The 288,358-nt window shown below is 42.3% G+C and overlaps 1 protein-coding gene across 2 annotated transcripts; it reads right to left on the bottom strand.

Annotated features, from left to right (window-relative positions):
* Positions 1 to 28,295: 28,295 nt before the first annotated feature.
* Positions 28,296 to 227,143, bottom strand: LOC140201864 (histone acetyltransferase KAT6A-like). 2 transcript variants are annotated; one of them, XM_072266610.1, is made up of 17 exons: positions 227,060 to 227,143; positions 224,828 to 225,784; positions 131,105 to 131,213; positions 126,152 to 126,267; positions 119,832 to 119,913; positions 114,293 to 114,425; positions 108,509 to 108,828; positions 105,767 to 105,885; positions 84,684 to 84,799; positions 74,335 to 74,476; positions 73,210 to 73,371; positions 67,783 to 67,876; positions 63,250 to 63,481; positions 59,005 to 59,185; positions 46,586 to 46,861; positions 37,228 to 37,528; positions 28,296 to 33,419 (listed from the first exon to the last, which is right to left on the bottom strand). In XM_072266610.1, the coding sequence occupies exons 2-17, from the start codon at positions 225,425 to 225,427 to the stop codon at positions 30,820 to 30,822; spliced, it is 5,583 nt and encodes a 1,860-aa protein (XP_072122711.1). In that variant the 5' UTR covers positions 225,428 to 225,784; positions 227,060 to 227,143; the 3' UTR covers positions 28,296 to 30,819. The 2 variants fall into 2 exon arrangements, with proteins under 2 accessions (XP_072122711.1, XP_072122710.1); XM_072266609.1 differs by having other exon boundaries at positions 107,969 to 108,828.
* Between the last annotated feature and the right edge of the window lie 61,215 nt (positions 227,144 to 288,358).

A 288,358-nucleotide genomic window follows, 5' to 3' on the forward strand; every position in this document is an offset into this window, starting at 1 on the left:
CGAAAAACTGACAAAAACCACATAATTATAACATATAGTTACAACAGTGCAAACAATACCGTAATTTGATAGAAGAACAGACCATAGGCACGGTAAAAAAATAATGACCTTAAGCCTCCTGGAGTGCTGCTGTTAAGCTGAAAGGGAGGGAGATCAGTAAAATGGTATTTCATCTCCCTGTCCATTTGTATTCATCTCATTTGATCAATCCTTTGTCAAAGTTCACCTCTCCCCCTGACACACACAAACCTCTTCCCAAGTTGTCCCTTCAGCTTGGCTGTTTTTACCCTGGAGGAGCTGAATGTGGCTTGTAACGTCAATCACTCTGTCATAGCCAAATCTACACCAAGGTTCAGATTACTTGGTTGTCACATTCGCCAGGGTGCAAAGAAATTCCTTGTTTGTGTGAATATAAATCAGGGATATTTGGAACAGAATACAGATCTACAAACTGGACCATATTCAAGAATCCAGGGCACAATGGGAGCAAGTCAAGAGCCTGCAGCAAGAAATAGACACAATTGATGCCAAATTCCCCATGTTCATGGTAGCATCGCAATTAGTGGAATGCTTTACAGTACCAGCAACCAGGGTTCAATACCCACCGCTGTCTGTAAGGAGTGTCTATATTCTCTCCGTGACTGTGCGGGTTTCCTCCCACATTCCAAAGACCTATCAGTAAATAGGTTAGTGAGTTGTGGGCATGATACATTTACTTAGTTTATTTTTATTTAGAGATACAGCATGGAACAGGCTCTTCCAGACGTTTGAGCATCTCCATCCAGCAACACACCTATTTAACACTAACCTGATCACAGGACAATTTATAATGCCCAATTAAACTATTACATCAATTAGCAGACAAATATGCAAATGACACATATCACTGTATTTCTTATGCTTCAATGTACATGTGGCAAATAAATCTAATTTTATCTTTAATCTTTAAATGTAGAGAGAATTCACATACATTATTGCACATCATTGAGATTGCTTGAGAACTCACAACTAGTAGCATTGACCAGGACAGAGGTTGGGCATGGAGTAACTGATTAAACCAATTCCTTTTTATTTTGCTTCAGTTGAAGGTACTTTTACTTTCATGTCTCCGAGTTAACTGCAAAGATTCACAAATCAATGGTTTTCTGCACTGAATTACTACTGCCATTAGTCTCCACATATTTGCAAATTAAATTTTCATCACAATCTTGCTTTAAAACATGTCTTTCATTCCAGTCTCTTCCTGGAGCCTTAATAGCTTATTGATGAGAAATTATGCTTTGTGAAGTGGTGATAAACATTGAGAAACATATGCTGGCATCTTCCTCAGCAGACTTTTATCAGCATCTTTGAAGTAAGTCCAGTGTCAGTGACTATATGTTAAACAAAATGCTCCCCAATTAGTTTTATGAGACCAAACTCCCACTCTGAGATGCACATTGCTTTAACAGCACTCCAATCGAAGGCATGCTGTTACATAAACTTATTACTAATAAGGATAAAATAACTTAGGAGTTTTTCTGTTTGCCCCATTACAGAAAGGATGTAGAAGCTTTAAAGAGGGCATAGAAGAGGCTTACCAGGATGCTGTGCGGTTCAGAAGGCACTAAAGATTAAAATTTTGCTTTATTTGTCACATGAATGTCAAAATTTCGAAACATAACGAAATGTGTCATTTGTGTCAATGACCAACATAGCTGGAAGATGTACTGCCCTCAAATGCGAGACCATGGATCTGCACCTGGAAAGTCTTCACCCTCCAGGGTGCAGGCCTGGGCAAGGTTGTATAGAAGACCAGCAGTTGCCCACGCTGAAAGTCTCCCCTCTCCACGGCACCAATGTTTGTCCAAGGGAAGGGCATTAGGACCCATACGGCTTGGCACCAGTTTCGTCACAGAGCAATGTGTGATTAAGTGCCTTGCTCAAGGACACAACACGTTGCCTCGGCTGGGGCTCGAACTCTCGAACTTCAGGTCGCTAGTCCAAAGCCTTAACCACTTGGCCACGTGCCCACACTGCCTCAAATGATTTAGCTATATATTAGTACAATTCTTAGCTAATTTTGTACAGTTAGATCTTAAATCAGAATTCGTTCATTGGTCATAGTCATACGTTATTGACCCTGGGGGAAATTGGTTTTCATTACAGTTGCACCATAAATAATTAAATGGTAATAAAACCATAAATAATTAAATAGTAATATGTAAATATGCCAGGAAATAAGTCCAGGACCATCCTATTGGCTCAGGGTGTCTGACCCTCCAAGGGAGGAGTTGTAAAGTTTGATGGCCACAGGCAGGAATGACTTCCTATGACGCTCTGTGTTGCATCTCGGTGGAATGAGTCTCTGGCTGAATGTACTCCTGTGCCCAACCAGTACATGATGTAGTGGATGGGAGACATTGTCCAAGATGGCATGCAACTTGGACAGCATCCTCTTTTCAGACACCACCGTCAGAGAGTCCAGTTCCATCCCCAAAACATCACTGGCCTTACGAATGAGTTTGTTGATTCTGTTGATGTCTGCTACCCTCAGTCTGCTGCCCCAACACACAACAGCAAACATGATCGCACTGGCCACCACAGACTCGTAGAACATCCTCAGCATCTTCCGACAGCTGTTAAAGGACCTCAGTCTCCTCAGGAAATAGAGACGGTTCCGACCCTTCTTGTAGACAGCCTCAGTGTTCTTTGACCAGTCCAGTTTATTGTCAATTCGTATCCCCAGGTATTTGTAATCCTCCACCATGTCCACACTAACCCCCTGGATGGAAACAGGGGTCACCGGTACCTTAGCCCTCCTCAGATCTACCACCAGCTCCTTAGTCTTTTTCACATTAAGCTGCAGATAATTCTGCTCACACCATGCGACAAAGTTTCCTACCATAGCCCTGTACTCAGCCTCGTCTCCCTTGCTGATGCATCCAACTATGGCAGAGTCATCCGAAAACTTCTGAAGATGACAAGACTCTGTGCAGTAGTTGAAGTCTGAGGTGTAAATGGTGAAGAGAAAGGGAGACAAGACAGTCCCCTGTGGAGCCCCAGTGTTGCTGATCACTCTGTCGGACACACAGTGTTGCAAGCACACGTACTGTGGTCTGCCAGTCAGGTAATGAAGAATCCATGACACCAGGAAAGCATCCACCTGCATCGCTGTCAGCTTCTCTCCCAGCAGAGCAGGGCGGATGGTGTTGAATGCACTGGAGAAGTCAAAAAACATGACCCTCACAATGCTCGCTGGCTTGTCCAGGTGGGCGTAGACACGGTTCAGCAGGTAGACGATGGCATCCTGAACTCCTAGTTGGGGCTGGTAGGCGAACTGGAGGGGATCTAAATGCGGCCTGACCATAGGCCGGAGCAGCTCCAGAACAAGTCTGTCCAGAGTCTTCATGATGTGGGAGGTCAATGCCACTGGTCGGTAGTTATTGAGGCCGCTGGGGCGCGGCATCTTCGGCACAAGGATGAGGCAGGACGTCTTCCACAATACAGGAAACCTCCGGAGCCTCAGGCTCAGGTTGAAGACATGGCGAAGTACTTCATATAGCTGAGGGGCACAGGCTTTGAGCACCCTGGTACAGGTACCAGTTAGAACGGATCTGTGATAGATTCAAAAAACTGACATCATTAGTGATCCCCAGCATCTACACCCTGCCTTCTCCTCACTCCTACCGTCAGGCAGAAGGGACAGAAGCCTGAAATCCTGCAACATTAGGTTCAGAAACAGCTGCTTTCCTACAACCATCAGCTATCTCCAAAGCACAGCAGTGCCTCTACTTCCTCAGGAGCTTGTGGAGTTTCGGCATGACATCCAAAACTTTGACAAACTTCTGTAGGTGTGTAGTGGGGAATATATTGACTGGCTGCATCACAGACTAGTATGGAAAATTCTACTAGAAGTAGTGGAAATAGCCCAGTCCATCACAGGTAAAGTTCTCCCAACCACTGAGCACATCCACGTGAAACACTGGGACCCGCACCACCCAGATGATGTCTTCTCACTGCTGCCATCGGGAAGAATGTACAAGAGCCTTAGGACTCATACCACCAGGTTCAGGGACAGTTACCACCCCTCAACCATCAGACTCTTGAACAAAGGGATTAATTCACTCAACTTCATTGAAATGTTCCCACAACCCATAGACTCACTTTCAAGCTCTTCATCTCATGTTCTAAATAGTTATTGCTCACTTATTTATATTACTGTTTCTTCTTTTTTTGCATTTGCACAGTTTGTTGGCTTCTGCACCCTGGTTGAAAGCCCTAGCTTGGTCGTCATTCACTGATTCTTTAAAAGTTACTATTCTATAGATTTGTTGAGTATGCCCATAAGAAAACGAATCTCAGGGTTCTATACGATGATGCATAGGTACTTTGATAATAAAATTTACTTTGAACTTTGAACGTAAAACTTAAATAAAATAAAATAATCCATCACAGTAACGGACATGGTCTACAGAACACCTAAATGAAGGAGAGGTGGAGAAAGAAATACATTTGTCAAATCAAAGGGATGATAATCTCTATCAATTTAAAGAGATAAGATACAGTATACTGTATGTGTGACTTCTTTCTAATGTAATATGTAAAAAGCCCAATGACCTGGCAATGGAGAATGAGTCAGAATCGATAAAGTATATAGAGGAACATCTAGGTAACAGTGACCATAATATATTTCAGGATGATAAAAAAGGTATCCCTAAATTTATGGGTGCTCAATTTATGAATGCTTGTTTTAATACTACTAACTTTAAGGGAACATGCTCCCACTTACATATCTGTTTTAATTTTTGAAGTCAGAGAAAGGGAATTGAAATACAGCAACCTTCACCTGTAATAATAACAAGGCCTGACTGGTTTAATTTAATCTACTACCAAAATGGAGTTTACAAGCACAGCTATGTCACCAAAACCACTACTGAGCTTGCTGAAACAGTCTACGAAAAGCCACTGTGAATTTAGCAAATATGAGGCTGGATTTCATGAATCAAGCAAGGCATTGGGTTGCTAGAATCTTATGGCAAAGAGCTTACACAAAGATGTCCTCATAACTGCAAGAAGTCACATAAATAAGTAGAGCAAGCTCAGGCTTCTCTCTTTGGAGCAAACAATAAAAAGTGACTTAATAGAGGTGTACAAGATGATAGGAGGCATAGATCGTCTGGCTAGCCAGAGATTTACCCGGGGGAGGAGGTCACTGAGATTCCTGAGAGAAAGGGGTATCTGAGGCATTTATCTACATGGGAAAGCAATGGCCATGTTCAAACACAACCATAGGCGGCCTTAGCTAGGTTTCACCTGTTTCAACTGAAACGGGCCCTGCCCTCCCAGGGGCCCCCGACTGACATGCAAAAATTTAATGCACAGCTCCCAGACGCCACAATATTCTCCTGCTATTGCCAGCCGAACCACCAGTGGGCGCTCGCTGACTGACATCTGAGAAAATACATTAAAATATTTACTTCACTTGTAAACATTGCTCCTACCAAAGAAGGCTACTTTTCAATGAGAGGAAAATGAAACGCTCCTATCCTAGTGGTGCTAAAAAACGGAAAATATGACAACAAAACAAAACGTCTAAATAGTCTCCCAAATGTTACATCTTTCTTTGGTCCAGCGTCTGTAAAAGGCCCGCCGACTGCAGTTGCTGCTACACCATCGTCACAGCATGGGGCTGCAGTGCCAAGTGACAGTGTAAGCAGTACAGGAGATGTTGATAATCAGAGCAATAAAAATAAGAAGAACAATTCTACTCAAACAGATGGTGATAATGATGACCAGACTTTGTTTGATGAACAAGCACCACAGCATGATGACAGTCCTACAACTGAGACAGGTGAGGGAGATGCCGCCAACAGCACACCAGGCAGAGAGAAAGCCCCACTGACATTCACAGAGACCAATCCGGCAAGTTGGCCAACACATATTACCAGTGACCAACGGATCGACATTGCTAGGAGAGGTCCCGTTCAGTTAGAGGACATTAACTTTCCACAGAGCCAATCACACCGTTGTTTTACCAAGGACAGATTTCTTATGAAGATGAAAAATGGAGAAACCATTCGTAGGTCATGGTTAGTGTACTCAGAACCATCTGATTCAATCTTCTGTTTCTGCTGTACCCTATTTGGCAAGCAAAATCACAGTCTCACTCGCGGAGGTTTCAGAGTGTGGGAGCAACTCACTCGCACGCTCCAGGATCATGAGAACTCAAATCCGCACCGTGCCAACATGGATAGCTGGCGCGAGCTGGAAACGCGCTTAAGAACACACAGTGCCATTGACAGCACGTACCAAGAAATGCAAATGCTGGAAAAAAAACACTGGAATGATGTCATGAAGAGGTTCATTGCCATAGTCTGTCACCTTGCAGAACGAAACCTTGCTTTCCGTGGCCACAATTCCACCCTACATGAACCAAATAATGGGAACTTTCTAGGTCTGGTGGAGCTGCTTGCCGAGTTCGACCCAGTGATGAGTGAACATGCCAGACGAGCAGAGAGAAAAGAGATTGCTGACCACTACATGGGGAGAACCATACAAAATGAGTTAATCACACTTATTGGAGACAAGACACTGGAAGCGATAACAGAGAGAGTAAAACAATCACGTTACTACTCGGTGATAATGGACTGCACCACTGACGCTGCACACACAGAGCAGCTCTCTGTGACACTGCGCATTGTCACGGGCCAAGTAAATGTCGGAGCTACTGTTAGTGAGCATTTTGTCGGTTTCCTGCCAGTGCTTGACACAACAGGTGCAGGCCTAACCGACATTTTCTTAATGCATATGGAGAAGTTAGGATTAGATATCTCAAAATGCAGGGGGCAGGCATACGATAACGGGAGCAATATGCGGGGGGAAAATGGCGGGGTACAGAAGAGGGAGCGAGATATTAACAAAAAAGCACTGTTCATGCCATGCGCCAGCCACAGCCTAAACCTAGTCATTATCGATGCTGCAAAATCAACAGTGGAGTCTGAGAGCTTCTTTGGGGTGCGGCAACGTCTCTACACACTATTCAGCTCATCGACACAGAGAGGGGAGCTTTTCAAGGAGAACGTGCCACAGGTGACCCCCAAGGCCACATCCAACATGCAATGGGAGTGCTGCGTGGAAAGCATGAAAGTCCTGCGCTAGCAGCTTCCTGATGTTGGCAATGCGCTCCTGTCACTGATTGAACATGCCACACAGAAAGGTGACAGTGAAACCATCTCTGCAGCCAGAGGCCTAGAACAGGAGATCATGTCATGGAAATTCCTGCTGACTGTTATCATCTGGTACAATGTTTTACATGAGGTGAATCGTGTCAGCAAGCTGCTCCAGAACCCACAAGTGGGAATCGATGTGTTACAGCGCGAGATGGAATATGTTCTGAAATTTCTCAAGGAATACAGAGAGAACGGCCTTTCATCCGCCCAAACAGATGCCAGAGACATAGCTGAAGAGATAGGGATGCCAATGGTCTTTCCTACTGCATGAATCAGAAAACCAAAACGCCAGTTCCGGTACGAGTCCCAAAGTGCAGATCCTTCCCTGACAGTGGCACCCGAGGAACGGTACAAGAGGGAAGTTTTGAACTCTGCCATCACAGGCATTAGTGAGCGCTTCAAGCTGATGGAGTCATTTTACAGTCCGTTTGGCTTCATTTACAGAAGAGAGGAAATGAAAAAAGCCACCCAAGGTCGCACACTGAAAGACAGCTGCGTAACCATGGAGAGGACACTTGGTGATGCGGATGCTGAGGACCTTTCGCGCGAGGTGTCGGCTGCTGTCAGTGCCGTGCCTGCAAAAAAAACCACTGGCCTGTAGATCCTGAGCTAGATTTACAGCAACAGTCTGATGGAACTGCATCCTAACCTCACCACTGCTCTAAGACTCATGCTGACAGTGCCTGTGACTGTAGTGAGTGGAGAGAGAAGCTTTTCGAGGCTAAAGCTCATCAAAACGCATCTGAGGACAACCATGCTCCAGGAGCGTCTGTCAGCTGTTGGTCAGATATCAATTGAGCATGAAATAACAAGATTGCTGGACAAAGATGAGCTCATTAAAGCATTCTCAGCACTCAAGCACAGGAGGGTGGTGAAGTTCTAGTGATAAGTCTTTTAACACATTTTTAGCAGAAATAAAGTTTATAATTAAAATAATAAAATAAACCACGTATTTCTCTCAAAATTTGTATAGGCGATTAGGCGTTTCCACAAATCGTAATTTCTCTCTCTTGCTTGCATCCTTTCTCTCTCTCACTCTCCTCCTGTTCGCTCTCCAGGCCTTACGTGAGCTGTCCGTGGTGCTGAAAGAGCGTGAGACACAGTTTGTTCTAAACTTCTGTTAGTTAACTTTCAGAATTCAAAAATCTTATGACCCTCTGACTACAAAGCTTTCACCTTAATGATTTAAGTACGAGGGGTGATTGATAATTTTGTGGCCTAATGTAGAAGGAGTCAATTTTAGAAAACCTAGCATATTTATTTTTCAACATAGTCCCCTCCTACATGTACACACTTAGTCCAGCGGTCGTGGAGCATACGGATCCCTTCTTTGTAGAAGTGATCCACAGCAAGGGTGATTGATAAGTTTGCGGCCAAAGGTAGAAGGAGATGAGTTACTAACTTCAAACTTTCTGCATTTTCACTCAATGAGTTGAACTGCACGTGCATGTAACAAGAGCGTCTTGGACCTCCAGGTGGTCCACAGCAGGGGTGATTAATAAGTTCGTGGCTTAAGGTAGAAGGAGATAAGTTATACAGCTCTTGTTACATGCATGTGCATTTCAACTCTGAGTGAAAATGCAGAAAGTTTGAAGTTAATAACTCATGTCCTTCTACTCTAGGCCACAAACTTATCAATCACCCCTGCTGTGGACCAAAACACCGACTACTACAAAGAAGGGATCCGTATGCTCCACGACCACTGGACTAAGTGTGTAAATGTAAGTTTTCTAAAATTCTCTCCTACCTACGAAGGGTGAACCCCAGGTTTGCAGCTGTAATCCCCTCATTCCACTTGACCCCACAAGATCTCCCACTTGACCAAATCCTCTCAAGTTCTTGTTTGACTCACTTGGTGAGAACACTGAAAGAATACATTGCCTGTTTATATCACCTTCATTTGAGATGTAATTGTTAATGAAATGGTACTTAGTGATTTCAAATACATATGTGAATGCATGTTCGGGCTTTCTTTGATCTAGAGTGAAACCAGAGATTTTAATATCAAACTAGCAGGAAGCACTCTTGATTTATGAATCCTCTCTTAAGGAAAGCAACCCCTTTGCTAAAACGACAAATACCTGGAAAGGATTTTAGGAGGGGTGGGAGTGGGGGTGGTGGTTGCATTCCTGGGAAACAGTCCATTTCCTGGTTTTCCAGAACGTAAAGCTGCAGCACCTGTGCCTGCATCAAGAAACCAGTTTCTCAAATATGAATATTGTGTTAATTTATTTACTTCCCCACCACATAAATTCCAAGAAAGCAATTTTTTTTCCATATGTGAACTTACAAATTAGTCAGAATCAGATTTATCACTGACTTAAAATGGCATGAAATTTGTTGACAGAACTTGAATTGAATGAATTCTGTAAGGGTGAATTCCCTTTATCTGAAAGGTTGTAACATAAAGGTAAACTGTTTCTATGAATAGAACCAGATTAATAAATGGGAGAGAAGCAGATTTTGAGCGATTGAAATTAGAACTTGACAGAAAAAAAGCAGACAATAATGTTAGCAAACAATGTGGAATACTGATAGGTAATATTGAAAATGGTGCTTCCTGTGTGCTACTATTTTAGAGGATCTGTCCTCAGTCTAGCACGTGAGGGCAATTATGAAGAAAGCAAGGCAGCGCCTCTTCTTTCTTAGATGTTTGTGTAGATTTGGCATGTCATCTGAAACTTTGAAAAATTTCTATATGTGTACAGTAGAGATTATCCATGGTCTGATATGGAAACACCAAAGTTCATGAATGAAGAAGCTTACAAAGAGTAGTGGATACAGCCAGGTCTATCATGGAAAAAATCCTCCCCACCATTGAACATATCTACAAAGAGCACTGCCCCAAGAAAGCAGTATCCATCATAAGGTCTCCCACCAACAAGGCCATGCTCCCTTCTCGCTGCTGTCGTCGAGGAGGTGGTACAAGAGCTTTATCCCATGTTGCCAGTTTCAGGAACAGTTATTACTCTTCAACAATCAGGCTCCTGAACCAGTGTGGATGGCTTCACTCACCTCAGCACTGAACTGATTCCACAACCTATGGCCTCACTTTCAAGGGCTCTACAACTCATGTTCTCAATATTATTTATTTATTGTATAACCCTCTCACCAGGCCCAATACAAATTCGGCTCATTAGTTGGCTCGGCAGTGGGAAGGCCACTTGTCATAAACAACTTACGTCCAGGGTTGGTGTGATTTAGGGGTTTAATCAAACAGGAATGGCGTGATGTTCCGATTAAAGAAACCTCCATTTGAGGGAATGCTGTGTAAATACTGCCCATACACAATTATCGGTCAGCAAGAAATACCAGATCGTACACTGCATAAAATTATAAAGAAAGTATGTTTATTAATATCAGCTTAATCAAACAGTTATTAAAAGAAAAGAAAAAAATAAAAGGATTCATTACTGTTAAACCAGTCTGAATGCGCGCTCAACTGTTGGAGCTCGTCTCCTCCAAAGCTGGGTATAACCGTTACTCACGGGGCCAAACCCACGGTCTGCATGAAAGCGCCCGCCACAGTCTGAACTTTCCTCGAAGTCCATCTTGAACAAACCGGCTCTTTTCCAGGAGTATTTGCCCTCCTCCTTGAAGTCATTCATCTGCACAGAGCACTTCTTGCAAAAGGGGCTTTCCTTCCCACGGCACTCTGCGGCATCTTCCCTTCTCTCCCGCTCCGCAGCTCCCACCGAAAGACCCCAAACCAGACTGCTGCCCATCACAAAACTCCCTCCACCCGCTCTCTCAAGCCCTCTCCAGATCCCACTATTCTGATTGGCTGACACTAAATTCCTAAGTTGAACATCAGGTCTTAGTAACTTAACCAAAACATTTTGACACACTGCTTTTGCAGAGAACATCTAAAATGAAATACCAACAGCATAGCAGTAGAAATCTTAACCAGAACATTACAATTGTTATTATTATCTGCTTTTCTTGTATTTGCTATTTGCCTTCTTTTGCACATTAGGTATTGGTCCATCTTTGAGTGTAGTTTCTCATGGATTCCATTGTGTCTATTTGTGTCCACTCTGAATGCCTGCAAGAAAATGAATCTCAGAGTAACATATGGTGACATATATGGACTTGAGTAACAAATTTACTTTGAATTTGACTTTCCGTGCAGGATCGTATATACTGCTTAAAGGTCAAATTGAAGTAAACACATGATGTTCCAGGAAGAAAAAGATTGAAGAGAGCAATTGAGGGGAATGAAATCAGATATTCAGTAAATAACAGAGAAGTTTATAATAAGAAGAGAGAAAGTAGAAGGAAAAGACAATGAGGAACAATAACATTAAATCACAAGAAACATTAAAATGTTCTACAAAGGTTGAGATAGAAGTAAGATAATTCATGGTAGTGAGAACAATATTGCCAGTAATTGCTATGGTATCAACAGGGGATTTGTACAGTGTAAGGGTGAGCAGCTAGAAGTCTTGGTGCATATTAGCACCAATCACATAGGTAGCCAAGATGAGAAAAACCTGAAGAGGGATTTTAGGGAGCCAGGTAGAAGGTTGAAAAACAGGACCTCCAGGGTAGTAATTTCTGGATTGCTGCCCGTGCCACATGCCAGTGAGGGTAAGAATAGGATAATCTGGCAGGTGAATGCATGGCTGAGGAACTGGTGCAGGGAGTAGGAGTTCCGATTTATGGATCATTGGGATCTCTTCTGGGGAAGGTATGACCTGTACAAAGGGACAGGTTACACCTGAACCCAAGGAAGTTGTGGGCAAGTTCGCTAGAGTTGTTTGGGAGGTTTCAAATTAATTTGGCGGCGGGAGGGGAGGTGTGGAGGGGTATGTGAACTGGAGTGATAGCACTGATGATGAGGTAGTTTGTTTACAAACAAAGGCAATATGTAGTGGAATCATAGAGGAGCAGCTGATAGTAGAGCAAATTTGCAGTCAACAGGATGAGATTCAGTGTAAAAGACAGACAAAATCACCAAAAGGTGAATACATGACTGGAAGTGTTATACTTGAATGTGCACGGTATACAGAATGAGGTAGATGAACTTGCAGCACAGTTGCAGATTGGCATGTATGACATTGTAGGTATCTCTCAATCATGGCTGTAAGAAGATTATAGCTGGGAGCTTAATGTCCATGGATACACATTGTATAGAAAGGAATGGCAGATAAGCAGGTGGCGTAGCTCTGTTGGTAAAAAATTAAATCAAATCATTAGAAAGAGATGACATAGGGTCAGAAGGTGTTGAATTGTTGTGGGCAGAGCTGAGGAACACAAGGGTAAAAAGATCCTAATGGGAGTTGTATACAGACCCCCCCAATAGTAGTAAGGATGTGGTCTATGACTTACAACTGGAAATAGAAAATACATGCTAAAAAGGCAATGTTACAATAGTCATGGGGGCATGCAGGTAGATTGGGAAAATCAGGTTGAAATTGGATCACAAGGGAGGGAATTTCTAGAATGCCTATGAAATGGCTTTTTAGAGCAGCTTGTGGTTGAGCCCACAAAGGGATCAGTTATTCTCGATTGGGAGTGTACAATGAAATGGAATTGATTAGAGAGCTTAAAATAAAAGAAACTTTAGGGGAAGTGATCATAACATGTTTCAATTCACCCTAAAATTTTAGGAGAAGCTAAAGTCAGATGTATCAGTATTACAGTGGAGTAAAGGGAATTACAGATGCATGAGGCGCAAGAGTTGGCCAAAATTGATTGGAAAAGAACACTGGCAGGGATGATGGCAGAGCAGCAATGGCTGGAATTTCTGGAAGCAATTCAGAAGGCATGGGGTATATATACCCCAAAGAAGAAGAGGTATTCTAAAGGCAAAATGGCATAACCGTGGCTGGCAAGAGAAGTTAAAGCCAACATAAAAGCCAAAGAGTGGATATTCAATCGAGCAAAAATTAGTGGGAAGTTAGAAGATTGGGAAGCTTTTAAAAAACCAACAGAAGGAAACTTAAAAAAGTCATTAAGAAGGAGAAGATGGGGTATGAAAGTAAGCTAGCCAATAATATTAACAGGGGTACCAAAAGTTTCTTCAGATATACAAGGTGTAAAAGAGAGGTGAGAGTGGATATCAGATTACAGGAAAACAATGCTGTAGAGGTAGCAATAGGGTAACGATGAAATGGGAGATGAACTGATAAGTATTTTGCTTCACTGTGGAAGACAATACCAGAATGGTGGAAGTTCCAGCGTGTCAGGGGTCAGAAGTATGTGAAGTTGCCATTACGAGGGAGAAGGTTCTTGGGAAACTGAAAGGCCTAAAGGTAGATAAAATACTTGGACAGATGGTGTACAACTCAGGGTTCTAAAACAGGTAGCTGAAGAGATTGAGGAGGCATTAGTAATGATCTTTCAAGAATTACTAGATTCTGAAATGGTTTCGTAAGACTGGAAAATTGCAGAATTTACTCCATTTTTCAAAAAGGGAGAGAAGCTGAAGAAAGAAAGTTATAGAACAGTTAGCCTGACCTCAGTGGCTGGGCAGACGTTGGAGTCGATTGTTAAGGATGTGGTTTCAGGATACCTGGAGGCATGTGATAAGATAGGTTGTAGTTCAGCATAGTTTCCTCAAAGGAAAATATTGCCTGACAAATCTGTTGGAATTCTTTGAAGAAATAAAAAGCAAGATAGACAAAGGAGAATCAGTTGATGTTGTGTATTTGGGTTTTCAGAAGGCCTTTGAGAAGCTGCCACACATGAGGCTGCTAAAGAAGTTAAGAGTCCATGATGTTACGGGAAAGATACTAACATGGATAAGGCACTGGCTGATTGGCAGGTGGCAAAGAATGGGAATAAAGGGAGCCTTTTCTGGCTGGCTGCTGGTGACTAGTGGTGTTCCACAGGGGTCTGTGTAGGGACTATTTCTTTCTATGTTACATGTCAGTGTCTTGAATGACAGAATTGATGGCTTTGTTGCAAAGTTTATGTGTGATATGAAAATAGGTGATGGGGCAGGTAGTTTTCGGGAAGTAGAGAGGCTACAGAAGGACTTAGACAGACTAGGAGAATGGGCAGAGAGGTGGCAGATGGAATGCAATGTAGGGAATGCAATGTATGGTCATGCACTGTGATAGAAGAAATGAAGGGTTGACTATTTTCTAAATGAAGAGAAAATTCAAAAATCTGAAGCACAAAGAGACTTGGGAGTCCTTGTGCAGGATTCCCTAAAGATTATTTGAGTCTGTGTTGAGGAAGGTAAATGTGGTGTTAGCATTTATTTCAAGAGGACTAGAATATAAAAGCAAGGATGTAATGTTGAGGATGTATAAAGCATGGCCACACATGGAGTATTGTGAGCAGTTTTAGGCTCCTTATCTTAGGAAGGATGAGTTCAAATGATTCCAGGATCGAACAGCTTGTCATATGAAGAGTGTTTGATGGCTCTGGGCTTGTGTTCACTGAATTCAGAAAAATCAGGGGAGACCTCATTGAAACCTATTGAATGCTGAAAGGCCTTAATGGAGTGGGTGTGGAGAGGATGTTTCCTATGGTGGGAGAGTCTAGGACCAGAGGCACTGCCTCAGGATAGACGGGCAGAATGGTGATGAGGAGGAATTTCTTTAGCCAGAGTGTTGTGAATCTGTGGAATTTTTTGCCACAGGTGGCTGTGAAGGCCAAGTTTCTACATATATTTATGACAGAAGTTGATAGTTCTTCATTGGTCAGGGCATGAAGGGATACAGGGGAAGGTGGGAGATTGGAGCTGAGGGGAAAAATGGATCAGCCATGATGAAATGGCGGAGCAGACTCGATAGTCTTACATTTGCCATTGGGGTGAGGCAGGAGTAAAGCACTTAAAACTGAGCATGGGGGTTGCAATCTTCACCTGCGATGGATTGCTTTCCTTCATTTTAAAAAAGATAGCGGAGTATTACTATGTATACAGTCGACCTTCACTAATCCGACTAGCTGTAATCCAGTTCCTTCAATAATCCAGCACTGATTATGCTTAATGTGATCCTTCTGTAATTCGACATTTTCACTAATCCGGCACTCCTCAGGTCCCAATGGTGCTGGATTAGTGAAGGTCGACCTGTATTTAATAATTTGTTAGAAAAAGGTACCACACAAAAGGATGGTAGAAATTCACATTGAGAAAGGGGATAGGAAATTAAGATCGAGGGAGTTTAACATCAGGACACAGTGCATGGAAACTCACACAGATATGAGGTGGCACATTTTGGAAGGAAGAATTGGAAGGTGACTCACTACTTGTAAGATGTAAGACTAGATGAGAGAATTGATAGAGAAAGATCCAAGTACAAAGATGCCCCTCATTGAAAGATATGCCACAGACTAGAAAGATAATGAAGAAAGCAAACCAAGGTTTACAAGAGGGATGAAGTTAGTTATGCTGAAGCTGAACTGAATAAATGTGTACAGTTCTGGGTGCCATATTGTAAAACAAATATAAAAAGGTACAGAATGCAGAGAGCATTTGTAAGGATGGTACAAGAACTGTGTGGGTGTTCTCATCAGGAACAGACGAGCTGACTGGATCGGTTTTCCCTTGAGAGGAAAGGCAACCGGGGGTTGACAATGAAAGGTTCAGAGTCAGAATAAAGTTTAAGATCACAGATATATGTCATGATCTATGTTGTTTGGTGGCAGCAGTACGATAATAAAAACCATAAATTACAATGAGTATATATAAAAAAGAAAATTAAATTACATACAGTAAGTAGCGCAAAAAGAAAGGAAAAAATACTGAGGTGGTGTTTATGGGTTCAATGCCCATTCAGAACTCTAATGGCGGAGGGGAGAAGCTGTTGCTCAAACATCGAGTGTGCGCCTTCAGGCTCCTGTATATCCTCACAACAATGCACACAAACTGCTGGAGGAACTCAGCAGTCCAGGCAACATCTATGGAAAAGAGTAAACAGTCATTGTTTCATACAAGATCCTATATCTCCTCCCTGATGGTATCGATGAGAAGAGTGCACGTCTTAGGTGTTGGAGGTCCTTAATGAGGGATGTCGCCTTTTCAACGTATCCTGGATGCTGGGGAGGTTAGTGTCCATGATGGAGCTGGCAGAGCTTACAACTTCTTGCAGCTTTTTCCAATCCTGTACAGTGGCATCTCCATACCAGATAGTGATGCAACCAGTTAGAACGGTCTGAACAATTATTCGGTAGAAATTTGGTGACATACCAATTCCCCTCAAAGTCCCTTTGAGATGTAGTCTCTGTAATGTTTTCTTTGTAAGTGTATCAATATGTTGGGCCCAGGATAGATCCCAAAGATATTAACAGCCAGGAAACCTGAAACTTCCACTTCTGATCCCACAATTAAAATTGGTGTATGTCCCTTTGCCTTCCCCTTCCTGAAGTCCACAATTAATTCCTTGGTCTTACTGACGTTGTTACTGTTACACCATTCAACCAGCTGATCTATCCTGCTCCTTTACACCTCCTTATCACCATCTGAAGTTCTTAACAATGGTTGCATTGTCCAAAATTTATAGATGCCACTTGAACTGTGCCTAGTCACACAATTGTGGGTGTGGGGAGAGTAGACCAGTGGGCTGAGCATGCATCCTTGAAGTGTGCCAGTGGTTACTGTCAGTGAGGTGGATGTTATTTCAGATCCGCACAGCCGGTGGTCTCCGGGAGAGGAAGTCAAGGATCCAGTTACAGAGGGAGGTACAGAGGCTCAGGTTTTGGAGCTTGTTGATTAGAATGGAGGGCATGATTGTGTAGGACACTGAGCTGTAGTCAATAAACAGCAGCTTGACATAGGTATTGCCATTGTCCATGTGATCCAAGGCGGAGTGGAGAACCAGTGAGATTGCATCTGCTGTAGACCTATTGTGGCGATAGGCATATTGCAGCAGATCCATGTCCTTGCTTAGGCAGGAGTTGATTTTAGTTATGACCAACTAGAATAGCTCTTGCCCAGTCAGTGCCTAATGACTTCTGAAGGTTCACTCCTTGAAAGATATTTTAATGTCAGCCTCCGAGGGAGAGGGAGAGGGAGGGGGGGGGGGGGGAGAGAGAGAGAGAGAGAGAGAGAGAGAGAGAGAGAGAGAGAGAGAGAGAGAGAGAGAGAGAGAGAGAGAGAGAGAGAGAGAGAGAGAGATAGATAGATAGATATCACAGGGTCACCAGATGCTGTAGGGTTTTGCACAGGAGTAGCATTATTCTCACTTTCAAAACGTGCATAAAAAGGCGTTGGACTCATCTGGGAGTGATAAGGTTTTGATAAGAGCAGGTGTAGAGAATGCTTCCAGTTGTGGGGATGGGCATAATCATAAGTTGCCAACTATAGGGGAGTCACTAATGAATGTAATACAGAATTCAGAAGAAATCTTCTTAACCAAAGTGTGTCAAGGATGTGGGATTCACTAAGTAACATGGGACATTACTGCACAGTACAGTCCCTTTGGCCCACGATCTCATGTCAACCTTTCAACCCACTTTAAGATTAATCTAGCCTTTGCTTCCTACACAGTCCTTTATTTTTTTTTATTATCCATGTGCCCAAGAGTTTCTTAAATATCCCTAATGCATCTACCTCTTCCAGCATCCTCGGCAGAGGTTTCCACACACCTACCATTCTTTGTGTAAAAAAACTTACCTCTGATATCCCGCCCCCCCCCATACTTTCTTCCAATCACCTTAAAATTATAATTTCATGTTAGCTATTTCCACACTGGGGAAAACGTCTCTGGCTATTCACTCAGTCTAAGTCAAGTCATATATAAAAACAGTAGCAATTTAAGAAAAGGCTGGACAAGGATATCTGAGAGAAGGGAATATTGATGAAAAGAGATGGGTGTTGGTTTCAGCCAAGCGTGAATACTGGCATGGATTGGTTGGGACTGCCAGCCTGTATCAGGGCTAGAGAGTCTGTAATCCAGCTCCAACCAAAGCCTTGTCCTCTTTCTTTAAGGAACATAGGCAGCAGAGCGATGTATCGGTTAATGCTGCCTTGCATCCCCAACAATTGGGTTTGATTCTGACTTCCAGTGTGGTATGGAGCTTGCCCGCTTTCCATCTGATTGTGTTGGTTTTCTTTGCATACTCTGATTTACTCTTACATGCCAAAGATTTGCGAGTTAGTAGATTAATTGGCTGCTGTAAATTGCAAATAGCAAGTCACCCTAGCATGGGTGAGTGGTAAGAGAATTAGAGTGGGGATAGTCTTTCGGAATTTGGGAGTGGAACAGGATTGATGTAAATGGATGCTTGATGCTCATTGCAGATAGTGAGACGCAGGGCCCATTTCTTTGTGGTGCGGCCCTGACTTAATTGCAGACGACACTTTAACCAATCCTGTAGAAACACTTGCAAATGTTTTGTAGGTGTTCTTATATCTCTTCTTCTGGTCAAATGCCCCAATTGTCCAAGAAATAAAGGTTTAGACTATATTCTAAACGGGGAGAAAATTGAAAAATCAGAACAAAGGGACTTGGGAGTCCTCATGTAGGATTCCCTAAAAGTTGAGTCGGTGGTATCAAAGGCAAATGCAATGTTAGCGTTGATTCAAGAGGGCTTGAATATAAAAGGGCAGCATGGTAGCATAGTGGTTAGCACAACGCTTTACAGTATAAGCCACCAGGGTTCAATTCCCGTCACTGCCTGTGAGGAATTCTCCCATGACCGCGTGGGCTTCCTCCCATATTCCAAAACCATACTGGTTGGTAGATTAATTGGTCATTGTAAATTATCCCGTGATTAGACTAGGATTAAATTGGAGAATTGCTGAGAGGTGTGGATCGAAGGACTGCAAGGGCCTTCTCCGCACTGCATGTCAATAAATAAATAAATAAAGGATGTAATGCCAAGACTTTAAAGGACGTTGGTCAGAATGCCCTTGGAGTATTGTGAGCAAATTTGGGCCCCATATTTTAGAAAAGATGTGTTGACAGAGGAGGTTCACGATCATGATTCCAAGAATGAAAGGTTTAATGTATGAGTGCTTGCTAACTCTGGACCTGTACTCGCTGAAGTTTAGAAAAATGAAGGGGATCTCATTGAAAACTGCCGAGTTTTAAAAGGCCTAGATAGAGAGGATGTCCGACACAGCCTCAGAATAGAGGGACATCCGTGAAGAACAGAGGTAAGGAATTTTTTTAACCAGAGTACAGTGAATCTAGGCCTGTCCCCTAAAACCCTCACTAATTTTTATAGATGCACCGTAGAAAGCATTCTTCTAGGGTGTATCACAACCTGGTATGGAAGTTGTCCTGTCCAAGACCGGAAGAAGCTGCAGAAGATCGTGAACATGGCGCAGCACATCACACAAACCAATCTTCCGTCCTTGGACTCACTTTACAGCACACACTGTCAGAGCAGTGCTGCCAGGATAATCAAGGACACAACCCACCCAGTCAACACACTTTTCATCCCTCTTCCCTCCAGGAGAAGGCTCAGGAGCTTGAAGACTCACATGGCCAGATTTGGGAACAACTTCTTTCCAACTGTGATAAGGCTGCTGAATGGATCCTGACCTGGATCTGGGCCGTACCCTCCAAATATCCCGACCTGCCTCTAGGTTTTTTTGCACTACCTTACATTCCCTTTTCTATTTATGATTTATAATTTAAATTTTTAATATTTACTATCGATTTGTACTCCAGGGAGCACGAAGCGCAGAATCAAATATCACTGTGATGATTGTACGCTCTAATATCAATTGTTTGGCAACAATAAGGTATAAAGTATCTGTGGAATTCATTGCCACAGGTGGCTGTGGAGGCCAAGTCATTGGGTATATTTAAAGCAGAGGTTGATAGATTCTTGATTAGACAGAGCTTCACAGATTATGGGGAGGAGGCAGGAGAATAGGGTTGAAAGGGATAATAAACCAGCTATGATGAAATGTTTGAATAGGTTCGATGGGCCAAATGGCCTAATTTCCCACTATGTCTTATTTGACTGTTAACCAATTTATCAAATTTTCTGTGCTTTCAACTATTCCTTCTTAATTATATTTAAGTTTGTTCTGGAGCACAAGTTTCTGATCCTTATTAAATGTACTTTTTATGAAAAATTTTAGTTATGTGCACTTCAGTACATACATTTTGCTACATTAAAGACAAAGGCACTTCACTGAAAAGATATTAATTTATTAGTAGTAAAGGTATGATTTACTCAATAGATAAAAGTTATGAAAAAAGTTTGGACAGTCTTGATATATCCACTGGAGTTCAGAACAGCAGGGACATACAAGACTTTGATGGGATAGATATGGAGAATTCGAAGATCAGAGGTCATTACAGTATTTTTAAATTAGGGGGTTTCCTACTGAACACAGAGATCTCTATAGCTTCTATCCTATGTTATGCAACCTTGTCTAAGTTAAAGATGAACTCTTGACCTCACAATCAACCTCATCATAGACTTTGGACCATTGCATTTTCACTGTAACTGTGACACTGTATTCGGCATTGTGATTGCTTTTCCCTCTAATCACCTCAAAGTACTTGTGTGTTGAAGTGATGTCTACGAATGACTTGCTTTTAGTCACTCTATCTCAGTACATGTGACAATAAGCCAATACCAGGTGAGATTATATCTTTTTCTCAAGAAATTATGAGTGTTTGCAACACTCCCTCAAAGGCATGAGATAGGAGCTTGTCCAGGTGGATTGGAGGAGCATACTGGCAAAGATGACGGTAGAGCAGAAATGGCTGAAGATGTTGGGAATAGTTCACAAGGCACAGGACAGATTTGTGCCAGAGGAAGTTGTTCTCAAATGGCAGGGGTCGGCAACCATGGCTGAAAAAGGAAGTTAAGGACTGAGTGAAAGCCAAGGAAAGGGCATATAAGGTAGCAAAAGTGAGTGAGAGGTTGGATAATTGGGAAGCTTTTAAAATCCAACAAAAGGCAACTAAAAAAGCTATAAGGGAAAAGATTAAATATGAAGGCAGCCCAGCCAATAATATAAAACAGGATAGCAAAAGTTTTTTTCAATTATATATAGAGTAAAAGGGAGGTGAGAATTGATTTGGACCACTGGAAAATAATTCTGGTGAGGTAGTAATGGGGGACAAAGAAATTGCAGATGAACTTAATGGGTACTTTGAATCTGTGTTCACTGTGGTGGACCCTAGCAGTTTGCCAGAGGTCCATGAGTGTTAGGGAGCAGGAGTGAGTGCCATTGGTATTACAAAGGAAAACGTGCTAGGCAAACTCAAAGGTCTTAAGGTGGATAAATCACCTGGTCCAGATAGACTACATCCCAGAGTCCTGAGAGAGGTTGCTGAAGAGGTAACGGATGCATTGGTCAGGGTCTTTCAAGAATCACTTGATTCTGGCATGGTCCCGGAGGACTGGAAGATTGCAAATATAACTTCACTCTTTAGAAGGAAGGCAAAAGACAGGAAATTATAGGCCAGTTAGTCTAATCTCAGTGGATGGGAAAGTGTTGGAGTCTATTATTAAGGATGAGGTTTCCAGGTGCTTGGAGACAAATGATAAAATAAGTCAAAATGAGCATGGTATCTGTAAAGAAAGTCTTGCCTGATTAATCTGAGTTCTTTGAGGAAGTTACAAGCAGGGTGGACAAAGGAGAGGTGGTAGGTGTCATTTACTTGGATTTTCAGAAGGTGTTTGATAAGGTGCCACACATGAGGCTGCCTAACAAGATAAAACCCTATGGCACTACTGGAAAGATACTGGCAATGGATAGAGGAATGGTTGACAGGCAGAAGGCAGTGAGTGGGAATAAAGAGGGCCTTTTCTGGTTGGCTGCCGGTGACTAGTGGTGTTCCTCAGGGGTCAGTATTGGGACCGCTGCTTTTCACATTGTCAGTGATTTAGATAATGGAATTGATGGCTTTGTGGCAAAGTTTGTGGATGATATGAAGAGAGGTGGAGGGGCAGGTAAGTGCTGAGGAAGCAATGTGATGGCAGCAGGACTTGGAAGAATGGGCAAAAAAGTGGCAGATGGAATACAGCGCTGGGAAATGTATGATAATGCATTTTGGTGAAAGGAACAATAGTGCAGAAAATTATCTAAATAGGGAGAAGGTTCAAACATCAAAGTTGCAGAGGGTCTTAGGAGTCCTCGTGCAAGACTCCCAGATGGTTAATTCACAGGTTGAGTCTGTGGTAAAGGCGGCAAATGCAATGTTGGCATTTATTTCAAGGAGAGTAGAATATAAAAGCAAGGAGATAATGCTGAGCCTTTATAAGAGAATAGTCAGGCTGCAGTTGGAGTATTGTCAACAGTTTTGGGCCCCATATCTCAGAAAGGATGTGCTGTCTTTGGAGGAGGTTCAGGAGGATGATTCTGGGAATGAAGACGTTAACATATGAGGGCGTTTGGCGGCTTTGGGCCTGTACTCACTGGAATTTAGAAGAATGCGCGAGGATCACATTGAAAACTACTGAATGTTAATGTTGAAAGGACTAGATAAGTTGGATGTGGAGAGGACGTTTCCTGTGGTGGAGGTATCCAGAACTAGAGGGCACAGCCTCAAATTGAGGGGTCACCCTTTAGAACAGAGGTAACGAGCTTTTTGTTTTAGCCGGAGAGTAGTAAATCTGTGGAATACTCTGCCACAGATTGTGGTGGAGGCAAGTCCGTGCAGATATTTAAGGCAAAGTTAATAGTTTCCTGATTGGTCAAGGTATCAGGATATGGCAAGAAGGCAGGTGTATGGAATTCAGTGGAATCCGGGATCAGCCATGATGAAATGACAGAGTAGACTCGATGGGCTGAATGACCTAATTCTGCTCCTATGTCTAACGGTCATTAGAAGCTGAGCCTTTGAATATTTCTTAAGGAGAGGGAGACATGTTTGGGATGAAAGATGAGGTTATAGTTAGAGTAATCATGATACTATAGAACAAGCTTGAGGAGATGAGTAGCCTGCTCCTAAGATGTATGGTGCTCTGTTTTACTGACTTTGAGAAGGGGGTGAAACTTTTCAGGACACAAGACTAATCTTCCGAGTGGTGCATAATGTGCATGATCTTCCATGGACTAGTAACAGGCAATGAGGCTGGTTCAGTAAGGGGATTTGTGAAGGCATTTTCTTAATGCTGATAGACTAGGAACTCTGCAGCAGCTTGTCTCAATGTTTATAAATGACAAAACAAAACATTCAAAAAGGCTAATGGAATCTGTAGTAAGGCAATTATTATAATTATAGATAATTTTAATATTGCTATAACACTAATGCTATTGGTTGTCAATTCAAGATGTTAATATTGTGTGGGAATTATGCTTTAGTTGCACAGAGCTCTGGTCAGACTCCATTGAATGCAGCTTGTTCAGTTCCGGGCACTGCATCTCGTTAACAATATATTGGTCTGAGAGAAGATGCAACAGAGAATCACTTGAATTACACAAGAACTTGAATGGTTAAAATAAAAGGACAAGTGGTATACAACAGTTTAGAAACCACTGAGTTTTGAACATTGAGAGAGCTTTAAGACATAACAAATTTGAACTAAAGTCAGGCAATTGATTCTCCCAGGAACTAGAGACACATTCTTAGAGTCTGCTCATTTTGCACTGAGATCCAGAAACAGCTTATTACACTGTGGCAATCTGCGATTTCATCCCCAAAGCAAGGCTGTAGCTGAAGGGTCAAAGTACAATGTCCATTCTGAGGATTGATTAGATTTGTATTTGGTAAAGGTCTCACAAGAAATGCAGGATACAAGTTCAAATGGTTCCATTTTATATGAGAAAATGTATACATTATACCGCCTGAAATTCTTGCTCTTTGCAGACATCGATGAAAAACAAGAGTATCCCAAAGAATGCACACAGAAAAAACGTTAGAACCCCAAAGCCCCTGGAACAAATTACTCCCGTGGACTCAAAGAGTGAAAGTTGCAGAAAGGCAAGGGTTAACAATGTCCATGCAAGGATAGATTATCGATAGAGTGCAGAAAGCCAAGGCAAGAAAGGCCTTTGAAGAGCAGAGCTTGCCTTTGCACACCAGGAGTCTGAGGATGAGATAAATACAGGGAACACAAACCAACTAAAAGACAATTTCTTTACAAACTTCAAAATATCATTGGTTGTTAGCTTGTTGTTTCTATTGACTTTTAACACCTCTATTGTGAACAAGATTGATCTTGCAACTAAGGAACAAGATTGATCTTGCAACTAAGGAATTCGAACATAACAGTTTACCCAATGGTCAACATCCGTAACTGCCAGTCAATTCTGTATAAGAATGGCTTTTCTCTATTCAGACTTAAGAACAGTGTGGTGACAGGGGCCACACAGTTCTCCTTGAGCATAAGTCTAAAAAAATGTATAATTGAGGAATGACAGTGAGTTTTCAGAGTCCAGTTAATTGGAGATGCTAAAAGGGTGAATTATCTCACACCTGCTCTTACACTCCAAGCCCCAGCAGATGAAGGTAACTGACTGCAATATGGCAACTATCCTTTGCCCTTCCATACCTTGGGGATACCTTCCACTTCTAGTAGCTTATCCTGATCCACTTAACATATTTGCACAATGCAAGCCTATTCTTCTACAGAGGCACAAAGAAATCTGTACTTGAATTATGACAGAAAAATTCTAGTTGAAGGCATGCTTCCCAAACTATGCTGAAATGGTTATACATTGTGAGTGACATTGCCAGAATGGACAGGGGGCATCAGTTAGCAAGAGCAGGTCAAATGGAATGGAATGTGGGGAAAGTGTGAGATCACCAACTTCAGTGCATAGAGTGGGAAAACAGAGTAATTTAAAATGTTGAGAGACTGGGCAATGTTGATTTTCTTGGTGTGCTTACATATACAGTGCCTACAAGAATATTCACACCCCTTTGAAGTTTTCATGTTTTACAACATTGAATCACTGGGGATTGTGGCTTTTTTTTACACTGATCAATAGAGAAAGACTCTTTTGTTTCAAAGTGATCTCTACAAAGTGATCTAAATTAATTACAAATATAAACCTCAAAATAATTGATCCCACAAGTATTCACCCCCTTTAAGCCAATATTTAGTAGAATTTGCTTAGGCAGCAATTACAGCTCAAGGTTTTGCACATCTAGACGCTGCAATTTTTCCTCATCCTTCTTTACAAATCTACTGAAGCTGTCAGATTGCATGGGGATTGTGAGTGAACAGCCCTTTTCAAGCCCAGCCACAAACTCTCAATTGGACTGAGGTCTGGATTCTGACTTGGCTACCCCAGGACATTAACTTTGTTGTTTTTAAGTTACTGTATTCCTGTGCAGTTTTGGCTTTATGTTTGGGACCATTGTCTTGCTGGAACACAAATCTTCTCCCAGGTCGCAGTTCTCTTGCAGACTGCATCAGGTTTTCCTCCAGTATTTCCCTGTATTTTGCTGCATTCATTTTACCCTCTACCTTCAAAAGCCTTCCGGGGCCTGCTGCAGTGAAGCATCCCCACAGCATGATGCAGCCACCATCATGCTTGGAGTGTTCTTTCGTCTTCATGGTGTAGTTTTTGAGAGGACACAGTTTCACTGTCCAGACATAGGTGTATTTTTTTACTACCAATCAATTGAAACACTTTGACTGCACATGGTGATCTCCAATTTTGTGATTTCTAAAACCAGATGGCTGCACCAGTGATAATTTGGTGTGTCAGATTAAAGGGGAGTGAGTACTTAATGCAATCAATTATTTTATGTTTTATATTTGTAATTAATTTAGGTCACTTTGTAGAGATCAGTTTTCATTTTGACACAAAAGAGCTTTCTGCATTCACCAGCAACTTTTATGTGTGTTGCTTGAAATTCCAGCATCTGCAGATTTCCTCGTGTTTGCGTTTTTCTGTTGATCAGTGTCAAAAAAGCCAGATTAATCCACTGTGATTCGATGTTGTAAAACAATAAAACTTCGGGGGGGTGGGGTGAATGAATACTTCTTATAGGTGTTGCAGATCATTGAAATCCAACATGCAGGTGCAGCTAGCAATTAGGAAGATGTTAGTCTTTATTACGAGAGGTCCTGAATACATGAGTAAATAAATAATACAAATACATTGCACCTTGGCCGAGACCACACTTCAAATACTGTATGCATCGTTGGTCATTTTACTTAGAAGATAAAACGTACCTACCTCAGGGCAATGAAGATTCATCAGTATAGTTCCAGAAGCATCAGGTCTGTCATATGAATGCTGGAGGAGACTTAGCCAGTTTTCGCTAGGGCTGGGGTTCCCAACTTTTTTATGCCATGAAGCCTTACCATTAACTGAAGGGTCTGTGGACCCCAGGTTGGCAGCTCTGCTCTGGAAGAATTACGTAGTGATCTTGTGGAACGGAAAAAAAAATTCAGCAAAGTTTGATGCAGGGAAATGAGGGAGTTCACAGCTAAGGCGACCCATTGTTTAAAAAAAAAATTAGGAATTTAGGATTGAGATGAGGGAAGATTTCTTCCACTTGGAGTGTGACGGATCTATGGAATTCACTCTGAAGCTGTGCAGGTTCAGTCATTGAGGTCATTCAAAACAGAGATCGATATCTTCAGAGTATTAAGGGAATCATGGAACATGAGGAGTGTGCAGGAAAATGGCACTGTGAAGGATCTGTCTGCTCATGGCAATATCTAGAGAAGCTGTTCATAACATAGAAGATGGAAGATATTTTATTTTGGTTCAAGAAGAGATGCAGAATGTGGGTGAGAGCACTGGATTACAAGCAGTATGTGCAACCAGTCTAACTTCCAACTGTTACCATGGCCTTAGTGATAATTTGTGGATAGATTCTGAGGGGCAATCCTGAAGTCTCAGATGCTGGTCACTTAGCCTTTGGACCAAAGAATGACAACCAAATAAATGTTGTCCCTGGGCAACGTAGTTCCAACTTTAAAAGGTCCCTGAGTCATTTCTGTACAAAAGTCATCCAATATGGTGAAGAAAGATATTAAAAGATCGTAACAGAAAATGGAATTACTAAAAGTCAAGAGAGGAAACAGGTACTGCTGTTTGAAGGAATGAGCATATGTAAGTATATTGGACATTTCAATTTAATAATATTATGGCTCGTTTGAATGTAAACGTATCCACAAGTCAAGATCTCATAAACTGGAGAACTCTACTAATAAAGCAAAACATTTTCAGAGCTACCAGTGGTGAACTTTAACAGTGGAATTAATTAATACTGAAAACCACACTGCCTTTTTAATGCTACAGCAAACCGCTTGGTCCCTTGAGTGTGTTGTAATATGGAACATTGCTGACTGTATGTACGAGCAAAACATAAACAGATCTAATGGTTCATTGGATTCAGACAGAGCAAAACTAGGCAGTGGTGGATGCAACACAATAAATTGATCATGTGCAGGACAGGTAGATTAACAACAAGGTATTTGGCAGCGGCTGCCCTTTCATTCAACCAAACTAAAATTGTGTTGAACTTAATGCTTTTATAGGAGAGGATAAAAGTACAAATGCACACTCAGTGTCCACTTTATTCAGTAGAGGAATGGAACCCAGTGTAGCTTCCCGCTGCAGTAGCCCATCCACTTCAAGGTCCAACATGTTGCGTGTTCAGAGGTGCTCTTCCACACGTCATTGTTGTTACGCGTGGTTATTTGAGATCCTGTCACCTTCCTGTCAGCTTGAACCAATCTGGCCGTTCTCCTCTGACTTCTCACGTTAACAAGGCATTTTAACCCACAGAACTGCCACTCACTGGATATTTTTTGTACTATTCTTTGTAAATTCTAGAGCAGGGGTTTCCAACAGACCACTTGGTTATTGGTAGGGGTCTATAGCACAAAAAAGGTTGGGAACCCCTGTTCTAGAGTCTGTTGTGCATGAAAATCCCAGGAGATCAGCAGTTTCTGAGATACTAAAACCACCCTGTTTGGCACCAGTGATCTTTTCACAGTCAAAGTCACTTAGATCACATTTCTTCCCCATTCTGTTGGTTGGTGCAAACAGCAACTGAACTTCTTGACCATGTCTGCATGCGTTTATGCGTGTGCTGCTGCCACGTGATTGGCTGATTAGATATTTGAATTAACCAGCAGGTGTGCAGATGTATCTAATAAAGTGGTCACTGAGTGTATATCTGTAAACTTTTAATGAAAGAAAATTATTGCCGCCTGACACTGTTTCAAGAACACTTGATTTTCCAGTCGTACCTTTGGTGAAAATACTGTTGGGTCAGCTCAAAAGACAGACATCCAAAATGGCTCAACATAATTTATTTATGTTAAAATGTACAGAGGTCTTTGAAAGTACTTGCTAGAAAGAAAAATGATATTACATACAAGGGAGATGAAGAGGGAGTGTGGCCAGTGCTTGGCGTCTGAATACACAAGCCATGTTGTTCCCTCCTCTTAGCTTACAGTCACCATGTACAATTACAAAGGCTACAAAAATGAAAGCAATATAAACAGACATGAATATTCAGCTTTTTACATGCGGCTTGGAGGCTGGAGGAGGTCTATTCACACACACTATAAGTCTGGAGAATTTATTTTCTTAAAATAGCTTCAATATTCTACAACAAAGATAGAAAAACTCTAGAGATGGAATGAAATGTGAGTTGTTTAAAAGGCATCTGAGAATCACTACCAGTGAGCTTCAGTTAAGATTACCCAAGTTTAGCTGCTAAAAATACCTCTTAACAGAATTGAAAAATGACAAGTACCAATATTATGTAGGATAAATTCATTTTTAATATAGAAAAACATTTTCTATAATAATCCTAAAGTCAAAATGAGCCAGTTTAGCTTTCAAAAAAGGAAGCTGCCTGATCCAACAAAACCAAGAGCACCAGAAACAATGAAAAGGGGGAAAAAGAAAAACTCTTCTTTGTCTATCTTTAATATATCTGGTGCTCTGGGCTAAAACTGGTTTGTTTTTTTTTCTCTTTTCTTTTTTAAAAACATCTTCCCTTCTCCCTCCCACCCCACCCCAAATCAACAGTATTCCAACAAACACACTTGAAGGCCAGCCCAGAAGTGTGGAGTGGTTTTGATGGACATTAATTCCGACAATGGGACACACTATGAATAAAAGTAAGCCATCAAGTGACATTAGGTCACAGGACATACATGTGGCTTGTGCCAAATATGCATGTTTTCAAAACTCCTGCCCACCAACTGTGGAAACATTTTACGTCACATTCTCTTTACTTTAACGCATGAAGTTACTCTGACGGTGGGCAGAGAGAATGGTGTGATTGGTGAACGGACTGCGTGCTGTGGACCTGCAAAGTGCACCGATGACATCCGTCTTTGAGCTGGCGTGGATGGCCAGCCTCAATCCAACACCTCCTATTCCTCCCCTCCCCCTCCAGTATTGTACCACTTGATCTGACACGGGTTACCTGGTGGTAGGCATCAGAACAGAGAACCCGTTGCTTGTGATAACCTGACTGCACATCTCTCTGACAGTTCAGTACCATTCACTACGGCTCACCTCTTCTCCCTTCTCACGTTCAACGTGTCCTCCGCTAGATGACGATTTTCCTTTTCGATACCCACAGCTCTGGGATTTGGGGTGGCAGGGCTTATCTTCGTTCTGTACCTTCCCTCACTCTGTCATGTTGATGCATATACTCTTACAACCCATTCTCTGCTTCCACTGGGAAGAAACCCAAGGATTCCTGAACAGCGTCAAGTGGTAGCAAGCAAGAGACAAGATGCTCCTCTCCTTAGTTAAGTGACTCCTGAGCTAATCTTGCCACTTAGTGAGCTAATTGAAACTTGATTTGGAAGCAATTAAAATACATGTGATTATAAGGGGAGTGGGGCAAGTGAGGGGGAGGGTGAAAATATTAACTTAGCTTGCAAACATAGCAGTCTTTTGCATTTGATAAATACTCTTACAAGGGAACCAAATATACACAGTCTGACAAATCTGAATAGGCTTCTCATGATTGAGAAATTTATGTAAGAAAAATAAATTGGAAATTAAATGTTTTAAGCCTCAAATGTTTCAGGACCCTGGGCTGTCCTTCGAAAGTGCCAGAACAAATACTGTCAATTCTCATAAAAAAATAAAGGCGTACGAGTGAAATGGCTTGCAGTGACACAAGAAGCAATGTTTAAAACATAGTTATAACATACGTGAAAATGCTCTTGGGCCTGTTGCATGCTGCGCTAGAGTCAAACTCAATACCAACGGGGGAAAAGGGTGCCCTCAGCATTAAGGTCCGAAGTCCACAAGCGCACAAGCGATCCGGTTTCACCTACTGGCACGGGGTACAGTGAGATCAATAAATTACAGCCACACCTGCAACAATATCACCAAGGCAGAGTATGAGATAAGTGCCTCCTGCCCTGTGCCAAGTCAATGAATGGGGACCATGGATAGTCCTCACTCTGGGCTCACATATCTATGGACTCTATAAAAATGTGGACTGCACACACAAACTGAAAGATTAAAAAAATTAAAAATATAAAAAGCAGATAGTCTTTCATTTCTACAATTCATTAAGTAAGGCTTCTTTTAATTAAAAGATTTCTTGTGCATGGTTCCTTAAACCATTTTTTTTCTTTTATTGAATTCTGTTGCAGAATTTCTTTTCTCTTCCTTTTTTTTTCTCTCTTGGGGTTGGGAAATTAAGGCCAAGGTGCTCCGAACATGGCCCTAAGCAGTTCATGAAATTCCTATGTCTACAGCAACCGTTCTATTCGAAATTTCCATTATTTCGGCTGTCGTCAGTATAAACAGTGGCTCCTATGGCGCCTGCAGAATCTCCCCTCATCTTCTCATGTACGGGCTGTTCAGTGATTGCTTGGACATACCGGTGTTCATGTAACTGTGGTGAGAGGGGCCTGTGTACATTACGTTGCCATGGGAATTGGACTGCATGTGCTGCTGGCCATATGGCTGGCTCCCCATCATGCCCATTTGCATCTGCATAGGGTACTGGGCCGTCTGGTTCATGTAGGCCGCGTTGCCGTGGTAACTGCTGTTCATCATCGGCTGGCTCATGCGGTAGCTCCCCATGGGGTTCAGCGGGTTCATGTTCATGGAATTGACGTTGTAGGCAGGGGCGGGCATCAGGTTGACGCCCATGTTCATGCCCCGCTGCACCGTGATAGCGCGCTGGGCCAGCGCCGGTGTGTTGCGGCCGTAGATCTGTTGCTGGTGTGCGGCCGTGGCAGCTGGCAGGGGCGCCGACTTGGAGCGGTTGGAGAGGTGGCCCTTGGCGGGCATCTGGCCCTGCAGCCGCTGCGCGTGGGGGATGCCCAGGTTGGACGCCGGCATGTTGCACTGGAGGAGGGGCGAGGTCAGGTTCATGGACGGGGGCGTGGTCAGGTTGGGAGGCGGGGTCATGGTGGCCTGCGCCTGGGGCGCCGCGGCCAGGGCGTGGGGCGCGGGGGCAAGCTGGGCCAGACCCGGGTTCGACAGTGACACGCTGGTGGCATAGGAGGTGACGGCGGCCGAGTGGCTGTAAGGCATCGCATGATGGTCCATGATGGTGTTGGTGAGCTGCTGGAGCCGAGCCAGGCTGAAGTTGGCCGAAGGCTGCGGGTAACCGCCCGTGCCGAAGTCCCCCTGGCCCATCCTGTCATACAGGCTCATGGTGGTGGCGTTGGAGGACTCAGGGATCTCCATCAGGGCCATGGGGGGCGTGGTGAAGCTGTTGCTCATGCTGCACTGGGACAGCGGCTGCTGCTGCTGCTGGGGCTGGCCTTGGGCTTGGGGCTGGGGCTGGGGCTGGGGTTGCGGTTGGGGCTGGGGCTGGGGCTGGGGCGGCGGGGGCTGCGGCTGCTGCTGGTTGTTGCTGGGGGGCCTCTCGATGGCGCAACTCTGGGGCGACTTCAGGTTGCAGTTGGCCGGAGGGGCCACGGTGCTCTGTTGCATCATGCTGCAGCTGCTGTTCATGCTGGTCATCTGCTGGGTCACCACACAGCTGTTTTGTGTCAGACTGCCTGAGGAGGAGAGGCCGCTGTACGAGCAGCTAGTCTGGGAGGTGTTGTTCCCGCATATGCTGCCCCCCATGGTGGAGTCGTAGCTGCTGGGGTTCTCATAGTTTTCTGTGGTGCTCTCGATGCTGCCCAGGTCGCTGAAACCACTGTCGACCACCTGCTGCGAGTGGTCGGACACGGAAGGCACATCCATCATAGGGCTCGTCTCCATGTTCTGCATCGAGGGAGCCGAGAGGGAGCCCTGCTCGGGGCTTATCTGCGTGTAGCTGCTCTCCAGGGCCGGCATGCTCGGGCTGTTGACTGAGCGGACTGACTGGCTGGGGTGGGACTGCACTGAAGAGATGGGGCTGTTGTGCCCCGACTGTTGGCAGTCCTCCACCATGGTGATCTGCGGGCTTTCCTCAGCTTGGTTGTAACTCTGCAGGTTCTGGCAGGCTTCCAAGGTCTCGGCACAGTCCTGGTAGGCACCGTCCTGCTCGCTGTTGGTTTCCTGTGTCAAGGACTGCACAGCCTGCACTGTTTCTAGATCAAGTTCACTATGCGATATGTCCTCCTCTTCCTCCTCCTCCTCCTCTTCGTCCTCCTCCTCTTCTTCCTCCTCTTCCTTGAACTCTGGGATTAATGTCTCCTTATTGTCTGGATCATCAACACGATCTTCATCTGAGGGTGGCACAATCTCAGAGTCCAGCGACGTGTCATTTACTTGTTCCTCTTCAGAGTCCGCATCTATCACATTTTCACACTCGATATTTTTATCTGGTGAGGTTGTCTCTAAAAAACGTTCTTGGATTGGAGATTCCTCTTTCATGTTCTCTTTTGCACTTTCCTCTACTTTCTTGTCTTCAGGGTCCAAATGCCCTTCATCTTCATCGTCAGCATCATGGTCATCGTTCTGGTTGAGCTCTTCCTCCTCTTCCTCTTCCTGCTCGTGCTCTTCGTCAGTGTGCGCCTCTTGCTCCACAGATTCGGGTTTCTCGTCATTCTCGTGGTCAGCCTCCTGTTCCTCGACTTTGGGTGCTGGACTGTGAGAATCGTGGGGCGTCCTCTGCACGTCGCACGACACCTCTTCCTCCAGCTCCTCCTCATCCTCTTCTTCCTCCTCATCCTCCTTTTTGTATGCCAGGGGCAGATCTGCTACTTTCGGCTCCACAACCGAATTTCCCCGCTCCTCACCGCGGTTTGGACGGCCTTGTTTCAGAACACCACTGCCTGATGGGGTGCAAGCGTTTTCGAGTGCAGTATTGGATCGGGCAACCTTGAATCCCGGCTTACGGCCTGGCTTTTTCTTCCATTTGATTGTCCCCCGCTTCACACCTTTTGGCCATCCTCTCTTGCGCTTCAACACCACGGGTGGGGATTTGGGTAGGGAAGGCTCCTTGACTTTCCCTTCCCTTACAGAGACCAAGGATTCAAGTGCATTCTCTCCTGAAAAATGAAGGAAACAGGAATCAGAATTCAGATCTAGCCAGGCTGAAATGCAAGTGAAGCGGTAAATGATCTAAAACTGAGATAATCTTAATGGAATATTAATAACATTCCACTGTACTTCAACAGTTATACAGACTAGTCTCTCAAACAATCAATAACATCAATCATTTCCCCTGTGTATTGACAAAATGAGATTGCCCTTGCTAACACAGAAAATGCTGGAAAAATTCAGGAAATCAAGCAACAGCTGGGCCATGCCATTTTTCTCACAGCTGCCATCAGACAGAAGGTACAGAAGTCTGAAATCCAATGTAACCATGTTCAAGGACAGCTATTTACCCCTTCGACCATAAGATACTTGAACCAACCAGCACAATGTTAATCACTACCTCAGCATACAGCAAACTGTGACTACCTTGATAGCTTGCACTACAAAGGACTTTGTTTTATTTTTGTTCTAAACGTGTTCTTTCTGGGAAAAAGTGTGTACAGTTTATGCTTATGTTTTACATTTTGAAAATGCTGCTTATCTGATGCTATGCCTGTGATGTTGCTGCAAGATTTTCATTGCTCCTGTGCCCACATGTACTTGTGTATCTGACAATAACCCTTGACTTTGACTTTAAGCATGTGTGTAAAGAGAAGCAAAGTCAGGAACTCAGTGGAGGCTTGCACTAAAATGCCGAACTTATCGTTTGCAGTAAGGCAGGATGAAGGGAAAATAGGAAGGCAAGTAGTGCCTTAGAGGGCTCAAGCACCAGTGGCCACTTTATTAGGTACACCTGCTCGTTAATGCAAATATCTAATCAGCCAATCATGTGGCAGCAACTCAACACATAAAAGCAAGCAGACATGGTCAAGAGGTTCTGTTGTTGTTCAGACCAAACATCAGAATGGGGAAGATATGTGATCTAAGTGACTTTGACCATACAATGACAGGGTGGTTTGAGTATCTCAGAATCAGATGATCTCCTGGGATATTCATACACAAGCGTCTCTAAACTTTACAGAGGATGCTGCAAAAAAACGAAAACCATCCAGTGTGTGACAGTTCTGTGAGTGAAAATGCCTTGTCTATGAGAGGGGTCAGGAGAGAATAGCCAGTTTGGTTCAAACTGACAAGAAGGTGACAGTAACTCATGACGAGAGGAATTGATCGTGTGGATAGTCATAGGCTTTTTCCCAGGGCTGAAATGGTTAGCACGAGAGGGCACGGTTTTAAGGTGCTTTGAAGTAGCTACAGAGGAGATGTCGGGGTAAGTTTTTTTACGCAGAGAATATTGAGTGCATGGAATGGGCTGCCGGCGACGGTGATGGAGGTAGATACGACAGGGTCTTTTAAGAGACTCCTGGACATCTACATGGAGCTTAGAAAAATAGAGGGTGATGGGTAACCCTAGATAATTTCTAAGCTAAGGACATGTTCGGCACAGTTTTGTGGGCCGAAAAGCCCATAGGTTTTCTATGTTTCTAACTCCATTAACTATGCCTTACAACGTACAGAGAAGTGGATGGGCTACAACAGCAGTATCCAGAAGTAGAGAAGTGTACCTAATAAAGTGGGCACTGAGTGTAAATGGCTTGGACTCAAATATTAGTCAGCCCAGAAGAGTATTAAATTTCTTTCCTTGGAAGATATTTGTGAAACATACAGCTTTACATAAGCTGTAAAATGTACTTTTGCTCTTCCCCTCCCCACCAGTGCCCAGTGTAAGGCCCATAATCACTGGATTAAATTACAACTTCTCATTAAATTTTGACTTTTAGTTCAGTAGTTGGTCCATTATAACTACCTCACATATTCACTATCAGCTCACAAATCTGGAAAACTAAGTGGCATTTAAATGTCCTTTCCAGTTTGAAGTGCGTAAATATTATTCATAGGAATCTCATTGAGGGAAGATCTCATTGAAACCTATCGATTATTGAAAGGCCTAGGTAGAGTGGATGCAGAGACGATGTTTCCTTCAGTGGGGGTGTCAAGGACCAAGCGCACAGCATCAGAATAGAAGAATGTCCGTTTAGAACAGAAGTGAAGAGACAATTTTTTTTTTCAGCCAGAGGTTTGTGAATCTGTGGAATTCATTGCCATGGCTGTGGAGGCCATGCTATTGGGTATATTTAAAGCAAAGGTTGATATGTTCTCGATTGGTAAGGGTGTCAAAGGTTACAGGGAAAATGAAAGAGAATGTGGTTGAGAAGGACAATAAATCAACCTTGATGCACAGCAGACTCGATAGGCTTAATTTTGCTCCTATGTCTTATGGAAATAAAGCCATGAAGATCCAGAGATTATGTAAATAACTTCAGACTTTACAGATGGTGTTAACATCAAACTACCATAAGCAATTATTAAACTACCTTAGGTTAACATTAACCTAAGAGTAGATAATAAGAACTTCAACAAAAGATGATGGTCTTGCTCTTAGTAAGAGCAGGAATATGATTTTAAACAAGGTGGGACAGCTGAAACCTGACTGGTTGAGGACTGAGACTAACCAATCAGGAGGTTCAGACGATGGGAGTTGAGTATATATGCCACTGCATTAGACGTGCCTCACCATCATCTCTGATTAAGATAGCAGAGTCTGTCATTGAAATGCCAGTTAAAATCAACAACTGGGCCCGGCTGGAAGCCCAAGAAGAGTTTATGCGTTATATATGTTGGGAAAGCACTAGATCCTTTTTTATTAAACTACCATGTCCAAAGAAAGGTTACCACAAATCTCCTGTAGCCCATATGGTGTGCCTTGTACTGCAGCACAATTCTAGTCTGCATGACCTTGGCCTTCTTTAAATGATGTTTAGTGTGATGCTTCTTAACCTGTCTTGATTCAATGCTACCAAGTCACAGTGAAGTGAAAGGGGCCAATACTCTGTCTCCTGCTTACTTCAGTTTAAGTAATTGTAAATAAGTGAAGAATGTTCAGCACCTATGCTCTTGTTATGATACATTGTATAGACTTAGACCCCAATGATCTTTACCTAACACAATCTCTATAAATATCCTCTGATCACACTGGTGATGGTTTATTTCAAACGCCCACATACAGAGTGCTACCTTGTATACGCTACACATTCAGGTGATCAATGATGTGCATAATATAGGTGCATTACAACCAATCCTGGGTAGTACTTTCAATGTACATTGATGATATTTTGTGTACTGAGAAACTTTCCTGCTGCTTCTTGCCTGCTGAATTTCAGAAGCACAACAACGTTTCTGGCATGATGACAAGTGTGGGAACAGAGTTCCTGAGCAATCTTGTGACTTAAGCTAATGAGAACACTTCACTCAAGTCTGACCTTCTTACCAACCTTTTAGATACCAATACTTTTGACTAACCAGTACCTTTTTTTTTACACAGAGATCAAACAATTTCCTCTTTCCAGGTCCCACCTTGATCTATAATCCTTGATTTCTTTCTTGTCCAAAAAATCCATCCATCCCAATAACTGAATAAATTAATCCAGACTATTAATTCCATCTTGCTCCTAATATCTTTTTACATCCATTATCACAAAATTTCTCTTTTACGGCATTTGTACTGACTGAGCTATCTTTTCCTTTCCAAGGAATATGCTTAGTTCACTTCAAATTTGGTCATCCTCAAACGTCTTCCATTCCTGTGTTAATAGTTTACCTTGCAGTCAGCTTTTCCAATCTACTAGTTTTGAATCTTTCTTGAGATCAATTCTTCCTCATTTCAGAATCTTCATTTTTGATATTTTTGATCTCTTCCCACAATAATTTAAAAGGTAATTCAAATGTTGTCAGTGAAATGATAATGCAGTGGTCAAATACCTTGAACCTCACTGGCATCATCTTCTTCTTCTGCAGTCTTTCTCTTGGAGGAAGTGCGTTTTCGGATTCCATCACCCGGTTCCAAGCTCCTGAAGATACGACCACCCCGATGCTCCTTGTCGTTCCTCTCATCCTCTTCCAACTCGAAGGTTGGTTCCAGGTGTGGCATTGGCGGCTCTGTGTCGGAATCATCAAATGGTTCATCCAGCACCTCGGTCGTCTCAGAGATGGTCTCTGTAACGACACTGCTGTTGTGCTGTTTGCGCTTCCGCCCACGTTTCTTCCGGTGAATTACCACTCGCTAGAGAGAGAGAAACAGATTGTTCAATGGGTGACATCAATTAAGTTATGATTTAAAAACATCACTACCTACTGGAACATGTGTGATTGCAAGGTAAATTATGTCTGAATTTTTAAACCAAATCTTAGGTGGAAAATACTGGAAACACCCAGCAGGTCAGGAAGCATCTTTGAGAAGACAACAGGAATTACTGTTGATGACCACTCAGCAGAACATTCTGAAAAACGTGAAGTGTTAATACCGTCTCTAACACATTTGATTTTGGTGTTTCCTGCAAGTTCTTATTTCTACCACTTGCAATATTTTGTTTCCCGATTACACAAGAACTCAGAAACGTGAAAAACAATCAAACATGTTGCATCATGACTGTGTCGTACTTCAAGATTAAGGCCGAATTTCAACTTAGAGTCACCTTTCAGCGCCGTCCCCACATCGCTCTCGAATGAACTCAACAGATAAGCTTCTAAGGACCTTTGGGGTAGATAATTCCAAAGATCCTCCACCTTAAGAGTGAAGCAATTCTCATCTAATTCCTAAATAGTTCGTCTCTTAGTCAAAGGACCCGGCTGGTGGTGTAGTGGCTTTCCATCCGTGCTGGGTTACGAGCTGGCGATCTCTTTGGAAAACTAACCCGGCAGAAGGCAATGGCAAACCACTGCTGTAACTTGTGTCTTAAATGGCTCCCCACTACGTCAGAGAGGCGTGGAGGGAAATCATCCACTAACCGGAGAAACTCCGGATGCGACGTACCTTTCCTTTTCCTTAGTCAAAGACTGTAGCCCCTCATATTAGAACAACAAATTCCCTACATCCAACCTGTTAGCTCTGTAAGAACATTGCAATTTTGAAGAGATATCCCATGAACTCGAGATTTCTGTATTAAGTTTACTTAATCTCCCCTCACAGTGTAAAGCTACAATCGCTGGCACTAGGCTAGCGAGTCTTTGCTATATTCCTGCAATAGCAATTACTTCCTTTCTTAGGCAAGGAGACCAAGCTATACACTGTCCTCTAAGTACCTATCCAATTGTGATAAAGCATTCTTAATCCTGTATGTTTTAATAATGAAAACAAATACACTATTTGCCCAATCAATAATCTGCTGCAACTCTAAGTTGGCTTCTGCTGACCTATCTACAAGAATGCCTAAGGCCCCACTGGATATGCTACACAGTCCCGAGCCTCTTAGAAAATACACTGTCTATTTTGTGCACAAAATGAAGGACTCTACATTTTACCATATTACATTCCATCTACACTGCTCTCACCTACCTACTCTCATGGTTCAATTCCCCCTGAATGCTATGTTTCTCTCCTACCTGCTCTCTTGGTCCATATCCTCTTGAAGCCTACATTTCTCACCTAAATGCTTCACTCGGTCCATATCCCCTTGAAGCCTGCATACATTCTCCTCCAGACACTCAAACCCACCTACCTTCAGTATTACCAGAAACATTTAGTTCCCTCAGCCAAATTGTTAATACAGAAAGTGAATAGCTGTGGTCGGTTAACTGCAATATCTCACTAGTCACAGCCCACTAATCTGTGAAGGCTTTATTTACATTCTTTGCTTTCTGTCCAACAACTAATTCTCAATCACTGCAAATACATTATCCTCACTTCCTGCACATCGAGCTGTCCTTCACTTATTGTGTTAGTTACCTCTTTAAAAATTTCACAATAATAGTCACAGATAAGTCTCATAAATGTATGCTGATGTGTTTATTTTTTGTACCATTTTACACCAGTTTATGTTATTCTAAGTGCTACAGATGAACCTTTACCTACCTCTCCCAACTTTACACCTCACCATGGAACTTCTGGTTAAATGACTTCTAAAGCAGGGAAGGGAAAAACTTCCAAAAGTACAAACTGTAAATTCTCCCTTCTCTGCTATAATGGTGCCGAATAGTACAATACCCGACATAAACCAACTCACAACTTCAGGTGAAACACAGCAGTGCCCATGCTGTTTATAACCAGCAAAATCAAAATTATTTTACCAGCTTGTGACAGTGGAGTAAGGTGAACAAAGGATTAAATTTCTTTTCATCCAATAAACTCACTCAGCACCAAAATGTGGCAAACACTGCCACCTAGTGTCATTCAAAAATATGAAAAAACTTCTGATAATTCTTTTCATTCGGTAACAAAGATGATTCTCCATGACCTTACAAGCTAGGTAGCTGGTATTTCTTTGATGTTTCACATTCTTACGTTCGCAGAGGTCCCAAATGACAACAAGGAGGAAGTGAAGAGGATGTTTCCTCTTATGGGGGTCACTATTCAAAATCAGAGGGTCACCTTATTACCTAGAACTATACAGCACAGGATGCCTGTGCCAAGCATGATGAAAAATTAACTTCAGTTTCTACCTGCACATGATCCATTCCCCATATATTCATATGCCTATCTAAAAACCTCTATAATTTCTGCTTCCATTGCTATCCCTCGCAGTGACCTCCAGACACCCACCACTCTGTGTACATAAAAATGATCCCACATATCTCCTTTAAATTTTACTTGTCTTAAAGGTTCCCAACTTTCTTTATGCCATGAACCAATACCATTAAGCAAGGGGTCTGTGGGCCCCAGGTCGCAAACCCCTGCCTTAAAGATATTTCTCCCTGGGATAAAGATAAGATGAAATTTCTTTGCTCAGAGGGCTGGGAATCTTTGGAAAGCTCTTGTTGAAAGGCCAATGTATATAGAACCTTTCAATTTTTTTAAGGCAGACCAAGATTTATCCGTTTTTGTTTATTCATGGTTTATCGGTGATTCTATTATATTTCTTTACTGTAATTTTCCCTGTATACAGTGCCTATAAAAGTTTTCACCCTCCCTTCGAAGTTTTCATGTTTTATTGTTTTACATTTAATTTGACTTTTTTGACACTGATCAACAGAAAAAGACTCATGTCAAAGTGAAAACATATTTTTAAAAAGTGATCCAAATTACTTACACAAAACACAAAATAATTGCTTATGTATTCGCTCCCCATTAATATGACACACCAAATCATCACTGGTGCAGCCAATTAGTTTTAGAAGTCACATAATTAGTTAAATGAAGATCTGTTTTTGGAGAACTGTGTGCAATCAAAGTGCTTCAATTGACTGTAGTAAAAATACACCTGTGTCTGGAAGGTCCAGCTGCTGGTGAGTCAGTAGCCTGGCAAAAACTACACAATGAAGACAAAAGACCACTCCAACTGAAAAGGTCATTGAAAAGCACAAGTCAGGAGATGGATACAAGAAAATTTCCAAGTCACTGAATATCTGTTGGAGTGCAGTTAAGTCAATCATCAAGAAATGGAAAGAATATAGCACAACCATAAATCTGCCTAGAGCAGGCCATCCTCAAAAACTGAGTGACCGTGCAAGAAGGGAACTAGTGAGGGAGGCCACCAAGAGACCTGTGATAACTCTGGAGGAGTTACAAGCTTCAGTGATTGAGATGGGAGGGACTGGGTATACAACAACTGTTGCCCTGGTGCTTCACCAGTCACAGCTTTATTGGAGAATGGCAAAGAGAAAGCCACTGTTGGAAAAAACTCACATGAAATCTCAGCTAGAGGTGCCAGAAGGCATGTGGGAGACTTTGAAGTCAGCTGGAAGAAGGCTCTATGGTCTGATGAAACCAAAATGGAGTCTTTTAGCAATCAGACTAAATGCTATGTTTGGCTGCATCATGCTGTGGGGATGCTTCACTGCAGCAGGCCCTGGAAGGCTTGTGAAGGTAGAGGGTAAAAAGAATGCAGCAAAATACAGGGAAATTCTGGAGGAAAACCTGATGCTGTCTGCAAGAGAACTGCAACTTGCAAAAAGATCTGCTTCCCAGCAAGACAATGACCCCCAAGCATAAAGCCAAACCTTCACAGGAATGGCTTAAGAAACAACAAAGTTAATGTCCCGGAGTGGCCAACTCAGAGTCCAGACCTCAATCCTGTTGAGAATTTGTGGCTGGACTTGAGAAGGGCTGTTCAGTCACAATACCCATGCAACCTGACAGAGCTTGAGCAGTTTTGTAAAGAAGAATGGGGAAAAATTGCAGTGTCCAGGTGTACAAAGCTGTTGCAGGCCTATCCACACAGATTTAAGTTTGTAATTGCTGCCAAAACTATATCTACTAAGTACTAACATGAAGAGAGTGAAAAATTATGCAATCAATTATTTTCTGTTTGACATTTGTAATTAATTTAGACCACTTGATAAAAATGTTTTCGCTTTGACACGAGAGAGTCTTTTGCTGTTGATTAATGTCAAAAAAATCCAAATTAAATCCACTGTAATTCAGTGTTGTAAAACAATGAACATGAAAATTTCCAAGGGGTTGATTAGTTTTTATAAGCCTTGTATGCCTGCAAGAAAATGAATCTGAATCTTGGGTATGGTAACAAATAATAAAATTTACTTTGAACTTTGAAATCCACAGAGGGTGGTGAGTTATCTGCCAGAAAAACTGGCTGAGATAGCTACAATAATATCATTCCAGAAGCACTGGGATGAGTACATGGAGGGGCAGGGCTTAGAAAGATATGGGTTGAACACAGGAAATTGGGATTAGCTGGGTGGGCACTCAGTGAACAAAGGGGCTGTATGTCTGCTATAGAGCCATGCTCTATAACTCTTTAAGATAGGTTCTTGACAAGCAGAGGGGTTAAAAGTTCACTGGAAAAGACAGTAATCTGTAATTTAGATTACAATCATGACCTCATTAGATGGTGAAGTAAATTCAAGAGATTGAGTTGCTTCTTCCTGCACCTGTTCCAATAAATTCAGAAATTTTGACTGGATGGTGTAGAGGATACCTTTTTAATTCTCCTTATCACAAAATGTTTGCAATTTGGAAGAGGGCCACTTGGCCCATTGAGCCTGTAATATTTCTATGCAAAAGCAGTCCAACAAGTTTTACTCCCCATCTCATCTGCACAGCTCTAAAAATTATTTCTGTTCAGATAATTATCCAGCTCTCTTTGGAATGTAATAATTCAATCTGCCTCCACTATTCACCCTGGTAATGTAGTCCAGAACCAAATGGCTCACTTATATATAAAAGACATTTTCTTTATTTTTGTCACAGAAAACTATTTATGAATTAACCCATTAACCTGCTGTAATTCCATCAGGTATCAATAATGTACAATTCACTATCATGAAAGGCTAATACTAAAGATGTCAAAAGACCAGAAGAAGCTGCAGAAGATCGTGAACACGGCGCAGCACATCACACAAATCAATCTTCCGTCCTTGGACTCACTTTACACTGCACGCTGTCGGAGTAGTGCTGCCAGAATAATCAAGGACATGACCCACCCAGCCAACACACTTTTCGTCCCTCTTCCCTCCGGGAGAAGGCTCAGGAGCTTGAAGACTCGTACGGCCAGATTTGGGAACAGCTTCTTTCCAACTGTGATAAGACTGCTGAACGGATCCTGACCCGGATCTGGGCCGTACCCTCCAAATATCCGGACCTGCCTCTCGGTTTTTTTTTTGCACTACCTTACTTTCCCTTTTCTATTTTCTATTTATGATTTATAATTTAATTTTTTTATATTTACTAATTTTAACTATTTTTAATATTTAATATTTGTAATCCAGGGAGTGTGAAGCGCCGAATCAAATATCGTTGTGATGAATGTACGTTCTAGTATCAATTGTTTGGCGACAATAAAGTATAAAGTATAATTCGAGTGGCATATATGAGGTGGATGATGACAACCTTTTATCCAGGGTGGGGGTATCTGAAACTAGAGGACATAATAGGGGAAAGATTTATAGGACACCTGAGGGACAACATTTTCCACACAGAGGATGGTGTAGAAAGAGTTGTCAAGAGGAAGTGGTAGAGGCAGGCACCATTACAATGTTTAGAATATATTTGTATAGAAAAGCCTCAGAGGGATATGGGCCAAATGAGACTATTTCAGCTATGCAACTTGGTTGGCATGGTCAAGTTGGCTGCCAAGGCTGGTATCCCTACGAACATCTCTGAAAGTGATATCTCTGAAATTGTAAATTTTTTTCTTGTATTTTCCTTGTAGTCTAACTTTCCTCGGCTTTCTTGCAGTTTTATATAATCACCTACACACTATACATGTAATTATTCAGTGAATTTTCTAGTAATTGCAGTATAGTTGCTTCTGCATTTTTCTAAAAGCTTCTCAGTTTTTCTGCAGTAGGGGTCACAACATTTGAACCTGACTATTTTATATGTTAATTGTTATCACTGGAATTTTCTGATCTCTAGTCTGAGCATGAGATGACCATGACTTTCTTTTCTTTGTTCTCTTGGCTCTTCCTTTTGTTCTCGTAACACTTAATGAAATGGCCAAAAGCAACAGGTTTTATGCCTCATTCTTGACTTCTGAGCCTCTGGATCACAAAAAAAACCACCAGGATTCAACATTGGGATTGGATGAAATAACTAAAGCTGTAAATTTAAGACAGGAGAAGTAATGGGTGATGCTGATGTCTGTGTTGTACTTCGGTAGGACCAACCAGGGTAGGTAGTACACAGTGAATGTTAGGACACTGAGGAGTGTTGTAGAACAAAGGAATCTGGGGATACAGGCCCCTTAGTCACTGAACGTGGTATCACTGGTAGAGAGGATCATAAAGAAAGCTTTTGACACATTGGCCTGTATCAATCAAAGTACTGAATACAGGAGATGGGATGTTACGTTGAAGTTGTATCGGTGAGGTTTGGGTATGCACTTTGGTCATCTGCCTACAGAAAAGACGTAAATACGGTTGAAAGAACACAGAGAAAATTTACAAGGATGTTGCCAGGGCTGGAGAACCTGAGTTATAAGGAAAGATTGAACAGCTTAGGACGTCATTCCTCGGAACATAGATTAAGGGGAGATTTGATAAAGATTTTCAAAATTATGATGGGGTACAGGTAGAGTAAATTCAAGCAGGCTTTTTCCACTGAGGTTGGGTGGGACTACAACTAGTGGTCATGAGTTAAGGGTGAAAGGTGAGAAATTTAAGGGGAATATAAAGGGAACCTTCTTCACTCAGAGTGTCATGAGTGTGTGGAATGAGTGGTCAGCACAAGTGGTGTATGTGATCTCGATTTCAACATTTAAGAGAAGCTTAAATAGGTACATGGATGGTAGAGGTATGGAGAGCTATGGTCTGGCTGCAGGTCGATGGGACTAGGCAGTTTAAATGGTTCAGCAGGGACTAGATGGACTGAAGAGCCTCCTCTTGTGCTGTGTTGTCTATGACTCCATGTAAGATATTTATGAAAGTGTTAAACCAAGTGTTTAACAGTATGGCTGTTAAATATCGGCACTCATGAGACCATCTGGATTGGCATTTAACTAGTTTGGCATGATCTCTTTGCAAATTATTTGCTGTATTTAATGTGCAGAAACTGTAATCAGGTTTCACTTTTTGTGAAGACAAAGGCTTATTACTAGTGACGTATCTGACAATCCCTGACCTTTCTCACCAAGGAAAGGAATAACAGAAGACATAAGGAGATGCAAGGTTGTACCTCCATCCCTGTCCTACTGTAATTCTCCCATGAAACCACTTATTCATGTTTCTGGATGTCCAACTCCATGGTAGCAGCCCTGCCTTACAGGGGTTTGAAAACTATTTGCTGCCACTGTAGATTTGCCACTTCTTGTAAGGTTCTGCAACCATCTAATATTGCTGCGTACCTATAAAGATTAGCTTTATTTGTTTCAGGAACATTGAAACGTACAGTAAAGTGCACTGTATGTGTCCACCACCACAGGCTGAGGATGTTATGGGGCAGGCAAGTGTCGTCTTGCTTCTGGCGCAAATATAGCATGCCCACAACTTACTAACCCTAACCTGTGTATCTTTGGAGTGTGGGAGGAAACCAGAGCACCTGCAGGAAAACCACATGGTCATGGGGAGAGCATACAAGCTCCTCACAGATTTCAGCCCCAATCGCTGGTGATGTGAAGCCTTATGTTAACTGCTACCCTGCTGTATTTCACAAGTTTTCCCCATTCTATCCTTTCAGTTAAGAGTGCTCCATTGTGACCATGAGGACAAACCTATAAATTGGAGGAGATTTTCCTAAATAGAATGACCAGATAAATAATTCTTTCCCGAACAACAAAACATAGAGCCTTGTTCAAAATGGCCAGGCTACTAAGAAGCACGGCATTCGAACCAAATGAATAGTTGACATTTTTGTTAATAGTCTGTGGACTTTGCTATGCAAGGAAGCAGTAGAGGTTACCCATTTAAATATATTTAAGATATAGTTAAACAGAATTTTGCATAGTAGGAGAATTAAGGGTATGGAGAAAAGGAAGGTAAATGGAGCTGAGACCATTGCCGGATTAGTCATAATCTGACTGAACGATGGAACAGGCTCGACAGGTCAGATGGTCCACTGCTGCTTCTACTTCCTATGTTCAAGTCTATGCTTAGAACAGCAGAAAGGATACGAAGAATATTGCTCAGGTTTAAGGGGAGCTGGCCGAGTATCCTGCAGAATACTCACACACAGATTAGCCTTTTGAACTACTATTAAACCATAGGCCAGTCAGAACTGAGTTTTTTTTAAAGAAGGCAACACGAATAGTCGGAGGATGCCATTTGGCAAATTTTTGAAGACAGGTAAGTATAGCACTGGACCACTGTACCTGCAGGAGGAGATTTACTAATCATTTGTACAACTTAAAACTAATTCCTTTGTTTTACTCTTTCTCACAATCACTAATTCCCCTTTGCTTGAAGTATTTATCCAGTTTTCCCTTAAAAATGCAACTTTTTACCTTGAACACTGTAAACACTGTTAAGCATTCTAGACTCCAGCAATCAACTGTGTAAGTAATGCTGTTAAACTTCACTCTCCAAGTGGCATTCATGACATGATGATCTCTAAAAAACTTTACATTTATTCCATCTGTATAATGGTTACTACCTTACGCAGTTATCAAGAAAACAACCGAAGTTTCATGTGAATTCTTAGACACATTTTGTGCTATTGGACAAAAAAAAAAGAGTACAAAGTAGAATCCTTTTACTCTGGAAAACAAAAAGCAACTTTTCACCACCTTACCTTCCTCTTTACGCCACGCAGTGCAGGTTTGGTGAGTACAGGTGGAGAACTTGGCCTCGCCTCATCACCTTCTTCATCCTCACCATCTTCCTCCTCCTCTTCACTGCTTTCAGTGAAATGCTTCCTTTTGTTTTCACCATTAGGCACAGGGCCTTCCGGGGAGACATCCTGCCGAGTTTTGCAGCTTGAGGCACACGATGCCATCTGCCTACCATTCTGGACTGGTGCATAACCATTGGGTTCCTTCTTATCCCACAAATCGCCCGCGTTTTCATCCTGTTGCAAATAAATCATATTTAGGGAATGAATTAACTTTCATATCTGGGTTTTCCTCTTAACTCTTGAATCACTACCAGCCCCCATTAAAGAGTGTAAAACTAATAGAATGGGTACCTTGATTGAGACACAAGTGCATATCAAGTGACTCACTTGTTCTGTTCCTTAGTAAGGCATGACCTGAATCTCTGCCGGCAGCAAAATCTCGGTATAATTACATTAGTTGGAGGAAAGATAATACTTTCATCTTACCTTTTGAAAGCCAGTGAAATGGAGCCCAAATAGTGGGAAAGTGTTAGATGGTCTGCTACAGAAAATTAGATCTTTGCTTGTGATTACTTTGTTCAATATACCACAGAACTGAGTGATGAACTGTGACTTCATTCAATTTTCAGAACCCAACCTTTCTCTGTCTTGTGTCTGGGCAACATCATCAGCTTATCTTTCATAAGGAGTAAAGCACTAGGGGTAGCTTTAGGATGCGCCTGAGCAACCTTTCTAAGGATGGGGTGTTGTGTCCTGTACATTTCCTGGCCTGTGTTTTCACTTTAACCTGTGTTGCAGTTCCCTGGGACACCTGCAATGACCCTTCCGCTGTCAGTACCTGCTGGTAGACCATTCCCACCTCCCTATCTCCCACCCTGCAGCCAGCACTACCACACCGCACAACATCCTTTTTCCCTTTACCTTAACTTTAATTTAATAAATATCTTTTGTTTGCAATTCCTGTTGTGGGCCAACTCCTTGGTGTTACTTCCTGAGAACCCAGGCTGTAACAAAGATCAACTGGCTGGAGTGTTCACTGAGACCTTCAACCTCTCGCTTTGGCTGTCTGAGGAACCCACCTGCTTCAAGCAGGCTTCAATTATACTGGTGCTTAAGAAGAGCATGGTAACCTGCCTCAGTGACTATTGTCCAGTAGCACTTACATCCACGGTGATGAAATGATGAAGGAGATGAAACATATCAACTCCCGTCTGAACAACGACTTACGTCTGCTACAACTGACCCGGAGCAGATGCCATTTCATTGGCTCTTCACTCAACTCTGGATAGCAAAGGTACACACATCATGATCTCCTTGATTAATTATAGCTTGGCATTCAATATTATCATCTGCTCAAAACTAATCAATAAGCTTCAAGACCGTGGCCTCAGTACCTCCTTGTGCAATTAGATTCTCGATTTCCTTGCAGACCCCAGTCAGTTCGGAATGGCAACAACATTTCTCCACAATCTCCATCAGCACAGGTGTGCCTAGCCCCCATCTCGACACACTATACACTTACGGCTGTGTGGCTAGGCACAGCTCCAATGCCATATTTAAGTTTGCAGACACCTCTGCGGTAGGCCGAATCAAAGATGGTGAAGAATCAGCATATAAGAGAGAGACTGAAACTCTGTCTGAATGGTGCCAAAAAATCTTACTCAATTTCAGCAAGACATGGAACTGATTACTGACTTCAGGTGGAGAAAACTAGAGGTCTATGAGCCAGCCCTCACGGGGGATCAGAGGTGGAGAGGGTCAGCAACTTTAAATTCATTGGTATCATCGTTTCAGAGGATCTGTCCTAGGCCCAGCACGCAAGTGCAATTATGAAGAAAGCACAGCAGCACCTCTCCTTCCTTAGGAGTTTGTGAAGATTCAGAATGACATCAAAACATTGATAAATTTCCACCGATGTGTGGTGCAGAGTATATTGACTGCTGCATCACAGCGCGGTATGGAAACAGCAATGTCCTTGAATGGAAAATCCTACAAAAAGTAGTGAATATGGCCCAGTCCATCACGGGTAAAGCCCTCCCCACCATTGAGCAGAACTACATGAAGCGTTGTCACAGGAAAGCACCATCCTTCATCAGGGACCCAGACCACCCAGGTCATGTTCTCTTCTCGCTGTTGCCATCAGGAAGGTGATGCAGGAGCCTCAGGGCTCACATCACCAGGTTTAGGTATAGTTATTACCCCTCAACCATCAGGGCCCTGAACCAGAAAGGATAACTTCATTTGCCCCATGACTGAACAGCTCCCACAACCAATGGACTAACTTTCAAGCACCCTTCATCTCATGTTCTCATTGTTTGTAGTGTTTATTCATTTATTAATTCGTTCCTTCTTTCTTTTTGTATTTTTACAGTTTGTTTTCTTTTTCACCATGGTTGCCCACACTGTTGGTGCAGTCTTTCATTGATTCTATTATGGTCATTGGATTTATAAAACCATATGATATAGGAGTAGAATTAGGCCATTCGGCCCATCAAGTCTGCTCTGCCATTTTATCATGTCTGATCCAATTTTTTTTCTCAGTCTCAATCTCCTGCCTTCCTCCCGTATCCCTTCATGCTTGACCAACGAAGAATTTATCAACCTCTGCCTTAAATAGATGTAATGATTCGGCCTCCAGCTGCCTGTGGCAATGAATTCCACAGATTCACCACTCTCTGGCTAAAGGAATTCTGCACCTCCATTCTAAAAGGACAACCCTATATTCTGACACTGTGGCCTCTGGTCTTAGACTCTCCCACCACAGGAAACATCCTTTCCACATCCACTCTATCAAGGCCTTTCACCATTCAATAGGTTTCACTGACGTCACCCTTCATTCTTCCGAATTCTAGTGAATACAGTCCCAGAACTATCAGATGCTCTTCATATGACAAGCTGTTCAATTTTGAAATCATTTCTGTGAACCTCCTTTGAACCCTCTCCAGTTTCAGCACATCCTTCTAAAGGGCCCAAAACTGCTCACAATACTCCAAATGAGGCCTCGCCAGTGCTTTACAAAGTCTCAACATTACATCCTTGCTTTTATATTCTAGTCCCTTTGAAATGAATGCTAACACTGAATTTGCCTCCCAAGATCCTTTGCGTCTCAATTGTTTGCATTTTCTCTCCATTTAGAAAATAGCCTTCCCTTTTACTTTCTCTATGAAAGTGCATGATTATACACTTCCCACCAGTGTATTCTATATATCACTTCTTTGCTCATTCTCCTATAATGTCAAAGTCCTCTGTAGCCTCTCTACTTCCTCAAAACTACATGACCTCCACTTATCTTCGTACTGTATGCAAACTTAGCAAAAAAGCCATCAATTTGATCATCCAAACCATTGATATGTGGCGTGAAAAGAATCGGTCTCAACACAGACCCCTGTAGAACACCACGAGTCACTGGCAGCCAAGCAGAAAAGGCTCCCTTTATTCCCACTCTTTGTCTCCTGCAAATAAGCCACTGGTTATCCATGCTAGAATCTTTCCTGTAATACCATAAGCTTGCAGCCTTGTCAAGCAGCCTCATGTGTGGCACCTTGTCAAAGGCCTTCTGAAAATCCAAGTATACAACATCAACCAATTCCCCTTTGTCTATCCTGCTTATTATTTCTTCAAAGAATTCCAACAGATTTGTCAGGCAAGATTTTCCCTTGAGGAATCCAAGGGACTAGAGCCTATCTTATCATGTGCCTCCAAATATCCCGAAACCACATCCACTCCAGCATCTTCCCAACCACTGAGGTCAGACTAGAAGAAGAAGAAGAAAGTCCTTAACTCCCAGTGCAGTCATCGGGACGCCGTCATGACGGCGTTATTTTTTTAGCAGGCTTTCTTATTTTTACGAGGCCGAGTTGCTAGCTCAACGCTCAACCCAGCACGGATGGAAAGTGTGCAAGGGAGCTGGCTGGATTCGAACTCGGGAGCCTTCGCTCTGAAGTCCAGCGCTGATGCCACTACACCACCAGCCAGCGAGGTCAGACTAACTGGCCTGTAATTTTCTTTCTTCTGCCTCTCTCCCTTCTTGAAGAGTGGAGTGACACTTGCAATTTTCCAGTCTTCGGGAACCATTCCAGAATCGAATAATTCTTTTAAGATCATTACTAATGCCTGCACAATCTCTTCAGCTACCTTGTTCAGAACCCTGGGGTGTACACCATCTGGTCCAGATGACTTACAGTACCTACCTTCAGACCTTTCACTTCTCTCTAGTAATGGTAACTTCACACACTTCATGACCCCTGACACCTGGAACTTCCATCATACTGCTCGCATCTTCCACAGTGAAAACTGATGCAAAATACTTATTCAGTTCATCTGCCATTTCCTTGTCCCCTATTACTACCTCTGCAGCATTGCTTTCCAGTGGTCCCATATCCACTCTCACTTCTCTTTTACACTTTATGTATCTGAGGAAACTTTTGATATCCTCTTTAATATTATTGGCTAGCTTACGTTTATATTCCATCTTTACCTTTTTAATGACTTTTTTAGTTGCTTTCTGTTGATTTAAAAATTTTTTTTGGCTCTATTATATGCCGTCTCTTAGGCTTTTATGTTTGCATTGACTTCTCTTGTTAGCCAAAGTTGCGTCATCTTGCTTTAGCATGTTTTTTTCCTTTTTGGGATGCATATAACTTGTGCCTTCCGAATTGCTTCCAGAAATTCCAGCCATTACTGTTCTGCAGTCATCCCCCGCCGGTGTTACTTTCTAATCAATTCTGGCCCACTCCTCTCTCATGCCTCTGTAATTCCCTTTACTCCACTGTAATACTGACTTTAGCTTCTCCTCCTTAAATTTCAGGGTGAATCCAATCATATTATGATCACTTGCCCCTGAGGGTTCATTTACCTTAAGCTCTCTTATCAATTGTGTTTCATTGCACAACACCCAATCCAGAATAGCTGATCCCCTAGTGAGCTCAACCACGAGCTGCTCTAAAAAGCCATCTCATAGGCATTCCAGAAATTCCCACTCTTGAAATCCAGCACTAACCTGATTTTCCCAATCTACTTGCATATTGAGATCCCCAATATTATTGTAACATTTCACGTTGGGATGCATTTTCTATGTCCCGTTGTAATTTCTACACCACATCTTTCCGACTGTTTGGGAGTCCGCATCTAACTCCCATCAGGGATTTTTATAGAGTATACCTGCAAGAAAATTAATCTCAGGGTTGCACATGTTGACCTGTATGTACTTTGATAATAAATTTATTTTGAACTTTGCACTCTACATCAGCAAAAACAAGGAAATGATTGTGGACTTCAGGAAGGGGAAGTTGGGAGAACGAACGTAAGTTCTCATTGAGGGAGTCAGTGGTGGAAAAGGGAATCAGCTTGAATTTCCGGGTGTCAGCATCTCAGAGGGTCTGTCCTGGGCCCAACACTTTGATTCAATCACAAAAAAGCATGCCAACAGCTCTACTTCATTTGGAGTTTGAGGAGATTTGGTTTAAGACCATAACACAACGCCATTCTCCTGCCTTACCATACCACCTCATAACCTTTGCTACCCTTGCTAATCAAGAACCTATCAACCTCTGCTTTACATATACCCAATGATTTGGCCTCCACAACTAGAGGTGGCAATGAATTCCACAGATTCACCAACATCTGGTTTAAGAAATTACTCCTTATGTCTGCTCTAAAGGGGCATCCTTCTATTCTGAGGCTGTGCTCTCTGGTCCTAGACTCTCCCACTATAGGAAAGCACCTTTCCACATCCACTCTATCTAAATCTTTCAATATTTCATAGGCTTCATTGAGATCCCTCCGCCCCTGCCCCATTCTAATAAACTTGAGTAAGTACAGGCCCAGAGCCATCAAATGCTCCTCATACATTAAGCCCTTCATTCCTGGGATCATTCTCATAAACCTCCTCCCAATCCTCTCCAATGGCAGCACATCCTTTCTTAGATGAGGGACGCAAAACTGTCCACAATATCCCAAGTGCAGACTGACCAATGCCTTATGAAGAGAGGGGAATGTGTTTGTGTCCTTGAGCAAGGCACTTAATCACATATTACTCCAGTGTCTGTGCGAGGAGTGGCGCCCCACACAGACTTCCAATCTGCGCCTTGTAAGGCATGAAAATGCCCGACACAGGCCTCTCATGGTCTAAGTCGACGTTCCCCCTTATAAAGCTTCAGCGTTACATCCCTGCTTTTATATTCTAATCCTCTTAAAATGAATGTTAGCATTGCATTTGCCTTTCTTAAAATTGGTTCAACCTGCAAGTTAACCTTTAGGGAATCCTGCACAAGTCTTTTTGTACCTCTTGGGTTTTGGATTTTCTCACCGTTCAGCAAATAGTCTATGTCTTTATTCCCTTTATCAAGGTGCATGACCATACACTTCCCTACATTGTCACTCATCTGCCACTTCTTTGCCCATTCTCCTACTCTGTCTAAATCCTTCTGCAAACTCCCTGCTTCCTCAACACAACCTGCCCCTCCACCTATTTTTGTATCGTCTGCAAACTTAGCCAGAAAGTCATCAATTCTGTCATCCAAATCATTGACATGTAATGTGAAAAGAAGCGGTCCTAACACTGACAGTCACTGGCAGAACGTTACTAGTCACTGGCACCCAACCAGAAAACATCCTCTTATTCGTCTCCTGCCAATGAGCCAATCTTCAATCCAGGCTGGTATCTTTCCTGTAATACCATGGGTTCTTGTTGAGCAGTCTCGTGTGCATCAGCTTGTCAAAGGGCTTTTGAAAATCCAAGTAAACAACATCCACTGACTCTCCTTTGTCTATCCTGCCAGTTATTGCCTCCAAGAATTTCAACAGCTTTGTCAGGCAGTATTTCCCCTTAAGGAAACCATGCTGACTTTGGCCTATTTTACCAAGTACTCTTAAACCTCATCCTTAATAAAGTCACCACTCTTTCAAATGTCTGCAGATGTATGGTCAAGAGCATTCTGACTGGCTTATCACAGACTCACAAGAGGCTGCCAAGGGTTGTAGACTCACTCATCTCCATCACAGGCACAACACTCCTTACCATCGAAGACATCATAGAAACATAGAAAAACTACAGCACAATACAGTTCTTCGTACCACAATGCTATGCTGAACATGTACTTACTTTAGAAATTACCTAGGGTTACCCATAGCCCTCTATTTTTCTAAGCTTCACGTATCTGTCCAGGAGTTTCTTGAAAGACCCTATTGTATCCACCTCCACCACCGTCGCCGGCAGCCCATTCCACACACTCACCACTCTCTGCATAGAAAACTTACTGCTGACATCTCCTATGTACCTATTTCCAAGCACCTTAAAACTATGCCCTCTCATGATAGCCATTTCAGCCCTGGGAAAAAGCCTCTGACTATCCACACGATCAATACCTCTCATCATCTTATATACCTCTATCAAGTCACCTCTCATCCTCTCCGCTCCAAGGAGAAAAGGCCAAGTTCACTCAATCTACTCTCGTAATCCAGGCAACATCCTTGTAAATCTCCTCTGCACCCTTTCGAAAGTTTCCACATCCTTCCTGTAGTGAGGTGACCAGAATTGAGCACAGTACTCCAAGTGGGGTCTGAACAGGGTCCTATACAGCTGTAACATTACCTCTCATCTCTTACACTCAATCCCATGGTTGATGAAGGCCAATGTACCGTATGCCTTCTTAACCACAGAGTCAACCTGCACAGCAGCTTTGAGTGTCCTATGGACTCAGACCCCAAGATCCCTCTGCTCCTCCACAATGACAGAGTCTTAGCATCAATACTATATTCTGCCTTCATATTTGACCTACTAAAATGAACCACCTCACACTTATCTGGGTTGAACTCCATCTGCCACTTCTCAGCCCAGTTTTGCATCCTATCGATGTCCTGCTGTAACCTCTGACAGCCCACCACACTATCCACAACACCCTGAACCTTTGTGTCATCAGCAAATTTACTAACCCATCCCTCCACTTCCTCATCCAGGTCATTTATAAAAATCACGAAGAGAAGCCGTCCCAGAACAGATCCCTGAGGCACACCACTGGTCACCGACCTCTATGCAGAATATAACCTGTCTACAACCACTTTTTGCCTTCTGTGGGCAAGCTAATTCTGGATCCACAAAGCAAGATCCCTTTGGATCCCATTTCTCCTTACTTTCTCAATAAGCCTTGCATGGGGTACCTTATCAAATGCCTTGCTGAAATCCATATACACTATATCTACTGCTCTACCTTCATCAACGTGTTTAGTCACATCCTCAAAAAATTCAATCAGGCTCATAAGGCACCACCTACCTTTGACAAAGCCATGCTGACTATTCCTAATCATATTATGCTTCTCTAAATGTTCATAAATCCTGCCTCTCAGGATCTTTTCCATCAACTTACCAATCACTGAAGAAAGACTCACTGGTCTATAATTTCTATCCCTATCTCTACTCCCTTTCTTGAAGAAGGGAATAACATCTGCAACACTCCAATCCACCTGAACCTCCGTCATTCCCATTGATCATCGCCAGAGGCTCAGCAATCTCCTCCCTCGCCTCCCACGGTAGCCTAGGGTACATCCCATCCGGTCCCGAAGACTTATACAACTTTATGCTTTCTGAAAGCTCCAGGACATCCTTTTTTTTTTAATGTCTATATGCTCAAGCTTTTAAATCCACTGCAAGTCATCCCTACAATATCCCAGATCCTTTTCCGTAGTGAATACGGAAGCAAAGTATTCATTAAGTACCTCAGCTCTCTGCTCCGGTTCCACACTTTTTCACTGTCACACTTGATTGGTCCCATTCTCTCAGGTCTTATCCTCTTGCTCGTCACATAATTGTTGAATGCCTTGGGGTATTCTTTAATCCTGCTCTGGATTTCATGGCCCTTTCCATCTCTCCTAATTTCATTCTTAAACTCCTTCCAGCTAGCTTTATAATCTTCTAGATCTCTATCACTACCTAGTTTTTTGAACCTTTTGTAAGCTTTTCTTTTCTTTAACTAGATTTTCAACAGCCTTTGTACACTACGGTTCCTGTACCCTACCATCCATTCCGTCTCATTGGAACGTACCTATGCAGAACGCGATGCAAATATCCCCTGAACATTTGCCACATTCCTGTCATACATTTCCCTGTTCCCAATTTATGCTTCCAAGTTACTGCCTGATAGCTTCATATTTCCCCTTACTCCAATTAAACACTTTCCTAACTTGTCTGTTCCTATCCCTCTCCAATGCTACGGTAAAGGAGATAGAATTGTGATCACTATCTCTCCAAAATGCTCTCCCACTGAGAGACCTGACACCTGACCAGGTTCATTTCCCAATACCAGATCAAGAATAGCCTCTCCTCTTGTAGGCTTATCTACATATTGTGTCAGGAAACCTTCCTGAACACACTAACAAAATCCACCCCATCTAAACCCCATGCTCTAGGGACATGCCAATCAATATTTGGGAAATTAAAATCTCCCACCACGACAACCCTGTTATTATCACACCTTTCCAGAATCTGTCTCCCTATCTGCTCCTCGATGTCCCTGTTACTATTGGGTGGTCTATAAAAACACCCAGTTGAGTTATTGACCCCTTCCTGTTTCCAACTTCCACCCACAGAGACTCAGTAGATAACCCCTCCATGACTTCCTCCTTCTCTGCAGCCGTGATATTATCTCTCATCAGCAGTGCCACACCCCCACCTCTTTTGTCTCCCTCCCTGTCCTTTCTGAAACATCTAAAGCCTGGCACTCTAAGTAACCATTCCTGCCCCTACGCCATTCAAGTCTCTGTAATGGCCACAACATCATAGCTCCAAGTATTGATCCATGCTCTAAGCTCATCCACTTTGTTCATGATACTTCTTGCATTAAAATACACATCTCAAACCATTGGTCTGAGTGCATCCCTTCTCTATCGCCTGTCTATCCTCCTTCTCACACTGTCTCCAAGCTTTCTCTATTTGTGAGCCAACCGCTCCTTCCTCCGTCTCTTCAGTTTGGTTCCCAGCCCCCTGCAATTCTAGTTTAAACTCTCCCCAATAGCCTTAGCAAACCTCCCTGCCAAGATATTGGTCCCCTTGGGATTCAAGTGCAACCGGTCCTTTTTGTACGGGTCACACCTGCCCCAAGAGGTCGCAATGATCCAGAAATCTGAATCCCTGCCCCCTGCTCCAATCCCTCAGCCACGCATTTATCCTCCACCTCACTCTATTCCTATACTCACTGTCGCGTGGCACAGGGAGTAATTACGAGATTACTACCTTTGAGGTCCTACTTCTCAACTTCCTTCCTAACTCCCTGTAGTCTGTTTTCAGGACCTCCTCCCTTTTCCTACCCATGTTGTTGGTACCAATACGTACCACGGTCTCTGGCTGTTCACCTTCTCACAGGATATCATGGACGTGATCAGAAACATCCCCGACCATGGCACCAGGGAGGCATACTACCATCCGTGTTTCTTTCCTGTGTCCACAGCATCACCTGTCTGACCCCCTAACTATAGAGTCCCTTATTACTGCAGCCTTCTTCTTTTCCCTATCCTTCTGAGCCACATCAAGAAGCAGTGCTTCAAGAAGGTTGCTCCCATCATTAAAGATCCTCAGGACATTCCCTTTATTTGTTATTACCACTGGGGAGTAAGTACAAGAGCCTCTACGCCCACCTTCAATGTTTAAATTACAGCTTCTTTCTCAGCACCATCAAATTCCTGAATGATCCCTGAACCCATGAATACTACCTCGTTATTTGTCTTTTGCACTATTTATTTTGCAACATAAGTTTTTGTCATGTACTGTACTATTGCTACAAAATTGCAAATTTCATGAAATATCAGTGACAGTAAATCTGATTCTGATGGAACAGCCAAAGGCTTGACAGGAACCAACTGTACTCAAAATGTTCAATACTCTGGTAAGATCCACAAAAGCTCAGCATATTGGAGAACTTACCAAAGCCGTTCGTGTTTCTTGGAGATATTAGAAAAACATCATGTCTGTCATACTCTGAAGCAACACTGTGCCAACATATTATACTGTCAGCCAATGGTAAACCTTTAAACTCACTCTGGCAAAGGTTTTTTAACTGACGCTAAAATGTTGCGGTCTCCTCGATCACCCTTGGTTTTTTTGGAACACAATGATGTTTGCACATCTCTTGGGAGAGAGTCACCTTTTCAGCAAAAGTTTTGGTGGTTGTGGAGGCAAGGCACAGAGGAGATTTACTGTGCTTAATAGTTCAGATGAAATTCCACCCTTGCTGCATGCTTTATAGTCCAGGTGCAGGGCACTGGTACTAAGCAGAACAGGTTCAGCATGGAATAGATTGTCTAAAGGGCCTACTTCTGTGCTGTAGATTCTGAATAGAACTGGTTACAGAACAAAGTCAATTTAGTTTTCCAGTGATGCCTTGAAAAGTATCAGGAGGTCAAATCCATTAAAACGTACTCAACACTATGATTCAACTGCTTGGACAAGAGCATATTTGACCCATCCTTTACAAGTTACAAATCTGAATAGTGTTACATTTACATTCAACTCCCACACAAGTGAGGACCATGTAAAATATCATTGCGTCTGCTGCCATCTGATGACAATGCAGCGCACTTACACATGCAGAGGGGATAAAATCAAACCCTATTTTTGCTAGATTCAGAGGAAATTACTGGAGTATTATGGTTCTGTATTGCAACATATTTAATCTTAGGACAAGCACAACTGTGTGATAACTGAGGCCAAATTAAGTGGATTAAAGTTTAGGATGATAACAAGTAAATGTAGAGTCAGGTACAACATCTGCTTATTTAATGTGCAATTAAATAACCATGTCCTCCAAGAGGACCACAACCTTGTCATGGTTTGGAAACTTGCATGCATCAATGACCTGGAGGGCTATGTTGGCTGGAGTCAGGGCTTTAAGCTTTGGCTCTTAGTAGGGTCACCCATACCAAACAGAGGCCAGACTAAGAGTGGTCCACTAGTTCTCCAGGTTCGGGGGTTTAGCTCAGGGCTAACAACCCTGACTGGTAAAACAAAATAGTTACGGAAACAGCAATAGAGAAGCCTTCTAAATCTGAGTACAACGGTTTTCCTGAGTCTCCACCTAAGACTTGCATGACTCACAGTAGTCAAAACTGAGAGGAAGCTACTGACATGACGAGGGAAGCCCTGAACATCACCAGAGATGGAGGACCTTCATTGCCACCCTAAACACCAGTGGCGTAACGAACGGGCAGCAAGTAAGTAAATATATAAGTCACAGTTTACTCTCTCTGACAATTATGATGCTAGTTTTATATCTGGTAACACTTGGCTCAGATGGTGTATATTAGCTGTCTGACACATCAATGAGAAAGAGAATCAGAGAGCCTTTTTCCACTGCTTGACAAGAACACTGACTTCTCCTTTGAACAGTTACCTTTAATGCTGGAGTCTCTTCTTCCTCCTCTTCATCCTCCTCTTCCTCTGACACTACCGTGTTTGAAAAGATTAAAGGCGTCCATCGTAAGCTCTCAGGATCAACTTCAATCTGACGTGGATTAGCTTTGAGCTTTGCCATGTGCTCCTGGATCAGTTTTTCTCGACGGATGACCAGAAACCTTTAACGATTTAAGAAGAAACACATCAAAGGGCATTGTGCAGCAGATGCACAATGAATTTCAGAATGCACCAGAGGACCACAGTATAGGTATGTAACTATGCTTTTGGGTGTTGGCTATTTAGTCCAACAACATTTGCTTCGATTAATAAAAATATAAGCCATTAGCTGTTATTTATTTCTACCTCTGACAAGAAGGCTGAAGGAGGACATGATTGAGGTTTATAAATTACAAGGGGATTAGATGTATAGTAGGTAATAGGTAACTTTTCACCAACAGAGAGGGATTTTAAAATTAGAGGGGATAAGTTTGAAAGTGTAAAAGTTCAGAAGGGATCCAAGAAGAAAGTTTTCACCCAAAGTATGACAGGAATATGAAAAAAATGCCAGAGTGGGTGGTGGAGCTAGGCACACTCAGTTTCTAAATAAGTATTTAAAAACACAATTACGGAAAGATGTTTGAAAGAAGGGCAGAACTGGCAGCTTAGGTGTCGAGGGTTAGTACAATGCTTTACTGTACCAGAAACCCGGATTCAATTCCTGCTGCCGTCTGTAAAGAGTTTGCACATTCTCCTCGTGATCGCGTGGGTTTCCTCCGGGTGCTCCGGATTCTTCCCACAGTCCAAAGAGGTACCGGTTGGTAGGTTCATTGGTCATAGTAAACTGCCACATGATTAGGCTAAGGTTGAATTGGGAGGTTGCTGGGCGGCACGCTTTCGAAGGGCCAGAAGGGCCTATTCCGCACTGTATCAAAAATAAAAATGAGCATTCCAGGGTATACAAGTTTCAAGCCTGATAAGGGGGATTGCAAAAGGTGAGGGGAGATGCACTGCTCATTTGGGGTAACATAATGGAAGAGGATATCCTGAACTCATACCTGTTTCAACTGATAGGATATACTCATATCAAATCACCTCTTTGACAAGAGCAGAATCAATGGGCCAAATGGACTAATTCTGCTCTCATGTCTTATGGTCTAATTAAAGAATGATATTACTTTTTAAACTCGCCAACAGTCAGTGGGAATTAGAGAAATAGACATGTAATCAAGTTGTTGAAAATCTAAAAGCAATAGGGTTCTGAGAGTGCGGATTTAAATTTTCCCAAAATAACCGGAGTAGGTTAAAGTGGCAAATGAAATACAATGTTGGAAAATGCATCGTCATACACTTTGGTAGTAGAAATAAACGTACAGACTATTTTCTAAACGGGGAGAAAATCCAAAATTTGAAATGCAAAGGGACTTAGGAGTCCTTGTGCAGAACACCCTAAAGGTTAACTTGCAGGTTGAGTCAGTGGTGAAGAAGGCAAATGCAAAGTTAGCATTCATTTCAAGAGATCAAGAATATAAGAGCAGGGATGTGACGCTGAGGCTTTATAAGGCACTAGTGAGGAACCGCCTTGAGTATTGTGAACAGTGGACAGTTTGGGACTCTTTATCTAAGAAAAGATATGGTGGCATTGGAGAGGGTTCAGAGGAGGTTCACAAGGATGATTCTGGAAATGAAAGGGTTATTAAACAAGGAACGTATGATGGCTCTGGGTCTGTACATGTTGGAATTCAGAAGGATGGGGTGGGGGGACCTCATTGTAACTTTTCGAGTGTTGAAAGGCCTAGACAATGGGGGGGGGGGTGAGGGGAGAGTCCAGGACAAGAGGGCACAGCCTCAGGATAGAGGGATATCGATTTAAAAAAGAGATGTGGAGAAATTATTTTAGCCAGAGGGTGGTGAATTTGTGGAATTTGTTATCAAATGCAGAAGTGGAGTTCAAGTCTTTTGGTGTTTTTAAGGCAGAGATTGACATGTTCTTGATTAGGCACGGCATCAAATGTTACAGAGAGGAAGCTGGGCAGTGGGGGTCAGCAAGGGAAAAAAGGATCAATCATGACTGAGTGGCAGAGCAGATTCTATGGGCCAAATGGCCTAATTCTGCTCTTATCTCTTATGGTCAGCACAACATCATGGGCCAAAGGTCTGTACAGCGCTATACTGTTCTACTGTATATGCTGTGACTAAGATCACCTTAATGTAATAGGGTCAGATGGCATGGAATTTGACAAGAGCATCTTAGAAAGTTTTTGAGACAGTACTTCTAGATATTTGGGTGGTGGGATGGAGATACATCTCTACCAAATGAGATGCAAGGTACTGCTTCTCTCCATTAGCCTGCAGGCCACCCCTGGGCAAAGTGTAGCACCTACTTAGCAACCCCCACCCCCGACGTGATCAGGGTCACGTGAAGCCATGGGAGCATGAGCGGCTGGTGTATATCACAAGTCCTGGTTATGTGACCACAGATGCCAGGCTGACAACCTCTGAAGAGTACGGATAATGATTGGAGCCACCCACCTTCTAAAGACACTGCTCAGAAGGCGGCAATAGCAAACCACTTCTGCAGAAAATTTTACCAATAACAGTCATGGTCAAAGACCATAATTGCCTATGCCATACGACAGGTCACGTAATGATGATGACTACTAGGGCTGGGGCAGGACTCAACCTTATCTCAGGAAATTGAAACGGGGAAAGTGATGAAAGTGTCAGTAAGGAAACACTTTGGGAACAGTGACCATAATTCCGCAAGTTATGGAAAGGGGTAGGGTTGTTCCTCTTATTAACGTCTAGAATTGGGGGGGAGAAGCATAAGAGAGCACCTAGTGAAAGTAGATTAGGAGCAGAAGCTTGCAGATAAAATGACAGTTGGCAAGAGGGGGTTGGTTAAAAGAAAGTTAATATGAGTTCAGGGCAAGCATATGCTGGTAACTGTAAAAGACAAAGATAGAAAGATAAGAGAACCTTGACTGACAAAATATTTTGAGGAGTTCATTCAGAAAAAATGGGGAATAAACGGCAGGACCATAAAATGTGCAGTAGACAAATTAAAAGAGGAATCAAAGGAGGAAGAAAGGTTGGAAGGAATATCCTAGGCAAGTAAGGGTAAGGAAAATCCTAAAATGTTATTTTTTAAAAAATTTATTTAGATACAGCAGAGTAACAGAACCTTTTGGCCTAGTGAGTCCATGCCACCCAATTACCCCCCCCCATGTGACCAATTAACCTACTAACCCATAGGTCATTGGAATATGGGAGGAAACCAGAGCACCAGGAGGAATCCCACAGGGAGAATGTACAACAACAGGGGATTGAACCCAGATTGCTGGCACTGTAATTGTGTTATGCTAACTGTTACGCTACGGCGCCGCCCCTAATACTATTCTGCCAGTATTTCAGAAGCAAGAGAGTGGAACAGGCTTCCTAACAGACCAAAGGGCTAATCTGTGTATGGAGTTAGGGGATGTGCGCAAGGTCCTAAAAATCATTATTCACACTATTCACATTAAAACATTATTCACCAAGGAGAAAGGCATAAAGAATAGTGAGTTCAGAAAGAGATGTGTGGTTAATCTGGAAGGAGTCAGTATTAAAAAGCAGGAGATGTCATCAGATACGAGGGTTAATAAATCTCCAGGGTCAGATGAGATCTATCCTAGGCTGTTTTTCAGTGCAAGGGAAAAGACTGCTGTGACACTGTTGGAGAATTATCCTTCTGTTAAACCCAAGTGACCTGCCAGAAGACTGAAGGATAGTTATTTATTCTAGTTTAGAGAGACAGTAGATGAGCAAAAAGCCAGCATGGACATGATGGTCCAAAGAGCCCAACTCTATGCTGTACAACTCAATGATGGCATAGAAGGCTACGGACCAAGTGCTGGTAAACAGGATTGATATACGTATTAATGGACACTGTGGGGCAAACAGCCAGTCTCTGTAGAATATGACTCTATAACAACTTTTATTTACTTACAACCTTAAGAAAACCAGCATAAGACACTCTGCAAGTGCATCATTAAACAAAAATGGCATTGGACTACAAAGGGAGATAGGAGGATTGAGAACCACAGGCTTGGTCAGACAGGCAGACTTTAGGAATGGCTTTTGAGCACTTAATCCACCACAAACCAAAAATTGCTTGGTTTTACTACTCACAGCATACTTTGTAGAAGGGAAGCAAGAAAAATCAATGGAAGTAAAGTCACTGACGAGCAACGGGGCACTGACATACCGGTCATTGCGGAACTGTAACATCTTTAGATGGTGGAGGATTGTGGTGATGTCCTGGGGGCAGATCCCCGTTAGTTTGCTGAGCTTCTTGATGCTAAGTAGCTTGTCATGGCATTGGTGAAGGCACTCCAAGATCACACTCTTCCAGTAGGCCATGTAAGAGAGTCGGCCCAGGTCAGATAGGGGCTTCTCTGGTGACCCAGCCTGGCCTTCCCGCTTCGAAAGCAAATAACCTGAATACACAAAAGTTTCACGTCGGTCAGTTTTCAAAAACAATTGTCAGACCTCAAACAAGAGCAGAAAAGCTGAGCCAAATTTGACATTCAAAGAATCTAGCTTAATACGTCAGCATTTTGCACACAAGGGATTCTGCACCACGGAAGGAAGGAAATGTGCTTTTTAATGACCACAGAGTTACAGCGAGTTGAAGAGGCCAATCCTGCCTCAGACTTTAGTAAATTGAATTCAACTATGACTTAGGTGCTGCAAAGTGAACCACAGGCAATAGAAATAAAGCATTCAATGAGTTAACACACAGTACATCCATTACCCACAGCTGGTTTACAATATGGCCCTGGCAAAAGACTGGGAACTAACTGTCCAACAGTCTCAGCTGCAAGTTCTACACACAGGGAATTGAATTGAATTGAAATAATAGGTCTGGTTGGTGTATTAGCTCCTGAATGAATAGCAGACAGGTGGAGGAGTAAGGAGCGATGTGTGAGGGAAGTGAGTGAGTCGTGGAAAATGGGGTGAGGTCACCATATGCGGGGAGTGGAAGAATAACTGCAATGATGAGGAAAGTGATATCAGGCAGAGGAAAAGAAACAGTAGGAGACAGAGATGATAAAATCTGCCGATGCTGGAAATCCAAGCAACACACACAAAATGCTGGAGGAGCTCAGCCCAGGCAGCATCTATGGAAAAGAGTAAACAGTCCACATTTCGGGCCGAGACCCTTCACCAGGACTCAAAAAAGTCTGAGGGCAACAGAGATCCCAGAGGGGGAAAAGTGAGAGAAGGTTTCACTGAACTCCCATCGAAGGGAAGATTTAAACTTCATCAGGGTAGGCATCCCTGGAAGAGACTTCTCAGTAGAAGTAGTAACACAAACATGATAAAACCTGCAGATGCTGGAAATCCATACATAAAATTCTGGAGGAAATCAGCAGGCTAGGCAGCATCAATGGAAAAAGAGCAAACAGTCGACGTTTCAGGCCGAGACTCTTCATCAGGACTGATGACCCTTCTGGATAAAGGGTCTTGGCCCAAAATGTCAACTGTTTACTCTTTTCCATTGGTGCTGCTTGGTCTGTTGAGTTCCTCGAGTATTTTGTGTATGTTGTCAGTAGAAGAGAGAAGTGGAAGTGGATCAGAGAAAAGTCAGCAAAAGGTAGAGAACAACAAAAGTAGGTTATGAATTAGGGAGGGCTGAACAAGGGGTGAGAAAACAGAAGACAGATGAATGAAGATGTGGGAAGGTGGGTTTTTTTGGTCTGTCAAAAATCACTATTGTATTCATTTATTTATTTTTTTTCCCCCTTTTTTTACACTACAAACTGTTTTGCAGTCTGGAGATATGGTGAAGCTGTCACAACCAGCAGTCTAACATGTTAAGACACTTTCACAAGACAAGCGCTCCATTCTGAATAACTGTTAGAAAGTGGGCTGTTTGTGAATATTGTTATAATTCGGCCACTGTTTCCAGTACAGAGCAACCTGTGGAAGGAAAACCAGTGTCAATGTGCATTGCCCTCATACCTTCCAACTGCAAGATAGCATATGCCACTTATAAAATGCCAACTTTCCAAAGCATTTACTGGATGAAATTTGATGAAGACTCCACAGAAATTGTGGGAAGCCAGTAATTACATTTCATCTTTATTCCCTGAAAAACCTGATTATTCAATTCAGTGATAAATAAATTCAGGTCACTTTTGTCCTGCTTTATCATAGTCTGGGGGGGGAGAATATTTTTCTCCATATTGTTTTGATGGTGCTCCTTCATTCTAGCTTGGATTTTGCACCCAGTTTTTTTGCTGGTGACAGTTAACTGTTGTTAAAGAAAATTAGTCAACCTTCTCCTATCATCCCAAGGGTTTAAGCATGTTTAAAATCTATGTGTGTAATCTTATCAGGCTCCATTTGCATTTCCTGTACAGCTGTGTTGCAGTACAGTAAGTGAGGTTTGAGGTAAAGATTTCATTCTAGGCAAAGGTCGTTTACTGGATGTTCACACATGGGCAATAGTCCTCCAATAACATTTAATCTTGTTACACATAACCTTAGAGGAGATTTTGCAATGCTTTGTCAGAAAGCGTGCAGCTGAACCAGATCATTCTCTGGCAGCAAAAAAATGGAGAAATAAAAGACAGCAAATGTTGGAAATCTGGAGCAACAAACAAAGGCAGTGGAAGAATACAGAGGGTCAGGCAGCATCTATGAAGGGAAATGGGCAGTCAATATTTCATCTGTAAGGGTCTTGATCAGGGGTTCCCAACCTTTTTTTATACCATGGACCAACATCATTAAGCAAGGGGTCCATGGACCCCAGATTGGGAACCCCTGGTCTTGATCCAAAACATCCATAGATGCTGCCTGACCTGCTGAGTTCCTCCAGTGCACTGGTGCGTTGACAGAAAATTCAGTTTATGCTTTGAATCATGCTTATGTAGCCTGTCACATGGCACGTGTGTATCCAACTCTTCCTTTTCACCATTTTTAAGGGTCTGCTTTATCTGGATCTCCACATAAGGTACGGCATTAAGAATGTGCCTTACACTCAGTATTTGTGCAGATGGTAAACATTTCAAAAGAGGACTTTCACACAATTTTTGTCTCTGGAGGGAAAGGTACGTTTTGCTGGACATAGGCAGGCATCCATGGAAATAAGAAAATGGTTTAAGGAGTGAGGACTATTACTGAATTTGGCATGTATTTTCTGCAATTGCTTGTAACTCAAAAAGAAGATTTAATTAAATTTAATGGACTTGATCACCTATAGCAGGGGTCCACGGACCCCTCGCTTAGTTGTATTTATCTATGGCATAAGAAAGGTTGAAAGCCCCGGCCTATTGGATAAACCAAAGTTCTGTCATTGTAATCTGGTCTAACAGTACGAATGATGCAAGTAAACAGAACATATATAAGATAGAACATGCAAGGTCAAGACTCAAGCATAAAATAAAATGTTTTTAAATTTAATTATGATTGTGCCTATTGCTCCAAGTTCAAGAGTATAGTCATAGAAAAGTACAGCACAGGGACAGGCCCTTTGGCTCATCTAATCAATAGCGAACTATTTAAACTGCTTACTCCCTTCAACTTGCACAAGGACCATAGCCTACCATTCCCTTGCCATCCAAACTTCTCTTAAATGCTGAGATCAAAATTGCATGCACCACTTGCACTGGCAACTTATTCCACACTCTCACAGCCTTCTGAGTGAAGAAGTTTCCCCTCATGCTTCCCTTAAACCTTTCACCCTTAACCCATGACCTTTGGTTGCAGTCCCACACAACCAGAGTAGAAAAAGCCTGCTTGTATTTACCCCTCAGAATTTTGTATACCTCTACCAAATCTCCCCTCAGTCTTCTATATTCTAGGGAATAAAGTTCTAACCTATTCAATCTTTCCTTATAACTCAAGTCCTCCAGTGCCAGCAACATCCTTGTAAATTATCTCTTGACTCTTTCAATCTTATTTACATCTTTCCTGCAGGTCAGTGACCAAAGCTGCACACAGCACTCCAAATTAGGCCTTACCAATGCCTTATACAACATCAACATAACATCTCAACTCCTGTATTTATTACTTTGATCTATGAAGACCAATGTGTTAAAAGCTTTCTTTGCGACCCTACCTACCTGTAATGCCACCTTTAATGAACCCTGGACCTGTATTCCCAGATCTCTTTGTTCTACCACACTCCTCAGTGCTCTACGGCTCACTGTGTAAGACCTACTCTGATTGGTCATCCCAAAGTGCAATATCTCACACTTGTCTGCATTAAGTTCCATCTGCCATTTTTCAGCCCATTTGTCCAGCTGGTCCAGATCCTGCTGCAAGCTTTGATAGTCTTCCTCGCTGTCTACTACACCCCAAATCTTGGTGTCATCCATCATCCAGATCATTGATATGGATGACAAACAACGATAGACTCAGCACTGATGCCTGCGGCACTGCACTAGTCACAGGCCACCAGTCAGAGAGGCAACCATCTACTATCAATCTCTGGTTTCTCCCGCAAAGCCAATGTCTAATATGGTTTTGGGTTTGTAGGAATCTAAAAACCTTAAAATGCCACTAATCAAAAAATCTAACAAGGGTCAGCTAGCTGTATTCTGGGAAATATTATTGAAGTTAAGGCTGTTGCTCAGATTTATTCCAATTGCTTGGAATGGAACTGTATTCAATACTTCAAACACTGCCTTGTGCCTGGGGATACACATCACTTGTTACTCATTCAGGATTTGATCACAGCTCTTTATAAAGAAAAGGTTTTCATAAATTTGCTACAAGAATATTCACTTACTGAAGTCAATGAGAAACCTTCCATATCCCTTCCTCTGGTACTGGGGAAGAATCATGATACAGGACACATTGTATTTCTGCTGGCAATGCTTCTCCTGAAATGAAAGGGAGAAGTAATTGGGGAAAAAGAGAACACTAGCAAAAAAAAACAAATATAGAGTGCACATTAACAGATACTAACACTCCAGGTTAATTCCCAAGTTTTATTGGATATGAGTTCAAAGTTTGCCATAAAATTATCAGCTTTCTACCCCCAACTATCCTCCAAATGGTTTGTGGTATTTTACAATGTAACATCTTTGCCAGAAAAGCAACATGTACAGATAATTTATTACAGAATTCACCAGGTCCAGGAATAATGAATGTTCTTTCTGGGTTTACATAAATTAGAAACAAACATTTCCTTTTCTAAAAATAATTACTGAGTGCAACCTCTAGTTTTGGCCCAGTAGATTTCCAAGTAGCTCTGTGCACCCAAAGGCTCATGGACAGCAACAATAACTGGCAGCATTAATGAGCATCCTGTTGTGACCTAACTTGCATAATTTCCCTGCTCTGATGTTCTTTGTGTCGACTAAAAAAGAAAAAGCATCCTGCAATGTACCTTTAACCACCTCATTGCTATGCCCTGCTATCTTTTAGGATATGTGAACAGTTCTTCTGTTTCCCTACACTCTCAGTAATCTCCTATTTATTATATACACACATTGGTCACTGTATTCTGTACACCTGTATATCTGTTTGCTAATGCAAATATCTAATCAGCCAATCATGTGGCAGCAACAATGCATAAAAGCATGCAGACATGGTCAAGAGGTTCAGTGGTTGTCTAGCCCAAAGATTAAAATGGGATAGAAATGTGATCTAAGTGACTTTGACTGCAGAAAAAATGATTGTTGGCACCAGGCAGGGTGGTTTGTGTATCTCAGAACTGCTAAATCACCCAGGGTTTTTCTAGTGTTTACAGGAAATTATGTGAAAAACAAGAAAAAAAAAACAATGAGCAGCAGTTCTGTGGGTGAAAACACCTCATTAATGAGAGGGGTCAGAGGAGAATGGTTGGACTGGTTCAAGCTGACATGAAGGTGACAGCAACTCAAATAACCACGTATTACAGAATGTCAAACCTTGAAGTGGATGGACTACAGCAGCAGAAGACCAAACTAGGTTCAAATCCTGTACCTGATAAAGTGGCCACTGAGTGTATATTCCCATATTATATAATCCCGAGGGTTGACGCATGAGGAGCATTTGATGGCTCTGGGCCTGTACTTGCTGGAGTTTAGAAAAAAAGAGGGGGATATCCCATTTAAACCCATAGAATATTTAAAGGCCTATACAGGGTGGACATGGGGATACATTTCCACTAGTCATGGAGTCAAACACCATGGGGCACATTTCTGAATAGAAGGACATTGCTTTAGAAAAGAGATGACAAGGAATTTCTTTAGCCAAAGGGTGGTGAATCTGTGGAATTCTTTGCCACATACAGCTGTGGAGACCAAGTCTCTCCACCTCTATTTAAAACAGAGGTTGATAGGTGCTTTATTAGTAAGGGTGTCAAAGGTTATGGGGAGAAAATAGGAGAATGAGGTTGAGAGGGAAAATAAAGCAGCCATGATCCAATGGTGGAGGAGACTCAATGGGTCAAATGGCCTCCTAATTCTGCTCCTATGTCTTATGGTCCTGTCATGTTCCAACTTACACAATACATCACCTCACACTTCTCAGAGTTAAATTTTATTTGACACTCATCTAACTACTGACTATATGATCTATATCTCGTTACAGTCCACAGCTTTCCTCCTCACTGCCAACAACAAAGCCAAATTTGCACCATGTGTAAACTTCCTTATGCCTGTGCATTAAAATCTAACTTATTAATCCTCCCGGGAGGGGAGAGAAGATGGCGGCACAACGGCAGTGCGTGCAGCCACTTCGGTGATGAATATCTGTTATCTGTCAAGTAGGGGACCATGCACAATTCTGATTTGACGGAGACAGATGTGAGAGCACAGCAGAACATCTGGAAAACTTCTGAAATGCCTGCTTCGCTGCCGCTGCTACTGTGTGGTAACTGGAATCTCTGGAGCTGAAAGCCCCGAAATCCTCGGCTTTGCGTGTTTCAGCGGCCGGGGAGAGGTCGAAGGCGCTCGGCAGAGGATGGCGCTCGGGAGGTTGTATCGGAGAGACCGGTCGGAAGCTCGAAGTTTTCGGACGGATGGACTCAGTGTCGGCTGGGGTCGGCTGCTTCCAAGGTATCGGCAAGTTGACGGTGCCTGGAGGTTTATGGCAGGGAGTTTCTCCCTTTTGCCGCCTGCTATCTGGGACTCGGGAGTCGATCGACTCGGGACTTTGAGACTTTTTTTTACTGCGCCCACGGCCTGTTCTTTATCAAATTATGGTATTGCTTTGCACTGCTGTAACTATATGTTATAATTATGTGGTTCTGTCAGAGTTACTCTTTGGTCTGTCTTGTTTTCTGTAATATCACTCCGGAGAAACATTGCATCATTTCTTAATGCATGTATGCATTTCTAAATGACAATAAAAGAGGACTGAGTGTTCTCATAATCTAATATCTAATTCAAAGAGTAAGGGGCTAAGCATTGGGGTTTATCCCAATACTAACAGCACCCAGTGACAAAAGTTTCCTTTGCTTCCTGTCACTGGGCCAGTTCTGGATCCAATTTGCTATGCTCTGGAACCCAAGGGTTGTTATCCTATATAACAATTTGCCATGTGGAACCCTGTCAACAGCCTCACTAAAATCCAAGGAGACTACATCACACATTACTCTTGTTGAACTTTCCTTGTTAGTTTTACAACAAATTCAATCAGATCAGCAGGCCTTTAGTACCCTAGCTTCATTTATGTCTTTCTAAATTTAGCTTTATACAGCTTTAATAATGTGCCCAAAAATGAAGTTAAACTAAGTAGCCTGTAGTTAATTGATTATCCCTTCTTCCTTTTTTAAATAAAAGAAGAACAGTCTTCTAATACTCTGGAAACACTCCTATACTGAGTAAAGATTGAAAAGATAAAGAACCTCTTCAATTTTCTCCTCTTAATCACTTTAATAGCTTGGCATAGATTCATTTCAACTGGCTGTGATGACTTACACATTTTTAAAGACCCTAAACATGTTAATACTTTCTATCTTAATATATGAATCCCTTCCAATATTTTGTCCACTTTCTCCTTAACAGTGATAGACTGCCTTCTTCTTAAAGCAAACACCATGGTATGGTAGCATAGCGGTTAACACAACACCAACTCTGTAAGGAGTCTGTACGTTCTCCCTGTGACTACGTGGGTTTTGCCCAGGTGGTCGGGTTTCCTCTCATATTCCGAAGATGTACCTTTAGGGTCAGTGAGTTGTGAGCAAGCTATGCTGGTGCTGAAAGCATGACGACACTTGTGGGCTTGCTCAGCATAATCCTGGCTGATTTGATTTTACGCAAATGATGCGTATCACTATATTTTGACGTATATGTGACAAATAAAGCTAATCCAGATTATTTAATCATATACAACTTCTTTTGGTTCCTGTGAGCATCTATTCTTACTTTAGTCACACTATTGCTTTCTAAACTCATTTCTTTTTATGCCATGCTTCAATAAGAGCTGAAACAATTTATTAGCTTCTGTTTGTGCCTTCAACCTATCTGCCTCCTTCACTTCAGCACAGCTTGGGTCCATTTTTGTCATACTTTCCAATTTTTGTTTGTTCTGCCTTCCATTACCAGGTCTGCTTTGCCCTTTCTGGATCTATGCTAAGCTTTACCATTCCATTGCCCATGCTAATTTAAATCTCCTCAACAATACTGACAAGTTAGGTTGCAACCGTAGAAAGAGTTAAGTGCACCAAGTTCCTGGGAGTTCACAACACAGATGACCTCACCTGGTCCCTCAGTATCAGCTTCCTGAATAAGAAGGCACAGCAATGCCTCCACTTCCTGAAGAGATTGAGCAAGTGAAGCTCCCCTTCTCCACCCCACCCCCATCATAACTGAATTTTCCAGGAGCACCACTGAGAGTGTCCTGACAAGATGCAGCTCCATATGGTATGGGAGCAGCAAAGCATCAGACCGGTAGTCCCTACAAACAATTGTGAGAGCGGCTGAGAGGATCATAGGGGTCTCCCTACCATCCACTGGGGACATTTATCAGGAGCACTGTGTATGCAGGACCCTTAGTATTATCAAGGATCCCACCCATCCTTCCAGCATCCACTTTGACATTCTACCATCAGGCAGGAGACTCCGAAGCTAAAAGACAAGAACGGTCAAGATGGGAAACAGCTTCTTCCCTCAGGCCATTAGGCTCTTCAGCTTCCTGCTACATCACATTTGAATGTCACCAGATAATTTGTACTGAACCCTACAGTATTTAATTTATGCACTTTACTTTGTATATCTATACGTAATTCATTTGTAGATCTAATTCTTACTTTCGAAGTTATTGTGTGTTACATGTGTGTTAATGAGTACCACTGTGATTTACACCCTGGTTTGGGAAAACGTTGTTTCGTTTGGCGGAATACGTGCACGTAGTTAAATGACAATAAACTTGATTTGACTTGTTCAGATGTAATGAGCCTGGCTGTGGAGGTCTCACCCTCCGAAGGATGAGTGGAGAAAGACCGTGTCACTCACAATATGTCGGAAGCTGCAAAGAGGTAACCCCAGGAAGTCAAGGTTGAGATAATGAATAACTTTGACCTGATTGCCTCAGAAGCCACAACAGAGCAGAAGGCCAGCCAGATGGAATTGCGAGCAATGGGAAAGAAAGATTGGCAAGGGATACTGGAGATGCAGAAGTCAATGAAACTAAGTGAAGTCTTTCTTTTAAAATGGTAGGGGATTAAAGATCATAAAGCTCATCACCCAAGGTAAGAACTAATAGATCTCCAATGGTTGTTTTCAGGTCCGGTCTGGGGCAAGGCATGAGCTTGAAAAACATTTGAAGGGGCCAGTGGAACTGTTGTGGGCTATGGTAGACATACAGGAAGCCTAATACTGGAATCAGCTAGGACTCTTGCCACTGCCTTGGACATGACAACGGTGGTCACAGAACAACGAGTTCAGCAACCAACTGATAAAATGAGCTAGGTTATGTTACCTAACACAGAACTGGTTTCAGAAAGTTGTGGAGCTCAATGCCAGAAGTTCTACCAACAAGCTCAAGACAATAACTAGAATCAAAAACATGTTGTGAAGATTAAGTGATGTAATCATGAGAAAAATGGAAGGCCATTTGGGAGGGAAGGGTTATATTGATCTTACAGTAAGTTAAAAGGTCAGCACAGCATGGTGGGCCAAAGGGCCAGTACTGTGCTACAATGTCCTATGTTCTAATCATGACAATTGCCTGTTGTCTTGCACTGTCCACTTATTAGCTTCCAGTAAAAACAGCAGGGACTCACCTTGGAGAAGTAGCCCACAAGATGACAGCCCTTGGTGTCGTTCTGAGTCAGCACATAGAACAGGAAGGGCTCAACATCATAATACAAGGTCTTGTGGTCAAGGAAGAGCTTGGCCAGTAGACAAAGGTTCTGACAGTATATGGTACTGATGTTCCCATCCACCTATAATTAAAAGACAATTGATGGAAAAATTATTTTAGATTAGGTCGGTTCCTCTTCAAGGAGGAAGAGCACTTGATTATCAAAGACACTTTTAGAAACAATTGTCATTCAAAAGACTCATTTTGGGTGACAAGGTTGAAAATTTTAACTTGCTGAAATCAACTCACTAAAATTGTCTCTACAAAGAAAGGAATCATTAAAGTTATTTCCACAGAACAGATCCTGAATTTTAATTGATTTCCAATGAAAAACAAATCAAACTGAAGCTCTCATTGAATTCAAAAGCATTCAGCAACTTAATAGTAATTTCAAATTTATAGTACAACGATGCAATGTCACTCAAGTTTTGAAGATAGTTGACGTTGATAAGATTACATACATTGTGGAGGGAAAACCATGTGTTATGTAGAAGGTGAGGAAAGAGTGTAATTTGCAGTGAGCAGAAGATAGAGAGAGGAAAGAAAGTAGAGAGGTTGGGGAAAGATTGTGGCTAAAGGGGGGAGGAGAGATGGGCTTGTGGGGACAGGACTGGGGGGTACAAGAGCTTGTTTTAGGGAGATTGAAGGGACAATCAAAAGGAGATTGACAGAAAGACTACCGTGGCAGATGGAGTTTGTGAAGGGTGCATTTCTTTGTATGCTTGCACGTTGGCTTATGGTTTGTGTGAATTAACGTGCAGGACTTTTGCACACTTGTACATTTGTGGTATGTGTATGCTTGCCTTTGGGGGGGTGGATGTGAGACTGAGATACAGATGTATACTTGTGTGTGGGTGTATGGTGGTTTTTGCTTTAAATGGACAGTTACAAGTACCATTGCCTGGAACCACAGAAACAGTACCCAAAGACTGTTTGGAATATGGTTATCTTGAGTGTTAATCTGCGTCATAGTCTGACCTCTGCATTATAATTCAGTAGCTCCATGGCGGACCCATTTCATGGAAGTCAAAACCATGAAACTTACTTCAAACACGGAGATGTTGTCTTTCCTGTAAATCTCATTTGCTGGTGGGTGAAACCAATTGCATTTCTTCATGTGTTGCTGCAAAATGCTTTTGCTCTTCATGTACTTGAGGCAAAATTCACACAAGTATAACTTCGGCAGCCTGCGAGAAATAGATGCAGAGATAAGGACACTGTCAGAAAAAAATACGCTCCAAAATCCAACCTGATATCATGCTACTCATCCTCCCATAATACTAATTATTTTATGTGTAGATCCATGGAGAACATTCAAACACACATCTCCTGCCTACTCATAAACACAAGAGATTCTGCAGATGCTGAAAATCCAGAGTAACCCACACAAAATGTTAGATGAACTCAGCAGGTAAGGCAGCATTTATGGAGAGAATAAACAGTCGATGTTTTGGGCTGAGAACCTCCAAAAGGACTACCTATTTCATTATCCCGCCTACTCACTCAGACTCATGGATGTTTTGTTTTGTACTTGAGGGTCAACTACTCATGATCAGCTACATTACAGGATATTAACTGCAATATAAGGTAGAATATTGGGGTGGCATGAAATGCAGGAGGTATTGTGGTACAGGTGAATTATAGATTCTTAAGCAAGCAACCTAAGATTCTTGAGCAAAAAAAAACTGGAGGAACTCAGTGGGTCAAGTTGAGACATTTCATCTGGATCCCTGTACAGTTCTTTAAGTTACAGGCAGACACCCAGTTATACCTGAACTAGAGTACGTTCTCTGAGAAGCAGCAGGGGCCATGGCCTCATGAAGGATGGGCAGGGGCCGTGTGCTCCGAGGGGCGGGCAGGGGCGTGTGCTCCGAGGGGCGGGCAGGGGCGTGTGCTCCGAGGGGCGGGCAGGGGCGTGTGCTCCGAGGCGCGGGCAGGGGCGTGTGCTCCGAGGCGCGGGCAGGGGCGTGTGCTCCGAGGGGCGGGCAGCGGCGTGTGCTCCGAGAGACAAGAAGGGAGATAGCCTGTAATAGATGGGAAAGGTATATACCCTCTGGGAGATGAAAAGGACATTGAGAGATAGGAAGAAGGATACCCTCTGGGGAGAAGAGACTAGCTTAAAATTAATTTCAGGTTTGCTGTCAACAATGTGTTAATTCCCCAGAGTTAGTAAGCACTATAATCTTATTATTTAGTCCTGTAGCAAGTATGATTAAAATCTCAGAGAGCAAAACTGGGAAAAAAACAAAGGGTAGAAAGGTGACTTGGCATTCAGACAAATTGCATCAATAGTTAAATGAATGGTCAAAGCATGTAGAGGCCTCAAGATTCCTATAGATACTACCATATTCTCAGTGGGCTGTGGTATCAGCTCTCCCCTGCAACCCGGAGTTAAAAGTTACTTATAGCCCTAATGCATGTAAGATTACAATAAGTTAAATAAAAATGGAAATGTGCAAAAATGTTCCTTAATACCACCGTCAATTAGCTTACAAAATGCCTCCAGCCATTCATCCACTAACTTCTTCACAGTCCAAAGGAATGTGAACAAAATGTAAAATTATACAATACAGTTTTCGGTTCGTGTATTAGAATTTCAAAGTAAAAACGATGATATAATAGGCACATGTCAAATAGTTTAATTTAAAACCCTAAAGTGATGCCTTTCAATGCAATGTACTTGCTCCTTTCTAGGTACAAGCTGTTTCATCACACAAATGCATCCAGAGAGAAACCGCACCAATGTTACAAATTGCTCAGAACCAACTGTTTTAAGCCCACAAAACCAGTACATCTTAGCAGGATTATATTTGTACCCTACCTGGTGCTGCCTCAGTTATTTACTCTTGTGTCCTCAGTTCATTGAATTTAAAAAGAAAATCCTGCTCCAATTGCGTGGGCTGGGAACCTCCCCAGTGTATATGTTGGGATATGAGTGATCTGGAATCCTAGCAAAGAACTGCTGTTGGCGCTTCGACAGCAATCAATTGTCCAGTAGTTCAATGTGGAGATGCTGTTTGTAAGGACTTGGTGCTGGGCATATGAAGACCACCTGTGCAATGCCTCAGTTCCAAGACATGGGGTTCAGAGCGATACCGAGGCAGGCACACTGAATGTTTCCATCACTGGGGACTGACAGTGCCACAGAGAATTCTCTGGACTGGGTTAAGCTTTGGAGGCAAACAAAGAGATGGGGAGAGGCAGCAGACCCATCACATCCAGTGCTGTCATAACTAGGGAATTAGTCAACGTGTGGAGCAACTGCTTCAGGCCCCCCAGTAATGGCCCTTGTTCACCCTAGGGTGCAACCTCAAGCCCCACATCTCAGTGTTGAGCAGACACACTGCTCTCCCTGGCCTGCTCTACACTAGCCCGCACTGACAGGCTCTCCACCCAGAGCCAGTGGCAATGCGTTACACTGGGAGCACCAGTGGAAAGCAGTGATTCATGCCTGGTTCCCACTACTGCAGTGAGGAGAGCATCCAGTTCATAATGTGAGCATAATCCCTTTTCAGCAGATGCCAATAGTGCTCTCATTCCTGGAAGCACAAAGCGATATAGTCTTAAGATCCTTTTGTGTATGCAGGTCAATGGGAAGGAGGTATTGCTACTGATTAAGCATTACACTACTGTCATATACACCCAGTGGCCACTTTATTACGTATCTCCTGTACCTACTAAAGTGACCACTGAGTGTACATTTGTGGTCCTCTGCAGCTGTAGTCCATCCATCTTAAGGTTCGACATGTGCCTTCAGAGATGCTCTTTCGCACACCACTGTTGTAGCGCACAGTTTATTTGAGTTACTGTTGCCTTCCTGTCAGCTTGAACCAGTTTGGCCATTTTCCTGACATCTCTCATTAGCAAGCTGTTTTCACACACCGAACTGCTGCTCACTGTTTTTTTTTGTTTACAGCAATGCTAGAGACCGTTGTGTGTGAAAATCCCAGGAGATAAGCAGCTTCTGAGGTACTCAAACCACCCCATCTGGCACCAACAATCATTCCATGATCAAAGTCACATAGGTCACAATTTGTACCCATTCTGATGTTTGGTCTTAACAAAAACTGAACCTCTTGACCATGACTGCATACTTTTATGCATTGAGTTGCTGCCACATGATTGGCTGATTTTCATTAATGTGCAGGTGTACAGGTGTACCTAATAGTGGCCATTAAGTGTACTCTAGGGCTCAAATGTCACATACTCATAATATCTGGATTTACTCTATGTATTTCATTCTCATTATTTTTCCTTACAACATGGAAGGCCATGTAGTACACTTCATCTCTGTTGGTTCTCAGAACAACACTATCAATCCCATTCCCCCCTATTTCCCTTAATCTCTCTAAAATATTCAACAACTCCCTCCCAATTTTCCAACCATCCACCCGCCCTAGAATCAGTGTACAGTGACCAATTAACCAGTCAACCTGCAGGTCATCTGGGACTTGAAAGTAAATCAGAGTAATTGGGAAGCCCATGAGGTCTCAGACAGAACATGCTAACCCCACACAGAGAGCACCCAAAGATCAAACCTTGGTCACTGGAATCATGAGGCAGTAACATGAACTGGTGAGCCACTGGGCCAAAATTGGGGTGACTGAATTTAATGGAAGTGCACATAGACATTGCTGACGTGCAGGAAGCCAGTTGACCTGAAAGATAGCAACCTCGTATTCGATAAATAGGATTTAACAGGTGTCTACTGTAGACAATACACAGAATCCTACAATACATGAACAGATTTTTCTTAGCTGCTGTTAATTTTGTTATATTGTGGAATGTGACTTCAGGCACCCAAAATACTAGTTCTTTACTTTACAAACTCAACTCCTATTTACAGTTTGTCAGCTCAGAGCTACTGAAGTTTCCAATAATGTGATACATCTCTGGCAGTAAACACTTTCAGTAACTGTGAGACTAAATACATTGTTATCTATGTACTGATATCAAGAATAAACTCGTTTACATAAAGATAAATCCAACTGTATATGGAATCATTACCTAACAAAACAGCTTGAACTTAGTCAATAACATTCAATTCTCAATATTCATCATCATGTGTCATGTTATTTGAGGTAGACTATCATGGTCCCATGACTATGATAGTTCTTGGCAAATTTTTTGACAGAAGTGGTTTGCCACTGCCTTCTTCTGGGCAGGGTCTTTACAAAATGAGTGATCCCAGCCATTATCAACACTCTTGAGAAATTGTCTGCCTGGCATCAGTGGTCACACAACCAGGGCCAGTGAAATGCACCAGTCTCTCATACAACCATCCACCTCCTGCTTCCATGCTTCTTCACTTGACTGTGATTGAGAGGGCTAAGCAAGTGCTAAACCTTGATCAAGGGCAACGTGCAGGCTAGCGGAGGAAGGAATACCTTACACCACCTTTGGTAGAGATATATCTCCGCCCCGCCACCTTAGCCAATAAATATGCGAGAAGAAGTGTCAGCTAAAGAGACACAAGCAGAACCACAGTTCCATTGCAAAACATCCTTCAGGACAGCTAAACAATCACCTAACTCTCCACCTTCTATTTTCTTTCTCTGCTTCACAATTCAATCTTGCTGCATGTTGACCATCTGTGCGTCTGCTTTCAGTCAACATTCTGAGGTAGGCTGATCAGCTGGTTTGTATTTATGACAGAAAACCCGTGCCTCCCTCCGTTTATTGCTACTTGAGGCTGGCAGGGACTGTGATTCTATTTCCTCAGCTCAGGATTGCAAACACCGGATACTGGTGTATGCCTGGTGCTCAGAATTGCAAAGAGCCAATACTCTGAGGAATAAATTGAGGGGATTAAATCGAGAAGAAAATCATACCACATTAAAGAGATTTTTTTTATTTTCCCAAAACAAATTGGTTCAATTTAATTAAATACACCAACTGACAACACTTTAAAGTACTGATATCAAGGACAATAGACAGTACTTGCTTTGACAATATCAGCAAGGGTATGGCCATTTTTGCATGTTAAAGGCTTGATTTGCTGTAATAAGGCTGGGAGCTGCAATTCATTAGTTATACCACTATCTACTAATGGGCACAATCAGTGTTGCAGCATACTTCAATACTGATAAAGGAGATCGCAACCTAATTTAACCACTCGGTTGTGTCTCTTTGATTTAATGAGCTCTTTATACCTTATTTCAACATAAAATGCATTGGAGCGCTGATGATGAGCCTCATTAAAGCACATTGCAATGGACAAACAGAAAATGTGTGACAAGGGATTGGCGTATAATGAGCTAAATGCTCAGTGTTCAGGGTAATGAAAACCATCAGTATTGTATGTTTAAGTGGTAAGATCATGAATTCCTGAGAGCAGGATTTAATTTGAAGTAGTGAGATCCAATATTGAGTGAATAAGTGGCAAGCGGCTCTATGTAAGCACAATACAAGTGACAGGGAAAGGATTTGGTCCATTGTGCACACCTAGAAACTGCTGCGGTTTGAATAGTTAAGGCTACAGAGGGAATCGGCAGCCAGCACTGGTAAACAAGCTGCTCTCTGCCCAATCAGAAATAGCTTGCCTGCTAGGGTAATGGCTTGTAAGATTACTTGGAGCTGAACAATTAAATATCCCAGCCCTCGGCAAGGTTTCATTTGTAAAAAAATCAGTTCACAGTGCCCAGAGGATCACTAAGTTTCCCGCAGGGGGTTGATTTGCTTCCTGTAGAGCAACCATCATTTTTGATTCAAGATTACTGCACTAAGACCATCATCTCCCCCAACCCCTCCCCCAAGCTCTCCCTCTCACCCTAGTTTACACCCTGCTTCTGAAACAAATTTCATTACATATGCCAGTGATATTAAATATGATTCTGATTCTGAACAGATATTTTATTTCATGATACAGCGCAGAGTACGCCCTTCCAGCCCTTCGAGACATGCCGCCTCAGCAGACTCCAACACAATTAATCCTAACCTAATCACGGGACAATTTACAATGACCAATTAACGTACCCGGCCGTACGTCTTTGGATTGGGGGTAATTGAAGCACTCAGGGAAAAACCCACGCATTCCATGGGCAGGACATACAGACTCCTCACAGTGGGCACCAGAAGTGAACTTTGAACTCCAGAACACCCCCAAATGCAGTATCATCGCACTAACCGCTACGCTACAATGGCAAGCATATTAAGGCAGCAAGTTAACACCACTGGACTGGAACAATCTAATGTCCTGAGGGCTGAACCAATCACTACTGTAACTGAAGAGGGAGTCTCATTCTGATTTTATACACTGAAACAAAAGTTAAAAATGTATATATTTTAAAGGAATCAATATAATTTAATGGAGAAAATTAACAAGAGTTATCTTCTGAGGAAGGCATTATGTGTGCAAGACAATATTTTCTGAAGACGACTACTGAGACACTGCTGCATGATGTCATTTAGCTTAATAACAAGGACAAAGTGTAATCACCATCTGGAGGTTTTCACCCTGTGGTGAGGCTTTAACAATAACCTTCCACATGAGGCATGTGATTAATAATCCTCATTCTGTAAAGTAATTCTGAGCAATCATTGAGTCATGAGTCATACAGCACGGAAGCAGGCTCTTTGACCCATGCTGACCAATGTGCCCTTTTCAGTTAGTCCCTCTTTGCCCACATTTGACATATATCCCTATAATAATTTTCTTATCCATTTGTACCTATTCAAATTTCTTTCAAATGTTGTTGACGTACCTGCCCCAACTACTTCCCCAAGCAGCTCATTCCATGTACGCACCACCTTCTGTATGAAGAAGTTGCCCTCAGATCCCCTCAATTCTGTCAAGTACTATAAGCACTGCATTTAAAATCATTCTGGAACATTGCACATATTCCTGTTCTCCCACACCCATTATTCAGTAGGTTATTGGTGATGCACAGTATGAACCACATTCCAAATGAACGTTTAATTCCACGTTAAAACAAACAATTCCCTCTATTTTTTACCCGCTAGCATTCAACTTGGATGATGGGGTAGAGGTACGTCTCCATTAAAGGAGGTGTAAGGTGCTCCTTCCTTCCACTAGCCTGCAGGTCACCCTTGGGCAAGGTGTAGCATCTGCTTAGCACCCTCCCCCCCAATCAGTATCACATGAAGCCATGGGAGCAGGTGGTGGATGGTCGTACGAGCAGCTGGTGCATATCACAAGTCCTGGTTATGCAACCACTGATGCCAGGTAGACAATCTCTGAAGGGTATTGATAAAGGCTGGGGTCACCCAGCGACACTGTTCAGAAGGCAATGGCAAACCATTTCTGTAGAAAAATTTGTCAAGAACTATCATGGTCATGGAAAGACCGTGTTCACCTATGTCATATGACATGGCACATAATGAACGAACAAACAAACATTGAAGTATATAATGCAATTTTGATACTGATTTTACCTTTTAATGTGTTGTCTACATTACAAAGAGAACAGGCCAAATGATCAGACATTCCCTTTTGCTCCTTCCTCCCTCACCCAACCCAACTCCACCCCTTCCCAACATTAAAGAAAAATCAACAAACTAAATATTAAGGTAAATTTTTAAAAAGACAAATGCTGAACATCTGAAAATGCTGGAAACTATTCAGCAGGGCAGGCTGTATTTATGGATAGAGAAACAAGAGATCTTTTTTTTTTAGATAGCCAAGAAGGTTGATGAGGGCAGGGCGGTAGCTAACTGGATACAGAATTGGCTTGAGGGTAGGAAGTGAAGTGCAATAATGGAAAGTTATTTTTCAGACTGCAAGCCTGTGATGGTGGTGGCTCAGTGCTATCCCACTGCCATTTGTCATCTATGTCAACAATCTGGAAGAGAATGTACAAGTTTTGGTCAGTAAGTCTGCAGGTGACACTAAAATAGGTGGTGTCACAGACAATAATGTCAGGATTTAGAGAGGGATCTTGATCAAGTGGGCCAAGAAATGGCAAACGTAGTTTAATTCAGAAAAGTGTAAGATGTTGCATTTGGAAAGATAAATCAAGGTAAGACATTCACAATGAATGGCAGGGCCCTGGCAGTGTTGTAGAACAGAGAACCTAGGGTTAAATGGTTCCCTGAAAGAGGGTTCACAGGTAGACGAGGCTGGTGAAAATGGTACATTGGCACTTGGTGAGCACAGAAGTTAGGATGCTATGTTGCAGTTGTAGAAGACATTTGGGAGACTGCATTTGGAATATTGTCTTCAGTTTTGGTCGCCCTTCTATGGGAAAGATGCCGTTAAGTTGGAAAGAATGCAGAGGACATTTATGAGGATGTTGCCGAGACTCATGGGAATGAGAAGCTGAGCAAGTTAGGACTTTTTTACTGGAGCATTAGGAGAACAAAGTCTAATCATATAGAGATGTATAGCATCATGAGGATCATTGATAGGGTGAACGCACATAACCCTTTTCCCAAAGCTGGGGAGTCAAGAACTGAAGAGCATAGGTTTAAGGTGAGAGGAAAAAAATTTAATAGGAACTTGAGGGACAACCTTTTTACCCAGACAGTGTTAAGTATATGAAATGAGCTGCCAGGGGAGATGGTTGAGGCAGATAAATTAACATTTAAAAGGAATTTTGACAGGTATATAGAGATGAAAGGTTTAGAGCCGAAATTCACAAGCTGGGGTCCATGGACCCCTTGCTTAATGATATTGGTCCATGGCATAAAAAAGAGAGATATGGAACAAACATAGGCAAATGAGACCAGCTTAGTTGAGAATTCTGTTTGGCATAACCAGTTGGTCCAAGAGGTCTGTCTCCGTGCTGTATGACTGTAAGAGCTCTGATTTTATTTGGATGAATAAAGTGTCTTTGACCAGAAACATGACTTGTTTCTCTTCCTACATCGTGGCCTGATCTGCTGAGTACTTCAGCGCTTTCTGTATTTAAATTAACCTAAAGCATTAACTCTTTCTATCTCACTAAAGGAACTATCTTTAATGGGATGGAAAGAGTTGGTGCTATTGTGCCTTCGCCATAATAGGTCTACGGCAGATGTAACCTCACTGGCCCTCCACTCAGTCTTGGTTCTACTGGACAATAGTAATACCCACGTCAGGCTGCTCTTTATTAACTACAGTTCAGCGTTCGATACAATCATACCCTCAGTTCTAATCAACAAGCTCTGAATCCTGGGCCTCTGTAACTGGATCTTTGACTTGCTCACTGGGAGGCCACAGTCTGTGCTGGTTGGAAATAACACATCCCTCACACTGACAACCAGCACTGGCACACCTCAAGGATGCATGATTAGCCCACTGCTCTACTCTCTCTACACCCATGATTGTGCGGCTATGCACAGCTCAAAAGCCACCTATAATTTTACCAACGACACAACTATTGTTGACAGTATTTCAGATGGTGATGAGGAGGCAAACAGGAGGAAGACTGATCAGGTGGTTGAGTGATGTCGCAGGCTAACCTTGCACTCAACATCAGTAAGACCAAGGAACTGATTGTGGACTTCAGGAAGGGGAAATCAAGGAAACAAATACCAGTCCTCATCGAGCGATCAAAAGTTGAAAGGGTGAGCAGTTTCAAGCTCCTGAAGATCTATCCTAGGCCTAAAATATTGATTTAATTACCAAGAATACAGGATAGCAGCTATATATCATAAGGAGTTTGAGGAGAATTGGTATGTTACCAAAGATACTCTCAAATTTCTACAAATGTACCATGGAGAGTGTTCTAACTGGTTGCATATCTGTCTGGTATGGAGAGGTCACTGCACAGGATCAGAAAAAGCTGCAGAAAGTTGTAAGCTCAGCCAGCTCCAACATGGGCACTAGCTTTCCCAGCATCCAGGGCACCTTCAAACAGTTGATGCCTCAAAAAGGTGGCATCCATCATTAGTGACCCCCGTCACCCAGGATGTAACCTCTTCTTATTGCTACCATAAAGGTGGAGGTACAGGAGCCTGAAGACACACGGACAACATTTCAGGAACGGCTTCTTCCCTTCCACCATCAGTATTTTTCCCTCTCTTTCTGCACTACTTAGTTAATTTCATTTGTAAATATAAATAAATGTACTTAATTAGATAAATAGAAGCATATATATGTGTACGTATTTCTTATTGTAATCTATAGTTTAAATTATTACATATTGCAATGTACTGCTGCCACAAAACAACAGATTTCACAATGTACGACAGTAATATTAAACCTGATTCTGATTCTATCTGATATGACTAGCATAACCAACATTTTCATCTTTTATTTATCATGGAAAGAACTCAATTTGACATAGTGTTCCACTGCTTTAATTGGAAATGTTGTTGGCATCAAACCAAGGTCACTGAGGTCAGGCCCCTGGACAAAATTCAGTGACAGCTGCCTCTCCATTATAGCAACTGGTCTATTTAATCAGTTTCAAATAATCAACAAGAAAATGAGAATGCTCGCACATACTGTACCTGGTATATTCCTGGGGATATGGAGAGGAATACCAGGTCTGGATCTCATATTTTCCAAATTCAATAACAGACGGTGAGCGGACCTGTGGATCTGGTGGGCCAGTGACTCCAACTTTCTGTTAAAGAAGAAATTATGCATATCAAATATTAGAGTTTTTGACTTTTTTAAATCCTGGAAGTATTTTTCTACAATAAATATAGGTTATTAGAAAAAATTACACAGGAAATATAATTATTAATTCTTCAGTAAAGAGACAACCAGCATATCACTGTTTATCTAGTGTTTGGCCTACAATTGTTTTCCACAGAAAAATACCATCACCATGACTCATTCTATTAATAGGCATTGCTTAACTTTCAATCAGTATGCACTTGCATGAATAACCAGCACCGCTGCCCTTTTGCTCTTTCCTGCCCTTAAATAAAGAAAATGCTGTTATTATGTTCACTTCTGGAGCATTAAAACATCTTTGCAAGATTTTCCAGTGTTGATTTGGCTCAACAAGCATGAAGAAATGTGTTTGTGCTGGCAGCCTTTCCATTTACAGAATGTAATGTAATCACCAATTGTTTGGCAGTTAGCTTTTTGCCGTGACAAGCAGTTGGCCATGCAACAATCTATGACAGGGCTTCACCACTTTATCAAACACTCCCCAATGTAGTGAGGCAGCAGCAAGAAACTATAGCTGCCATGGAAAAGAAGTATAAAAAGTGAGAGTGCTCCAATCTTTACAGACAGGATATTTAAATCCTGGTATATGAGTCAATGCCACAGAGGGTGCTCTGTGCCCAGTGGTCCAGAAAACCATTCAAGAATAGCCAAATTAAAACAGAAGCAACAGTTAACAACTCGAGAACTGTCCAGCCAAATTTCATGATTTCTCATTACTACCAGTATGTAGCCTAAAGACCCACACTCAATGTTGTAGTAACAGGTTCTTCTCCTCTGCCATCAATCTTCTGAATGGTCCATGAACACTACCTCACTATTCTTCTTTTGTACTCTTTAATTTTATTTTAACTTATAGTATTTGTTTTTTTAAGGTCTTGCACTGTACTGCTGCCACTAAACAACAAATTTCACAGGATTTGTTGCAGTGGGACCTGGCAGCATTCTACTCTGGGTCAGACACAGAGCAATGATAATATGATGGAATTTCTAGGCATTAATTTGCTCCAAATCCATTCCTGTTAGAACCTTACCTGATACTCTTTGTTTTGAACACAAGTGATTCTGCAGATGCTAGAAATCCTTTCCCCACTTCTCTGCCAGAAGTGGGGAAAGGAGTTGCAAGAATAGCAGTGGCTCAGGAGAAGACAAGTCAGCTCTTGCCTATGAACGGTGGTGGACAACATTGAGTGGATCTAAGGAAAGGCTAGGAGAACAAAGCAGTAGAAGAGGATATCCATGAATTCCATCAATGGCCAAATGGACAAACGCACCCTGATAAATTAAGCCATAACTGTCAAGCTGAGTTTGAGCTCCTAGACTGTACTGAAGTAGCATTCGGAACACAATTTCTCTCAGAAAACTGAGTTAAGTGGGATGGAGAAATAAAATTTAGTGTGCTTGTTCAAGAAGCTTGTACATGGAGATCAGGTTTGGGATTTGACCATGTCATCTTCAACAACCAAACAGCCTACAAATATAGAACATCTAAGGTTACAGTTATGCAGGACATAAAGGTATCAACTGAAACCAGAATCATCTCTTTACCACTAACAGAAATTTGACATCAAAAATCCATTCATCAAACATATGGGCTGTTTTAGAGATTCCAGCAGATTTAATCCTTATTCTTATATTTCTGTATATTGTACAAGCAGGAACATCTCAATAAATACAGGGAACCAGTGGAAATATTAAGATTAATAATTGCTTTAAGAGCATATTCATGCTCATAGACACTCATGTGCATGTAACATCCATATCTACAGGTAGATAAGTTAAGGCTGATATATGCTTGTGCGTCAACTCGACGCCATAACCTACGCAAGTGGCCTACGCGTGTTGTGAGCATTTATACTTGTGCGTTGGTGTGTCTGCGTCGCTGCGCAATTCGGGCACGTCACGCATGGGCACACACCTGCCCGTGCAAGACTTCATGGTCATGGCAGTCTTTCTCGGGGTAAACAAGTTTACAGCGAGCGTCTTTTTTCGTAAAAGCAAAATGTGTCCTTCATAATTTCCGAGGTCTGTAAAGCTTTATGGAAAGCATTGCAGTCAGAGTTTCTTCCCTGCCCTTCAGTCAGCCAATGGGAAGCTATTGCAGCGTAGGAAGAAATGCGATGCTACCAGGCAGACCGATCACAGTTGTTGCGGTCTGCGTTGCTGCGACACACAGTTACATTTTGGGAGGTGCGTGTCAGGCTATGGCATAGGGATCCGTGTAGGCTCTGCATAGGGATCGCGCTGACGCCGTACCTACAGCGTCCAGTTGGCGCACAAGTATAAATCAGCCTTTGGACAGCATTAAATAACTCATGTGGCCATGGAGTAAGACAAACTTTTTCAGAAGTACTGCAACACAAAGACTGTGTGTAATTTCCCTAATGTTTATAATACAAATTCAAGTTCATCAAATGGGAATACAAGTTTGACTTTTCAGAATTACTGTGACTTAGTAAACAGAACCATTAAATATACATTACAATCAGTGATTTTGATCAATTTAACTGAGAATTTATATTTGTGAATTACATTCTCCCTTCTTCACAGTAGAGACCAAAAAAAACAGGGGAAATTGTAAAGCATGAAAAAAAATCAAAAACTGAAATATCAGCACTTCAAAAGTATTCATCCCCCTTTGTTCAGTACTTAGTTGAACCACCTCCCACAGACATTACAACCAGTAGCCCTTTTAGAATAGGGTCTATTAGCTTTGCACAATGTGATGGAACAAGATTGCGCATTCAAAAGGTTCAAAGATTCAAAGGTTCATTTTATTATCAAAGTATGTATGCAGAATACAACTGAGATTTGTCTTCTCCAGACAGCCATAAAATACAGAAAACCAGAGAAGTATTTGAAAGAAAGCCATCAATTCTACACTCCTCACAAGAAAAAAAAAGCAAAAATTTGCAAATCCCTAACACCCCCACACAAAAACTAATAGATCAATCCAACCTCCAGTCCATCAATCAGCAACAAGAAAGAACGGGTGAGAACACGAAAGAAACAGAACTGTTGGCCATGGCGGAAGGGTCAACAGAACTGATAGAGGTGAACATGAACTACAGTCCAATCCATCAATCTCAGAATTTCAATAACATCTCCGAGAGCATCGGGACCCAGCACCCCCTCCAATTGCATTGGGAACTTGTTGTAATATTGCTTAAACTGTGCCAGGTTAGTTGGGGATCAGCAGTGAACAGCAATCTGAGGTCTTGCCAGAGATGCTCAGTCGGGTAAAGGTCAGGACTCTGACTGAGCCACTCAAGAACATCAATTTTCTTCAGTTGAAGCCACTCGTGGTTGCTTTGGCAGCGTGCATTGGGTCATTGTCTTGCTGAAAGACAAGCTTCCTCCCCAGTTTAAGCTTTCTGGCAGAGGATAGCAGGTTTTTATCCAGGATCTCTCTGCATTTAGCAGCTTTCATCTTCCCATCAATCCTGACCAGATTTCCAGTCCCTACTACTGAAAAGCAGGGTGTTACCTTCACCATACTTTACAGTAGGGATGGTGTGACCTGGCAGATGTGCAGTAATAGATTTACACCACATATACTGCTTAAAAAAAAGCATATCCTTGCTCATAAACACTTCGCAAAGCATTACATAGAAGATACTACAACACTAAGCAGTATGTGTGGCATAAATCTAATACTGTTCATCAGTTTTTGAATTTTTAATTTTTCATGCTTTAAATTTTTTCCTTTTTTTTAGCTCTATTGAAAAAAGGGAGCATGTGATTCATAAATAAAATTCTCAGTTGAATTGATCAAAATCTATGGTTGTAATGCTCATTTCTGTGAACAAAGGTGGGGGGGGGCGGGGGTGCTGAATACTTTTTCAAGCCACCATACGCTAGTAAACCAAAAATAAAAGTTGGCGAAATAACCTTGTATCTGGAAGTACACGATATTGAAGGTCTACTCAGCTCTGAAGTCTTGATTAAGACCTGAATTCCCTGTTGTATAGGCCACTTGTGTAAACTACCTGCCAAATCTTGTAGTTTTAATAGTGTGCACTGCCAAGAACACTCGTTTGCTCTTTTAGCTTTTTTTCTAAATGACATCTGTTAAGCATATTTTAATTTTACAAGAAGAAAAATAATCTGAATCAAATCCACCCTTCAGATTTAATCTGTCCTTCATGTAACTTGGGGCCTAACGCATCTAGATTCAAATTTCAGAAAATGCACAAGCTCCTTCCAGAAAATACAACTATATTACAGAAACAGGGACATAGAACCTGGAAATCCTCAAAACACAGTGAAGTGATGTCCAAATTATTTCTTTGAATGTAGAAGATGGAGTGATCTTATGGAGCTGTACAAAATCATGGGGGATATAGATAGGGTGCCCTCAAGGTTGAGGGTTCCAGAACTAGAGGGCATAGGTTTAAGGTCAGAAGGGAAAGATTTAATAGGAACTTGAGGGGCAACTTTTGTTTTAACACAAAAGTGGTTTGTCAAATGATCTGCTAGGTATATGGGTAAGAAAAGTTTAGATGGTATAGACCAAATCCCAACAAATGGGACAAGCTTGGATGGGGCATCTTGGTTGGTATGGACCAGCTTGGGGCAAAGGGAGTGTTTCAATGCTATCTGACTGAGTCAAAGACAGAGATAGAGTGTATGTGCCAGGGAACAAGAACTAAAGGATATAGGTTTAAGTTGAGAGGGGAATAATTTAAGAGGAGCTTGAGGCGCAACTTTGCCACCCAAAGGGTGTCAATACATGGAATGAGCTGGCAGAGAAGGTGGTTGAGACAGGTACATTTACAACATCTAAAACAGGGATTCTCAACCTTTTTTACGCCATCAACCAATAAAATTAAGCAAGGGATCCATGGACCCCAGGTTGGGAATCCCTGATCTAAAAGATACTTCAACAGGTACCTGAACATAGATATGAAAAGCTTAGAGCAGGAGTTCCCAACTTTTTTTTTATGCATGGACCCTTACTATTAATTGAGGGTCCGTGGACCCCAGGATGAGATCCCCTGGTTTAGAGGGATATGGGTCAAATATGGGCAAAAGGGACTAGCTTAGACGTGACTCTTGGTTGGCATATACCTCTAAGGTCCCATTGCCATGTTGAATGACTCTATAATACAGTAGAACAAACAGTTATAACAATACTTTTAATGTACTCCAACTTCTCAAGGTGTTGTTTAGAATTATCATACAAAATTCAAGACTAAACCACACAAGAGGAAATTACAGCTTTTGACCAAAAACTTAAGTCACAAAACTGGCTTTTAAGGCAACTCTTCAGAAGACTTGGAGAAGTTCCTGCAAGGCTTGAGGCAGTTGATGGTGGAGTGAAAAATATTAAGGAATTATTTCTATTTCTTAAGTAAAGTCATGCTCCCAGTGACAGATGCCCTACCAAAATAAAGTAGTAATACTTCTGTCAATAGCAGCTTTGCAACGTAGAAGGTTGAGGGGGAACTTGATGGAGGTGTTTAAAATTATGAGGGGGATAGATAGAGTTGACATGGATAGGCTTTTTCCATTGAGAGTGGGCGAGATTCAAACAAGAGGACATGAGTTGAGAGTTAAAGGGCAAAAGTTTAGGGGTAACATGAGAGGGAACTTCTTTACCCAGAGTGTGGTAGCTGTGTGGAACGAGCTTCCAGCAGAAGTGGTTGAGGCAGGTTCGATGTTGTTGTTTAAAATTAAATTGGACAGCTATATGGACAGGAAAGGAATGGAGGGTTATGGGCTGAGTGCAGGTCAGTGGGACTAGGTGAGAGTAAGAGTTCGGCACGGACTAGAAGGGCCGAGATGGCTTGTTTCCGTGCTGTAATTGTTATATGGTTATATATGGTTATAACATTTCATAAACCTCTCTTACCAACTTCTGTTAATTATAGCTTCCTCTTATCATGCATCATGCTGACAAAGTTAGTTGATTTTGACTTCCTAATTGTTTCTTCTTTTCAAACCTCAGTTGTCCTTTCCTCTGCCTATCCACTAAGAACAAGCTCTTCTCAGTTGCAATTGTGCTTGTATTTATGAATGTAGCCTGCAAATGTTTTACAAAAGGGCACAACACATTACATTTAAGCTTTATTTTCACCACTGCTGCTTTATTCTCACTCAAATAAATACTGGAAAAAGAAGTTTATTCCAATTTGTTACTTTGGTCTTTGACATAAATGAGTTCTTCACAATCCTAATCCATGATCGGGTGCTTTCCAGTTTGCACACACACTATTCTCTGCCTTAAAGGCCTGCCAATGCATCTTTCCATTTTTCCTGGCTAATCTTTCTTTCTATTCTATCAAACTGATGTGGCACCTTAGATCAATAAAAATGACTCATTTCCCATTAGGTATATTCACCTTCTGATTTTTCTTTGTCCATCTATATAACTACTTCAAACCCAGTTACATTCTGCTCAGTTTCATCCTAATGCTTTCATTCTGCAACACCCTAATTAGCCCAACTTTGTTTCACAATACTAGGTTCAACATTGCTTGCTTTCTTGTTGGTCAGAAGCAAACAGGCTGAGAAGATTCTCAAGAGTACATTTAGGGACTCCTCACCACCCGTCATTCTTCACTTTCCTGGTATACGCTTGCAGAACTGAAGTAAAGGCAGGAGGAGAAGATGGCAGCGCGACGCAGTGCGCGCAGCTCTCCGGTGAAATGATATTGTATTTGTTAAATAGGGTACCGTGCACAATTCTGATTTCATGGAAACAGCCGTGAGAAGCACGGAGGAACATCTGGAGAAACTTCTGAAATGCCCGGTTCGCTGCCGCTGTTACTGTGCGATCAAGAATCTCCGGAGGGGAAGGCCCCAAAATCCTCGGCTTTGCCTGCTGCTGGCGGCCGGGGCTGGGGTTGAAGCACTTGGCAGAGGTGGTGCTCGGTGTCGGAGGGCTGGTCGGAGGTTCTAAGTTTTCGGACGACTCAGAGTCGGACTGTGGTTGGGCGTGGCAGGGAGAGTTTTCTTCCTTCTCCCGTCTGTGTGAGATGTGGGACTTTTGAGAGACTTTGAACTTTTTTTTACTGTGCCCATGGCCTGTTCCTCATCAAGTTATGGTATTGTTGCACTGTTGTAACTATATGTTATAATTACGTGGTTTCTGTTAGTTTTTCAGTCTTGGTCTGTCCTGTGTTTCTGTGATATCACACCGGAGGAATATTGTATCATTTCTTAATCATGCGTTACTAAATGACAATAAAAGAGGACTGTGTGTCCTCATAATCTAATCTAATAACCTAATCCAACTATAAGTGTAAATTTCACACTGTTATATGAAATTTACTAGAGTGGCTTCTCAATTGTCCGTGATGAAACAATTTATGGTAAGCATCTAAAGCAGGGGTTCCCAACTTTTTTTTATGGACCCCTACCATTAACCAAGTGGTTCGTGGAGCCCAGGTTGGGATAATCTGATATAAAGGGATTTTACTTCTTGCTTCTAGGGCTAAGTAGTGTTGGAACGTTCCTCATCCAAACAAAGCCATATTTTCAGTGAACTTCTTTTATACCCTTTCTCCTCCCTTAGAATTTTTTCGTGGTTATCTTCAAGTGGGAGTCTTGTCAGCTTTCCTGATGCATCACAGAAACGTTCATAGACATTATCATGAGTGACCACAGTGAATACAATGCAGCATCACAACAGATATCAGAAATAAGTGCCCATAGGTGCTCTTGAGATAATCTGAACTTTCCTTAGTGATAGTCCTATATATACAAACCTAGCTATACAAAGATAACTCACTAATAGTTTATACCAAAGGCACATGTTTGAACATGAATGCCATTAGTCATTCCCTTAATGTTGGAGCCTTAAGTAATGCTTTAGCATGAAATGGTATACTGCACGATTCAGTTATTTTGGGGCAGGTACTGCAATAGGTGTGCCGACCAGTGGTGTAGTGGTATCAACACCGGTCTTCGAGACAAGTGGTCCTGGGTTTGAACCTGGTTGGCTCCCTGCACACTTTCCATCCATCCATCCGTGCTGGGTTGAGTGTCGAACTAGCAACTCGGCCTCATAAAAAACAAACAACCGCTAAAGAAACAGCAAGGTTGCTGCCTGTTGCGCCAAAAGCCGTGGAGAGGAACAACACTGCAACAGGTGAGTTACGCCATTTATAGTTTTAATACAGGAGGAAATTTTTTTTGAAGACAAAACACAGTGACGAGGAGTATGGGTGTGGGACATGCTCCTTAAAGATAAAGGCTCATTCAGCATCCCTACATTCTGGCAATATTCACCATGTAACATCATAAAATTAAAAACAGGGACATTGTTTTATTGAAAAGAACAAGTTGCAAGTTTCTGCATTAACACACAGCCCCTAAAGAAGTTGAGGTTTTGAGCAGAAAGAATGCATTTGCAGTTGTGTGGTCAGCTCCACTTTAAAGCAAGGCAAAGAGTTGCAGTCACTGGAAAGCCAAAGTAAAAGCAGAAATTGCTGTACTTCGCAAGCCTAACAACATCTGTGGAAAGAGAAACAGAATAGACTGACTACTTCCAGCATTTTCTGTTTTAATTCTACTGCTGGGAGTTGTAATTTCTTTTCAGGTTGCACTTTCTCAGAATCATATTCCATGTTATGAAAAGTATAAATTTATATTTGAAATTTTCTTTTGTTATCACACAACTGGTCAGGGGATCATCTGATGGCAATATTTTAAAAAGTTAAAGAACAGGACAGGCCATGACAGGGACTAAAAACTTTCATGAGGTTCCCATACCGAGGAGTTACTGAAAGATCACAAAAAAATTTACAAAAATACTTCTTACACATGGCTGAGAGAGCTGAGTTCATTTATAAGTTTAGAAGATAGTGCAGAAAATGTGTTAACAATCAAGTTCAGATTAGTTCAGCAAAAGAAAGAAAGGGGGATGTTTGGAGATGGGAAAATGGTGGGTGATGATTAGATCGATAAGCTATGCAAATTGGCACTGCAGTGTAGTGGTTAGCACAATCATGTGTGATTTCTGCCGCTTTCTGTAAGGAGATGTACATTTTCCCGTGAGCACATGGGTTTCCTCCCACATTCTAAAGATGTATAGATTGGGGATAGTAAATTGTGAGCATGCTATGTTGGTGTGGGAAGCGTGGCGACACTTGCGGCCTGCCCTAGCATAAATCCTCGGACTGTGTTGGTTGTTGACACAAACCATCACATTTTACTGTTATGTTTGGATGTATGTGGGACAAATAAAGCCAATCTTTAGAAATAAAAGACTGATTGGATTGAATCAACCATTCTCTTGCTTCACAACAGGAATTCTGCAGATGCTGGAAATTCAAGCAACACACACCAAAGTTGTTGGTGAACGCAGCAGGCCAGGCAGCATCTCTAGGAAGAGGTACAGTCGACGTTTTGGGCCGAGACCCTTCGTCAGGACTAACTGAAGGAAGAGTTAGTAGGAGATTTGAAAGTGGGAGGGGGAGGGGGAGATACAAAATGATAGGAGAAGACAGGAGGGGGAGGGATGGAGCCAAGAGCTGGACAGGTGATTGGCAAAGGGGATATGAGAGGATCATGGGACAGGAGATCCGGGGAGAAAGACGGGGGGGGGGGGGACCAGAGGATGGGCAAGGGGTATAGTCAGAGGGACAGAGGGAGAAAAAGGAGAGTGAGAGAAAAAATGTGTGTATAAAAATAAATAACGGATGGGGTACAAGGGGGAGGTGGGGCATTAGCGGAAGTTAGAGAAGTCGATGTTCATGCCATCAGGTTGGAGGCTACTCAGATGGAATATAAGGTGTTGTTCCTCCAACCTGAGTGTGGCTTATCTTTACAGTAGAGGAGGCCGTGGATAGACATGTCAGAATGGGAATGCTTCTCTTGCTTCTTTGTTTTCCCACTAAGTCAGCTCCATCATGAGCACCAGCCCTCAGGACATCGTCAATTTTAGCCATTCCTCAAAAAGGCAGCATCCGTCAATAAGGACCCCCCTCACCCGGGACATGCCCTCTTGTCATTGCTACCGTCAGGAAGGAGGTACAGAAACCTGAAGGCACACATTCAACAATTGAGGAATAGCTCCTTCCCCTCTGCCATCTGATTTCTGAATGGACATTGAACCCACTACTTTTTAAAATTTTTATACGATTTTAACTACTGTAATTCACGCTTTTTTTCTCTATTATTATGTATTGCATTATACTGCTACTGCAAAGACAATAAACTTCACGAAATATCTCGGTGTTACTAAACCTGATTCTGATTACTCTGCAAAACAGTTTTAGTTTGAAGTTCAGACTAAAAGAATTATATATTCTTATTTCAGTCAATTATTCAGATAGCAGAACACTGACACAAGTACAAAATAAATGAAGAAATTTTAATATGCACAAACAACTGCAGCGCCAGTGACCACCGCCAGGGGTTCGATTCCTGCCGCTGTCTATAGGGAATTGCACACTTTCCCCATGATTGCATGGGTTCTTCCCACATTTTAAAGGAGGAGGGTGAGGGTTAGGGTTAATCAGCTGTGGGCATACTATGTTGGCATCAGAAGCTTGGCACCACTTTTGCAAGCTGCCCCAATCCTCCGGCTGTTGGTCATTGACGCAACTGATGCATTTCACTGTATGTTCCGATGCTTTGATGTATATTTGACAAATAAAGATAATCTTTATAAATAAAACATAAAGCCATTTAAGAACGAGAGGAATAACAACAAAAAAAAAGCAAGAAAAATCAAGACAGACTGTATGGAATTAAATGGACAGCATGTGTTAAATCCTCGATAGGGATATAAAACAATACAAAGGAGCACTTTTCTCCACATGGGCCGTCATGATGCAGTTATTTCATTCTGAATTAGGTGATAATTTAAGAAAAAGAGACCATCATTACCACATGCGTCTGTGGAAACAAAGGAAAATGCTTCATCTCTGGGGGAAAGCTGATCATGAATACTGAGCAAAACCCTGCAATTGTGCTACTTCTAATCACAAGCACAAACGTCTTGATAATTTAAAGACATTGGCTCTCTTTCTGCTAGCCCTAGTCATTTCTAAACCATAAAATTTATATCACATGTACACTCTGATCTAAACCATAACTGGTTTAATTTTCTAGGAGGAAGAGCTCGTCGTCACACAGATCATTACAAAAAAGCACATCTTCAAGCTGAAGGGAGATTTATGATACAATTTATGTGCGGAAACTGCATTCAGATTTCATGGCTTTTGCATCACAGTAAGGAAGATTATTGAAGGTACAGTAAATACATCAAATTACCCACACTGACTTCTAGACTACTGCTTCCTGAAGGTTTAGTTTTCTCTAGTGTACAATAATATTGCAAAGGCCATGTAGCCCATCTAGGTCAATTACCTTGCCAATCTATCTTCTCCTCATTAATGAATGAATGTGGTGGAGTTAATTTTGGTAAACAATCCAATATGTTTGATTTTGTGTAATCATGCACCACAGAAAAACATTAAGAACAAGAACAATGTCATTTAGGGAAAAGATTTCTCATCTTCACTCACTCTGGGAATGTGCTTCATTCCCAATTAATACCTAAAATCAGAGGGAGGTCAGGAAATCCTATTTATTTATTTAGTGATGCAGCATGGTGTAGGCCTTTCCGGCTATTCAAGCAACACCGCACCAGCAACCCTCAACAACCCCAATTAACCCTAACCTAATCTTGGAACAATTAACCTACCTGGTATGTCTTTGGACTGTGGTTGAAACTGGATGTACCCAGAAAAATTCCACACATTCCACGGAGAGAACGTAGAGGTACTCCTTACAGAATAAAATCAGAATTGAATTCCGAACTCCAGAACGCCCTCAGCATCACGCTACCGTGGTGCCCCCAAGCCCTTATCCAGAGTTGGAAACATCCCGTGTATACTTTAGTTTGCAACTACTGAAGAGTTAACACATGAATAGCTCAATACCATGTGGCTAAAGAGATCAACACTGGTGCTTACAGAGCCATGAAACTCCTTGTTCCTCTTCAGGACTAATAATCCAAAGATAAGGAATAGGTCATGTAGGACTGAGATGAAGAAGACTTTTCTATCTTTGGTATGGGTCTGCGGAATTCTCTTCCCAAAGGACTTCGACTGCTCATCAGTTAAACATGTTCTAGAGAGAGACTACTGCACATAGAATATGAGGAGGTCAAAGCGCAAAGTAAATTTATTATCAAAGTACATATATGTCACTATATAGTCCCGAGATTCATTTTCTTGCAGGCATGGTCTTATGGAACGAGTGTGGCTCTCTCCTATTTTTAGCTAATTTATTACCTAACTCATCAATATCCACATTATTCTTCCCTTCCTCGTGTGTTAGTGTTGGATACATGAGAACAATATGCTTAAAGGCCTCCAGAGGTTTCTCCTGAATTCCCCATTTCATGCTAACTTAATGCTGCCCTCCCACAAAAACAGTAAAATCTACATCAAGGATATGTGAAAGTTTAATATGATATCACTAAGATCTCTAACTCTGTTTTATCTTTTCTGGAGAAAAGCCATGGCTATTCTTCTCTCATAGCTATAATCTCTTCATTCTGGTGTTCCCTCAAGCTAATTCTTACTTTTGGCATTTTTCATAATTGTTTAATGCTGCAAGATGAACAAAACTTTCCAATGCAACACACACAAAATGCTTAAGGAATTCAGCAGGTAAGCAGCATCTATGGAAATGTCGGGCTGAAACCCTTTTTCAGGACTAAGAAGGAAATAGGAAGACACCAGAAAAGGTGTCCAGAAAAAGGTGGTGGAAGGGGAAAGAGGTTAGCTGGAACGTGAAAGGGAAGCCAGATGGGTGGGAAAGGTCAAGGACTGGAAATGAAAGAATCTGATAGGAGAGGAGAGTGGACCATTGGAGAAAGGGAAGGAAGAGGGCATGCAGGGCAAGTGATAAACAGGTAAGAAGAGGTAAAAGGCCTGAGTGGGGAATAGAGGGAGCAGAAGGGAAGATATGTTCATGCCATCAAGTTGGAGGCTATCCAAATGGAATATAAGGTGTTGCTCCTCTACCCTGAGGGTGGCCTCATCAACTTTCCAATCTTGTTGCGCCAGTACTGAACCCCAATCTCGTTTGCTTCTTTTGTGGCTTACTTGTGGTTAGTTTCAGTAAGTGCATCTACATCTTCTGATCCCTGAACTTCATTTTCTACAGAATTTATCCAGCTTATTCTTTACATCAGAACATACTAATCCACACCTACCAAAATTACATAAAAACATAAATGACATCAGCAGCATGTTTTCTAGAAACCCACATTGAGTCATAGTAGTTGGAGGACAATAGGTAGAACTCGGCGTCCTCTCAGAATTCAGCAAGTCATTGTGCAGTACCCCAAAACTACACCAAGTAATATGGACTAACCTTTCAACAAATGTGATTGAGTGAGACACAAGGCTGAAACAGACCTGTATCTAAAAAACTGCAAAGCCCTGGGAATTTGATCAAGTGCCTGCTTACTCCATTCTCGGTTACTTCACAGAGAATAAATTACAGAAGGTATAGATCGCCAAGGGCTGATTAACCAATGACAGAATCTCATGAGCCAATAACGACGCTGTAAAAGCAAAGACCTGTTCATCAATACTACCTTTTCAAAGAAAACAAACTGTATGAACTTACACAAACATAAATCTGAGTACAAAAGTTTGAAATAAAGTTCCTAGGAGCACCATTAATCTTCAGTTTGAATTGCTTTGTTTATAGCATTCAGGCTTCAATAAAATTTTTTTGTCTTGACACCACTCTGAGGGCATATGAGCAGAAACAAAAAAAGACCATGGTTCAAGACAAAATGAAAGTCACTGAGTGATCAAGTGCAAGAACAAATTTTCTAAGCAAGACATATTTATACAATTGAGAAATGTAGATGAATAATGGCTAGTACAAAGAGGTGAAAGGGCAGGGTGAGAACCAGAATCAGATTTATTATCGCTGACACACAGTATTGTGCAAATGTCAAAAATATATATTGTGGAGGGGGATGAGGGGGGAGGGGGAGAGAGAGCATGCACTAGGGTGGCTAAGACCTTTGCACAGTACTGTATTCGTATTATGCATTGCACTGTACTGCAGCCACAAAAAAAAACAAGTTTCAAGACACATGAGTGAGGGATGATAAACCTGATTCTGACACAGATCTCTACTGTGGACTGAGAGTGGGAAGGAATCAGGAAGCACCAGAGAGACATTCTGTAATGCTCAATAAGCCAAACGTCTAGAATCAAATTACTTTGCCTGGAGTCTCAAGGCTGGGTGTGTATGCGCCTGTGCCACCACCCCACCCCACCCCGCCAATGGCATCCTTTTTTGGTGCCTGTCCCACACCCCTCCCATGGCACTCCACCCACGCTATTCCCAACATCTTTTGCTCCCACCGGATTAACAAACTTGCTCTCCGCTCCACGTTGACAAATAAGAGTACTGTGTAAAAATCTTAGGCACCCCAGCTATATAAATGTGCCTAAGACTTTCGCAGAGTACTATCTGTTGTGAAATTTGTTGTTTTGTGAGGCAGGTGATAGATAGAAGGATGCGAGATGGGGGGGCTGATGAGCAGATGGAGCCGAGTGGGGGCGGGCAGAGGGGGGAGTTTAGAGACAGAGGCAGGTGGATGATAAGTGGAATCAGATAAGGAAGGATGATAGGTATCTGCCCATCATTCCTCCTTTATCTGCTCCCACATCACTTTCTAGCCTCCATCTCTCCTTCCCCCTCCCCCACCTGGCTCTTCTCCGAAATGTTCATCGTATCTGTTTCTACCCATCAGCTTCTATCTCCACCCCACCCCCACCACCTACCTTCCACACTTGGCTCCATCTACCCATTATCGCCTCGCTCTACCTTTCAGCCCAGGTCTCTCCTCTCTCTCGCCTCTTTATACTGGTCATCTGCCCTCTTCAATCTTTGTCCTCGTGCCTCCTCAAATCTAATTTCCTACAGTAGTTTACCTTTGCTCCCAATTCCAGCACCTGAAGTTTTTCTTTACCACCTTATTTTTTAAAGATTATTATTACACAATCAGGGTATGGCTAAGTACTTCTTTTTGCAAGCGCTTATTCTTTATTCCAAACCAAAGTAGAGCATCAACATTCAGGGAACGATTCTGAGCACTGAACACTGTGTTTTCCTCCTTCAAAATGCCAGGAGTTTCTTGGCGAGAGTGGCAAGGTGAAACCGTTCTTAGAAATACATGAAGATTCACAACTGATTTCAGGAAGTGTGCTTTTCTGTACAATTGTAGTCAAATGTCCACCTCAACGGATCCTTAAAAATCCTTGGATAAAAGTTCAAAGTAAATTTATTATTTATCTATCTAAAAGTATGTACACTGTACATCACCATATACTACCCTGAGTTTTATTTTCTTGAGTGCATTCATAGTAGAACAAAGAAATATAACAGAATCAATGAAAAACTACAAAGGCTTACAAGCAACTAATGTGCAAAAGAAGGCAAACTGCAAATACAAAAAAAAACTAAATAAATAATATTGAGAACATGAGCTGTGGAGTCCTTGGAAGGGTGCATGGATTGTGGAATCAGTTCAGAGTCGAGATGAGTGAAGTTATCCACACAGGTTCAGAAGCCTGACGGTTGAACGGTAAAATCATGCTATTAATCACTGCAGGTCTTACGAAAACCATTTCAGAAATCCAGAGGCCTACAGAGTTTAATAGACTAACAAGTCAGTAATTTATTTCTTCATCATGTTAGAAACTTCCAAATGCACGGACTTAACTTCAATTCAGCTAATTTAAGATTAACAGCAATTGACAACCTGGTAACTGTATCTTCCTTGTCAACTCACAAGGGAGCTGGAGGAATGCAGCCGGTCAGGTAGCGTCTATGGAGGAAAATAGTTAATTGACATTTTGTATCGAGACCTCAGCGGGCCTGGGGAAGCACTAGATTAAAGAAATGGGAAGCAGCAGAGACCACAGAGGGGGACCAGTGAGAATGGATCTTGGAAGAGTGGGAAAAAACCTCTTCTGGACAGGCATAACCTCGAGGAGATTTTGCAGTGGTACAGTAAACTATATCTTTCTGCCCACAATGAACTCTGAAACAATACATCATTCAATAAAGACTGACAATTGAAAGAATGTGTCTTCCTGAGCCAATGCACATGTTATCAGACTATTTCCTATGTGTCTTCACCTCTCTTCCAAACTGAATTCCATGCGGGAATGCTGACATTTGGCTCCAATACAACTGCTTAAACATGAATATGCGAACACAGGAAAAGAACAAAAATTTGAAACGTTACCAGTTTTACTGAACTTTATCTCGAATAAAAAAGCCTTTCCTTCTGAGGAGGAAAGAAACGCAAAGATTTACACTCTCATCTATTTGCAAAGGAAATGTGAGTTAACTTGCTGGCCACTGAAATGCCACAGCAGCTGTGACACTGATCATGTGATCAGTGCGCAGCATATGATTTCAACGAAGCAAACACACTGGGCACACAGAACAATACTGGCAGTCTGCCTTAATCCTTTGAGGATCCAAAGCATTTGTTTATTTCAGTTTTCTCCACAGCACACATTAGCCTACAATCAATAGTGGTAGACTATATATTGCTAAACATGCTGGGAGAAGTACTTACAAATTTGGGTTAAACTTCGTATTTCCCCTCCCACCTCTCAAAATTCAAGCAGCTGGCATGGAAGCAACTAGTAACGGCTTCTCACTGATCACCTACTTCAGTTAACTTGCTAGCCGATGAACAAATGGATTCCCTCTCCTCACCAAGACACAAGAGCTACTGAAGATGCTGGAGATCTAGAGCAAAACACACAACTGTGCTGGAGGGACTCAGCAGGCCAGACAGCATCTATGGATGGGAATAAACAGTCGACATTTTGGGCCAAGACCCTTCATCGGGACTGGAAAGAAACAGGATAAGTCAGAGAAGAAAGCAGGGGGAGGAGAGGAAGAAGTGAAGGTGGTAGGTGATAGGTAAAACTGCGAGAGAGGGAGGGGTGAAGTAAAGAGCTGGGAAGTTGATTGGTGGAAGAGATAAAGGGCTGGAGAAGGGGCAATCTGATAGGAGAGGGCAGAAGACAATGTAAGTAAGGGAATAGGGAAGAGAACCAGAGGGAGGTGATCAGCAGCTTAGAAGGTATGAAAGGGAAACGGGAATGGGGAATGGTAAAGGAAAGGAGGGGGGTAATTACTGGAAGCTTGAGAAATCAAAGTTCATGCCATCAGGCTGGAAGTTACCCAGATGGAATACAAGGTGTTGCTCCTCCAACCTCAGTTTGGCCTTATCGTGGCAGTAGAGGCAGCCATGGACCAATGGGAATGGGAAGTAGAATTGAAATGGATGGCCAACTGGAAATCCTGCTTTCTATGATGGACAGAGTGAAGATGCTCAATGAAGTGGTCTCTCAACACACGTCGGGTATCCTCATCAAGACAACAGAGATGAAAGCGTGGCTTGCTGAGAGAACAACTGCAAACCGACTCAAGGTTTGGTTGTTATCATCTACATGATATCAGAATTACTGTCAGTGACTGCAGTCTATAAGGAAGATCCGCTTCCATCCTTGGCAAAGTGGTCCAGACCAATCTGTGGAAATCAGCTGGGAGGACTGCACATTGGCAGCACTTATTTCTTTGTAGGTTTGACCCACTCTAAAGACAAGCAGACAAACATCAGTTTGACATACTGGGGGAGGTGTTAAACCAAAGCCCCAGAATCATACTCTAGCCATTGCAATGACTTATGCAACCGTCAAGCTTTGTCATGTGTTGTTTATGTGAAGCACTTTGGACATTTCAAGGGGACCACATTCAAGAGGATTTCTTGATTGCTATTTAAATGGATTTCAGTACAAGACCAAGGGCAAATTATAACCAAATGCCAACATTTTGGCCAAGCAGGAAGGAATTGCAACAGCTAATTAGTGGATTAGTCATGCAAGTTAAAGTATTAAGTGAAAATCTCTGTTACATTCTGCACTGTGTGACATGGCTAATACTTCACTCAAATGTTTAGCAATCCTACTGTCGGAAAACAGCAGGTTGGCCATCCAATAAGGAGGAGGGGCATGCACGGATGAGGATGTCCTAGTTAGAATAGCCATCCGTGGGTCCTGGAGACAGGTAGCAGAGTTCCGCCCTGGATGACTGCCTAGCAATATTCAGGGAGTAAGCTCAGACCTGGGTAACAGTAGAAAAAGAACAGATGGTATCTACAGGTAACATTAAGGTGTTCCGAAACTAATGGGCACAGCAGGGGAATAAATGCCATCCTTGATGGGGATGGAAATGCGTCAGTTTAGTCTGTGTTCGTCATGGTTTGCTGGCATGTTTGTAATATAATTGTATAATAGTACTATTGTGCTTTGAATTTATAATAAAGGTATTTTTGTAAAAAAATGATTCAACTTGCAGTGGTCGTAGCTCATTTCAGAATGCAGCTTTCAAGTACCCACTGATCCAAATAGTTTAAAAAAAACTTACATTTTCAACACTGATTGAGATAAATATGCCACTAACAAACTTCACTGACCTGAATTACCTGTGCTAGCTTCTGGACAATCAAAATAAGAACTCACATCCTTGTGCTCAAAACCAACTATCTTTGTAACCACTGCCATCTCTGCAACCAGTGGAGGGTTTGCGTTCCTCTGAGTTTTGCCTTCACCTCAGCTGATGTCTGTGCCTTCAACTGTCCATGTTCCAATCTCTGGATGTTATCACCTAATATACCTCTCTCTCTTTTCTGTTTCTCAACACTTCCTGCTCTTTAAAGCCTCTCTCCTCCTCCTAAGCCAAGTTGTCTCATCTAATACCACCTTCATGGGCTCAGTTTCATTTATTTGCTATGATCACACTCCTTGGGAGTTCTACTATTATCAGGGATGCTGCATATTTTTTGTTATGAAGTTTTGAAGTAATTGTTGAAAGTTAGTAAGACAAAAACAATTAACAGTCCCCAATGAGTGGATGTTTATTCTTGGTTCTAGTATGCCTTGCAAAAGGTTCCTGAGAAGCAGAAGATGTTGAATCAAGTCTGAAGTAACTATGTGCCTTAGGCAGCAAACTGCTCATTCCTCACAGCAGGTAGAAGATGGAATGAGAGATGAAGGGGAAAACAGAAGATAGACTTACAGTAGGAACCAGAAGGAGAAAATACATCTCATCTAGATGTGAAAACAGAAAACAGTGGAAATACTCAGCGGATCAGAAAGTACTCCGTGGAGAAAGAGTGTTAATGTTTCACGTCAATGAACTTTCAATCATTCCGATGAAAGATCACAAACCTGAAATACTAATTATTACTCTCTTCACAGAATGAAAATACCATAAAACATAAAAGTCCAATTAGATCATACAGCCCATTTAAGTTTGCTCCGCCATTCCAGCATTGCTGATGTATTATCCCTCTCAACCCCATTCTCCTGCCTTCTCCCCATAACCTCTGATGGGCTTACTAACCCACTATGCAGTCTCAAGCATTTCCTGCATTTATTTTTAGATGTCCAGCTTCTGCAGTATTTTGATTACCACCTAGATGCTCACATAGTGGCTAGCACAACGCTTTACGTTCCCTGCTTTCTTCCCACAGTCCAAAGACGTACTGATGGTAGGTTAATTGGTCATTGTATATTGTCCCAGGATTTGGCTAAGCTTAAATTAGGGGCTGCTGAGCCGTGTTGCTCAAAGGGCCGGAAGTGCCTATTCCACGCTGTATCTCAATAAATAGATAGCTAGATAACTAAATAAATAATGTGGGTGTGGGAGCTTTTCCCAATAGCAGCAGCTCCAGTTTTCCAAACCACAAGTATTTCTACAAAACGTCAGGGTATATTCAGTATTTACTAATTTGATTAATATGCTACTGCTACACAGCTGCTAGTCAAATCAAAATCAAAGAAAGCAAATTTAACATCAAGGTACCTACAGTACCCTACAGTACTATATAAAAGTCTCAGGCACCCTAGCTATATGGATGTTCCTAAGATTTTTGCACAGAATTGTATGTATTACCATATACTAGCTGCGATTAATTTTATTGTGGACATTAACAGGAAAATAATGAAATGCACATGAAGGTTATTTTCAAAGGCCATATCAATGATATTTTGAACAATAGGGAAGTTGGAGATTAGACAGGAAAATGAATGAAGCACATGATTAGCCATGATGTTACTCAAATACAAAGGAAGACTGAGTGGCATTTTTGCTGGTTGCTCACATATTCCTCAGAATCAGCTTTAATAAGCTGGTGATAGTAAACCTGATTCGGATTCTGCTCCTGAGTTTCAGAAGTGGGATAAAAATGTCCATTTTCTATTGATCAGTACTGCTGACCACGAGGTGAGGTGTTTTCTGTTGCATCAAAGCTGCACCAGTTGACGCGAAGATCAACAAAGTGTTATTTTCATGCATGTGGTCTCACAATACGGATATGTAATTCTATCGATCTATATTTAGCATTTCTTACTCTCCGCTGCAAAAGTTAATTTTCAACCAATTATTATGTTGCTGGAACTGGGCCAATTGCACTGTCAAACTCAAATTACCCATTGTTTGTAGTTTTGAAAACTCTTTGGGAAGAATGTGAGTGCACAGCTTGCACTCAAAAATTCCTCTACAGATATAATTACCAGTCTCACTGGGTGGTTCCGAGTTCTTCACACTTAACTATTCTCTTATGGACAATATCCTTGACACATCAGATGACAATTTCCATTTGCAAACATTCCACTGCATTTTACTTCCAAGTGCAAATTAGCATTCAGAAGCAATATTTCTGTATTGAAATTAATTTTACTCTAATCAACAAGGCACATCTTCATTTCCTGCTAGGCTCATATTTTTCTTTGTATGAGATAAAAATAAATCGCTGATCCTGACGTCAATACTTGCAACTTGAGCCAGCTTGCTAGCAAATATGCACCAAAAACAATATGCTAGATCTCACCTCCAATGCAACTTCCTGAACATGCTGAAATAAGTCTAGGTCTTTCTCCGTCACAGTGTCTTTGCTCAGCGATTGATCATCGTCGTTTTCATGTTTGCAGCCCCACAGGCCCTGATTGTCTGCAGATTCAGAAGAAGAATGTATTAATGAAGGGACTTTCCTTCGATAACCTCTCCTCCCCCTCCTGCATGTGGAGAGGCAGAACGAGGAACAGACAATGTTAATGTGTTAATATAGTTGCTGAAAATTAGTCAAACCATGTTATGGCACTTACTTCCTCAAAACTTTTGCAACCAACTTAGGGGATAAATGACAGGTAAATTAAAATTGTTCTGTTGTCCATTAGCTTGATTTCAGATGCCTTGTAATGCTTGCTGCTGCATCTAGAACTTCGCGTATCCTTTCCCATTCCAACAGTGTGAATGTCAGCTCCAATTTGACAGCCGATGAGCCGACAGAGGATGCACTGAGTGTGGTTCCTCCAGCAGCCGAGCTCTTGACTCCGAACTAAGCGTTTCAGAGTTCTAATGCTGAAGGTCTGGTGAAACTCACCTGTCTCAGATGGTTCTGCACCATTTCCCAAACAACAGACTGAGACGAAGCATTCTCAAGACTCTGCCTCTTGAACAGGCTTCCCTGGAGGTAGACATCAGAACATGGGTTGATGTGCCCTCCCATTCCCTTTTTGCTCTCACTGGGGAAGCACCTCAACTCTGTTCGAAGCATCCTTTACCATGCATGAGCTAAATCCAGGAACTCACCACTGGCAGGGCGTGGCAAAGTTCATTAAGAAACTGAAATGATACAATAAGCCTACATAACCAGTTAAAATAAAAAAGCAGAAGTGCCGAATATAGTCAATGTCAATTACAATAAAGAAATATCATGTAAGCAAACTAATACAAAATGCAACATGAGACACAGCAAAATGCGATAGCAGCTAGAGTCAAGTAGATTTAAAAGCATATTTAGAGTACAAAAACTAGAATGAACCACTTATTTGGCTGAGATACTAAGCCAGTTACCTCAGTTCAGATTTTTTTTTATCTCCAATAATTTCCAAGCCTAATCAAAACAGAATATCTAAAAAATATCCACAATATAATCTTGGCAAGCTGACCCTGCAGTGTGGCACACTGGTGCGGTAGCCTTTACCACAATAATATTGGGGATGGGTGGGGTCATGCTTTCCAAGACAGAGGCTCAGTGCTCCAGCCCTGACAGAGATGGGGAGTTTCAAACTCTCGGAACCAATCTACATGACTGATGCAAGTGCCACAAATGCAAAAGGATGGGTGATGGTCATTACTGCACCCTGGGAATTATGCGTGGGATGAAAGGGGATTGGTGGGAGAGCAATTAAAGGGGGTGAAAGAAAACTATAGTTGCCATTTTCAACTTAAACAACAGCAAGGTCATGATCACTATGAACATTCTGGAAGTACACAGGTAACTCACAGAGAGATCAAAATGGCCCGTTTTGTCCTACTCCTACTGATCCTCGTGCTCAAATCCTTTGAATGAAAAGTAATGGCTACTATACGTAGTTTTGTAACAAACTATAAATAATTGCTGGTCACTTGCCCTTATCAATCTATATATGGCAGGAATATTTTTGCCAACTTTACACTGGGAATATTTTCCACTGTAAATGGATGCTTTTGCTCATGCCATGAAAGAGACGCCCGACATCAATGGTGCTAACACAGCTCCTTTAACGTGCATTTCATGTCACTACATTTTTTTCTGGACCAGCTGGAGGCAGCCTGAAGTGACTGGGTGCGCGGTACTGTTCTTTTGTGCTGTAAACTCAGCCACCTCTCTATATTTTCCACAAGCCAGCCAAATTAAACACTTCAGCAATTAGAATAAACACCGCAAACACTGGAAGTCTCAAACTAAGGCAGAAAATATACAGGATGCACAGCGGGTCTGTCAGTTTTTGACAAAGAATAGTTGTGCTAAGAGGTCAAAAGGTTAATCTACCTTTTCTTGGTCTGATTTTGATGGACCTGCTGTGAGCCTTCTGTTTGCCTGAAGGGCAGAAATGATTCGGTACAGAGCTACTTTCATGGCATAAGCCCACCCCCCCCCACTTCCTCTTTAAAAAGACAACAGCAACTGAAGCACCCCAAAATCAGCGCAATATGAAGCCAAATTCTAGTGCTAGCGATGCGTGGCGGTATGGCGTTCACATCTTACCCTTGTACTCGGCACTCAAACTCCTTCCTAATTCCACGTTTCCCTTTCTGTGCCAAAGGATCGCCTTTCCGTGTCTCACTTTACAACGGCTGCCCCTTATTGCTTTCTCTCTCACCGAGAAAGGCAGGAAATAATGTGACCGCGGTTTAACCGCCGTTTCTACGGGCGCACTGAGTTGCAGGTAAGGTGAGGATTGTAAAGTGCAACCATCTTTCATGCTACTGTCCCAGTGGCTCGGGAGATCAGTTCTATCAGTGGACGGACATGGCTCACAAGGTGTAAGGCGAGGAGGAGTTAATTCATAGTCTGTTTCACCACTGACATTGGGAGTACAGGATGAGGAAGGAGAGTCAACTGGTTCCCTTCTTAACTTGGGCATTCTGCACACACTTAAATGGTCAGTAAGTGTCATGTCACTGAAGTTACCAACAGGGTTATTACGGGAAGATGGTTTGAAGCTATTTAACTGCCAGCTTGGCGCTGGTAAAGAAACCTCAGGCGATACTGGGCATGCAGGGATTAATGAGGTCAGTGCAGTACCTGTGGGCCATGTGCCGCTGTCAGAAGTGCTTGACTTTCGTGGCCCCTTTTTCTTGAGCCTGTATTGCTCAGCTAAGTCCAGCAGTTCACCCCGTGGCTTGCGGCCATCAGGCGAAGGGGTGAAGAATTTGCTAAGGCCATCAATGAGCCCTTTGGTTTTCTTATTCATTTTCAGACGGGAAGATTTGCTGGTTCGTGAGTTCAACACACTCAGTCCGTCCAACCGGCCCGACTTAGATGAAGGGATTGCCGTGATTTTGCGTTTGCGCCCTCGACCTGGACCTTGTCTCTCTTTGTCGAATGACTGAGAACCTTTCGATCTGTGGAAGAAGAGAGGATCAGCTGAAACTAGGGTTCGGTTACTCAAAGCTCTTCTCCATTTACTGTCAAATTGCAGCTTGCAGTCATAAGACCATAAGACATAGGAATAGAATTAGGCCATTTGGCCCATTGAGTCTGTTCTGCCATTCCATCATGGCTGCTATATTATCCCTCTCAACCCTATTCTCCTGCCTTCTCCCTGAAATATTTGACACCCTTACTAATTAATAACCTATCAATCTCCACTTTAAACATACCCAATGGCTTGGCTTCCGCAGCCATCTGTGGCAATAAGTTCCACAGATTCAGTAAAAGAAATTCCTCCTTATCTCGGTTCTAAAGGAGTATCCTTGTATTCTGAGGCTGGACGGTCACGTCCTATAGGAAACATCCCCTCCACATCCTCATTCTCCTAAACCCAAGTGAGGACAAGCCCAGAGCCATCAAATGCTCCTCATATATTAACCCTTTTGTTTCCAGGATCATTTTTGTTATCCAACAGAATTCACAGGACCAAGGACACGTTCTTCCCCTGGCTATTGCAAGGTTTCCTTCCTGTGAAGTGCTCTTATCGCAGACTGTTTGCAAGTCAGAAATCCAGCCATGAACTGAGTTCCTTGGCAGCAGGAGATGTCTGCAGACCCACAACAGCTGGCAAATCCATCCTGCTGGGCTCCCAGAAGCTCATTCATAGGCCAAGTGGTTGCAAGATGGAGAGGACCTGTCATCATTAGAGAGTTTGGAATTCAAGTCATTCCATGAACATTTGAAAAAAAAATCCATGTTCATGACTTCCAGGGATTTTTTGGACTGAATACTTTGGGAGTCACCATACTCATTTGAATGCAGTGAAATATTCAAAGAGCAAGTTTCAAATTAAACACCTTATGAGAAGCTCCTCATCTTTAATGACAAGGTTCAATCTGGCTCTTCATATGGAACAAATGAATAATCTCCTCTATGTTGGAAAACAGTCATAAGCTAGTATACACTGTGTATCTATCATTCACTACATTTTGCAAAGGTCGAAATGAATGTTTCAGGATAGTTGGTGCGGGGAAGTCCAAAATACTCGTTTTGGTGGGGGCTAATTTTGATGATCGGAGACTCAGTTATGTTTTTTTTAAAATAGTGGAATTTGAAATCACAACTAACTTGACTTTCAAAATTTATTTTTATGGGAGTGGGGAGACGTTGGTAAACAGGGTTGTTGGAAGATATTAGGGTGCCCTGAGGTCCAGAATTCAAGAGCGAGGATGTAATGCTGAGGCTTTATAAGGCATTGCTGAGGCCTCATCTTGAGTATTGTGAACAGTTTTGGGCCCCTCATCTTAAAAGAGATGTGCTGGCATTGGAGAAGGTCCAGAGGAGGTTCACAAGGATAATCCCAGGAATGAAAAAAATTATCATACAAGGAATGTTTGATGGATCTGGGTCTGTACTCGCTGGAATTCAGAAGGATGAAAGGGAGATATCATTGAAACCTTTCATATGTTGAAAGGCCTGGACAGAATGGATGTGGAAAGGATGTTTCCCATGGTGGGAGAGTCTAGGACAAGAGGGCACAGCCTTATGATAGAGGGGGACTCTTTCAAAACAGAGATGCAAAGAAATTTCTTAGCCAAAGGGTGGTGAATTTGTGGAATTTGTTGCAACGTGCAGTTGTGGAGGCCAGGTCGTTGGGCGTATTTAAGGCAGATTGACAGGTTCTTGACTGGACATGGCATCGAAAATTATGGGGAGAAGGCTGGGAACTGGGGTTGAGGAGGAGATTAAAAAAAGGATCAGCCATGATTGAATGGCGGAGCAGACTCGATGGGCCAGATGGTCTAATTCTGCTCCTATGTCTTATTATAGAAACAGAGAAAACCTACAGCACAATACAGGCCCTTCGGCCCACAAAGTTGTGCCGAACCTGTCTCAACCACTTCACACTTATCTGGGTTGAACTCCATCTGCCACTTCTCAGCCCAGTTTTGCATCCTATCAATGTCCCGCTGTAACCTCTGACAGGCCTCCACACTATCCACAACATCTCCAACCTTTGTGTCATCAGCAAACTTACTAACCCATCCCTCCACTTCTTCATCCACGTCATTTATAAAAATCACGAAGAGTAAGGGTCCCAGAACAGATCCCTGAGGCATACCACTGGTCACCGACCTCCATGCTCTATGGTCTACATTGCACTGACTAGCATTAATATTTCACAAAGGTGGTTAATACATAGGGCCAAAGCACTTTAAAATAAAAACAGTGACTGCAAACTGTGAATATGAAGCAAGGTAAAGGCTGAATTATCTCATTTCATTCAGTTTTGAAGCAATTGACCCAAAGACAAAACTGAAACGTCTCCCAACAAGCCACAATACGCTAAGCAATCGGAGAGTGAAATGTATGATTTCCATGTGGGCAATAAGACCATACAGCTGAAATCACTACATTGTTGGGTGCAAACAGCTGCAGAGTGGAGAACCTTAGGATATTTTCATGAAGTGTCACCCAATCTTTCTCATCCACACTCTCACTGTTGGCTGGCAATAAACTTTGGCAAGTTATTTTAAATAGTACAGGAGGAATTCATTATTGTAAAACTTGGAAACTGAAAGAAACTCACAATTTGCATTTAAACATTTTTTCCTCATCCAGATTTCCCACAGTCGCTTAATGGCAAACTTCTTCTCTAGAGCAGGGACTGAACCTATTAACATTGTCTTGGTGAGAACAGTACTACCAAATAAGTCATGGTTGACATGCAAAAACAAAACTACAGTGGATTCTGGTTAGTTGGGCCATCGGTTAATCAGGGCAACCGCTTTTTCGGGACAACTCTTAAAGAACAAAAACAAATCGAGGAAATAGCTGCGACTCCTGTTGTTTATTTAGGACACTATGCTGCTTAATTGAGGCAGGATACTGTTGCTGAACATTTTCTAACTAGCATCAGTCGTGTGCATGTCTCGTGCTCGTGAAGAGCGAAGTTTTTAAATAGCTTCACTTGCATATTTGTGTTCAAAAGACAGTGATTTTTGCTATTGATAGTTGGCAAGTAACAAACAGTAAGACAATTCAGAACTGTTTTGTTTACTGTGGTTTCAAAGCTTCAGGCTTAGAGATGCCAGAAACAGCCAGGATTGAAATTGAAATGACTTCACTACTTCAACAAGTTAAGGATTATGAAGAGTTTGAATGTATCAACAACCATCTTGAACGCTACAATGAAAAAGATGATTTGGAGGATGCAATCGTTAAAAGCACTGCTTGAAGGGAATTCATTATCTACACTCGGTGTCTGTGCTGATTTTGTTCATTTACAGTCAATACAGTGAATAAACTCCTCTGATAACTATTAGGAACTAATGCACAGTTTTACAGTATTGTAGTAGTTTTAGTACTCAGTTAAACGGTAGTTTATCTTTTTTATACCATTTTTAATTATTTCCATGGAACTTCAGCTACTTGGCACAGCTGCTTAATTAGGCCAAAATGTGCTGGTCCTGATGTGTCCCAATTAACTGGAATCTACTATATATCATAAACTCAAGAGATTGAGCAGATATTGAAAATCCAGACTTACAAAACATCATGGATGGTAAGTATATGAAGGGCTATGGTCCCAGTGTAGGCGAATGGGAGTAGGCAGTTTAAATGGCTCGCCACAAACTAGATGGACCAAAGAGCCTGCTTCTGTTCTGTAGCTTTCTATCACTCTATGACTCTAAGTGCCGGATGAACTCAGCAGCAACTATGGAGAGGAGTAAACAGCCAACTTCATGGACCAGGACCCTTCAGCGGGGGGGGGGGGGGGGGGGAGGGGGGGGCGGTGGGAAATGCCAGAATCAGAAGGTGGTGGCAGTGGAATAAGTGCAATTAAAAGGAGATAGGTGAAACCAGGTGAGGGGGAAGATAGATGGATGGGCGAGAGAAAAGGAAGTGGGAAGCTGGAAGGTGCATTGTATTCATCCGTGTCTATACCTGTGCAATAATGTAATGACTGCTAATACAGAATCTGTTACCAAGTGTTAAAAATATGACAAACCAATTTTACTGGCAAACAAGTTGCCAATTTAAATTCAACAGAATAAATACAAACCAGTTCTAGAACTGCAGTTCAAGCAAAAACTTCTGGGGAATTCAAAATTGTACCTCAGGTGTAATCACTTGCTTTGTTTTGAGTGATGGCTTAAAGTCTTGCTATTTGGACTAGCTGTTTGCTTTTAACTCCTGCTACTTTTGCTGAAGTTAGGAGTAAACTACAACAGGAAGTATGGGTTTTACAGAAACATAGTGCTATATAAAGTGCTACAGCAGTGTCTATTTATAAGCAGTAATTGCACCCCAGTAACATGGACAGACTCAGATCCTGCAAGTGCTGAACATGTGTAGGGACTTAAAAATCAATACTTGGGTGAGGATTATCCATTTCATTCTCAGGCAAGCTGTGAGGTAAACAATTGCTCTTCGGAGATCTTTTCACTGTCTCTCTCACTAGGACTGCAAAATAATTAAATATGTTTGCTGAGTCTTCAAGGCCTTTTCTCTTGGGGTACATTCAACAAACTGTACTTATTCTGAACATTAGGTGGTCCCACAGCTCCTGTCAACCCTGAGAAGCTCTGCTCAATTCCATACTCGCTGTGGAAGCTGCTGCTCCAGCAGCACCACCATCTAATCACACAGGTTACAGCTTGGTTATAAATAGTTTCCTTTTGTAGTTCACTGGCCACTTTACAAAATCAATCCCCATTAGAAGTCAAAGCAATGTGTGAGTTTTGGTGGACTTAGGAGCTTAGCTTCTACACAAGAGTACTGCATCCTGTTTTCTTTATACTACCTTGATGTCATTAGGAAGGGCATGATTTGTCTGGATGACAGGCAAAACAAATACTTTTCACTGTATCTTGGTACATGGGACAGTAATAAATGGTTATCAAAAATAATTTAGCAATCAACATGCATGGAAGTTGCTAAAACATCTCAGGTTAAAGACCTAACATTGGACGTCTCTATAAAGTCACCTTCATGAAACCCTAAGGCTGTTTTGCTCTTCAAAAATGCAGTTAACTTGCTAAGTACGGCCAGACTTTTCTGTTTTATCCCAACAGTAAACCATTAATTTACCTCTTGAAATTGTTCATGGCCCAGACTCTATTTTGCCTTTCTGCTAAAGTGATAAAGTGGCTGGCATGCATTTCATGTCATTATGTCTTGGCAAACCAACGTAGCACAGCAGTGATCAGAAAGCAAAAATAAAACCTGGAAATCTGAAGTAAAAATACTAAAGTGAGAAATACTCAGCTGGTCAGGCAGCATCCACAAAGAAATGCTGAAAGATTAACTCTTGCTTCTTTCCATAAATGTGCTGCCTGAATTTCTGAGTATTTCGCAAATTTCTCATTTCTGTAGCTCTCTGTGTTTGGACGAAACATTCCAAGACAAGGCTTCACTTTGTGACATACTTACACTGTTGTTTTCTTTAATCTATTTTTTGAGTGCCCTATTGCAGTTGCATAGCGCCTTTTAATCTGTACCGCTTTCTTGTGTAACAGTTTTCTTCCCTTTTTCCGTGGCCGACAAATCTGACACACCCACATGCCTGTGAGGGAATTGCAAAATCAGATCATACTGTTCGCTTTTATTTACAGCAAAACTTACAATCCAAAGTTTACAAAGCTTGGAAACTATGAAAACAGAACACCAAGGCAATTGTGTCTTGTGATTATGCCTCGAAAGGGAAAAATATTTCTCGGCCTCTATATTATATTAATGGCAGAATTATTGGATTTGTAAAGGGGATCCATTAACTAATTGTTTGGCAAATGCCAACTTTGTGCATCAGAAGAGCCAAAGTTACAGGGAGAGATTGAATGGTTGAAGACTTTATTCCCTAGAGCATTGGAGAATGAGGAGAGATTTGATACAGATATACAAAATTATGAAGGGCATAGATACAAGTGGGCTTCTTCCACTAAGGTTGGGTGAGACGAGAACTAGAGGTCAAGTGTTAAGGATGAACGGTGAAATGTTTAAGGGGAACATGAGAGGAATCTTTACTCAGAGGATGGTGAGAGTGTGGAACGAGCTGCCAGTAGAAGTGGTGGATGCAGGTTTGATTTCAACATTTTTTGAGAAATATGAATAGGTACATGGAGGACTATGGTCCAGGTACAGGTCGATGGGACAGGACAGAATAATAATTCAACATGAATGAGGTGGCCAAAGTGCCTGTTTCTGTACTATAGTGTTCTACCACTCCATAAGTCACTTACAGTGATATAAACAGGTGCCTTCCATGTAACCAGGAACCATTGCATTTCGAAGATTATATACATCACTAATTGAACAAGTGTCAAGCACTAGTGCTCCCATCAACTTGGGTGTCAAAAATTGACAATGGGTCTCTGGATGTACAAATGCTGCACTGGACGGTGCAAATCTTTCTAATATACTCCGACTGCGCATCAGACTGGAATTACAAGCAGTATTAGTCATGTATAGAAATGGATCAGAACACACAGGATGTTACTATTCTTTTGAGTTTTCATCACAGAGAATGTTTTGTCCAATTATAATCAACTGTTCTAATGCCGGTGTTTATCCAAACAGCTATTAAATAATACAAAAAGAACAGTGTGATTCAAAGGAAGTTATATCAGTTGGTTTAAAAACGCAAACACAAGGAAATCTGCAGGTGCTGGAATTTCAAGCAATACACATAAAAATTGCTGGTGAACGCAGCAGGCCAGGCAGCATCTATAGGAAGAGGTACAGTCGACGTTTCCGGCCAAGACCCTTCGTCAGGACTAACTGAAAGAAGAGACAGTAAGAGACTAGAAAATGGGAGGGATAGGGGGAGATCTGAAATGATAGGAGAAGACAGGAGGGGGAGGGACGGAGCCAAGAGCTGGACAGTTGATTGGCAAAAGGGATATGAGAGGATCATGAGACAGGAGGCCTAGAGAGAAAGAAAGGTGGAGGGGGGAAGCCGAGAGGATGGGCAAGGAGTATAGTGAGCGGGACAGAGGAAGAAAAAGGAGAATTTTGCCAATCAACTTTCCAGCTCTTAGCTCCATCCCTCCCCCTCCTGTCTTCTCCTATCATTTCAGATCTCCCCCTCCCCCTCCCACTTTCAAATCTCTTACTATCTCTTCTTTCAGTTAGTCCTGACGAAGGGTCTCGGCCCGAAACATCGACTGTACCTCTCCCTATAGATGCTGCCTGGCCTGCTGCATTCACCAGCAATTTTTATGTGTGCTGCTTGTATATCAGTTGGTTTATGTTATAATTTGACAAATTACCTAAAAATGAATTCAAATAATTACCTCAAGTTCAATTTAAATTTAATAATTAAATTTCATAAAACATACATAACAGAAATTTTATGATTTTAGTCTCCTAGATTATAACATAGCAAAGTTTTCCAAACAAGAATAACTTCAGCATACTGTGCGATCTTGGACGTTTAATATTGCTGAATCTCATTGTTTGAAAATCAAGTCATGTATGATCGTTAAAACCAAGATTTATTCCACCAACCACATTGAGAATTTTTAGCATATGTTTAAAGTTGGAAGTAAATTTTATTATTAGAGGACATATACATCACCATATACTATGCTGAGATTCATTTTCTTATGGGCATACTCCCTGTCCTATCCTGTTAACAAAAGAATATTGTTCTTCCTTTACTCTCCACTCCCCCTTCCTCTCCATCTGCCCATTACCTATACATTCTTGCTTTTATTCCATGTGTCACCATTCTCTCCTATAATATCTTATTTTCTTCAGTCCTTTTAATTCCACATCCCATTCCCATTCTGACATGTCTATCCACGGCCTCCTCTACTGTAAAGATGAAGCCACACTCAGGTTGGAAGAACAACACCTTATATTCCGTCTGGGTAGCCTCCAACCTGATGGCATGAACATTGACTTCTCTAACTTCCACTAATGCCCCACCTCCCCCTCGTACTCCATCTGTTACTTATTTTTATACACACATTCTTTCTCTCACTCTCCTTTTTCTCCCTCTGTCCCTCTGAATATACCCCTTGCCCATCCTCTGGGTACCCCCCCCCCCCCACCTCCTTGTCTTTCTTCCCGGACCTCCTGTCCCATGATCCTCTCATATCCCTTTTGCCTATCACCTGTCCAGCTCTTGGCTCCATCCCTCCCCCTCCTGTCTTCTCCTATCATTTTGGATCTCCCCCTCCCCCTCCAACTTTCAAATCCCTTACTCACTCTTCCTTCAGTTAGTCCTGACGAAGGGTCTCGGCCTGAAACATCGACTGCACCTCTTCCTAGAGATGCTGGCTGGCCTGCTGCGTTCACCAGCAACTTTGATGTGTGTTTCTTCAGTCCTTTGTCACTTCTACTTATCACCTCCCACTTCTGACATCATTCCCACTCTCACTCCCCTCCCTCACCTAGCTATCACCTGGATTCAACCATCACCTGCCAAGCTTTTGCTCATCCTTTCTCCCACATTTTTTAACATTGCAAACTCCCCTCTTTCCTCCTAGTCCTGATGAACAGCCCTGACCCAAAACACTTCCTTCCTAGCGTGTTGGACCAGACAGTCAGCCATTCTTGTCTGGTGCGTGGTGTCAGGATTGGTCTCCTTTCGGATTAACCGGGTCACGATATGAACATTCCTGACTCGACCCTTGTTTTTTGTACGAGGCTGAGTGGCTAGCTCAACGCTCAACCCGGCATGGATGGAAAGTGTGCTCGGGGGTGGGGGGAGGGCCCCGACTTGGATTCGAACTTGGGAGCCTCCAAAAGTCCGACGCTGATGCCACTGCTCCTTTGTGTGTTGTTCCACATTACTAATATGTGCTAACTGTGACATTACTGATGCAGGTTCCTTAAGGTTGTTATAGTCCAGGGAGGTCATGGGAACAAGCTCCCACCACCTATTAAATGCTCCCAATGACGTGTGCCTCAAATAGTCTTTGACAACCAAGTCCTACTCCTGACTTTTACATGTGGCTTAGCTACTAAGCCTGGTGGAACCGTTTCTACTGACAGGAAAAGAGGCAGAGGTAGGTTACTGACACCTTAAAACCAGTCATTTCGGGCAAATGAGGCTCGTCAGCTGTGGTTGGCTGCTCACCTAGGAGAAGGAAAATCTGAAACCTCCACTGCCTTGCAGCTATACCCACTCATCTTCAGGAGTAAACCCCAAGGAAAGGTCTAGAGCTGGAGTCCCTAAGGCAGTCCTATGTTGAGTTCAATGCTGACTGGCAACTCCTGCAATGCGCTGGTGCCAAACTGTATTGGTCTCTGCTGTCCTTTGGATTCATCAGCTATGTGGAGAAGAGGAGCCTGCAGCATGGGCAACAATTTGCTCTCCATGTCGTACTGCCTTGCACATCACGTAGACAGCGAGGATACAGTATCCATGGTCGACACCAATCAACAGAGGGCCTCAAGTCAATAATCCAGAGAGAAAGGAGTTTAACAAACTACCCTTCAGAGAATTTGCAAAATCAGTTATAATGTTGGCTTAACAGGCCAGTTGATTTTATTCATCACAAGTTTCAACTGTTTCCCTGGGTTTCCTGCCAGTTAGGTTTTTATATACAAAAAATACCCCATTATTGCCACAGGGAATTGAAAAGGCACAAAGATGGGTAAAGAGGAAAAGGCCAAGTTATCAAATTATGACAGCAAAACATTTTAAAACTGTCAGTTGTTCTATAAGATGCTATCCTTTAATCACTAATATAAAAAGCTGCCCTGCTGCTGCTTTTAGCAATCCCTAATTCATTTTAAGAAATATTTTTGAGGGCTGCATTCTGCAACAGCCTGAAGTTTTTGCGCAAAGTCTAGTTGGTCTCTTATCTTCAGTGACAAAAACACTTAATATTTATTAGCAAATACAATACTTGAGCAATCAAAAACAATGAAACATTTATTTGCACGAACCTACTTTGACCAGAATTACTTTCTGTGGGAGAACAGCAATAGACAACTGAAACCACCACAAGAATCAGGCTTGAAATTTGTTGTACAGGTGACTACTTAATGGGCTGAATTTCATCATGGGTATATTTTAGTTACTGAACCGGTATTTAGAGGCAGAACTTCAAATCCTATCATGACAGCAGGGGAATTAATATCAAACAAGCTATTTGTTCTAATGATATTAAAAATGCAAACACGAGGAAATCTGCAGATGCTGGAATTTCAAGCAACGCACATAAAAGTTGATGGTGAACGCAGCAGGCCAGGCAGCATCTCTAGGAAAAGGTACAGTCGACGTTTCGGGCCAAGACCCTTCGTCAGGACCTGTGTGTTGTTCTAATGATATATTTGATTCGGCAAACTTCAAAGTACATTTATTATCAAAATAGTCATAGTCATACTTTATTGATCCCAGTGGAAAATGGATATATGTCAGCCTGAGATTAATTTTCTTGCAGGCATTTAACAGTAGAAAAAAAGAAATACAATAGAATTAATAGAAAACTACACAAAAAATAAAAACTGACATACAATGTGCAAAAGAAGGCAAACTACAAATACATAACACATCATAATATCAATAAATAAATGGATAAATCAATCAATCAATCAGAACACAGAGTCTTGGAAAGTGAGTGCATAAGTTGTGGAATCAGTTCAGTGTTGGGATGAATGGAGTTATCCATGCTGCTTCAGGACCCTGATCGTTGAAGGGTGATAACTGTTCCTGAACTTGGTGGTGTGGGACCTGAGGCTCCTGTATCTCCTTTCTGATGGCAACAGTGAGAAGTGAGCATGGCCTGCATGGTGGGGGTCCTTGATGATGGATGCAGCTCCCTTGTGCCAGCGTGAGAAGAATGTTTAAACTTCACCAAACCTACTTTCCTTTCCCAGCCTGGCCTTGAATGATATACATAGATAAACATTACCAATCTTAACTCCCCTCTCAAGTTATTTAAGGTTGGGTAATGAAGCTTGACCTTGCCAGTGTTATCCATCTCTAATGAACGGATAATCAAAAGAGAATTCCTACCTTTGGGCATCCTGGTAAGAGGTGGATCACAACATTCCATGTGAAAACCTCGATCACAAGAGTCACAGAACAACATGTTATCCTGCAGAGACAGAGTGATAACGATTATTGCAATTTATTTGAAAATAGAACCATCACACATCAGACTTTACTGATTGCCACAAAGACTCAAATACACTAGGGTGGCTGGATTTACAAGATTCACCCAATAAAAAAATAGTTTCTTTGTAATTTGTTGAACAAAGTTTGTGAAATTTTACTCTAAGCAGCCAATTCCTGGCCTTTTCCTATTAACTACACAATTTAAAGATATTGATCAGCAGATTATGAGCCACAACACAAAATCCATGCTATGGTTTAAAAACAATAATTTTAGCAATATTTACAGGCAGATATTACAAAAAAAATAGAGTAACAACCATCATAATAATTACACGTAAACTTGTTCACCTTCAATCAAAACTCTGCTCTGGGAAAAAATCCCTTTTCTCATCAGAAAACTGTGCCATATTTATCTTTCCATCACCTTCAAAGTCTGACTTACTAAAGATATTCTATAAATGTAAGTTGTTCTTGCCAACTTAATAAAAGTAACAAATTTATTCTAGGCTTTAAACTGAGTAAAATATCCCATTGCAATTCTTGCAATTCACAGAAGCATTTATCAAAGAAAATGAAAATAATAATACAGGTGAGGAAACGTCTGACCCTGAAACTTCAACTGTTTATTCCTTTCCATTGATGCTGCCTGATCTGCTGAATTCCACAAGCATTTTGTGTGTGCTGCCTTGGATTTCCAGCATCTGTAGATTTTCTTGTGTTTGTAAAACATCTTAAGGTCATTTTAAAAGAGAAAGGGAGGGAAAGCCAGAGAGATTTCAAATATTTGGGTTATATAGTAAAAACGATGCCACTGATGATGGAGCAATGAAAATTGAAGACGTGCACAAGCCCAGAACTGGAGCGGCTCAGCAGCCACGACATTAGAGGTGGTCTCGAAGACTAAGAGGCCAAAAGGTCCTTAGAGAAACAGGGATGAAAATTTTAACATCACAGGTAATGACTAATTGAGAATTACAGGGAACCAGCAAAAAACTGAATGAACAGGACATGATGGGCAAATTGACAGCAAGGTTTGAGTTGAGTCAAGTCAAGAGAGAGGTTAAAGTTGGAGATTGACAGAACAGCATTGGAACAGTGCCGGCAGAATCCAGGGGTTTGTCTGCAATTGGGCTGATTTCCCTACTCGTTCCAACATCTCCAAGATTCCTTCACGAGACCTGCCACTTTTTAAGATGATCAGGTATAGGAGCAGAGTTTAGCCATTGCACCAATCAAGCCTGTTCCACCATTCAATCATGGCTGACCATTTCTGACCAGCACTCAATAACTTTACGAGATATAGGAAACATGTTAACAGCTTTTTTTCTTTGAAGGTTGTAGCTTAAAGAATGAATTTCCATTATTTACCATGGCACTCAGAAATTTTAATTATGTATCCATTTTCTTATTGATCCATTCCACAAATCCACTGTATAATTCCAACATAGTGCCCAATGCCATTACAAGCGTCTCACTGACTGAGAGTCATTTAGATGTTTAGATTTCACCTCATCTACAATATATGTGTTATCAAAAGATAATTCACTGCATCAGCACAAAATTCTATTTTTGCTGCTGGTGCAGTCCCTACTTGGTTAAACTGCTGCCCTTGAGAGCAATGTTAATGAGAAGTGGACTAAAATTTTAAGGCTTTTAATGTTTCGTTGACATAACCAGACTTCAAAGCTAAATAGTCTCTTTTATTCCTCTTTAATGTATTTGGTACCTTCAGACAGCCATCTTTTCAATCCATTTTCGATCATCATTACTGGTTTCCAAGGCTCAAGAAATGTCTAGCATTACAAAATGCAACCCTCAAAATGAACCGTTCAGCTAAGTTGGTACATACCCAAAACTCGAGGGTAAACATGACAAAATGGGCTTGTTTATCACTGAAGAGGGCTGTGCATCAAACCACTTGACAAAGCCATCAATAATTTCAGTTAAAATTTATTAAAAACCAAAGCAACCCCACACAAAACACTGGAGAAACTCAGCAGGTCAGGCAGCACTTATGGAAAAGAGTAAAGTCGACGTTTCAGCCCGAGACCCTTCTTCAGGAGCTTTTAGCACACGTAAAAGATAATGAACTGCTTACTGTACTGTGGCACAAAAACTTGTTTGATTAAACAAGAAGAACCGACCAAGGATTATATCAAGGAAACTGTGTGACATGGAGGTAAGAGAATGTCAGTCATTTTTTTTAGGTTCATCGCAGGAGTTCCCAGCCTTTTTATTTCATGGACCCCTACCATTGAGGGAGTCCGCAGACCCTAAGTTAGGAACCCCTGGTTTAATGTTTTCTTCCTGTTATTGGGTAAATTATTCTGATCTTTCACAAAACTGCCATTAAGCGGGAAGTAAAAGAATGAACTGCTGCCAAACACAAAGAATCCAACAAGGGCTCCTTGTTTGAATATGTGCAACATGCTGCTTCTTTCAATTTGCACATTTGAACTTCAGCACCACAACACCAGCGACATACCTACACTCACCAGCATCTCACCTACATATGAGACTCCATATGCTCTAAGAACACAATCCAGGTCTGAAGCGACTCAAGGCTGCCACTGTTGTTGAGTGTATTCCACATTGTAATGAGTTAAGTGTAATACATCACAGTCACGATCAGACTTTGCAGAACCCCAACACTATTCAACAATTTCTTTTTAAAGTCTTGGGATAAAATATATTTGAACTTCTGCAACTTTAACTCCAAATGTAGCTGCAGATGAATGGAATATCTGATGGCAGATAGGTTAATACAAAGGATCTAGTCACAAGTACGGCTACAAAGAAGGTAGGAAGTAATAGGCAGATAATGAAGGTTTTTCTATGACAGTGACAAAATGTTCTGCTCTGAGTGATTTCGTGTTTCACCCAGAGGTTAGTGAATTTGTGCTCCTGATTCCTTCATCTTCAGCCCTTTACCTCTTCTATCCATCACCTCCCAGCTTCTCACATCATACCCTCCTTCCCCCAACCATCCAATTTCCCCCTCAACAAGCTTTCACCCATCACATCACCTGCCACCTTGAACTCCTCCCCATCTTATTCATCTTCTTATTCTGGGTTCTTCCTCTTTCCTTTCCAGATCTGATAAAGTGGCTTGACTGTTAATTCCTCTCCAAAGATGCTGGCTGGCCTGCTGAGTTGCTCCAACATAGAAACACAGAAAACCTACAGCACAATACAGGCCCTTCAGCCCACAATGCTGTGCCACACATGTACTTACTTTAGAAATTACCAAGGGTTACCCATAGCCCTCTATTTTTCTAAGCTTCATGTACCTATCCAAGAGTCTCTTAAAAGACCCTATTGTATCCGTGTGTGTTACAGTGAATTTGTGGAAGTGGGCTCCAAAGACTCAGTCACTGAATAGATCAAAGGCAGAAGCTGATAGATTTTAGACAATAAAGGAATCTAGGGATACGAGGATGATGCAGGAAAGCAGCACTGAGGTGAAAGAAATATCACATTAGATAAAGATGCTGTACTCCCTCAACTCAGTTCAGGTGGGCTACAGAGGTCACTTAAAAGAAAACAAGTACTTTGTGGTCTTTGATCCAACAAACATAAACTACAAACATCATTCACTTATAAGGGGCTCCCTGTAATCCAGTTTCTTCTCTCTTACCTCCAACCTACCCATCACCCAAACACTCCTATTGGGATTCCTTCCCCATCAGTTCCTATTGGCCACCCTACCTCCCTTATTCAGTTCCATGTTCCACCACCTTTTCCTACCAGATTCCATCAGTTGCAGCATTTTGTTGCCCCCGCCTATCACCACACAGTCTCCGTCAGTATTTCACTCCTCCTCACATGGATCCACCTACCGTTTGCCAATTCTCCAGATTCAGAATTTTTATCACATGTACATTGCAGCCTCAAGCTGTGGTGTTGCCAGCTTACAGCCACCAGGAGGGGGGCGCCAGAGCCAGTGCACTCGACTTGGGGTGGTGCAGTACAGCATCCAGGCTGGAGGCAGTTCTGCCTTCCCAGTATTTGCTCAGCAGAAGACAAGCTGCATTGTGGTCGACTGCAGATTTCTGCGGCATTCCTGGACTCAGGATCTGAACTATCTTTCTTTGTGTGGCTGTATTTTACTGATATCTTACTTGTGCTTGCTACCCTGTATGTGCTAAGTGTGCTTTGTACTGTGTGTGACTATTGGTACCATGTTTTGTACCTTGGCGCCAGAGTAAGGCTGTCTCATTTGGCTGTATTCATCGGTATTTATGTATGCTTGAATGACAATTAAACTTGCACTGGGGCTCCACAGGGGACTGTCTTGTCCCCCTTTCTCTTCACCATTTACACCTCGGACTTCAATTACTGCACAGAGTCTTGTCATCTTCAGAAGTTTTCTGATGACTCTGCCATAGTTGGATGCATCAGCAAGGGAGATGAGATTGAGTACATGGCTACAGTAGGAAACTTTGTCACATGGTGTGAGCAGAATTATCTGCAGCTTAATGTGAAAAAGACTAAGGAGCTGGTGGTAGATCTGAGGAGAGCTAAGGTACCAGTGACCCCTGTTTCTATCCAGGGGGTCAGTGTGGACATGGTGGAGGATTACAAATACCTGGGGATACGAATTGACAATAAACTGAACTGGTCTAAGAACACTGAGGCTATCTACAAGAAGGGTCAGAGCCGTCTCTATTTCCTAAGGAGACTGAGGTCCTTTAACATCTGCCGGATGATGCTGAGGATGTTCTACGAGTCTGTGGTGGCCAGTGCTATCATGTTTGCTGTTGTTTGCTAGGGCAGCAGGCTGAGGGTAGCAGACACCAACAGAATCAACAAACTCATTCGTAAGGCCAGTGATGTTGTGGGGATGGAACTAGACTCTCTGACAATGGTGTCTGAAAAGAAGATGCTGTCTAAGTTGCATGCCATCTTGGTCAATGTCTCCCATCCACTACATAATGTACTGGATGGGCGCAGGATTACATTCAGCCAGAGACTCATTCCTCCAAGATGCAGCACAGAGCGTCATAGGAAGTCATTCCTGCCTGTGGCCATCAAACTTTACAACTCCTCCCTTGGAGGGTTGGGCACCTTTAGCTGATAGGCTGGTCCTGGACTTATTTCATAATTTACTGGCATAATTTACATATTACTATTAACTATTTATGGTTCTATTACTATTTATTATTTATGGTGCAACTGTAACAAAAAACAATTTCCCCCAGGATCAATAAAGTATGACTATGTCTATGAATTAAACATAGAGTGAAATGTGTTGTTTGCGTTAACAACCAAAAGATGTACTGCGGGAAAAAGCTGTTGAGAGCAACTATTGCTCTCTTTCCCCTCACGTCTTTATACTGACTATCTCTGCCCTGTCTTTCAATCCAGATGACGGATCTCGTCCCTAAATATAAACCGTCCATTTCCTTCCACAGATGCTGCCTGACCTGCTGTGTTTCTCCAGTAGTTTGTTTTTTTTTGCTCCAGATTCCAGCAGTCTCTTGTGTGTTCATTAATATATCAATCATTTCCTAGCTACACACAAGATATAGCTGCCCAAGTGGCAAATAACTTTGCCCACCATTGCCACGTACTTAAAGGCATTCAGCAACATACCGCCCATACTTGCTTACCTCCCATTACACTGCTGGCATTGAGGGCAGCAACGAAGGTCCTCCATTTCTGGTGTTATTCACGACTCCCTTCATCGTGTCAGTAGCCTCCTCTCGGTTTTGACTACTGTCAGTCATGCAAATCCCAGGTGGAGACTCGGGAATATCATCGTACTCAGATGTAGAAGGATTCTCTATTGCTGTTTCCTTAACGATCATGTTTTACCAGTCAGGGCCGTTAGCCCTAAGCTGGACCTCCGAACCTGGAGGTCTGGTGGACCACTCTTAGTCTGCCCTCTACGCTCTGACCTGTTTGGCAGGGTGACCCTACCAAGAGCCAGAGCAGAAGGTCCTGACTCCAGCCAACATAACTCTCCAGGTCATTAAGGCACACAAACCTCCAATCCACGACAAGGTTGTGGTCCTCTTGGAGAAGTAACATAAGCAATGATATTCTTTATTGCTTATTACAAAAAAATGATGGATTTTACTAGCCTCAAAAATAAACCTTATCAGTGGCAACACCAGAAATACTCAATGAATAGTTTTCGTTCTGCAGCCACTTGCCCCAGAATAACTTGCTACAGGTTTAAAGATTTTCATCATATGGATTGAAGGGCGACTTACAGCATTTTTCCCCTGGTCCCGACAGGTGCTGCATGTCTTGCATTCGATACACTGCCATCGTAAGGCCTTCACACGAGCTGTTAGTTCCGCAGAAAATTTCAAACAGGACGGATGACCTGGGAATACAGCAAGAATTATGGTGAATGTTTCATCCAGACATACATAGCCTTTATTCACATGGACATACAAAATCATAAGTCATTCAAGAACAGAAGAGATTCTGCAGTTACTGGGAATCCAGATTAACACATTCCATAGAGTGAAGGGGGAGGGGGAAGAGGGGGTACACACTCACAGGCTCCGGGTCAATGATTAGTTACTTTCTTCACTTTTTAAGGCTGTTTACAACTGCAATTCAGTGTGACAAATGTGTGCCAAACACAAATTTTAAATCTACATATTTGTGAATCCTCTGTGGCTTTATTCATTGGATTAGTAAACATGAAGATACACTATCAACATTTTAGGAACAGCATCTTCCCCTTTGCCATCAGATTTCTGAACGGAGAAAGAACCAACAATATGAACACTACCTCATGATTTTTGCTCTTTATTTTATTTTTTATATATATATATAAAATTTATGTTTATTCATTTCCATGGATACTGCCTGACCTGCTGAGTTTCTCCAGCATTTTGTGTGTGTGTTAGTCTGGATTTCCAGCATCTGCAAAATCTCTCATGTGTATAATTTATAGTTTGATTTTATGTATTCTATTGTACTGCTGCCAGAAAACAACAAATTCCATGACATATGTCAGTGATAGTACACCTGATTCCGATTCAAGCAAATTAACAAGTGTGGGGCAGCCTATGTTTTACTGCAGCTGAAATTAGGTTTCTATTAGAAACTGGAAAGGAGATTTTGCTTTGATTTGATTCTTTCATCAAATGTAGATGTCATTTGCATTTATTATCCATGCTAAATAGTGTATTTTCAGGTTTAATTTATATGACTTTCCCATATTTTTAATGGTAAGCACAATTCAGCAGTAGTTATTGTGTTTCGTTATGAATGAAATGACACGCTTGTCTTTTCATGCCAAAGTTCCAAATAAAGCCAATTGGAAAGGTGTTTTAGGCATTGTGCAGCTGAAGTACTGAACTGCAGTGGATATTTGGGTGCCATGGCAGTACAGCGGTTAGCACAATGCCGTTACAGCTTGGTGTGTCCGAGTTCAATCCTGGCATACTCCGCAAAGAGTCTGTATGCCCTCCCCATTGAATGTGTTCCTTTCCTCTGGGTCTTCCAGTTTCCTCCCACACTCCAAAGATGCACTGGGTAGGTCATTGCAAATTGAACAGGTTAGGGTTAAATTGGGGTTGTCAGCGCTGCTGTGCAGTACGGGTCAAAGGGCCGGAAGGGCCTATTCTGCGCTGTAGCTCTAAATAAAAATAAGTAAAATAATAAAAGTATTTAAATGTTGTGATGGCACTTTGGGAGCATAAAAATAATGGGAAAGAGCTGATGAGATGTGGAGATATTGGATAGAATCCCTGTTCTGGTCCTTTAAAATATCCAACAGGGAGGATGGGAACTGCCTTCGGTGTTGAAGCCCTGGGAGAAGGCTTTGGAGTGCCAGGGAGGAATGTACTGCAGCAGAGAGCTGTTTCTACAAGTATTTCTTTCAATCAAACCCCAAAGAATTGCCAACACATACTTTTCCATAATATGACGGCAACTAATGTGAAGCCTTGCAACCCATCAGAATGCTCTCCACTGCATATCTGTAGGAATTTGCTGGTCTTCAGTGACACACCAAATCTCCTCAAACTCCTAACAAAGTATAGGCTTCTTCATAACTGCATCGATGTGTTGGGCCCCAGAACCAATCCTGAGGTGTTGATGCCCAGGAAACCCAAGATTAGAGGGGACACAGTAATTTAAAGCAGAGGTGGGTGAAAGCTTCTCACAGAGGGTTGTAAAACTGGAATTCTCTACCTCAGAAGGCCAGATCATTAGGGGTGTTTAAAGAAGAGATGTATAAATTTCAACAGTACCAGGAAATTGAAGGCTATCGGGAACTTACACAGAGGGACAGATGAGGCCTGAGGTAGATCAACTGTGATTATATTGAATGACAGGACAGGCTTGATACTGTCTCTTCCAATGACAGGAGAGAAAACTCTCCCTGTCATTTGTACAATTATAACAAAGTATTTAAATAATCAGTTACAGGTTAAATTGATGAATTTTGGATCTGTTCAAACACAAGGTATTATTCCTTTAAATAAAATATTCCAAAGATAAGCATTTGACTTAAGTTTAGGATTGTTTTAATTTGAGTTCCTTTTGAGGAAGCAACATCTTAATCTGAATTAAACTGACACTAATCAGCAAGGTTTGAAGTTGAGTAAAATGTTTCACAAGAAAACAAAAATATTCCTAGGTTAAAATTGATGGTAGTTTGAAAAACAGAACTCTATCAGGGATGGACTGCAGGATCTCACAAGCTGCATGTGCACGTCCTGTGTGGTTTACTGAATAATTTCAAAGCTATTCTGCCCACACATTCTATGCTATGTATGTCACCCACAACAAGGAACTCTATCAGGCAATTAGTAATCAGCAGATATTATGAGATGCAGGAAATAAATTGTGTACATTCTTTTTACATCTATCTGTACTTCCTACTGGTCAGATTTCTTTTCCTTTGAGAGGAAAACTTGTTCCACGCTTGGATAATGCAACCATTTAACTGAAGTGCATGTATATCGAAGCAATGCTTTATTTGACTTAAAGGTTACCCTAATGCTCCAAAGACTGTCACAATTAGCTACTGTCACCATTTAAATATGTTATTTCCTTTGATCCAATTCAACTGAGGTGCCCTGGAAGAGATGCACACCAATGCTCAAGATGTTAGTTCTCGTCAATCAATGTTACCTAAATGCATAGCAAAACACAAAACGTACTGGAGGAACTCAGCAGGTCAGGCAGCATCTACGCCAACTGTTTAATCCTCTCTATAGGTACTGCTTGATCTGCTGAGTTCCTCCAGCATTTTGTGTGTGTTCCTCTGGATTCCCCCCATCTGCAGAATTTCTTGTTTTTACCCAAACCCATGTCACTCTTCCTGTTCTTGTATCTGCTTTTGTCAAACAAAATGCTTTGTTGTCCCTTTCCTGCAACCTTCCCACTGGCATTCAACCACCTTGCCAGTTTCCAATCAACATCTCTCAGATCTACTGTGGCCATTACTTACCAAGCAGCAATATAACAAAAACATTGTGATTTGATTTCCTATCTTCATTCCCTGCTTTTGATCAATTCAGTATACTACCTGAGAATTGGGACTTTAAAAGCCTAATATGGCTTATCCAAAATGGCAGAGACCTCACTCTTGAGATAGAACAGGAGTTAAATTTAACTCATGGAACCATCTTTTTAACTACCTCAACACATAATTATTAGTTAGGGAGAAAAGTAATAAGAGCAGACAGAACTACAAAGGAAATAGCTATCATAATTAGAATTGACTTTTGAACTAAGTAAGGAAACACTAGAAAACATCCTGACACAGAAGATCCTGTTCTCCGCTATTTCTCTACTTAGATAGGGAATTATTAGAGATCTCTATATATTATTGTGTGAACTTATTATTCAGTTACATAATGGCTTTAAATATAATATTGTATTGATTGAGGAAAAGGCTGCCCAACTTTTAAACAGCTAACCTGGCTTGGGATCTGCAAGGTTTTAAATTGAAAATACTGTATGTGTCCATCTACCAAAACAGGTCTAAAGCTTCAAGATGGCAATTTTCTGCAGCAGGCAGGAAGTCAGATAATGACTATGACTAAAAGTTAATATTTGAATTTGACAATCTAGGTCATTACTGATGCCTGTGTAAGACCTGAAAATTGGGGAACAAAAGAGAGATAGCTAAATAAAAGTTTGAGGTTAATTTATTATCGAAGTATATATTGTCACCGTATACCACCTTGAGATTCATTGTCTTGCAGGCATTCATAATAGAAAATATAACAGAATCAATGAAAAACTGCATACAAAAACCAATATACAGAAGAAGACAAACTGCACAAATAAATAAATAGACAGATACATAGATGGATCAATACCAAGAACATAAGTTGTCTTACAGGTTGCAAATTGCAGCAATAACAGTTCAGAAGATGTGTTGCATATCTCAAAGTTTTGTGAGCTGACAAGGGTAAATAAATACAAGATGCAGAGAAGCACAGAAAGGAATGAAAAAAAGTGAGAAAATAGGGATAAGACAGGAGAAAGAGGCACAAAGGGGAGTGCCATGGAGGTCCAAGATGAAGACGGAAATTTAAAAAAAGAGGAAAAAGGAGAAGAGATATGAAAATAAGAAATAAGCACATGGAGAGAAAGAAGCAACAATCATAAAAGGAGACCTGAAAAGAACTTGTGAGCTTGGATCAAAAATAATGAAAGATATGGGAATAGGAGAAAGAAAGTGAAAGTGAAAAACTGAGACAAGCACAAGGGTTTAAAGAAAAACAAATCTTGGTTAAACTGTTGGAGAAGGCAGCATTCCAAATGCCACTTTAACGAGCAGGATTTTGAAACGTTTTGCATAATGTGCCTGTCATCTGGCATGAGTAAAAACAATAATTAAATTTCTAATTTCTTTCCCTGGCTCTGGAGGCTTGAAGTTAGCTGCCCTTTGTGGGGTCATGCAATCAATCATCTATTATAATGCCTACTCTGGACTCCAGGCACCAATGGAACAGGAAAACAGGGAGTTGGGGTGAATTTGTTGCTCTTCATATATGCTTTCAGCCTAGAACCCTATGATGCAATAGGCTGAATTCTCAGCATCACTAAAGCAGAAGCAGAGAAACCACACACACAACCTTTAACCCAAAAGGATCCTTTTGTCAATAACTTAAAACTTCCAAAGATTCACCCAGCAGCACTAAAAAAGCGTTAGATATTATCAAAAAGTTTTGAAGAATACATACCGCTATTACCGCAGTCTGCACAGGAAATTAGTTCCTCGCGTTTCTTTTCTCGGTTCTGCTCTTTTGTTCCAAGACAAAATCCACAGATTGGAATTGGCTCCGCACAGGGCTATTGGTGGAAGAAAACAGATGTTTTCAAGAGCTGTACATCAACATTGTCAGCACATTTGCCATTAGTGTCAATGGAGCACAGAGCCAGGGTTTTATAAAGAACTAGATGTTGTCAACTAAACTAATGACTCAACAAGCATCCAAGTATCATTTGTTTTGGGGCAACCCCCACTCTGTGTGACAGTTGGCATGAGATCTGGATAGTTCATCATGTGAGACAGATAAACTGTCATTTAACATCAAATGCACACCCAACCACCAACCCCACCCCCCCTCACCCTTCCCCAGCCCCTGCTGAGTGCCAACTTTGGTTCTTAAATCAAATTCCCAAGTGGGGATCAAAGCCAAAGTGGCATCTCAAAAGTCAATGCTCTAAATAAAATTACCTCGGTGTGCCATTTCATTTTGGAAGTCTCTCCGTCAAGATTAAGATAATTAAAATTACAATTGTTCTTGCTCAAGTCTTTAAAAATTGCCAACTTGATTACAAAGCATCCAAGAGATCTATCATAGGTTTAATATAGTTTTCTTTGATGGATGTTAGCAACCATTTTCATACTGTTATCTGCCACATGAGAAATAGTTGGACATTTTATTTTGGCAATCCTGCAGACTTCAAATTCTAAAGTTTGAGTGCAAATCAAAAATTGAGTACTTAATACACAAATTATCCAGAGCTTAGTCTAAAAGGTAAAGCTTTACCAATGCATCCATCCTTCTTTTCAAGATTATCAAGTTTCAGTCACCTCTCTGCTCACATGCAAATTTAACAGTGTATTGATACTGTTACTGTAAACCGAACAAAACATACCAAGGTGCTTCACAGGAGCGTTATCAATTATCGTGCTCTTATCTGTGATATGGAAGGACATGGAAGGACTTAATAGAATCTTACAACGAAGAAACATGGGTGTAATGGCAGTGTAATAAAGGCTGGTAATGCTGGGAAGAAACGGCAACTCAAACGGCATTTATCAATGTCGGTAAAGAGCTGAAGCCTCAAGTCATCCACCTGATTTTCCTTCTGATTTAATGCAGCTGCAGCTTTTTTTTGCTATCAGTATATCACTGTGCTTTGAAAACAAATCAATAAGAAAGGCTTCCTGAACATATTAACACTGGTGAGAACAACTTGGAAGGAATGTGACCCACCACACAGCAAGCAATTTTGGACCCTTCACATTCCCTGTTGACAGAGAACTTATGCTGTGTTCTTTTCAGGGAACCAACAAACCGGCCTACATTATGGCCATTTATTGCAGAAAATTAAATAATCTGGTTTTATGCAGTGCATTGCTCAGCTGTCCCAGGGTTACTTCCAGCCAGTGAATGGTTTTCAAAGCACTGTGAAATGAAATGAAAAAATATATCGCGGCAAAGTTTTAAAACTACAAAATACTGCAAGCTGTGCAGTACTCTAACTGCAGCAGGAAAGATCACAAAGCACTCCAATGGGTGATTAGGACAGCTCAGCACATCGTTGGGACTCAACTACTGGACCTGCAGACAATCTGCAACACTCAGTGTCTACGGCACGCTTGTAATATCATGAAAGACCCATCTCAATCAGTAAAGTGGCCGTTCAATCTCTCGCCATCTGGTAGGAGATACAAAAAGCATCTCAGCCAAGACAGTGTGACTGAAAAACAGCTTCTTCCCAAGATCTAATGTACAGCTAAATAATGCTACACCCTAGCTTGCCAATGACCTTTGAGTATTTATAGAGTGTTATTATTTCTTTTAAATTAAGCCATACCACATGTATTGCAAATATCTGTTTTTGCACAGATTGGAGTAGTACTGCAATCTCATTGTCTTGAGCAATGACAATAAGGTTCCTATTCTAACATGTCCTCCTCTACTGCTGTGACGAAGCCACACTCAGGTTGGAGGAGGAACACTTTATATTCTGTCTGGGTAGCCTCCAACCTGATGGCATGCACATCGATTGAGACAATAGACAATAGGTGCAGGAGTAGGCCATTCGGCCCTTCGAGCCAGCACCACCATTCACTGTGATCATGGCTGATCATCCACTATCAGTATCCACTTCCTGCCTTATCCCCATAACCTTTGATTCCACTATCTTTCAGAGCTCTATCCATCTGTTTTTTGAAAGCATCCAGAGACTTGGCCTCCACAGCCTTCTGGGGCACAGCATTCCATATATCCCCACTCTCTGGGTGAAAAAGTTTTTCCTCAACTTCGTTCTAAATGGCCTACCCCTAATTCCTAAACTGTGGCCTCTGGTTCTGGACTCACCCATCAGCGGGAACATGCTTCTTGCCTCCAGCATGTCCAATCTCTTAATAATCTTATATGTTTCAATAAGATCCCCTCTCAGCCTCCTAAATTCCAGAGTATACAAGCCCAATCACTCCAATCTTTCGACATATGACAGTCCCACCATCCCAGGAATTAACCCTGTGAATCTACGCTGCACTCCCTCAATAGCAAGAATGTCCTTCCTCAAATTTGGAGACCAAGTCTGCACACATACTCCAGGTGTGGTCTCACCAGGGCCCTGTACAGCTGCAGAAGGACCTCTTTGCTCTTATACTCAATTCCCCTGGTTATAAAGGCCAGCATGCCATTAGCTTTTTTCAATGCCTGCTGTACTTGCATACTCGCTTTCAGTGACTGATGTACAAGAACACCTAGATCTCGTTGTGCTTCCCCTTTTCCTAACTTGACTCCATTTAGATAATACTCTGCCTTTCTCAAACTTCCACTAACCGCTTACACCCCCACCCCTCACTTAACTGTACCCCATTCCCGTTTTCCTCTCTCACCTTATCTCATTACCTGCCCAGCACCTCCCTCTGGTGCTCCTACCCCTTCCCTTTCTTCCAGGGTCTACTAACCTCTCATCAGATTCCCCCTTCTCCGGCCCTTTATCTCGTTCACCAATCAACTTCCCACCTCACCCCTCCCTCCCTTCCAGTTTCACCCATCGCCTACCACCTTGTACTTCTTCATCCCCTCCCCCACCTTCTTACTCTGACTTCTCATCTTTTTTCCCAGTCTTGATGAAGGGTCTCAGCCTGAAACGTCATGTTATACTGTTTCCCATGCTGAGTTCCTCCAGCATGTTGTGTGTGCTGATTGGATTTCCAGCCATCTGCAGATTTTCTTGTGTTTGTGACAATAAAGTTCCACTCTATGCTAATGTGTAGATGAACTGCATTGGTGAAGGGATATAACGCGTGAAGAACAAGGGAAGAGTGCTCCAGCTCTTCAGTGTCATAGAATGATCCATTTGAAGGGGCAAACAATTTAAGGTCTCATTTACCACTGAATACAGTATATTTTTATATATTATTTTCCTTCCAATACAGAAAGCTGCCTTCCATACAACTCTCGGGGAAATCTCATGAGTTCTATTCCCCCACTTACTTCCTGGTAAACCTTTTATCTCGCTCTCTACTCAACTCAACCTCCTGCTACCCACCAATGCCATGGGTAATTCAGTGGCAAATTAACCTGCCAACTAGCACATCATTAGGCTGTGGGAAGAAACAACCTGGTGTGGGAGTACCCATATTGTCAAGGCAACAATGAGCTTGGATCACAGGGGCAGGGAGACCTGTTGCACAACCGTGCCAACAAAATTCACGTGAAAGGACATCAATTTAATGTACCAACATGCAAAGGGAAGTTCCCCACCTTATTACATAAGAAACATTTGTTTACAACTTATAAAGTTGTATATCACAGAGAAAGGCTCCTTGGCCCAACAAGTCCAAGCCAAACTTTCTACCCATTTACACTACTCCTAGTTGCCTGCATTAGGACCATAAATGCCTATCTTTCATCCCTTTTTGTAATATCATTTCCTCTATTATTGTTGATCTGCAGACTCCCTCACTGAGGCCATCTGCTCCTTAGTGCTGTCACTCTTCTGAGATGGTTTCTCATTTTCTATCTGCTCTCCCAGTTACCCACCTGCCGGCTGTATTTACCAATGTCTCGACCTCTGTAGCAATCTGGTGTACAGTCTACCTCAGAGCTGCGGGTGCCTTGCCGACATCATCACTGACCCACGTACTAAAAGCACAACAGATTTACTGCACAAGATATATTAAGCTGAGATCATGACAAGAAGGAAAATAGCATTATTGCAAAGGTTTTTAAATCACCTTGAAAATGTAAGAAGGATCTCCCAAAAACAACAAATATATGGTGTACTAAAATATAGTTGTGTTGACTCTGGGATCATTTGCATAATTTATTATTTCAAAATATTTGCATATCTTAACCTGCATCCTTGACACCAGATCATGGTAAAACTCAATAATATAAGCTATAATTAACATTAAAGTACTCCTCTCTGACCTCTGTTTCTAATACTCCTATTAATGGACCATCTACCCACAGAATACTCCAATAGGAATGGTTTTCTGGAAAGAATTTTATGGCGCTAAAAGGAAGGAAATTCAAAGACAAAATGAATGTCATTAGATTTGCGTGGCAGCCTACAGAACTGATTGCAGCCTCCCTCACTGCTGGGTAACAGACACGACCTCATGCTGTTCCATTATAAACAGCAGGTGGTGCAGCTTCAAACCAGTCTGAGAGCTGCTTCCCAGCTGCCCAAACCAAAGGCAAACACAGTGCAGAAAGTACTTGATATCTCTGGAATAGCTTGAGGAGGAGACACACCCAACAAGCCAGCAGGAACATGGGCACATTCAACCAAAGACCAAATAATCCGATAGGAATCTTTAACACTTTCTTTAACAAGAGAGATTATATTGAATTTTTCTTTAAAAGATTGCTTCTTGGGCCTTTACTCCCCTTTTTAGACATCAAAAGGCAGCTTCTTCTTACATGCCACATTCTGCTCAAAAGCTACCACTAGAGGTCACCAACTGCAGTTACATGGTTGACCAGGCCAATCATTTCAATACAAATGCAAGTATTTCCATTAAGAAATAACAAGAACAGCACAGGGCAGAGGTCTATAAACCTTCCGTGCATGTGCTGGCACTTCATAAGAACAGCCGTAATCAGTCTCGCCAGAGGATGGAGACTGGCTGATGAACAGGAAGCAGAGACTAGAGGCACAAATGGGTCTTTTTCTTGTTGGCAAAATGTAGCCAGTAGCAGGCTACAGGGTGGTTATCATCATTATGTGCCATGTCACATGACATGAGCAAGCATGGTCTTTGATCTTGATTGTTCCTGGCAAATTTTTCTAAAGAAATAGCTTGTCGTTGCCTTCTGATGGGTAGTGTCTTTACAAGACAGGTGACCACAGCCATTATCAATAATCTTCAGAGACTGTCTCCCTGGCGTCAGTGTTCGCATAACCAGGACTTGTGATATGCACCAGCTGGTCGTACGACCACCCACCACCTGCTCCCATGGCTTCACGTGACCCTGGTCGGGGGGGCTAAGTAGGTGCTGCATATTGCCCAGGAGTGACCTGAAGGCTAGCAGAGGAAAGGAGTGCCTTACACCTCCTTTGGTAGAGACTTATCTCCACCCCACCATAGGGTAACACACACAAAATGGTGGAGGAACTCAGTGGGTCAGACAGTTTCTATGGAGAGGAATAAAGAGCTGACAATTCAGGCCGAGACCCTTCACCAGAACAGGCAAGGTATTGGGCAGAAGCCAGAATAAGGTAGTGGGGGGAGAGAAAGGAGTGCAAGCTAAGTGATAGGTGAAACTAGGATGTTAGGTGGGTACAGAGGAAACCACGGGGATTAATTCTGGGGGATCAATCTTTAAGAACTTATACAAATCATCTGCAGGCCCAGAAGGGGTTGGTACGAATGTGCTGATTGAAAAAAATGTAAAGATGCATAACGAAGCCGCAGAGGGTTGTAGATAGGTTTATTAAATGGGCAAAATGCTAGGAAATGGTGTATATAAACCTGAGGAAATGTGAAGTTACCTATTCCAGTTGGAAGAGTTAAAAAGGAACATGTTTTCTAAATGGTTTGGGATTACAGGACGCTGAGATGCAGGAGAATCTGGATATCTCAGTGCATGGTCTGCAAAAGGCAGATCCAGCAAGTAATTAAGAAAACAAACTGAACCACATCATTTACTGAGCAGGGAAATGAATACAAAAGAATAAGGAGCCTATGCTTTAGTTATGTGGGGCTCCAGTGAGACCATATCTTAATACATGGATCCAGAAAAGCCACTGGGCTCACAAGTTGAAGACTGAAAAGATTGGAAAGTTGAAGAGAGAAGTATTGACAGAATGACAATAGCTATAAACATTATTTATAAGGAATTACATAAATCTGTGTAAAGATTTCTTGAAAGAGTTGAATTTCAATTTGCACAGGCCACAAGTTCTAAAATTGTAGGAAGGAAACTGCTTAGATATTTTAACTTGGTATTTTAAGCGGTGTTTCCATGCATTAGGGTTCTACATATATGGAATAATTATTTCACATTTTAATGGGAGATATATAAGAATCTTTATCTCTACTTTCATCTATGTTGTGGCGATGTTCAATAAATAGACCACAGGCAACTGAAAAATTCTCAGAATAAAACATCTGTTAAAGTTGGTCAGTCTTACTTCATACCCACTCAGAATTACAGGTGTTGGACACATTTTTGCCCTACTTAGGCAAAACAAAGACTTGAATGGTTAAAAAATCCACTCTCAGCACCAATCCCAATTACTTCCAGGACCTTCATAAAAGCCTTTTGCAAACCATTCACCAGGACATGAAATTTCCATCTCAAGAGTTCTGCAATCACTCTCCATCTAGAAAATATGCTTCACTTTTTATTTTCCTGCCCCAGAAGACAATCATTAAAAGATGGGCCATAATTATTCCCATACTTCTTCAAACTAAAGTCCTGGTTCCATCAGATGGAATTAACAGCTACGGCCAAAGCTTATCTGCTAGGTTCAAGATACTTAGTGTAAATGTTCTCAACAAGGAAGAGAAAAAGTGTTGCATGTACTGATCTAACAGGAGAGATCAAGAATCAAAGCTAAACATTGATATTCTTTGGATATAAAATAACACAGTACATCAGCTATCTGAAGCAAATATAACCCATAGAAAGGCAAATATTATGCAATATAGAGTATGCATATTGTGGAAGGGAATTGCTGGAATGCTGGACATGATATTTTTTGGATTTTCTCATGGATTTAGATATGGTTCAACACAGGTGGAAGTACTACACTGCCGTACTCTGAAAACTGGTTACCAGACACAAAGCAGAGTGGAAGTAAACAAATCTCAAGTTTGCGTTTGCGTTTAAAGTCTCAAGTTTGTGGGCATTGCAGTGGTGAGTGCTTGGAGCCCTGGCATGCTGAACAATTTAACCGAGGGAACCAAATATCGTATTTCCAAGTTTTCTGACAATAATCAACTACTCTTGTCAGAACGGAGAGGATGCAACAAAGTAGCAATGCAAAATGGGCAAGAATAGAGCAGATGGAACATAATGCACAAAAATGTGAGGTCATCCACTTTGTTGTGTATGTCAGAAAGGCTGAGTATTTATCAGGTGGTGAGAGACAGGACAGCGTCAAGGAGACTTAAGTGTGCTTGCACATAAATCAATGAGGGCCAACATGCCAACCCGGCAAGTGATGAGGAAGGTAAATGGTATGCTGGCCTTGATTATAAGACCATAAGATATAGGAGCAGAATGAGGCCATTTGGTCTAACGAGTCTGCTTCACCATTTCTATTTTCCCTCTCAGCCCCAATCTCCTACCTTCTCCCCGTAACCTTGCATGCCCTGACTAATCAAGAATCTATCAACCTCTGCCTTAAATATACCCAATGACTTAGACTCCACAACTGCCTGTGGCAACAGAATCCATAAATTCACCAGTCTCTGGCTAAAGAAATTCCTTAACTCCATTCTAAAAAGATGCCCCTCGATTCTGAGGCTACAACCTCTGGACTCAGACATCCTTGCTTTTATACTGAATGCAAATGAATGCTAATATTGCATTTGCCTTCCTCACCAAAGACTCAACCAGCAAATTAACCTTTAGGGAATCCTGCACAAGGACACCCAAGTCCCTCTGCACCTCAGATTTTGAATTCTCTCCATTTAGAAAACAGTCCACACTTTAATTTCTTCTATCAAAGTGCATAACCACACACTTCACAATACTGGATTCCATCTAAAACTGTCTAAGTCCTTCTGTAGCCTCTCTACTTCCTCAAACTAGCTGCTCCTCCACCTATCTGCACCACAAAGCCATAAATATAATGCAAAAAGTAGTGATCCCAACACAGACCCCTATGGAACACTACTAGTCACCAGCAGCCAAACGGAAAAGGTTCGCTTTATTCCCACTCCTTGTCTCCTGCCAATCAGCCACTGCCTTCCTGTAATACCAGGGGATCTTAATTTGTTAAACAGCCTCATGTGTAGCACCTTGTCAAAAGCCTTCTGAAGATCCAAGTACACCACATCCACTGATTCCCCTTTATTTATCTGCTTGTTATTTTTTCAAATAATGCCAACAGATTCGTCAAGCAAGATTTTCCCTCAAGGAAACTATGCTGACAATGGCCTATTTTATCATGTGCCTCCAAGTACCTAAAACCATATCCTTAACGATCAGCTCCAAAAGAGTTCAACCCAGATAAGTGTGAGGTGGTTCATTTTGGTAGGTCAAATAGGATGGCAGAATATAGCATTAATGGCAAGACTCTTGGCAGTGTGGAGGATCAGAGGGATCTTGGAGTCCAAGTCCACAGGACACTCAAAACAGCTATGCAGGTTGACTCTGTGGTTAAGAAGACATACAGTGCACTGGCCTTCATCAATTGTGCGATTGAGTTTAAGAGCCAAGAGGTAATGTTACAGCTATATAGGAAACTGGTCAGACCCCACTTGGAGTACCGTGCTCAGTTCTGGTCACCTCACCACAGGAAGCATGTGGAAAACTATAGAAAGGGTGCAGAGGAGATTTACAAGGATGTTGCCTGGATTGGGGAGCATGCCTTATGAGAATAGGTTGTTGAGTGAACTCGGCCTTTTCTCCTTGGAATGGCGGAGGATGAGAGGTGACCTGATAGAGGTGTATAAGATGATGAGAGGCATTGATCATGTGGTTAGTCAGAGGTTTTTTCCCAGGGCTGAAATGACTAGCATGAGAGGGCACAGTTTTAAGGTGCCTGGAAGTAGGTACAGAGATGTCAGGGATAATTTATTTTACGCAGAGTGCTGAGTGCGTGGAATGGGCTGCCGGCAACAGCGGTGGAGTCGGATACAATAGCGTCTTTTAAGAGACTCCTGGATAGGTACATGGAGCTTAGAAAAATAGAGAGCCATGGGTAACCCTAGGTAATTTCTAAAGTAAATACATGTTCGGCACAGCACTGTGGACCGAAGGGCTTGTATTGTGCTGTAGGTTTTCTATGTTTCTAACATCCTCCCAACCACTAAAGTCAGACTAACTGGATTATAACTTCTTTTCTTCTGCCTTCTTGAAGTGTGGAGTGATATTTGCAATTTTCCAATCCTCCAGAACCATGCCAGAATGAATTGATTCTTGAAAGATCATTACTAATGCTTCCACAATCTCTTCTCAAATACGAGAAGATTTGAATGCAAAAAATCTCACAGCAATAGTAATAACTCCATACTGCCACCGGATCTCATCGCATATGAAGCACCAGTAGCGTTATATTGTTTACTTTGTAAATGTACCTTATCCTAAATCTCAATCTTCTGGAATTTACATATTTTACTACCTGTTAACTTATTTGCGGTAACATTACTTTATGTAGTGTGTGAGTTATATGTACTGTGCTGTTGCACCTTAGTCCAGAGGAAGGTTGTTTCGCTTGGCAGTAGACATGTATGCAGTTGAATGACAATAAATTTGAACTTGAACTTAATTCTAAACTTGACAGGTTAAATGCTTCCCTTGGCTAAGGAGCTAGAATAATATGTTAGAACTGAGATGAGGACAAAATTTTTCAGTGTGGTGAATTTTTTGGAACTCTCCAGTGAAAATCGAGCTTATTGTCATAGACAATGAAAAATTTGCTTGCAGCTGCACCATAGGCAGATAGCATCAGAAGAGCAGCGTTCACAAGACAAGCATAAATTACAGATAAATTATACAAACTTTTTACAAGGAAGAAGGTTCAGGGGATGAGAAGATTTGGTCAAAAGATATGGGGATAGTGGTGGAAAATGGCACTGAGGTAAATCAGTCATTATTTTGATGAAAGGCAAAACAGTCTCAAAGTCCACTCTGACTCTTATTTTGAAAAAGGCATTCTATACATTCAGTGGCCAATTTATTACGTGCTCATTAATTGAAATATCCAATCAGCCAATCAAATAGCAGCAACTCAATGCAAGAAAGCATGCAGACATGGTTCAGTGGTTGTTCAGACAAAATATCAGAATGGAAAATAAATGTGATTTAAGTGACTTTGACCGTGGAATGACTATGGCAGTTCTGTGGGCAAAAACGCCTTGTAAATGAGAGAGGTCAGAAGAGAAGAGCCAGACTGATTCAAGCTGACAGGAAGGTGACAGCAAGTCAAATAACGACACGTTACAACAGTGATTGGCAGAAGAGCATCTCTATGGGTGAAAATGCCTTGTTAATGAGAGAGGTCAGGGGAGAACAGCCAGACTGGTTCAAGCTGACAGGAAGGTGACAGTAATTCAAATAACCACACATTACAACAGTGGTCTGCAGAAGAGCATCTCTCAATACACATGTCCAACCTCATAGTAGAAGAGCTACAGCAGCAGAAGACCACACTTGTTCTACTTCTCTACAAGATAAAATGGCTGCTGTGAGTATGTATTTGCATATGTCAAAATAATCCTTCAAAATAGACTCAAGAAATCTACCCTTTACCAGACAGTTGTAACAAGACATGGAATTCAGCAGGTGAGGGATGAAAGCCTTGAACCAATTTCTTCAGTAATGTGACAAACTCAAGCTGCATTTTCATCCACAGGAGAGGACACTGCAAGTGCCTCAGCGCGTTTATTTAAAATGGCACGTTGCCCATGAAATTACCTTCTTCACCAAAAAGTGTCAGCAGACTATGGCCAGCCTGTTGCATGTCACGGTATAAATTGCATTTGTGACAACATTCATGCAATTATTATGTGAAATCAGCATATAGTGACACCTTCACCAGCAACCGGCCTCTGCACACTCCGGCTGCGGGGCAGATTACTGAAGCAAACTGCAGTCTGATTGCCACAGTGTGTACAGAGGGCAGGACGGATCCACAGGAAGCTGACATCCTAACCTCTTTGCCTCAGGGATCGGAGCTCTATAACCCATGGCAATAACAATCTACTTAAATTGTTTGATCTCAGAGTCGGTAATCCCTGGATACAGGAACTAGTTCGAGAGCTCAGAAAAAAAAGAACCTCTGTAGGACTTTTACCCGTTGCTATGACCTGCATTTGAAATCCAAGCCAAACCAAGCATTGGCTGCTGATTAATGTCAGCCAATGTCATCTCATGGAGCAAGTGTAGACAGTTAACAAATATACTTGATCTCTAAAATCAGAGGGGACTACTTCAGTGAATCACAGAAATGTGTGAGCGGTCAGAGTTCATACAATCTTTACAAAGCAAACCAACAACACTCCCCACTAAAAAAGATGCTCACTGCTATCAATAATTTTTCTCTACAGCTCTATACAAGCACCTTACCCATTAGGCCCCAAACTGAAAGGTAGAATAACCTCGAAAGAGTGGACGTGGAGAGAATGTTTCCTGTGGTGGGGGAGTCTAAGACCAGAGGACACAGCTTCAGAATAGAGGGATATCCTTTTAGAACAAAAATAAGGAGGAATTCCTTTTAGCCAGAGGTAGTGAATCTTTGGAATTCATTATCACAGGCTGCTGTGGAGGCCAAGTCATTGCGTATGTTTAGCGCAGAGGTTAATAGATTCTTGATTAGTCAGTGCATGAAGGATAAACAGAAGACGGCAGGGAATTGGGGCTGAGAGGAAAAATGGATCAGCCATGATGGAATGGCAGAGCAGACTCAAAGGGCCAAATGGCCTAATTCTAAATCTTACGGTCTAAAAACTTTATGAAGCTGTTTTGACGTGGAACATCTAAAAGATGCTTCATAAAATTCAAGAAATAAACTTAGCTATTTAGCATCATTTTCACTCTATGGAGGTCCCAAGATGTTTCAAAGAGGACTTCAAGGAATGCAAAGTGTAATACAGGAAACAGCAACCAATTTGCATACAGCAAGCTCCCATGTATAACAGCATGCTAATAACCAAAACATCTGAGGGTTTTTGCGAAGTTAAGTGTGGATAAATGCTGCCATCAAATTTCTGAATAGTCCAGGAACTCATGAACACCATCTCACTATTTTTATATTTTATAAAAATGCTATTCTAAAAGAAAAACACATTAATCAGGTCTTTTTGAAAGAGAGATGGAAGGGAGAAGAGATTTAGCCTGAGAACCCCACGGCATGCAGTTGCATTGCAAGGATGCTGTTACAAATGCTGAAGAAAGCGAAGTTTAAAAAAAAATCAAATTCTAGCTACCGAAAGGTTGACTAGTTGTACACAAGAATGAAATGGCATAGAAAGGGAAAGGATTTGTTTAACACAAGGATGAAAATATGTGTAAACTGGACATCAGGGAATAATATTGATCAGTAAGAAATGAAATAAACTTTAGGTTGGATCTACAGCGAGACAGATTACAAGTGACAGCACATTAAGTAAGTTTATAGAACTTAGATGAGTTTATGGAATTCACAGCAGATGCAATCTCACTGGCTTTCCAAAGCCTTAGACCACCAGGATAACAGCAATATCTACATCAGGCTGCTGCTTTTCCTTATGAAGGCTCTGTGTTCAACACTATTATCCACTTCGTACTAATCAATAAGCTTCAAATCCAGGTGACTGTGCCTTCCTCTGCAGCTGGATCCGTGATTTCCTCACCAGGAGACCACAGTCAGTGCGGATCAAAAATAAATCACCTCCTTGCTGACAACACAGGTGCATCTCAAGGATGTGTGCTTATCCCACTGCTCTACCCCTCTACACTCACGAGTGTGGCTCAGCACAGCACAAACACGCCATCTATGAATTTGCTGATCACTCAGCTGTTGTTGGCATCATCTAAGATGGTGACGAGGAGGCGTACTGGAGTGAGATAGATCAGCTAGTTGAGTGGTGTCACAACAACCACCTTGCACTCAACATCGGTAAAACCAACAAACTGATTGTGCACTTCAGGAAGGGGAAAATACACACACCGGTCCTCTTTGAGGGGACAGCAGCGTCAACTTTCTGGAAGTCAACAGCCCTGAGGATTTATCCTGGGCTCAATGTACTGATGCAATTATGAAGTAGGCGTGCCAACAGCTATACTTCATTAGGAGTTTGTGGACATTTGGTATGTCACCAAAGACTCTCACAAATTTCCACAGATGCACTTTGAAGAGCATTCTGACTAGTTGCATCACTCGTCTGGTAGAGGCTCCATTGCACAGGATCAAAGACAGTTGCAAAAGGCTCTAGACTCAGCCCGCTTCATCACAGGAATAATTCAACCAACCATCAAGGACATCTTTAAAAGGTAGTACCTTAGAAGGTGGCATCCATCATTAAGGACCCTCACCATCCAGGACCATCCAGGACATGCCTCTCCTCATTACTACCAGGAGGATTTATTAGGATCCTCTGGGATTATTGCAAAGAGGTGGTACAGGCCTGAAAATGCACATTCAATCTTTAAGGAACAGCTTCATGAAACAACAAATTTCATGACATAGTTCTGTGACAATAAATCTGATTCTTAGTCTGGAAAGTAAGAGCAGGGACGTAACTATCAGATAGATTGAGACAGGTCATGTGGAGAGTCATGGAATTAGAAATCTGGGTCTGAAGATCAGTTTTCAATTGAACAAGTTGCAGATACTCCCTCAGCTAGTGAACAGGAGGTGACTGGACTTAACGGTCAAGAAACAAAGATGGTGGTAATGAGTTACTTATTTAGTCTTACCAATATTACTCTGAGGAGAATGGAACTTTTTGAGAAGAAATGAGTCCCAATTAAATTGTATGTAATTTTGTCACCTTGCAGAATTCTCCCAAAAAGGAAAATAGTATATTCTGGACCATGGTGGTTCTTTTCTCCGTGTAGAATCCTGTTACCAAAAATTATTTTGGTACTCACGCCACCAGGTTTAGGAACAGTTACTACCCCTCAACCATCTGGCTTTTGAACAAACAGGATAACATATATATATATATTCATGTTTTCTTTCTTTCTTTTTTTTCTTTCTCTCTCTCTCTATCTATCTATCTATCTATCTATCTCTATTAATAAGATCAACTTCACTTGCCACATCATTGAACTGTTCCACCAATGGACTCGCTTTCAAGGACTTTTCATCTCATGTTCTCATTATTTATTGGTTATTTATTTATATCATTGTTTCTTCTTTTTTGCATTTCCACAGCATGTTGGCTTCTGCACTAAGATTGAAAGCCCTAGTTTGGTAGTTGCTCATTGATTCTGCTATTGTTACTATTCTATAGATTTGTTGATTATGCCCACAGGAAAATTAATCTCAGGGTTGTATGTGGTGACATATATGTACTTTGATAATAAATTTACCTTGAACTTATTTTAGGGCGGACATATGTAGCTAAATAACAAATTTGTGAATTCGTGAATGCAAAAATAGTACTGTCAGATTTGAAGCAAGTCTAAGATTCAGTGATTAGTGAGTCACTACACGAAGCAATGAGCTTTTTGCAGTGCACATTACCAAAATAATGGCAAATTGCACGACTAGTCATAAGTGGATTCAAAAAATATTGAATGGAATTCCAAATTACTGAAAATATTTGCTATCTTAAATTCTTCATACAACAGATTTACCTTCCTATATTTGCTTCTCCCCTTAAAAATGCATCATTCTGCTATTTGCTCCATTGTGTAGTTGGGTGCAAATTTTTGTTTGAAAACACTCCTGTGAGATGCCTCTAGGCATTCGATTCTCTGGAAAGCATAACAAGCTGTTATTAATGTTCAATTCTTACTTAGTATTTTCCCAGAGGAAATAATGGGTTAAATGACTATTTTTAAAGAATTCCCTTCACTTTGCTTCAATGGATTCTAAGATGGACTAAGAGACTTACGCAGGATCCTCGGTCCCTGTCAGAAATGGAGCCGGAAGAGTTGCTTGGGGTGTTCAGTACTCTTTGCACGTGGTCTCCAAGTATTCCCACTTGACAGGCACAAGGTGCTCCTGGTCACTCTTTCTCCACAAGCTAAGAATTCGCAAAAGACTGTTGCAAATCTTCCCCTCAAGGTGGCTTTGAAAATATCCTTAAACATTTTCTCTGCCCTTTTAGAAATTTCTTGCTATGGTGAAGCTTGGCAAAAATAAAGCATCCCTTTTACCAGTGGCACCAACACTGGATAATAGACCCATCAACAGAACCATAACGGGATCCAACTGCTCCTTGTCCTGTACTTGTGCCTAAGGGCTGATGTATACGTCAGCTACCACAGTGAGCTCCAGAGGGCTATAGGCTGAGCCAGCATCATCATGAGCACTAGCCTCCCCACCATTAAGGACATCTTCAAAAGGCAATCCCTCCAGAAGGCAGTGTCTATCATTACGGACCCCGGTCATCAAGAACATGTCCTTTTCTGATTGCTACCACCAAGGAAGTGGTACAGGAGCCTGAAGACGCACACTCAAGATTTTAGGAACAGCTTCTTCCTCTCTGCCATCCGATTAATGAACAGTCAAGAAACCCATTAACACTACTGCACTATTTTGCTCTTTCTTCACTCAGTTATTGTTTTATATTATATTATTGTAACTTGTAGAATTCTTTTTTTGTTCTGTATTGCACTGTACTGCTGCCAGAAAACAACAAACCACAACATAGTTACAAGAAAAAGTTTGTGAACCCTTTCCAATTACCTGGTTTTCTGCTTTAAAATATGGTCTGATATGAATGTCAGTGACAATACACCTGATACTGATTCAAGTCTATGCCCAATTGCAAGGGTGTTCAAGGTGACTGCAGACTAATCTTTGCCACACTGATAATAACATGTACAACTAATGGCCACATATCCAAATTGTTACCCATACGCTCACTTATTCCACTCTCTCCAACACAGACACATACTTTTTGCCCGCAGCCTACCCATTAGCCCCCAGAATTGCCGCTTCCCCACTGCCCTTCCCCTCTCCACACCATCATCCTGCCCTCACTGACACTGTGCTCCTCCTTCTCACTTCACTAAACCTCTCCACACACCAGTCACTACTAATCACTACTAATCATACATATTGTACAGTTAAGATGCCATGCTAAGATCCAAAGTCCTCAAAGCTGCGATCAAGTCCCACCACAGTGGTCAGAATTCCCAATAACTTTAAGCCAAGATTTTTAAAAAGCTGAAGGATACACAGACATTCCCACAGCCACTGAGGATCTTGCATACATAGCCACCAGTACTTTAAACATCTGTAGAGCAATCAGCTCAAGACGATTTCAAAGGTTTGTTACCTTCACTTATTAACTTTTGTTGGGCTTAATGAAACAATTTGTTGGGCTTGACCATCAGATAGTGCTTTGAACACAATGGAATGCTTCAATGGTCAGTGCTCTCAAATTCCTAATTTATTTTTAAAAAAGGAAGGAGGACTATGAGCTGGACAGGCAGATGCAAAGGCACACCCCAGACGGGATCTCCGAGCCAGGAAGTCAGTCAGCCTTGCAGATTAATTTCCTCGTCATCTAACTGGCTCCTCTATCTCAGTGACTTAACTGATGATGCCAACGTACCCTGTGAACCAATGTGTAATTCCAGAGAAATACACTAGAAGTTATGTAACAAGTCTCAGCACTGTTCTGTGTTATTATCTGGCACAAAGACGAATAATTTTCCATTCTGAGAAATTGAGAAAAACTCAAAAATGTATACACACTGGTTTTTCTAGACGGAGACATTTTGTGGTGTCTGTCACTCAGCGGGTTTTCCCCAGCGGTAGCATTAAAATGACCACTGTTATTCAGGCTTTCCTTAATACCTCTTTCAATGAGGCTCATGAATCCATACAGATAGATGTATCTACGAGGCAAAAGACGTCTGACATCACAGAGAATAAATAAATTGTAGTTTTTAAACAGTATGTCCAAATAATTGCATTTATTCCTCCCCTTCCATCAGAAAAGGGCTCCAACTTTACACTCCAATCATACAAGAGAAATGGCTTAATTCAAAATCTCATTAATTAGAAGCAGCCTTGGATTCTTTGCTTTGGACTGTACCCTCCAGACCAACTATCCACCAGTATGGGAAGGTCTTTCATATTGTCACTAATGTGGCAACTTTGCCTTCTGCAAACAGTATGACAGCATACCAATGAGTCCAAATGGCAGATTCTTACAGCTGTCAGGACTTTAAAAATAAGCATCTATTATAAATATATAATAAATGTTAAGACAGTTCACCAAATTAGTCTGCTGTACCATTCCATAAATTCATACCTGATCTAATCTTGGCCACAATTCTATTTTCTGCTTGCTCTCTATAACCATCAATTCCTATGTAGTCCAAAGTTCTATTCTGTATATAATTGAGCAGCGGGGTAAAGATACTTCTCTACCAAAGGAGATGTAAGACGCTCATTCCCACCGTTAGCCTGCAGATCACCCTTGGGCAAGGTGTAGCACCTGCTTAGCCCCCTCCGATCAGGGTCAGGTGAAGCCGTGGGAGCAGGTGGTGAATGGTCGTATAAGCACCTGGTGTATGCCATGTCCTGGTTATGCCACCATACTCACCAGGCAGAAAATCTCTAAAGAGTATTGATAATGGTTAGGGTCATCTGTCTTGTAAAGACACTGCCCAGTAGAAGGCAATCACAAACCATTTCTGTAGAAAAATTTGCCAGGAACAATCATGGACGTTGGAAGACCATGATCACCCACGTTATATGACATGGCACACAATGATGGTGATGATGATGATGATGATGATAATGATATATTTAATTACTTGAGATCCACACGTTTCCTGGGTAATGAGTTCCAAAGATTCACAATGGTCGGAGAAGAAACTTCTCATCTTGGTCATAAATTGGGATCCTTTTATCCTGGTTCTAGATGACCCCACTTAAGAAAGCAACCTCTTAGCAAGTACACCATCTAGTTCCTTCAGAACCAAATGTTTTAATAAAGTTAGCTCTCACTCTTGTAACCTCAGTATAGGCACGACTTTTCCACCATAAGGCAATAATATGGGTAGAAGAGTGTGCCACCAATCCACCTCATGTTGTCATTAAAGATCTGCATTGAGGTGCGAGGTTATAAAGTAGTAATAGTTACGTACTGAGAGATACAGCATGGTAAAAGGCCCTTCCAGCCCAACAAGTCTGCGCTGCCCAATTAACCTACTGGTCCACGTGTCTTTGGAATGTGGGAGGAAACCAGAGCACCATGTGGCCACGGGGAGAACTTTCTTACAGACAGCAAAAGAATTGAATCTAAGACACTGGTGCTGTAATAACAGTCTACTAACTTCTATGCCACTGTGCCAACCATATCTGTGGTGTACACGATCATTCCAACCATAATAAGATTTGATCGTAGCATTTTAATAGGAGTCCAATTCTACCCTTTCTTTCTTAATTAAGTAAAAAATTGTTAACATTTTGGCAAACTCATCTACTAATTTTTTTGGAAGGAGTTCAATTTACTTTAGTCATGAAATAACCATTTTCAGATATGGCAAATTATGGTTACAATCCATATATAAAGGTCATGTGAAAAAAAAACTTTAAAAAAGATCTCAGAATTAAATAGAACTATTTATCTTGAAGAGAAAGGAAGGGGCAGTCAAAGGAGTTACTGATATATATCCTGGACCTCAATAAAACAAAAAATTCAAGATAGACTCACATATTGTAGATTGTCCTGTGAATAGGCTAGGGTTAAATAGGTAGGTTGTTGGGTGACGCGACCTGTTGGGCCAGAAGGGCCTGTCTGTGCTCTATCTCTAATTAATAGATAAACAAAAAAAAACCACAGAAAATACTCTCAAATGCTCTTGGCTTTTCAGCTAGATTACTGAGCTAAAATACTTAGAAGACAATCTCGATTTAACTATCCTTTATGTACATGAAATGCTGTAGGAAAGCAGCATCCATCATCAGAGATCCACTCCACTCCTCTTCTTGCTGTTGTCATCAGGTATAGCGTTCAAGTGATTCAGGACTCAAACCAGGTTCAAGAACAGTTACTATCCCTCAACATTCAACTCTGGAATGAAAAGGGATACTTACACTCACTTTTTTGACAATGGCTATCTTTGAGATGTTTCCCACAACCAATATCTCAGTTTAAGGACACTTTATTTCATTGTCTCATGTTCTCACTATTTACTGCTATTTATTTATATTTGCATTTGCACCCTTTATTGTCTTCTGCACTCTCACTGACCTTTCATTGATCCTGTTTTAGTTACTACTCTATAGATTTGCTGAATATGCCACAGGACAATAATCTCAGGGTTGAATATGGTGACATAGATGTACTTTGATAATAAAATTTACTTTGAACTATGAACGTAATTGTCTCATAGAAAACAGCCAATACACTTGGGACAGCCACTTAGACCAATGGCATAAAAAAAGCTAAACTACAATTCACTTGATAGAGGTGTTGAAAGATGACGGACAGTGCATGAATGAATCCTCACACTATCCAGGCTCACTAATTCTTTCTAGATTTCTTTCCTGGCTCCCTTTAGAAGAATAAAACCATGCCACTGATACATTCTCAATGCATTGTGTGTAATCAATTTAAAGAAGATGTGGCAGTAGTTCTACAATGGAATGAGGCTTTGTTAATAGAGTGCAAATTTATTTTAATTTTAACTTTGATTTTATAAAAACGTGTTTCCCCTTGCAGCTTGTGTTTAATGTTCTTGTAGCATCCTGCATCGATCTGCCTGAGGGAGGTTGCTCAGCCAAATCTGCCCTGCACCATCCCCTTTGGAGATACACAGGTGCAGTCCAGGATGACTTGTACTCCCATTTTTAATTTCAAGGAGCAGATGCTGCAACTCACCAGCCTGCACAGACAAGATCAGAAACACACCGTATGATGAACCTGTGTGGAACAAAGCTTCATGCTTCAGCACCTGAAGTTTAAAAATAACATGAATGACAAAGCCATAACATTGTGGAAGGCCCTCTGTAGTTCTGGTAAATTGTGTGGCGCAGTATTTCCATATGACACAGAAGTAGCCATTTTACACCATTATATTGGAAAACCCTATTCTTCACTAATCTTTCCTATCATCTATTCTCCCTACATTTCCCCTCAACTCCCCAACCCTATCCCTCGGTTCTATTACTCACCTGTACACTGGTAGCAACTTACAACAGCCAATTAACCTCTTGACCACCAAGTCTTTGGGATGTGGGGGAATAAACAGAATACCCAGAAGAACCACACGCAGTTACAGAGTATATCTTCATCACACAGCACTGCAAGTCCGGATTGAATCTGATTCACCAGAGCTGCAAAGTAGCAGTTCTGCTACCCACACCACAGTGTTACCTATTTATTGTCATTGGCAATGCCAAGGTAACCAATACATGGGCACCCGTGGCTGTCAGATTTGAGGTCAATTCATTAAAAAATTAGGACATAATCTTGAGAGAGTAATTGATCTGTACATAATCCTCCTCAAAATAAAGTACAACCAGCAAAAGACCATACTAGCACTGGGTTACAGAGATCGAAGAGAATATTTTGAGTTATAAAGTGAGGTCACACCTCCTTTACCCAGTTTCTTTATTTTTTGGTGAGAACTGCAACCAATCTGCATTTCATTTTCACAAGTCAGGAAACAAGCCAAGCAAAGTAACCTATCCCAGTTAACCTCTGTTGCCAGGCTTGATTACTGCAAAGCAGAAAAAAATGACTGTGCCAAAATAGCCCATGATGAATCTTCCCTAATTTTCCACCCTTAACTAATGGATATATAGAGACTTTATGTTTGCCAAGTGCAGCATCGCATTAGAAAATGCGATAGATTGCTGCTGATTGCATTGCACTGGACAGAAATTGCAAGTCTTATTCAATGTAGTGGCTGGGATCAGGATAATTGATACTTAAGATGGGAACAATCTATCAGCAATGGCCAATATCGAATGTGTTGACTGGGGTAAGCTTCAGTAATTTGAAGCTTGTGTTTCAAGAGCAATGCAGAAGATAGTACCATTGTAGTGAAATAATGCTTACATCTCCCTACATCGGATATTTTGCCTCACCTTAAATTCACGATAATTTGCCAGGATAAATACAAACCTTCATCAAATAAAAATGACCATGGAAAAATAATAAAATCAAGTTCTTTCTTTTCCAATATTTTTTATTGATTTCTATATAGAAGAATACAGAGTCCAAGAGAACACATATTATAAAACAAAAGAAAAAAATATAATAATACCAGATACAGTATATTGAATCACATTAACGAACTCCTTACTCTATATTCATATAGATTAGATTAATTTGTGTATTAGAATATAAACAATTTTATTAAAGAAAAAGATCGACACCCACTGCCAAAGTCAAAGCTGTTTGGGAAAAATAAAATCAAGTTCATGTTTAATTGTCATTCAACCATACATGAACACAGCCAAACAAAACAGCGTTACTCTGGGGCCAAGGTGCAAAACACAGCACCAACAGCCATACACAGCACAAGGCACATATACTGTAAGATAGCAAGGAAGCCGGCTGGGAGTGTGACATCTGCACCGGACCTTGAGCCAGATGGTCCAAGGTTCAAATCCGGCTGGCTCCTTGCACGCTTTCCATCCGTGCTGGGTTGAGTGTTGAGCTAGCTTCTCATAAAAATCAGGCAGAAATGCTAAAGAAAAGGCAAGGTTGCCGCCCAATGCACCTCAAGTCTCAGAAAGGAACAACAACAAAGATAGCGAGCACAGTAAAATACAGTCACACAAAAAAATCCAAGTCCCTGAGTCCATGAATGTTGCAGCAAACTACAGCTGAACACAATACAGTTTGTCTTCGGTTGAGCAAACGAACAGCACAAATTCCAGCATGGATGCTGTGTCATGCCACCTCAATTCCAGTGGAGTACACAACTCTGATGCATCCCACAGGCAGCAATAAATAGCCGGCACCGAGCTTAAGGCCTAGACCTCGCTACGACTAAGGCCGCATAGCCCTCTGTCATCTGCCCCTGCAGTTCGCCATTAAACCAATGAATTGGACTTTCAGCATTCCTCGCCACCAATGTCCAAAAGGGTCCTGCACTCACAAGAAAAGCGACTAAGACAATCACTCGCTGTTAAGACTGCATATTGCCACTGTGCACCCACTTGGACTCTCCAGCGCAAGCAGAGGCACAATCTCCACCAAGTCCAGCTCCTTCAGTGTCTCTGCAAACAAGCAACTCGCTGACACAGTAGACCTGCAGTACATAAGTCCTTAATGTCCAGTAGGGTCTTGCAATCATAAAAATTCTGAGTGTGCCGCCATCTTACCGGAAGCTTAAAATGTGTCATTTACATATCTTAATCAAATAACATGTCTTAATTTGACAACCTCTACAAAGTTAGTTTGCACTCAAGATCCTCACAGCTATTTAATTCCTGTTGAGCAGATGAATGTAGCAACCAATTTGTCCAAAGTAAGGTTACAAAAAATAATATATAATGTTCCATAAATTTCCTTATGTACTATTTTGCCAAGGGACAACCAATGGAGGAATTTCACCATTATTTAAACACTGTCATGGAAATTTTTACATTCCGGTGAGCAGGCAAATGGGGCGTCAGTTTAATGTCTCATCCAAAGGGCATGAAACAAGATATTTGACACTAATTTTGGGTTTGACAAGCCAATAACTGTGTAAATGTTCAGTAATATTTCAGCAGTGTGATATGGTGCTAATGCAAGACATAACTGCTCATCTGATTCAAGTTATGAGTGAGATTATGGCAGCAGCACGGATTGCTGTTCATTTAATTGTCACTTACACATAATAAGTGAATGAAGAGTGGATTAGTTTTCTTTCTTTAGTTTAGAAATCAAGCCTGCTTTCAGAAGCAGGCCACCCAGTCAAATGTACTTAGTCCCAGTGAGTGAGGAAATAGCGTTCAGCATTTGCAGAGCATGGGCTATATAACTCCCACCTCCAAACAAGCCTTGCTCTAGTGGGGCAGGTCACAGAGCTCAAAAAGCTACTGCTGTGATCAGAGCTCAGTGCTTCACCGTTCCCCTCCACTAAAGCAGTGGCATGGAAATGCTATATGTAACTGTCCGATTAACACTTGATTTGACCCACAGGCCAAAAACATGTCTTTGCCTTCTTCTATAGTAATTCGTTAAAAAAAAAGTAGACTCTTCTCAAGTTCACTGAAGCAAACCACCCCCATAAGCTTGTTTCCTATTACAACACAAGTGACAGTGGACAACATACATTTAGATTCTTTGGAGTAAGCCCAAAATAATTAGTTTGATCACAAGATACATTTTGTTTTCGCAAATCAACATTTGCTGAACCACTCACATTAAGGCAGTAGTTGGAAGTTATACTTCTTTAAGATTGTCCTGCAAATATTGTAAGAGGAAAATGCATTAACAAATTGAATAAAATGTTTAATTATCAATGCAACAGCATTGTATGGGGAGACAACCAAACTACAGTGTGGGTACATCAAGGCAGATGGATCAGGCAGTTTGGAGAGAGGTGCTAGGGACTTCAATAAGTAGAGGTTGCCAGAGTAAATTAGAAAGGTAGGTAATACAAGGGCAGGAAAGCAGCTTCCCCCCCCCCCCCACTACCCACGACATGCTCTCTTCTCGCTGCTGCCATCAGAAAGGTGATATAGGAGCCTCAGAACTCGCACCACCAGGTTCAGGAAGTTACTAACCCTCATTCATTAGGTTCTTGAGCCAAAGGGGATAACTTCACTTGCCTCCATAAACTAAGGGCTCACTTTCAATGACCCTTCAGTTCATGATCTCGATGTTTATTGCTTATTTATTTATTATTATTTCTTCTTTTCGTATTTGCACAGTTTGGTGTCTTCTGCACTCCGGTTGAATGCCCTAGTTGGGTGATCTTTCATTGATTCTGTTATGGTTATTACGCTATTGATTTAGTAAGTATGCCCACAAAAAAATAAATCTCAGTGTTTGATAATAAGTTTATTTTGAACTTTAAGGGCACTGCAGGCTAGTTTTCCTATAACCTGGTGTCACTCGGAATGGGGGACGACAATGGGAAACACCCAGGATTCAATGACGAAGGTGGCACTAGTCAGGCTTAAAAGGAATAAATGGTTTGAAATGAGTAAGTTTAAACAGGATACAGTATGAAAGCAGGAAAAGTGCATGAGAGGAATGAAAACACCGAATTAAGAATTGAAAAGAGTGAAGAGTGAATGTCATGTAGACATGAGCGTATAGGTACTGTACTGTGAATTTCTGCATCGGGGTGGGCAGGAGGAATAACATCAAAACTGCAAGTTGCTGGTCTCCACTGTCACTGTTGCAGAGTGACCTCTCTCTCCTTCGATGGAAAGACAGAGCCTGTCTGGAGTGCTGCATTATTGACTAGTTTATGACTGACTCTGGATCAAGGTCTTGTTGGGGGGCTTTTGGGATTGCTTACACGGTGGGGGGAGGGGAGTGGAGGGATAGAGTTTCTGCTGGCGCAGGTGTGGGTAGAAAGGGGAGGGTCAATGCTTGTGCGGTGGGAGGGACGCAGGGCAGGCTATGGGGTTCTGTTGTTTCTATCAATTATTCTATAGGGTTTCTTAGTTTTGCGGGTGTCTGTGAAGGATAGGAATTTCAGGTTGTATGCTGTACACTCTGATATTAAACTGAACTATATGAATAAACTGTTGGACAAAAGGAATGGCCTCACTCTGTGGTGCACATTTTCTATGATGGCACTGAACAATGGTCTCCATCATTTTCAATGGAAGTGGGCGAGTCTGCTGAGGATAGAGTAACAGATACTCTGTTACAGTGGTTTTATGGGTCTTAGTGAAGTAATCTTACTAATCTGGGAGAGATGGGGGGGGGGGGTGGGAGGCACTGTAAGCTTTCCCAGGATCTGGCAGCTTTAAAAAAAAGGAGGAATCAGAACATTTGAAGAAGTATGGCAAGGGGGCTTTGGGAGTATTTTATTCCCTTGGATTTGTTAAAACACTAATATGAAACAGAGTCCTAGGTAGAGCAGAATATAAAGAATCTTGTCTCAGTCTATGGTGCCTCTGGGAATTTTCAGAGGAAAACAAGCTTGTCTGGCGTCAGTCGGTCACACCCATGACCTCCACCTGAACTGCAGGAGCAGGAGGGCGTATCTATTCATCTGGATTTATTTCCTGAAAGTTTTGCTCAGTCGATTAAACAACACACTAGGGCAGCGATCCGTGTATGGTAGCTGCTTGATGGCCACTCAGGAGTCTAAAACAGCATGTGCCTTTCTTGAAACTCCTTTGAACGGCACAATTAAACATAGAGCTACCAACCCTATCACAGGCGTGAGATTCTCAAAGGCAAGTTGAATACAAGTGTGAAGTGTTCGTTACCATTAGAAAACAAAAACAATTTAAAATGGCATCAGTTACTTGCGTCAATAGAGACCATTGCCCCCTGCTTTAATTGGACTTGATGCCATAATATAACTGATAGAGCTTTTGTAAATCCATGACATCTCAGTCATCTTGATAATCTCTATGTAACAACCTGAAATGTGTTGTACTTATTAGAATACAGTAATTCAACAAGGAAGAGACAAACCAAAGCTCTGTTTATAAAGGAAGTCACTTCCTCCCACAAAATAAACTGATTCTGGGACTCCGGTTTTTAATTAGATTCAGCCACTAATAAACTACAGTGATCAAGAATCAAAACCACACTCAGGTTGGAGGAACAACACCTTACATTCCGTCTGGGTAGCCTCCAACCTGATGGCATGAACATCGATTTCTCAACCTTCCGGTAATTGCCTCCCCCCTCACTATTCCCCATTCCTGTTTCTCTCTCTCTCACCTTATTTCATTACCTGCCCATCACCTCCCTTTAGTGCTCCTCCCCCCTCTTTCTTCCGTGGTCTTTTATCCTCTATTAAGATTCCCTCTCCTCCAGCCCTTCATCTCTTTCACCTCTTACTTTACCCAGTCCCCCTCTCTTGGTTTTCCCTATAGCCTGATTTATACTTCTGCGTCAACTCAACGCCGTAAGTACTGCATTGCCGCAAACCCTATGCAGAACCGACGCGGATCCCTACGCCGGAACCCGACGCGCACCTCTCCCAAAATGTAACTGCGCATCGCAGCAACGCAGACCGTAACAACTGTGATTGGTCCGCTTGGTAGCATTGCATTTCATCCTACGCTGCAATAGTTTCCCATTGGCCGACTGGAGGACAGGGAAGGAACTTTGGCTGCAATGCTTTCTATAAAGCTTTACAGACCTCTGAAATTATGGAGAACACATTTCACTTTTACCAAAAAAGAAGCTAGCTTTAAACTTGTTAACCCCAAGAAAGACTACCATGACCATGAAGCCTTGCACAGGCAAGTGTGTGCCCATGTGCGATGTGCCCAAATTGCAGAACGACGCAGACACACTAACGCACAATATAAATGCTCACAACTCGCGTCGGTCACTTACGTAGGTTACGGCGTCAAGTTGACGCAGAAGTATAAATCAGGCTTATCACCTGCCACATTGTACTTCTTCCTCCCCTCCTCCACCATCTTACTCTAACTTCTCATCTTCCTTTCCAGTCCTGATTCAGGGTGTCGGCCTGAAACGTCAGGTGTTTACTCTTTACCATAGATGCTGCCTGATCTGCTGAGTTCCTCCAGCATTGTGTGTGTGTTGTTTTGGATTTCCAGTATTTGCAGATTTTCTCATGTTTTTAATTTATCATTTACATATGTTGTGAAATTTGCTGTTCTGTGAAAGCAGTACAGTGCAGCACATAAATAAATTACTGTTATAATATAAAAAATAAATAATACAAAAAATGAGGTAGTGCTCATGGCTTCATGGTACATTTTGCACATCTGATGTGTGACCTTCCAAACTTCAGAGCAAACACAGACATGAAACAGAAACAAAACAAAAGGGCTGGAAAAAAACTCACAGGTCAGGCAGCATTTTTTTAAAAGGGAAACAGCCAACGGAGGGAGATTTTTAAAGGTTTCTGACACTGGCATCAAGTAGATGGGTGGTACAGAAAGCAATTGGCAAGCTTGCCATCGTTGGTAAGGGTGTTGAGTGTAAGAGTAAATAATGCAGTTGCTACAAAACATTAATCAGAGTATTATCACAGTTCTGATTGCCCCATTATAGGAAGAATGTGAAGTGTGTGTGAAGGGTCCAGGAGAAATTTACCAGGATGATGTCTAGATTTGAGGGTATGAGCTTAAAGGAAAGATTGGATAAACTTGGGTTGTTCTCCCGAGAGTGTCAAAGGCTGAAATGAGATGATAGCGGTTTTTTAAAATTATGAGAGACACAGAAAGGGTAGACGTCCATCAGGCTCCACGGAAGCGTAGCGGTTAGCATGATGTTATTACAGCTAGGGACATTCCAGAGTTCAGAGTTCAAGTCAAAGTTCAAACCACAAAGTAAATTTTATTATCAAAGTACATATATGTCACCATATACAACCCTCAGATTCATTTTCCTGTGGGCATACTCAGTAAATCTATAGAATAGTAACTATAACAGGATCAGTGAGAGATCAACCAGAGTGCAGAAGACAACAAACTATGCAAATACAAATGTGAATTCTGGTAACACACATAAAAGTTGCTGGTGAACGCAGCAGACCAGGCAGCATCTCTAGGAAGAGGTGCAGTCGACGTTTCAGGCCGAGACCCTTCATCCGTTCTGCAAGGAGACTCTGTACATCCTCACCATCGAATGAGTGGGTTTTCCTCTCACAGTCCAAAGACGTACTGGGCAAACTGCGCTGTGATTGGGTTCAGGTTAATCGAGTTTGTCAGGGTGTTCCAGGGGTGGCATGGCTCAAAGGGCAGGAGGGGCCTACTACATACTGTATCACTAAAATAAAATAAAAATAACATCTTTCTCCCAGGGTAGAAACATCAAATACAATAGGACATGCTTTTGATGTTAGAGGGGTGAAGTTTAAAAGTGATGCAAGGGTCAAGGCTTTTTTTTTATTATTACGCAGAGAGTGGTAGGTGCCTTGAATGGGTTACCAGGATAGTATTCGAAGCAGGCAGTTTGGTGGAGTTCAAGAGGCTTTTGAGTAGACACATATGAAGGGAATGAAACATAGGTTCCCAACCTGAGGTCCATTGACCTCTCGGTTAATGGTAAGGGTCCATGGCATAAAAAAGGTTGAGAACCCCTGGAATGGAGGGACACGGATGATATGTATATACAGTATAGTATAAACTAACATCAAGAACAGCACATTGTGGTTGTATAGTCTATCCAGTTCTGTATTGCTCTACACAGCTTGTTTTTGATTTTCATGACTGGCATGGATTCAGCATAGTTATTTTACAATGTTGCACAACGTTTTACGATACCTAGCGAACCCGGTTCAATTCACGCTGCTGTCTGTAAGAGTTTTTACATTCTCCCCGTGACCGTGTGAGTGTCCTTCAGGTGCTCCGGTTTCCTCGCACAGTCCAAAGAACTACCAGTTAGTAGGTTAGTTGATCATTGTAAATTGTCCCACGATCAGGCTAGGATTTAATCAGGGGATTGCTGGGCAGTGTGGCTCAAAAGGCCAGAAGAGCAAATTCCACACGGCATCTCCACAAATAATTTTTTTTAATGCACTTATGAGCTCTTCTCTCTAGCTTTCACCTCTCTAACTATGTGTAATCACCATTTTTTTTCTTTTTGCTTCTTTCTATCCTCGTGGGCCGCCTGAACGCAGATGCACCACAAACATCCGTTTTGCCCTCCAGGACTTTGCAGTCAAGCAAAAAGCCCACAGAGATTTTCATGCCTTGAGATGGTATTGCTGGAGCTGTGGTAATCATGATCTCACGGATGAGGCTCCCGCCAGGTGCAGGAGATGGTAGGTGAAACCAATCCCAGATGTTTCTCCAGAGTTTCATATTTTATGGACTGACACGCAACAGCTTCATCAGTTACTAAAAAGCCAGAAACTGGTGTTAAACACATTGTTACAGCTAAATTCCACATTGACATCATCATCTCTCAATGATCATGCAGTCCATGTTCAGTCAGTTCATAGCACTCCTGCTGCTAAATCAGAGACCCACAAAAAGGATTTAAAGAGATAAAGTAGCCCTGCACATATTGGGACTGACAGATCTAGCACACATCTGGGTATATAACTGCATTTTCAAAATTCTTTCTTAAACACCTTTCAAACACTAATGAAAAGACCAGCTGGTTGTTTGCTCTTATTTACAATTTATAAGCTGTTTATGGAGAATACATAATTGTTGAGTTCAGAACACAAACAGATTTTCAAAGTAATTGGTTGGGAAGAACTCTGGGACTTTCTAAACATTTATCAAGAATCGGGATTAATAAGGCACTTTTCCTTTTCATAGGTGCATGACAGATCGAAGTGTAAAGTAAAATGTATCAGGTTATGTGACTGTAGTAAAGCCAGAAAAAGGAGCAAGAGTCTTCAGATCTTTGACTCAATTCCACTCTCCAGCCTTGTGCCCAAACCTTTAATCTTCCTGTCGTCCCGAATTTTTTGCAGCTTTGAATATATCATGGGAAACATCCACACAAAGCCTAGCATCTGTCCCTTTAGGCCCCTCATAAGTTCCATTGAGATCAACTCTCATTATTTTAAGCTCCAGAGAGAAAAAGCCAATACTTCCTTGTTGCACAATCCCCTCATCCCCAAGGATCAATTTGCTAAAACTACATTTCCTTCATCAAAAAAGGAAACCAAAACATCCTCAGAGCATCATAGTTAAACAGTACAGACACAGGCCGTATAACCAAAGTAAGCTATCTACCCATGGTGGTCCCATTTGCCTGTGTTTGGCCCATATCCCCCTAAAGCAGGGATTCCCATCTTGGGGATTCATGGACCCCTTAATTAATGGTATTGGTCAATGGTATAAAAACAGGTTGGGAATCCCCTGCTCTAAAGCTTTTCTATCCATGGCCTTGCCAAATGTGTTTTAAACACTGGAACTGTACTCACCTCTCCAGCTTCCTCTGACAGCTCACTACATGTATCCACCACACTTAGACACGGCCTCAACAAAACTATCAAAAAAAAGGACTCAAACGATTTGATGGGAAGGGAATGATTGAAAACAGACAAAGATGCAAGTTCTGAAGAGCATATGGTTGAATGACAATAAACTTGAACTTGTAAGACTTCCAAACTCTTGCATTCCAATCCCTTTTCAATAATGGCAAGGTAATGCTCCCATTGGAGGCGAGGTGGAGATAAGTCTCTACCAAAGGAGGAGTAAGGTGCTCCTTCCCTACACTGGACTGTAGGTCACCCTTGGGCAACAGTGTAGTACCTGCTTAGTCCCCTGATCAGTGTCACAAAAAGCTATGGGAGCAGTTGGTGGATGGTCGTATTAGCAACTGGTACATATCACAAGACCTGGCTATGCGACTACAGACGCCAGGCAGACAATCTCTGAAGAGTACGGGTAATGGCTGGGGTCATCCGTTTTGTAAAGACACTGCCCAGAAGAAGGCAATGGCAACCCATTTCTGTAGAAAAATTTGCCAAGAACAATCATGGTCATGGAAAGACTACGACCGCCCACATCACATAACAACAAACGAATGCTTCGTCGAGCACCTCCACTCCGTCCGCCACAACAGACAGGATCTCCCGGTAGCCACCCACTTCAACTCTGCTTCCCATTTCCATTCAAATATATCCATACATGGCCTCCTCTACTGCCATGATGAGGCTAAACTCAGGTTGGAGGAGCAACACCTCATATACTGTCTAGGTAGTCTCCAGCCCCTTGGTATGAACATAGAATTCTCCAACTTCCGGTAATTCTCTCCCCCTCCCTTCTTCTATCCCTATGTCACTCTACACCCTCCCCCAGCTCCCTCATGGTTCCGCCTCCTTCTTCTACTACCAATTGTTTTCAGGGCTGTGATGTCATTGCTTCCCCTCCCCCACCCCTTTGTCTTTCAAATTACTGGTCTATCAACTGACGCTACAAGCATTCTTCAAATCCTTCCCCATCTTTCATTCTTCAGTCCTGATGAAGGGTTCCGGCCCGAAACGTCGACTCATTGTTTCTGACTGATGCTGCCCGACCTGCTGAGTTCATCCAGCGTACTGAAAGTGTTGCTTTGATCTTTTACAGCATGTGCAAATTATTGTGTGTGAACAAACGAATGAATATGGAGTGACAGTATACAATTTTTCCTCAGCAAGCAAACATCACCCTCTTCAGCCATCTTACAAGATATCAGGCCAAAATGTATCAAGGTTGTTGAGTTATTTTCCATTTGGGTATAAAACAGAATTGGCAGAAACCTGGGAGCAGGCTATTCACTTACTCTCTCAGCTGATAAATAGGTCTAAAAACAAGGGAAAACACATTTGAAAAAAAGAATGAAACAATACATATTACCTTGGGTCTCATGAAATTTCAAAACCCAGCAGCTTGAACCACAGATAGATGTTGTACATAACCCATGCCACACAGCTAAATATCCCAACAGCTATGAATATTCAAAGTATTTTTTTATTCTGTTCAGTGAAGTGGGAAAGAGCTGTTTAAAGCAAATGCTGCCATTGACATTTCAAGTAGACTTGGATTCCAACTACTTCTACTGTTGTATAAGTACCACATTAAGCAAAACACAAAAGAACAATGGTAATTAGGCTTACTTGAGAGTAAAATTCTCTGATTTTCTGTTAATACACAATGCCTTTTTTACTTTAACATTATCCAAAATATGAAGTAAATGATGTTGATCACAAATGAGATAAATGATGCATCTACTTATACAAAATAAAATGACTCGAGGCATTTGATGGGAAGAGAAAAATGACTAAAGACAGACAATGAGGCAAGTTTTGAAGAAATTTCTGAAGAGCAAAGGGGTGAGAGGACAAGGCTAAAGAGATTTGACGCACTTCACAGCTGAGGTAATATGGTGTAGGGAGGAAAGGGTGCATCACATTCTACAAAACAATAACTCTGCTAAGTCAAGGCACTATCTGATGCCTCCAATCCATGAATGGGAGGTGGATAGAAGTACAGATGTTGAAGCCTCTGAGGAACTAAGGAAAGAGCGTCAGCTTGTACCAAGGTGATACAATACCTATGCAGGACAAAAACAGACCAGAGGATTTGAAGCGGATAGAGCTTAGGAATATTTTTGAAAAACTCGTCTTTGATGTGGTAAAGGTATGGATTTCAAGGTAAGAAATATATTAGATAACACTAAGGAGGAAAAGGCATTTTGATAATAGAGAGGTCTTACTATTAAAATGCAAGCTCAGGAAATTGAGCCTGCACATCTGAAAATGGGGACAAGGAAACCTTAGTTCAGAAAAATCAATGCCACAACCTCAAAACACTGTCAACTGAAGTGCTATCACATTAATAGCCCTGGTAATTCCAGATGCATCCAGCTTCAACTCTCGAATTTAAAAAATGTTTTTTTAAAGGGCAACTTAAATCTCAAGTACTAGATTTAAATTGTCAGTCCCCACTCTCACAAATCTTTCAAGTACAGTATCATACAAACCTAAAGCAGCACAATTCACCAATGTACCGGCTACATCAGCAGCACTGGTGCAAGGTTATGACTCTATAAATGATAAATTTCTAACCTCAATCAGATTGCCACGTTAGTTTACAAGAGATGATCATGTCGTTCTTAATCTTTTCCTTACTAATTACAACATGGCACACTCAGTTTTCTGCTTAAGATTTTACCCCCGGTTCTTAACTTTCAGTTCTGTACTTGACTTCAATGTACAGTAAAATTTAGCTCGATGATCCACCCTAAGTGCACCGAAACAGCTCTATTCAAACCCAATGAAGTAATCTCTGTGGCTATTACAAGGCACCTCCAAGCCTCTTATAGTATTATAAATGGCTTCTTTCCCTATCCTTGGAAATAATTTGCAAAACTAACTTCACTTGCCCTATCACTGAACTATTTCTAAACCTATGGACTCATCATCAAAGACTCTTATTTATTTCTTATTTATTATTCTTCTCTTTATTTTCTTTCTTCTCTTTCTTTTTGTATTTGCCCAGTTCGTATTTTTTTCCCACGACTTTTGTCGTCTGTCCTGTTGGGTGCAGTCTATCATTTGCGTTCCTAATGTGTTTCTTGAAATAACTGTCTTTGCCCACAAAAAAATTATTCTCAGGGTTGTATATGGTTACTATATGTACTTTGATAATAAATTTACTTTGAACTGTAGGTGGATTAAGGTAGACAGAAATTATGAGACAAATTTAATCAAAACACTGATGAATTATCATATTGACATGTCCATTATCATATTGACACGTCAAAGGAAATGTCATTTTCTTTAGATCAGTGATAACTCATTAGTGCTTCTGAGAAAGGTTATCTAAGTAGGATCATAATTTTGCAATTGTGGGCATCATCTCCACTGTAGAGCATTAGAAGTATCACACATTGAATTAAAAGCTTGATAACACAACAAACAGTTAAAGACAATACCATGAGAGTTTATAAAATGCCGTTACAACCCAGAAAATGGATTGCATTACATGTGTGAAATTCTATTTCAATGCCAATTCCTTGATTGCAGAAGTGTATATTTTTCCCACTTGTAGGACTGTGCACAATCAAGGAGGCACAAATCCATATCCTGTGGTCTAATAGCCCGAGCGAAATGAGTAATGATTTTCACTCTGGTAACAGGAAAACCCAAGACATCTAAAATGGGCCAAATGTCCCATGAATCTGAGCAGTGACTGCCAGACTACTTGGTGAAATTGAACAGGATATTAAGGAAAGTCAAAAGCATAATATATTATCATTATATTATTATTACTAATAACTGAACTGGAACATTTGCAAACAAGTTCCAGCAGACACCACCTTCTGGAAAATAAAATGGAAAGTTCCAATATTTGTGTTTCAGTTTTAGATTACTGGCAACTTGTTTTTTAAACTTCTCAGTAAAGCAAAAGATAAAATTTTAAGACACACACACTCAATGTTTTAGGAACAGCTTCTTCCCCTCTGCCATCAGATTCCTGAATCGGCAATGAACCTGTGTAAACTAACTCACTACTTTTTTTCTTTTTCTTGTTTTCATTTTGCAGTACTTATTTAATTTATTCTAATATGTATTTATTATTGCAATTTGTAGGGTTTTTAAATGTCCAAATGTACCCTAATACCCTAGTATACTACTGCCAAACAGCAAATTTCATGACATATCCCTGTTAAATTAAACCTAATACTGATTCTGATTTATTTCTAACATGTGATTATGGACTGAGATGAGATTTGAGGTGTTCCTGCAATTACAGTTACATTCACGGTACACATTTCGCAACTTGGTCTTAAATACAAGAAACTGAACATGATCTTTTGCACAACATGATATAAATAGATTTCAAGAGAGAAACATCCGGTAAGTAAACTGGTTTAGATGGTTTCTATTTTTGTCTGTTCAACCAGAGTCCAAAGAGGATCAAAATATTTTCATTGTTCTGTGAGTAAGAAGTTTTTGTAATAGCCTTAAACTGGAATATAGCTTTTAACACCAATTAAAAATATTGGTTTGCCCAGTCCTTATCAGTTATGATTACCAAATCAGAAACCTGTCATTACAAAAGGAAGAAGTCAGCCAGTCAAGCAGCATCTGTGGAAAGAGAAACTAGTCAATGTTTGAAGGGTCAATAACACTTCCCCAGAAGTGGGGGAGAGTAAAGGGTTTTCAGTTTTCAAAGCAGAGCTATGGGGAGTAGTGAGGTGCAAGACAAAAGACTAAAATGGAGGTTCCAATCTCTTAGTTCCATCTCCATAATCCAATTTTCCAATTCCAGGTAACCCACACTCCAGATCTTCTCCCACAGACACTCACATGACCACCTAGATTCCTTCTTTATTTTTTCACATATTTCATTATCTCCTTCCTCCCTCACATGGTCCCACCTGCCCATCATCCCCAACTATCTGGTTCCACCTATCACTTGCAGCCTCTGTTACCTGTTAGAGACGTATCAAATCATGAGGGACATCAATAACATGAATGCACACAGTCCTTTCTCCTCAGAGAAAAGGAATCAAAAACTAAGAGGTCACAAGTTTAATGTGAGAGGGAAAATATTTAAGAGGAACCTGAGGGGCAATTTCTTCATGCAGCGGGTGCTGCACATATGGAATGAGCCACCAGAGAAAGTGGTTGAAGCAACAGCTTAGTTTGGCATCTTGGTCAGAATGGACAAGTTCATGGAAAGGCCTTATTCCATGATGTATGTGGCTAAATGTGATAGCTAAATGTGGCAATCTTTCCTCTGCCCTCCCAGTCCTGATGTCAACATCAGTCTTTTACCCCCATTTGTAGTCACTGTCTTAATTGGGGCCATACACCGCAGTACTGAATGTTCCACATTCTCAGCTCCATACAGACATTTTGCTTCAGATTCCAGTATCTACAGTTTTGTTTGGTTGGGTTGGGTTGTTCTCCAATCTTGGCAATTTACTTGCAAATGCTTCATCTCCATAATGTTTTGTCATCACTGCACTGTTGTGATGCGCCCTCCAAATGCTTGTCCTTTACATTTTGCTTCAGATTCCAGCAACTACAGTTTTATTTGTTTTACAATGATGGGAGGAATGGAAGAAGAAATAAAACTGTAGCAAGATAGAAGCTCAGAACTATCAAATGCTATTTTCTTATGTAAATTCATTTTCATGAGACACTTGCATTGCTGACGAAGCCAGCACTTTAACATCTTCCCTCTCACTGTCCTTGATATGTCAATGAAGGTCTCCACCTTCTTGAACCATTGCAGTTCTTCTGAATCAATTACTTTAATCAGTTTTGTTGGGTTGGAATTCTGATTCGGATACAACACGTTGACATTTTGGGTCAAAACCCTGCTTCAGGGCGTCAGCACTTCACTTCACAAAGAGATGCTACTGAACCTGCTGACTTTCTCCACTAGGTTGGTGGTTGCTCCAGGTGTCAGCATCTGCAGCAGTCGCTTGTGTCTCCACTTCAGAGGGCAATTCAGCATCACCCTTTGCTTCGGCCTGCAAGAGCATACAGGCCAGACTGAACAGAGCCAGCCACCAACTGAATGACAGCTGGTTATTTCCCAAGTTCATAATCAAGACCAGATAAACACCCTATTGTAGCTTCCTAGTTGTTGTCTTAAGGAGGGAGGAGAAGATGGCGGCGCAACGCAGCGCCCGCGGCCATTCCGATGATATCGTATGTGTTAAATAGGATGCCGTGCACAATCCTGATTTGACAGAGACAGCCATGAGAAGCACGGAGGAGCACATGGAGAAACTTCTGAAATGCCCGCTTCACTGCCGCTGCTACTGTGCAATCGAGAATCTCCGGAGGGGAAGGTCCCAAATCCTCGGCTTTGCCTATTGCCGGGGCCGGGGTCGAAGCGCACGGCAGAGATGGTGTTCGGTACTCAGTGTCAGAGAGCTGGTCAGAGGCTCGGAGTTTTTGGACAGACTCAGACTCGGACTGTGATCGGATGCTTCCAGAATGCTGCATCGGCAAGTTTGCGGCGCTGGAGGTTCACCGTCTGCGTGAGATGATGGGACTTTCGAGAGACTTTGAGACTTTTTACCGTGCCCATGGTCTGTTCTTTATCAAATTACAGTATTGCTTTGCACTGTTGTAACTATATGTTATAATTATGTGATTTTTGTCAGTTTTTCAGTCGGTCTGTTTATGTGTTTCTGTTGATATCACTCTGGAAAAACATTGTACCATTTCTTAATGCATGCTCTACTAAATGACAATAAAAGAGGACTGCGTGTCCTCATAATCTAATCTAATCTCACTATACTGGGGTGTACAGCCTTGTTAAAATGAGAGCTTCAACAGGGGGTTCCATGGGAAAAATAAGAGAGTCTCTGCCATCGATTGTGATCTCTGCAGCATAAGAATACAACCACATAAGATGCCCTCCATTAGCTAATACCAGACATGTTTCAGTTTCTGGGCTAAAAAAAGGCATCTATAACAGGTAGTCAAAATTGCCCAATGCTTCACCAGCACCAGCCTACCCCTCATCAAGGATATATGCATGTATAGAAAGGTGGCAGAAAAGGGTCAGCGACATCATGAGGGAACCTACCCACTTAGCATCCACGCCAGGACCACTAGACTCAAAAACTGTTACTTTCGCCAAGCAGTAAATCTTCACCCACTAATCCAGCACTCCTCACCCCACACTCACTATTTTATCATGTCCTGTCAGAGTCACCTTATACATAGGCACTTCTGTGCCTAGCATCACTTTATGGACATACGAATAATCTATGAATATAAGCTATCTTATGTATTGATATTTATTGTATTTTTTTATCTTTATCTTATTGCGTTAATTTTTTGTATTGCATCAGATCTGGAGTAACAATTATTTTGTTCTCCTTTACACTTATTTACTGAAGGTCGATGAGCCAGTCCTCATGGGGCAGGGGTGGGGGGAAATCAAAGGTGGAGAGGGTCAGCAACTTTCAATTCCTTAGTGTTATCATTTCAGGGGATCTGGCCTGGACCCAGCATATAAGTGCAATTACAATGTAAGAAGTTTGCGAAGATTCAAAAAGACATCTAAAACTCTCACAAACTTCTATAGATGTGTGGTAGGAAGTATATTGTCTGGTTGTACAAGTCTGTGGTGGCCAGTACTATCATGTTTGCTGTTGTGTGCTGGGGCAGCAGGCTGAGGGTAGCAGACACCAACAGAATCAACAAACTCATTCGTAAGGCCAGTGATGTTGTGGGGATGGAACTGGACTCTCTGACAGTGGTGTCTGAAAAGAGGATGCTGTCCAAGTTGCATGCCATCTTGTACAATGTCTCCCATCCACTACATAATGGACTGGGTGGGCACAGGAGTACATTCAGCCAGAGACTCATTCCACCGAGGTGCAACACAGAGCGTCATAGGAAGTCATTCCTGCCTGTAGCCATCAAACTTTACAACTCCTCCCTTGGAGAGTCAGACACCCTGAGCCAATAGGCTAGTCCTGGACTTATTTCCTGGCATAATTTACATATTACTATTTAATTATTTATGGTTTTATTATTATTTATGGTGCAACTGTAACGAAAACCAATTTCCCTCAGGATCAATAAAGTATGACTATGACTATGTATTATGGCCTAGTATGGAAACACCAATGCCCTTTAGCGTAAAATCCTATATAAGGTTTAAAAAAAATACAACCCAGCCCAGTCCAATCACAGGTAAAGCCCTGCCCAGCATTGAGCACAACTACATGGAGTGCTGATGCAGAGAAACCGCATCAGCACTCCATGTATCTCGGTGGAATACGGACTCTGGCCATATTCCACCGAGATACAACACTGGGCGTCATGGGAGGTTGTTCCTGCCTGTGGCCATCGAACTTTGCAGCTCCTCTCGTGGAGGGTCAGACAGCCTGAGCCAATAGGCTGGTCCTGGACTTATTTCCATCTGGCATAGTTTGCATATTGTTGTTTGACTGATTGTGGTTTTTGCTCTATACTTATGCTCTATTCTTGGTTGGTGCAGCTGTAATGAAACTCAATTTCCCTCAGGATCAATAAAGTATATCTATCTATCCATCATCAAGGTCCCCACCATCCAGGCCATGCTCTCTTTTTGCTGTTGCCATCATGAAGGTGGTACAGGAGCCTCAGGATTCACACCACCAGGTTCAGGAACCATGAGGCTCTTGAACCAGAAGGGACAGCTTCACTCACCTCATCATGAAACAGCTCCCACAACCTATGGACTCAATTTCAAGGACGCTTCATCTAATGTTCTTGATAGTTACTGCTTTTTATTCTCTTTTGTATTTGTACAGTCTGTTGTCTTTTGCACCTTGGTTGTTTGTCCATCCTGTTGGGTGTGGTCTTTCATTGATTCTATTGCGGTTCTTGGATTTACTATATATGCTCACAAGAAAACAAATCTCACGGTTGTATATGGTGACATATACGTACTTTGATAACAAATTTACTTTGAACTTCGGAAATTACATTAAACAATCTTGAATCTTCACGAATGATTCAAGGCCGCCTGAATTTATATGGATGAGGTAAATTAGCTGAAGAAAATCACACAATTATAAATAACTTGCATTTCTATAATGCTTGTATTTTGGTTCCACACATGTTTATATAGCTGGAAATCATGAAAAAAGCACCATGCCTAAGCTGTCAGCCATACCCAGCATTGATCCAATGACTTCAGTTTTGCAGACAATCAGAAGTGACTCACCTGCTGATTTTCACTTCCTCCCTGCAGAGAGATATTTAGCCTCTGCTCCCTACACGTCAAATTAGCAAACAACCATGTGATAAACTGTGCCCAAAGCCAGCCTCCTACCTCTAATACGACAACATACAGGAGTATCAATGTATAAACGCCACTACCCTTACAGCTCTAAGATAGCAATGATCCATCACTCTGAGAAATGAACCATTTCTCCTTTTGGGCAGCATCTGAAATTCATATTCTTCAATTAGACCTCTGAGAGGAACAAGAGTTATTTTTCCAAATTACTGACAGTACCAAAGGAAGTAGACTCTTGAGTGTTACCTCATCAGCAATGCAAGATTTGATGTTTATCCCTCAAATCTTTTTCTTTCCTGTTGGTGCAAATCGCACTGTCCCTATTTGTGCAGCAGAGGAAAAGTACATGGAAGCACCCGCCAGTAATAATTATCCACATCTTTCAGCATTTCACATACTGTGCCTGCCCTGTCAGCACCTTAAATACAGGGCAGTTTATGGGAGGGGAGCAGTATGAAACTGAACTTCATTTCACATATTGAGATGAAAGGATTGCCAATGTGCAGGCCTTGTCTTAAACTTCATTAAATATTCAATTCATAATCCCAAGAAGCTCTTCAATTTTAGAAGTATTTTAAACAATTGCAGCGTGATACTTCTATTTCTCAGTCCTACCAATGTACACACAGTCAGCTTCAATAACTGTTAAGTGATGGCTCTCTGAAGTCTAATGGAAAAAATATTTTGTGGAAAAAGTCAAGACGCTTGAGCCAGAGATATTTTGTTAAACATGGTGCCAAACTCTAAGCAATCAAGTCAGCATTAATAGGAAAGACTGGAATATGTATATCATTAAGCCATATGAGAATGGAGTAAGAAATACTTCAGCCTGGCAAAATCTGACCCTCCTGCTGCCCTATGTTAGCTCTTAAATCCAGTTGCTGATACACAAGACAGCATCCACTCTTACTGTAGAATTAATCCTGAAGCAAAGAGCCCTTACAATTACCTCTGTAGGCAGTAGGTGGAAACTCACAGGAGAATCAGTGAGGTAAAGTTATACTGAGAAATAAATTATTTGCAAATATGTAACAGATGAACCAGGACAACTTCACAGGAAACTTTTAGGCAAACTGTGACATTCCTCAATGAGCAAATGCCCCTGGGAGCATATGAACTGATAGGATCAGGCCCGAGTCCTCCAGGTCAAAGACTGCTTAACTTCAAACCAAGTGTTGATCAACAGATACAGACAAGTCACAGAAATATTACAGCCTGAAAGAAGGCTGTTCAGCCCAGTAAGTCCACATAGGAATTAAGTCAAGGAAAACCAGCTGGTCCCAATCTCAAACCCCTATCCCCAAAGACTCATTTCTTTCAGATGCTTATGCAACACTCTGTTGAACTACAATTGAACTTTCCTCTACTACTCCTGACAGGGGTTGCACTGTCTAAAAACAACTCCTCACATCATTTTTGTTTCTTTTACCAATGACCTTCACTCTGTCTCCTAATTCTTGACTGTTCTACCAATAGGGAAAAATATGTCTCCTTCATGACTTTAAAATTTCTCTACTAGACCCTGTTTGAAGAAGAGCATCCCCAATTTTTTAGACTATCTGCACCACTAAAGCCTTTTATTTATCTATTTGTTTACTTATTGACTGACTGATTGATTGATTGACAGACAGACATACAGTACAGCATGGAGTCAGCCCTTCTAGCCCTTTGAGCAATGCTGCCCAGCAATCCCCCTATTCAATCCTAGCCTAATCACAGGATAATTTACAATGACCAATCAATCTACCATCAGTTACGTCTTTGGACTGTGGGAGGAAACCAGAACACCCGAAGGAAGTCCACATAGTCATGGGGAGAATGTACCAACTCCTCACAGGCACTGGCAGGAATTGAACTGAGGTCGCTGGTATTATAAAGTATTGTGCTAACCACTACATTACTGTGCCACGTCTGGATCATTTTTGTAGATCTCTTCAGCATCCCCTCTAAAGCCTTTAATTCTTTCCTAAAGTGTGGCACCCATAACTGGACACAGTACTCCAAAAGGGCCAAATAATGACTTGTCGCGCTATTGCTTCACCACAATGCTCATCACAACTTCCCTGCACAATGCTCTGTACCTTAGAATCCTATGTTATTTTTTGGAAAATACTTTCACACACTTCAATTTCACAGAAAACCTAGTCTCTTGCCAAATCAGATAGCCTTGTTCAGAATTTAAATGGTGCCATCACGTCTCTGACATTACTTTCAATACTGTCTAGCCACGTGCTAACCAACATGCAATCTAAAATTTAAAAAAACTGCAGAGGCTGGAGATGTACAAGAAGCAGAAAATATTGGAAATAATCAGTAGATTAAGATGGCAACTGACTAATTGGCGGAGTATCTCCAGCATTTTTTGCATTTTTCAGAATACATACAGTTAAAAACTAAGACTTTTCTTGCCAATCCATATTTACTGGAACAAATTCAAGGCACCTAATTGGCAAAACCTGTAGCTAGTAATGGTAAAATGCACTAACTTTCTAAGCCTTCTGTTCAAGATCATACAGAAGTAACTGACAATTCAATTTTCCAGGTGCCCTGCAATCACATCTGCCACTAAGAACTGACTGATTGAGTGGATAAGTCTGTAATGTAATAACAGATTAGATTGAGCATCATTATCATTGATTAGTGTGAAATTTCAGATGTTGCAACACCATTACTGAGTTTTCAAACTGCAGCTCAATAAGCAGGGCTTAAATCTATTATTTTCCTTTATTTATAAACGCATCTTCAGATAGAACATCGTGAATCCCGATGCAGCCTCCTCTACATTGGGTGAGACCAGTCATAAATTGGGAGGCCACTTTGTCGAGTACATCCTCAACATCTGCCACGAGCAGGGCTTCCTGGTGGCCATTCCAGTTTCCAATTTCTGACAAGGTGATTCATGGCCACCTCTTATGCCAAGATGAGGTCACCCTCAGAGCAACACCTTATAACCTGTCTGGGTATCTTCCTACCTGATAGCATGAATATCAATTTCTCCTTCCAGTCACTGACTTTTCACTTCCTTTCACTTGTCCATTACGTCCCCCTGGGTCCCCCTCCTCCTCCCCTTTCTCCTATTGTCCACCCTCCTCTCATATCAGAGCTCTTCACCTTTCCCACCCACCTGACTTCACCTATCACCTTCTAGCTATCCCCTTCCGCCTTCTTCCCCACCCCCCCAACCCTTCCCACCTGTTTTATTCTGATATCTTCCCCATCCTTCTCAGTCTCGAAGGCCTGAAATGTCAATAGTTTATTCTTTTCCATAGATGTCACCTGACCTGCTGAGTTCCTCCAGCGTTTTGTATGCGTTGCTATGAATCATGATTGCTGGAAAATCCTATTTGCTAATCAGTTATATTTTTCAGAGATACAGCACAGTAACAGCAACAAGTCCATGCTACCCAATTACACATACATGTCAACACGAGGAATTCTGCAGATGCTGGAAGTTCAAGCGACACACATCAAGGTTGCTGGTGAACGCAGCAGGCCAGGCAGCATCTCTAGGAAGAGGTGCAGTCGATGTTTTTGCCCCATGATCCTCTCATATCCCTTTTGCCAATCACCTGTCTAGCTCTTGGCTCCATCCCTCCCCCTCCTGTCTTCTCCTATCATTTTGGATCTCCCCCTCCCCCTCCCACTTTCAAATCTCAGTTTTACTAGCTTTTCCTTCAGTTAGTCCTGACGAAGGGTCTCGGCCCAAAACATCGACTGTACCTCTTCCTAGAGATGCTGCCTGGCCTGCTGAGTTCACCAGCAACTTTGATGTGTGTTACACATACATGACCAATTTTGGATTGTGGCAGGAAACCAGAGCACACAGAGGAAACCCACACACAATAATGGGGAGAACGTACTAACTCCTTACAGGCAGCAGAGGGAATGGAGGCCAGATCGCTGGCGCTGTAATAGCATTACGCTAACCACTGTGTTACTATGCCACCCCAGTTCTGCCAGCATTTTAATTGTGGTTACTCACAGTGGTTCTAACATGCATGCCGAGGGAATATTTAATTTCTAATAAATAAGTTAGTATCAAATAGCCATCAGCAACTAACTAGATACTGTACTGCAACTTCGTAGGTTACCTTTATCATCCTCTTCTGCCCATTCTTCAACAGATTTCATTCAGGCAGAAGCATTTGCTGTTACCATAGAATCAGAATATTCTTATAATTTAAAAGCAAACACATTATTAGAACATTCCACTAAAACATTCTCACCAATTGTTCAGTTTGAGAATTAGAGATGGTCATCAAAACCCAACCAATGGCATGATCACTGTACCTACAGATTATTTATAGCTCTTGGAATATTCTACTATCTGCCTTGATAGATACACATATTTAAATCTCACATACACACGCACACACTAATTTACAAAAGATACATAATATAATTTTGCCACTGGAATATGTGCAAAATTACAGTAAATAAAAAATGTCTTCTTGTTTTCCTTCTGAACAAGGTAGCATAACAATTAGCGCAACACGATTACAGCTCAAGAGATTGGAGTTCAGAGTTCAATTCCGACATCATCTGTAAGGAGTCTATATGATATTCACTTGGAATGCATGTTTCCCCCGGATGCACCCATTTCCTCCCACACACCAAAGAGGTACTGGTTAGTAGGTTAATTGGTAATTGTAAATTGTCCCATCATTAGGCTAGGGTTAAATCGGGGGTTGCTGAGCAGTGCAACTCAATGGGCCAGGAGGGCTTTAGTTCAAAAATAAATAAATAAATAACTTTGATTACTCTGGGTCCCCAACCTTCTTTACGCCACAGACCAATTCCATTAAGCAAGGGGTCAGTGGATCCCAGAGGTTGGGAACCCCTGCATATGATTATTGATCTGGCTGTGGTCATGGTGATAGTTTTCAATAATGAGGTGTAGCAGCTCATGTGTTTCTTTCCCGCTATATTTAAATTATCATCTAATTATCATTGCTGTCTGCCATTTTATAAAACATCAGCACAGAATAAAAACATGCTAAATAAAACAATTTTATTAACCCCAAATAATGTTTGAAAATACAGTAAATTTCTAGTTAACATAATGTCACCTTCTTCCCAAGATAAATAAAAATTTGGTTTTTATGATGTGATTTTAACCCCAACATCTTGTCTGCGTTTTACTCTGAATAATAAATTGGTGTTACTTATCCTGCTATCTGACAAGGATAATTCCAAACAACTTCCAATAATCATTTTTCAAGTAATCCAATTTTGTGGACATCAATCTTCAAAATTTTATTCCATCTCTTGGTTTAAAAGTTAGAATACAAGTGAAAATTACAAAAATTATTATAATAATCTCAATTTACTTCTCAACTCAGTGCTTCATTCTTACTGTTCTCTAATTGGTGCTAAAATATAAATTAATTGAGATTTTAAGCTGTAATTATGACTTTGATATGGTCCAGGAAACTCAAAGGTCTCCAAAAATAACCATTCTCTATTCTATCCAGGCAAGGTATTAAATCAATTTGCACAGAAAGCGATCAGTGTTTCTTCACTGCAGTTTTAAAAAATTCATGTGCTTTGAAATGTGGACATCTGGGTTTCATCTACAGAGCTGAACAGTTGAGCCTTTACTTGTCAAATACTCAAATCATTAACCAATCCAAAAGTTGGCCAGGTGTTGATGCTTGGGCTTCATCAGAGCCTAGCTAATACTCTGAGCTTTGGTGTGTTGTCACTAGACTTAATGCATTTTTATGGCTGGTATGTTTTAGGAAATATAGATTTTGTGGAATACTTATCTTATGCAATGCTTTTACTGGGCTTCTGCTCTATACACAACCAAAAAAAACTGATGGTATAAATTACATGTTGCTATATCAGCATCAGAAAACACAGAATTACAGATGTACCATCTTCCAACAGCTGCACACAGCCATATTTACTTCAGTCTTGTGAATTGATTCATCATTTGCCAAGAGGCTGTTAGGAGGACTCTGCCAAAATTGGTAGTGTGAGGCATACATATCACTGTTTGTCTGAAATCAGAACTACCAAGCACTGTCCCTTGGTTCAAGCACCGTGTTCTCACCACTACCAAAGAACTAGGTGTGATCAACATACCAAAATAATTTTAAAAGACAACATCCACAAAATTTTGTTGACAAGGTACATTAGCAATGGTCTTCCTTAACAGCAAAGATTAAGGAGCATGGTTTGTTTCTGTTTCCTATGTACTAATTATTTACATACAATACAGAATCTTCAATAAATTTGACAGCAGTAACTTAAAGCTTCTACATAACAGAAACGAAGAATCTTCTTGCAATGTAATTCACTGCACGTGGTGTTAAGAAACGCTGGGGAGCAATGGAAATAGCAAAGGCTAAGGGATGAGACAAGATCCCAGCTGTAGCATGGTAAACTTCCTTTCAAAAAAACCTAGATGTGTCTCTAACCAAACTGTTCCATTACAAATCACAACACTTGATCTAACAAGCAATGAGAAAGTTTGCCCAGGTATGTCCTGGTCAGAATGCAAGACACATAAAATCCCAGTAAGTAGCATTCTTTTATTCTACTCACTATCAAAGTGATTGAAGGTACTGTGGACAGTGGTAACCTCTTCACTGATTCTCAGTTTGGGTTTTCACACATTCAGATTTGTGAATAAAAAAATCTATAAAAAACTGAATTCCAGACTCTTAAGATTAAAGTAGCATTCTCCAGCCCTGGTACAACTGAAGATATTAGCACTGAGGAAATTAATACCTCTTTTGTTCTACAAGATGACTATGCTAGTTGAAGGTCGATCATCCCAATTCCAGGACAATGCAATAATATTTCCTCAGGACCAATGACCTTTCTTCCACCATTAGTCAGCAGTATGAGTTGTACACTACTCAAATGCACTGTCTTTTATTCTGTTTGTAACTCTTCGTGTGTAATCTGGCCTATGCCTATTTTGAGTACATTTACAAGGAAGAAAGCAGCATCCAGGCCACGCCCTCTTCTTGTTACTATTATCATATAGGAGGTGCAGAAGCCTTAGGAACCATATCACAAAGTTCAGGGAACAGTTATTACTCCACAGCCATCAACCTCCTGAATCGACATAGATGAACTTCAATCACCACTACTCTCTGAATCTATGACCTACAGATTCACTTTCAGAACTCTTTACAAGTCATGTTATCAGTATTATTTCTGTTTGCACACTGTCGTCTTTTGCTGACTGTTCGCATCTCTTTGATAACACCCAGAATAACACTGCCTGCTTGAATGGCAACTCAGCTACAAATTAAACAATCACTTCCTTCACTGTTGGTACATCATAGCCACAGTACATAACATCGACAAAAAAACAATGCATTTACTTCCTTAGACCATTCTAACAAAGGCTTAAAATCCCATGACCTTGACCATCAAAATAGATAAGGCTGGAGTTAAATGGCAACACCAACCGTCCAGCTTTCCTTCAAGCCACACACCATTCAGACTAGGAAATACACTGCTGTTCCTTCATTGCTGACACAAAATCTTACAACTCTTTAAACAGCACTGTGGGAGTACCTTCATCAGAGGATGGCAATGGTGAGGATGGCAATGGTTTAAAAGCCCAGTTCATCACAGGAAAAGCCCTCCCCACTATTAATCACATCTACAAGGAGTTCTGCTGCAAGAAAGCAGCATCCATCATCGAGCATCCCCACCATACAGGCCAGGCTCTCTTCTCGCTGCTGCCGTCAGGAAGGAGATACAGGAGCCACAGGTTCCTCACCACCAGGTTCAGGAACAGTTATTACCCTTCACCAATCAGGCTCCTGAAGCAGCATGGATAACTTCACTCGCCTCAACTCTGAACTGAATCCACAACCTACGGGCTCAATTTCAAGGACTCTACAACTCATGCTCTCAGTATTTCTTAATTATTATTTGTTACTTTTGTATTTGCACAGATTGTCTTCTTCTGCACACTGGTTTTTGCCAGCCTATGCTTGTGTGTAATTTTTCACTGATTCTATCGCATTTCTTTATTCTACTGTAAATTCTGCAAGAAAATGAATCTCAGAGTAGTACATGTGACATATACATAACATACTTCGATAATAAATTTACTCTGAAGTTTAGAAAGCATCTCGCCACACCTTCTCATCAACAATTTCCAAAGGATAATAATTGTGTTGTTAGTGGCACCTAAATCCCAATATTAGAATGATATATAAAATCTTCTGATGAAGAGCCTCAGCCTGAAATGTCAACTGTTTATTCCTCTCCATTGATACTGTCTGACCGGCTGAGTTCCTCCAGCATTTTTGTGTGCGTTACTCTGGGTTTCCAGCATCTGCAGAATCTCTTGTTTGTAAAATTAAAAAGTGTTGAAAATCCTTCCAGCGACACTGGTTTAGCACATGCTAAAAATAACTTCTCGTTATCACCAGACAATCTCTCCCACAATACATAAGGATTAATATTTCAGGTATGAGTTGCAATTTGGACTAATAAGCCTTTGCTAGAAATTACTCTCAATAAAATCAAAAGTAAATCCTAAATAATCTTAAAACTGATTTCTTGCGCAGATTTGAACAAACGTGACATTCTCTAAACACAATAAAACAATCAAAAATGAACAGAGGTGCACAACCTTAAATGGCTGTGTTCAATTCGCAGCCGGTTCTGTTTTCCAATATAACACTCTCAGCTCATGAAGCTGCTTGAGTCTCACTCGGTGCAGACCTCCACAATCGCAACCAGGTGGCAGGTGCACAATCAAACTATTACAATGCACAGCGTGGTCCAGGGTTTTACAAACAGCAGCTTGCCAATCTCAGCCAGGCTGCGAGCAGCCTTTGAGGCTTTGTCGACTGCATCTGACTACACTTTCAGCAAGCAGGCTCTCTCTCAAAAAGCAGTTAACTCCAAAGAGAGTTGGTAAAAAAAACATGCTGAGGCCTAAAACTAAGGCATGCCTTTCACCCAAAAAAAAAGACTACAGAGTGGGAACAGAGGAAAAAGACTGGAGAAATGAAATTATATATTACATTTTTAAAAATATTTGATGTTGGGACACATTTCAGAGTCCATTTCAACAATGTTTTCGCCCAATCAAATATAACACGAGAGAAAAAATTCTTCGAATAAGGGTCAAGGAATATAAAATATAAAATCCCTTCTGTAAGTAGAAGTGGATAAATGATGAATCATAGGTCCAAGTCCATGCTCTTCAGCTGCCAAGGACTGCATTGGTATGCAATCAATAGCCTGAGGCAATGAGTCATAGTTACACCCACCAGAGTTCCACTCAGTATTCTTCACTAGATAGATCTGACACAAAATCGACAAAAAGAAACAATTTATGGCCTCAGTACTCGGGCTCCCATGTACATTGACATATAGACAGCACACATATTTGAAGCTGAACCATAGTTCTCATTTATACTGAACCAAAAAAAGTCCTACATTCTATTATTTTAAATATACTTTTTAAATTATTAATTGCAGGTCAAATATTAAGAGCCAAGGTAAAACAGGTGAGAGGAATTTCCGCGCATGAATCATTGGATGAAATGACGTAACTTCTCGCACATCCAATATGAATGAAAGGGCCGTGACTCCGATCCAAGCTCCTATTGCCACTCCAGAAAAGCCACAAGAAACAACTACTGAGGAGCTGATCTGATCCGTTTTTCTGAACCGGAACCAAAAAACCATCACAATGCTGATGAAGGATCGTGGCCCGAAACGCCGATTGTTTATTCTCTCCATATATGCTGCCTGATTTTTTGTGCATTTGTTGGTATTTCTACCATGTGTCTGACTTACAAAATCAGAATCAGGTTTAATATCACTGGCATATGTTGTGAAATTTGTCATCTTTGCAGAGGCAGTACAATGAAATACATAATAATAAAAGGTAAATTACAGTAAGCATATATACTAAATAGTTAAATTAAACAGGTAGAGCAAAATAGAAATAAGAAAGTAGTGAGGTAGTGTTCATGGGTTCAATGTCTATTTAGAAATCAGATGCCAGAGGGGAAGAAGTTGTTCCTGAATCGTTAAATGTGTGCCTTCAGGCTTCTGTATCATATTCATGATGGTAACAATAAGAAGGCATGATTTGGGTGATGGGGCATGACTGTCTTTTTGAGGTATTACTTCTTGAAGATGTCCTGGATACTATGTAGGCCAATGCCCATGGCGGAGCTGATTAAGCTTACAACTCTCTGCAGCTTAATAATGGTGAATATTATTCCACTATTTTGATGCAAATGTATTCATGGTGCATCACTTGCAAGTGATGATCAACAACACAAAAGACTGTTCCTTAATAAAATAGTCCACATATAATTATATCCACAGTGTTGCTTTAATAAACTATAGACAAGTGACCCAAGCTACATTACTTACATTCCACAACAATTATATTTTTAAAGTGCACATATACATATCTGACTAACAAAGAGTCAATTATTTTTATATTTGTCAGGAAAGGTGACAGAAGTGAGGCCTGAAAACCAAACTTCAATCACTTCATCTGTCCTTTCAACCACGAGAGTAATGGGACTTTTCCAAAGGCCAGTCCAATTTACTAAAATAGAAGATGTCAAACATGAAAAGAAGTGGTCTGTGATTTCAGCTAATAAAGCAACAGATAACCAAAGTATTAGAAACCACAGCACCAACTTTCCAATTCTGATCTGTATCCACTGAAAATTATGAAATAGATGGAGGACATGAACAGGACTGAGGACAATAAAGTACCCCACATTATTACATCAGACACATGTCAACCTAAATTCAGATAGGGTACAAATGGACTGGCATAAGAAAGGCAAGATAAATCTACCTGAAAGCATCCCTGACCCTGATCACATTGTTGTTGGAAAGTTAGACAAGGCCATTAGACACAAAATGCTGGAGGAACTCAGCTAGTCAAGCAGCATCTATGGAAGGGAATGAACAGACGACGTTTTTGGCCGAGACTCTTCATCAAGATTTGGGGTCTGACGGTACATTGGGATCTCAGCCCTAAATGTCAACTGTTCAGTCCTCTCCATAGATGACTAGCTGAGTTCCCTCTAGCAGTTGTGTGTGCTGCTCAAGATTTCTAGCATTTGCAGAACCTTGTGTTGAGCCAAGACCATGTTCAGCTTGGTTGCACAGAGTGGTTTGCACATGAAGAATGACTGTATGTAGGGTACTTTGGAGCAAACAGTTTCTTACTGAACCATGACTTGCATTTCCTAGTACTACATCACTCCAATTACAGTTGGCTGGGAATGGGTAACACTTGATGTCATCTATCACTTTTTCTATTGACTTTATTAACACAGACTATCCCTGAATCAAAAAGTCTCCAACTTCACTCCTCTGATTCCTGAGTTGATGCATGCACTGCATAGCTTTTCAAGTGTGAATGTAAGCAGCAAGACTAATAGCTATTCAGACAGAAGACATCACAGGCAACCCCAACCTGACCTTGTCTAACTTAAAATAATGCAATCAGGATCTTTGAAGATGGTTTGTCTTACATTTCACATCACAGTCCAATTGTACCTCACCCCAAGTGAAAACTGAATACATCAGGGAAGTCTAAATACCTTCTGAGGACAACTCACAATGTACATTCATTGGCAATTTATAAGAGATGGATGATGGGTTGCAACTTGTCATGCTTGGAGATGGTAGATAATTAGTAGCAATTTATCCTTCAATTGTTTTGTAATGTTAATCAATCACCCAGTTAAAAGATGCGGCTTCTCTTTTGACACCCAGACAACTATGACCTACACTCAGTGGCTACTTTATTAGGTACACCTGCTAGTTGATGCAAGTATCCAATCAGCCAATCATGTGGCAACCACTCTATGCATAAAAGCATACAAACATGGTCAAGAGGTTCAGTTGCTGTTCACACCAAACATCAGAATAGGGAAGAAATGTGATCTAAGTGACTTTGACTGTAGAATGATTGTTGGTGCCAGGCAGGGTGATTTAAGTACTTCAGAAACTGTTAATCTGGTACTTTCATACACAACATCTATAGCTGATAAAGAATGGTGCAAAATACATAAAACATCCAGTGAGCAGCAGTTCTGTGGGTAAAGAGGCCTTGTTAATGAGAGAAATCAGAGGAGAATGGCTAGGCTGGTTCAAGCTGACAGGAAGGCAGCAGTAACTCAAATAACCATGCGTTACAACAGTGGTGTGCAGAACAGCAACTCTGAACACACAACATGTCGAACCTTAAAGTGGCCACTGAATATGTATTCTAGGTTTAAACAGATGTACCGTATGTGAAAATGGCAACTAAAAAACATGGATTCCAGCTTTGACCAGCTAATGTTATGGAGGAAAGGGAAGCAATAAATTCAATGACCATAACTGCTTCAACCAAGCAGTGTACTTCATCAGAGGTCAACTTGGCGAAGTTTAATTTATGAAGAACCATTTTCTTCACAAGATACAAAACAAAAGAAACTATTAAAAGGAACTTCCTATATGTGTAACTGTAAACAACAGTGAAGGTCAACAGGAAGAAACTTCCAAACTTTATTGATAACCCATTCAGAAAATCCTTTGTGATACATGAAGGCATAAAATGTGCAAAAGTGTGTAGTACAGGAGAAGGTAATTCAGTGAATTTGCATCTCCATTTAGTCCCATTCTCTTGTCATTCCTAAGAGCCTGAGATTCTTTTCCCTTCAAGTACTTAACCAATTGAAAGTTATTATTGAATCTGTTTCCACCACCTTTGCATAAAGGTGCATAAAAGATCGCAATAACCAACTGCATGAACAAAAACCTCATCTCACCTCTGGTTCCTTTGCCGATTAAAGTAAACATTTATCTAGCATTTTCAACACTGCAAAATTTCTGAAGCTATTTCACAGAAGCATTATCAAGCAAATGTTGACACAACACTATTTTAGGGCAAATGGCCAAATGTTTAGGTCAAAAATATTTGGCTTCAATAAACATCTCTATTAGAGGAAAAAGAGCCAGAGAAATGAACAGGAAGCAAATTCCAGGGCTGATGCTTTGGCAATTGAAAGCAGTCACCAATGGAGTAACAAGCAATTAAATTTGGGATGAGCTAGAATGGGAGCACTGTAGACACTGTAAAGGGTTTAGTCAATAAGACCATAAGACATAGGAGCAGAATTAGGCCATCTGGTCCATCGAGTCTTCTCCGCCAATCAATCATAGCCAATCCTTTTTTCCCCTCCTCAGCCCTACTCCTCACAATCTTTGATGCCATGTCCAATCAAGAACCTATCAATCTCTGCCTTAAATGCACCAAACGACCTGGCCTCCACAGCTGCCTGTGGTAATAAATCGCACAAATTCACCACCCTCTGGCTAAAGAAATTTCTCCACACCTCTGTTTTAAATGGTTACCCCTCCATCCTGAGGCTATGCCTTCATGTCCTAGACTTCCCCACCATGGGGAAACATCCTTTCCACATCTACTCTGTCTAGGCCTTTCAACATTCGAAAGATTTCAATGAGATGCCCCCTCATCCTTCTAAATTCCAGTGAGTACAGGCCCAGAATTATCAAACATTCCTCGTATGATAAACCTTTCATTCTCGGAATCATCCATGTGAACCTCCTCTGAACTCTCTCCAATTCCAGCACATCTTTTCTTAGATGAAGAGCCCAAAACTATTCGCAATACTCAAGGCCTTATAAAGCCTCAGCATTACATCACCGCTTTTGTATTCTAGACCTCTTGAAGTGAATACTAACATTGCATTTGCTTTCTTCACCACTGACTCTACCTGCAAGTTAACCTTTAAGGGTTCTTGCACAAGGACTCCCATGTCCCTTTGCATCTCAGATTTTTGGATTTTCTCCCCATTTAGAAAATAATCCGCAAATTTATTTCTACTACCAAAGTGTATGACCAAGCATTTTCCAACATTGTATTCCACTTGCCACTTTCTTGCCCATTCTCTTAATCCCTCTAAGTCCCTCTGCATCCTACCTGTTTCCTCAACACTACCTTCCCCTCCACCAATCTTCATATCATCTGTAAACTTGGCAACAAAGCCATCTATTCCACCATCTAGATTACTGATATACAGCATAAAAAGAAGCAGCCCCAACACTGCCCCTGTGAAACACAACTGTTCACTGGCAACCAACCAGAAAAGGATACTTTGATTCCCACTCGCTGCTTCCTACCAATCAGCCAACGCTCTAACCATATTAGTAACAGTCCTATAATACTATGGGCTTTCTAATTTGGTAAGCAGCCTCATGTGTGGCAGCTTGTCAATGGCCTTCTGCAAGTCCAAATACACAATGTCCCATTTATCTATCCTACACGATCTATCATCTATCCTATAATTTCCTCAAATAATTTGAACAGGCTCGTCACGCAAGATTTTCCCTTAAGGAATCCACGCAGACTTTGTCCCATCTTGTCCTGCATCACCAAGTACTCCACAACCTCATCCTTAACAACCTTAACAACTGATTCCAACATCTTCCCAACCACTGAGGTCAGGCTAACTGATCTATAATTTCCTTTCTGCTGCCTTGCTCTTTTCTTAAAGAATGGAGTGACATTTGCAACATTCCAGTCCTCTGGCACCATGCCAGAGTCCAATGAGTTTTGAAAGATCAGTATTAATGCCTGCAGTCTCTACCGCTACCTTTTTCAGCACCCTATGGTGCAGTTCATCTGGTCCAGGTGACTTGTACCCTTAGGTCTTTCAGCTTTTTGAGCACCTTCTCCCTTGTTAATAGTAACTGTACTCACTTCTCTTCCCTCACACCCTTTAACATCTGAAACACTGCTAGTGTCTTCCACAGTGAAGACTGATGCAAAATACTCATTTATTTCATCTGCCATCTCCTTGTCCCCCGTTACTATTTCTCTGGCCTCATTTTCTAGCAGTCCTATATCCACACTCATTTCTCTTTTTTTTAAACATACTTGAAAAAGCTTTTACTATCCACTTTGATATTGTTTGCTAGCTTGCTTTCCTATTTCATCTTTTCCCTCCTGATGATTCTTGTAGTTACACTCTGTAGGTTTGTAAAAGCTTCCCAATCCTCTGTCTTCCCAGTTTTGTTTTTACTTTGTTGTATGCTCTCTCTTTTGCTTTTACATTAGCTTTGACTTCCCTTGTCAGCCATGGTTGTACTGTTTTGCCATTTGAGTATTTCCTCATTTTAGGAATATATCTATCCTGCACCTTCCTCATTTTTTTCAGAAACTCAGGCCGCTGCTGCTCTGCTGTCATCCCTGCCAGCACCTCCTTCCAATTTACTTTGGCCAACTCCTCTATCATACCACCGCAATTTCCTTTACTCTGCCGAAATACTGCTATGTAAGACTTTACTTTCTCCCCATCACAATTCAAATTGAACTCAAACATATTGTGATCATTGCCTCCTATGGGTTTTTTTACCTTAAGCTCCCTGATCACCTCCAGTTCATTGTATAACACTCAAATTCAGTATGGCATGGTTTAAACATGCTGAAGGAAATTACATGTGTTGGGATGCAAGTGGGAGACCATAAAGGTACCTGAAAACAAAGGTCGAGAGACTTTAAACATGTTTTAATCTCTCACTAGCACCTCCAACTTTTCCAGAACTTCTTGCTTGAATTCTTAAAATCAAGCTTATGCCCCTGCCACTATTCTACTGCAAGTGGCATTCTACCTTATTGCATTATTGTGCCTAAAGTGCTTATGCTTCCTTATGCAAACTTCAAATTAAATTTATAACCAGAGTACATATATGTCACCATATACAACCCTGAGATTCATTCTCTTGTGGGCATACTCAGCAAGTTTATGGAATAGTAACTATAAAAGAATCAATGAAAGATCAACCAGAGTGCAGAAAACAACAAACTGTGCAAGTACAAGTATAAATAAATAGCAATAAATAACAAGAACATGAAATAACATGATAGAGTCCTTAAAGTGAGATCATTTGCTGTGGGAACATCTCAATGGATAGGCGAGTGTAAGTATCCCCTTTTATTCAAGATCCTGATGGTTGTGGGATAGTAGCTGTTCTTGAACCTGGTGGTGTGAGTCCAGAGTCTCCTGTACCTTCTAACTGATGGCAGTAGTGAGAAAAGGGCATGGCCTGGGTGGTGGGGAACTCTGATGATGGATGCTACTTTCCTGCGAGAGTGTTTCATTTAGATGTGCTCAATGGCTGGGGGGAGGGCTTTACCTGGAATGTACTGGGCCAAATCCACAACCTTTTGCTTCTTGTTCGGTCCCTTGATATCAGTAATGGTGCCATCCTCTGCCTCACCCTACCACTGTTCAGTTGGTGTGCTGTGCGGTCAATTCCTTTCTTATCTATTAATCGATAACCAGACATCTCTGCCAAATGTTTCTCATTCCAATCTCATACATTGATGACATGTTTTCCAGCCACACAAAGTGAGAAAGGCGAATCAGTAATGGTAGTTAATTTAATAGTAACAACAGAAACAGGCTAATAATGAATTTACAATCAACATTTCAGAATCAGATATAGTGTCACTGGCATATGTTATGAAATTTGTTCTTATGCAGCAGCAGTGCATTAGAATACATAATAAAAACAGTAAATTACAAATACATATAAATGTTATATACTTAAATTAAGTAAATGGTGGAAAAAGAGAAAAAAAAAGTAGTGAGGTAGTGTTCATGGGTTCAATGTCCATGCAGAAACCTGAAGGCAGAGGGGAAGAAGCTATTCCTGAAATGTTAAGTGTGTGCCTTTAGGCACTGTAACTCCTCCCTGATGCTAGCAATGAAAAGAGGTCACGTCTTAGGTGATGGGGATCCTAAACGATGGATGCCGCCTTTTTGAGGCATTGCTCTTTTAAGATGTCCTGGATGCTGGGGAGGCTAAGTGCCCATGATGTAGCTGACTGAACTTTCTGCAACTTATTGTGATCCTGCACAGTGGACCCACCCCCCCATACCAGACTTTGATGCAGCCAGTTAGAATGCCCTTAATGATACATCCGTAGAACATTTCATTGTAAATGTAGTGCATGACAAACAGATGTGTGTTCCTTAAAAAAGTTGCATTTCCTTGTGTTGTTACTCAACTGAGTGATCTACTGTAGATGGTACTCATGGTGACACACATAAAAGTTGCTGGTGAACGCAGCAGGCCAGGCAGCATCTATAGGAAGAGGTATAGGCAACGCTTCGGGTCGAGACCCTTCATCAGGACTAACAGACGAAGGGTCTCGGCCCAAAACGTCGACTGTATCTCTTCCTAGCGATGCTGCCTGATCTGCTGCGTTCACCAGCAACTTGTTGCTTGAAATTCCAACATCTGCAGATTTCCTCGTGTCCTGTACTCATGGTGCATCGGTTACTTCTTCAATAGAGATGCCACTAAAAATGTACTCAGACCCATCCATTTCCAATTTTCTTTATTAGAAACCAAAACAACTGAAAAAGACTTCAGTTAATTGAACCAATTAAATTGTCTATATGGACAAAAACATGTTATAATGTGCAACCACAGTTGAAAACTGGATGTGTCCGCCTGAGGCCGAAGAAAACAGCCTGTCTTGGGGTCCGATGACTATGTATGTCGGTGGGAGGAAAGGGGCTTGATTTGCTGCTGCTGTTATGTTGTTTGTTGTGGTCTGAGTTGTTCTGCCGAACATTGTGGGCATGCTATATTGGCTTATACTGGATTGTGTGGCCTAACAGTCATAGAAAAGTCCAGCACAAAATGAGACCCTTCGGCCCATCTAGTCCACGCCGAGCCTTTTAAACTCCCTTCTCCCATCGACATGCACTGGGACCATAGCCCTACATACCCCTACCACCCACATACCTATCCAAACTTCTCTTAACTGTTGAAATCAAGCTCACATGCACCATTTGCACTGGCAGCTCACTCCACACTCTCACAGTCCTCTGAGTGAAGAAGTTTCCCCTCATTTTCCCTTTAAACGTTTCATCTGTCACCCTTAACCCATGACCTCTAGTTGGAGTCCCACCCAACCTCAGTATAAAAACCTTGCTTGAATTTACCCTATCTATAACCCTCATAATTTTGTATACCTCCATCAAATCTCCTCTCAATCTTCTATGGTCCAAGGAATAATGTACTAACCTATACAATCTTTCCACATAAGTCGGGTCCTCCAGACCTGGCAACATCATTGTAAGTTGTCTCTGTACTGCTTCAAGCTTATTTACATCTTTCCTGTAGGTAGGTGACCAAAATTGCACACAATACTCCAAATTAGGCCTCACCAATGTCAACTTGGGTGGGCTACCCCCCAACATATCCTTCAGTGTGTTGGATGTTAACGCAAAAGATGCACTTCACTCTACGGTTTGATGTACACATGATAAATAAGCTTGTATCTTGAATGTTGAACACATTTCCACAAGCCAGGGAAGCACAATCACCATTCTGGTCGAGATGGGTGATTAACTTGCCACGCTACCCAGTGGAACCGAAGAATGGCTTGGTCCTATAAGCAGGCAGATCACTCAAGCTGTTGCCCTGTGTGTTTGTCTGTTATAAAATGATTGTGCTTTTGCCCCACCTCCCCCTCATACCCCATCCGTTATTTATTTTTATACACACATTCTTTCTCTCACTCTCCTTTTTCTCCCTCTGTCCCTCTGACTATACCCCTGGCCCATCCTCTGGGTTCCCCCACCCCCCGTCTTTCTCCCCAGACCTCCTGTCCCATGATCCTCTCATATCCCCTTTGCCAATCACCTGTCCAGCTCTTGGCTCCATCCCTCCCCCTCCTGTCTTCTCCTATCATTTTGGATCTCCCCCTCCCCCTCTCAAATCTCTTACTAACTCTTCCTTCAGTGAGTCCTGACGAAGGGTCTCGGCATGAAACGTCCACTGTACCTCTTCCCAGAGATGCTGTCTGGCCTGCTGCGTTCACCAGCAACTTTGATGTGTGTTGCTTGAATTTCCAGCATCTGCAGAATTCCTGTTGTTTGTGCTTTTGCAATTATTAGTTTCAGCATCACTTCTTGATACTGGCAAACTCCACAGGTCTTATGGCTATAGCTCTTTGGGTAATGCAGAACTCACAAACCGTTACTCACAAGACAGGAAATAAAGTCAGCTCTCATTGAATTTACGTGAAAAGAAAATAAACACATTTTTCAGCTGGTGTTTTCACATGTAGATGACGTGTAGAGAAAATTACAAGGACCATTTTCTAGAAATACAACACCTGTAACACAAGGGTCACCTGTATTTCTAACAAGGAATGTTGCTTCTATTTTTATCTCTCACAGATAGAAGGGAAATTTCTTAATTTAAATTCCTTCTAACTTCCAAATTGTCCCAAATTTGCCCACATTATATATATTTTCAGCCCACTCTATTAATGGCCTAACCTTTTTCATTTAAAATGGGAACGAGTTTTCCACAATGAGTTGTACATACAGGAACTTGGATTCTTGACATGAACACACACACCCAAAGTGCATTTGTGAAAAAGACTTGGAATGGATAGGGATAAAAGCCTGTAAAAATATGTAAGTGGCACATTGTGCTTGGAGCGTATTCCTTCACAGGGTTCAATTGTACACAGTAATGCTCTACACTAACCTGTATGCATTCTCGTGTTCCATGGTTCTGGTGCTCTAGCTGCAGCATCCAGAATGTGATGGTATTTTTTTCAGAGACACAGCACCAGGTACTGGGGGAGGGGGGGTGGACTACTGAACCAATTTAACCAATTTCCCCCGGGATCAATAAAGTATGACTATGACTATGAACAGGATTGAAATAAGGTTAAATTTAGTCAGTTCCATTATGGGCATTAGCCCCCCATAGTATCTAGAACATCTTCAAGGAGTGACGGGTTAGAAAGGCAGCATCCATTATTAAGGACCCCCGCCCCCAAATCACCTAAATAATGCCTTGTTCTCATTGCTACCATCAGAAAGGGCATATACTCAATAATTCAGGAACAGCTTCTTCCCCTTTGCGATCCGATTTCTGAATGGACACTGAACCAATGAACACTACCTCACTACTTTTTTTATTTTCGCAATACTTATTTTATTTAACTATCATATATATAATTACTGTAATTCACATTTTTCCATTATTCTGTATTGCATTGCACTGCTGCCTCAACGATAACAAATTTCACAACATGATGCCGGTGATATTAAACCTGATTCAGATTCAGACCTAATGAGTCCATACTGCCCAATTAACCTACTAATCCATATGTCTTTGGAATGTGAGAGGAAACCAGAGCACTTAGAGGCAGCACAGGTTATGGGAAGAATGCTGGCAGAATTGTACCCGCATCTCTAGCACTGTAATAACGTTACCCTGCCAATCTACTGTCTAGGCAAGTTGAGGCTGCAGTAAATACATCTATTCATTGTTAATGTCTCTCATTCATACTGCCCATTAAGAATAAATATATATATTAAATAATTTTTATTCAGGAGCACACAAAAATTAAGGATTACCTTAAAAAGACTATGATAAAAGTACTTGTACAAAAACTAATCACATTGTTAAGTAATTAAGTATGCAACAGGATCTCAAAAATTCTCTAGACCACCCTATCAAAAATAAATAAGGCATAGGTACACACTTATGACTTGCACTGTAAACAGGCCACTTATATCAACTTAAAGTCTCTAGCTTCAAAATACACAACCACAGTTCTCTTTCCTGCCTATTGTCAAGCAAGCCTACAGCTTACACAGCAGGTGGTCTCAAAATTTCAGACTAAACCCTTTACTGATACTTAAAGTAATAACTGCTTTCAGACATACATGAAGCAATTTTAAAATCACAAACAGCAATATAATGACTACACTGAAACGCTTGTAACTGTTTGACACGTAGTAAAAGAGAACAAGTTCAATTGAAGTTTTCTGATTAGTTTGATCATGGTATTTCCTGTGATGTTCTAATAAACACATGGATCAGACAATCAAAGGGAACAAATGGGAGATCACGTGGGAGTGGTGCCGTGAACCGAGAGACGAGGAGGTGGGGGGGGGGGTGGTGAGGGGACAATATTACGAAATGCATGATTACAGTAAATAATTCCTGGTCCCTTCCTTAGCTACAGGGATGAACATGTCAACTGATAGTGCATCAAACAAACATCAAACATTTGCGAATAGCCACAGAGGCACCAAGATAAAGCAAGGTATTGCCTATAGGGAGAACAAGGTTTGGACGGCTATCTTTCACTTTCCAAGCATTCTTTACAGTGCATGTGGAATGCAAACAGGCCACCCACTATCTCTGTGGCAGAACACCAGGAGATTAGCACAACCAATGGTTTACCAATGCAGGAACAGGAAACAATTAGGTACTGAGAGAGACACTACATTACTGGAGTTCCTGGACTGCCCGAGTCTCTCTGATAACAAATGAACACACTGCAAGATAACACACACAAAATGCTGGAAGAACTCAGCAAACCAGGAAAAGAGTAAATCGTCAACATTTCGGGTTGACACCCTTCATCAGCATTGGAAAGAAAGTTGAGTCAGAATAAGAAGGTGGGGGAAAGGGAGTATAAGGTGGTAGTAAAACCGGGAGAGGGGCAGGGGGTGAAGTAAAGAGCTGGGAAGTTAACTGGTGAAAGAGATAAAGGACTGGAGAAGGGGAAATCTGATAGGAGAGGACAAAAGACCCTGGAAGAAAGGGAAGGGGTAGGAGCACCAGAGGGAGGTGATGGACAGGTAATGAGATAAGGTGAGAGAGGGAAATGGGAATGAGGAAGAGTGGGGGGGGGGGCAATTACTAAAGAAACCAATGTTCATGCCGTCAGGTTGGAGGCTACCCAGACGTAATATAAGGTGTTGCTCCTCCAACATGAGTGTGGTCTACCCTCTCCTATCCCTTGTCCAGTCCTTTACCTCTCTCAGAACCAGAATCAGGTTTATTATCACCAGCATGTGACATGAAATTTGTTATCTTAATAGCAGCAGTTCAATGCAATACATAATATATAGAAAAAAATAAGTAAATCTTTATTCAGTATACTTTATACAGTATACGTATATTGAACAGATTAAAAATCGTGCAAAAAACAGAAATACTATATATTTTTTAAAAGTGAGGTAGTGTTCAAGGGTTCAATATCCATTTAGGAATCGGATGGCAGAGGGGAAGAAGCTGTTCCTGAATCGCTGAGTGTGTGCCTTCAGGCTTCTGCACCTCCTACCTGATGGTAACAGTGAGAAAAGGGCATGCTCTGGGTGCTAGAGGTTGTTAATAATGGACGCTGCCTTTCTGAGACACCGCTCCCTGAAGATGTTCTGGGTGCTTTGTAAGCTAGTATCCAAGATGGAGCTGAGTAGATTTACAACTCTCTGCAGCTTCTTTCGGTCCTGTGCAGTAGCCCCCACCCCCCACCCCCATACCAACCCATACCAAACAGTGATGCAGCCTGTCAGAATGCTCTCCACGGTACATCTATAGAAGTTTTTTGAGTGTATTTGTTGACATGCCAAATCTCTTCAAATTCCTAATAAAGTATAGCTGCTGTCTTGTCTTCTTTATGACTACATCGACATGTGAGGTTAGATCCTCAGAGATCCTGACACCCAGGAACTTGAAATGGCTCACTCTCTCCACTTCTGATCCCTCTGTGAGGATTGGTATGTGTTCCTTTGTCTTATCCTTCCGGAAGTTCACAATCAGCTCTTTCATCTTACTGACGTTGAGTGCCAGGTTGTTGCTGCTCCACTAGTTAGCACATCTCACTCCTGTATGCCCTCTCATCACTACCTGAGCCTCTACCAATAATGGTTATATCATTAGCAAATTTATTGATGGTATTTGAGCTATGCCTAGCCACACAGTCATGGGTATATAGAGAGTACAGCAGTGGGCTGAACACACATCCCTGAGGTGCACCAGTGTTGGTCGTCAGTGAGGAGGAGATGTTATCACCGATGTCAACAGATTGCGGTCTTCCTGTTAGCAAGTCAAGGATCCAATTGCAGAGGGAGGTACAGAGGCCCAGGTTCTGTAACTTCTCAATCAGGATTGTGGGAATAATGGTATTAAATGCTGAGCTATAATCGATGAACAGCATCCTGACATAGATGTTTGTGTTGTCCAGGTGGTCCAAAGCTAAGTGGAGAGCCATCAAGACTGCATCTGCTGTTGACCTATTGTGCGAATAGGCAAACTGCAATGGGTCCAGGTCCTTGCTGAGGCAAGAGTTCAGTCTAGTCAAGACCAACCTCTCAAAGCATTTCATCACTGTAGATGTCAGTGCTACCAGACAATAGTGATTAAGGCAGCTCACGTTATTCTTCTTAGGCACTGGTATAATTGTTGCCTTTTTGAAGCAAGTAGGAACTTCCTCCCGTAACAGGTTGAAAATGTCCTTGAATATTCCCACCAGTTGGTTGGCACAGGTTTTCAGAGCCTTGACCAGTCAATCCACCTCTGAAGCCTAGAGGCAGGAGTACTTAGTCAGTAGCTTAGAAACCCATAACCTCCACTAGCTAGAAGGAGAAGTTTAGCAAAAGCATGGGAAGACCACCACCTACAAGTTGTCTTCCAAGTCGCACACCATCCTGACTTGGAAATACATCACCATTACTTTACCCATCGCTGGGTCAAATTCCTGGAACACTTTCCCCCAACAGCATTGTGGGTGGACTCACACCTCAAGGACTGCAGCAGCTCAAGGTGGCAGCTCACCACCTCCTTCTGAACAACATAGTGTGTGGGCGGTTACATGTTGGTTTCGCCTGCAAAGCCCATGTCCTTTTAATGAGTTTTTTATAAAATCAAATTCAATAAAATGTTTGTCTATTTCAACCTTTGATTATTTTTTTCCAAGCTCAAAAGAGTATTGACCCAGTCCGCTTATCACTTCTCATGGGACAAACATGCCATTCCAGGAATCTACGTGGTGAACCTTACACTCCTATATTGTAAGCATATCCTTCCTTAGTTGGGAGATCAAACTTCAACTTTATATTACACACAGTCTCAGCAAGGCCCTATAAATCCAGTAAAATATCTTTAACTTTTTTATTCAAGTCCTTTTACAATAATGCTCGACTTCTATTTGCTTCCTAATTATTTACTGTTGTTGCAGCTATTTTCAGAATCCCATGTAAGATCTCACCAAACAACAACACGTTTCAATTTCTCATATTGGAGAAACAATAAACAACAATCCATTTTCTTAACAAAGTGGATGAGTTGACATTTCTCCACATTATATTCTCTAAGCCATGCCATTGGTCCGTCCAGTTCCCTCTGAAGTCTCTTGTGCATCCTCGTCAAAATCCACATTGCCTTCCAGAGTTATGTCATCTGTGAATATGCATATATCACATTGGATTCCTCCGCCGCCCCGGCTAAATCATTGATTTCGATCATGAACAGCTGGTGCCACAGTGATGGCATCTGTGGCACGCTAGTAATCAAGTCCTCCCAACTAGAAAATGGCTCGTTTATTCCTACACTGTTTTCAGTCTGTTCATCCATCTTTAACCTATGACAGTACACTAGCCCCCAATCATGTTGCTCTAATTTTAAAATACTCTTGCTTGGAACCTTATCAAAGGCCTTCTAAAAATCCAGTATATCAAGTCCACTCATTCTCCCTGATCTATTCCTCTAGTTACAACCTCAAAAAAGAAAATCCTCAAACACCACTTTCCTTTGGTAAATCATGTTGCTCTGTCTAATCTTATTTCTGAAGTACTTTCATGCCACTGCCTTAATAATTAGACTCTCACATTTTCTCTACAACTGATGTAAGATTACTTAGTTTGCAGTTCCTCATTTTCTCTCGACCTCCATTCTTAATTAGGAGGGTTAAACTGCAACCTTTCATTCTGTCATTCAGAATCTATTGAAGTCAGAAAGATGATAACCAGCTGAATCTCCATCACAATCTCTTTTAGAACTCTTGGATTAGATAATCAGATACTGGAGATTTATCAGTTTGCCATTCCACTAATTTCTCAAAGACTTCTATGAATAGCTATATCTATACCACTTTGTCATTTTCCACTCAAAAGCAATGTATTACTTATAAACTATAAATTAATTATCGATATGTCAGGCATTGCTTGCTTACAAACATAATGTGGTTTCCCAATCTGCCTTACCCAACCCAATTTTATAACTCTAAAGCCAACTACAAAAAGATCCAAGTCTGAGAATGAGCAAAATCATTTTCACTCTTTATACAATGTTCTATTACAGGATTTTATATTTGTCTCAAAGCCCCTTAGCTTCAAACTTTCCATCACATTAATGCAATCACGAAGACCGTATGCCAGCATGATGCTTCATTAGGAGTTTCAGGTCTGGTTTTTCACAAATACTATCAGATTTCTACAGATGTACCACAGAGAGCACTTCGACTGGTTACATCATACCCCCCACGCCTACCCCACCCCCCGGCTAGGAAGGCTCCAATGCATGAAAAGAGGATTGAAAAGAGCTGCAAAAGGTACCTAAGGACTCAGCCACCTCCATCATGGGCACAACCCATTCCATCATCAAGGACATCTTCAAAATTTGGTGTCTGAAGAAGACATCATCCATCATTAAGGACCCTTACCACCCAAGACATGATCTTTTCCTATTACTACCATCAGGGAGAAGGTACAGGAGCCTGAAGACTCACAATTGACGTTTTAGGAACAGCTTCTTCCACTCTGCCATCAGATTTCTAAACTGTCCATGAAACTCATGAATGGTACCCAGTTATTTGTCTTTTCTGCGATTTTATTTTTTTTAATAGCAACTTGAAGTATTTTTTTTGTCTTGCACGGCTACTACTAAACAATAAATTTCATGACATAGGTCAGTGATGATAAACCTAATTCTGTTTCTCATTGCCCAGTGACTCATTGTTTCCTCAATGATCTAGATAACAATCACCTATACAATCCAGCAAACCATCCTCCAATTATTACTGAGTTTGATTTGCTCAATGCTTATCAAATTACCTCATTGAATGCATCTCTAAAATTGGCTAGAAGGTTTCGGATCAGGAGACACCAATGGAAAAAGGAGTTCAAAGGACCCCCAAAATTCATATCGAGAAAGTGCCAGACGTTGATTTTAAGTTGTAGTAAAGTAAGGAAGGATTTGATAGAACAATGTGATTGTGGCTGAGGTCATCTTATCGTTTATGGAGCAGACTGGTCAAGCATTTAGTGAAGGCACTTAGAGAGAAATGAAGAAACAAAGGTGTTAAAAGCAAGGAAGTGCATATCTGAGCTATTGCTCAAATCAGGAATCAAAATGAGAATGCTGCAAGTGCCCAGATCAGACAGTGTCTTGGATGTAGAAAAGCTGAGTCAGGTGGGTAGCCTTGGAGCAGAACTAGTCATTGCAGGTCACAGACAGGGAGGTTAGAGTGGGAGTTGGTTTGAAAATTAAGGTCACAAGTAATGAGCAGTTCAGATTTACCCTCATGGTCGCACTGACATGCCAAATTGATCATTTGATTTGTATTTGGTTTCTTCCTTGTAGAGGTGAGCACAGCGTGAGAACTGTAATTGCTGACACCACAGGCATATGCCCTCCTTCCAGTTTTCATCAGACCTGATGCAAGGTCTCTGACTTGAAACATTAATCTGATTTTCTGTTCAGAGATGCTGCCTGACTTGCCGAACATTTCCAGCAGTTTCTGAATCAATTACAATCTTCTGAACTATGATCCTTTCACTCTGTTCCCTTTATCCAATTTTTCACTGTCATCTGATTCCTTTCCAATAACCCAAAATATTTATTTCCCAACCTTAGTCACCTTACCACTTCATCATCATAATAACTACTAGATCATATCCATTTATTTCCATTTGTGCCAATAATTCATCTACCTTATTATAAATTTGTATTCATTCAAATAACGAGCCATCAGTTTTGCCCTTAACCATTTTCTCTTTGCTTAGATTCTAACTGGCAGTATACTCTTATGTTGTTGTTCTCTGTGCTTACAACCAATGGTCAAAGGATGTTGGGAATGGCAAAAGTGGAGCATCGCCGGAGAAGTGTGGGACAGATGGCAGAGGAGAAGTGTCATGGGCAGGGAGGTGGCAGATACACCCAGTCCTGAGACACCAGTCAAGGTCATCTGACTCCAAACAATTGGTTTATTGATCATTACAGAATGTCTCTCTGCTGCTTCCTGCTCCCTTCCCTCTCCCTTCCCCTTTTCCCAACCATGATTCCCCTCTCCCTGCACCCTTCCCACTCTCAGTCCACAATATCAGAATCAGGTTTAGCATCACTCACATGTCACAATTTTTTTTGCAGCAGCAACAGGACAGTGCAATACATAATATTACTACAATACTGTGCAAAAGTCTTAGGTACCCTAGCTATAGATAGATAGATAAATAGATACTTTATTGATCCCAAAGGAAATTAAGAGTGTCACAGTAGCATTACAAGTACACAGTATATAAATATTAAAAGAGGAGAAAGAATAAAAAATAAGTTACCTCAAACAGTCTAACAGGAGGGGGTCATCACTTCCCCAGCTATAGGGTTGATTCATTATAGAGCCTAATGGCAAGGGTAAGAATGACCTCACATAGTGCTCTTTGGAGCAGCACAGTTGTTTTAGTCTATTACTAAAACTGTTCTCCTGTTCAGCCAAGGTGGCATGAAGAGGGTGAGAAACATTGTCCAGAATTGCCAGAATTTTCCAAAGGGTCCTTTGTTTTACCACAGCCTCCATTACGTCGAGAGAGAGCCAGCCTTTCTAATCAGTTTATTGAGTCTGTTGGCATTACCCGTGTTGATGTCACTGCCCCAGCACACCACTGCATAGAAGACTGTACTGACAACAACAGACTGATAGAACATGTGAAGGAGAGGCCTGCATACTCCAAGGGACCTCAATCTCCTCAGGAAGTAGAGGCGACTCTGGCCCTTCTTATTCACAGCCTGAGTTGGTGCTCCACTCCAGTCTGTCATCCAGGTGCATCCCAGGTACTCACCACATCCACATCCTCACCATCAATTATAACAGGGAGCACTACAGCCTTTGTCTTCCTAAAATCCATCACTATCTCCCTAGTCTTTCTGATGCTGAGCTGCAGATGATCCACCATTTGACAAAGTCCTCCATCAGGGCCCTGTATTCATTCTCCCATCCTCCCTTTATACACCCAACTATTGTTGAGTAGTCAAGAGAATTTATACAGATGACATGACTAAGTATAGTACCTTAAATCCGAGGTATACAGGGTAAACAGGAAGAGAGCCAGTACAGACGATGAAAGCAGATTCTCTCACAACATTAAAGTATCTAGGCAAATACTTGAATTCCAAGGCATAAAAGACTACAGACCTAAAGTGATTAAATGGATTTAGTGTTGCTAGAAAGAGTGCCAAAGTGCCTGTTTTCATGCTGTACATGTCTATTCCCATAACTACATCACATCTGGTCACACATTCCTGTCTCACTTGATTGATATTTTATGCAATATTTAATCAAAGTATGAATGCCTCCTGGAAAAGTGACCAGGCCATTTCCTTGCTCTTGTTCCATTGCCATGTCTGAATCATAGACTTTGAACTGCAGACACCTACTTGCAGAGCTGATCACCATGAATCACACCAGCTTCCATCAGCTCCCACATATTACAGCTGCAACACGCTGTCTTCCTCACCGTGAAGGCAAAAGAGACTATAGATGATGGCGTCTTGGACAAAAAAAACAATGCTAGCGAAACAGGTCAAGCAGCGTTTGTGGGGGAAAAAGGTGCAAGTGTACATTTTGCGTTCAGACCCTGCAATAGAACTCATAATGTTGGGTCTCAACCTAAAATGTCGACTTACATATTTTGCTTCCCCAGATGCAGTTGACCCATTGAATTTTTCCATTGTTTTGTTGGGCCTGCCTACTATGGCTGATCTCCTAGGTAGTGCAGCAAGGAAGACTATGGACATTGGAAACCTGGAGGAACTCAGCAGGTCAGGTAACATCCATGGAGGGAAATAAACAGCCAATGCTTCAGGTCAAGACCATTCACCAGGAACTAAAGGACCTTGTTTTGGTTATTTGTGCTTTTCCTCCTGCACAAAGGCACAAAATACATACGCAACTTCAATTCAAACCTAATGTCCACGGCTGTTGCCAATTTTGCCTGCAGAAAGATGTGGGCTTTGATGGCAATCTCATGGCTTGCTGCACGCGATTGATAAGATACAATGGTACTTTACTTTCAATTTGTCATTTCTTGTGCCTTTTGTAATACAGTCATAGAATCATAAAGAAATACAGCACAGAACTAGGCCTTTTAACCCATCTTGCTGAAACCAGTTATACTGCCTACTCCCATTGACCTACATACCCCTACTATCCACATACCTATCCAAACCTCTTAAACGTTGAAATCGATGCTCACACACACCACTTGTGCTGGCAGCTCATTCCAGTCTCTAAAGACCCTCTGAGTGAAGAAATTTCCCTCATGTCCCCTTAAATTTCTCACCTTTCACCCTTAACCCATGACCTCTGGTTGTAGTGTTACCCAACCTCAGTGGATAAAGCCTGATTGCATTTACCCAATCTATACCCCTCATAATTTTGTATACCTCTATCAAATTTCCTCTCAATATTCTAAGTTCTAAAGAACACAGTCTTAACCTATTCAATCTTTTCTTATATCTCAGTTCCTCCAGACCCAGCAACATCCTTGTAAGTTTTCTGTACTCCTTCAACCTTGCTTATATCTTTCTAGTAGGTAGGTGGCCAAAACTACACACAATACTCCAAATTAGGCCTCACCAATGTCTTGTACAACTTCAACACAGCAACAACAGCAGCAGAGCAACTTCAAACCCATAAACTCTGATAGGCACACTTTCAAATTTCCAATATTTAGAAAATTCTTCAATATACCTTTCTTTAATCTATAGTGGATGGGCCTACTTAATTTAATTGGACTCCATCTGTCACAGTTTTGCCCACTTAATCTGTCTTTTTGCAACCTCTTGCCTGCTGTTTACTGTGCCAGTCTCTAAACGTTGTCAGCAAAACTCAAATAAATGGCTCTCTATTCCTTCATCCAAATATTTATAAATATAGTGGTCGGGTACAGGATTTCTAAGCAACAGCCAAGATCAACACAATACTCCAGCTGGCAGACTCGACTTGAGAGGGCTGCTTTTTTCCAGTTCTTTTAATCAGGAGAGATGAGAGTAATTTTTAATCTCATTACCACCACTCTGCTTAAGATCAATACATCCTGCAGATCAAAACTTTGATCTATCTTGTCTGACTGCAGAATTTGCTTGCATTTTCATGCTGATGAGCCCTGCCTGGTGATCACATGAACTTCACCAAATCCTTATCTTCAGAGTGGTGCTGAAGCTGAGAAAAGTTATTAAATGTCACGTTAGCAAGTGGCTAGAATTTATTGCTATCTGAAGATTTTTTTAAAAACTCAGCAGCAACCCTGTCTAACCACAAGGTCACCTCCAGGTGCCAAAACAACTTTTCTTTCTTCCCATGAAATTCCCAAGGAGACAGATGGCAACCGAGTGGGAAGAGAGCCTCTCCCCCTGGACAGCAATTACTTTCATCTCCAGTGATGAGATATGAATCAGGGACAGAGAGAGAGAGGAGACCTGCTTTCTAACACTTGTAAGGATCCATTCAACTAAGTTTGGCCAAGCTTGACTAGCAAAGAACTTTATTTAACTTTGATATAGATGTATTCATCATTCAGGGTGCTTGCCCCATACAAAGCAGAATGTTTTATGAACACAGGCATGTAATAAATCGTACTAGGTGATATGACCCCTTAAGTCCACCCTATCATTCAATATCTCTACCTCAAATCCACTTTCCCATGAGATTCTCATATGCCCTAACTCCCCTTATATTCAAAAACCTTTCAAATGAAATATTCTCAAAATAGAAAACTCCGGAAATATTTGTATCAGGCAGCTTCTGTGAAGGGAGAAAGGGAGAGTTAACATTTTACTTCATGAATTTTCCAACAAAAATGCAAGAAGTTAGTATTAAAACAGGTTTTAAGTTGTGGAGAAAACAGGAAGAGAGACCAAAGAGAAAGGTTTGTCGTAAATCAGAGCAGGAAATTTTGAATCTCTTAAGTGGTAGTGGCTGAAAGTCTGTGTAAAAGCAGGCGAATAATGAAAGGGGCAAGTATAAATAGGATATGAATTAAGGCCAAATTAACAGGGGTAAAGAAAGTTAAATTATTGAAATATGAGCTACCAGCTGGAATGCCTGATTAATTGAAAATGTTGATTTCCTGTAACTGCTGACTAGGATGTTACATCAGAAAGAGAGCTGCTATTTTGCCAGCTGATGTTTAAATTTGTTGCCACAGCTTCGGAAGCCAAAGACAAAGATCAGAGTGGGAATGTGATGAAAAGCTAAGGTTACAGATAACTGGAAGCTTAGGATCATGAGTTTGGAGTCATCAAAAGTTACAAAGGACAGAAGTTGAGACGGTGGGGGGGAGGGGTGCGGTGCAGTGAAGGACAAAGTCCAAGAAATAGTACAGCCCTTTTGAGAACTGACCCTGACACCTTGGACAGAGGAAAAACAATCACTGAAGAAAATGTTCACATTAATGAAGCAACCAAGGAGCACATAGCTGGAGAATTCCAAAAATTCAAAACTTTTCAAGAAAATTCCATCTCAGCCCAAAGCAGGCAGCTCTACTACCCAAGATTACACCTCCCCCCCATCTCATCTTTCTAGCAGGTAAGCAGCGTAAATGTAAGTATAATCTTAAGAACTTTATGATTCTGTACTCATGGGTGGCGGGGTGGAGATATGTCTGTATCAAAGGAGGTGTACGGTACTCCATCTCTCTGCTTGCCCAAGGCCAGGCAGACAATCTTAAAAGAGTATTGATAATGGTTGGGGTCACCTGTCTTGCAAAGACACTCCCTGGAAGAAAGAAATGGCAAACCACTTCTGTAGAAAAACTTGTCAAGAACAATCATGGCCATGAAAAGCAACACACACAAAATGCTGGAGGAACGCAGCAGGCCAGGCAGCATCTATGGAAAACAGTAAACAGTCAACATTTCAGGCCAAGACGTCAACTGTTTACTCTTTTCCATAGATGCTGCCTGGCCTGCTGAGTTCCTCCAGTATTTTGTGCGCATTGCTTTGATTTCCAGCATCTGCAGATTTTCTCTTGTTTGTGGTGGTCACAGAAACACCACAATCACCTATGTCATACAAAGCACATAACAAACAATCTCCCAAAGTGCAGAAAATACAGGTTCAGTCTACTAAATAGGAAACTAGGGCACTTAATTGTGTAGCCATCCCAAACTATCAGCAGCCAGAAAGTGCTCACAATGATGATATATGGAAAATCCAGAGTCTATTCTTACAATAACCCATAAGGAAATCCACAATCCCAAAAAAAGCCTCTCTCATAAGTTAACAATAAGCAATAATATTTTGCCACAAGATTCAACCCTCGTGTTTATAATGGTTTTATGAGTATCACCCAATATCAGATGGTACAATTCAAAATCAATTGCCTCAGCAGATCTGCGTGTTTGCTACAGCATCTGTGATAATTCATCTTAGTTGCCACCTGTCATCAAACACTTCCATTTGAGCTTGGGTCGAATAATTCATCAGCGCGAACAATCTGAAAACAAAACTTGCAAGCATAAGATGCTGTAGATATAATCTTCAGTTTTGAGATAATATGTATCCTGAACTACAGCTTCATGAGACAAAAAAAATCAAGGCAATAGTCTCAGTGACAGATTTTATTCTTTGGTGTAACTGATGTGGGGGGGGGGAGGTGGCGGGAGTGCACAACTCCATTTTTCTGCTGGGCTTTGAACATTACTTTCTTTCAATCCTCACTGCACAGAGTTGACAGCAGCACCTCCGACAAGAATGAGGCAGCAGTGCAACGGTGCTCTGCTCACTTACCGGACCACATGTTAAACCACTGTTCATTCAGACAGGATTTGATGGTACACCAAATCCTTTGAACAGCAGACTTACTTTACTGCAACTAGGTAAAACAAAATGCATTTTGTGCAAAGCAATTCTCACCATACCTTTGGTCTGTAGAGGTATTTTTTTACGATACTGCTTTTGCAGATTCATTCTGTCAAGCATCTCTTTGGAAATGTAAGAGACAGCACAGTTCGGCCAAGAATAGATTACAAAAATATGCACCCAAAATACAATCAACCACAGTTCATGATGGCCCTATATTGAGTTGATTAATTCCATGCAAACAAAGAGCTTCAATGTACATTTGGCAAATAAAGCACACCTTTAATTTTGTTTTCTGCAGATTTTTATATGGCATATATACCTAAATGCTAAAAAATACTTCCATTCAAATTAAAGAATGGGAAGACAAGAAGGATAACATCAAGTGATAATGTGAACAGGAGCACATTGTTAGAACTGTCAAGAATAAAATAAATCAATAATTATTTTAATGACTATTGATTTTAATGACTCAGTTGCACAATAATGGAATACCAATAGTTATGGTTGCAATGTGTAAAAAAAAATTACCATGATTATAAGATAAGATTTATTTATTGAGATACAGCATGGAATAGGCCCTTCAAGCCATGCCACACAACCACCCCTGATTTTACCCTAGTCTCATCACAGGATAATTTACAATGACTAACTAACGTATCAACCGGTATGGCTTTGGACTGTGGAAGAAAACCAGAGGCCCAGAGAAAACCCACGTGGTCATGGGGAGAACATTCAAACTCCTAATGGCGGGGGGGGGGGGGGGGGGGTGCAGGAATTGAACCCAGGTCACTAGTACTGTAAAGCGTTGTGTTAACCACTACACTACTATACAACCCCGGTAGAATTCTCTCACACTATAATTCTATACTCTCAGAGGCTCTCATCACAACTTCTCCAGATAGTCCCAGAGTGCTCAGATATCTATATTACTCCAATATCAAGCTTCTTGCATATTCTAACTTTCCTTTGCCCCAGCAGGGACATAAAAACAGACAAAGACCTGTATCTGTGCCGTATTGCCCTGTGATGATATGAGCAGGAGTCAGCCATTATGCCTGCTCCACCCTTCAGTACAATCACAACTGATAGCACAGTCCTGTGCTCTCCCTATTCCCCCCTTCATGCGAATGTGACACGTGGTCCTCCATGTTCTATCAGAGGAGATATCCTCCCTGCTACCGGTGTGTCCAAACCCATCAGATCCCTTCTTAAGCTTCTGAACTTTGTTAAGCTTATACAGTAATTATTTTCAAGTGCAATGCTGTAAAGGAAGGAGTAAGGAGCCAGGTAAGTGGGGCTGGGAATCCAAGGCAGGCGAGGTGGGTGAGAAAGGCAGGCAGAGGCAGCAGGCGGAAACCAGGAAATCAGGTGAGTTGTTTGGGGAAGGGTGAAGAAATCGGGGAGAAAAAGATGGCAAACACAGAAGAAAGGGCAAGAGAGAGTATATATAGTATTTTCTATAACATTTAATTTCCTGTAACGTTTTAATCTCCTGCAACATTTGACACGGGTCTACAAAACTCTGTAGGGTACAGATAGGGTAAATGCAAACAGGCTTTCTCCACTGAGGTTGAGTGGGACTATGACCAGAGGTCATGGGTTAAGGGAGAAAGGTGAAAAGTTTAAGGGAAATTTCTTCACTCAGGGGGTCCTGATATTAGGAACGAGCTTCTAGCACGAGTGGAGCATGCAAGCTCAATTTCAATGTTTAAGAGAAACCTGGATGGTAGGGGTATGGAGGGCTACTGTCCTGCTGTAGGCTGATGGGAGTAGGAAGTTTAAATAGTTTCAGTATGGACTAGATGGGCCAGAGGGCCTGTTTCTATGCTGTACTCTCCCCTGTCTCCTACTCATACTGCATCTCCCATTTTTGGTCAAATGAATCAGAATCAGAATCAGGTTTATTATCATTGGCATGTGACGTGAATGGTCAGAACTCTAGATATCCTTCTGACCATGTTTAACTATACCTTGGTGGACTAGTTGACTACACCTTTCAAGTTGGATAGATTTCTGCAGCTTCTCATTTCTCACCTCACTGAATTCACTGTTACAATATGCACAAATACTACACTCACCCCAGTCTGATCTTATATATTTCCGTGCAATGTGACCAAGATGTAGAACAAATTAGCAAGTACCTGTAGGTTATGTATCTGAGTATCTCTGTTCACACTCTGAGCCAAAGATACTTGGATCGGACTTATCTCCCACATTCAAGTTTACCCCATTTGGTCTTGTTTTCCACATACTCCCACATGCTGTCACCGAGACCCAGGACCTGCATTTCCATGACTGTCCATAACTTCATTCACCACTATTCTGAACTGATTTGATGACCTACAAACTCATTTTCAAGGACTCTTTACAACTCATGTTCTCAGTATTATTTTTATTTGCATGGTTTGTCTTCTTTTGGACATTAGTTGTTTGTCGGTGTTTGTTTATACTGTATATAGTTTTTCCAAAACATTTTATTTTCTTTCTTTTTTCCTGTAAATGCCTGCAAAAAATGAATTTCAAGATAGTGTATCACAACATCTACATACTTTGATAATAATAAATTTACCAAGGATAGAAACACAACAAAGACAGTAATTATGAACTGCCTCAGGTTTTTGCTAGCTACTGCAAATATTTGGTGCAAGAAGGCACCCAAGAGTCTCGGCCTAAAACGTTGACTGTTTATCCCTCTCCATGGATGCTGTCCGACCTGTTGAGTTCCTCCAGCATTTTGTCTGTGTTACGCACCTGATTTTCACTATGCACTCTGTGTTTATGACCTCTGTGAGACCATCAGCAGATAACTTTCACATTTACAACCCATTGAGTCACCAGTAAAGGGCCCAGACTGCTTCTTTCCTGCAGTAATTACTCGATATTATAAATAGAAGCAATAAAGTAAACAAGAAGGCAAGGTTTCCCATGGCTGGAGGAGCAATAACCAGATCTAAGGCAATTAGCAAAAGCAAAAGGTGACTCAAAGATGTTGCTTTCACACATAACTGGATTGTTTGAATGTTCTACGATTCAAACCTGTGAGACCATTTCTGGTCTACTCACTGAATATCTGGTCATCACTTTACAAGACAGAATAATGTTAAAATATTCAGAAAATATAACAGCACAGAAGTGGGAAATTTTGCTGGCATATTATGCAAAATGTTTCCGTCAAAGCTAAGATCAGAAATTAACAAATTGAAACTGTAATGAATTAATTAATGTTGCAAATGTACTGTGATTGAATTGGTGAGTGGACGTCCATATCTTAATAAAGAGAGACAAAGATGCAGCCACTAATGATAGAAATTGATCTGAGCTGGAGTGCAAAGCAATAGCTTGTACCATGAATTCTGAAACTGCTTCAACCTTTGCTGAAGCATTTTATTTCCTGTAGTGGCTGCAACTTGCTGAGCTTCTACCTCCTCCACAGGCAGAACCAGAGAAGAAAGCCTCTGAAAGAAGTCATCTCAAACAGGTGGACATTACATTGATTCCTCGCCCAGTGCAATAGCAAGTTAAAAGCTACAATGATCAAAGTGAGTCTGTATTCCTGCTAAGGAAACATTACAGCTATTATGAATCTATCACAAACAATGCCCTTTCAAGTCTTACAAGAAACCGGAAAAAGTAACATCAGTCTTAATTAAGTAGTTGAATCAAACACAATACTCAGACCAAACACTGTCAGTAATTCAGAGTTTCTTGCAGGCTATTTGGGTTTTTGCAAGTTTTATTCCCAAAAGTAAAGTGTAAGTTTACCTCGCAAGTAGGAATTCTGAACAAAAACAAACATCACAGACATCCATGATGTTGAATGGAAGTGGGCTGTGGATAACCCTCGAGATCTTATCTCATTAAGTTGGGAAATCTGAAAAGTTATACTCAAATGACTTTGAAGCTCCTGACTTTGTAAACACAGCACTTAATGGCTGGACACAAAACAGCCATCAGTTCTCAGCTGAAGTAAACTGTAGAGAGAACATGCTCACATAATTTCACTTTATACTCAGCTATTATTAAAAATGCAGCCAGGATACTACACCACAAATAAAACACTTCAAATTCGAAATATCCAAGCAAAATCGCACAAACATTAATATCCACAAACAAACTGTGCCCTAACCTAGAACGACAAGAAGGACTGACTCTATCTAAACCGGAGAAAAGCTGGTGAATCCATCAAAATATCAGTTGAGCACTAGACAACGGGGTGACCCGTTGGGGCACCCTTTGAGAGAAGGATAGTGCAGTCTGATGTGACCAGAATGAACATCAATTTTCTGGAATGCTATTGGTATTGCTTTGCTTTGGAAACTGAAGTAGAAAACCTCAGTTTATTAAAGAAGAACGACGCATAGCAAAGCAAATATAGCTGCTCCTCATTTAAGGAAGGACATTTTTGATGGCATCATTTCTGGCTTATCTGCTACCCTTGTGCCTCTCGTTGTCAATCTAGAGACGTGCAGTCCTTTCATCCGTCTCTTCTGCTCTTCTGCTGTTTGTTGTATGTCTGATCTTGGAGACATGCATGTCTCTCCTCCTCTCATCTTTTTTTTTGTCCTGACTCTTCAATCCTGGCAACACACGTAAAAAATGCTGGTGAACACAGCAGGCCAGGCAGCATCTCTAGGAAGAGGTACAGTCAACGTTTCGGGCTGAGACCCTTCGTCAGGACTAACTGAAAGAAGAGATAGTAAGAGATTTGAAAGTGGGAGGGGGAGGAGGAGATCCAAAATGATAGGAGACAAGAGAGTGAGGGATGGAGCTGAGAGCTGGAAAGCTGATTGGCAAAAGGGATACGACGCTGAAGAAGGGAGAAGATCATGGGACGGGAGGCCTAGGTGGGAGGGAAGCCCAGAAGATGGGCAAGGAGTTATAGTGAGAGGGACAGAGGGAGAAAAAAAGAGAAAGAAAGGGGGAAAGGGAAAAAAATAATAATGAATAAATAAGGGATGGGGTACGAGGGGGAGGTGGGGCATTAACGGAAGTTAGAGAAGTCAATGTTCATGCCATCAGGATGGAGGCTACCCAGATGGAATACGAGGTGTTCCTCCAACCTGAGTGTGGCTTCATCTTTACAGTAGAGGAGTCTGTGGATAGACATATCAGAATGGGAATGGGACGTGGAATTAAAATGTGTGGCCACTGGGAGATCCTGCTTTCTCTGGCAGACAGAGAGTAAGTGTTTAGCGAAACGGTCTCCCAGCCTGCGTCAGGTCTCGCCAATATATAGAAGGCTGCATCGGGAGCACCGGAAGCAGTAAATCACCCCAGCCAACTCACAGATGATGTGTCGCCTCACCTGGAAGGACTGTCTGGGGCCCTGAATGGTGGTGAGGGAGGAAATGTAAGGGCATGTGTAGCACTTGTTCCGCTTACAAGGATAAGTGCCGGGAGGGAGATCAGTGGGAAAGGGATGGGGGGGGGGGGGCGGGGAAGAATGGACAAGGGAGTCCCACAGGGAGCAATACCTGCTGAAAACAGAAAGGGGGGGGGGGTGGGAAAGATGTGCTTAGTGGTGGGATCCTGTTGGAGGAGGCGGAAGTTACGGAGAATTGTATGTTGGACCCGGAGGCTGGTGGGGTGGTAGGTGAGGACAAGGGGAACCCTATTCTTAGTCGGGTAGCGGAAGGATGGGGTGACAGCAGATGTGTGTGAAATGAGAGAGATGCATTTCAGAGCAGAGTTGATGGTGGAGGAAGGGAAGCCCCTTTCTTTAAAAAAGGAGGGCATCTCCTTCGTCCTGGAATGAAAGCCTCATCCTGAGAGCAGATGCGATGGAGACAGAGGAATTGCAAGAAGGAGATGGCATTTTTGCAAGAGACAAGGTGGGAAGAGGAATAATCCAGGTAGCTGTGAGAGTCCGTAGGCTTACAGTAGACACCAGTGGATAAGCTGTCTCCAGAGATAGAGACAGAAAGATCAAGAAAAGGGAGGGAGGTGTCGGAAATGGACCATGTAAACTTGAGGGCAGGGTGAAAGTTGGAGGCAAAGATATGTCTATCCACGGCCTCCTCTACTGTCAAGATGAAGCCATAGTCAGGTTGGTGGAACAACACCTTATATTCCATCTGGGTAGCCTCCAACCTGATGGCATGAACATCGACTTCTCTAACTTCTGTTAGTACCCCACCTCCCCTTTGTACCCCATCCCTTATTTATTTTTTTTCCTTTCCCCCTTTTTTTCCTCTTTTTTCTCCCTCTGTCCCTCTCTCTAGAACTCCTTGCCCATCCTCTGGGCTTCCCCCCTACCTTTCTTTCTCCCTAGGCCTCCCATCCCATGATCCTCTCCCTTCTCCAGTCTCGTATCCCTTTTGCCAATCAACTTTCCAGCTCTTAGCTCCATCCCTCCCCCTCCTGTCTTCTCCTATCATTTCAGATCTCCCCCTCCCCCTCTTAAATCTCTTTATTATCTCTTCTTTCAGTTAGTCCTGACGAAGGGTCTCAGCCCAAAACGTTGACTGTGCCTCTTCCTATAGATGCTGCCTAGTCTGCTACATTCACCAGCATTTTTTATGTGTGTTGCCTGAATTTCCAGCATCTACAGATTTCTTCGTCTTTGATCCTGGAGTTGCGCGGCCCTGGCCTCATCCGATTCTTGTTCTCTCCCTCTCCTTGCTGCTTCCCGACAACATTTGGTGTCATCTCTTGATCATAATGTCCCCCTTCCCTTTCCACGCGGCATAATTAGGCTGACCTTTTTTTTACCCTAACGCTGGATAGAAGATACGAAGCACTAACACCAAAGGATGCTGATTATTCTTGGTAATGTGGTTGGCGCTCTCCTAAATGGACATGATATAGTCACTGCTGTCCTTTGACTGCAACAGAGGCTTTTATGGGTGTGTCAAGTACGTCATTACAATAAGATTTAATTATCTCTTATTGATGGGAGGCAGTTTGATCTGCCCCAATCCTGCACATGCTGATGGTGATTAGCAGAATGTGACCCCGCGATGCAGAGCTGCTGAGGCTGGCCATGCGCATGTGTCAGGCTGTCGCGTCCCGATTTCCATGATGGCCAGTCGGCTCTTGGGTGAAAGCCAGCCTGTTGATTTTTGGCAAATGAGCAATTTTATACGAATATATAACCCTGAACTCTGCCTGCATTCTGTAAGTTAGTGCATTTTAATTCGATTTAGCCAAAAAAAGTGCCGCTGTAATGCACCATTTGTGCTAATTGGAGGTCACAAACAGACAGAGCGTGAGAGTTTTAGTAGTATATAGATTAGATTCAGATTTTTCCACATAACATTATTTGGTGTGCATTGTTCCTGAGGCATCAGAAACACCACGAGGATTTTCAACCACGCTAAATACTACCTCAGTTACATATTAGGACAATACACACTAATGAAGAGCAAACACAGATCACACAAAAAAATACAGAGCTTTATTTTCTTATAGTGAAGGTGTTGCTGGTAGTGCCAGAATTTAGCACCCATTCCTAATTGCCTTTGAGGTGATGTACTGAGTTATTAGGGTGGCAGGGTGGAGATACATTCGTCTCTACCAAAGGAGAGGTAAGGCACTCCTTCTCTCCGCTAGCCTGCAGGTTACCCTTGCTTAGCCCCTCCCCCATCCTGATCAGGGTCACATGAAGCCATGGAAGCAGGTGGTGGATGGTCATATGAGCAGCCGGTGCATATCACAAGTCCTGGTTACACCAAGCAGACAATCTCTGAAGAGTACTGATAATGGCTGGGGTCACCCGTCTTGTGAAGACACTGACCAGAAGGCAGCAATGGCAAACCACTTCTGCAGAAAAGTTTGCCAAAAGCAATCATAGTCAAGATCATGATTGCCAACAGCATACGACCCAGCACGTAATGAATGAATATACCAAAATACAGAGAAAAACTTTGTTTTGCATGCCATCCACACAGATCACTTTGTCTCCAAAAAGAAGGAAATGGCAAACCACTTCTGTAGAAAAACTTGCCAAGAATAATCATGGTCATAGACCATGATCACCCAAATCATTAACACAGCACACGATGATGATAACTGAGTTATCCTCTTTACCTGCTGCAGCCCAAGTTGTGCAGGTGCTTACAATTCCCAAGACAGCAATGGCCAACACCTGAGAACACCCATTTAAGGAAATTGCACCTCATTAAGGAATTTTCACCTCAGGCCTAGGTTTTTTTTAAAAACACAGAGAGTGATGGGTATCTGGAAAACACTGGTGGGGGTGGTGGCAGAGGCTGATACAATAGGGATATTTAAGAGGCAGCAAGACCAAAGAACTGATTGTGGACTTCAGAAAAGGCAATACAAGGCAGCACACACCAGTCCTCATAGAGGGATCAGAAATGGAAAGCACCAGCAATTTCAAGTTCCTAGGTGTCAACATCTCTGAGAATCTATCCTGTGCCCAAGATATTGACGCAGATAAAAAGACACAACAGCAGCGATATTTCATTAGAGGTTTGAGGAAATTTGTTTTATCACCAAAGCCACTTGTAAATTTTAACAGATGTACTGTGGTGAGCATTCTAACTGATTGCATTACCATCTGAGTGTTTGGGGGGGGGGGGGGGTTGCTACTGCACAGGATCGAATTAAGCTACACAAAGTTGTAAACTCAGTCAGCACCATCATGGGCACTAGCTTCCCCAGCATCCAGGACATCTTCAAGGGGCAATGCCTCAGAAAGGCGGTATCCATCGTTAAGGACCTCATTACCCACGACATTCCCTCTTCTCATTGCTATCATCAGGAAGGAGATTCAGGAGCCTTAAGGCACACACTCAATAATTCAGGAAGAGCTTCTTCCCCTCTACTATCAGATTTCTGAATGAACACTGAATGCACAGACACTACTCACTACTTTTTTTGCCCTCATTTTATTGCACTTTTATATAACATATATACTAGCTAAATTATATATATATATACACACACACACATCTTCATCCTACTGTAATTTTTTAAATTATGTATTGTAATGTACTGCTACCACACAACAAAAAATTTCACAACGTATCCCGGTGATCTCAAACCTGATTCTCTTTGGTAGGCACATGGATACAAGAACCCCCATCACCCAGGACATGCCTTCTTCTCATTGTTACCATTAGGAAGGAAGTATAAGAGTCTGAAGTCACACACTTATTCCTCCCCTCTGCCCTCTGATTTCTAAATGGACGTTGAACCCATGAATGCTACCTCACTACTTACTTATTTCTTTTTTTGCACTACTTATTTAAAATACACACACAGAAAAAAATAATTATAGTATGTATTTATCATGTATTTCATTGTTCTGCTGCCGTAAAGCTGACAAATTTCACAATGTATGCCACTAATATTATTAACCGGGTTCTGATTCCCAAAAAAATGGAGGATTATAGGCTATGTAGTAGGGAAGGGTTATATTGATCATGTAGTAGGTTTATATTGGTTGGTTCAATATTGTAGGCTGAAGAACCCATACAGTGCTGTACTAGTCTATGTTATAATCTATGTTATAATACGCAGTTAGCATTCCAGGATTTGGTACAGCAGTAAGGAAAGAATACTGATATACTTCCAAATCCTGACGAAGGGTCCCGGCCCGAAATGCCGACTGTACCTCTTCCTAGAGATGCTGCCTGGCCTGCTGCGTTCACCAGCAACTTTGATGTGTGTTACTTCCAAATCAGAATGTTTTTTCTGGAATTTGAAGGTGGTGGTGTTCTCATGTGTTACTGCCTTTATCCTTCCTTTGCATCAGTTTGGCTTAGTTCTCAAATTGCTATATTTAGGATTACACTAGTAGCAACCAGCTTCTCATAGATTAGTATATAAGCTTAGAGGGACCTCTCTATTCAAATCCAGGTTTGAAATAAAATAGAATCTAATTCAGCAGCACACAAAAAATCAGGTACATATAGTATTTTTTGTGCAAATACTTGAATGACAACACATCTTCATGCACTTCTCATTAAACTGGCAAGATAATCCTGAACTCGAATGATTGGGTTATCACAAAGGAAATGTACACAAAATATGAAGCTTGCATAATAACAAAGTTAAATTAATTACTACCTCACAACAATTACAAGATATCTGTAAAGATTTTTAAGTTTTTAGGATAACAGGCTAAAACAAATTAAAGAATTGTTAAAACATATTATATCTGTCATTGCCCCATCCATCACTTTCCCTCATTCACTTCTGCTTTATTTTCTTCTTCCAAAGACAAAAATACTCAGTTTCTCACATTAGATGGCAAAGGCAAAGTCATCTGTGTCATCGACACTCAGCGGCCACTTTATTAATTCCTCGTGTATCTAATAAAGTGGCCGCTAAGCATACGTTCATGGTCTTCTGCAACTGTAGCCCAATCACTTCAAGGTTTGATGAGTTGTGCATTCAAAAGTGCTCTTCTGCACACCACCGTGGTAACGTGGTTACTTTAAGTCACTGTCACCTTCCCGTCAGCTTGAACCAGTCTGGCCACTCTCCTCTGACCTCTATCAGTAACAAGGTGTGTCACCCACAGAACTGCCACTCACTGGATATTCTGTTTTTCGCACGATTCTCTGTAAACTTAGAGACTATTGTGCATGAAAACCACAGATCAGCAGTTTCTGAGAAACTTAAACCAGCCCATCTGACACCAACAATCATTGAACAGTCAATGTCACTTAGATAACATTTCTTTCCCATTCTGATGCTTGCTCAGTACAATAACTGAACCTCTGTCTGTATCTTGTTTTACAGCAGTTGGCAAACTGAACCTCTTGACCACCTTGCATGCTTTTATGCATTGAGTTGCTGCCACGTAATTGGCCAATTAGATATTTGCATTAATGAAGTGTATAGGTGGCCACTGAGTGTATTCTCCTATTCAAAATGTAAGTTGTCCATTTTCTCATCCACTAAAAATAAGTTGATTTTATGATTAGCAATTCATCTGGAATAGTCTACCCAGAACAGATCAATGGTGAAGAGTGAAGGGAGATGGATCCATCTGCTATCCTGAATCAACACAAAGTGAAAGGACAAGTGTTTCAACATCAGGTAAGAACAATCAATCCAGACAGAAAAATTTACTTCTATTCTCCAATGTGGGAACTACGTTGATTCAACATGCTATTGGCTTGCAGCATTGCTGCAATAATAAGCCAGTGTGGGTCACTTTCTCACACTCTGCTGCAAGGTAATGGTTTATACCACAAGCACATTCTGCAATTGAACTTAACGTTTCTAGAAAAATCTGAATAGAAATGAGCACAAGGCAACACAGGATGCAAACTAATATAGGACTGCAACTATTATCAAATACAAAATCAGACTACAGTGCACAGCATGATTTGTCCTTTCCATTTTGTGCAAGCCTTAAACACTCGCAAACCAAAACAACGAGCAAAGTTTGTTACTCTGTTTGAGGTGATTTATTTTGAATAAAATTAAACAAATCATTTTCCTTCACTTGCCTCCACTTCTTTGCCACTTATACTCACCTGGATGAAAACTTTTTTTAAATGCTTGGCTAGAACAACACGGGGTGGTCCTTAGATAAAATGAAGTAGCCTGCCAGTTCAACCTTCATTTCTCTCTGTAATAAATATCCATAACACAAATTATGACTGTTCCTCACCAGCAGTATGTGACAACATACTCAAGAAAAATTGTTTGGCTGATTTTTTATCTCACTCCGTCTCTCACTTGATGAATTAGTATTCCTCTATATTCAACATGGGCTGAGGGCAGTCGGCACATAGGATATTGAAGTTATTGTCCATCACCAAGAATAATACATCAATGTACAAGGTTGGCCAAGCCCGAAGGACATGGTGTCATTGAAATGGGCCCTTCTGTTTATCACATCCATGCCAACCACTCTGCATATCTATACCAATCCCATATGTTCATATTAGGTTCATGTCCTCTATACCTTGTCTACACAAATGCCTGTTTAAATATCTCCCAGCTGTAGTGACTGTCCCTGATTCCACCACCACCTCCAACAGGGGTACAAAAATATCAGTATTGGTATTGGTTTATTATTGTCACATGTACCAAGATACAGTGGAAAAACCTGTCATGCATAGAAAGTGCACTGCAGGTAAACATTAAAGTGCAAGAGCATAACAAGGCAGGATATGAGGTCAGGAGTCCATCTTATCATACAAGACGTCCATTCAAGAATCTGATAACAATGGCTTAGAAGCTGTCCTTGAGCCCAGTGACACGTGCATTTAGGCTTTTGTATCTTCTGCCTGATGGAAGAGGGGAGAAGAGAGAATGTCTGGGTGAATGGGGTCTTTGACTATGCCGGCTACTTTACTGAGACAGTGAGAAGTACTGATACTGGTACTAGTAATGGTTCATTATTGTCACATGTACCAAGATACAGTGAAAACCTTGTCTTGCTTACTGTTCATACAGATCAAATCATTACACAGTACATCGGGCTAGCATAAGGCAAAACAATAACAATGCAGAATAGAGTGCAAAAGCTGCAGAGAAAGTGCAATGCAGCTACTCTATACGTAGAAAAACTTTCACCTCAGATCTTTTAAAAACTCCTTCCTCTCACCTTAAGCCTGCACCTTGATTTTTCATGCACCTACCAAGGGAAAAAGATTCTAAATACCTACTCTATGTCAAAGGCAAAATGGGCTTGTGGCAGCAGTCAAAGCCTTCAGAACTAAAATAATTTGTCCTCCTAAATGTGACACATACATTTGTCCATAACCCTATATTCAGCTCTGGGGTAAAGAATTCCAAAGGTTTGTGACCCTTGGAGAAGGAAGTCTTCACAATCCCTTTCTTAGGTAGCCCATTATTCTGAAACTATGTCCATAAGACAATAATTAGGCTATTTTAACCCTTGAGTCTGCTCCACCATTTTCCCTTTCAATCCTATCCTCCTGCCTTCTTGCCATAAAATTTGATGCCGTTACTAATATATGCACAATGACTTGGTCTCCACAGCCATCTCTGACCAAGAAATTCCTCCTCATCTCTGTTCTAGACATGTAGGTCTATTCTGAAGCTGTGCCTTCTGGTCCTAGCCTCTCCCACAACTGGCAACATCCCCTGTACATCCCGACTATCTAGACCTTGCAAACCCAGTAGGTTTCAATATGATCCTCCTTCAGTATTTCACTAGTGTTGACCCCACAAGAACTATCTTCTCAGTGTCTAACCTGAATACCTCTCCCTTGAAACTTATAAGCTCTGTTCATTTGTTATGTGCCACGTCGTATGACGTGAGTGATTATGGTCCCACCACCAGGATTGTTCTTGGCAAATTTTTCTACAGAAGTGGTTTGCCATTGCCTTCTTCTGGGCAGTGTCTTTACAAGACGGGTGAACCCAGGCATTATCAATACCCTTCAGAGATTGTCTGCCTGGCTTCAGGGGTCGCATAACCAGGACTTGTGATATGCACCAGCTACTCCCATGGTTTCCAAGTGACTTTGCTCAGGGGTTCTAAGCATGTGCTACGCCTTTCCCAAGAGTGATCTGGAGGCTTGCGGAAGGAACAAGTGCCTAACATCTTCTTTTAGTATATCCACCCTGCCACCCAAGCATAAGCTTCAGTGAAATCAATTTTCATTTCTTCAAACATCAACCTGCTCAAACTATTCTTCATAAGGCAATTCCTGCATCCAAGGGAATATCCTAACGAACCTGTGCCCATGCAAGCCTTAGCAACTCCGTGTACAATTGTACTATTCAGTTCTTTTTGTAATAGAGGCCAACCAACATACCAGAGATAAATAAATTCTGTAACTCCACATCACCAGTATGACCAAGCTAGGAGAACAATGTTCAATAAGAAATGTGGCAGTACTGGACATATTCAAAAACGAGAGGATTTGGTGAAGTTAAGACACATGGTAAACAGCTTTCTATCCATGCTGGGTTGAGCATCAAGCTAACAACTTGGCCCCGTAAAAAAAGTCAAATGGTACAGAAACAGCAAAAATGCTGCCCAAAAGGAACAATTGGGAAAATGTGGGGAAGGCAGTTCCACACACTGCTGGTGCATCGTGATTACAAATATATATAACATCCACAAGATGTCCTTCAAAAGACCAAGCCTTTCTCAACCACATCTAACTTAACCAGAATCCCCCAGCAATGACAAGTGCGAAGAGCAGAGGGGACACACTGACGCAAACAGATTCAGGTAACTTCTCAAGGGAACTAGGGTGGGATGCACATTTTGGTGCTTTCGATGAGGTGCACATTTTCACCTTCCAGATTCAAACTTCATGAATGTTTACGGTTTTCCTTCAAGATGCTCATCATGCGCTCTGCCTCAATTTCTCTGCGCGTCCATTCATCACCCACTCAGACGCTAAGGACAGCCTTACAATAAAGACCACGTTCAAAGCAAAAAGTAGCAGCAGATTCAATTTAATAGAAGCAAATTTTCTTTTCACATGAAACATAGCAGCACCTGTTTTATTAATGTCATTAGATCACTGGCCTCAGTGAAGGAAAAGAATAATTGCCTGGCAATTAAGCATGCCTCCAAACTCCTGGAGAGAGACAGCTAATTGGTGCCGGCGATAGGGGAACAAATGTTGAGAATTAATACCATCTCAAAGGAAATAACATTAAGTCACATGACACATTACAGTAAATACTTTCCAGCATAAAAACTGCTTTATAGCAAATTTAAAGGACAACAATGCTCTATCAGAAACCACACCACAAAAAGGATCTGATACCTGTCCACACAAGAACAGCTGAGCAAATTAACTCCATAGTATAGTGACACCGTCAGGACCATTCATAACACAGGCCTATTCCGCACTGTATCTCAACAAAAATAAAAAATAAAATCATGTTTATTTCAATTATGTTATTTATGCCGCATCAGATCTAGAGGCACGGTCATTTTGTTCTCTTATCCTTGTGTACTGAAGAATGACAAGAAACAACCTTGAATCTCGAACAATTAGGGTAAAATAGGTGTCAGACTTTGATGCACTATCATTAATAACTACCGCACAGCCTCTGTCCACCATACTCAAGCTTCTACACAATAAAACCCACGCTGAGACTTCAATATTTTTTTGGATTATTTAATTTTCTTTCTGTAAGCTTTCAGCAACGTTAACATAAACCAAATGCCCCCACGCAAGTGAACTGTCTAACATTTTACTGCATATGGAGCCGATGTTCTCAGACACTACAGTGCTGGGGGGGGGGGGGGGGGAGATGTCACAATATCATTGAGCTGCTCCCACCCGTATTCACATGTTTCAGCTATTTCCTTCACAATTTCTCCCACAGCTCTCACCGCCTTCGCCTACAGGTTGCAATTAGACAGACTCTGCTGTAAGATTACTGCCAAACACATCCAGTCACTTGGTCACACTGTGCTGTCCACGGCCAACTTCTGTAAATCTTCTATTAGAGCACTTCTACTCGCTCCACTTGACAGAAGCATCAAATGTTGTCTCCCTGCTGCTTCGGCGTTAACTCTCAGACATCAATCTCTCGTGACCGCTGTGAACCTTTGCAATTCCTCTTCCACCCCTAATGGTCCAATTACTCGCTCTCCTAAAGAGGAAGCTGACCTTTCCGGTTCAGTTCTGCAACCTGGTTCGTTTTGGTGAGAAACGTGTGCACTTCGCAAACACCTTTAACAACAATCTGGCACTTCTAAACATCATAAAAAACCTGGGCATTTGATTGCCCAACTTGCTGTCAAATTGCTCCACCAGCGTTGCCTTTGAAATCAAATTGGAACAGGCCATTCCCACCTCAAATTTCTCCTGGACTGTTGTTGATGCCTCTCACCTACATCTTAAATACAACGAAAATACCTGTTTGAATGTCTCATATCGGCACCTCCTTCATAAACATAGTCACAGTTACAATCCAGTTTTGATGGCTCCATTCTTCACTGTCCTTCAACCATCAAGTTTTTTTGATGAAATATCAAATTCAAATATAATCCTTATATCCAGTCAACTGCTTAAGGTTCAAAACATTACATTTTCACTTAATTCAAATTCTCTTCCTCAACAACTTCTATATTTATAAAGCCCACAAGACTCAATACCAATTGTACAGAAATTATTTAACTGCCCCCTTGTTCCCTCTATTACTTATTTCCAAATTTTGAAATTAAGAATGCCCATACATTTTTAAGCACCAAACTGAAGAGATTTTAAACACATTCAATTTCTCCTTTTCCTGCAATTGTCATCTGCAACCAAACCCTTCTGCCACCAAATCATTTCCCATTCTTCTTTATCCTATGGAACCTGCAACAAGTTGGTAACAGGTTACCACAATACATAGGAGCAGAATTAAGCCAATTGGGCTCAACAAGTCTACTCCAACATGACTCATTTATTATCCCTCTCAACCACATTCTCCTTCTCCCTGTGACACCCTTATTAATCAAGAACCTATCAACCGCCGCTTTAAATGTACCCAATGACTTGGCTCCCACAATGAATTCCACAGGTTCACCACCTTCTAGCTAAGGAAATTCCTCCTCATCCCTGTGCTAAAGAGACATCCTTCTATTCCGAGCTTATGCCCTCTGGTCCTAGACTTTCCCACCATGGGAAACATCCTTTCGATGTCCACTCTATCAATGCCTTTCAATATTTGATAGGCTTTAATGAGGTCATCCCCTCCCCCACATTCTTCCAAACTCCAGTGAGTACAGGCCCAGAGTCATCAAACTCTTCTCATACATTAACTCTTTCATTCCTAGAATCATTCTCCTGAACCCCCTCCAATGTCAGTTATAAAGTGCTAACAATTTATAATTGGATTGCATTTCATAATAATCAAAATCAGACACCACAACGTGTTCTGTGACTGAAGCCAATAGGTTTGATAGAACTTGGGACATATTTTTTGTGGTATGGTTCATTCATGGGCACAAACAATTCACACACCTTAAGGTTGAGTGAGGCACTGTGTTGACCGGACAGTGGTATCAGTTACAAGCCCCTTGCCAAAAGAAGCTTCAGTCCATCCAGATCCTAAACTTGTGAGAGCCGGAATCCAAATTATACGCTATTTTAAGACCACTGATCTGTGAGTGCAAGTTTACATGCCTATCTTCATGACATTTTTGTGACTTCCTTATTGAGAACAACCTTATTGTAGGGTTTGGAGGCTTGCATGCCTCAATGACCTGGACAGCTATGCTGGCTGGATTCAGGGCCTTTCTGCTTTGGCTCCTGGCAGGGTCAACCATGCCAAACAGGTCAAAGAGTACAGGCCTGACTAAGAATGGTCCACTGGTCCTCCAGGTTCGGGTGTTCTACTCAGGGCTAACAACCCAGACTGGTAAAACAAAACAAAACTACTACGGAAACAGTAATGAGGAATCCTTCTACATCTGAATGTGACGGTGTTCCTGAATCTCCATCCGGGACTGACAGTGGTGAAACCAGAGAAGAAGCTACTGACAAGATGAAGGAAGCTCTGAACTACACGAGAGATGGAGGACCTTCATTGGTGCCCTAAGCGCCAGTGGCGTCATGGGCAGTAACTAAGTAAATATTGAGAGCTAAGTAGCAGAAACATCATTTCCCTCACCTGTCCATCCTCAGCCAAACAATGTCATCACTGGATCCTCGTCCCAAGTTCTCCCCACATCCTCAAACACCACTGTGGCAACACAGCAATACGCCCAAAACCATTACATCAGGGCACCAGGCTAGGAATAATAAATGGGTTCAGCCACACCAGCATTCCAAAACCAAATTATTAAGTGCCACCTGTCATCATTGCAACCAACAGTGAAAATTCTTCCCTATTTCAAGCATAAAAGTAAGAATAAAAATGATGTATCATCCTTATGCTTTACCTTGCAAAGTAAACAATCACAAAAGTGAACCTTTTTAGCATACTGTCAACTGTCAAGAACAGAAGACAACTACAATGTAGTCATACTGCAAAATGACACAGCTGTAGTTGGTTTTTAACTCAACTTTATCTACAGATCTTGGTGTCATCACTGCAAGGACTGAGGGGACATTCAAAACCAGAGTTTAATGTCTCTATCCTGTCCCCAACGTGTTGACACAGCGACAAAGAAGGCACAACAGCAGCTGTATTTCATTCAGAGTTTGAGGAGATTTGGTGTTACCAAAGACACTTGAAAATTTCTACAGATTGGAGAGCATTCTAACTGCCTCAAAAAGGCAGCATCCATCATTAAGGATCCCCATCACCCACACCATGCCTCGTTCTCATTGCTACCATCAGGAAGGAGGCACAGAAACCTCAAGGCACACACCCAACAATTCAGGAACAGCTCGTTCCCCTCTGCCATCTGATTTCTGAACGGACACTGAACCAATGAACTGCTTTTTTATTTTTATTTTTGCACTACTTATTTAACTATTATATATACACATATTTACTATAATTTGTATTTTTAATATTGTGTATTGCATTGTACTGCTGCCGCAAAGACAACAAATTTCAGGACATATGCTGGTGATATTAAACATGATTCTGATATAAAAATTCAGACCAGACCTAAAGACCCAAATATAACATTGCAGCTGAATTCAAAGGCAAAGTACAATCCATAATTGGGAACAGCAAGAGTTAGAGCATAACACTGCACGGCAACAGGCCCTTCTGCCCAACTCATCTATGCCAAGTTCACCAATTTTGGCCCACGTCCTCTAAACATGTATCTACCTGTCCATGTACCTGTCTGAATATCTTTTAAACAGTTATTTTACCTGTCTGTATCACATGCTCCATTCCACATATCTACCACCCTGTATGGAAAAATTTGCTCCTCAGATTCCTTCTCCATGTTTCCCGCTCACTTTCAACTTGTAGAGGTTGCGTACCCCTTATCTGAAATGCTTGGTGCTGGGAATGTTTCAAATTTCAGATCTTGGGATATGCAATGAGATAGCTTGAGATCGCCATCATTTCCAACACTGAATTAATGTGCTACTGGTAAGCAGTCTTCATCTTACTCTTGTTCTTCACACACGGAACTGTTCAGCATGTTAGATTTTCATCAGTGATGACCTTAACAAACGCAATAATGTATTTCCCTGTTGCTTCATGATCAGCAGATGCTTTATCACAAACCTTCAAAAAATTAATGACGTGCATTTTCTTAAATTTCTGCATCCAACCTGCTGAACATTCACAATTAATTTCAATTTTTAGTCTGTTGTGATAGATCTTTGCTTGTTTCATGCTAGGCATACCATTAGGTAGCACATGTTCACTGCGACACTGACGAATCCACTCTTTCAAAACACAACCAAGATCTTCATATTTCACTTTATGCCATGTTTTTTCTATTTTTCATTAACTTCTGCTCATTACATATGTGAGGTCACTTCTCAGAACTGTCTGTGGTGTGCAGGGACCTGCACGTCACTTGGGAATCTTCCCAGCTCCTTGCTGAATTTCCTATTTGTAACATCATGTCAGCATTCCAAAAAAAATATTGGATTTCAGAGGTTTTCAGATTTTGAAATTTCATATAAGGGGTACTCAACCTGTAGTATAAATTGCAAAGCACGCATCTACCTGCTCGTTTTAATGACTATATATAATTTTCTAATTTTTTTTCCACATGAATTCAATTCAGAAACTGCAATTTCTCCACTTTACTATGCCAGCCTGGTTCACAGGTAGCTTTCCTATCTCCAAGGTAAGAAGTTGCAAAGTTCACGCCCCCTCTCGGGCCTATAGATTGACAGTCCAGTTACATTCTGAGAACTGCACTATTAGAGTTGTGAACTCTTAGATGATATAATGCCCAGTTTATGTCCTAATGGATTGAAAAGATCTTAATGAGAATAAGGAATTTGTATATTCTAGCAAAGAATGACCGCTCAACTATCATGACCAAACCCAGATATAAGGTCATCACTTTTATGGTGACACTTGCTGCCTGTAAATTCACTGCCTCGTGTGTTTGCATGCAGAGGTAAATCACTGGATTTAAAAAGCCATAAGATATCCTGAGAAAATGTAAGCCTTTTAATAAATGGAAATTCCTCACATATCTGAAAGAGCAATAATTGCATTCATACTTTTCAACACACTGGACACCATGAAGTTAATTACTGTACTGTTATGAGCTCAATAGTGAAATGGGTAAATGAAGGCTAACCTTTATGTTGCAAACTTTAGTATCAAGCTAACAAATTAAGTCTAGTGGATTTCCTAATTTCACACCTTCACAAGCACCAACTCTAACATGACAAATTGTCACCTCTAGACTAACAAAAGACCCACCCACTCTTAAAAAAAAATGCACAAACAGATTAAGACGAAGTATCCCATTTACACTGCAAGTCCAAACTCATGGTAACACGGAACTAAACCCTGAATGGGCTCATCTTGGAAATTTCTGGAGATTTAAATGAACAATTCAGCACAATAAACATGACCAAATGTGTAAAGCAATATATCAGTTGTTATTCATTGCGACACAGAATGGATCTCAATCAAATTGTTAGTGACCTGCAGCAGTATTATCTAAAACCAACAAATACAACAGCCAGTGATCTAAGACGCAAGAAACCTCCAAGCATTGTACCACACATGTTGCATTGATTTGTGCACTGCATTAACACCCTGATGTCATCCAAAAGGCATCTTGTAGAAACATATTCATGACCAAAAAAATGCCTTTAAAATCAAATATAAATACCCTCAGATAAATAGTCAAGAAAATGCACAAGAACCACAAATGTTCCACAGCTTTAGGTTAGTGGTATCTACAAATTTTGGCATCAATTTCCCTCCTATTGCAATAAAAGTATTTATAAAGCCTACTTGAGTGATAAATCAATTGCCCACGGTCACAAACCACTTAAGCAACAAATTTAACTGCTGATCACGTCCATCATAGCTATCGGATTTGATATATCTCTCAACTGCAGAGAACCTTCTTAGTACTTGGAAGTATTTGAAAACGCTACTACGGCCCTTCCCATCCCACCTAGTAAAAAGCAAGTCTCACGAGTCATGTTGGAAGTACAGGAATTAAGTACACGATTAGACACCTGGTCAAAACCTACCATCTGCCTACTTCCTACTTCCCCAGCATCACAAAATTTATACAACCGTCTCTTTCCTTCCTTGAGCATCAAAGTGTGACACAACCGTCTGCTTTTATTCAAAAGCCACCTACCTTATCCTTTTCATGAGTCAGGAGGCTAACAGGTGGAAGGCAGGAGATCGAATCGTGGCCCTGCTTGCTATCGCCGCCCGATTTGCCACGCAAGAGCCGATACAGGGGCCCGTCCTTGATAATTCTGCCGTGGCTTATGGCGCGTTTCAGGGACAGCCTCAGCTGCTGGTGGAGGGCTGAGGATGCACCCGCTCCAAACACTGCTATCACATCCTTCTGAGCCCTCAGGTACCGTTCAATGTTCTTCAGTGATGACCCGTTGGGCTCTGACAAGCCTTCTATTGCCCTTTTGAGAAGTTTATTCCAATCGACATTGTGTTTAGCATCTGACTTGGATTGATTCCGAGGCTTGGGGAGTACAATCCGTCCTGGATTGTCTGGATCCTTGTAAGAATTAAGTCCCTTATTTGTAACCTTTAAGATTGTCCCGTCTTTGACACTCAGTTCCAGTTGTTCCAGGACAGTTTTTCTGTCTAATCCATGGGATGAGGCAACAGCATGGCAAATCCTTTCCTCCGAGGGTCTCTGTTTCTGCTTTTTCACTTTTTGGATTGCCTCCAGAATCCACTCGGTGTACAACGGATTTGCCAGTTTTACCATGGCTGATAACTCCCAGTATCCACAGAGTGTTACCCCTTATCTCTGTGCTGAATCAGTTCCACACATAACAAAAATAGATTTCTCGGAATAAAGCAGTTCACCATAGCATTGACGTTTTTCAAATCGAAGCCAATTTCCCCTCTCTCTCAACCAGGTCTATTTCTCACAGAGAGAATACGAGAGGAACAAAGATGCTCTTCTTCGCAAAATAGCTTTATTGAAATGCACGATTTATACAATCCCAACCTTCTGTAAAGGTCCCAAAACTCCAAACCATCAGAAAGCCTCCATTCAATTGCCTACACAGGCATTCACACCGAATGTAATGCAAGATGAACACTAGGCAGAACTACGCACCTGGAGGAGGAAACACAGAAATTACACTTTGAGTAAAGGAAGAGGTAAATGCAATACTGTGCAATGGTGTACCTTGCAATAATGAGTAGATAGGAGGGGAAGGAGCACGCTACGGGGAGCAGTGAAAGGGGTAAAGATTGCAGCGACTTTTAGCAAGAGGCTGAGGGGGTTACAGAGGGAACACAGGGGAGGTATCTAGGAGGTGTAGGTGGTACAAGTGCAGCAAGGGTGGACGATACGGGTGGAAAGCAGGAGCATCTATGGCAGTGCAGAAGGACGTAGATGGTATTGAAGGGGAATGACAGAGTGAGGAATGAAGGGTTACAGTCGGGATTCCCAACCTGAGATCCACGGTCCCCTCAGTTAATGGCAAGGGTCCATGGCATTAAAAAAGGTTGGAAATCCCTGGTTACAGGGAGCAGGGACCAGGATGGAGAGCGATTTGGTGCAAGGAGCAGGGTAGGGGATACAGGATGGAGGCTAAGAGCAAGGGGGCAGGGAAGAAATATGGGCATAAGGTAGTACAGTGAGCAAGGGGAGGGGAGGGGAGAAGGATGGAGAGTTGAAGGGCTGGAGGGAAAAGAGGAGAAGAAAATTGGGGCAGAGCGGTGGGGTAAGTGTGCAAAGGTGGAAGGAGAGTAGCAGGAGAGTAGAGGTGCCGGGCCAGAAGGGGGTGCAGGATGTGGAACAGAGAGCAGCCCGGAGAGCTGCAGCAGCGCATTTAAATGCCCGGGCTATAAATAAGGGCCAGCGGCCAGTCAGCCCGGTCGCTTCCCTTCTGGCCAGGGACCGGCACCTTTTGTTTACAGCCCAACGCCGATGTTCCGGCGCGTCGGGGGCCGCAGGTGGCTGCCTCGGCCGCCCCAAACACAGGCTGCTTTTCAGCGTAGCATCCCCTCCCCCGCCGCCACTGCCACAACAAGCGCCCATTCTCCGCTACGCCACAACTCAGAGACCGAGGCCTGCGGCCTAGGCCACGGTCGGCGGCCGCCTGCCAATCGGCGACTCTCCCACCGGAGGGGGCGGCTCGGTGGCCGTCGGCAGCCCGGCTTGGCTGCAGCAGCCCCGACGTCGACCCGGGGACACCCCCCAAACGCTCGCCCTGCGCTAGGCCGCAGGCCCGAGCGGCCCGGGCTCCGGTGCTGTCGCGGCGCTGCGGTCGCGTTCGCCATCCAACCGGCCAGCCTCGCTGCTATCGACAGGAGGCCGGTGTCCGCTGCCGGGCGAAGCCGGAGCAGTGCGGCGGAGCCCCAGCTCGGGGCGGAGTAGACTCACCCGAAGCGCAGGAGAGGGAGAGACGGCGAGCGCCGCCGCCATCTTCCAGAGAGCAGGCAGCGGCGGCGGCGGCGGCAGCAGCGAGGGGGCGGCAGAGAGAGAGGGAGAGAGGGAGAGAGGGGAGGGACGGCAGGGAGGAGGGGAACAGGGGGGAGAGAGAGAGTAGGGGGAAAGACAGACGGGGGGATGAGATGGCGTGAGGGTGGTGTGAAGGGGAGGGTGAGGAAAAGGATTGAGGGAGGCGAGGAGTGGGGAGGGGAGTTGAGGAGATGGAAGGGATATGTTAGGGGGAAGGGTGTGAGGAGAGGAGAAGGGGAGGAAAGGGGTAGGAGAGAGGGGAATGAGTGAGAGGAAAGGAGTGATGGTTTTGGTGGAGGAGAGAAGCTGAGGATGGGAAGAGAGGAACAGGTGGTTGGGGAAAGCAGAGAGGAAGGGTGCAGAGAGGGGAGAGGGTAAGGGGAAAAGGAAGGGGGTAGGTGGGAAGGAGGGAGGGGACTGAGAGGAGTGGAAGCTGAGGATGGGGATGAGGATTGGGGAAGGGAGAAGGAAGAGGGGAGTGGGGTTGGGTGGGAGGAAAGGAGGGGTGGTTGGGAAAAGGATTGAGGGTGGGGAGTAGAGGAGATGAAGGGGCAGTTGGAGTAGGGGAGAGGTGTGAGGAGAGGGGAAGGAAGTGGTGAGGGAGGAAGGGGAGGGGAGAAGGGAAGGGGTGAGGAAGAGGGGATGGGTGAGAGGAATGGAGGGAGGGGGTTGGAATGGAAGGGAAGCTGAGGATGGGGCAGAGGATTGAGGGAGGGTAAGAGGAATGGGGAAGGGAGGAGTGGGTGGAGGGGAGTAGAAGAGATGGAGGGGGAGGGGGAATGGGTAAGAGGGGAAAGGGTGTAGGGGAGGAGGAGGGAATGAGTGTGGGGGTGGGGGAAGAGGTGGGTGGGAGAAGGAGCAATGAGGGATGGTGGGAGGGGGAAGGTTGTGAGGAAGGGAGGGGCAAGTGAGTGGAGGGGAAGGGAGGGGGATTGGGAGAATTAGTGGTGATGGAAGGAGAAAGGAAAGGAGATGGAGAGGTGGGGAGGAGTAGGAGAGAGGGGAGGAGAGTAGTAGAGGCATGGGGAAGGAGTAGGGGAGGCAGAGGAAGGCAGGTGGAGTAAGGGAGGGGGAGGGGGTAGGAATAGGAGAGAAGGGAGGGGTGAGGTAGGAGAAAGGGGCAAAAGTGGAGGAGGATAAGGATGAGAACTTGAGGGTGAGAAGGGAGGGTGGTGGGGTGAGTGGGAGAGGGACATTGATGACAGAGGATGAGATAGAATAGAAAAGGTGGTGGGTTAGAAGAGGTGGGAGGAGGCAAGGTTGGGAGAGGGGAAGGCACATCTGGAGAGGATAAGCAAATTAAAGAGCGCAGGGAAGGAGAAGGTTAGAGAAGGAAAATAGGCAGGAGGAAGAGGAAAGGTGGTAACGGTGAGATTAAAATATGAGATAATGGGGAAGGTGCAGACTGGTCTGGGTAAAGGAGAGTGTCAACTGGATAGAGGCAAGGAGGGTAGGGTACGGAAAGTAGAAAAGGAGTGGGAAGAGCAAGTAACATAGTGGAACTGGTTGGGGAGGTGATGATTGAAGAAAGCAGGGAGGAGGACAATGGAGAAGAAAGGGGAATGAGTATTGGGAAGCAGAGGTTTCAGGGAGAAAGGAAAATGTGAAGGGGATGGGGTTTGGGAACTTGTGGCAAGGAGTCAATATAAGGGATTGTGGAGGACAGGAAGAGGGGTGGAGAACTAGGAGAAGGGATTTACGTTGAAACTGAGTGGCTCAGGTAAAGAGAGCTCATGGAGGAAATGAAACAAGAATTAGGAATTAATTGAGCTGAAAGACGGAGGACAGGCAGAAAGATGGAGACGAGGAGAGAGAGTGAATGGCAAAAGGTGGGGAGAAGGAAAGATGTGAACAAGAGAGAAAGTAGAGGGGAAGGGGTGGTGAGAAAAGATAATGAATGGGGGAGGTTGAGGGAGGAAAAACAGGGAGGAATAAAGAGGATGAGTGAAGATCAGGAAGTCAAGGGAAGGTAGAAGTTGGTGGAGAAAGGAGGAGAGAAGAATCAGAATCGGGTTTATTAGCACTGACAAATGTCATGAAACTTGTTTTTCAGCAGTAGTACTGTGCACCAAGAGAACACAATAGTGAGGTAGCGTTCATGGACTATTCAGAAATCTTATGGCTGAGGGGAAGGAGCTGTTCTTAAAACATTGCTTGTGTGTCTTCAGGCTCCTGTATCTCCTCCCTGATGGTAGTAATGAGAAGAGGGCATATCCTGGGTGGTGATTGTCCTTAATGATGGATGCCACCTTCTTGAGGCATCATCTTGTGAAGATGTCCATGATGGTGAGGAGGCTAGTGTGCATGATTGCATTACAACCCACTGCAGCTTATCCAAACCTGTGCAACGATGCCACCATTCAGATGGCTGTCTACGGTACATCTGTAGAAACTTGCTGGCGTCATTGTGACATAACAAATCCCCTCAAGCTCCTAATGAAATATTGCTTTTGTGCCTTTTTTATAATTACATCAATATGTTCGGCCCATGGGTGGCAGGGTGAAGATATGTCTCTACCAAAGGAGGTATAAGACACCCCTTCCCTCTGCTAGACTGCAGGTCACTCTTGGGCAAGGTGTAGCACTTGCTTAGCCCTCCCCCACACCAACCCCCCCCCCGATCAGGGCCACATGAAATCATGAGAGCAGGTGTGAGACAGTTATATGAACAACTGGTGCATATCACAAATCCTGGTCATGTGACCACTGGCACCAGGCAGACAATCACTGATGAGTATTATCATGGCTGGGGTCACCCGTCTTGTAAAGATGCTGTCTAGAAAAAGGCAATGGCAAACCACTTCTGTTGAAAAGTTTACCCAAGAACAATCATGATCAAAGACCATTTTCACCCACGTCATACAACACGGCACATAATGATGATTATGTTGGACTATGGATAAATCGTCAGAGATTTTGAACCAGTGAACTTGAAACTGTTCACCCTTTTCACTATTGACCCCTCACCGGTAAGTGTTCTCCTGACTTCCCCTGCCTGAAATCCACAATCAATTCTTTGGTCTTGCTGATGTTGAATGCATGGTTGTTGTGGTGATGCCACTCAACAAATCAATCTATCTTACTCCCATATGCTGCCACATCACCATCTGAGATTCCAGCGACAATAGATGTGACATTGTTGAGTTTATAGATGGCATTTCTGCTGTGCCTAGCCACAAAGTCATGGGTGTAGAGAGAGTAGGGTAGCAGGATAAGCACGCATCCTTGAGGTGCACCTGTTGATTGTTAGCAAGGAGGGGAAGTTGTATGATGTATAGATTCAGATTGGTTTATTGTCATATGAGGGCACCAAGATACAATGAAATTTTGAGCACATCTACAAAGAGTGCTCTCTTCTCACTGCTGCCATTGGGGACAAAGCACCAGGTTCAGGAACAGTTATTACCCTTCGACCATCAGGTTCCTGCACCAGAGTGGACAACTTCACTTAGCTCAACTCTGAACTGATCCCATAACCTATGAACTCAGTTTCAAGGACACTATAATTCACATCCTCAGTAATTAAAAACATGAGAAATTATGCAGATGCTGGAAATCCAAAGCAAAACACACACAAAATGCTGAAGGAATTCAACACTTGACATTTCAGCCTGAGACCCTTCTTCAGGACTGGAAAGGAAGGGGGAAGATGACAGAATGAAAAGCTGGAGGGGGGAGGAAAAGGAGGATAGCAAGATAGTAATAGGTGAAGGCAGGTGGATAGGAAAGGTTAAGGGTTGGGGAGGAAGGAATGTGATAGGAGAGGCGAGTGGACCATAGGTGAAAGGGGAGGAGGAAGGGACCCAGTGGGAAGGTGATGGGCAGCTGAGACAAGGTTAGGGGCCAGAATAGGGAATAAAGGAGGAGAAGGGAGGCAAAATGTTTTACCAGAAGGAGAAATTGATATTCCTGCCATTGGATTGGAGGCTACCCAGACAGAATATAAGGTGTTACTCCTCAACCCTGAGGGTGGCCTCATCTTGGCACAACAGAAGGTCATAAACTGACATGTCCGAATGCGAATGGGAACTGGCCACTGGGAAGTTCCACTTTTGGTGGATGGACCAGCGGTTCTCGATGAAACGGCCCCCAATTTACAACATGTTTCACCAATATAGATGAGGCCACACTGGAAGCATCAGACACAATACACAATCCCAGCAAATTCACAGGCAAAGTGTTGCCTCACCTGGAAGGACTGTTTGGGGTCCTGAATGGAGGTGAATGGAAATGTGTAGCACTTTGACCGCCTGCCAAGACAAGTGCCGGGAAGGTGATCAGTGAGGAGGGATGAATGGCCAAGGGAATCATGGAGGGAGTGACCTCTGTGGAAAATGGAGATTGGGGGGAGGAAAAGATATATTTAGTGGTAGGATCTCTTTAGGGATGATGGAAGTTGCAAAGAATGCTATGTTGGATTCAGAGTCTCATGGATTGGCAGGTAAGGACAAGAGGAACTCTATCACTGTTGAAGAGGTGAGAAGGTTGGGTGAGCGCAGACATTTGGGAAATGGAGGAGATGCGGGTGAGGGCATCATTTCACAATATGCTTTGAAGTACATGAGCTTGACGGATTGCTTATCCCATGCCTGCAAGAAATTTGGTCTGTCCATCAGCTTGAAAAAGACAAACACCTTGGAACAGAACGTGGAGGCACTACCAGTCATTACCATTGATACCTATAAACTGGATGTTGTTCATCAGCTCACATACTGGTGCTAGCATGCATTATCAGTGACAACCTCTCCTTGGACCCAGAAATTGACAGGCACATTGGGAAGGCTGCAACAACTCTTCTCTGCCTCAGCACATAAGTCTGGGAGAACTCTGAACCCTCAGTCAAAACAAAGGTGGCAGTGCACAACGCTTGTGTCGCCAGCACACTGCTGTACGTAGCGAGACCTGGACAACATAGGCTAAATGGGAGAGAAGGCTCAACGCCTTCCATTTAAGGTGCCTTCATTGCAACTTGGGCATCTCCTGGAGAGACAGAACACCCAATGCTGAGGTTCTCTTTAGTGCTGGCCTCCCTAGCATGTACAGCCCGCTCAGGCAATGCCGGCTAGGCCATATCTGCCACTTGCAGGATGGTGGCAGCCCAAAAGACATCACCTGCTGTGAGCTGGCTTCATGCTAGACAACCACTGGCCACCTGCAACTGCACTACAAGGATGTCTGCAAGTGAGGCATGAAGACACTGGACATCAACATTGAGTCCTGGGAAGAATTTGCAGCCGGCTGCACCAAGTGGAGAAACAAACTGAAACAACGTCTTAAGTCAGGCGAGGAGAAATTCCTGAAAGCAGCAGGACAAATGGGCCCACAGAAAGGAACACCACATCTCCAGCAGAGCTGAGAGCACTTCTCGATGTGACCTTTGCAAAAGAGACTACCACACTCACATTGGTCTCGTCAGCTGTATGGTTTACTATTTATGGTCTTAATACTATTTAATTATTTCTGGTGCAACTGTAACGAAAACCAATTTCCCCCAGGATCAATAAAGTATGACTATGACTGTAGATAGCGAGGTCGCAGCATCCATGGTTGACCTCGACCAATGGAGGGCCACGCGTGTCACAAATAAGTCTGAATCTGAACATCATACGAGAGGAGAGAAGTTGGTGAGGGATCGTGAGAGAGTGAAAGGGCGCCTGTACTGAGAGTAGCAATGAGAAAAGGAAGAATGAGAGGGTGAGAGACAAAAATAAAGTGAGACACTGGGAAAGAGTGACAGAGCAGAGACAAGAGTGAGGGAGAGAGATTGAGAAGCACAGGCAGAGTGTGCATAGAGGGATGGAGGGCAGGGAGAGGAGTGGTGAAAGAGGAGGAACACAAAAAAAGGGCAGATAGCAAGCAAGAGGGCACATGAGAGAGAAGTGCACTGAGGAAACATATAGTGAAAGCATTAGTGAGGATGCATATGATAAGAGTGGCTAGCAGATGAAGGAGATGAAATGTGGGAGAAAGGGGAGGTGAGAAAAACTTGAAAACAGAAAGTCAAAATCTGGGGTCAAGGCCCAAAGGTCAAACCTGTGGTTGACAAGTCCTGCGATTGATACCCAGAGCTTAGTGAGTCCAGAGGTAGAAAGCACAAAAAGTCTAAGACTGAAGTTGGTGAGTCCAGAGGCAGAGGGCGAGTTCATGCCAGGGACTGAAGCTTGGAGGCCCAATATATGGAGTTTGAGAGTCCAAGGCGTGTGTGTGTGTGTGTGTGTGTGGGGGGGGTGGAGGGTGGGAAGGGGACCTGTACTTTCTGCTTTTGTTTTGATTTGCTCTGTGGTTGTTGTTGATTCTTGTATTGTTCTGTGTCGTATGTTGTGTTAAGCATTGTGGACATGCTATGTTGGCACCGGAATGTGTGGCAACACTTGTGAACTGCCCAGTTGTTAATGCAAATTGCACATCTTCACTGTATATTTCAATGTATTGTGAAAAATAAATCTCAATCTCTCAAAGAATGAAAGAAGAGTGACACACACTACAACAGGTATATTTACAAACATACAGAAATAGAGCCAAGTGACAGAGTACAGAGCAAGACAGAGAGGAAGGAGGAAGTGGGGAGGGTTAGTTCATTCATTATGTACCGTGTTGTCTGACATAAGCGATCCTGGTCTTTCCATGCCCATGATTGTTTTTGGCAAATTTTTCTACAGAAGTGGTTTGCCATTTTGAGGGTAAGGTGACCGTAAGTGTGGATATAAAGAGATCAAGAAAACATAGGAAAGGATTAAGCAGAAAGCAAGGGGAGAGTGAGATAGACCAAAGAAAAGAGCAAGATGACAGTGACTGTACAGATAGTTGGGGAGAGAACTGAGAAACAGTTGACAAGGAAGGTAAGTACCAAGGAGAAAATGAGTGATGAAAAAGAGGGTGATTTTTTCTTTAAGTGTTTTGATTTTTCAGGATCTGGGGACTGCTACCAAGACGAACATGTTTTTGAGGCACTGATGAGAGTGGGGCAGCAGATATTGTCTATGTGATTCAAGTAAAGCATTTGACGATATCCCTAATGGTGAGCTGATCCAGAAGATTAAGATACATGGTGAATTGGTAATTTGGAGTCAAAGTTGGCTTGTCCACAGAAGACAGAGGGTAATGGTAGAAGAATATTACTCTGGCTGGAGATCCATGTCAAATATTGTTTCACAGAGATCAAATGTAAAGGAAAGCTATAATATACAAACGTTTGTACATCTAATGGCATAACCCTTAACAATATTTAGATATACAATAGACCTTGGGGTTCAGATCCATAATTCCCTGAAAGTGGCCATACGAGTAGATGGTAAAGAGGACATATAGCGTGCTTGTCTTCATTAGCCAGACCATTGAGTAGAAGAGTAAGGAAATCATGTTGCAACTACATAAAACTTTAGTTCTGCAGCATATGGAGCATTGTGTCTATTTCTGGTCATCCCATTGCAGGAAGCGTGTGGAAGCTTCGGAGAAGGTGCAGAAGAGGTTTACCAGGTTGTTGCTTGGATTAGAGAGGCATGAACTATAAGGAGCAGTTGGGCAAACTTAGCTGTTTTCTCCAGAGAATCAAAGGCTGATGGGAGACCTCATAGAAGTTTAGCATAGAATGGGTAAACGGAATCTTTTTCTCAGGGGAGAAATGCAAAGTATTAGAGGAGACGCACTTAAGATGAGAGGGAGAAACTTCAAAGGAGATGTGCACAGCAGGTTTCCTTTTACACAGGAAGCGGTAGGTGCCTGGGATAGTGGTGGAAGAAGATATGATAATGGCTTTTAGATAGGTCCATGAATACATAGGGAATGATGGGATGTAGATCATGTCCTCTCAACATCTACCTGGCCAGACTCTCAGGTCGTGACCTTACAGTCAAATACACAAGTACATGTGGACATAGGTGCAATGAAAAGTTTACTTGCAGCAGAATTACCGGCATATGGACTGGAGGGCTGAAGAGCCTGCATCTGTGCAGTAGTGATCAATGACTGAGTGTTTGCCTTGTTTCCTAAATAATACACAAATCCCTTCAGAAATCTAAGCCAAAGGTCTGAAACTCCAGCTGAGGTGAGGACGTTCTGGTTGTTGAAGAGGCTCCAAGCTCAAACAGTCCCCAAAGAAACGTCTGACTCGGAGGAAGCAGATTCCAGGTACTTGATCCTCCAGTTCTGCTGCTACTTGTTCCCAGAAAGGCCAACTGACTGGGTTGAAAAATGCTGCAAATCCTGCCAACAAGGACAATGTTGGAGGCACAATACTTACAAGAAAAATAAACATCATACAAAATTATGAAAGAAAGCACACAATTAGAACATAGTCCATTGGAGGGAGAGGTTGGGAGTTTTGTTCCTTTTTCTTTTTCGTGTGGGAGGGAATTCTCAATGACTTCCATGGTTTTTCTGTATTTTATGGCTATCTGGAGAAGACAAATCTCTGAGTTGTATTCTGCATACATACTTTGATAATAAAATAAAAATTTGAACCTTTCGTGTTGCTATAGTGAGGTTGTGAATAAGGTTACGCAGGTTGATTCTCGAACCGAATGATTGAAGATAAATAGTTATTCTTGAACCTGATGGTGTGGGACTTCAGACTCCTGTAGCTCCTGCCTTCTTGGGGCAATGCCTCGTATAGATGTTGTCTCTGTGATATATTAGGCTGAGACCATTATGCTCTGCAGTTTTGTTTGTTCCAGCATATTTTGGAACTGCTGGACCAGGCTAGGATGCAACCAGTCAGGATACTTTCACCAGTATATCCACAGAGGTTGTGAGAGTTCTATAGATTCAACAAGATCATATATTATTCCAGAGTACAGAGAATACATTCAATATCTAGTCATGGGTGTATTGTATAATCTTCCTTGGGTATGAAGACTGAAACTGTACAGAACAATGGGTCTTGCCAAATCCCTATCTCATTGCAGCTAGACTCACTTACTCTTGGACTTTTAACTCCTTTTGCAATGAAGGGCAATTTTATTTATTTTATTGAGATATGCACAGATAGACCCAGCCGGTACTTCGAACCAGGCCACCGATTTAACCTTAGCCTAATCACAGGACAATTTGCGATAACCAGCTAATGTACCAGCCGGTACATCTTTGGACTGTGGGAGGAAACTGGAGCACCTGGAGGAAAACTGCACAATCACGGGGAGAACATACAAATTCCTCACACACAGTGGAAGGAAATAAACCGGGGTTACCAGTACTGCAAAGTGTTGTGCTAACCACCAATCAGCTGTGCTGCCCTATATGAAGGGGGCCTGATCTGGATCAGAACTAGGAAGAGCACAATGTAGAAAGAGAAAGATAATGTGTTTATTTGTTTATTTGTTTGTTTATTTATTATTATCAATTTTGTATTTGCACAGTTTGTTGTCTTTTGCACATTGGTTGTCTGTCCGTCCTGTTGGGTGCAGTCTTTCACTGATTCTATTGTGAGGCTTGGATTTGTTGTGTATTCTCACAAGAGAATGAATCTCAGGGTTGTATATGGTAACATATATGTACTTTGAATAAAATTTACTTTGAATTTTGGACTTTGTAGGGGCCTTCACAGACCACATGAGTGAAGCAGCAGATAGAAATCTTCATGCCTGCAGCATAGACTAAGTGACAGAAAAAGAGGACCACAGTGTCAGAAACAAAGTCCATGTAAAAGTTATTATCAAAGGACATAATGCTGAGGCTTTAAAAGAAACTGGTGAGGCCTCACTTGGAGTATTGTGAGCAGTTTTGGGCTCCTTATCAATGAAAGGATGTGCTGGCATTGGAGAGGATTCAAAGGAGGGTCATGAAAATAATTTCAGGATTGAAAGACTTATCATAAGAGGACTGTTTGATGTTTTCTGGGCCTGCACTCACTGGGATTTAGAAGAATGAGGGGGGATCTCATTAAAACCTATCATATGTTTAAAGACCATGATAGAGTGGATGTGGAGAGGATGTTTCCTATGGTGGTGGGGTCTCAGACCAGAGGAGAATAAAGGGACATCCATTTAGAATGGTTATGAGAAGGAATTTCTTTAGCCTATGGGTGGTGAATATATGAAATTCATTGTTGTAAGCAGCTCTGGAGACCAGGTCGTTGAGTGTATTTAAGACCGAGGTTGACATATTCTTGATAAGTCAAGGAGTGAAAGTATACAGGGGGAAGGCAGGTAAATGGGAGGGAAATGGATCAGACAAGGATAGACTTGATGGGCTGAATGGCATACTTCTACTCCAATGTCTTCTGGCCTTATATCGTCATATATTACCTTGTGATTCATTTTCCTCCAGGCCCATTCATAGTAAGACAAAGCAAAATACAACAGAATCAATAAAAAAAATTTCACACAAAGACTGACAAACAGCTGCTCACTGGATGTCTTTTTTTTTGTTTTTCACTCCATTCTCTGTAAGTACTAGAGACTGTTGTGCATGAAAATGCTAGAGCAGCAGTTTCTCAGATACTCAAACCACCCCATCTGGCACCAACAATCATCCCACAGTCAAAGTCACTTAGATCACACTTCTTCCCCATTCTGATGTTTCGGCTGAACAACAGTTGAACATCTTGACCATGTCTGCATGCTTTTATACATTGAGTTGCTGCCTGGTGATTGACCGATTAGATATTTGCATTAATGAATTGTACAGGTGGCCACTGAGTGTATTCTTCCATTCAAAATGTAAGCTGTCCATTTTCTCATCCCCTTAGTAAGTTGATTTTATGATTAGCAGTTCACCCGGAATAACCTACTCAGAACAGATCAACAGTGAAGAGTGAAGGGAGATTGATCCATCTACCATCCTGAATCAACACAAGGTGACATTATCAAGCCGGTGTACTTAATAAAGTGGCCACGTAGAAACTCCACTGAATTCACCTCCAGGCCACTTGGTATTCTGATGGAAATGGTCTTCCAGTCCCTTAGCAGCATCGGATCTAAATCTTGGCTTATTACCCCACAGTAACACCACACCGAATGATCACAGCCACTTTGTCAGGCAGTGAGGGACAGTTAATCAATGCTGACATTTTGTGAATGAATCAACAAAAAGGAGAGATGAATGGCTGAGGTTCCTATCAAGTTATCCTGAGGAAGTTCATGTAGCTTCAAAGGCTTGAAGTCCCACACCACCAGGTTCAAGAACAGCTACTTCCCTTCAACCATTTGGTTCTTGGACCAACCAGCATAACCCTAATCACTACAATTTGGCAACACTATGACTGCTTTGATCACTTTTCACCAAAATGGGCTTCTTTTTGCTCTGTTTGTGTTCTTTCTTGAATAAAAATTGTACCATTAACATCTAATTCGTAATTTTCTTGTAAAACACAAGAATCCAGTTTAAACTGGTGCTGGTGACGTTCAGCAATTATGTGCTGGTGGCCAGTGAAACAAAGAAAATGACTAACTACTTTGTTAATCACACCTTTTCTGGTAAACAATCACTGCAAACAATAACCTGTAACTTTCCTTTGGAGACGGAGGTGATTCGACGCAGCAGAACCGTGGCGAAGCGAGGCAGTGGAGGGCCCATCACTGGGAGTGAGGAAATTCCCAAGGTTCAGTCAATTTAGGTGTCGGGCCGAATTGGAAAGGTCAGGTACAGGCCGAATTGAGACGGCAGGGACCAGGGTCCAGGCCCCAGAGCATATCAAAGCAACAGAACGCAATGTTTGAATGACAATTTAACGTCAGGCCGACTTAGAGGGGTCTGGTACAGGCTGAATCAAGGCAGCAGTGTCCAGGCCCCAGAGCATATCAAAGCAACAGAACTCAATGTTTGGATGATTTAAGCACCAGGCCATATTGAAAAGGTCAGGGTGTCGGGGCCAGAGGTGAGGGATGGGCTGGTTCAGCTCACTGCTCTGTGACGTTTATTCGGCTCTGCGTCGATCTGAGGCTGTTGCTTTGTATCTGTGGACAGACTCTCTTTCGTGGACTTCAGTTCTGAATGCTATTTGCTTGCTTTTAGTGTTAGCACAATTTTTTTTCTCTGCAAATTGGGCGTTTAAATGGGTTCTTTTGGGTTTCTTTGTTTTGTGCCTGCCTGCAAGGAGACAAATCTCAAGGTTGTATCATGTGTACATACTTCGATAAGAAATGTCTTCTGAACTTGGAAATGCTGCTTATATGATACCATGTGCCTGGGATGCTGTAAGATTTTCATCGTCCCTCTGCATACCTGTACCTGTGCAGAAGGCAATAAACTCAACTTTGACTTTGGGCTAGACCAGAGGAGACACAGGGCAGCATCCTATACACACACCAGATAACTAAGCAAGTTGTACTTTAAGAGAAGAGCGATGGTGGGAAGCGAAGGGAAGTAAAATAATAATTTGGAACAAAAGGAATCTATCAACACAAAAAGAACTTTGGAAGCCTCATGTGGAGCTGAAGAGAAGGAGAGGCCACAACATCGTATCCTTGATGCACAACTAGCATTTATCTGATGTTGAATAGTGCTATGCATAATTGAAACCTGATTAGCATATGATGGATTTTGATTTACCACAATTTAAGATCACATGGCTAATTTATAACAGCTGCTTGAAACTGTACAGCACTCCATAACTCCTCTCTCCGAGCCAGCACTGCATGGTGACTCCTTCCTGAAATAGGTTTCCCTGCACCCTTAATTGGCTTTAGATTCCTCCTGTGTTTACAGTCTACCATTCCAAATGAAAGAGTGAAAATATTTTTCACCTGGCTAAACCTTGTGTAGGGTACAAAGTGTTCAAAAAACCAGTTTGCAACAGCAAGGCGTAGAAATGGGTCGGCACAGTGGCCTAGCGGTTAGCACAAAGCTTCACGGCAGCAGCTGTAAGATCAGGGTTCAATACGCACCCTGTCTGTAAGGAGTTTGTACATTCTCCCCGTGACCACGTGCGTTTCATCCGAGTGCTCCGCTTCCCTCCCATGTTACAAAGACGTTCAGTTAGCAAGTTGTGGGCATGCTATTTTGGCGCTGGAAGTAGGGCGACACTTGTGGGCTGCTCAGCACATGCTCACCGATTTGATTTCAAAATAAATTTATTATCAAAGTACATATATGTCACTGTATACAACCCCGAGATTCATTTTCTTGAGGGCATTCACAGTAAATACAAAGGAACACAATAGACCACACATAAGACGGTCAAACAACCGATGTGCAAAGAAAACAAGTGGTGAAAATACATAAAAATACGAATAATAAAAAATAAAAATGCAATCACTATCATATGAGAGGAAGAGTCCTTGAAAGTGAGTTCATAGGATGCAGAAACAGGTGGGTGATTTGACGTAAACGACGCATTTCACTGTATATTTTGGTGTACTTCTGGCAAAGAAAGCTAATCTTTATCTTTAAATGAATCTTAAGTCTTGTTTAGTGTTCACATCTCTGGAATTTTTATCCCATAGGTTTGTGGAGACAATTAAAAAACAAGAGAAGATTGTGGCATGATGGATCACAGTATGACGCCTAATAATGCCATATTATCATCCAGAATACATACTATTTCCCATCACCCAAGACATACCCTCTTCTGATTACTACCATTAGAAAAGAGGTACAAGAGCAGCAGGATGCACACTCAACGTTTTAGGAACAGCTTAGACCCCTACATAATAAGATTTCTGGATGGTCAATGAGCCCGTGAACACTACCTCACTACATTGGCACTCTTTTTTGCATTACTTATTTATCTTATATATATATATTTCTTACTGTAACTTAGGACCTGAAGGCAAGATTGCCATAGTGAAGGGAAATGAGAGATTGTTGTGTTCTGTGTTTGAATGAGACATGGCTTATGCCCAGCATGCCAGAAACAGTGATCATACCTGAAGGCTTCTCGGTTCACACAATGGATCAAACTGCTGATTTGGAAAAGGCGAAAGGTGGAGGTGTGTGTTTCATGAGAAACTCTCAGTGGTGCTCTGAAGTGACAGTCTGGCGAACTCATGTTCCCCCAGCCTTGAAGACTTAACAATCAAGAACTGTCCATTCTATTTACCTAGGGAGTCCTCCTCCATAATCCTGACCGCGGTTTACATATCATCAGTGGCCAAAACTATAACCAAGCACTTGAAATACTACATGATGCCCACTCCAAACAAGAAACAGCCTATTCCAATGCATTTCAAATCATAATGAAGGACTTCAACCAGGTTTCTTTGAAGAAAATGTTGCCCAGTTACCATCAGCATACAACCTGTAGCATCAGAGGTCCCAACACACTAGGCCACTGTTATAGTAAAATAAGGAATGCGTACCATTCCACACCAGACTGCACTTTAGTAAATCGGATCGCTTGGTTGTCCTTCTCCTACCAGCATACAGGCAAAGGCTAAAGAGATTTGGATAACAAAAAGGTGGTTGCAGGAGGCAGAGGAATGGTCACAGGATTGTTTTGAGTCAGAGGACTGGGCCGTGTTCAAGGACTCATCTGTGGATCTGAATGAATACACCCTGGTTGTCACAAACTTCATTAAAACATTTCTAGTCAAGTGTATCCTCAAAATCATTTGAAGTCTTCTCCAACCAGAAGCACTGGATGAACCATGAGATCCACATTCTACTGAGAGCCAGATCAGAGGCATTCAACTCTGGTGACCAAGAAAGTTACAAGGGGTCCAGATATGATCTCTGGAAAGCCATCCCTTGGATGAAGTGGCAATTCCGAATAAAACTTGAATCAACAATGGATGCACGACAGTTTGTGGCAGGGCTTGAATACTATGATCCCTTATAAAGTTAAATCAAGAGACATAGGCAACGACAGAGCTTCGCTTCCAGATGAGCTCAATGGCTTCTATGCTCATTTTGACTGTCAAAACATGGAGGAGCTATCATAAATTCCCACAGCTCCTGATGATCCTGCGATTTCAGTTTCTGAGGCTGACGTGTGAGCAGCCTTCAGGAGGGCAAACCACATGATGAAACATATCAACTCTTGCCTGAGGAGTGACTTGGACCTGCTCCAGTTTGCCGTCCAGAGCAACAGGTCCACAGCAGATGCCATTTCATTGGCTTGCCACTCAACCCTGGAACATCTGGACAGCAAAGATGCAGACATCAGGATGCTCTTTATCCACAACGGCTTGACATTCAGTACCATCATCCCTTCAAAACTATTCACTAAGCTTCAAGATCTTGGCCTCAATATCTACTTGTGCAATTAGACCCTTGATTTCCTCACTTGTAGTCAGTTCAGATTGACAACAACATCTCCTCCACAATCTCCATCAGCACAGGCTGTGTGCTAAGCACAGTTTCAAGTCCATTTCCAAGTTTGCTGATGACACCACTGTCATAGGCTGAATCAAAGGTGGCAATGAATCAGCAGACAGAAGCAGATTGAAAATCTGGCTGAGTGGTGCTGTAATAACAACCTCTTACTCAATGTCAGCGAGACCAAGGAGCTGATTATAGACTTCTGGAGAAGGAAATCAGAGATCTATGAGCCAGTCATCACTGGAGGATCAGGGGTAGAGAGGGTCAACAACTTTAAATTGGTCTGTGTTATTATTTTGCAGGATTTGTCTTGGGTCCAACATGGAAATACAATTACGAGGGAAGCACAGCAGGACTTTGCAAAGATTCGGCTTGACATCTATAACTTTGACAAACTTCTATAAGTGTGTAGGGAGCGTATACTGATGAGTGGCATGATAGCCTGGTAAGGAAACACCAATACCCTTAAACAGAAAATGGATATGGCCCTCCCCACCGCTGAGTATGTTTACATGAAATGTTGTTGCAAGAAAACAGCATCCATCATCAGGGAGCCCCACAAACCAGGACATGTTCTCTTCTTGCTACTGGAGATACAAAAGTCTCAGGACTCACACCTCCAGGTTCAGGAACAGTTATTACCCCTCATCTATCAGGATCTTGAACCAAAGGGAATAACTTCACCAACTTCACTTGCCCCTTCATTGAAATGCTCCCACAATCGATGGACTCATTTCAAAGACTCTTCAAAGCATATTTTCAATACTTATTGTTTATTTATTTATAATTATTATTTCCTTTTTTTTGTATTTGCATACTTTGTTGTCTCCTGGCTGAAGGCCCGCATTGGTGCGGTCTTTATCTGATTCTGTTATGGTTATTATTCTATAGATTTATTGAGTATGCCCACAAGAAAATGAATCTAAGGGTTGTATATGCTGACATATATATATATATATAGAGAGAGAGAGAGAGAGAGAGAGAGAGATAGTTTGATTGGACTTTGGTATCTCTAAATTAAAGTTGAATTAAGAATTTTAAAAATCAAATTGAAGTGAGTGAATTTGGGGTTGTTCCTTTGGTGTCTACATTTAAAAATTAGATGGGAGATATCACAGGTCCTGTAGTGATGAGGGGCTGTGACCAATCAGGCTGACTCGAGAGGTTACATTATGTCAAAAGCTTTGTCCGAGGATCCTCTAGAATTCAAAGCAGCGAAAGGCTGATCTCACATTAAAAGGAAAATATGCTTGCTGGATGAGGAACACATCCAAGATTTTTTTTTTGTATATGAAAGCACACTAATAAAATCCTAGTTCACACAAACAGGCCTCTGCCAATTACGATACCAGACAGCTCTTGGATTCAAACGCCGTCAATAAAGTTGGGTCTGCGGCAGGACCTGGTCAGCCCAGCTCACGAAGCTGCGTTGTGCTAAAGCAGCAACACACAAGAAATCTGGGCTCGATTTGTTTAAATGTTACCGTCCCACTGAGTGCCCTTTGGCAGAGCTACAGGCACATTTTTGTGGGATTTGATCAGAGGTTTTCCTCGAACATACAGATTCTCTTGGTAATTACCCCCTTCCCACAGGCAGACTTTTAGTAGATGTGAAATTCTGACAGTAGGCACCCCACCTTTTCCCTCCTCCCCCCTCCTCCTCCCCCTGTCCCCATCCCCTTCCCCCTCTCAAGTATCCCTCTTTCCTTGTATAATGAAAATATAGGGAAACATGATGAAGTTCCAAATGCAGGCAGGTAGAGGTGGTCGGAGCAAGTGTCTCTAATTGCTGTTTAAATTGAATTAAACCAAGGGAGAAACATTCTTTGGAAAATATGAATAAAAAACTAGAGAGTCTAATTGCTACTAAATGGAAACATTTAATGTTATACCATACACATTCGAAAGATAATAAAACATGTGACAAACTTCCCCTTAAAGCTGTCCAACGAACATTAAATAAATAATGTATTCCAGAGAACACCCATTTACACTCAAATTTTCTCCATCATCAGAGATCTCCACCACCACCCAGGCCATGCCCTTTTCTCACTGCAGCCGTCAGGTAGAAGGTACAAGAGACTCAGGACTGGCACCACCAGGTTCAAGATCAGTTAAAATATTACCCCTCAACCATCAGGCTCTTGAATGAAAGGGGATAACTACACTCATTCTATTTCTGGTGTTCCCTCACTTTAAAGAGTCCTTACCTTGTTATTTCATGCTCTCATTATTTAGTGCTATTCATTTATATTTGTATTTGCATAGTTTATTGTGCATTGATCCTGTTTATAGTTACTGTTCTATAGATTTCGCTAAGTATGCCTGCAGGAAAAAGAATCTCGGGGTTGTATGTGGTGACCTGTATGTACTCTGATAGTAAATTGTATCTGACTTTGATTCAATGGTTCCATTTAATATCAGAGAATGTATACAGTATACCACCTGAAATTCTTACCCTTCACAGACAGCAATGAAACAGAGGAAATACCCCAAAGAATGAATGACAGAAAAATATTAGAACCCTAAAGCCCCCCACCCTTCTCCCACGCACCAGCAGCAAAGCATCAACCCTCTCCCCACCTGCCTCAGCAAAAGCATCAACATCCCTCCAGCTGCCATAGAAGCAATAGCAAAGCACCCAACGAGACCATGATCTAGAGTCCATCAAAGAAAACACTGTCTATCCTAACACTTCAAAATCCCAAGGTTAATGAGGGAGAGAGTAGAATCACTCCTGCCACAGCGAGAGGAGAGGCCAACAGCTTGCTGTTCCAATGTTGCAGCCTGCAGCATTGCTTATTTCAATAGCGGCGTACATTACTGTCTTGATGTTGCGATCTCTCACGATGCTTCTGACTCAAATATATCATTTGTGGACCTGACCTGATATAGATGTTTAATTCAATGCAGATAATTAATTCAGTCCATCACGGTTAAAGCCCTACCCGCCATTGCGCACATCTACATGAAACACTGTTGCAGGAAAGCAGCATCCATCATCAAGGACCCCCATCACTCAGGACATGCTCTCTTCTCGTTGCTGCCATCAGGAAGGAGGGTATGGACTCACACCACCAGGTTCAGGAACAGTCACCACTCCTCAGCCATCAGACTGTTGAACCAAAGGGAATAACGTCACTCAACTTCTCTTGCCCCATCATTGAAATGTTCCCACAACTGATGGAGTTTCATTTCCAAGGATTCTTCATCACATGTTCTTGATGCTTATTTATTTATTATTATTATTACATTCCTTTTCTAGGCCCACAAGAAAATGAATCTTAGAGTTGTACATGGAGACATATTTGTACTTTGATAATAAAAAAATTTACTTTGAAATTTGAAGTTCGAATCCATGAGTTTTAACTCAGCAAGTGAAATAGGGGACCGCATTGTCGAGCATCTTCGCTCAGTCTGCAACAAGCAGGATTTCTCAGAGGCCAGCCATTTTAATTCACTGTCCATTCCTGTTCTGACATGTTGGTCCATGGCCACTTCTACATCCACGATGAGGCCACTTTCAGGTTGGAGTAGCATCACTTTATATTCCATCTGGGTAGCCTCCAAACTGATGACATGAACGCCAATTTCTCTGACTTCAGGTAATTTCTCCTCTCTCCCCGTCCTCTCTTTATCCGTCCCCATTCTGGCTCCCCTCTTACCCCTAACCTTTCCCTCACTTGCCTATTATCTCCCTCTAGTGCCCCTCCTGCTTCCCCTTCTCTGATGCTCCACTCTCCTCTCCGATCAGATTCCTTCTTTTTCAGCCCCAGCTTCTTATTTCAACCCCTCTTTCCCACCCACCTACCTTCCCCCTCTACTGGCTTCACCTATCATCTCTTAGCTTGTATCCCTTCCCTTCCTCCCCACCTCTTATTCTGGCTTCTTTCCTCTTCCTTTCCAGTCCATAAGACCGTAAGATATAGGGACAAAATTAGGCCATTTAGCCCATCGAGCCTGCTCCGCCATTTCATCATGGCCATTTCCGCCATTTTCCTCTCTGCACCAATCTCCTGCCTCTTCCCCAAATCACTTCATGCCCTGACCAATCAAGAATCTATCAACCTCTGCCTTAAAGATACATGAAGACTTGGCCTCCACAGATGCATGTGGCAACGAATTACACAGATTCACACTCTCTAGCTAAAGAAATTCCTTATTGTCGCCATTCTAAAATGACAGCCCTCTATTCTGAGGCTACGCCCTCTGGTCTTAGACTCTCTCACCATAGGAAACATCCTCTCTACATCCACTCTATCAAGACCTTTCACTATTCGGTAGGTTTCAATGAGGTCACCCCTCATTCTTCTGAATTCTAGTGAATACAGGCCCAGAGCCATTAAATGATTTTCTTATGACAAACCATCCAATCCTGGAAATCATTTTCATGAACCTTCTTTGAACCCTCTCCAGTTTCAGCACATCTTTTCTAAGATGAAGGGGCCCCACCTGCTCACAATACCAGTGTAGCCTCACCAGAGCTTTATAAAGTTTGAGCATTACATCTTTGCTTCTATATTCTAGTCCTCTTGAAATGAATGCTAACATTGTATTTGTCTTCCTCACCACAGACTCAACATGCTAATTAATCTATAGGGGATTCTACACAAAAACTCCCAAGCCCCTTTGCACCTCAGTTTATTTTGTATTTTCTCTCCACTTAGGAAATAGTCAACTCTATCATTTCTTCTACCAAAGGGCATGACCATACACTTCCTGACACTATATTTGATCTTCCATTTCTTTGCTCATTCTCCTAATCTGCCTAAGTCCTTCTGTATCCTCTCTACTTCCTCAAAATTACATGCCCCACACCTATCTTCATATCGTATGCAAACTTTGCAACAAAGCCAACAACTTCATCATCCAAATCATTGACATATAACATAAAAAGAATTTGTCCCACAGAGACCCCTGTGGAACACTACTAGTCATTAGCAGCCAGTCAGAAAAGGTATCCTTTCTTCCCACTCTTTGTCCCCGCCAATCAGCCAATGCTTTATACATGTTAGAATCTCTCCTGTAATATGATGAACTCATAGCTTGTTAAGCATCCTCATGTGTGGCACCTTGACAAAGGCCTTCTGAAAATCCAAGTACGCAACATCAACCAATTCTCCTTTGTTTAACCTGCTAGTTACTTCTTAAAAGAATTCCAACAGATTTTGTCAGGCAAGATTTTCCCTTGAGGAAACTATGCTGACTACAGCCTATTTTATCATGTGTCTCCAAGTACCCTGAGACCACATCCTTAATGATCGACTCCAACATCTTCCCAGCCACTGAGATCAGACTAACTGGCCTATAGTTTCCTTTTTTCTGCTTCTCTCCCTTCTTGAAGAATGGTTCTTCTGGGACCATTCCAGAATCCAATGGTTCTTGTAAGATCATATCCAATGCCTCCATGATCTTTCCAGCTACCTCTTTCAGAACCCTAGGACATACACCATCTGGTCCAGGTGACTAACCTACCTTCAGACCTTCCAGTTTCCCAAGAACCTTCTCTCTAGTTATAGTAACTTCATACACTTCATGCCCCCTGACACCTGGAACTTCCACCATATTGCTAGTGCCTTCCACAGTGGAGACTGATGCAAAATACTTATTTAGTTCATCCACTATTTCAATGTCACCCATTACTACCTCTCCAGCATAATTTTCCAGCAGCCCAATACCAACTGTTGCCTCTCCTTTTACGCTTTATGTATCTGAAGAAGCTTTTGATATCCTCTTTAATACTACTGCCTAGCTTACTTTCATATTCCATCTTTACCTTAATGACTTTTTAGTTGCCTTCTGTTGGTTTTTAAAAGCTTCCCAATTCTCTAACTTCCCATTAATTTTTGTTCTATTATATGCCCTAACTTTGGATTTTATGTTGGCTTTGATTTTGCTTGTTAGCCACAGCTGTGTCATCATTTCTTTAGAATACTTCTTCCTCTTTGGGTCATATATATCCTGTGCCTTCCGAATTGCTTCCAGAAATCCCTGCCAGTGTTCTTTTCCAATCAATTTTGGCCAACTCCTCTCTCATGTCTCTGTAATTCCCTTTACTCCACTGTTATACTGATACACCTGATTTTAGATTAGATTAGATTAGATTATGAGGACACTCAGTCCTCGCTTATTGTCATTTAGTAATGCATGCATTAAGAAATGATACGATGTTCCTCCAGTATGATATCACAGAAACACAAGACAGACCAAGACTAAAACTGACAAAAACCACATAATTATAACATATAGTTACAACAGTGCAAAGCAACTCCGTAATTTGATAAAGAGCAGACCACAGGCACGGTAAAAAAAAGTCTCAAAATCCCGATAGCCCCATTATCTCACGCAGATGGTAGAAGGAAGAAAAACTCTCCCTGCCATGAACCTCCAGCGCTGCAAACTTGCCGATGCAGCACCCTGGAAGCACCCGACCACAGCCGACTCTGAGTCCATCCAAAAACTTCGAGCTTCCGACCAGTCCTCTGACATCTCTGCCGAGCGCTTGGACCCCGGTCCCGGCTGCCAAGCAACAGGCAAAGCCGAGGACTCGGGGCCTTCCCCTCCGGAGATTCTGGATCGCACAGTAGCAGCGGCAGCGAAGCAGGCATTTCAGAAGTTTCACCAGATGTTCCTCCGTGCTTCTCACGTCTGTCTCCATCAATTCAGGATTGTGCACAGCATCCTACTTAACAGATTACAGATATTCATTAGCTTTAGCTTCTCTTTCTCAAATTTCAGGATGAATTTGATCATATTATGATCACTTGCCCCAAAGAGTTCTTTTATCTTAAACTATCTAATCAATTCCATTTCATTGTACAACACCTGAGGAGACTCAAGTCCTTTAACATCTGCCGGATGATGCTGAGGATGTTCTACGAGTCTGTGGTGGCCAGTGCTGTCATATTTGCTGTTGTGTGCTGGGGCAGCAGGCTGAGGGTAGCAGACACCAACAGAATCAACAAACTCATTCGTAAGGCCAGTGATGTTGTGGGGAGGGAACTGGACTCTCTCATGGTGGTGTCTGAAACGAGGATGCTGTCTAAGTTGCATGCCATCTTGGTCAATGTCTCCCATCCACTACATAATGTACTGGGCGGGCACAGGAGTACATTCAGCCAGAGACTCATTCCACCGAGATGCAGCACTGAGCATCATAGGAAGTCATTCCTGCCTGTGGCCGTCAAACTTCACAACTCCTCCCTTGGAGGGTCAGACACCCTGAGCCGATAGGCTGGTCCTGGACTTATTTCATAATTTACTGGCATAACTTACATTATTTAACTATTTATGGTTCTAGTACTATTTATTATTTATGGTGCAACTGTAACGAAAACCAATTTCCCCTGGGATCAATAAAGTATGACTGTGACTATGACTATGACTATGACTACCCAATCCAGAATAATTGATCTTTCAGTGGGCTCAACCATGAGCTGCTCTAAAAAGCCATCTCGTTGGCACTCCAGTAATTCCCCCTCCTGTAATCCAGCACCAAACGTATTTTCCCAATCTACCTGCATATTGAGGTCCCCAATGACTATTGTAACATTTCCCTTTTGGCATCTCCCATTGTAATTTGTAGGCTACATCCTTACTACTGTTTGGGGTCTGTATACAACTCCCATCAGAGTCTTTTTACTCTTCTAGTTCCTTACCTCTATCCACAATGATTCATCACCTTCTGACCTGATGTAGGATCTTGGCCCAAAACATCAGGTCCTTATTCATTTCCATGGATGCTGTCTGATCAGCTGAGTTCCTCCTGCACTCTGTGTGTGTTACTCTAGAACTCTGGCATCTGCAGAATCTCTCGTGTTTATCACCAAGTGAAATACTTGCTCACAAATTAGGGGCCAATAAATATAGTCGGTTCTGATGAACTTCAGAGAACTTTCCTCTGGAGATTAAACAAATTGGGTGGAGTTCATGGTAAATTGAACTATATCTGGAGTGCAGTTCAGATAATGAATCTCATCCTCTCTTAATATTGCTCAGGCTCATTTCCTTCCTGAGCTCCTTAAATGCATTGTTACAGTCAGGCTTTGCAATCACCTCTCCCACACACTACTTTTATAAATAACACACACAATATGCTTGAGGAATTGAACAGGTCAGTCAGGACTGTTGAAGGGTCTTGGCCCAAAATGTCAACTCTTTATTTATTCCTTTCTGTAGATGCTGCCTGATCTGCTGAGTTCCTCCAGCATTTTGTCTGTGTTCCTCTGGACTTCCAGCATGGGGCAGCGTGGCAGAGTGACGGTTAGCCCAACACTTTATGATACCAGCGACGCACAGGTTCAATTCCTGCTGCTGTCGGTGAGGAGTTTTTACGTTCTCTCTGTGACCGCATGGGTTTCCTCTGGGTGCTCCCGTTTCCTCCCACATTCCAAAGATGTACTGGTTGGCAAGTTAATTGGTCATTGTAAATTGTCCCATGATTAGGCTAGGGTTAAATCTGGGCTGGAAGGGCCTGCTCCGTGCTATGGCTAAATAAATAAATAAATATCTGCAGAATCTTAGATTATGAGGACACGCAGTCCTCTTTTATTGTCATTTAGTAATGCATGCATTAAGAAATGATACAATATTTCCTCCGGTGTGATGTCACAAACCACAGGACAGACCAAGACTGAAAAAACTGACAAAACTACATAATTATAACATATAATTACAACAGTGCAACAACACCATAACTTGATGAAGTCCATGAGCACAGTAAAAGTTCAAAGTCTCTCAAATGTCCCACATCTCACGCAGACGGGAGAAGGAAGAAAAACTCTCCCTGCCATGCCGACCACAGTCCGACTTTGAGTCATCCGAAAACTTCGAGCTCTGATCAGCTCTCCGACACCAAGTACTGAGCGCCATCTCTGTCCGAACGATTCAACCTCAATCTCAGTCGCCAACAGCAGACAAAGCCGGGGATTTTGAGGCCTACCCTCCGAAAGATTCCCGACCATGCAGTAACGACAGCAGCGAACGAGCGTTTCAGAAATTTCTGCAGATGTTCCTCTGTGCTTTCACGCCCCCCTCCATCAATCTCATGTGTATCGACTTTTTGAAATAGATTCAATCGCATTTCTGTTTGATCCTCAGTGATGAGAACAGCCCAAAGTTCAAAGTTCAAATTTATTACTGAAATATGTATATCATATACAACCTTGAGATTCATTCTCTTCCTGGCACCCACAAAACAAAGAAACCCAATAGAATCCACAAGAAACCCCACACAACGAAAACTGACAAATATCCATTCAACAAAAGAGGACAAACTGTGGAAGCAGTAAAGAGACTTAATACAGAGAACGAGAGCTGCTGAGTCCTCGAAAGTGAGTCCCTAGGCTGCAGAGTCCATTCAACGCTGAGCTGAGAGACGCCGGCCCAGGTGCCCAATGGCTGCAGTCAACAACTGCTCCCGACCCTGGCGGCGTGGGACCCAAAGCTCTGGTAGTAGCGAGAAGAGAGGGAGACAGGTCAGATGCAGTGCAGACAGTGACGAATACCAGCTTGTTTCCTGTGCTTGGTCTTCGATGCCTTAATCTGCTTTGAGGCTTTAATCAGCACGAGTAATGGAGCCATGCACCGGTTTATTTTCCAGACTTGAGCCTCACCACAGCATCCCCCCTCAGCGGTGGTCTCCCTAGCCACACCTGCTTATCGTAGGATTGCCAATTCATTTAGATAGTTTGAAAGTACGTTTCTTAAATGGAAATTACAGGCTGCGGATTGCAGTGATTGTAGTTCAGAAGAAGTATATCTAGTAAAGTATCTAGTGCAGAGGTTCCCAACCTGGGGTCTACGGACCCCTCAATTAATAGTAGGGATCTATGGCATCAATGAAGTTGGAAACCCCTGATCTAGTAGTTCCCTGTTCAATCACTAATTTACAGTACTAATTGTCCTCTACAACTGCAACCAAAGTCACTGTATGACCTAATGTTCTCCAGCCCTTCTTCAGTACTTGACATTACCGACAATTTTAAACTTTCCTGCTGTCTCACTTTCCTCATTTCCTTTCTGAAGGCTGGTCTCCACATGCCTCCAGTCAGGTCTGGACAGTACATTGCACTTTCAATCTGACTTCATTTCCTGCTTGGCACCTTACCCAGACTGAGCCTGGTCCACGGACCCTGAGCTGCACTGGAAGTCCTGAATCATAATAATAGTGAATGTCACGAGGTGCGGGACGGTGAGACATCCGGTGATGGAGGTCAGGTGGATCTCAAGGAGAGAGAAAAAAGAAGAAGTCTATCTCTTTCACCTCCATTTGCCCATTACTGGTGCACACCTCCCTCTGGTTCCACTCCCTTTATTCCACGCTTCGCCTTCCTCTCCTATCAGATCCTCTCAACTTCAGTCCTTCATCACTTCCATCTGTCTCCTCCCCGATTCTCATATAATTCCCACTTAGCCCCCCACCCTCATCTGCCTGCCACTACCCTCACCTGGATCCGCCTATCACCTGCCAGATCCTGCCCCTTCATACTTCTTTGAAGATGTCCTGGATGTTGGGGAGAGTAGTGTCCATGACAGTACCTTCTCATACAGGTTTTTTCCACTCTTTCTTTCTATTCTGATGAAGGGTCTCCACCTAAAATATCAATAGTCCTTTTCCCTCTATAGAAGCTGCCTGACACATTGAGTTCAACCAGCGCTCTGTGCACTGATCCAGATTCCGGCATCTGCAGTCTCTTGTGTCTCCATATTTAATGGCGGGACAGGGTTGTAGGGCTTGGTGGCCTTCTCCTGCTCTATTTTCTTGTGTTCTTATGTCACCCTCTTCCAAGAGCACCACAACCTTCTCGTTGGGTTTGGAGGCTTGGATGCCTCAATGACTCGGAGAGTTACTGCATGTTGGCTGGAGCCAGGGCCTTGCATTTTGGCTCTTGGTAGGGTCACCCATACCATTAGGTCAAAGAGTAGAGGCCAGATTAAGAGTGGTCACCAGTCCTCCAGGGGTTCAACTCGGGGCTAACAAACCTTACTGGTCAAACGAAACTGCTACAGACACAGCAATGAAGAATACTCCTGTATCTGTGTGCGATGGTATTCCTGAGTCTCCACCTGGGACTTTCATGGCTGACAGTAGTGAAGACTGAGAGGAGGTTACTAGCTACTCAGAACCACACCTGGAGCATAATAGAGAAGACAGATAGAGATGGAGAAACTTCATTGCTGCCCTGAACACCAGCAGTGTAGTGGACAGGAAATAAGTAAATTATGTCACTCCTATTCAGGCACAATATTTTCTGACACAGGAATCAATTTCTGTGTGCAAAGTTCAGTAAGTGTGTCAAGATAAGTATGTCTTTCTTGATTTTGTGGCTATCTGGAGATAAAGAATTTTGGAGTTGGATACTTCGATAATGAGTGTTTCCTCCTACTGTCAGCCTGGATGATGCTGTGATGCTCTTTCGATAGCTCTGTTTCCTTTGTAGCTGATCTAGTCAAGATGGCGCCAAGTTGCGGTCTCCATCGAGGTCATGGCTCTAACTTGCTTTTTTTTGGTTCGTAGGGGTGGTTTTGGAAACAGGGAAGGGAGTTATGGATCATATTAGGATTTAGGGACAGGGATTTGGAGGAGTTATAGGATAGGTCGGAGTCTAGGCCAGTGAGTTTGAAGACCAGTTACGTGGATATAGGACACAGACAATTGTGGCCAGATGACGGGCTGCCGGACCAGCGAATTTGAGAGCAGGTAGTCCCACCCCCAGGGTCAGCCAGTCATCAGCAGGTACCGGGATCGGATTTCCATGTAGGAAGGAAGCACAAGGGTCGGTGACCCCCAAGGTAAGACCAGATTTTGGAGTTCAGGGTCCTCACCAGTGTTCTCGTCCATTGCCATCAGCAAGTCCTGGGGTTAATAGCAAAGACTAAAGCCTGAAGATTGATTGGAAGTCTGGAAGTTGAGGCCTAAACCCTGGGACTGTGAGTCCAGTGGGTAAGCCAGAGGCCTGATCTCTGTGAGTTCACAAGATCACTGGAGGCTAGAAGTCCAGACGTGACCTGTCCTGGGGTTAGAGGACTGTCAGTGTGTGTATGTGGGTAGGTGGGTGGGTGAGAAGGAGGTAAGAGGCTTGTTTTGTTGTTGTTTATGCTTGTGCCTCCTGCAGATACTACCAATCATGGGAGAAATGGGCCTACCATGTATTAGGCTGAGTCCTCTATTCTTTGCAACTTCTTACAGCCCTGTGCACTTGAATTGCCATACGATTATACAAACAGTCAGGACACTTTCAGTGATCCCAATTCCGACCAAAATCCCCAGGGGTAAAGTGACCTCATACCACATTTTCCCAGATTCAGTCCTGACCTCTGATATTGTCATGGGCACAGCCCTCCCATCATCAAGTAGTAACTCCAGGAGATGGTCTCAGAAAAAAAACAACATCAAAGATCCCCACCATCTTCTCACAACTACCACTGGGCAGAGGGTATAGAAACTTGAAGTCCAACATGACAAGGTTCAAGAGCAACTATTCGGCTCCTGAACCAACCTGAACAACTCTAATCACTACCTCAGTATAGCAACACTATGTTATGTTTTTGTAACCCTAAAACATAAAACTAATTGAAATAAAAACATGGAGCCAGGAGGTGCCTGTTTTAGGTTTCATTTTATTTTTAGTGAAGCATGCCCATATGACATGGTGACGTGATGACGTATGCCATTCATGTACCTTTACATTTAACCCATGATGAATTATGTAAACAACAAAGAATAATTTATCAAAGAATGTATTTACAATATTACTCAAGTATTAATGAGTACACAACACACTGTGACCAGTGTGACCACCACATAACGATGGACCTTGTTTTGATTTGTTTTAATGTTGTATAATTTACATAATTTGTGCTTATCTCTCTCCCTTTCCCCTGCTGCTCCTGAAGGAAGGTTGCTGTGTTTGGCCTCTCTCTCTCCCTCGATGCTGTTGGACGATGGTGCCGGAGTTCCAGGTCTTGGGCCAGGTTTAATCGACGCAGTTTGTGGATTGGACTCTGTAGTTCACGTTATGATGTGTTTCTGGTTTCTGGGTTGCTAGTTTGGGCGATTTTGAATAGGGGCTGCCTGCAGATATTGAACCCTGAGCTGAACTGAGTGCACCCGGACTCAGTCAATTTTGTGATTTAAGTTCTGTGTTTTTTTTTGTTACCGTTTGTGTGATTTGTTTTTTTTTTTTACCTGTTGGGGTGGGTTGATATTTTTCTTTGAACAGGTTCCATGGTTTTCTTTGTTTTGTAGCTGTCTGTTGGGAAGACGAACGTCAGGGTTGTATACTACATACGTACGGAGTTTGTGACCACATAGGTTCCTCTGGTCTCCTCCCACATCCCGGTCCATGTGTAGGTTCTCGACCGGAAGCATTAAGTGTCTATTTCCCTCCTCAGATCCTGCTTGACACTGAGTCCCAAACACATGCTAGCTGGTAGGTTTCCTGATCACTGTAAGTTGTCCCGAGGTGTAGGTGAGAGGTAGAATCTGAGGAAAGTTCACGGGAATATGGAGAGAACAAAATATGTTCAGCTGGGATCAGTATCAAAATGATTGTTTGAAGATCAGTGCAGACTAGGTGGGCTGAATGGCCTGTTTTCATGCTGCATCTTCTGTGACTCTATGAGCTGTTCAAAGGGGTCACAATGCCCAAAGATTGGCCAGCCCTGACTCTTGCAACCCTGACTGCATTCATCGCGACAGTTACTCTCTTAGTGAAGCACAAAACAATCCCACTGATGACTCTGTTTTTAATATAAAACATATTACCCCTCTGCTCCACAGAGTGCGAGCACAGTGCCAAGCTGGAGCCTGAATACAGCACTTTATTGCAGTTAACGATGTGTCTCAACTGGGGTCAACGTTCCACTTTCTTACAAGCTGAACGGCGTCCAAATGATCTGTGGAAGACAGGAAGTAAAATAGCTGTTCCATGGGATCGTGTTCAGGGAATAAATGAGTGGAAAACATTGCAAACTCGTCGTGATGTTTCTATTTCTGCGTCTTTGTCTGAGCAGGGTGGTTGTTATTTGATACACTTCATAAAAGCTGCTTCAGTTACAACAAATCACATGGTTCCACCAGTGCATTCCAAATACCCAAATCCAAAAGCACCAATTACAAGCGGAGTATACCATGTTTGCATTTGTAGCAGCTTGCTATAGTTTGCACCCACCCCCTCCCCACCAAAGCCCTGAGTTGCTTTCTCTTTGCAACCCAAATTGCTCCTTCGGCAGTCCATTTCCAGGAATTTATTGTTTTCAATTTCATGGTCCTAATGAATGACCGCTGAACGTTTCTGGCACAGTTCAAGAGGCTTTTTTAAAAATTTTCCTGTAAAAATATTTAAAAGTTGCACAGCATTTGTCAAGTGGACACTTTAAATTGCCCCCAGTGTGCAGGTGAGGATTAGAATTGGCAAGACAGTTGTTCAGAATGTGGGAAAGTTAATGGTTACTGCCTGTGATACCACTAGCATTTAGGCCAGCAATGAAGGTCCTCCATCTCTGTCTGTTCTAGGCCATCTTCTCTATTGTGCCTCAGGTGTGGCTCAGGGTCCTTCTTTCAGCCTCTATGGTACGGCGCCAAGTTGTTTTTGGTCTCCCGTGTTTCATCCGCCCTTCTGGGGTCCCATGGAGTGCTGTCTTGACGACGGAGTTGGTCTCTCTTCTCATCACGTGCCCAGTCCGTCTCCAGCGTTCTTCGTGATGATGGTGACCATGTCCTCTTGGTGACACTGAAGGTGTAGGGCGTGCCTGGAGATCTTTCTTGGCCAAAAAATACATAGGATTCCCGGTAAAGATGTACCGGTTGGTAGGTTAATTCTTCATTGTAAATTTTCCTGTGATTAGGCTCAGATTACATTGGGGGATTGTTGGGAAGCGTGGCTCGAAGGGTCAGAAGGGCCTATCTTAATAAATCTTAATAAATTTTTTAAAAAAGGACCTTCCAGAGGCTCATGGTGTGGAATGATGGCAGCTGGGCGAGGTCACCCTCTGTCACGCACCAGCATTCTGACCCGTACAAGAGCGTGGACACAGCACAGCTCTGGTACACCTTCACCTTGGTGTTGGCACTGTACTTGGCTGAGGTTATGGAGAAATTTACCAGGGAATGGGATCACTGTGTGAATTGGCATAGGCTCAATGGAACAAAATGACCTTCTTAGATATTGTATGGGAATGTATTATAAATGCTATAAACTATACTATGAAATTATAAACTATAAATCCACATAAGTAACTTTAGCATATGCAAATTCCTTATTGAATTTAACAGAGGAGTTGTTGAACGGAATTAAGTCTTGTCCTTTAGGTGGGATATTGAATGCCACTGGAAAGTTGAGACAACAGAGGAATATGGAGAAGCAGGCAAGGGAACAACCCCACATTAACATTCACTTCCTCACCTGTAATTACAGAACTCAGAGTCCAAAAGTCTCTGGGTGCAAGCCAATATAAAGGCAGTGGGATAAAAGTTGAGATTCATCATTAGGCAAGTTACTGGGTTAGCAGATCACAAGATTATTGGCAACAGAGAGTTCTAGAGTTTGCAAAGTATTGAAGTAAATTTATTATCAAAGTGCTCACACGTCACCATTTACTACCCCGAGGTTCATTTTCTGGCAGGCATTCACAGTAGAAATGAGGAATACAACATAATCAATGAAAAACAATGGGGGAGTCGATAACCAGAGGTCACAGCCTCAGAATAGAGGGCTGTCACGAAGGGTCTCAACCCAAAATGTTGACTGTTTACTCTTTTCCATAGATGCTGCCTGGCCTGCTGAGTGCCTCCAGCATTTTGTGTGTGTTACTCAGAATGGAGGGTGTCCATTTAGAATAGAGATGAGGAATTTCTTTAGCCAGAGAGTGGTGAATTTGTAGAATTCATTGCCAGAGGCGTTTGTGGAGCACAACTCATTGGGTATATTGAAGGCAGAGGTTGATAGATTCTTGATTGGTAAGGGCATGAAGTGATACAGGAAGAAGGCAGGAGATTTGGACTGAGGGGGAAATGGATCAGACATGATGAAATGGCGGGGCAGACTCTATAGGCCAAAAAGCCTAATTCTACTCCTATATCTTATGGTCTTATGATCTTAAAAACTACTCAAAAATACTGTCAAATAAATGTACAAAAGAAGACAAAGATGTGCAAATAACAAAGTAAATAAGTAAATAAATAATACTGAGAACATGAGTTGTAGAGTCCTTGAAAGTGAATCCATAGGTTGTGGAATCGGTTCAGAGTTGAGCTGAGTGAAGTTATCCATGCTGGTTCAGGAGCCTGATGGTTGAAGGGTAGTAACTGTTCCTGAACCTGATGGTGTGAGACTTAATGCTCCTGTAGCTCCTTCCTGATGGCAGCAGTGAAATGAGAACATTGCCTGGATGGCGGGGGTGCTTGAAGATGGATGCTGCTTTCTTGTCGCAGCATTCCTTGCGGACGTGCTTGATCATGGGCAGGGCTTTTCCTGCGATGGGCTGGACTGTGTCCATCATTTTCTGTCAGCTTTTCAGTTCATGGGTGTTTCCATACCAGGCCATGATGCAACTAGTCAGGAAACTCTCCACGGTGCTTCCATAGAAGTCTGTCAAAGTTTTAGATGACATGCCAGATCTCCAGAAGGGAGGAGAAGATGGCGGCACGACGCAGCGCATGTGGCCTCTCCAGTGAAATGATATTGTATTTGTTAAATAGGGGGCCGTGCACAATCCTGATTTGATGGAGACAGACGTGAGAAGCACGGAGGAACATCTGCAGAAAATTCTGAAATGCCCGGTTCGCTACCGCTGCCACTGTACGATCCAGAATCTCCGGAGGGGAAGGCCCCGAGTCCTCGGCTTTGCTTGCTGCTCGGCGGCCGGGGCCGGGTCGAAGCGCTCGGCAGATATAGTGCTCGGTGCTCGGTGTCAGAAGGCTGGTCGGAGGCTCGAAGTTTTCGGACGGACTGAGAGTCATACTGTGGTCGGGTGCTTCCAGAATGCTGCAATGGCAAGTTTGTGGTGCTGGAAGAACACGGCAGGGAGAGTTTTCTTCCTTCTACTGTCTGCGTGAGATGTTGGGACTTTCGAGAGACTTTGAGACTTTTTTTACCGTGCCCATGGTCTGTTCTTCTATCAAATTACGATATTACTTGCACTGTTGTAACTATATGTTATAATTATGTGTTTTTTGTCAGTTCTTCAGTCTTGGTCTGTCTTGCGTTTCTGTGATATCATACTGGAGGAATATTGTATCATTTCTTAATGCATGCATTACTAAATGACAATAAAAGAGGACTGCATGTCTTCATAATCTAATCTAATCTGCACAAACTTTTAAGACAGTAGACCTTATGATGAAATCTGTGAAGAAGAAAAAAAACTTTGGAGTCAGGAAGACATATGTAGCGAGGCTCATGAATTCTAGGATGAGAGGGATGCCCTATCACCGGCAGTTAAGGAAAATAGATCCACATTCTTTGAAGTTCAGAGATTGAAACATGTAGGTAAACTGATCAACCATTCTAGTTAGCTCCCTCACATCCCTCTATCTAGTACCTCACTCACTGCTCTGCATTGTAAACACTATAAACCACATTTTATAATACTCATTACAATGTAATTACATGCTGGTATTTATGCACTCTTTATTCCATATCCATTCTTTAACCTCTAACTTTAATTTACGTAATTCCTTATTCTTTATAATTGTTGAATGATGTATTCTTGTTGCATAATATGCCAACACACCACATCAAATTTCTAATACATGTAAATGTATATGGTAAATAAAGCTGATCGTAGACCCTATACAGATTACAGAGGAGGAGGTGTTTGCTGTCCTTTGGCAAGTTAGAGAGGATGAATCCCTGGGGCCTAACAATGTGTTCCCTCAAACCTTGTGGGGGGCAAGTGCAGAAATTGCAGGGGTCCTAGCAGAGATATTTAAAACATTCTTAGCCACAGGTGAGGTGCCAGAGGATTGAAGGATGTTGTTCCATTGTTTAAGAGAGGCTCTAAAAATAAGCCAGGAAATCGTAGGCCTGTGAGCCTGACATCAGTAATGGGGAAGTTATTGGATGGTTTTCTATGGGACCAGATATACAGTGTAAGTATTCGGATAGACAAGGATTGATTAGGGGTAGGCAACATGGCTTTGTGTGTGGTACTGTAGGTGATGTCTAATCAATATTACAGAGTTTTTCGAGGAAAGTTGATGAAGGCAAGGCAGTGGATGTTGTCTACATGGACTTTAGTAAGGCCTTTGACAAGGCCCCACATGGGAGGTTGTTCAAGAAGATTCATTTTCTTGGCATTCAAGATGAGGTGCTAGGTGTGTTGTTGGTTATCATCTGGATGATGATATGGTAGTCTGGATCAGCAAATCTGCGGATGACACCAAGGTTGGGGATGTAATGGACAGCAAGTTAGACTACTAAAATTTGCAGTGGGATCTGGACCAGCGGTAAAAAAGAGTTGTAAAATGGCAGATGGAATTTAATGCTGACAAGTGTGATGTTTGCACTTTGGCAGCACCAACCAGGATAGGACTTACATGGTGAGTGATAGGGCACTGAAGAGTGCGATAGAATAGAGGAATCTGGGAATACAGATCTATAATTCCTTGAAAATTGCATCATGAGCAGATAGGGTTGTTAAGAAAGCTTTTGGCACATTTGCTTTCATGAATCAATGTACAGCAGTTGGGATGTTATGTTGAAATTGTACGAGATGCTGGTGAGGCCTCATTTGGAGTATTGTGTCCAGTTTTGATCAGGAAAGATGCAAATAAGATTGAAAGAGTGCAGAGAAAATTTACAAGGATCTTGCCAGGACTTTAAGGACCTGAATTATAGGGAAAGGCTGACTGAATTACGACTTCATTCCCTAGAACGTAAAAGATGAAGGAGAGATTTGATAGAGGTCTACAAAATCATGACAGGTATAGATAGGGTAAATGCAAACAGGCTTTTTTTCACTGAGATTGTGTGAAACTCCAACCAGACGTCATAGTTTAAGTATGAAAGGTGAAATGTTTTAGAGAAACATGATCTTCTTCACTCAGACGGTGGTGAGAGTGTGAAACGAGCTGCCAGCAGAAGTGGTGGATCCGGGTTCGATTTCAATATTGAAGAGAAATTTGGGTAGGTACATGGATGAGAGGGATATGGAGGATTAATGAATTTCACTGCACATGCCGGTGATAATAAACCTGATTCTGGTTCTGGAGGGCTATGGTCCGGGTGCAGTTTGATGGGACTAGGTGGATTAATGGTTTGGCATGAACCAGATGGGCTGAAAGGCCTGTTTCTGTTCCGTAGTGTTCTATGGCTGTATGACTCTATCCCTGATCCTTGATAAAAAGATCCTGAGAGTGCTTGATATGGTCAAGGTGTTCCCACTACTATAAGAAACATAAACAACAAAATATTACTACAAGATTAGGAGGCAGCCATTTAAAACTGAGGTGAGCAGGAACTAGTTCTGACCGAAGTTCAGTGATAGCCCAAGTGCAAAGGGAGCGACACAGACACAGAACGAACAGTTCTCGGAGTTTTAATACGAACTGCACAGACAATAAACGCCAGGCCAATAGGGCTGCGAACTAAAGATTGTTGAACTAACTAAAGACTAACACCTTCACTGCGACTCAAAAGCAGTAACCTAGAACTAAATTAATACTGCTCCTTAACAGCGTCTATATAAATCACTTATCTTCTTTCCTGGAACATGGACTAAGATAAGCAAGGAGCATTGTCGTCGCTGTGCTTCAATTAGGTCCTGACAAGACAGAAACAAAAGGAAGGGAGTTATAAATACAATAACAAAGAAACTCTAACTGGCTGGAATGTGTGCATCCTCGTATGCATGATTGTCGTCTTCTTTCAGCTGCCCGCCTACAGGAGTGCCCAGACTCTGTAGCAGCGTCTGCAGTCGCGACATCTTCTGTCAGAGGGTGGTAGATCTCTGGGATTCTCTATCCCAGAGGGTTGTAGAGTCTGGATCATAGTCATAGTCATACTTTATTGATCCCGGGGGAAATTGGTTTTCATTACAGTTGCACCATAAATAATAAATAGTAATAGAACCATAAATAGTTCAATAGTAATATGTAAATTATGCCAGTAAATTATGAAATAAATCCAGGACCAGCCTATTGGCTCAGGGTGTCTGACCCTCCAAGGGAGGAGTTGTAAAGTTTGATGGCCACAGGCAGGAATGACTTCCTATGACGCTCTGTGGTGCATCTCGGTGGAATGAGTCTCTGGCTGAATGTACTCCTGTGCCCAACCAGTACATTATGTAGTGGATGGGAGACATTGTCCAAGATGGCATGCAACTTAGACAGCATCCTCTTTTCAGACACCACCGTGAGAGAGTCCAGTTCCATCCCCACAACATCACTGGCCTTACGAATGAGATTGTTGATTTTGTTGGTGTCTGCTACCCTCAGCCTGCTGCCCCAGCACACAACAGCAAACATGATAGCACTGGCCACCACAGACTCGTAGAACATCCTCAGCATCGTCCGGCAGATGTTAAAGGACCTCAGTCTCCTCAGGAAATAGAGACGGCTCTGGCCCTTCTTGTAGACAGCCTCAGTGTTCTTTGACCAGTGGGGGTATTTAAAGAAATGCATACCGTTTTGAAATATCAGGAAACTAAGGATTAAGAGAAATTAGCACAGAAGAGAAAGTGAGATCAGCCACGATGATATTGAATGGTGGGATGGCTGAAGGGGGCCAAATAACCAATTCATCCTCCTACTTTCTTTTGCTTTTACATATGACATAAGAAACATTGGACAGGCCAGCCTTATATCTGCTGGGGTCTATAGATATAGCATAATATAGCATGGCATTAGTCCCTTCAGCCCAACTTGCCCATGCTGACCGAGATTCCATTATTTGAACCACATTTCCCATCTACGTCCTTGTTTGAATGTGTTTAAACCCTGTAATTGTGTTGGTTTATACCACTTCCTCCGGCTGCTCATTCCACATATTCACCACCCTGGGTGGAAAAATATGCCCCTCAGATCTCTCCCCCTCACTTTCAGCTTGCGCTATAACTTGCAAAGCAGTTATCTGCCTGCTTGATCTGATGGCTATATGCAATCCTCTGATTTTTGTTTCAGATGAATTCAGAAGCCGCAATAGCTCCATCACTTTCCTTTACTATGACAGCCTGGCTCACACGATCGCATTTCCACCTCCAAGATAAAAGGTTTGCAAAGTTCATGCCACCCCCTCTCGGACCTACAGAATCACAGTCCAATCACACTCTAGGAACCTTTTAAATATTGAGAACATGAAATGAAGACTCCTTGAAAGTGAGTTCATGGGTTGTGGAAACAGTTCAATGATGGGGCAAGTGAAGTTGTCCTCTTTGGTTCAAGAACCTGGTGGTTGGGGGGTAGTAATTGTTCCTGAACCTGGTGGTGTGAGTCCTCTTCCCAAAAATGTTGCAATTGAATCCACATCCACCACTTCTGTTGGCAGTTCGTTCCACAATCGCACCACTTTCTGAATATACAGTTGTGAAAAAAATTGACATAGGTTGAAATAGTAGAGGAAAATTTAAACAGAGCAGTTGTAAGTGTATTCTATTCCCCTATTAGACATATTGACACCTCATGTTCTTCATTATTCATCGTGGAAAGAGAAACCAGTGAATGTTTCCGATTGAAAGATGTTCTGATAAAGAGTCTTCAACATGACAGGGTTTCTTTCCACAGATGGTGCTTGACTGGCTGAGTTCTGCAAGCATTTGTAATTTGTTTCAGAGTTGCACTATCTTGCCTTTGCTCTTTTTTTGCTAACACAATGAATTGGTTCACACTACCTCAAGTTAAACTTCATGTGCCCTGTGTTGGACCATGTTGTTTTAATGACAATTTAATTTAATAACAATTTTCCGGAGGGATACAGAAAAAAGAAATCAGAATATATGACCAGAATTCATTTTTATTCAAATTCACAAAGAGATAATTTGACCGTTATTACATTATCATTGGTATGATCTTACTGTGTGCACATTGGCCACCAATTCCTTAATCAGTGACCACCGATCATGACATGCATCATTGGCTAAATGAAAGACGTTTTCGAAAATGCAAATTCTTTTTCAATATTTGTAACAGAGCCTGGGGGGGGGGGGGTGTGAACATATCCTCAGTTGCATCTCTGAACATTAACTGTGATGGTCAGCATCTTGCAAGATTGTGTGGCAACACAAAAATTCTGGGTCACATTACTGGAGTACAGTACTGTGAGGTCAATTGGATCACTGTATAACCACGTGGTATAGTACTGATGACAAATATGTCATTGTACAACAGTGGGGTACAGTCCTGGTGGGGACATGTCTGTCACTGCATAACCATGGGTGGGGACAGGTCTGTCACTGTATAACCGTGGGGTACAGTACTGTGGGGACAGGTCTATCATTATATAACCATGGGGTACAGTACCATTGGGGACAGGTCTGTCACTGTATAACCATGGGGTACAGTACTGTGGGGATAGGTCTGTCACTGTATAACCGTGGGGTACAGTATTGTGGGGAGAGGTCTGTCACTGTATAACCATGGGGTACAGTACTGTGGGGGCAGGTCTATCATTATATAACCATGGGGTACAGTACCATTGGGGACAGGTCTGTCACTGTATAACCGTGGGTTACAGTACCGGTGGGGACAGGTCTATCACTGTATAACCATGGGTTACAGTACCGATGGGGACAGGTCTGTCACTGTATAACCATGGGGTTGTTTCCGAAGGTGGGAGAAATTCTTGGATCTCACTGGGCACCTAGCACCTGCGTTAATCTGCATTGTCTCACTACAGTTTGCTTTCCTCAGTGGGGGAATAGGGATGAGCTATTATCCGAACTGCAGACTGGAAACACTGCAGTAGGCACGACAGCACAAAGAAAGAGACCAGATCTAAGACTGGGATGTTGGAATTTTTGGACAATGACGACTGGTCTCTCCGATAACCTCCAAGACACTTGGAAGACAACTGTAATAAGCGAGGGGCTCAGGTGACGTCACATGGACACAGACACGTCTGGCTGACTCACCCCAACACTCTTTGCTTTCCTTTCTCCTAGAGCACGCACTTAGCACAGTGACAGAGGGGATCTACCTCCACACAAGATCAGATGGCATGCTCTTTAACCTCGCACGCCTAAGCGCCAAAACTAAAGTGGGTGAGGCTATGATCAGATATGATGTTTGTCGATGATGTCACAAGCCACACTTGGGAGCAACCCCGGAGATTGATGGATCACTCCTCCCGGCAAGGAATTTGGCCTGACTCTCAGCCCGAGAAAGGAAAACATCTTCGGACAAAACTGGAGGCACCATGGGTCATTACTACTGATAATTACAAGCTGGAATATTGTTCATCAGTTCACATACCTGGGGTCCATCATTAGCGACAACCTTTCCTTGGACGCAGAAATCAACAAGCACATCAGGAAGGCTGCAACAACTCTTCCCTGCCTCATCACACAAGAACTCCAAGCCCTCAGTCAAAAGAAAGATGGCAGTGTACAACGCTTGTGTCACCAGCACAATGCTGTACGCAGCGAGACCTGGACAACCTGGAGAGGGTCCAGAGGAGGTTCACAAGGACGATTCCAGGAATGAAAGGGTTATCATACGAGGAACGTTTGATGGCTCTGGGTCTGTACTCGCTGGAATTCAGAAGGATGAGGGGGGATCTCATTGAAACCTTTTGAATGTTGAAAGGTCTAGACAGAGTAGATGTGGAAAGGATGTTTCCCATGGTGGGAGAGTCTAGGACAAGAGGGCACAGTCTCAAAATAGAGGGGCATCCTTTCAAACAGAGATGCAGAGAAATTTCTTTAGCCAAAGGGTGGTGAATTTGTGGAATTTGTTGCCACAGGCAGCTGTGGAGGCCAGGTCGTTGGGTATAGTTAAGGCAGAGATTGATAGGTTCTTGATTGGACATGGCATCAAAGGTTATGAGGAGAAGGCTGGGAACTGGAGTTGAGAAGGGGATAAAAAAGGATCAGCCATGATTCAATGGCAGAGTGGACTTGATGGGCCAGATGGTGCAATTCTGCTCCTATGGTTTACAGTCTTATGGCCTAACATACTTTGCTGAACAGGAGTGAAGGCTCAAATCCTTCCATTTCAGGTCCTTTGTCACATCTTGGGCATCTTCTGCAGAGACAGAGAGTGCCCAAAGCTGAGGTCCTCTCTTGTGCTGGCCACCCTAGTGTGTGCACCCTGCTCAGGCAGAGTTGGCTGTGCAGGTTGGGCCACATCTGCCACATCCCAAAAGATATCCTCCGCATTGAGCTGGTTTCAGGCAAGAGACTCGCTGGCCGCCTGCAACTGCGCTATGAGGATGTCTGCAACCAGACCAAGGAGGCACTGGATATCAACAATGAGTCCTGGAGGATCTTATAGCCAACCTCACCAGGTGGAGAAGCACGCTGAAACATCATCTTAAGTCAGGCAAGGCAAAATTCTTCAAAGTGATGGAAGACAAACTGGCCCATAGAAAAGAGCACGGCATCTCCAGCAGAGTCGAGAGTATTTATAGATGCCATCCTTGCAACAGAGACTGTCACTCTCACATTGGTCTCGTCTGCCACGGACGGTGCTGCACCAACAACGCAGACAGCTAAGATGCAACATGATGGTCAACCTTGACCACGGAGGGCCAGCACAATACAGGTGAGGACAGGTCTGTCCCTGTATAACACTTGGTACAGTACTGGTGAGAACAGTTCTATCACTGTATAACACTGGAGCACAATACTGCTGAAAACTGGCCTGTCACTGTGTAACAGTGAGGTACAGTACTGGTGGGGACAGGTCTGTCACTGTATATCACTGGGGGTACAGTACTGGTGGGGACAGGACTGTCACTGTATATCACTGGGGTACAGTACTGGTGGGGACAGGTCTGTCTCTGTATATCACTGGGGTACAGTACTGGTGGGGACGGGTCTGTCACTGTATATCACTGGGGGTACAGTACTGGTGGGGACAGGTCTGTCACTGTATAACAGTGAGGTACAGTACTGCTGGGGATAGGACTGTCACTGTATATCATTGGGGTACAGTACTGGTGGGGACAGGTCTGTCACAGTATAACTATGGAGTTCAGCACTGCTGGGGACATGTTTGTCACTATATAAACGTGGGGTACAGTACTGTTGGGACAGTTCTTTCACTTTATAACCATGGTGTACAGTATTAGTAGTTATGGGTTCACCAGCAAGTTGCAGCTGATTACTGACCAGATAGCCTAGTCCCCAGGAGCTGCACAACAGATGGCTGCACATTGGCAGCCTTGGTGGGTCGCGAGCTTTTCCAATCCAAAGCTGTCGCTCCTGGTCCATTAAACAGCCTGACCAAGGACTTCCAGTTACCCAGTTGCCCTGCCAACCAGTCCACTGGCACAACTGATCTGCCAATGCTGCACCCCCACTCACGGATGAGCTGGGCAGACAGCCCATTTGCTGTCTGGCAGTAAAGGGTAGACTGGGAGGAAGAGTGTTTGCACTAGCTCTGGCAGCTGGTTGCAATTCCCCCAAGCCAGTTACTCACAGCTGTACCTCTACAACAGAATATTATATTGTGCCACAGAATGCACACACTTCAACCTTGGGAAAAAAAAACACTGTCCTTTTCAAATAGCCTAGCAACTTACTCTGGACCATTCTACTTGAAATCAGCCTCGGGTCCAGGTCTGCTGGAAGTGTAGGAGAATCTTCTCCAAGGACCGTCACCTCTCGTGGTGGAGCGGTTTGTGAGTTCCTGAGGTACTGAGAGTGACGGTGTCTGAAGCTGAGTCGTCTGACACTTAGCTCCTGGTAAGGTCATCCATGCCAGTAAGATCAAGGGGAAGGGTCCAGACAGAGAGTAATCCAACCATGACCTCAACGGTGGTGCTGGTGGAAGAGTATGATGCATCACAACGACAACAAAGGTGGAGGAGGACTGAAGCAGTGAAAGGTCCCCAATCGTCTTGCACTCCACGTCACTGTATCCTGGCCTTGATCTGTCAAGGACTATGTCGTGGCTGCCCATGCATCAGTCCCCCACACAGGCGTTCTCCATTACTACCACTGCAACACCCGAGGCTTGCAGCATATCAGACTCCATGAGGAAGGGCACCTTTACCCTCACCAACAAGCAGAAGTGGGAGAAGAGGACATGAGGAATCGGAGAACCATTTCGGTGTTGAATGTGGACTATTAGATCCTGTCGCAGGCCATCGCGGACCGGGTCAAGCTTTCTCTGGGACAGATGGTCCACCTGAACAAGACCTTTGCTGCACCTGGCAGGCAGATCTCTAACTGCCTTGAGCTACTCAGGGATACCATCGCCTACATGGAGATAAAGGGGGTGGATGCCTGCCTAGTCATCTTGAACCAGGAGAAACCATTCGAGAGGATAACATACATGTACGTGATGAACATTTTCTTCAAAATGGTGTCAGGGGTGGGATTCAGATCCCGATGGGTTTATCTCGTGTACACCAAAACATACTGTGATTTCCCAGTGGCCACCCATTTCAATTCTACTTTCCATTCCCATTCCCATTCCGACATGTTAGTCCATGGCTTTCTCTACTGCCAGCATGAGGCCACATTCAGGTTGGAGGGGAAACACCTTATTTTCATTCTGAGCAGTTTCCAAACTGATGTCATGACCATCGATTTCTTGAACTTCCAGTAATTATAACCCCCCCCACTTCACTATTCCCCATTCTCGTTTCCTTCTCTCATCTTATCTCATTACCTGCCCATCACCTCCGTCTGGTGCTCCTCCCCTTTCCTTTTCTTCCGTGGTCTTCTATCGTCTCCTATCAGAAGCTCTTTATCTCTTTCACCAATTAACCTCCCAGGTCTTCAGTTCACCTCCTCCCCCTCTCCCGCTTCACCTATCACCCAGCGCCTTGTATTCCTTTCTCCCCTCACCATTTCTCCTTTCTGGTTCTGATGAAGGGTCTCTGGCTGAAATGCCAACTATTAAATCTTTTCCATAGACGCTGTCTGACCTGCTGAGTTCCTCCAGCATTTTTATGTGTTGCTTTGATTTCCAGAATCTGCAGGTTTTCTCGTGTTTGTGATACAGTAAAATGTGTCAGCTGCATTAACAATCAACACACCCGAGGATGTGCTGGGGGCGGCCCCCCCAAGTGCCGCCACACGTTCCGATACCAACACAAACAAGAGAAAACCTGCAGAAGCCGGAAATCCAAACAACACACACAAAATGCAGGAGGAACTCAGCAGGTCAGGCAGCACCTGTGGAAAAGAGTACAGTCGACGTTTCGGACCGAGACCCTTCAGCAGGACTGGAGAAAAAGAAGATGAGGAGTAGACTTAAAAAGTGGGGGCGGGGAGAGCGAAACAGAAGGTGATAGGTGAAGCGAGGAGGGAGGGCTGAAGTAAAGATCTGGGAGTTTGATTCATGAAAGAGATACAGGGCTGGAGAAGGGGTGTCTGATGGGGAGGACAGAAGGTCAGGGAAGAAACAAAAAGAGGGAGGGACAATTCCTTATATTCTGTGTGGGTAGCCTCCAACCTGATGGCATGAGCATCGATTTCTCGAACCTCTGGTCATTTCAAACCCTCCCCCTTTACCATTCCGCACCCACATTTCCCTCTCTAACCTTATCTCCTTGCCCACCCATCACTTCCCTCCAGTGCTCCTCTTTTCTTTATCTTTCTTCCAGTACAACATGGAGAAAAAGCTACTGCCCATGCAGCAGGTTCCTGCTCTCCACACAGCCGATGGGTCCAAGTGATCAGCAGAGACTGATAGAATTTGGCACCAGTGGTGTGCAGGAGTTGCCAGGATGGATGGGAGCACAATAGGGGTGATATCGCCGGGAGGCTGAGGCATGCAAGTCAAAACTGTCCTTGTACATGGACACCGCGACGTCTTCTGCTCAGATCCACCTGCGACCAGTTTGAGAATGCTCAAAGGCCAGTATCTAGTATCTACACCAAGAAGAGTAAAGCCATGTCGTTTGGTAACTGGTCTGACCAATCCAATGTCCCCTTGGCTCCCAGGTCTGACCACCTTAAGGTGTTAGTCATAGTCATAGTCATAGTCATACTTCATTGATCCCGGGCGAAATTGTTTTTTGTTACAGTTGCACCATAAATAATAAATAGTAATAAAACCATAAATAGTTAAATAGTAATATGTAAATTACGCCAGGAAATAAGTCCAGGACCAGCCTATTGGCTCAGGGTGTCCGACCCTCCAAGGGAGGAGCTGCAAAGTTTGATGGCCACAGGCAGGAATGACTTCCTATGACGCTCTGTGTTGCATCTCGGTGGAATGAGTCTCTGGCTGAATGTACTCCTGTGCCCAACCAGTCCATTATGTAGTGATGGGAGACATTGTCCAAGATGGCATGCAACTTGGACAGCATCCCCTTTTCAGACACCACCGTGAGAGAGTCCAGTTCCATCCTCACAACATCACTGGCCTTACGAATGAGTTTGTTGACTCTGTTGGTGTCTGCTACCCTCAGCCTGCTGCCCCAGCTCACAACAGCAAACATGATAGCACTGGCAACCACAGACTCGTAGAACATCCTCAGCATCGTCCGGCAGATATTAAAGGACCTCAGTCTCGTCAGGAAATAGAGACGGCTCTGACCCTGAGAATCTGGTTGGGGGTGGGGGGTGTCAAAACGTTCGGATTTGGCCCAAGTATGGAGAGGGAGAGGGACACTGAAGCGGGTCAACAGTTCACTGACTTTAATGAGAATTGTCACATAATTTGAAGGTAAAGAAAAACAATAAATGTTAGGCCAACAGGGCTGTTAACTAGCACTCTCAAACTGAAAGTTAATACTAACACTGCGAATGGAAACAATACCTAAATACTGAATGAACATCACTCCTTTCCAGCGTCAGTCTTTTCCAGACCAGGACGAAGGGAAACAGAGAGTGTAAACGTTGCTGTGCTTTTGGTCAAGTCTCGACAAGACTACAACGAAAAGAAAGGAGTTCCGTTAGTCTTGTGAGACCATGGAACTGTGCCTGGAAAGTCTTCACTCTCCAGGGCGCAGGCCTGGGCAAGGTTGTATGGAAGACCAGCAGTTGCCCATGCTGCAAGTCTCCCCTCTCCACGACACCAATGTTATCCAAGGGAAGGGCATTAAGGCCTCGAACTCACGACCTTCATGTCGCTAGTCCAATGCCTTAATCACTTGGCCACATGCCCACAAAGGGGTTTAATACCACCGTAATGAAACAGTAGCTGATGAGTACAACTGCCGAATCTGTTCCACAGCCCACCAGTGCAAGTACGTAGATCTCACGCAGAGTCCGTGGTTGTTTCAAGGGGTGCTGAGGTGTGTGGATGTGTAACAAGAACTGGCTGGAGCAGATTGGGATTTAAACAAAAACTGCATCTGTGAAAATTGAACTCTCTGTTAATGACTGGGAAGAAATTGGCTATCAGGTGTGATATGCTCTCAGGGCTGCTGTACCTGGAGCACGCTTGATGTGTTCTCTGCCCCTCTGCCTCAGTAATCACTCAGGATGCCTTCCTGTTTATCCAAGATGGAGTGAGTCCATTGGGTCATATTGTGCAAGTCCCCAAAGAATGGGGGGCAAAAGTACCCCCAACTTTGCCCTCATCCTGATAACCACCTTTATTTGTGGCTGTATCAGGAGATATGTGGATCAAAGCTCTGTGTGCATCAAGAGTCACCATGTGTCAAGGTTCTACCTGTCTCTGGTTTTGTGAAGGATAGCCCTGGCCCCTCAACTGTACAACTCCCAGTCAGCTTGTTGTTGTTGCTGCACTACCTATCCTGTCATCAATCTCATCCATCTCTTCCACAGTGGCATGAGTGGCCTTGTTCTGTCGAATGGGGAGACTTCAATGCCATTCAGTATTTCAAGTGGCATGAAGCAAGGGTGCGTACTGCTTAATCTGTTCCTCACGTGTGTTCTACACCGCGCATTCGGTACCGTACGGCGTGGGATACATATATAAGGTACAGGATGGATGGATCATTGCCTCTTGAAGATGTTATCCATGCTGGGGAGGCTAGCGTCCATGATGGAGCTGCCCATTTAGAATTTATGGGACTTACCTCATCTTCCTGCGAGGAATTAGAACCAGGTTTGATTTCAGTGGCATATGTTGTGAAATTTGTTAACTTTGCGGCAGCAATATAATGCAATACATAAATATATAGAAAACAAACTGAATTACAGTAAGTATATATATATATATATATTGAATAGTTATATAAATAGTGCAACAACAGAAATAAAGAAGTGGTGAGATAGTGTTCATGGGTTCAATGTCCATTCTGAAATCAGATGGCAGAAAGGAAGAAGCTTTTGCTGAGTCACTGAGTGTGTGCCTTCAGGCTTCTGTACCTCCCCCCTGATAGTAACAATGAGACATGAGCATGTCCTGGGTGGTGGGGGTCCTTAATGATGGACGTCGTCTTTTTGAGGTCTTGCTCCTTGAAGATGTCCTGGATACTACGGAGGCTAGTGCCCATGATGGAGCTGACTAATTTTACAACTCTCAGCAGCTTACTTCCATCCTGTGCAGTAGCCCCCCCAGCCCCCACCCCCCCATACTAGACAGTAATGTAGCCAGTTAAAATGCTCTCCACAGTACATCTGTGGAAATTTGCAAGTGTTTTAGGTGACATACCAAATCTCTTCAAACTCCGCATGAAATATAGCTGCTGTCTTGCCTTTTTTATTGCTGCTTAGATATGTTGGTTCTTGGTCAGATCCTCAGACATTAGCACCCAGGACTTGCAGAACCCCAACCTGTTGCACAAGTTGTTACTCAAAAGAAGGGCCAACTACTTACTCAAAAGAATCCACGGGGATACCAAGGCTTTACTTACCGTAGGATTCCCAGAACGTTTAGCGCCAGTGATCGTCAATCAGGGTTTAATTTCAGCCACTGTTGGTAAGGTGTTAGTACGTTCTCCCTGTGATTGTGTGTGCTACGAGAGACCTCAGCAAGGATAGTTAGGACCCAAGTGCTAGAGTATCCAAGACTAGGATCAAGACTGAAACGAAGACAGGGCTCTAAACTAGAAACTAGACGGGAATCCAAAGTTGAGCTGACGATTGAGCACCAAACCTCAGTTAAGGTGCTCCTTAAATATTAAACTCCTGGTGCCAAAACATGGCTGCCAATTAGCGGGGCAGGGCTGAGCCTTTAAAGGGACTGTGCCAGCTATCCTTATTCCAGAGAGTGAGAGTGTCTAAACCCTGGTGGCTGTTGTGGTTGGGTGTGTGTCGTAACAGTGTGAGCTTCTCCAGGTGTTCCAGTTTCCTCCCACATTCCAAAGACATATGGGTTAGAGTTAATAAATCGTGGGCATGCTGCGTTGGCACTGGAAGAGTGCAGATACTTGCTTGCTGCTCCCAGCACATCCTCGGACTGTGTTGGTTGTTGAAGCAAATGTCACATTTCACTGTGCTGCGTTGTATGACATGGGCGATCATGGTCTTTCCATTACCACGATTGTTCTTGGTAAATTTTTCTACAGAAGTGGTTTACCATTGCTTTCTTCTCTGCAGTGTCTGTACAAGACAGGTGACCCCAGCCATTATCAATACTCTTCAGAGATTGTCTGCCTGGCGTCAGTGGTCACATAACCAGGACTTGTGATATGCACCAGCTGCTCATACAGCCATCCACCACCTGTTCCAATGGCTTCACGTGACCCTGATCGGGGGGCTAAGCAGATGCTACACCTTGCCCAAGGGTGACCTGCAGGCTAGCGGAGGGAAGAAATGCTTTACTCCTCCTTTGGTAGAGTCATATCTCCACCCATGTGACAAATAAAGCTAATCTTTAATCTTTAGATGTTACCTTCTTGAGGTTACTGATGGTGGGAAGGGATATGCCTGTGACGTACTGGACTGAGATTTTTATATTCCTGTACATTCGAATTGCTGTACCAAGGAGGGATGTAGGGAGTTAATTCTTCCCAGTTAGAAGGAATATTCTTTCTGGTAATACAGGAGGAGCCTTACAATAGGCCCAGAGCTGGATAACAGACAGCAAACCTTTCACGTGTCGAGCACAGCGGGGGGTTATGCCAGGGAACAAGCTACAGTTAATGGAAATGCAGAAATGAACAGCTTGAAATCACCAACAGCAGCAAAGATCTCACAACCAATAGTCGAGCACTGCGTGCGCAGTGTAATTGTGTGACCTTGTAATTTCACTGTCATATAAACATCGTACATTGTCTAATGCAGTGATGGGTGTGAAGTGTGTTATGTAATATAACGCATCAGGGTGCAGACAACAGCACACGCACAGACAACAGATCAATACATACTGCTAATGGGGGGGGGTCATTGCTCTAAAAGAAATAGATCCATACATTACACTTCCTCCCCCTTTAGATTAATGTAACATAAAACTGTACATGTACAAAACATTCAATTTCCCTTTCATAAACCCATATTCCAAATAAACATACTTTAACAATAAAGATCCATAACTAACTTCACAGTTCTAAAGGTTCAGTATTTTGAATGGCGCTCTGTTTCTTTCAGGATAGTGCCGCTGGACCTGTGGAGGGGCATTGGGTTTGATAGGTGTCTTGTCTAAGACAATGTTCTTGGTTTTCGGTAGCATGTTGCTGTCAGGGACATCATCTCTGAGAAGCAACTCCGGTGAGTGTAATGTGTCCATCTTGTTGGATGCAACTGACGCAGGTGTCTTCTTCAGTTGAGCATTCAGTATCTGGCCCACATGACATCTCCGCGTCTGATCTTCAACATCCGCTGTGTACATCAGTGGTCCAGTTCTTGGAGCTATCCTACTTGGTGTCCACTTGTCTTCTTGGTAATCACGCGCTAGGACTTCCTGTCCAATGTCAAAACCCCTTGCTGCTTTATTTGGCTTCTGGCTGAATGGTTTATTCTGCACTTCTCCCTACAGGTCTGGTTTCAGGAGGTCTATATGAGATCTCAGATTCCTGCTCATGAACAGCATTGCAGGGGTTTGATTAGTCATCGTATGAACAGATTTCTGATACACAAAAAAGGAAGTTGTCCACCTTGTGCTGTAGAGAAATGTCCTCCTTGTCCATCATTTAATGGACTTCTTGAAGGTTTGGATAAACCTTTCATGTAACCCTATTCATTGCTGTGTGGTGATGAGTTGACTTGAAATGTCTGATGTCATTTTTCTTCATCAACAGTCGGAATTCTTCTGACATGTATTGTGGTTCATTGTCACCCTACAATTTGTTCTGGTAGGCCATTTCTGGCAAAGATAGTCCTCGGAATGGAGACGGCCTTTGCTAAGGTGGTTGACTTCATTGGTATAACCTCCGGCCACTATGAATAAGCATCCACAGCAATCAGAAACATGGAGTCCATCAATGGCCCAGTAAGGTCAATATGTATTCTTTGCCATGTGGACAACAGCCACTCCCATGGGTGTAATGGTGTCTGTGGGGATGCATTTTGAATTTTTTGGCATTCCAAACAGCTTTTGGCCAACTCTTCAATCTGTTTATCTATTCGTGGCCACTACGTGTAGCTCCAGGTGAGACTCTTCATCTTCACTGTACCCAGGTGTCCTTCACGCAGATTCTCTAACACTCTGACGCATAGTTTAGAGGAAACCACAACACAAGATCCACACATCAGCATTCTTTGACATACAGACAGCTAGTCTCGTCTTGCTGAGAACTCTGGAAACACAGGGTTACCATAAAATGGCCATTCTTGTATGGTGATTTCATGGACTTTTGACAATGTTGGATCATTTCTTGTTTCCCTTCGCATTTTGGAATTTGTTACCAGCAATGCGATGTGGCACATTTCTGCTGGGTCTCTGTATGAAGACTTTATTTCTTCAGTCTCCAACAGAGGAAGACATGACAGGCCACCAGCATTGCTGTGTTGTGTGATACACTTGAACTCGATGTCATACAAGTGGGCTCTTAGGAACAGCGCCCAACGTTGTAACCGGGTAGCAGTCATCACTGGAATTCCCTTCCTGGGACTGAAAACGAACACAAGGGGCTGGCGATCTGTCACTAGCGTAAACTTTTGTCCGTAGAGATAGTAGTGGAACTTCTTTATTCCCCATTCTAGACTAAGGACCTCTCAGTTGACCTGTGCATATTTGCATTCTGCATTTGTCAATGATCTTGAAGCAAATGCAATCAGATGTTCAGATCCATCTTTCATAATGTGTGACAAAACAGCTCCAATACCATAAGGGGACGCATTGCATGCCAATCTAATGGGCAGGGATGGGTCATAATGGGTGAGCAGTTCACTGGATGTTATTAGTCTCTTTCTTTCCTTGAATGCTTTCTCACATCTTTCTGACCATTCCCACTTTGCTCCTGTCTGTAACAGTGTGTTCAATGGATGTAGCACTGTAGCAATGTTTGGGAGAAACCAGTGGCAGTAGTTTACAAGACCCGAGTATGACCCGAGTTGTGACACAGTTTCTGGTTTGGGTGCCTGTAGCACTGCTTCAATCCTCTCTTGTGACTTAAGTAAACCATGCTTGACAATGACGTGTCCACAATATGAGATCTCATTCTTTAAAACTCACATTTCTCTCAGCCTGGTAAGCACTTTACCAGGGTTCTGGAGGTGCTCTTCATCATTTTTGTCAGTCATGATGATGTCATCAAGGTAACATTGTGATCCTGGGATCTCTGGGAGCACATGGTCCATTGCTCTTTGCCAAATTGCTGGAGCTGGAGTTGACGCAATGCCAAAGATGAGACGATTATACTGGAACAGTCCCTTGTGTGGGTTGATAGTGAGGAACTTTCTGATTGACTCCTCAACCTCCATTTACAGATAGGCTTGTGACAATCTTTTAAAACCTCTCCCCGCCTGCCAAAGATGCAAAAATGTCTTCTATTCATGGCAGGGGATACTGCACAGTACGCAGAGCTGGGTTGATGCTCACCTTGAAATCCCCACATATGTGAACGGCTTCCCTTTCTTGATCACTGGGTCAATAGGCATGGCCCAATCACTCCACTCAACCTTGGAGAGAAGTCCAGATGCCTCCAAGCTCTACAATTCAGCATCCACTTCAGAACATAGTGCACAAAGCACTGGACACGCTTTACGGAATCTTGATGTTACTATTTCATCCAGTTCAATTCTGGCCTTCATGCCTTTGAGTTTACCAATCTCCTTCTCAAACACCTTCTCATTAGCATTAAGCAGCTGTGCCAGTGTCTGGTTAATACTACCATTTGGGCTGCCATTGCCTGTTGGTGTCACAAGGAGAGCTTTGACTGAGTGCCAGTCTAGTTGGATTTTTCTCAACCATTCACATCTGAAAAGTGCTGGCCCTCCATTTTTTAATACATAAGGATCTAACTGCTATGTGTTGGCCTTCATACTTCACCTTCACCTTCAGTTTGCCTTTGGGGCGACACTTTTTTACCTGTGTAGATCTTCAACATGACTGAGGTCTTCTCTAATGGTATCTTAGAAAACAGTCTGTTGTAGTCAGCCTCTGGAATTATGGACAAAGCTGGCCCTGTATCCAGCTCCATTTTCAGTCTTACACCAGACATATCTTTTGTGATCCAAATGATTTTGTGATCTGCTTCTAAGTACATAGTTCTAAGCATGGTAGTTCACCTTTGTCAGACTCTATGTTGTCTGATTCTGTTTTACATTCAGTAACTTTATGCATTTACTTAGTTTTGTGTTTGAGACTTTTCACTCAGTCTATGTCACCTTGTCTGTGACACACAAGAAAATCTGCAGATGCTGTAAATTCCAGGAACCAGTCTTCTGAGGTAAAGAGAGTGGTACTGCCCCAGTCCTGAAGAAGGTTCTCAGCCTGAAACTCTTTTCCACAGATACTGCCTAGCCTGCTGAGTTCCTCCAGCATTTTGTGTGAGCTGCTTGTCTGCAGACTTCTTCTTTGAACCAAATCATTTGCATCATGGGAGGATTTTTGGCTGTTTGCACCATTCAGTGACATTTTGTGCATTTCATATTCTATCCACCTTTTCTGTAGTCCTGTTGCATCCTTTGCTGCAGTCTCTAAGGATATTGAAGTGGTCAAAACCTATTCTAAGGTTAGGTCTCTTTTGGACGGTAGCCTCTTTTGAGTGCTTTGACTATGCATGCCACATACAAGCCTATCCCTTAATGCATCAGAAAGTCCATTTATAAAGTCACAATTCTGGGAAAGTGTGTGCAGTTCTGCACTGTATTCAACAATGCTTTCATCTTTTGACTGGTTCCTTTTGTAAAATCTAAAACTCTCTGCTATTATCAGTGACTTAGGCTCAAGTGACTTTGTAAAATTGTAACTATTTCATCGAATGTCTTACCTAGTGGCTTTTCAGGGGTTACCAGGTTGCATAAGAGACTATATGTTCTTGGGCCCTTTAAGCTAAGTAATGTAGGGACTTTTCTTTTGCTCCTTCACTTTGTTCGTGTTACAATAAAGTTCCACCCTCTCGATATACGACTCTCAGCCTTCATTAGTGCTATCAAATTCATCAACTTTCCCGAATAAAGCCATTGCCATGTTATTTTCACTTTAAATTCAGTGTGTCTTTCACTGTTACTCACGTGCTCCTTTGTTAGCGTCCGTGACGACTTTCTTGTGCTGTTTAACTCTCGCTGTTTCATCCCGTAACTACTGGTGCAGTTCATGATATTTTCTGACATTCAAGTTTGTACTCATCGCCAATTTGTTGTGTCTGTGCAAAACTACATATCAATTAAATAAAAGCAAGCACGCGGGAGCTGGCTTTAACCGGTGTATTCACATTGCAGTGTGAGAGAGAGAGAGAGAGAGAGAGGACAATGTGCATGCGCAGACAACAGATCAATACGTAGTGCTGGGGGGGGGGGCGGTCATTGCTCTAAAAGAAATAGATCTATGCATTACAATGACAATCATGGCTGGTTCTTCGCTTGCGAAGATCTGGAGGGAAGTAGTCTCCTCAGGAGCGACAGCACGATCATTGGTGACTGTAGAGGTGCCCATTTTCTATCACTGTAGGACTTTTCTTCCTGCCTGCGCTACGTGGGTTTGTAGCGAGGATCAGTGCGCGCTCACTCAGTTATACCACTGAACACCCAGTCGCGCAATGACATAGCAAACTCGGTAAGAGCAGGGACGCCATGCAAAGACGTTGCTATGGGCACAGTAGTGTAGGAGAGGCCATGTGCCAGCGACCTCCTGCACAGCAAGCCAAACAGCGAACCTGCGACGATCAATGCACCTGGAAAGGAGAGGCTACAGAAGGCACTCCACCTTCCTTTGGTGAGCAGGACGTCCAGCCCAGGACTCGCCCGTCCCCAGGGAGGAGGTACAGGAGCCTAAAAGCACACACACAACATTTTAAGAACAGTTTCTTCCCCTCTGCCATCAGAGTTTTGAGTGGACAATGAACCCATGAACACGACCTCACTATTTTTTTGCTCTCTTTTTGCATTTTTGATTTGATTTAATTATCTATATTATTATTGAGATTTATAGTTTTTTATGTATTAGACTGTACTGATGCTGCAAAACAACAAATTATACGAGATATGCCAGTGAAATTTGCCCTGGTGATTATACTCTGCGCACTCTCATTTTAAGGGAGGCTTAATTGTGTGTTTTCCACCGGGCAGTGCTGATTTAGAAATCTGCTGGGGTGTAGCTGCAGCAACAATTGCACACCATCATATCTTTGCTCGCCTTTGACTTGAAACGTACCAGCCCTGTTTCACCTTGTTACGGCAGGAGTTTCTTTAAGGGGAGCACGTGACCTGACACAGCCAAGGGTAAGCGCTTTGCCGTGACAATCCCGAAATTCTCCCCCTTCTGCATCCCTGTCAAATGCTTACTGCTTCTGTACAATGCCCGTGGAGGAGGGATAAAAGTGGTAATTGTTATTGTTTGAATTGTGTCCATGACTGTCAGCAAAAGGCTACTTGGAAATCTATAAATCAATAGTACGAATCATTGTCCTGTCTACAGGGCTTTACACAGCAGCATTTAAAGAACAGCTAATGGTAAGATTAGTCACAGCAATGGATGGAGGCAGCATGGAAGTCATTGGAGCAGAATTCACCTGATTCTAAAACGCTGCTCTATCAATAACTGGGCCCGGACCAATGCGTCAGACGCAATGCACTTCCCTTGAACTTCTAGTCTAGGGTCAGTGTCTTGCAGACTTGAGAGTTCAAACTCCAGTCATTGGATGGTGTTGTGAAGGGGAGGGGGAAGGGTAAGAGGTAGCCTTGCTGTGTGAAATCCCCGGATTTCTTCGGGAGCGTTCATCATAGGAAATTGATGGGCGAGTGCGCTCCTGGGTCCTCCTGTTCCTGGAGGTTTGAGACATGCAGCAAGGGGGTCAGGTTCTTTACTCATCGAACCCGTCCCGACTTTCAAGGGATTAGTTACACTGGTCACATTGCATTTCCCCCCACATTCCTATCATTCCCCCCCCCCAGGACTCTACCACTTACCTACACACCAGGGGCACTTTACAATGGCCATCTAATCTCCCACCCACCCACCTTTGGGATGTGGGAGGAAATGGGAGCAGCAGGAGGAAATGCACACATTCACAAGAAGAACCTGCAAACTCCACACGGACAGCACTGTCAGATTTGAACCAGGTCGCTGGAGCTGGGAGACAGTGACTGTTACTAGATGTGGCATTAGGCCACAAGAAATAGAAGCAGAATTAGACCATTCAGCCCATTGATTCTGCTCTGCAATCCTTCAGTCACACATGATCATTTCTTTTCTCAACCCCATTCTCCCAGCTTCTCCCCTTAAACATTAATTCCTCCACCCCACCCCCTTACCAATCAAATATTTATGAATCTCTCCCTTAAATACACCCAATGACTTGGCCTCCATAGCTATCTATGGTAAGGAATTCCACAGATTTTCTATGAGCTGGCTGAAGAAATTCCCCTTCATCTCAGTTTTAAAGAGATATCCCTTTGTCCTGAAGGTGTGTCCAGAAGATCATAAGTCATGGGAGCAGAATTAGGCCATTCAGCCCATCAAGTGTGCTCCAGCATTCCATCACGGCTGATTTACTATCCCTCTCAACTCCATTCTCCGAGCCTTCTCCCCATAACCTTTGACACCCTTAGTAATCAAGAACCTGTCAACCTCTGCTTTAAATATGCCCAACAGCTTGGCCTCCACAGCCATCTGTGGCAACGAATTCCACAGGTACATCACCCTCTGGCTAAAGAAGTTCCTTCTCATCTCTGTTCTAAAGAAACATTGTTTTGTTCAGAGACTGTGCCTTCTGATCCTAGACTCCCCTGATATAGGAAAAATCCTCTCCATGGCCACTCTGTCTATATGCAGGAGGTTTCAATAAGACATCCCACTCCAACTCCCGTCCCCAATCTTTCTGAACTCCTCCAAACACAGACCCAGAGCCAAAAAACGCTTCTCATATGTTAAGCCTTTCATTCCCAAGATCACTGCTGTTATCTTCTTCTGTACCCTCTCCAGGGCCACCATATCTTTACTTGGATACAGGGCCCAAAATTATTCACAATATTCCAAATGCAGCCTGACTAATCCCTTAGAAACTCTGTCACCCTAAGTTGCTGGCCTTGAAGATAAAAAGAGAGACTTGCATTTATGTGGCGGCCTTAAACAACTTCAGGCTGTCTCAAAGCACCTTACCCTGAATCTTCACAGGCAATTTGTTCACAGCAACCTCCTGCAAACAGCAAAACAGCAATGAGCAAATCACCTGCCTTTGTGAAGTTAGTTGGTGAAAAAATATTGGCTGCGGTGCCAGGGAGAAATCTGTTAGTCTTCAGAAACATTCCGACACCCACCTGAGAGAACAAGCAGGGCTCCTGTGAAAACAGGAGCAGGAGTAGGCCACTCAGCCCCTCCATCCTGCACTACCATTCTTATATGATCATGGCTGATCTGCCTCAGTCCTCAACTCCTGTGTGCCCATTCGCCATCATCTGGAATCACGCAGTCCCTCCTTATGATCTGAACTTGCAACCTTCCAGGGTGGGGATCTTCACCGCACACAGCACCGATATCCTAGTTAATACCCCGTTAACCAATCAAATCAGGTTTATTACCACTGAAACTTGTTGTCTTGCGGCAGCAGTGCAGGGCAAGACATAAAAATAGCTCCAAATTACAAAGTGAAAAGTAGTGTAAAGGAGGAGTAGTGAAGTCGTGTTTGTGGGTTCATGGATTGTTCAGAAATCTGATGGCGTAGGGGAAGAAACTGTTCCTAAATTGTTGCATGTGCATCTTCAGACTCCTGTTCCTCTCCCCTAATGTAGTAATGAAAAGAGGGCATGCCCCAGGAGGAAATAGTCCTTAGTGATGGATGCTGCATTCTTGAGGAAGTTTTTGATGGGGATTCTTTAGCTCACGATGGAGCTGGCTGAGTTTACAACGCTCTGCATCCTCTTTCAGCCCTGTGCTTTGGAGCCTCCATGTCAGGCAGTGATGCAACCTGTCAGAATGCTCTCCATTGTACATCTGTAGAAATTTACAGGTGTCTTTGGTGGGATACCAAATCTCCTCAAACTCCTGATAAAGTACAGCTATCAGGGTGCCTGCTTCAAGATTGCATCCGCATGTTGCTCTGAGATGTTGGTGCCCAGGGACCTGATGCTGATCATCCTTCCCACTGTTGACCCCTGGATGAGGACTGGTGTGTGGTATCCCAACTCCCCCTTCCCAAAGTTCACAATCAATTCCTTGCTCTTGCTGACTTTGAGTGTAAAGTTCTGATCTGTCCAGCCAATCTATCTCATTGCTGCATGCGTCCTTGTTGCCATCAGAGATTCTGCCAGCAACACTGGCGAATTTATAGATGGCACCTGAGCTCTATCTCACCACACGGTCATGAGGGTAGAGAGAGAGTAGAGCAGTGCCTACAGGCCAAGCTATGCAGCTCTCGCCACAACACAACGCTCCCCTGAACAAATTTTGTGTCTGTTCATAGAAAGCAACAGACACAAAATGCTGGAGGAACTCTGTAGGTCAGGCAGCATCTATGGAAACGAATAAACAGTCAATGTTTCAGGCTGAGACCCTTCTTCAGGTCTGAGGAGGAAGGGAGAAGACGCAACATTAAAAGAACAGCTAAAGGTAAGATTAGTCACAGCAGTGGAAGGAGGCAGCATGGAAGTTATTGGAGCAGAATTCACCTGATTCTAAAACGTTGCTGATTCTCTGTAGCCACAGACAATAACTGGGCCCAGAGCAATGCACTTCCCTTGAACTTCTAGCCTAGGGTCAACGTCCCCAATGTGTGCTTCAGACCCATTGGTGGGTGTTCAGCCTCAGTGGAGCTCATAGTGTCTTCATAAAATTCTGCAGATTCCTCCATTCAGAGCCACCAGGAAATATTTCATCTGTTTATAGCTGGGCAATCAGAGACTCCAAACCCAAGCACCCTGAACCGAACCTGCCTCCAACATCTAAGCCCACACATGCCTCCAACATTCCCCCTGAACAGCATACCCATCAATACCCCACTAACACTCCCTCACCAGTAATACTGCAATGGCATCCCAGCAATGTCCCTCAAACAACCATTAATCAACCAACATCCCACCAATACCTCCCATAAAAACACCAACCAATGACCCTACCAATAGTGTCCACAAAATACCACCAACTCAAATCCCTACCATTGCATTCTACAAAAGACCACCAGCCAGCACCCCAAATACCTTCCACAAATAATCACCAACCAATACCCCCATCAATACTGCTCTCAAAGTACTATCAACTAACACTCCCACCAATATCCCACACAAAATATCGCCAACCAACACCCCACCCAATATCTCCCACAAAATACCACCAACCAGCATCCCCATCAATACCCCATAAAAACAATCAATAGCCAACTCCCCCTCCAATTCCCTCCACAAGTCAACCAACATCACACCAATACCCCACAACCACCAACCTGCACCCCACCAACAAACAACCCACCAGTTCTCCCCAGAAACACTCTATCTATACCTCCACAGACAATCCACCCCTACCAAAACCTTTCCCTACAAACAACGTACTAATACCTTCATGAACACTGATTTCTCAAATTTCCAGTCATTGGCCCCCCTTCACCATTGCCCATTCCTGTTTCCCTCTCTCACTTTATCTCCTTACTTGCTCATCACTTCCCCTGGTGCTCCTCCCCCTCCCCTTCTTCCATGGTTTATCCTGTCCTTTCAGATTCTACCTTCTCCAGCCCTTTATCTCTTTCACCATTCAACTTCCTTGCTCTTTACTTTACCCCATCCCCCTCTCCCGGTTTCACCTGTCACCTACCACCTTGTACTTCTTCCTCCCCTCCCCCCACCTTCTCACTCTGACTTACCATTTTTCCCAGTCCTGATGATTGGTCTTGGTCTGAAACGTTACCTGTTTAATCTCTTCCACAACTGCTGCCTGGTCTGTTGAGTCCCTCCAGCATTTTGTGTGTGTTGCTCAGGGTCCAATTTTATTTACGGAACCCCAAAGAGGAGGGAGCCAATACAGTAGATCTGGGAACAACATTTCATCTTCATCACCCTGTTGGAGAACTTCACATACACAGTGGAGGCAGTTACAACCAGACAGAAGTGTAAGAGGAACAGGTCAGAGGGGAAGATTACTAGCAGCCAGTGATTTGATTTTTTTCCTTCTCAGTTTGCATTGCTGTGGGTCTGGACTGATTAGTGATGGAGATTTCTTCTTAGTTTGAAGCAAATGGGAGTCTCTTGTCTTTATGTGTCCCTGGGGCATCTGTGGATTACCTTTTACAGAGGACATTGACCATAGTGATTTGGCGAATTTACAGAAAAAAATCTATAAATACTGCTAAATCTCAAGGAAGAACTTGGTAATTGGAAAACTACACTAGCAATTGCATAATATCAAACTGTGTTCATGATAAGTGCCAGCATTCCACTTCATACATTCAGACAAAGCGACAGAATAAACAATCGCCCCTCATTTCTTCGAACATAACCATATAACAATTACAGCATGGAAGCAGGCCATCTCGGCCCTTCTAGTCCGTGCCGAACTCCTACGCTCATCTAGTCCCACCGACCTGCACTCAGCCCATAACCCTTCATTCCCTTCCTCTCCATATAGCTGTCCAATTTAACTTTAAGTGACAACATCGAACCTGCCTCAACCACTTCTGCTGGAAGCTCGTTCCACACAGCTACCATATTCTGAGTAAAGAAGTTCCCCCTCATTTTACCCCTAAACTTTTGCCCTTTAACTCTCAACTGATGTCCTCTTGTTTGAATCTCACCCACTCTCACTGGAAAAAGCCTATCCACGTCAACTCTATCTATCCCCCCCATAAATTTAAATACCTCTATCAAGTCCCCCCTCAACCTTCTACGCTCCAAAGAATGAAGACCCAACTTGTTCAATCTTTCTCTGTAACTTAGCGGATGAAACCCAGGCAACATTCTAGTAAATCTCCTCTGTACTCTCTCAATTTTATTGACATCTTTCCTATAACTCTGTGACTAGAACTGTACACAATACTCCAAATTTGGCCTTACCAATACCTTATACAATTTCAACATTACATCACAACTCCAATACTCAATGCTTTGATTTATAAAGACCAGCATACCAAAAGCTTTCTTCACCACCCTAACAACATGAGATTCCACCTTCAGGGAACTATGCACCATTATTCCTAGATCCTTCTATTCTACAGCATTCTTCAATGCCCTACCATTTACCATGTATGTCCTATTTTGATTAGTCCTACCAAAATGTAGCACCTCACATTTATCAGCATTAAACTCCATCTGCCATTTTTCAGCACACTCTTCTAACTGGCCTAAATCTTTCTGCAAGCTTTGAAAACCTACTTCATTATCCACAACTCCATCTATCTTAGTATCATCTGCATACTTACTAATCCAATTTACCACCCCACCATCCAGATCATCAACATATATGACAAACAACATTGGATCCAGTACAGATCCCTGAGGCACACCACTACACACCGTCCTCCAATCTGACACACAGTTATCCACCACCACTCTCTAGCGTCTCCCATCCAGCCACTGTTGAATCCATTTTACTACTTCGATATTAATACCCAATGATTGAACCTTCCTAACTAACTTTCCATGTGGAACCTTGTCAAAGGACTTACTGAAGTCCATATAGACAACATCCACCACTTTACCCTCGTCAACTTTCCTAGTAACCTCATCAAAAAATTCAATAAGATTTGTCAAACATGACCTTCCACGCACAAATCCATGTTGACTATTCCTAATCAGACCCTGTCTATCCAGATAATTATATATACCATCTCTAAGAATACTTTCCATCAATTTACCCACCACTGACGTCAAACTCACAGGCTGATAATTGCTTGGTTTACTCTTAGAACCCTTCTTAAGCAATGGAACAACATGAGCAATACACCAATCCTCCGGCACCATCCCCGTTTCTAATGACATCTGAAATATTTCTGTCAGAGCCCCTGCTATTTCCACACTAACTTCCCTCAAGGTCCTAGGGAATATCTTGTCCGGACCCGGAGACTTATCCACTTTTATATTCCTTAAAAGCGCCAGTACTTCCTCTTCTTTAATCATCTTAGTTTCCATAACTACCCTACTTGTTTCCCTTACCTTACACAATTCAATATCCTTCTCCTTAGTGAATACCGAAGAAAAGAAATTGTTCAAAATCTCCCCCATCTATTTTGGCTCTGCACATAGCTGTCCACTCTGATTCTCCAAGGGATCAATTTTATCCCTCACTATCTTTTTGCTATTTATATAACTGTAGAAACCCTTTGGATTTATTTTCACCTTACTCGCCAAAGCAGCCTCATATCTTCTTTTAGCTTTTCTAATTTCTTTCTTAAGATTCTTTTTACCTTCTTTATATTTCTCGAGCACCTCATTTACTCCAAGCTGCCTATATTTATTGTAGATCCCTCTCTTTTTCCAAACCAAGTTTCCAATATCCCTTGAAAACCATGGCTCTCTCAAACTTTTAACCTTTCCTTTCAACCTAACAGGAACATAAAGATCCTATACCCTCAAATTTTCACCTTTAAATGACCTCCATTTCTCTATTACATCATTCCCATAAAACAAATTGTCCCAATCCGCTCCTTCTAAATCCTTTTGCATCTCCTTAATGTTAGCCTTTCTCCAATCAAAAATCTCAATCCTGGGTCCAGTCCTATCCTTCTCCATAATTATATTGAAACTAATGGTATTGTGATCACTGGACCCGAAGTGCTCCCCATCACATACCACCGTCACCTGCCCTATCTCATTCCCTAACAGGAGTTCCAACACTGCCCCTTCTCCAGTTAGTACCTCTATGTATTGCTGCAAAAAACTATCTTGTACGCATTTTACAAACTCCAAACCGTCTAGCCCTTTTACAGAATGGGCTTCCCAGTCAATGTGTGGAAAATTAAAATCTCCCACAATCACAACCTTGTGCTTACTACAAATATCTGCTATCTCCTTACAAATTTGCTCCTCCAATTCTTGTTCCCCATTAGATGGTCTATAATACACCCCTATAAGCGTCACTACACCTTTCCTATTCCTCAATTCCACCCAAATAGCCTCCCTAGATGAGTCCTCTAATCTATCCTGCCAAAGCACCACTGTTATATTTTCTCTGACAAGCAATGCAACACCTCCCTCTCTTGCCCCTCCGATTCTATCATACCTGAAGCAACGAAATGCAGGAATATTTAGTTGCCAATCACACCCCTCCTGCAACCACGTTTCACTAATAGCTACAACATCATATTTCCAGGTATCAATCGATGCTCTAAGCTCATCCACCTTTCTTACAATGCTCCTAGCATTAAAATAGATGCATTTAAGAAACTCCCCACCTCCCACTCTCTGTTTATCCCTACTGAAGCGAACAACTTTGTTATCTTTTCCCTCCTTCTCCCCTACATCTTCGGTCTAAGTGCTCCCGATCTCTGTCCCCTGCCTATCCTCCCTCACACACTGTCTACTAGCTTTCTCTAT

The sequence above is a fragment of the Mobula birostris genome, chromosome 8 (assembly GCF_030028105.1).
Source record: "Mobula birostris isolate sMobBir1 chromosome 8, sMobBir1.hap1, whole genome shotgun sequence".
NCBI lineage: Eukaryota > Metazoa > Chordata > Chondrichthyes > Myliobatiformes > Myliobatidae > Mobula > Mobula birostris.

Excerpts from the sequence above, each read along its gene's own strand:
- LOC140201864 (XM_072266609.1), bottom strand. The coding sequence starts at position 225,427 with ATGGTAAAACTGGCAAATCCGTTGTACACCGAGTGGATTCTGGAGGCA. Across the intron at positions 46,862-59,004 it reads AAGAGACTCCAGCATTAAAG|GATGAAAACGCGGGCGATTT; the intron begins GTAACTGTTCAA and ends TATTTGCAACAG. Across the intron at positions 33,420-37,227 it reads TGATGCCAGTGAGGTTCAAG|GAGAGAATGCACTTGAATCC; the intron begins GTATTTGACCAC and ends TTCATTTTTCAG.